The sequence below is a fragment of the Podarcis erhardii genome (assembly GCF_964252035.2).
Source record: "Podarcis erhardii genome assembly, chromosome: 13".
Lineage (NCBI taxonomy): Eukaryota > Metazoa > Chordata > Lepidosauria > Squamata > Lacertidae > Podarcis > Podarcis erhardii.
This window is the reverse complement of record NC_138502.1, coordinates 38,604,734-38,893,091: the sequence shown is the minus strand read 5'-3', so window position 1 is coordinate 38,893,091 and position 288,358 is coordinate 38,604,734. Positions and strand designations below refer to the sequence as shown.

At 45.9% G+C, this 288,358-nt stretch overlaps 4 protein-coding genes across 16 annotated transcripts in view; 1 reads left to right on the top strand and 3 right to left on the bottom strand.

The window, feature by feature from the left end:
* Window positions 1–95,503, bottom strand: part of FMNL1 (formin like 1) — a 123,415-nt gene extending 27,912 nt beyond the window's left edge. Inside the window, exons 1-11 of one of the 7 annotated variants that reach the window (XM_081837633.1) lie at window positions 94,002–95,503; window positions 43,106–43,189; window positions 35,548–35,631; window positions 34,207–34,280; window positions 26,610–26,693; window positions 22,772–22,909; window positions 18,590–18,718; window positions 17,324–17,432; window positions 16,140–16,216; window positions 14,376–14,469; window positions 2,218–2,292 (exon numbers count right to left, since the gene is read on the bottom strand). In XM_081837633.1, the coding sequence (XP_081693759.1) occupies window positions 2,218–2,292; window positions 14,376–14,469; window positions 16,140–16,216; window positions 17,324–17,432; window positions 18,590–18,718; window positions 22,772–22,909; window positions 26,610–26,693; window positions 34,207–34,280; window positions 35,548–35,631; window positions 43,106–43,189; window positions 94,002–94,157 (1,104 nt within the window). In that variant the 5' untranslated portion in view covers window positions 94,158–95,503. The remainder of the gene's footprint in view (window positions 1–2,217; window positions 2,293–14,375; window positions 14,470–16,139; window positions 16,217–17,323; window positions 17,433–18,589; window positions 18,719–22,771; window positions 22,910–26,609; window positions 26,694–34,206; window positions 34,281–35,547; window positions 35,632–43,105; window positions 43,190–94,001) is intronic. The other 6 variants (XM_081837632.1, XM_081837638.1, XM_081837635.1 and 3 more) reach the window with 6 other exon arrangements.
* Window positions 95,504–104,163: 8,660 nt separating this feature from the next.
* Window positions 104,164–124,650, bottom strand: PSMD11 (proteasome 26S subunit, non-ATPase 11). Its single transcript, XM_081838072.1, has 14 exons — window positions 124,489–124,650; window positions 121,284–121,385; window positions 120,490–120,614; window positions 119,827–119,898; window positions 118,809–118,866; window positions 115,876–116,070; window positions 114,085–114,229; window positions 113,487–113,547; window positions 113,013–113,075; window positions 111,663–111,788; window positions 110,000–110,035; window positions 108,033–108,084; window positions 106,454–106,596; window positions 104,164–106,349 (listed from the first exon to the last, which is right to left on the bottom strand). The coding sequence occupies exons 1-13, from the start codon at window positions 124,577–124,579 to the stop codon at window positions 106,454–106,456; spliced, it is 1,269 nt and encodes a 422-aa protein (XP_081694198.1). The 5' UTR covers window positions 124,580–124,650; the 3' UTR covers window positions 104,164–106,349.
* A 7,658-nt stretch (window positions 124,651–132,308) lies between these two features.
* Window positions 132,309–232,335, top strand: NSF (N-ethylmaleimide sensitive factor, vesicle fusing ATPase). Of its 7 annotated transcripts, XR_014150692.1 has the most exons (22): window positions 132,309–132,459; window positions 156,391–156,476; window positions 160,535–160,634; window positions 163,812–163,851; window positions 166,786–166,952; window positions 170,089–170,196; window positions 171,253–171,328; window positions 182,067–182,222; window positions 194,950–195,149; window positions 197,346–197,511; window positions 201,338–201,412; window positions 202,684–202,871; window positions 205,964–206,059; window positions 206,178–206,334; window positions 208,595–208,728; window positions 210,955–211,021; window positions 213,121–213,200; window positions 220,992–221,126; window positions 223,422–223,535; window positions 228,253–228,308; window positions 228,784–229,004; window positions 229,967–232,335. XR_014150692.1 is itself a non-coding variant. In XM_081837801.1 (21 exons), exons 1-21 carry the CDS (start codon window positions 132,448–132,450, stop codon window positions 230,130–230,132), a joined length of 2,229 nt encoding a protein of 742 aa, XP_081693927.1. In that variant the 5' UTR covers window positions 132,309–132,447; the 3' UTR covers window positions 230,133–232,335. The 7 variants fall into 7 exon arrangements, 6 of the variants coding, with proteins under 6 accessions (XP_081693927.1, XP_081693928.1, XP_081693931.1 ...); XM_081837801.1 differs by lacking the exon at window positions 228,784–229,004 and having other exon boundaries at window positions 230,117–232,335; XM_081837802.1 differs by lacking the exon at window positions 228,784–229,004.
* A 3,188-nt stretch (window positions 232,336–235,523) lies between these two features.
* On the bottom strand, window positions 235,524–281,180 carry WNT3 (Wnt family member 3). The gene is made up of 5 exons (XM_081838155.1): window positions 281,010–281,180; window positions 248,095–248,336; window positions 243,315–243,580; window positions 239,353–239,836; window positions 235,524–237,666 (listed from the first exon to the last, which is right to left on the bottom strand). The coding sequence occupies exons 1-4, from the start codon at window positions 281,087–281,089 to the stop codon at window positions 239,357–239,359; spliced, it is 1,068 nt and encodes a 355-aa protein (XP_081694281.1). The 5' UTR covers window positions 281,090–281,180; the 3' UTR covers window positions 235,524–237,666; window positions 239,353–239,356.
* Window positions 281,181–288,358: the final 7,178 nt, after the last annotated feature.

The following is a 288,358-nucleotide window of genomic DNA, read 5'->3' as shown; positions in this document are numbered from 1 at the left end:
GTCGAACGGACTTCCAGAACAGATTCTGTTCGACTTCCGACGTACCACTGTATTATACACTCTTAGCCTTTTGGGATTTTTTTTTAATAAATAGAGAGCATATTAGTATATAATGCCTGCTTTTATAATTTTATGGAATTTCTTCATAGCTCCTTGTTATATTGATATGATTCAGCTGATTAGGCTATAATTTCAACTTTCCACGGTTGCGTTTCATTTTTTATATATTCAGCTCTGATACAGCGATGCTCAAGCAAATTTGGCACTGCCATCCTTGGCTCTCAGCTTGAACAATAAACCAAGCCATCTCAAAAGTACAGCCTTAAAAGGGTAGCTCTCCTGAAAGACCTACAATGGCTCCCAGTACGTTTCTGAGCACAGTTCAAAGTGTTGGTGCTACCTTTAAAGCCCTAAATGACCTCGGCCCACTAGACCTGAAGGAGCGTCTCCACCCCCATCATTCAGCCCGGACACTGAGGTCCAGCGCTGAGGGCCTTCTGGTGGTTCCCTCCCTGTGAGAAGTGAGGTTGCAGGGAACCAGGCAGAGGGCCTTCTCAGTAGTGGCGCCCGCCCTGTGGAACCCCCTCCTATCAGATGTCAAGGAAATAAACAACTATCTGACTTTTAGAAGACATCTGAAGGCAGCCCTGTTTAGGGAAGTTTTAAAGATTGATGTTTTATCGTGTTTTAAAAATTTTATTGGGAGCCGCCCAGAGTGGCTGGGGAAACCCACCCAGGTGAGCGGGGTATTATTTATTATTATTATTATTGGGGTCACGGGTGGCACTGTGGTCTAAACCCCTGAGCCTCTTGGGCTTGCCGATCAGAAGGTCGGCAGTTCAAATCCCCGCGACAGGGTGAGCTCCCGTTGCTCAGTCCCTGCTCCTGCCAACCTAGCAGTTCGAAAGCACATCATAGTGCAAGCAGATAAATAGGTACCGCTCTGGTGGGAAGGTAAACGGTGTTTCCATCACGATGTCCCGTTGTGCCAGAAGCGGTTTAGTCATGCTGGCCACATGACCGAGAAAAACTGCCTGCGGACAAACGCCAGCTCCCTCGGCCTGTAAAGCGAGATGAGCGCCGCAACCCCAGAGTCGTCCGAGACTGGACTTAACTGTCAGGGGTCTTTTATCTTTATTATTATTATTATTATTATTATTATTATTATTATTATTATTATTACTACCACTACCACTACCACTACCACTACTACTATATTTGCCATCTCACAACAAAACAGGGATGATGTCTGAGATACGACCACAAACAGTAGCTGTGGGTTGGATCCATAGTCCTACTCAGAATAGAGCCATTGAAATTAATGGACAGGACTAACCTAGGTGCATTAACTTCAGTGGGTCTACTTTTAGTAGCTCTTAACTGGACACAACCTTATCCACATCCTGCTCTGTTTTATCTCACAGAACTTATCGATGCTCTGATGTCCCAATTTCCTTGTTTCTCTGTCTCCGCCAATGATAGCCAACGACGTGGAGCGGGCCCAAAGAACAATGCAAAAGGCAGAGTCCGGCCTGTTTGTTTGGCTGCTCCAGCTGCTCAGCCGCGTTCCCTTTAGCTCAAAAGACAGCAACAAGGAAGGAGCAAGGCTGAGGACAGGAGATACTGCCTGAATAATCTTGTCACCATAGGGACATTTCTATTCCCGATACCAGACTGGAATACCATCGTCTGCACTGTTGTGGCATTCAAATCTGGGAGTGTGGCTTGTTTCCTCCAAACAAACCATGAGTGGCAAACCAAAGTAAACTAAAAAAAAAAAAAAAAAGCCAATGTTTTGTTTTTAATCGACATTTCAGTGATGTGTGCAAATCAGGCGAAAGGCAGCAAGGCTCTGTGTGTGTGTGTGTTTGTGTGTGCGTATGTGAACACTATACCGTATTTTTCGCTCTATTGGACGCACTGGACCACAGGACGCACCGGACCATAGGAAGGGGAGAATAGGGGGATTTTTTTTTTCTTGTTCTCCCCCTCAAAAACAAGGTGCGTTCAAGAGCAGGTCGGGAAACAGGGCAAAGCCTTCTCGCTGCCCCCTGAGCTTGTGGGGCTGGCGGTGGGGGGAAGCGCTGCTTTCCCCCACCGCCAGCCTCAAAGATCCCTGATGCCTTTGTATTTGTGATGGTATGTTTGAGGAGGGAGGGAGAGCCCTTGGTAGGCAAGAAGCTAAACAGTGACCTTTGCTCTCAGCCTTTGCATTACCATGAAATCAATGTTGCAGTCTTCATTTCGGAAATATTCCATCAGCTTCTCAAAGCGGTTCTTCTCACCGCAGACCTGCAGGGAAGGAAAGAAAGGCAGTCAGGTTGGTTTGGCACCAAAGGCTTACTTGGCACTACAAAGCTTCTTTCTTTTTTAAAAAATATATAATTTTTATTAAATTTTCTGTTTTACAATTTAATGTCCTCATTTTTACATCCTTACGATATCAATGACTTCCCTTCTTCTCTTTCCATGGTTCATTTCACATATCATAAATCCTCGCATATTTTACATAAACTAAACCATTCAGTATTCCGTTATTGCATCCATCAAAACTTATTTACACTGTTGAATTTATCTTCGTGCTGCCAGCGTTTTAAGCTGTACACAGTTATTTCCCATATATTCAATAAACATTTTCCAATATTCTCTAAACGTAGACAACATATAAAATAAGAGAAGAAGAACATACAAGTTGTGCATATTCTGTCAACTTAAGTTACCACTCTTCTTTGGTTGGGACCTTGCTTGTTTTCCATTTTTGGGCTAACAAATAACAGTTTCAACTGGTCAATCTGGATGCCTAGGGAGCCCAACAGAGGGCTCTGGTAGCCAGACCCAGTTATCTGCCGGAACTCCGTACGGCCGAGCTATTTCTTGTATCCTCCGACAGTGATTAACGACCTAAGCCTTTGATGAGGCTTCAGGCATGTTCCCATTACACAGAGTATCCAGACAGCAGCAGAAGGACGAGAAATATATGAGCTACATCACTATGTTTTCTTTCTAACTACACAGACAGAAAAGAATATACATCCTCTCTCTGTGAGAGTCAGTGAACCAACTGAGACAAAGAAACAGGAAACCAGTGACAACAACATCCGTCTCCTATCTCCCGTGAGACTTCCAACAGTCTGGAATGTAAACAGAGTCTTGTGACTCCAAAAACTGCACAGCGGCATAAACAGAAATCCAACATCATCCCACTCTTGGTACCAAGAGGTCAGCTTGCTAGAAAAGGGGGCATTCTAGACTGCCCTCAGCTATGCTTGGGCAACTGTGCCACCCATGGCTGGGCGCTGCAGCTACTACAGGGCTCTGGGGATTTGTCCACAGGATGCCACCAGCCCCTATGAAGCCTCTTGGTCTGCCCTGGTTGACTCAACCTGCAAAAATTGCAGGTGTGAGACTCAAAACTGCCACTGCACAACCCCTCATTTGCTTCTCGTTTTCTCAGCCGGCCAGCCTGACTTCTCGCCAGCTCACGTATTTGCCAAGCTTATCTTCCCAACACTTGCTTCACCTCTGCCAGTCCCAACACTGTCATGGCTTCCTCAAGAGAACAGCAGTTTTATGAGGGAGCTGAGAATGGTAAAAGATCCTTTCCCCCTTTCACATTAACTGTGGTTCCCTCAGGAGGGAGGGATGGGAAACTGCGGCAGTTTAACAGGCATAGCTGTTGGGAACCAGCCCTGGGTGATTTGTCTTAGGGAAGGAGGAAACAAATCGGATGCCTCAGTTAAGACATGCGGGTTTTATTGTTGTTTTTCATCGTTTAAGGGTTTTAACAGTTTTAATGTGAGTCACCTTGAGCGACTGACTGGAAAATCTGGATATAAATATTTTCAACCGTCTGGATATATGAAAGCGATTCAAGACATAATAACCAGAATGCCTATTCTGCTTCTAATCTAGCTTGGCCTTAGGCACAAATGTGAAACCTATGATGGCTGCAACACACTTCCAGGTGACACTTCCAATTCCCATCAGCCCCAGCCAGCACGGCCAATGGACAGGGATGATGGGAGTTGTAGTTTGAAGAAACCATTAAGAGTGCCGAAGGTTCCACAAACCTGCTTTAAACAGAAAGACTGCTCTCTTCCGCATTCTCTCACACGTTAATCGCATTCAAAGATACAGTCATACCTCGGGTTCAGGTCACTTCAGGTTAAGCCTTTTTGGATTGCGCTCCGAGTGCGTTACTTCCGGGTTTCGCCGCTCGCGCAGACGCTCAAAATGATGTCATACGCATGTGCGGAAGCAGCAAATTGCGACACACACACACACACAGACGCCGGTTGCGTTCGCTTCATGATGCGAACAGGGCTCTGGAATGGATCCCGTTCACATCCAGAGGTACCACTGTATAGGCAAATGGTACAGTAGTGACTCTCAAAGCCATGTCTAGCATGGTGGATGAGAGTGCCAGATCCCCAAAGAACATTTTAAAAATTTCTCTGGATCGCCCCCAGCAACAAAATAATTGGGAGTTCATTCCAAGTGCATTTTATGATATTTCTATTCCATCCAAGGAACTCGTGGAGTTAGTATTCCTTTTTGTCTTTACAACAGTCCTGCGGTGTAGGCTAGGGTGACTGGCCCAAGATCACCCTGTGAGCTTCACAGTGGAGGAATTTAAACCCAAGCCTCCCTGGCCCAAGTCCAACGTCTGCTAAATGAACGTAGTCCGTAATGACAACTGGAACATTAGACCAAAAAAAAAAAAAGGAAAGGGGGGGGGGAGAAAGTGGCCCTATAACGAATTGAAAAAAAGTGTTTAAGATAACTTTTATGAAAAAATCCAGAAGCCTTTTTACTAGGGTTAACAGGAGACAATTCCCAATGGAAGTGAGAGCTGGACCATAAAGAAGGCTGAACGCCGAAGAATTGATGCTTTTGAATTATGGTGCTGGAGGCGACTCTGGAGAGTCCCATGGACTGTAAGAAGATCAAACCTATCCATTCTGAAGGAAATCAGCCCTGAGTGCTCACTGGAAGGACAGATCCTGAAGCTGAGGCTCCAATACTTTGGCCACCTCATGAGAAGAGAAGACTCCCTGGAAAAGACCCTGATGTTGGGAAAGATGGAGGGGACAAGGAGAAGGGGACGACAGAGGACAAGATGGTTTGACAGTGTTCTCAAGGCTACCAGCATGAGTTTGACCAAACTGCGGGAGGCAGTGGAAGACAGGAGTGCCTGGCATGCTCTGGTCCATGGGGTCACGAAGAATCAGACACGACTAAATGACTAAACAACAACAAACAGGAGACAAAATACCAAAAGAATTTAAAAGACTATTTATGTACGCAACAACAGCTGCACGAATGCCACTTGCCCAGAAGTGGAAGGAAGAAAAAGTCCCCTGACCAACATAGAGTGGATAACTGAGATGATGGACTATGCCGAAATGGCAAAGATGACCGTGAGGATCAGGCACCAAGACGATAAGAAATTCAATCAAGAGTGGAAAAAGTTTACAGAATATAAGACCACTGTGTATACTTAAAAACGTTAGAAGGATTATTGTAACACGTATAATGTAATATTAGTTGGGGGGGAGGGGAGAGCAACAAAATGAACTAGAAAAAATGTAGTTAGATGCAAAGAAATAGGGGGAAATTTGGAAATTGGGGGGTTTGGGTTAAGTCTGAGGGCTCTAAGTAATGCCAGGAGCACAGAATTTGAAAAGGATGTGAATGTATAAAAAAACTTGCTCAAAAAATGAAAATAAAATACAGTGGTACCTCTGGTTACGTACTTAATTCGTTCCGGAGGTCCGTTCTTAACCTGATACTGTTCTTAACCTGAAGCACCACTTTAGCTAATGGGGCCTCCTGCTGCCGCTGCGCTGCCGGAGCACGATTTCTGTTCTCATCCTGAAGCAAAGTTCTTAACCTGAAGCACTATTACTGGGTTAGCGGAGTCTGTAACTTGAAGCGTATGTAACCTGAAGCGTATGTAACCTGAGGTACCACTGCATATATTTTTTTAAAAAAATGAGAAAGGAAGTGAAACAGGCAGGGGGGGAAATCAAACATTAAAAAAACATATTGTTGATGACATTTCATGCAACCTTACGAGAACAATAGAAGCAGAAAAAGAAGCTTGCCATCGACATTCTGAAACAGAGGGAAACTTCAGGTACAGGGAAGGGGTGAATGCAACCAAATGTGGTTACCTAGGGTGGCTGCATTACATTGGGGAGGGGGCAGGGGGCGGTCTTGGTTTTGTTTGGCAGATACACACATTAGTGTAAGGGAGCAAGGAGGAATGGGGGGGGGGAATCTACAAGCAGGCCATTGTGTATGACATTAACACAGCCCTGCTTATATATACAAAGCTCTCCCCTTGGCCCAAGATGTTGTTACTCCTCCAGTTACAGCTGATGCAGCCAGTGGTCCCTGCGTAGGGATGGATATTTGATATAGAGGAGGGCAGTAGGGCTGGGGGAAAGAGGAGAGGGTTTCTCCCGGAGGCTGTTGACTCCGTTTCCCTCGCTTCCCACCTGTGACTCTGAACCCTCAACGGGGATGACTGTTTCACCCAAGATAAAATTGCAGCGTTACTAGAGTTTGCTACAAGCACAAGCTGGATACACAGCGGCTGCCTGACTGTCCCAAAGCAATGTCAACATTTAAAAGCACCTGCATTTTTAAAATTTTGCAAAAGAAAGGCGCTTTGGGCAACGCAGCTGATCTCTGCCCAGGAGTGGCCTTGGCTGTTTGTTGAATTTAATCAGGCTGCTTGGGGCTTTGTTTCCATTCTTTTCGCTGTTTACAAGCCTGAATGCCGTAAGCTACTTGCGTGGACTAGGCATAGATTTGCCCGCCCACACACTCTCGCCAGAATGGGGCATGCTCTGGTTATCTCCCACTTGGACCACTGCAATGTGCTCTACGTGGGGCTATCTTTGAAGGTGACACAGAAACCAGAACTAATCCAGAATGTGGCAGCCAGACTGGTGACTGGGAGCGGCCGCCGAGACCACGTAACACCAGTCCTGAAAGACCTACATCAGCTCCCAGTACATTTCCGAGCACAATTCAAAGTGTTGGTGCTGACCTTTAAAGCCCTAAACGGCCTCAGCCCAGTATACCTGAATGAGCTTCTCCACCCCCATCGTTCAGTCCAGACACTGAGGTCCAGCTCCGAGGGCCTTCTGGCGGTTCCCTCCCTGCAGGAAGTGAGGTTGCAGGGAACCAGGCAGAGGGCCTTTTCGGTAGTGGCACCCGCTCTGTGGAACGCCCTCCCATCAGATGTCAAGGAAATAAACAACTATCTGACTTTTAGAAGACATCTGATGGCAGCCCTGTTTAGGGAAGTTTTTAATGTTTGATGTTTTATCACTTTATTATTATTATTATTATTATTATTATTATTATTATTATTATTCTTTTGGGAGCTGCCCAGAGTGGCTGGGGAAATCCAGCCAGATGGGTGGGGTATAAATATATGATGATGATGATGATGATGATGATGATGATGATGATGAATTTAATCAGATCAACAGATTAATTTCAGATAGCTTACCAAGATATTCCAGCTATGTCAAACTTGAAAACCAAAGTCTAGAAGGGTTTTGACTTCAGAGCATCAAGCAATCAGATGGCACATTTGGAGCTTCAGGTATGTAGAAGAAGACCCAAGGAGCAAGTCTGAAATTGCTGGAAGCCTTAAAAGTATGAAGTTGGGGAGGCAGGGACACTTAGGCTATCTGGGAGTGATGAAAATTATGGCCCTCTTCCCTGTTTTTCCTAAGAGATACTTTTAGGGTATTCAGCTTGAACAAAGAGACATCTCACTGTGCCAGTGGCAAAAACCCTGATGTCATCTGGTAAGATAAAAAGCAATAAAAAAAACCTTCAGATGTTTTGCTGGTCCACTGGTGGATGGCCAAGACAACCCCCCTGAATTCTGAGATTTCCTTTCAAATGTTAGGCTGCCGGAAAAGTGAGTTGGAGCACTACCCATTAGATCACACAAGGTTTTTTCCTTGAAAAACTGACAGAATTTAAGTTCCCCTTGCCTGTTTATGTAGGTCTTGGCACTGATATTCTCTCTGCTGACTAATACGTCTTTTCTCTGAAGAACTGGGACAAAGGCTTTTAGGGCCAGGCAGATTGCCCATAATTCCAGGAGGTTTCATGTTGTACAAAGACATCTTCGGAGGCCAATTGCCCTGAGCAAAGGTTTTCCTGCAATGGGTTGCCCGGCCTTAAAGTCTGGCACTTGCTGACTGAACATCCGGGAGAATCCTGAACATGCATTATTTGTCTTGGGTCACCATTTCAGAGATTTGCACATGTCTAGGGCCTCCTTTCCCGGCCTCGAGTCCCCAGATACTGTGGGACTAGAACTCCCATCATCTCTGACCATTGGCCATGCGGACTAGAGATGGGTGTGGGTTTTAGTGTAGCATCCAGCATCTGAAAACCCAAGGTTGGGGAAGGCTATTCTAGGGGGAAGCAAATGTGAGGGATCAGCAGAGAAGGTATTTGATACTCCAGCATGGATTGCTGCAGGAAGAACTACAACTTACAATGAAAACGAGGGGTTGCCAGACTGGGCTTACTGCATAACTGTAATATGGAAGTGGGGGAGCATTTTCAGTGTGTGTGTGTGTGTAGATATCACTGGGCAAGAAAGAGTGCCTTATTCTTTCCCCACCTGCCACTGATTCTCCTACAGCAGATTTTAACAGTGTTTCCCCCTGTAGTTGGTCTCAGGAGACTACATGAATTCCGGGCCCAATTCAAAGTGCTGGTTTTTACCTATAAAGCCTTAAATAGCTCAGGACCGCAATAGCTCAAGTACCGCCTCTTTCCATATGAACCTATGTGGACCCTGAGATCATCTTCTGAGGCCCTCCTTCGTGTGCCTCCTCCTTGAGAGGTCCGGAGGGTGGCAACACAAGAACGGGGTCTTCTCTGCAGTGGCTCCCCATCTGTGGAATGCTCTCCCCAGGGAAGTTTGCCTGGCGCCTTCATTATACACCTTTAGGCACCAGGTAAAAACGTTCCTTTTTAGCTAGGCCTTTGACCTGATTTATATCCTATGCCCTTTTAAAATGCTTTTTTTTTTGGGGGGGGAGGTGGGCTATTGGGTTGCTGTTTTTCTTTTTATTATGTATTTTGTGGTTTTATATCTTGATTTTATTCTATGAACCGCCCTGAGTTCCCCGGGTACATGGTGGTATATAAATTCAATAAATACCGTAATAATAATAATACATGAAGCTTATCTGCAGAGAAAAATGGAGCAGAGGGGGGTTTGACATGTTGATCCTTCCTTGCAAATGACACACGCAGACTCAAGAGTCCTCCGCACTCACATAAATTGACAGACACGCGTTTACAAAACATCCATTGTCAGTACACTGCACAGTTATGCCTTGAGAGCAAGTACCAAGTTGGCGCGATGGCGGTGGAGGCAATCACATTTTCTCTGAGCTTGTGCCAGGCTATTCTTTCACATTTCAACGGACTGTCCTTCTGCAAGAGCAACTCTGCACTTACTTATATTTACATGCTCAAGCAGCTCAGAGGTTGTTAAAAAAGAGATTAAAGGAGTTCTGGGCCTTCTACCCTGGAGGAATGGAGAGACACAATGACCTGTGAAGGACTCAGGACAGCCAGGGCAAGGTGTGTGGGTGAGAGAGGGGGGCATCAAAATTTGTCTGTCTGTAGATCAGGGCAGGGCAGGGGCGGGTGGCGGACTGTAGCCCTCCAGACCTGGTTGAACTTCCATCAGCACCCATCTAGCATGGCCAATGTTGGTCTTTAATATGGAAGTTGGGACCTAATCACTTCATCACAGCCAGAGTTTCTCTACTCCTGGTATAATCAGTGCTGGGATATAAAAGCCCAGCGTAAACAATCTCCAATTTCTGGCTATGCAATATTGGGGATGTCGTCTTCAGCTGTAGCTAAGATTTCACTCATACACCTTCCAATAATGGACAGCTGCAGGACAATGAAAGGCTGGGGTAATTTCCCTTTTAGGAGTACACTAAGTTAGGGCAGGCATAATTGCATATTTCAGAGACATCTGCATCTCTGAAAAGAATTACACATCACTTGGGAAGACAGGAAAACTAATGCCAGTGTACTGGAAGAAGCAAAGATAGCCAGTGTCGAAGCAATGATTCTTCAACATCAACTTCGTTGGACTGGTCATGTTGTGCGGATGCCTGATGATCTTCTTCCAAAGCAACTACTCTATTCTGAACTTAAAAATGGAAAGTGTAATGCCAGTGGTCAACAAAAGAGGTTTAAAGACTCTCAAGGCAAATCTTAAAAAATGTAGTACAAACATTGACAATTGGGAAACACTGGCCTGCGAGAGCTCCAATTGGAGATCAGCCTTTCCCAAAGGTTTCATGGGCTTTGAAGATGCTCAAACACAGGACGAAAGGGAGAAACGTGCTAAGAGGAGGGCACACTTGGCAAACCCTCACCATGATCAACTCCCACCTGGAAACGTATGTCCCCACTGTGGAAGGAGGTATGGATCCAGAACTGGCTTCCACTGTCACTTACGGACTCGCTTTTAAAACCGTGTTCATGGAAGACAATCTTACTCGGCTATGAGTGATCAACAAAGGAGAAAGAATTGCATATACAGTGGTACCTCGGGTTACAGATGCTTCAGATTACAGACTCCACTAACCCAGAAATAATACCTCAGGTTAAGAACTTTGCTTCAGGATGAGAACAGAAATCGCACAGCAGCAGCAGCGGGAGGCCCCATTAATTAAAGTGGTGCTTCAGGTTAAGAACAGTTTCAGGTTAAGAACGGACCTCCAGAACGAATTAAGTTCTTAACCCAAGGTACCACTGTACAAGCAAAAGTGTCCCTCCTTTTTTCTGAGCTATTTGATATGGGGCAGACACACCATAAAGAGCGCTATCCAGTGGGTAAACAGCTGGTCTTTAATTTACGACTAATTTAATTTTCTATTTTCTGCCACAGATGATGCACACAACCCTGGCCACCCTACTATTGCGAAGCCTCCATTTCCAGTCTGTAAAACAGGGGGAAGAGCCACCCACCTACCTCACAAAGGCCTATCCCACAATAATAATTTTTGGTAGCCATTGTTCAGGTTTTTGCCGCAAGGCAAACTTAACACATCTACGCCTCCCCACCCTCCAGGTATCGCTACCTCACAGGAGAGAAAACTTAGTGGCGGAATTGACTTGCCAAATGCTAAATGATCAGAGTTAGTGGCCTTAAAACTGCAGAAGTAATGATGCATAAGTCATTTCTGAAAAACTACAGACAATTAAGCCATGCAGGAGAGGAGAGGAAAGGAGGAGAGAGGAGATGGAGGATAATCCCACATATTCAAGCAAAAAGAGAATCTGTGCCCAGGTTTCAACCACCAATACAGGTCCAATTTGTCCAACCGTACCTGAGTGACAGATCAGGCTTGCACCTGTCTGTTTGGCACCTAGGATTCCATTTCCTCCCGTCCAAAAGCTTTGGCACATGCCATTCTGCTCCATGGGCAAATTTTATCCCATGTAACCTAAGCAGACTCTTTGTCAGCTCTCCCTGTGTCAGTTTACAGCAACAGCACGAGCACCAAAGAGGCAAGTTTCCCTTCTATCCCCTACTTATTAACTTAGTTCATCTAAACTTACAAAAGGCTTAATGGGCAGCGTTAAGATAAATTCAACGGTGTAAATAAGGTTTGATGGATGTTATAATGGAATACTGAAAGGCTTAGCTTATATAAAATATGCAGGGATTTATGCTGTGCAAAATGAACCATGGAAAGAGAGGAAGGGAAGTCATTGATATGTTAAGGTTGTTTAAGTGAATATTCTAAAATGTAAAACAGAAATTTAATAAAAACTGTAATAATAAAAAATATACTTACAGAGGCTTTACTAAACTTCACTAAGAGCCAAACTACAGGAAATGCCATATTTGCATTTAAAGTGCAGGATTTTGCTGTTTTTAATGGAAATTGCATCACAGCGGGGGGCGGGGCAGGGGTGTTTTTTGCTGATTATTAGTGGGATCAAAGCAAATATGGAGGAGAGGGGATCTAACCCTATCCCTGAGGAAGAAAATCCCTTTTCTTAAGGTGGAATTTGCATTAGTTCAGTTGGCAGAGCATAAGACTCTCAAATCTCTGGGTTGTGGGTGCGAGGCCCACATTCCTGTACTGCAGGGGGCTGGACTAGATGACCCTCGTGGTCCCTTCCAACTCTGTAATTCTGTGATTCCTCCAATGGCACCAAGAAGGGATTTCTTCTCAAAGTAAATACCACCTTCAAAAAGCATTGGCACAGCAAGAAGAATGGGTTAAAACCCTCTCCATACCTCCTCTGCTGCCATTAATCACTCCTCCCCAGCTGATGCAGTTGGCATTTTTAAAAACGGCACACATTTAACATCACATTTAGCTTGACCCTAAGGAGTAGGCGCTTTTGTTCTTAATGTGCATATACAGAACAGACTACAACACTGTGAGAGAATTCAGCCATCGAAGTTTGAGCAATTGTAAACACTCTCTCTCTCTTTCAAAGCCACACTCCTTACTTATGGAAAAATAATGGAAAATGTGACCATTTCAGCTTTATAACAAAGCAAGTGCTTAGCATTCAAGGTCATGTAAGGCTGGTCATGAAATGTTGTGCGGATGCCTGATTATCGTCTTCCAAAGCAGCTACAGTGGTACCTGGGGTTACATACGCTTCAGGTTACAGACTCCGCTAACCCAGAAATAGTACCTTGGGTTAAGAACTTTGCTTCAGGATGAGAACAGAAATCGTGATCTGGTGGCGCAGCAGCAGCAGGAGGCCCCATTAGCTAAAGTGGTGCTTCAGGTTAAGAACAGTTTCAGGTTAAGAACGGACCTCTGGAACGAATTAAGTAGGTAACCAGAGGTACCACTGTACTCTATTCTGAACTTAAAAATGGAAAGCTTAATGCCGGTGGTCAACAAAGGAGGTTCAAAGACTCTCTCAATCTAAAAAAATGTAGTATAGACACCAACAACTGGGCAACACTGGCCTGCAAGCACTCCAATTGGAGATCAGCCTTTACCAAAGCTGTCATGGCTTTGAAGATGCTCAAACTCAGGACGAAAGGGAGAAACGTGCTAAGAGGAAGGCATGCTTTGCAAACCCTCACAGTGATCAACGCCTGCCTGGAAACCTATGTCCCCACTGTGGAAGGATGTGTGGATCCAGAATTGGCCTCCACAGTCACTTACGGACTCACTGTTAAGACCGTGTTCATGGAAGACAATCTTACTCGGCTACGAGTGATTGCCAAAGAAGAAGAAGAAGAAGGCTGGGGTACAAATTGCAGGCAGCAGCAGCAAAGGGATCTAGAATAAAATGGGGCAGGGGGAGCCAGTTTCCATCTGTGATAAGCCACCCCACAACACAGTGTTTGCCCCACATCGTTCCGTACATGTTCCCCAAGCTTCTGACTGCTGAGTGAGTCACGCTTTATTCCTGAGCAAAATATGAAAACACAACTAACATTTCTGCCTGAAAGGGTCTACCTTTACAGAAACAAAAGCAAGAACTGCCCACAACCTTTAGAGGAGCTCATGCGCCACTGTTCATGCACGGGTCACTGTTCTGGGCCTACTTCTTCTGAGGGCAGGCGGCCTTTATGCATTGGGAACGGCTGAATGATCAAATCACACAGAATGAAAACTCAATGCAGGAATTTCTATCCCGTGGGAAAGGCCTACTGGAACGAGGCAAAAGCCTGAGCAGTGAATCGTGCAGAAACCCAGTGGACGGATGTACTTTGGGCTACAGTGGTACCTTGGTTCTCAAACTTAATTCGTTCCAGAAGTCTGTTCCAAAACCAAAGCATTCCAAAACCAAGGTGCGCTTTCCCACAGAAAGTTATGCAAAACGGATCAATCCGTTCCAGACTTTTAAAAACAACCCCTAAAACAGAAATTTAACATGAATTTTACTATCTAACGAGACCGTTGATCCATAAAATGAAAGCAATAAACAATGTACTGCCGTCACACAATCAATCAATCAATCAATCAATCAGTAGCTGAACTGGGTTCCTCACAAAAACAAAACAAAAAAGAGCCGCAAAAACAAAAACGTAAAGTAAATAGCAAAAACAGACAGACCTAGCGTAACACTCAAAATGGAAGTGTGGCACTCGAATCAGAAACGTAACACTCAAAATGGAGCATGTTTGGCTTCCAAAAAAAGTTTGCAAACCAGAACACTTACGTACTTCTGGGTTTGCAGTGTTTGGGTTCCAAGTTGTTTGAGTACCAAGGCGTTTGAGAACCAAGGTACCACGGTATTTGATTGACTTGCAATCTTGTTGCATGCCAGAAACCAGCACCGTCGAAAGGGTTACGGAGCTTACAAACCTCTTTGAAATTGTCAAATGCAGCCAGGATGATGTCGTGTCCCCCTCGGACCAAGCAGACAGCAGCCAACAGCTCCAGGACGAGAGCTTTAGTCCTGCGAGGAGGAAAGCAGTGAGATGAAGGACTCCCAAGTGCGTCATCGTTCCTGAAAAGGGGCCGAAGGGTGTGATGGATGCAAATGGCTCAAGAGAAACTCCCAAGTGGGGGCAGACAGCTTGTGGGGATGGTGATGGGTTCAAGGGTTGCCATTTCCAGAAACATGAAGCATGGCTGACTAGCTTGAGCCTCCTGGATTAACTTGCTTGGTGGGGACATCTTCTGCGGCAAATTGGTGGGTGGGTCCAGCCTGCTACACAAGGGTTCGGACCATGCTGCATTTCCCTCCCTCTGTCATCCACATGAGGAAAGTGATGGGTTTGGGGGCATGTTTTTGGGCTATATAAAGAAAAGCAGGTGGTGAATGGCAAGGGGGTTAGGAGAAACAGCTGACTAGGGAGGAGAGTTAATAGAAAAAGGAACAAGGAAGGCCGCAGGCCGCAACCACAACTGGGAGTGTGCGGGACAGACAGTAGGAGAATAGAACTCATGCTACTTTTTGTGGGCATTTCTTGAGCCTTTCAGGGTTCCTTTGGTGGGAAAAGCAGGGAAAAGCCAGACACGGCAAACTGCATCTCCCCCATTAAGCAAAGCCTGGGCATTAATAAAGAGGTAAAGGTACCCCTGCCCGTATGGGCCAGTCGTGTCCGACTCTAGGGTTGTGCACTCATCTCACTTAAGAGGCCGGGAGCCAGCGCTGTCCGGAGACACTTCCGGGTCACGTGGCCAGCGTGACGAAGCTGCAGCTGGCGAGCCAGCACCAGCGCAGCACACGGAAACGCCGTTTACCTTCCCGCTATAAAGCGGTACCTATTTATCTACTTGCACTTAGGGGTGCTTTCGAACTGCTAGGTGGGCAGGAGCTGGGACCGAAAGACGGGAGCTCACCCTGCCGCGGGGATTCGAACCGCCAACCATACGATCGGCAAGTCCTAGGCACTGAGGTTTTACCCACAGCACCACCCGCGTCCCTTGGGCATTAATAAGTGCTAATAAAAACGAGGAGTATTCGGCTACACTTTCTGAGGTCAGGCATATACTGTCAAGTGCCATATACTAAGGCATGGGTAGGCAAACTAAGGCCCGGGGGCCGGATCCGGCCAAATCGCCTTCTAAATCCAGCCCACAGACGGTCCGGGAATCAGCATGTTTTTACATGAGTAGAATGTGTCCCTTTATTTAAAATGCATCTCTGGGTTATTTGTGGGGCATAGGAATTCATTCATTATTATTTTTCAAAATACAGTCCGGCCTCCCACAAGGTCTGAGGGACAGTGGACCGGCCCCCTGCTGAAAAAGTTTGCTGACTCCTGTACTAGGGTATTCACAATTTTTAAAAAATCCTCTTCTTGAATGGGAAAAAAATTGTGCTGTCCACACCCTTTCACAACTCCCCATAGCATACCTTCCATCTTTTTGTGTGTGGGTCCTTTTAAATGCATCCAAACATAAAGGAAACAGTGGGACTCAGTGTACTGTAACATGCGAAGCAATTGTGAAGAGAGTCCAATTCCTTCACTATGAAACATCCTACCTCCTACCTAGGATTTAGAGAACAGGGCATCCCGGTTTGGAAGGCTCCGACCCCTAGATAGGCCTGAGTGCTATGCATCTTTCTTTTCATAAATAAAGAAACACATGTCTGGAAAAAGAGTTCCGAGTCCTTACCTGGGGTTCTTGTTGTTGAGGCTCAGTGTGATCTCATTGACACAGGCTGGGTGGTTCATCACGAGGCTGAACCCAGACTAAGGGAAAGGTGTGAGAGGATGTTAGCAATCCGAGTTGAGCTAGAGGAAATTGGGGAATGGTGACTGAAGGGAGGGAGAAGAGGGTTCCTCTCATTCCATGGAGGGTCAAGGACTGGATTCTTTCTCAAGCAGGAGCCTTGTCATATGAACATTGGCCATGCCTGTGACTCCCCCCCCACCTCCCCCCACAGCCAAATGTTCTCAGTTTGGACCTGAAGGAGCATCTCCACCATTTAGCCCGGACACTAAGGTCCAGCTCCGAGGGCCTTCTGGTGGTTCTCTCACTGAGAGAAGTGAAGTTACAGGGAACCAGGCAGAGGGCCTTCTCAGTAGTGGCACCCCTCCTGTGGAACGCCCTCCAGTCAGATGTCAAGGAAATAGACAACTATCTGACTTTTAGAAGACATCTGAAAACAGCCCTGTTTAGAGAAGTTTTTAATGTTTGAAGTTTTATCATGTTTTTAATATTCTGTTGGGAGCCGCCCAGAGTGGCTGAGGAAACCCAGGCAGATGGGCAGGGTATAAATAATAAATTTTATTATTATTATAAAGGTAAAGGAACCCCTAACCATTAGGTCCAGTCGTGGCCGACTCTGGGGTTGCGACGCTCATCTCGCTTTATTGGCTGAGGGAGCCGGCGTACAGCTTCCGGGTCATGTGGCCAGCATGACTAAGCCGCTTCTGGCAAACTAGAGCAGCGCACGGAAACACCGTTTACCTTCCCACTGGAGCGGTACCTATTTATCTACTTGCACTTTGACGTGCTTTCAAACTGCTAGGTTGGCAGGAGCAGGGACCGAGCAACGGGAGCTCACCCCGTCGCGGGGATTCGAACCGCTGACCTTCTGATCGGCAAGTTCTAGGCTCTGTGGTTTAACCCACAGCGCCACCCGCATCCCTATTATTATTATATGGACACCATAATAGGCTGGACATCATACTTTGGGGATTTTTTGGCAGAGAGTTGCAGGGAGCATGGCTCCAGATATATATGTTCATCCCACTTTCATCTCCGGTCCAAAGGTTTTTGCATCATTTCAAGAATCTGCAAAAACCCGTTTCTGTGGGCACAAACCTCCCCAACGTCCCATTGCCCGTGGTCACCTGGTAATTCATGATGGCACGGAGGCACATGATGCAGACGTGGACATCGTCCTTCTGGCTGACGATGCGTGAGTTCCTCAGCGCCTTCCTGCTGTGTGCCAGATTGAGTCTGAGGTAGGGAAAAATGGAAGGAGGGAGGAAAGGGGGAAGGAAATAGCTGTATGAGAAAGGATGTTGGATATCACCCGGCAGTCAAGTCCAACAGCATAAAGAGAAGCACGGGAGCAAGGGCCCGAGGAGCAGGAAATTGAGGAGAGGGCAGGGGAGAGGATTAGGCTGGGCAGCAGGATTGCAGTACGAGAACCCTTTGGGTCTCGGGTCACGAGTTCAAATGCTGAACAGGAGATGCCACTGCCCAATGAAAAACATACTCTCTCTAGTCTGCTTTTCAGGACACCACTGTCTTTAGTGAAAAGGCCACAGGGATCTCAGCAGGCCATGGGAAGGTGAGCTCCAGATTATGCTTAAAATACTAAGGAAATATAATACTCCATGATAAGCTATTAACATGGTTATGGGTGCAGCGGAATATGGAATGCAGCAACTTTTGGGGGCCCATCCTATTTTTGTTACTTTAAGTTGTTTTATGTTATTTTTTAACAGTGCGTTATAAATTGCCATAGCCCACCCTGGGAACTCAGAGTGAAGGGCAGGTAATAAAATAATAATGGCAATAATGATACTTGTGCCAAACGTAGTAGCAGTTGCTCTTCAGATCCTGAAGATCTGAGTTTCTCAGTCTCAAAGTTCCTAGACCTCAATGTGGAAAATAAAGCCGAAACACACATTAAACCTTTAAAAAGCTGGCGGTGGCGATGTCTCAAGGGGGTTTCAGAGGCCTGACCTGGTCCCTCCCCTATCTCTGTTCCACATCCCCTTCCTACCGCTTCCGTACAACAGCTCCAATTCCCTGCACACAACAATGAAAACTAGAGCCAAAAGCAACAGTAGCAGCAACAACAACAACAGCAAAGCAAACAATGCCGGAACGTGGTTGTGCAACCGACAAAAATAAAAGCATGCAACTATCTGCAGGTGTTTACAAAATGCATTCCAGTTACAGAGCTTTTTTTTTTATTTTAATGGGATTTTACAAAATGGCCTCCCTGCTTCGAGGGCTCCTAAAGTTCGGTATCCGAGACTGCCTGCCAAAATGAACACACAAGCTTAGGAGGGGGGGAGAACATGCCCTTGGCCTAGACGAGCCTATGGCCTCCGGCCGCATTCGCAGGGGACGTTTCTGGTTAGGTTTGGGGATAGGCTCACCGCGGTGAGTAGGAGTTGAGAGGAGGCCTGGGCTTAGAGTCCTGCTCGCTCCCGGGGGCGCTGGAGGAGGGGATGCTTGGGTGGACTTGCTGAAAGAATGTTTGGATCTGCTGGTTCAAATGGCAACACCTGAAGGAGGTGGAAGATTGCAATCCTGCAGGACAGGAGGGAAAAATAGGACGCTTCAGGTGGACGCTTCCCCCCAACCCCCATTGCCACCCCCCCAACCTCAGGGGGGAAAGTGGCCCTCGTGGAACCGCAGGGGAAGACTTCGCTGTGGCTGGAAAAACACCAACCTGTTTCAGCAAACATAGCAAGTAATTGTGGCTCGTCGCTGCCCACCTGCCCAACAGAATATTGTTCCCTGTGTTGTGTTCCTAAAATGAAGTTTCCTAGGATCGGAGGCCCTGTCCGCACTAGGCATTTAAAACACTATTATACAGGGTGATTCATAATGAAGTACAATCATACCTCGGGTTGAAGTAGCTTCTGGTTGAATGTTTTCGGGTTGTGCTCCACGGCGACCCAGAAGTAACGAAGCATGTTACTTCCGGGTTTCGCCGCTCGCACATGCGCAGACGCTCAAAATGATGTCACGAGCATGCGTGGAAGCGGCAAATCGCGACCCGCACACATGCAGATGTGCAGACGCGGGTTGCATTCGCTTCAGGATGCGAACGGGGCTCCGGAACGGATCCCATTCGCATCCAGAGGTACCACTGTATAGTTTCCAGATGCTGTAAGACAATAACAGGCGACGACAAGGACCACAACTGCAAACTGTGAGGTAGATGTACTCATAAAGTTTGTGTTCCGCTACTGAGGCAAGCGACATAGGCAATAGCGCATGTGTCACGTGGCTAGTCAGGCAAAATGGCTGCGTCTGCAGTGGAGAAGGCGTTTTGTGTTCTTGAATTGAGCAAAACGGAATCTGTAACTGTTGTGCAATGGCGTTTTTGATCGTGATTCGGGGGGGGGGGGACCTCCAAGCAGAAAATATATCTACGACTGGCATTAAAAAATTGAAACTACGGGCTGCTTGTACAAACTTAGAAGTCCTGGACGACCATGTGTATCGGAAGAAGTCGTTGATAGTGTTTGCACCGCCATTCAACGAAGCCCAGGAAAATCAACGCATAGGGTGAGTCACGTTTGGGCAGAAATGGACTGCCGGTTTGACATGTATGTGTGAGAAAGGGTGCACACACAGAACATCTGTGACTGTTTCTAAAAAAAACTTTAAATATTCCCCTACAACTCTGTTACAGCAAACGTAAGATATATTACATTCTTTTTTTATAGTGTGTTGAAACTGTATACTTCATTATGAATAACCCTGTACAGTGGAATCTCGGTTTTTGAACGCAATCCATTCCGGAAGACCGTTCGACTTCCGAAACATTCAAAAACCGAAAACTGAAAGCAGAAGCCTCAATACAGTAGGGAAACTCAAAACAGAAGCTGCATGTTCAGCTTCCGGAAAGCGGAGCAGTTAGTTCTGGGTTTTCGGCGTTCGGGAGCCGAAACGTATGACAACAGAGGCGTTCAAGAACCAGGGTTCTACTGTACCGGTTTAACCTTCATTGCTTCCCCCAAAGAATCCTGGGAAATGTAGTTGGCTAAGGATGCTGCTGAGAGGTGTTAGGATGCCTCTCTATTGCCCGCCACAGAACTATAATTCATAGGCAGCGGTTTAACAATCCATCTGCCCAGGGAACTCTGGGGAATGTAGTTCTGCGAGGGGAACAGGGGGTCTCTTAAAACACTCTCCGTACCCTTAACTAACCACAGCTCCCAGTATTCTGTGAAATTGTTAAAGCAGTCTAACGGGGCTTTAAATGTATGGCACAGATTATAGCCAGAGAGTTTGACCTCAGGGGCCTTCTAACTCAATAGGCTGCCGATGTAGGAAATTTGTAGCTAGAGCTTTCCCGATAAATAGCCATAGGAACTTAAGAAGATCCTGCTGGATCAGGCCCATGGCCCATGTGGTCCAGCATCCTCTTCAAGTGGCAGCTAATCAGATGCTTATCAGAAGCCCGCAAGCAAAACCTGAGCGCAAGAGCACTCTCCTCTTCTGCTGTTTCCAGAAAGTGGTATTTGGGAGCCTACTTCCTCTGACTGTGGTGACAGAGCACATCCATTGTGGCTAGAAGCCACCGATACTCTCCACGCATTTGTCTTATCCTTTTTCAAAGCCGCCCAGCCTCTGCTTCCTACAGGGCAGGAACTCTTTCCTCTGTGGGTTGTCAGGCAGCAAACAGGCCCAAGGATGGAAAACCTTTCCTTGCAGGGCAGTGGCAACCCCCTTAGGCCAGTCATTTCTAGCTGTTCTGAGAGCCACCCAAACTAAGTTGCTTCACATTAAGGCCCTTAAACCACAGAAAACAGACTTCTGTTACTCAGAAGGGCTGACTTTCCCTCAGGTCTATTTGCATTTTGTTGCTGCAGTTAGCAAACGGAGCTCTGATGCCTAAGGCCTCATCCTCTTCTGACCCCAGAGAAAAAGAGCATCCATTTTGTTTTATTCTCTTTAGTGGAAGTAGAATAAAACGGCCTCTTCTTTTACCAACGCAGGGGGTAAACACTCAGGCACCCTCAGTGCACACCTAAGAAATACAACCGCTAGGGCAGAGATAGTAACTGATGCCTCAATTTATTATTTGCCTCTTTTTTCATTTTTTAAAAACACCAGGATGGCGGCAGGAGGCAGAGCAAGTCTTCCTTCCCAACACATGGTTCAGTGGGCCCCTGCCTTTCTTGGCGTCCATCTTTTCAATCTTAAAAAGCTCAGACTACAAGCAAAGCCGAGCGAGCCCCTCTCCCCACCTCCCTGCCCCTGAGGGTCCCTAGGCTGGATACCTACCGTGAGCCGTCGTCCCAAGGGGAGCGTGCAAAAGAAGCACGGGGTTAGAACAAGGGGAAAGAGGGAAAGAGGAAAGGCAGAGACAGGAAAATGCAAGAGCAGGAAAAGGAAACCAGAACCTGCCATTTGTTAGGCCACAAAAACCATCCGAGGCTACTCATCAATAATCATCAAACTACTCTTAGGGTAGTTTGCTTCTAAGATGGTAATAGGTTGGGAGAGCTTAGAAATTGGGTGGTCGGTTAACTTGCCTGATGGTTGTGGAAACTTTGTAGGATTGAGGGTTAATATTCTGGGCTCATTGAGGGTGGATGGGTGTGGGTGTGTTTGCAGGCCCACAGCTTGGTCAGTTTATGACACTAAATTAAAACTCAGCCCCTGGCTGGTAATATATGTGCATGAACATATGGCGTGTGGGGAGTGTCACCCATGCAAACCAGGGGTTTCTTTCCATGCGCAACTGCTTGCATGTTGAGGAGGCACATGGCTTTTCAACATTGTGGAAACCTGCAATCTCAAGCTCCAGGGTCTCTGTATAAGAACTCCTAAACTAGCCCAAACTATGGCGGAGACGGGAAACAGAACATAACTGAAGCACCAGTTGCAAGCTTTTCTCCCTATTTCCTTATTTAACTGAAGGAAACTTCCGTTCCCTACCACCACCACCCCAATTGAAGCAATTTGGATGCTAAATACCTCCAATATTTTTAGATGGAGATTTCCAGATGTCAGCTGAACACCTGACTGAGAATATGGAAGTACCCTTGTATAGGCAAGCCCTCTCTACCTTAAGCCATCAGGCTTGCCTGAGGTACCCCTTCTTCAAAACTCAGTCCTTTCATTTTGCCACGTTTTGCCCAAGTCCATATCATAGTCTGAAGACCCATGGGGCTACCACCTTGCTGGAGCTAAGCAGCTCTAGGTCTGGTTGGTGCTTGGATTGGAGACCACCTTGGGACCTGCAGGTACACTACCTCAGGTCCCACGATGGGAGAAAGGGGAGATATCAATTGAAGAAAATAAATGCAGAGCAGCCGATCTGCTGCTGCAATGAAAACAGCTCCCCCGCCCTTCAACTTTTCATTTTGCAGACAACGCTCTCCAAAAAAGAAACTTCACACGAGAGAGCAGTTTCCAACTTGGTGTTTGCTGGGTTGGTGCGCTTTCCCCTTTGAGGCGTTTCACTTAAGCGTAGCTTCAAGTGAGGTGGGCAAGAGAATAAGTGTGAAACTGCCTCTTCTCCTGGCGCCACAATCTGTGTCCCAAGATACGGGGGAAGCAGTTCAAGAAGAGCTTGCCAGTGTCCGTTCTGTTACCTGACAGTCAGGTGCCTCGCTTTGGAGGAGCCCTGCGTAGGGGAGTTGCTGCTTCTGCTGAGGTCCTCCATAGATCTGTCCAGGGCCTTCCCCTTGTCGGACCCAGGGCTCCCATTGTCAGTGCTGTCCATATCATACCTGGAGCCACACATATAAAAACAGGTGTGCGTCAGCAGGTGGGCGGAAGGTGGTTTGCCAAGCTGGTGACACTGGAACCGAGGCATCGAAGCAGGGCTGCCGCTAGGAGCACGTCTGCACTGCAAACTTAACTAGGTCTAGAACTATCCAATGTCTCTTGAACTCGGGTCTCCGGCTGTTGTTGGACTACAACTCCCATCCTCCCTAGCTAGCAGGACCAGTGGTCAGGGATGAAGGGGGTTGTAGTCTAACAACAGCCGGAGACCCGCGTTTGAGAAGCACTGAGTTTTAAGCATTTAATTTCTGCACTCCCCCCTCTCCCTTTTCCTGCAGGTTTCACGAATTGGCTTTCAAACTCTTATCTTCCTATCCAACAGAGTGGAAGTGAAGTTGCTCTCCATGGTGCTGATGCAGTTCCATTATGACTACACAGTTGTACCTTGGTTCTCAAATGCCAAAAACCTGGAAGTGTTCCAGTTTTCGAACGTTTGTCGGAAGCTGAATGTCTGATGTGTCTGTTGGCTATTGTTTCCAGGGCGCCTGCACCAATCAGAAGCTGTGCCTTGGTTTTCAAACATTTCAGAAGTCAAACGGATTAAGTGTGGCGCTTTTGTTTTTGCAATTTATTTTGCGTTTTTGTTTTTGAAGCTCTTTTTTGTTTTGTTTTTGTGACCCAGTTCAGCTACTGATTGATTGATTGTTTGATTGATTGATTATGTGACTGCGGAAATGGGTAAAAGCCCCCCCCCAACTAAACAAAGCCTATCATCAGTGCAGGTAAGAAAAAAAATAATTTTAATTTTTATCATCTACAATACTGTCTTACTTCATTTTATAGTACAACATTGATTATTGCTTTCATTTTATGGATCAATGGTCTCGTTACATAGTAAAATTCATGTTAAATCGCTGTTTTAGGGGTTGTTTTTAAAAGTCTGGAACGGCTTGATCCGTTTTGCACTACTTTCTATGGGAAAGCGCGCCTTGGTTTTGGAACGGACTTCCGGAACGGATTAAGTTTGAGAGCCAAGGTACCACTGTAGTTAGCAACACTGGAAGCTGCCTTAAGCAGAGTCAGACCCATTGGCACATTTAGCTAAGTACTGTCCAAACTGCCTGTCAGTTGCCCTCTGGGGTTTCTGGCCCTATTATCTCCCAGCCTTATCCGGAGATGACGAGAACTGAACCTTGTCTGCAAGAAAGATGCTTTGCCACAGAGCCTACAGCCCTCCCCCAAAGAGTATGGGATTTCTATTCAACTGCCTTCATGGACTTTGGCCGCTCTTAAAATGGAAAGCTTTGCTAGTCACAGTTAGGCCACTTCCGAGCTAGGGAGGAGATGGGGTTGCAGGCTTCACGCCCCTCCCCACACTCGTGGGGGCTGGCTTCAGCCCCTGCGATACTAGGGAATCCTCGGGGGGCGAGGCCTCGCCTTTCTTAGGTGTGGCGCGGCAGAGGGTCTCCCTCTTTTCCGCGCAGCAGCTGACCAGGTTTTCCCTCCCCTCCCACCCGTTAGGCTAGGCTCTGTGACGTTGCTATGGACTTTGGTTGGTCGCCGTCAAGGGGCCTGGTAGGAATTTTTCCAATTGGCAGATTGGCACCAGCCACTTGGTTTTCGCCTACCTCATAGCAAGCCGTCACAACTCCACGGTATTGGCGATTAGGCATTGGTGGGGGTACAGTTGTATTGTTATGCAGATGAAGGGGGAGGAGGTAGTGCCATCGCCTTCCCCCAAATCAAAGGGTAGTCCGGTAAAGGATTCCGGGGGGCGTGGCCTTGTCCTAAGCCTATGGAGGTGTGGGCCCACGGCACGCCCCCACGTGGTGACCCCAGGGGGAGGTCCTAGTTGACGTACCTCAGCAGGACTCCCCCTACTGGTGGTTAACCCTCACCGGCCTTCAAGCATGCAGGCTGAAGCCGGTTAGTTGTTAGGACCAATGCCTAAGCCAATACCGCTCAATTCCTGTAATCAATAAAGTTGTGGCCTAATTTGACCCTTTAACTCGAATTCTTGTGTCTCGTGTCTTTATTTCTGGGGGGAGGTGGGAACTAGCCACGCAACAGAGAAAACTTGGGAAATGTGCAGGTGGCGTTTGCTTGCTGTTCCTGGCTAGCAGAAGCAGAGTTGATTATGCAAAACAAGCAGGTATAAATGCTTAATTTGAGGCTAGGGCCTAAAGCGCGCCCCCGAGCGGTAACCCCTCGGGGAGCGCCTAGGGATATGCATCTCGGGTGGCTCCCCCTGTTGGTGTTTAACCCTTCCCGGTCAGACCGGATAGTCGGTTAGGGCCAATGCCTAAAGCCAATACCCTTCTTTCCTGTAATCAATAAAGTTGTGGCCATTTTCGCCCATTAACCTAAAACTCTGTGTCCGTTGTCTTCATTTATTCCACCTGTGGGGGGGAGGGAATAGCCACACAATGCTACCTCTCTGCGGAATAGCCTATTTGCCAAGAAGAAGCGACTCAGGAAGGGAGTTCTTGTTAGACTGAGGGCTGTTTGTTAGTCCCTCGTTCCGCTTGAGGACAGGAGAGCGTGAAGGAATTATTGACTGGGTTACATCAAATCTCTTCCAATTCAGGAATGATTCCTCAATAAAGTTATCAACGAGTGAAGCGTAACTGGTGCTCTGACCAAAACTCAGGGGTTATTTCAAAGACACGGGGAAAGGAGAGAATAAGGAAGAAAACATGGGTTAGATTTCACAGAACAGAGCCCCTTTCCCTTTAAGAGGACAGCTTAGCACCCAACGCCATATATAAAGTAAAGTTTATAGCCGAAGAATTGTGAAAATTAGTTCAGCGAGGCCCTAGCGGAGTTTAAGACTTTTTCAAAAAGCATGCCTGTCTCGCTAAGCTATGTAGGCAAACCACTTTGGTAACTGAGGGGAATTTCAAATCAGTTTGCAATATGTCAAGGGGGTGTCTGTTGGCCCCAGGACAAAAATGTTACCCTGATGAGTGCAACCTCTATGTAGAAAAGCAGCAATTTCCTTCCCAGCCTACACATGAATTATTGGATAGGTGATAGGTGTTCTCTGCTGGACTGGGGCTCACAAAAACCAGGTGGAAGTTTCGCCTGGGATAGCAGCTTCACCCTCAATTTCCGATGATCAGATTGTGAGTGGCACCACTGATATAGTCAAAACAGCGCCACCCATGGACAAGAGGGAAGAATCAACAGCAGGGGTCAGCAAACTTTTTCAGCAGGGGGCTGGTCCACTGTCCCTCAGACCTTGTGGGGGGGCCGGGCTATATTGGGGGGGTGAACGAATTCCTATGTCCCACAAATAACCCAGAGATGCATTTTAAATAAAAGGACACATTCTACTCATGGCAAAACACGCTAATTCCCGGACCATCTGTGGGCCGGATTGAGAAGGCTATTGGGCTGGATCTGGTCCCCGGGCCTTAGTTTGCCTACCCATGATCAACAGGCTCGAGGGAACATTGGCGTTTGCAGAAACGTGGAGAAAAATAAATAGGGGAGTGGGTGGCAGGAGAACGCTCCTAAACATCCCAATGGGGTTTGGGCATGCTCATATATATAAATATGGGTTGATTTGTGGAGGCAGAGCGAGCTGGGTTTTCTGGGACAATGGAATTGTGGGAACAATCCACACTGCACTGTTTTGTTGCAGGCCCCACTAGGATCCTGACTTAACCATCACTTCCCCACCTAGCTGTGGCAGCAACTTACGTGACAGAGCACTGGGCAAAGGCGAGGTAGTCCACCAACACATCAAGTCCTTTGTTTTCTTCGTTCAGGAATTCCTGGACCCAGCTAAAGGAGGGAGAGAGGAAGAACATGCAGAATTTTTTCTCACTAGAATAAAACATGGGAAGAGTATCCTACTGCTCTTTCCCCAACATTTGAGATCTGCCTCATCTTTCTCCAGAATCCCCTGCTGGTATTTTCCCCTGCTTCTTTCTAGATAGAGATAGAAGCCTCTGTCTTTTAAAAACACAACAACTGCTGATTAATATATTATTAATCCTTTTACAGCCCGTTTCAATGTACTCAAGTGCTCTAGGCTCTCACTGATTCCTGCAATCCTTCAAATCCTGCTATTAAGGTTGCAATTAAGAGAGGCTTTCTTTTGAGTAGACACCAGATAGGGTTTGTATTATCGTCCCATTTTCCAGATGGGAACTAAGACTGAGAGTCAATTCAGACATTCAGGGGGAGAAACATACTCTACAGTCATTCTGAGGCCATATCACTTTAAAACCAAGGTTTTCACATGTTTGGCTGCTCCCTCATAACAAAAGCGCCCCCTTTTTTACATGGGTTAACTAGCGGGCCACTGAGAATGTTAATCTAGACACTTGAATCTCTCTCCCTTTCAGTGATCTGTGAGCCAGAAGAGCACCCAAACATTCTCACCTTCGTTTTGTGCTCTGTAGGGACTATATTACACCAGAGAATTCTGGGCACTGCAATTTAAGAGTTGCTGGGAATGGTAACTCTGTGAGGAATGAACTACAGTGCCCAGCATTCTTTGAGGGAAAGAACACACTTCAAATGTGCTTTAAAAGCAGAGTGTGCATGCACTCTTAGCTATCTGCCTGTGGTGGGTAAGAAACGCCTCTATTTATTGTTTATACATACATGCATAATTTAATTTTATTTGTACGCTACCTTTCCACAGTTCAAAGTATGCTCAAGGTAGCTTACAACATGGAAAAAAATACACAACTGCAACATAACAAAAGTAGGCTTGAGTAATAAATAGAACACCAAAATATGCAACCTATTTCCACATAAATCACAATTGTCTAAAATAAAGGCACACAAAACCAGCACCAACAACAGTAACAACACCCCAACCCCAATTTATGACTACGTTTATCACATTGAAGGGACGCGGGTGGCGCTGTGGGTTAAACCACAGAGCCTAGGGCTTGCCGATCAAAAGGTCAGTGGTTCAAACCCCAACGACCTCCCATTGCTCGGTCCCTGCTCCTGCCAACCTAGCAGTTCGAAAGCACATCAATTGCAAATAGATAAATAGGTACCGCTCTGGCGGGAAGGTAAACAGTGTTTCCATGCACTGCTCTGGTTCGCCAGAAGCGGCTTAGTCATGCTGGCCACATGACCCAGAAGCTGTATGCCAGCTCCCTCGGCCTATAGAGTGAGATGAGCGCCACAACCCCAGAGTCAGTCACCACTGACTCTGACTAATCAGGGGTCCCCTTTACCTTATAATCAGGGGACTAATAATCAGGGGTCCCCTTTACCTTATCATGTTGATAATGATAATGATGAGAATTTTATTATTTATACCCCAGCCATCTGGCTGGGTTTCCCTAGCCACTCTGGCTAGGGAATTGTGATTGTGATTTTCTTTCCAGTTGGAAGCCACTTTGAGCATGGTTTGAACTATGCAAAGGTGGCATGCAAATAAAATTGTGTGTGTGTGTGTGCGTGTGTGTGTGCGTGTGTCTGTGACCATGCTGACTGGTATGCTTTTTCACTTTGTACTGCTGTCTGGTATTTTTACAAGCACACGGGAAAGTGGCTGAAAATTCATTTTCTCCCCAGGACATTTAGCCACACAGGAGCACATTTAGAGTGGTTACCAAAATAAAGTTTGGAGATTTGGGGATAAGTTCTATTAAGGGATTTCAAAAGCACCTCTGTGCAAAAGTGAAAATTAAACAGATCCCCACAGAAAAATCACATATGCAGTTGAAAAGGCTGCGTTCAACATATAACATTTCTACCTGGAGGTGTTCAAATGATTACTCAAAAACAAATCCACCCATATGAGCTTCAAATTACAGTCGTACCTTGGATCCTTAATGCCTTGCAAGTCGAACGTTTTGGCTCCTGAACGCCACAAAAACCCAGAAGTGAGTGTTCCGGTTTGCAAACGTTCTTTGGAACCTGAACGTCCAACACGGCTTCCGATTGGCTGCAGAAGCTTCCTGCGGCCAATCGGAAGCTGCGGCTTGGTTTATGAATGTTTTGGAAGTCAAACAGACTTCTGGAACAGATTCCGTTCGACTTCCATATGTTGACAATGGCTTCATCAGCAAGTGTCCCCCATGTTAAAAACAACAGCAACACAGTGACTGTAACCGATCGTAAGTCAGTGGCTGATGAAGGAATTTCAACGCAGATCTTCCAGGGTTAGGAATTTTCACATGGGCAGCTAGGAATACCCAACAAGAGATTAGTATTTGTCATTTGTAAATGGTCTCAACGTGGGACAGAAAACAAAAGAGTTGTTTTAAAATCATGACGTACATTCTGGCCAATGTAGGTAGCGCCTGAATATTACTGACATGCAACAAATGCAAAAAATAAATAGATGAATGCAACCATCAGACGTGGAAATGGCCTGGCAGCCTTTTCACAGGCCTGCAGTGCACCTACTGGCACTCCTTCCTGATATACAATTTGCTCCTTTGTACTCCATCAGGCCCAATAATACATTTTGTCACAAAACGCTGACACGACTTGTGCATGCTGGCTCCCACTGTTCCCTTTTATTTTCTGACTGCTTGGCAGGCAATCAATCCAGAGAGATAAATGCTTCCCCATCTAAGCTGTTAATTAGCCGGCATACATCACTGTCGTTAATGGTGTCGGCTGCTGCCTCTGACAAGCTGGGGTCACCTTCTCTGCAGAGGGCCTTACACCTTGGCCGCTACCCCCCAGGTTGTTTGAGTAGTTCGAGTTAAAGGGGGTGCTGGACTGGGGGAGAGGGGTCGCATAGCTCAGTTACTGACAAATGAGGCAGGGCCGTTAAACAACCTAAGCCGCTCCGACATTTAGGTTCACATGAACAACTAAACGTTTAGCATCTCATTAACAAACTCTTAATGTGCTTCCAATTCTCGAGCTGATGGAGGGGACCGGCAGCTGCGTTCACACGGTACCTTTATAGCACTTTCTCGCCCTCAAAAAATTATGGTCGTTGTAAAGTAAGTAATTTATTACGGTCATAGACCAGAAGAAAAACAAAAAACAACGGTAGTTTACAAGGGGAGTAATGGTGTCAATTTAAAAAATTATACATAAAAGCAATGCACATATGCACACACACACACACGCACACACACACGCGCTGCAATATATGTGTAAACTTAAAAAAGAGTGGGCTTGTCCGGGGGTCAAGTCTTTTACTTTTTTACAGCTAATGCCCTCCGCTTGATCGCAGCCGCAGAAAATTTGGCCACTTTCAGTGTTACTTCTGGGTTTTTGTCTCCTAGTAGGATTTTCAGCCGCTGAGATTCAGATCGACCTGGAAATTTCTGAACGATAGGGGAAATAAACAGTGACCTGATATCCCCATAGAGGTCGCAGTGTAGCAACACATGTGAAGCCGTTTCCACCTCTTTCAGACCACATGGGCAGACTCGTTCAGCATAGGGTTTGCCCACATATCTGCCCTTTAGTAAGGCAGATGGCAGTACATCAAATCTGGTAAGGGTAAACGCCCGCCTGTATTTTGCGATTTGTAAGTCCAGCAAATATGGTGTTAAATTGAACCCTTTTCCATAATCTTGGATAGCTGGATATTTATCTATCTTGCTCATATGGTCCTGAAGCTCTACATCTCCTATTCGCTGGCTCACCATCCTTTTAGCCTTTTCAAAACCTGAGGCTATAAGTTCTTGTGGGGAAAGCCCCAGGCCCTTCAATTTTTCATAGAGCAACAATCTCCATTTAGACTGGAACGGGTCTAATAGAGTCAAGGGAGCCACTCCCACTGGGAAAAATATGAGTTTTAGCCAGAAGTGAATCTTCAGGATCCATATCCTGGCATTGATAGGGAGTTGACCTACCTCCAGCCTAATGGCTGTGTTGGAAACACAGGTAGGTAACCCTAGTAGGGAGCGGTAAAATTTAGTTTGTACAGATTCCAGAGACTTGAATTTTTGACAATTAAATATCTGGGTGCCATACATCAGTTGTGGAAGTATTTTTGCGACAAAGACCTGGGAGGCAGCAGGAACATATTGACCTCCTTTTCTATAAAAGAAACTTATGATAGCTCTGGAAGATCTTTGCGCATTTGCAATGGAATTCTTAATCTGATGGCACCAGGATCCCTTCTCATCAAAGATTATTCCAAGATATCTAAAGGATGTTACTTGCTCAATAGGTTGGTTATTAATTTTCCATTTGTGTCGGAGTCTTCTCTTGGAGAACACCATAATTTTTGATTTAGTGTAATTTATTATTAGGTGTTCAGCTTCGCAATATTCTGTAAGAGCTCGTAAAAGTTTTCTTAGTCCCACACAAGAGAAGGAAATAAGTGCCGCATCATCTGCGTACAAAAGGACTGGGATTGGTATATTATTTAGGTTTGGGGGATGAGTACTTGCATCCTCCATCTTTCTAACTAAGGAGTTTATGTAGAAATTAAATAAAATAGGGGCAAGAACACAGCCTTGCTTGACACCATGGAAACTTTGGATTTCCTTTGATAGGTTCCCATAACGGTCACATCTAACACGGATCCGAGTATTTTCATGTAGTCTGCGGATGAGAAGCAAAAGACGTCTATCGATGTTTGTGGCACTTAATTTTTCCCAAAGTCTGTGCCGGGGTATCAAATCGAAAGCTGATTTGAAATCTATAAAGGCTACATAGAGGGAGCCTCCTTTCTTTGAGGTGTATTTCTCCACTAGATGTTGCAATACCAGTCCTTGGTCTAAAGTTGATCTATGTGCCCTGAAACCAGCCTGGGCTTCCTTAAGGATGTGCTCCCATTCCAGCCAGTCCGCAAACTTTTCACGTAAGTGAGTTGCGTAAAGTTTGCTAATAATGCTTAAGAGACTGATTGGTCTGTAATTGGCTGGAATGGTCGTTGTAGTTTACCCCTTGCCGTGTTACAATTCCTAGCCACCCTTTAAAAACGTGTTGTTTGTTCAGTCGTCTTAGTTGACTCCTTGGCAGGTTTTGACTAAACATTCACAAACTTTTTATTGATAATAATCAGCTAAACAGTTTGAGGGTCTATATAACTTTGTAACATGCAGAAAACAGCAGTCTCAGAGAAACCAAAGACTGGAACTGAGGGAAGTCAGGGGGTGGGGGGTGGGGTTTGTGGGGGAGGGTGGGGGGAGGGAGGAAAAATGGGGGGGAAACAAGGATGATATGTTTTTGGATAATATGTTTTGTTTTAATTTTGAATAAAAAAACCTTTAAAAAATAAAAACAAAAACGTGTTGTTTATTCAGTAGCCTTAGTTGCGTTTGACTCTCCATGACCCCATGAACCAGAGCATCCCTTGGAAATTCTCACTTTCTTCTCAAAGCTTCTCCTTTTTTTTTTATCTCCATGGAGTTTTCTTGGCAAAATACTGGAGTGGTTTGCCAGTTCCTTCTTCAGGCGGATCACATTTAGTCTAAACTCTCGGCTATGACCTGTCCGTCTTGGGTGGCCCTGCACAGCATAGCTCAGAGCTTCTTGGAGTGATTCAAGCCCCTTCGCCACGACAAGGCAGTGATCCACGAAGAGGCTTTAAAAACTACAATGCCCAGAATTCTTTCAGGGGGGTGGGGAATGAGCTTTGAGCGTGCCTACCAGTAAGATGGGGATGCTGCCTGTCTGGCTTCTAGTGGGAAAGAGTTTGGCTCACAACACTGAATCCGTGAGTTTTTGTTGACATAGAGTCATGCGTCTTGTCCACAGGAGACCAGTAGTGCTCCTCAGTATGATCAGTTTGGGGTCTGCAGGGTAAGGTATTGGGGTGTTGTGCGCTGGTAAACTAAAGGGACCCCTGACCATTAGGTCCAGTCGTGGCCAACTACGGGGTTGCGGCACTCATCTCGCTTTATTGGCCGAAGGAGCCGGCGTACAGCTTCCGGGTCATGTGGCCACATGACTAAGCCGCTTCTGGAGAACCAGAGCAGCGCACAGAAACGCCGTTTACCTTCCTGCCACAGCGGTACCTATTTATCTACTTGCACTTTGATGTGCTTTCAAACTGCTAGGTTGGCAGGAGCAGGGACTGAGCAACGGGAGCTCACCCCATCGCAGGGATTCGAACCACCAACCTTCTGATCGGCAAGTCCTAGGCTCTGTGGTTTAACCCACAGCGTACAAAAACCTTAAACCTGACCTGGCAATTCTTCCCTCTCTTTGGTTGTAAGGGCTCATAGACCCTGTGAGTCATCTAGTCCAACCCCCTGCAGTTCAGGAATCCTGCCCACAGCTGTCCCTGAACCAACCAACAACCAACCAACCAACCAACCTTTGTGTTGTGTTGTGCATTGCCTTATTGAGCTAGTAGTAGTAGTAGTAGTAGTAGTAGTAGAAGAAGAAGAAGAAGAAGAAGAAGAAGAAGAAGAAGAGGAGGAGGAGGAGTTTGGATTTGATATCCCGCTTTATCACTACCATAAGGAGTTTCAAAGCTGCTAACAATCTCCTTTCCCTTCCTCCCCTACAATAGACACTCTGTGAGGTGAGTGGGGCTGAGAGACTTCAGAGAAGTGTGACTAGCCAAGGTCACCCAGCAGCTGCATGTGGAGGAGCAGGGAAGCGACCCCGGTTCACCAGATTACGAGTCCACCGCTCTTAACCACTACACCAAGGCAGGCTAGAAGCTGGATTGAATCAAGAATAATGATATAAAGGAAAGGCAGGTTCTAAATGTGGGGGCTCCCAGGCATGCCCTGGGACATTCCAGCTGTCCCTCCGACCTCTTGAACAAAGCAGCACCTGCTGAATGGGGGATTACCTGCAGCTGCATCCGACACACTGCGAGGGTACGCATGCAGTCAGCAGGAAAGAGAAGGGAAGCTGCCCCTGAACTCATCAGAAGTGCTTTCGATCCCGGCCCAAATGCACCTCCACTTTGGCACAGAAAATCAACACTATAAAATCCTTGCTTCGGAACACAGAGTTATACATACACCCTGAATAACAGAGGTCCAGAATCTCTTACCCTGCACATCTCAATCTGATCAACAAAAACTGGTGGATTCAGTGTTGTGGGCCCAACTCTGCGGAACTCTTTCCCACTAGAAGTCAGGAACACAGCATCCCTGCTGAGTTCCAGACACTTGGTTAAAACTGTTTTGTTTTAGGAGGCGTCACAAATGCTTCTTTGGTTTACGTTCCTGATTTGAAATTCCCAAGCTTTTAAATTTATTAGGCTTATCTGATGTTTTATTTTGGTATGTACTGCATATATTTTTTTATCATGGTAAGCCACTTTGAGACCTTGATGGTAAAAAGCAAGGGCATAAATTTTAAAAGCAACAAAACAAATAAATGACGCGACTGCGCACAGCTAGGGTCTGCACGAACAAAAGCGTTGGTCGTCGGTACTAACCCTATGTAGTTTGTCCTCAAAGATATCTCCAGCTCCCGAAGAATCTGGGTGGACTCTTGAGCCCGTCTCTTAAACTGGGTGAACAAAGCGAAATGAAAAACAGGTTAACGGGTAGCCGTACCAGCGACGTGGATTACCAACGTTTTTACTTGCGTCCTGCGGCCAATTCATAAATTCCTTTTAAAAAATAAAATAAATAAACAGGCTTCAAAAATACCCAAGCTTAAGTGAGAAATGCACATGCACAGCACGAGAAATTCTGAATGGCAGGTGTGCATTGAAGCAGTTAGGTTTCCTCAGAATAAAGAAGGGATGGCCCATCTTCTCCTCCTTCAGAAGTTGCATGGCAGTAGTGTGGTGGATACAGCTCCACTCATCCATTCCCTTTCTCACATGCAACCCATTAATACAGAGATCCATCTATCCCCTCTCCCACGCTCTACTTTTCCCTATCTCTTACCCTCCTGCTACCATGGATTTGCCGCTAAATTCCTTCCCTTCCCCACTGCTCTCTGCATCCAGCCGCCCCTCAAGAGAGAGGCTGGGAAGCAGGAGGGAGCACAGAGATGCTCGGAGGCCTGGCTGCAGAGGTTTATCTGCCCTGCTCCATGGTTCGGCCTCCAAGCTCACACATGCTCCCATCCGCTGGTCAATCTCGCTCTTCTCCCAAGTCCCGTCCACCTTTAAAGCAGCATCGTACCACTTTAAAACAGCCATGGCTCTCTCTTCAAAGAACCCCACGAGCTTGCAGTTTGTTAAGGGTGCTCAAGAGACCCTTACTCCCCTCTCCCAGAGCTACAATTCTTGGAGTGCTTTAACAACCAAATCCTCTTCCCAAGGTGCTCTGGAAATTATACACTGGCTCCCAGTACATTTCCGTGCACAATTCAAAGTGTTGGCGCTGACCTTTAAAACCCTAAATGGCCTCGGTCCAGTGTACCTGAAGGAGCATCTCCACCCCCATCGTTCTGCCCGGACACTGAGGTCCAGCACCGAGGGCCTTCTGGCGGTTTCCTCAGTGAAAGAAGTCAAGTTACAGGGAACCAGGCAGAGGGCCTTCTTGGTAGTGGCGCCCGCCCTGTGGAACGCCCTCCCACCAGATGTCAAAGAGAAGAAGAACTACCAGACTTTTAGAAGACATCTGAAGGCAGCCCTGTTTAGAGGAGCTTTTAATGTTTGATAGACTATTGTATTTTAATATTCTGTTGGAAGCTGCCCAGAGTGGCTGGGGAAACCCGGCCAGATGGGCTATTATAGCTCTGGGTAGGAGGACAAGCTGGAAAGGAAATCAGGGGACAGCATAGAATACGATTACGGTTGCATCGTCCAGTTTGAAGTCACCTTTCCGCTGAATGCACCAGTGTCCAGATAGCCCTTCAGTTTCTGGATGTAGGCAGAAGGTGGGTTCTTGACCTGAAACCTTTCCTGCGGAAAGAGACACAAAAAGAAGAACAAGGCAGGCTTTATTGAATTGCAGGTGGGCATTTCAGAGCTGCCTCTAAAGGCACAAACATACTATGAGTACACGAACGAGGGACTAATTCACATGGCAGATATTTGGGCCAGCGGACGAGACAACACAAAACATCAGGTGTCCCCCTGCAGAGACACTGCAGTAGTTTCTGGGCCCAAACATCAGCATACAGTGGTATCTCGGGTTACAGACCCTTCAGGTTACAGGCTCCACTAACCCGGAAATAGTACCTCGGGTTAAGAACTTTGCTTCAGGATGAGAACAGAAATCACACAGTAGCGGTGCGGCGGCAGCAGGTGGCCCCATTAGCTAAAGTGGTGCTTCAGGTTAAGAACAGTTTCAGGTTAAGAATGGACCTCCAGAACGAATTAAGTTCTTAACCTGAGGTACCACTGTACTGCAGTTGCTAGGCAAACATAGGTAAGAGGTAAAGGACCCTGGATGGTTAAGTCCAGTCAAAGGTGACTATGGGGTTGTGGTGCTCATCTCACTTTCAGGCCGAGGGAGCCGGCGTTTGTCCATAGAAGCTTTCTAGGTCATGCGGCCAGAAGGGCTAAACCGCTTCTGGTGCAACGGGACACTGTGACAGAAACCAGAGCACATGGAAATGGCGTTTGCCTTCCCGCCACAGCGGTATCTATTTATCTACTTGCACTGGTATGCTTTCAAACTGCTAGGTTGGCAGGAGCTGGGACAGAGCAACGGGAGCTCACCCTGTCGCGGGGATTCAAACCGCTGACCTGATCGGCAAGCCCAAGAGACTCAGTGGTTTAAACCACAGCGCCACCCATGTTTCTGCGAAACGACGTACAACTCTACACATGCCATCTCCCCACAACCTGGTAAAAGCTTCTAGTCCCGTGCAGAAAGCCGCTAGCAGCTATTCCTCCTGCGACAATTGTGTTGCACCACCATCCTTGTGACACAGTGTGTTGCACAACAAGGACTGCGTATATACTGTGACTATCAGCTGATCTCCTCACCTTGTTTATTCCCTAAACCACTGAGTTAAGCAATGCTGTGTTTTGTTTTTTCCTCAGTTTTAGAACAGGGCTAAACTTTTTAACCCCACTCTAAGCCCCACAAAGTCCCACAAACATGAGAGACTTAGGGCTCGTCCCCACTTCCACATGTCTCGCACCTAGAAAGCACAAGTCCACTTGCCATTGCCCTAGTGCTTTGCTCTGGAAAACTCCTTCCCTAGCGCTAAATCGGAACGAACAGAAATCCACTTACTGAAAACTCAATTGCTGTTTGTTCCGATTCAGCACTAAAGAGCAGGTCTTCATGGGGCAGGGGGTGGGAGAAGTAGGGCAAATGGAAGTATGGATGAGCCATACTGTCAACTCTATGTGAGAAGTATACCAACTCAGGTTCTCATGCAGAGCCTTTATTCTGAAACAGTCTCCATGTGGTGGGGAAAATTAAAAATAAAATTTGGAGAGGTAGCCCATCATGTCCAAGAGATTCCTTCAAATGCCCACAACTCAAAGCACAAACTTTAAAGCACCAAGCTTAATTGTGTTTCGACCTCTGCTCAAGCCTCATTTTTCTTGTCACAACATTAGCCGATTTCAATCCTAGCTTTTCGTGAAATGTTCTGTTAATTTTCTACTGTGGTGATTTTCTAATGGTGATTATTGAATAATCATTGCTTTTAATATATGTGGTTTTAATATATTTGGTAAACTGCCCTGGAATGTGGGTATTATGTAAATCTCTTAAAGTGAATACAAAGTTTATTTATTTTTTTAATTTGAAACTAAAAATACCCGTCATTCCATGTTTTTACAGAGTAACATAGTCTCTTAGATACAAATTCTGAGGGCTATTCCAAACAAATCGCTCTCGGATAAATCTGTCAGTTAATCAGGAAGCTGCCAACCTGGACAGTTGTTGCTGTTTTTGTTAATGTAACAAATATTATTTTAGTAATTATCGTTTTAGTACTATTATTTTAGGACCAGTTGCCAGAAGCATTTTTTTTTAATGAAGCAACTTTTTTTACTTTTGGGGGGATTCTCCAAACCAAATAATCCATGAGGCTCTGTATAAATTTGTTTTGTATATTCTGGCTTGTGAAATTTCAAACAGATTTTGGGGCAGAAAGACAGGTGGAGGAGAGCTTTTCCACACATGTAGCTAATAAGGCGACAGCAGCCATTTTAAGCAGCCTGGAGCTTGCTTGCCCCTGGAAATAGTAACTGAACGTAGAATGACAGTTGGATTAAACTGATTAAAGATGGATGCCAGTTTCTTCCCCGACAGCTTTGAAACTCTGAGGCCGTGAAGTGTTTAAGTCACATGGTAGTGCTCCTGTGCCGTTTCTGTTCATTTCAATGGGGCTTGTGCAGGATAACATCCTAGCAGGTCGTGCCTGTGGATCTGATCTGTGTGCTTCCCTCTGTATTGACTTTTATTTTTTTACCACATTAAACATTAAACATTTTATTTTTTTACCACATTAAACAAAAACAAAACAACACATCACATCACAATATAAAAACAACAGCATAGAAATAAAACCCATTAAGCAAAAACAAAAACACAAAGAAAAATACATCAGATCTCCTCATTACTAACCCTTCATTAGCTTATTTCCTTAACCTCCTCAACCTCCCTTTTTTGTATTCTAGGTCAATTATCCATTTCAGCAAATCCTTTCCCTCTTTTAAACTTTTTGTCCTGTAAATTGTCTTAATATAATGTAACTTTACTTTTCCTCCTTTCACCAATCAACAGTCAGTTATTCCCAAATCCTTTATATCATTCCTGCTAAAATCATATAATATTATTCCAACATCCTTCTAACAGATATTAATTTTACAATGTTTCTGTAAATAGTCTTTAAATTTCCTCCAATCTTCCTCCACCGACTCTTCTCCCTGTATTGACTTTTATACTAGGTCGTGCCTGCAGATCTGATCTGTGTGCTTCCCTCTGCATTGACTTTTATACTAGGTCATGCCTGCAGATCTGATCTGCGTGCTTCCTTCTGTATTGACTTTTATAATAGGTTGTGCCTGTGGATCTGATCTGTGTGTTTCCCTCCGCATTGACTTTTATAGTAGCTTATGTCTGCAGATCTGATCTGCATGCTTCCCTCCGCATTGACTTTTATAGCACCTGAGGCAGCTTAAGCTAACCTTGCCGCACGGTAGGGCCCCTTCTCTGTTTTCTGCCTTCCTCAGGCACTCCCCATTTCCTACCACCGGCCCCTCGCGCTCCCTTCCCCTCGTTTCTCCACAGCCGCACTCACACATACAGTTGCACACTTTTTCCTTAGCAAATAAAACAGCCGCAAGGAGGAAACTGGTCGTTTCCCCACACTCCCTGCCACATCCTACATGATTCCGGAGAGACCAACTCTTTCCCTCCTCAACCATCACTCAACGCCGCATGCTGCGAATCACAACGCACAGCAGATGGCCCCAAGGGTGACACAGGGCCTTGTGACCCGTTTTCGCCTGAGCGCCGAGCAGCGAGTCGAGGAGAGGGCTGCCTTCTCCTTCCGCGCTGCCCACTCACTCAGCAAACACCTTGAGATTGCCAGGAGTTTCTATTTCAGATGCCACATCCCCTGTGGCAGAGCTGTCTTCGCAGATCTGTGAAGGGCTGAATCCCACACAGACATCTGCACAGCTCACATGAGTCACTCCTCTCCCCTTTTTTCCCTGTCTTCTCGGCATCATTCACAAGCCTGTTCCTTTATTAACCAAGAAATATATAGCTTCACAGCATGAACGGGTGCCATATTTTCTCTCTCTGCCAGCAGCTCCTGCTGAAAAGTGACCCTGCCTTTGAACAATTTGTTCCTGGATCCTTAGAAAAAGGAGACGATAACTCTTAGGCTCGAGATAGAATATTTTTTGGGGGGTGCACATCTCTCCAGAGGAGGGGTCAGAAAACTTTTTCAGCCGTGGGCTGATCCACTGTCCCTCAGACCTTGTGGTGGGCCGGACTATGTTTTTATTTGGGGGGGGTGTGTGAACTAATTCCTATACCCCACAAATAACCCAGAGATGCATTTTAAATACAGTGGTACCTCAGGTTACATACACTTCAGGTTACAGACTCTTGTTAACTCAGAAATAGTGCTTCAGGTTAAGAACTTTACCTCAGGATGAGAACAGAAATCGTGCTCTGGCGGCACGGCAGCAGCAGGAGGCCCCATTAGCTAAAGTGGTGCTTCAGGTTAAGAACAGTTTCAGGTTAAGAACAGACCTCCGGAACGAATTAAGTACAGTGGTATCTCGGGTTAAGTACTTAATTTGTTCCGGAGGTCCCTTCTTAACCTGAAGCACCACTTTAGCTAATGGGGCCTCCTGCTGCCGCCGCGCTACCGGAGCACAATTTCTGTTCTCATTCTGAAGCAAAGTTCTTAACCCGAGGTACTATTTCTGGGTTAGCGGAGTCTGTAACCTGAAGCATATGTAACCTGAGGTACCACTGTACTTAACCCGAGGTACCACTGTAAAAGGACACATTCTACTCATGTAAAAACACGCTGATTCCCAGACCGTCCACAGGCCGGATTGAGAAGGCGATTGCGCCGCATCCGGCCCCGGGCCTTAGGTTGCCTACCCCTGGCCCAGAGAGGCAAAGGCAGTTTGATAGAAGGAATCACTGCTTGCGGTGCAGACACCTCCACTTCTGTCCGTGGCCAAACAGCTCTGGCAGGTTTTTGTATGGTTCCCAAAACCTACAAAGCCCATTTGACCAAAGGCAATGTTGGAAGAAAATAAATGTGTGTGCGCTTTGCGAAGAACTGGCCCCTCTCTCGAAACACATCCCCTCTCCCTATAACCTTATGGGACTTGTGACTTCTGCTCTGGTGTAAAAATATGTGGAGTTTAGCTGGAAAAAATAGCCCATAAATTACATGTTGCCAAAAGGCTCAGGAGACCCCCCCAAATTATCTGCTGTTTGGCGGATTATTATCATATATACAACAAATGCATACACACAAGACTCCCGTCTCCAGGGCATAATGTGAAGTTTGGCTTTCCTAATGAGTTTAAGTACAGTGGTACCTCGGTTTTCGAACGTAATCCATTCTAGAAGACCGTTCAACTTCCGAAACGTTCAAAAACCGAGGTGCAAAGGGCGGCCTGCAAATTCAAGAGAGAAAACTGAAGAAGAAAACACTCAGTGGAAGCCGTTCGACTTCCGAGGCGCGTTCAAAAACGGAAGCATTTACATCCGGGTTTTCGGTGTTCGAAAACCGAAACGTTAGACTTCTGAGATGTTCGAAAACCGAGGTGCAAAGGGCGGCCTGCAAATTCAAGAGAGAAAACTGAAGAAGAAAACACTCAGTGGAAGCCGTTCGACTTCCGAGGCGCGTTCAAAAACGGAAGCATTTACATCCGGGTTTTCGGTGTTCGAAAACCGAAACGTTAGACTTCTGAGATGTTCGATAACTGAGGTACCAATGTACTCTACTTACCAAATTTAAATCTCTGCCAGATATATTGCATTGCTTATTGCTTTGTATTTGTACTTCTGCTATTTTTGCCGTTTTGCTTTGACTTACCTCAATGAAAAGTTTTTTGTTTTGTTTTTAATGATAGAATCTCTCTAAAACTAGGTGTATACCAAAATACTAAATGCAAGAGTTGGCATGCACCCCCCTTACCCGCAATGCAGCGAGTCTGGTTCTTCCTGCCTTTGTACTGCAAAAGACAGACGTACTTGCCTCCAAATCAAATGCTGATTTAAAGCTCAACTTTGACTCTCCCTCATGCCAGTTAGAGCTGCTTGCAGCCAGCTTCTGACAGAGACAGAAAGAGCTTTCCCTGAACTTGGTCCTGACAAGAATCTTGCGTATCTGGAACGAAAGTGCAGTAAGCACTTCTGCAGGTGTCTCACCACTCATGTCTGCCTCTGGACTAATTTGGTGCTAATTAATAAAAACAAAAACACCTAATGCAGTGGTACCTTGGTTCTCAAGCGCCTTGGTACTCAAACAACTTGGAACCCAAACACTGAAAACCCGGAAGTAAGTGTTCCAGTTTGCAAACTCTCTTCGGAAGCCGAACGTGCTCTGTTTTCAAGTGCCACACTTCCGTTTTGAGTGTTACGCTGAGGTCTGCCTGTTTTTGCTATTTATTTTGCGCTTTTGTTTTTGCAGCTCCTTTGTCACTGTGCGGGACCCAGTTCAGCTACTGATTGTACTGCAGTCACACAATCAGTCATTGTTTATTGCTTTCATTTTATGGATAAATGGTCTCGTTAGATAGTAAAATTCATGTTAAATTGCTGTTTTAGGGGTTGGGTTTTAAAAGACTGGAACGGATTGATCCGTTTTGCATTACTTTCTATGGGAAAGCGTGCCTTGGTTTTGGAATGCTTTGGTTTTGGAACGGACTTCCGGAACGGATTAAGCTTGAGATCCAAGGCACCACCGTATGGGAAACTGGAAAGAAGTGGCATCTGCATGCACTGTGGTGGTGCCGGCAAATCCTGCATGTTTTTATGAAACCCACCAGCGATCCCCCAAGTCCCTATAACATTATTATGAGCTCAAAATCTATTGCCAGCACTGCAGCAAGAATACTATTAGCCCAAAGATGGAAGCAAGAACAAATGCCAACAAAAGAAGAGTGGCAAATAAAACCGATGGACTATGCCGAGCTGGCGAGACTTACAGTGAAAATTCAGAACCAGCAGGATCAGACTTTCCTAAAGGACTGGAAGAAATTTATGTTGTCTTTGAAAGACAACTGTAATTACAGTGGTACCTCAGATTAAGAACTTAATTCGTTCTGGAGGTCCGTTTTTAACCTGAAACTGTTCTTAATCTGAGGTACCACTTTAGCTAATGGGGCCTCCTGCTGCTGCCGTGTGATTTCTGTTCTCATCCTGAAGCAAAGTTCTTAACCCGAGGTACTATTTCTGGGTTAGCGGAGTCTGTAACCTGAAGCATCTGTAACCCGAGGTACCACTGTACTTAACATCGCTTGTAGGGTTGCAAGAAGTTTTGTAAAGAGGACTATCCAAATTATTGTGAGAAGTACTAAGATTAGCTGATGTAAGATTGGATTTAAAACAATAAAGTGCATAATTAGAAAGGAACTTAGAAAACCATTAGAAGTGTTGATGGAAGTCCTAGGCCATGGTAGCCAAGGATTCGTTACAATGTGTTGGAGATGTTGTGTTGGAAAATGTGTGTAAAATTTAATGAAAATTAATTCAAAAACAAAAAAACAAAATCTATGGCCAGAATTTTAAGGTGGTCGTGGAAACCGCAGAGCAGGGACAAACTGAACCATGGTGGTATGTGCCGTTTCCTATTCTTCAACTCTGAGAGCTATGCCGGTTTAAGGCCGATTCACAATGCAACATGTAGAATTACTTAGAAAAGAAAAGAAAAGAAAAGAAAAGAAAAGAAAAGAAAAGAAAAGAATGGCCACTCTGGTCTCTTACCTGGTCACAGATCAACTCCCATTTCTTTTCGTTGTCATACTGGCTCAGTAGCTTCATTTTGTCTGGTGGCAAGTTCATGGAATTCTAAAGGACAAGAAGGAAAGGGGAAAAAATGACTATATTACAGATGCGGTTAGTATATAAGATGCACCTTTGCATCCACTCTGAAGGTTTAATAAAAGCTGCAAATAACAACTGAAGAGGGAGAATTCAGAACAGAGCTGATAATGGAAGCAAAGCTGATAATGGAAGCAACTTTTCTCCCCTCTTTCTAAAGCAATAGAGAACGCTTCGATATCGGTGTTTTTCTCAAAGAAGGATACTGTTTGCTCATGCATCTATTCCCAAGAATTTAGACTCCCCCCCCCCCTTTCTATACTGATTTTTTCTGGGACTCATCCCTTTTAAACAAAAAACAAACAAACTCATTTTAGTTTAAAATATGGGATTGTCACAAAGAACACTGGATACATAATATGCATAATGCTTCTTTGAAGCACATGCTTTTATAATGTCCTATACTTATTCGGTTTTGGGAAAGAGAGCAGGACTATATAAGTAAGATGCTAACAGAACAAGTTAAGATTTTCAAAGGTGAACGTTCTTTTGAACTATATACCTATTGTATGGAAAGTGACAGAACAGCAAAAAAAAAAAAAAAAGGATTCTATGCGCCTTAATGGTGGCTAAAAAACTGAGACTGATGAACTGGAAGAATAGAAAAACGATTCCCCTTAATCAATGGCTTGACAACATGACAATATTAGCAACATATGAACAGACTGCTTATAGATACAGACTTTATTTGGATAAATATAATGATAGTTGGAATGGCTTTATACAGAATATATTCTGTTATTGATAAAAAATTGTATTAGGATAATAAGACTATACACATTTGCATACTAATGTATGGAAATGCAAGTGAGCATTTTTCTTTTATTTTCATTCGGATTTTTCTTTTCACCACTTTTTTATATAAATGGAATTCTTCCAATAAAGTATCTATATCTATATCTATCTATAAAGTACACAGGCAACAAAATAATGGCTAGGAAAGGTTTGGGACCTTCTGCATGAACAGGAAAATCAACACGTTACCTACAAGTCAGAAGAAAAAAAGACAACAAGACGTTAAATGGGAAGCTATTGAAAGCTGCAGGGAAAAGCCACATTGCTTCCCCAAAGGGTGGCCTCGTAGCATCTTAAGATATTTATATAACAAAAATTTGCCAGAGATTGTAAACTGCTTCACCTCTCTCTCTGCAGTATAGTTAAAGCTTACTGGGAAATGATAGATAAAGAATTGAAAAAGATGTTAAAATAACATTTGTAAAAAAACAAAACAAAACACCCAGAAGCTTTCCTTTCGGGAATTATAGTGGAAGAGCTACCCAAAGTGTATAGAAATTTATTCATGTATGCAACTACAGCGGCAAGAACGTAATTTGCCCAAAAATAGAAAGAATAAGAAGTCCTGATGAAAGAAGAATGGATACAAATACACAGAAATGGCGAAACTTACTGGAAATATAAGAAATCAAGAAAACGAACTTTTTAATAAAAGAATGGAAATGGTTTATTGAATATTTACAAAGTGTAAACAGGTAAGAACATTGGCAGGGATATTGTAATAACCTGCAATTTTATAGGAGTATACATTCAAAGTAGATGAATAAATGATTAAGTTATGTTAATTTAGAATATGCAGGAAATATAAAAAATAAATTCCAGGAACCGCAGAAAGAGGGGGAAGGAAGTCGAGTTTCGAAATGTTGAAATGGTTGTAAAATTATTGAAATGTATAACATGGAAAATGTATTTTTTAAAAAAGGTACAGTGGGGAACAAATACCCAGGACGCAATATTGCAACCTTACTAAAAACAAGCAAATCCCTCCCTTGGGATGACCCAGATCAACTACATTGTACAAAACCGAAATGCCTGATGTGGGTGATACAAAAAGCCAGGCTTCCCTAACAACACGAATACTCATGGGTTGCTAATGTTTCCCTTTCGCCACAACACTGGAACAAAAGGGAACTCCCAGGCCCCTCGACTTGTTTGGATGAAATCAGTATGTATGTCAGTTGCACCAGGAAATTGCACGCCCATGTGATGGAAGTGGCAAGCGCTCTTGCTCAACCCAACACCTTCCCACTTCTCCCACAGAAAGGTTAGTGGTTAGAACTCATCTCTCGACAAGGCTGTACACAGGCTCACTGACAGCGCTGGAGACTTGTAATGCACCAGTTTTCTTTCCTCCCCCTCCAAAAAAAGAGGAAACACCAAGCTGGGGAAACATTTTCCGATCACTCAGCAGCCAGTGACGGCATCCATGCGCAGGGGTTGAATCTTCGCCTTTGTCACACGACACAGACTTGCTTTGAGAGGGGAGATCTCCCATTTTTACTTTTTTTTATTCTGGCCTATTTTTTATTCTCTAGGATTGCCTGAACAGCACTGACTTCAAGGAAAAGTAGATTCATCAAGAGCAAAGCAAAACGGCTTTGCATGATCCGACATTTGTTGTTCTTCCTGCAAAACCTAGGCTAAAAGATCAGAAAGCAGAGAGTTATCGTTTTTTGTTTTGCTCTTTTGCAAGTTCTCAGAAGCTTACGAATTAAGATAAAGTCAAGTTGCTTGGTGGTTCATGCCTAAGGCCTCACAATAATATCCCTAGAGATATTTGCTCTTTTTCCCAGCAAACTAAGCAAGATAAATCCCAGTTTTAGCTTTTAAATGATGTAAATATCTAAAGTATGGCAGGTAACACATGCTAGAAGCATTTCTAAGTGAAATCTGACATTATTAAAGGATATGAACACAAATATTTTGATGGATCAGGCAGGTTCCTCTTGTCCAGCATTCTGGGTTGTACTCAACCAACTGCTACTCAAAGCAGCCGTGCTGAAATTAATGACTATAACTAATTTATGTCCTTTAATTTCAATGGGCCTACTCCTGAGTAAAAGGTAGCTGAATGCAACCTCTTGTTTCCTATGCTGAAATACAAAATACGATTGTAGAAGATGACACTTTTTTCACTACTGAAGTTTTAATCAATTCAGCATTAATACCTGGGTTCAGCTGATGCTAAATATCAATATTTCTTAACATCTAATGTATCAAAGCATCTATATTTGTTATTTATAGGCATTAACAGATTCTATTTTTGAGTGTATATTTTGTACTCATCTTTAATTTTTTTTGTAGGTCTGATTAAAAGAAGTTACTAAATTACAAAAAATAACTATGTTTGGATCAGCCAGATCTCGGTAGTTGACAAATGAGATGATTGCAAATCCTTAACAGGCTTACTACAGAGTAAGCCGTATTGAACTCAAGGCTGATTACTTCTGAGTAAATGCTTAAGGTTGTTCTGCAAGTTTCTCATCCCAAACCTCAGTAGCCACAATAAGGAAATGGATACGGCAGTTATTAGCTGCAGTTAAGCACACATGGATAACAGAAGCAACCAAACTGAAGGAAGAATTTAAAATCTGCCGGGCAGACCCTACAACATCTCTTTTATTGCAGTGGAGCCTTTTGCACAAATCTTTCTAACCTTTTAGCATTTAAAAGCGGCCTTGGCTGTTGGGGCCTTGAGATTTTGAGAGCCTACAGGAGCCTCGCCTGGCATACCTGTTACTATGGCAACCAGAAGAGCTGCCATATTGAAAGGGGCTGCTGGCGTTCAAGGTTACCTTGCAACCAGAAGAGCTGCCCATGTTATTACCAGCTTCACAAGGTTGTCTATCTAGCTGGTTGAAACAGGAAGACTCCTGATGCTCGCCTGAGAAAAGTCGTTCAAATCTCAGGGCTTAAAAATATGGGGTGCAGCCTCACCCCGATCTTTCTGTAGTGTTTTTGTGTTTTTTTTAACAGTGATTTAGGCTTGGAACAAGTCAAAATCCTTAAGAGGAGTCCTGTACCTTTATAGGTAGAACCAAGTGGTATTGGAAAAACACACTGCCAAACCTTCATTAGCTAGAGTTACAGGAATGTGGGATCAGAGGACGTTTATAGGGGAGAATCAGCGGGCTGAAGGAAGGGGCACATAACCCTTTCCACAAATGACAAATGTCAAAAGATTTTGAATAAATGGACAAGTTATAGGAATTGGATAGCAGGGGGGAAGCCAACCCAAGCATCCAAATTAGAATGAATAATCTGTGCACATGGTTTTGAAGAGAGAACAATTTTTGGGGGGAGGGGTTAAAGGGGAGGGAGGAAGAGGGGGAAATTAGGATAAATGAGTAGGGACAAAAGTATATACTGTTATGCATAATGAACAGGAGGGTGATTTTGATGTATGTTATTGTTAGATTTTTGACTGGATGTTTCTGTAAGTTATTTGACATCCCTGGATGAAAGTGTGATTATAAAGAATGGAAACAAACAACAACAACAACAACAATAATAATCATAAAGTGGCTAGCCCTATTTTCTCTCCTCTGCTCCCTTTAAATACCACCTGCTTCTTCCTCAACTGTATGACTTCTAGTCTGAAAGCCCAGCTACCGAAAAAGTCAATGAAAAATTGCTTGCAAAGAATGAGGAGGAGCCGAAGATAGAGAATGTGGTTTTTTTTTTTTTTTTAATAAATATTTATTAAAGTTTTTAAATATAAATGCACACATAATAAACAATCTTACTTCTTTTACAACAATTTCAACACTTCTTTGGACTCCCTCACGTCTCCCGCTCCCATTTACATCGTTAAAAATTTTTTCCAAACAAATTATCAACCATATTGTCAGGAAAGCAGTGTTTAATGTCTGGACAAAATATAAAGACTTATTGGAAAATAAAACTCCAAGGTGGCTTTCACCTCTGGAGGCTAAGGCCCTAAAAAGACCCAATATGGAGGCCAAATGGCCAAAATATTGGGAAATATTAGAAAAAGATGGAGACAATTGGAAATTGCAGAGTTTGGAGAAAATGAAAGATAAGGTGCGAGACTGGTTACATTATGCTCAGATTAAAGAAGTTTTTAAAAATGACAAAAAGTTAGGGTTCCAGGTGGAGAAATCGAAGTTAGAAACAGAATTGTTAGAACCAAAGACCAAGGTACTATCTAGAATGTATAACTTGCTGCTAAAATGGAATACACAAGACGAAATGGTTAAATCGGCTATGATAAAATGGGCACAGGACATTGGGCATAACATTATGTTTGAGGACTGGGAAAGGTTGTGGACCACTGGGCTGAACTTCACCGCATGTAATGCTCTGAAGGAAAATGTAATGAAAATGATATATAGATGGTACATGACCCCAGTTAAACTTGCCAAAATATACCATTCGTCTGATAATAAATGTTGGAAATGCAGAGAAAATGAAGGAACATTCTTTCACCTCTGGTGGACATGCCCTAAGGTGAAGGCCTTCTGGGAAATGATATATAATGAGCTGAAAAAGGTATTTAAGTATACCTTCACAAAGAAACCAGAGGCCTTCCTTCTGGGTATTGTCGGCCAGAAGGTGTTAAAGAAGGATCGAACATTTTTTATGTATGCAACAACGGCAGCAAGGATTCTTATTGCAAAAAACTGGAAAACTCAAGATCTACCCACACTGGAAGAGTGGCAGATGCAGCTGATGGACTATATGCAACTGGCCGAGATGACCGGCAGAATTCGTGATCTGGGAGAAGAGAAGATGGAGGAAGACTGGGAGAAATTCAAGATGTATCTACAAAAACATTGTAATTTGGTTGAATGTTAAGAAGGATGCTAGATTATAAAAAATTGGCCACCACTAAACTAGATTTAAATTTGATGATAAGTGAGACTAAAGAAAATATAAAATTTTTTTGGAAGAAGTGCTAGATTATATTTGAATGAGTGGACATGAGATTGTAAGCAAGTTGAGAATGTGGTTTTGGGGGGTGGCGTGGGGGACAATTTAATTTTCAGAATGTTTTTCATTTTGTGCAGCAAGCAAAGATGTTTCGTAGTATCTAAATTAAAATGTTTAGCAGGTATACTTTGCAAAATACTGGGGGGGGGCAGGGCGGGCAAAAAAACCAGGTGAGAAGTATGGGGTGAAAATAAAGGAATCAACATAGGAGCCATTTTACAACCTCTTCCTTTCGTATATGATCTACAGATTAAAGATGGATTTCACCCACTGTGGCCAAGTGTATGAGGTCCATGTTGAATCAACAAAATTAGGAAGTGGAAGCTGCTTTTGCAGAAATATGTCAACATATTTCAGGTTCTTATTTCCTTTAATTTGTGATTGAGGATTATCTAGCACAAGGCTCCCTTAGATCTTATTGAGCCAAGACATGAAAAATGGGAGTTCAGCCTCTTTCCCGCCCCTCAATCTGAGGTCAAAAGCAAGAAAGGGATACAGTGGTACCTTGGTTTTCAAACACCTTAGTTCTCAAACGCCCAAAACCCGGAAGTAAGTGTTCCATTTTTCGAACGTTTTTCGGAAGCCGAACATCCGATGCAGCCGTTAGCTATTGTTTCTGGGGCACCTGCACCAATCAGAAGCTGCGCCTTGGTTTTCAAACATTTCGGAAGGCAAACGAACTTCCAGAACAGATTACGTTTGGTGCTTTTGTTTTTTCTCTTTATTTTGTGCTTTTGTTTTTAATGCTTTTTCAGTTAATTTGTTTTTGTGACTGTGTGGAACCCACTTCAGCCACTGATTGATTGATTGATTGATTGACTGATTGTCTGAGTGCGGAAATGTATAAAAGCCCCCCCATCAAAATACTGACTATCATCAGTGCAGGTAAGAAAAAAAAAATTTCAATTTTTATCATCTACAATACCGTCTTATTTATTTTATAGTACAGTACATTGTTTATTTCTTTCATTTTATAGATCAGTGGTCTCATTAGATAGTAAAATTCATGTTAAATTGCTGTTTGAGGGGTTGTTTTTAAAAGTCTGGAACGGATGAATCCATTTTGTATTACTTTCTGTGGGAAAGCGTGCCTTGGTTTTGGAACGCTTTGGTTTTGGAATGGTCTTCCGGAACGGATTAAGTTTGAGAACCAAGGTACCACTGTATGTGGAACAGAAGATAGTCTCTGCGGTCCATCTTGCCACACTGCCCCTTCCAAAATGTATCTGTCAGAGAAGATCTGTCCAAAAATTCATCCAAGTGGGATGACAAGGGGGTGGGGAGGGCGAGGAACAAGACACACCCTTCCCCCCATTGGAACTTACAGTGGTGCCCCGCAAGACGGAAAACCCGCTAGACGAAAGGGTTTTCCATTTTGGAGGCGCTTCGCAAAACGAATTTCCCTATGGGCTTGCTTCGCAAGACAAAAATGTCTTGCGAGTTCCTGTGGGGTTTTTTTCCTCACCCCCCCCCCCTTTTTCTAAGCCGCTAAGCCGCTTATCAGCTGATCCGCTAAGCCGCTAAGCCGCTAAAAGCCGCTAAGAGCACTAATCCGCTAAGCCATCAATGGGCTTGCTTCGCAAGATGAAAAAACCGCTAGACGAAGAGACTCGCGGAACAGATTAATTTCGTCTTGCGAGGCACCACTGTATAAGAGCAAATCCAGTGACTCTTTTCTTGATCGTCTACTGAACGGTCTGTGCCCTTTTGCCCACTCCAACAAATATTATCCAAAATTTCCCGCCACTCTTTTCATCTTATTGTGAAAGAAGTGGATCATTTGGACTCGAATCTTGGGAGAGTTCAGAACACCCCATTTTGAGGGTTAACCAATGAGACATAATTATAACCCAGTGAGATCTGAGAGCACCCCCAGCACTGAGCTTGGAACAGATATCATCGAAGATTTGCTGTAATGGGCTCTGAACCCAGAGAGACTGCCCCGTATACTCTAGCTATCGCCTGAACAACAGACAGCAGCACAGTACTGGACCATGCCATTCACAGAGAGGTGGGGTTTTCTGCTCTTCTGAGTCCACTTGGACCCCACAAATGTCTCAATCAATTAAACAGTTAGTGCTGAGGGGGGAGAGAGAGATGGGACACAGCCCCCGCCTCATCCCTTGGCTTATGCAAAAGCAATTGCATCTTAAGTTGTTAGGTTTGATGTCAGTGGAAGGGGCATCATAAATCGCCTGGAGGGCAGCCATGCCAAAATTCATTATTCCTCAGAATATGGTTGTCTCCAGGTGATCAAAAGCTGCTGCAGCATCGAGTGACAGTAGTGTTAATAAGCGAACACCTGCCTTTGTCTACAATCACGGATTCCACTCAGCATCCTTCGGAGGTTTTCCACAATAGGCCACTGTGAGACCAAACAAAAAACCACTTTGGGGAGACTTAGTAGTGTGCCTTAACTTATTTGGACAACTAACGAGGAGAGTGAAAATTTCTTTGCAGCCTGTTTTCTTTTTTCAAAAAGGGATAAATGTTATATGGTTCCGCAGGAGTATTATCACTGCCCTGATATTTGCCTCCTTCCAGGAAGGTGAAATCATGATCCCCGCCCCGGCGGAACCTTATTAAACAAATCCACCATCGGCAAATGAAGCGTGTTCAGAAACAGTTTCTTTTTTCCCAATAAATTCTGTCCGGAAGCCATCTCTTACCAAGATGTTATTACCCTTTAGGGGTTTCCCCTTCATTGTCTTTCTTTAACAATAGTTCTCCATCAACGCTACACAGGCTTTCATCGGTTTGTATTACTTCTTCATATTACCTCCTGATGAATGCTGCATGTACACAGCTCACATCTACTGAGCTTAAAAAAACAACCCAGGATCTATTGCCCACCCCATCAGGGGTCTCTTTGAGGCAAACCAGTGTTTCCCAAGCTTGGGTTTTTGGACTACAACTCCCATCATCCCTAGCTAAGTCAGGGATGATGGGAATTGTAGTTCAAAAACTGCCGGATACCTATGTTTGGGAAAACACTGGCGTAGACCTTTAGAATAATACCTGGCACACCTCTCTGATGCATAGCTGTCAACCTTCACTTTTTTTGCGGGAAATTCCCTTATTCCAGCGCCATTTCCTGCTGCTTTCCGCTGCTATCCCAGATTCTTAGATATCCTGTAGACTGTCCCTGGGACAGGTGAGGCTGCTGATCCCTTATTTTCAAATCTGAAAGTTGACAGCTATGCTCTGATGCATCTTTAGTCCCTTCGCAGCTAGTCCCCCTTGACACCAGATAAGGTAAAAGGACCCCTGGAAGGTTAAGTCTGGTCAAAGTCGACTCTGGGGTTGCAGCGCTCATCTGGCTTTCAGGCCGAGGGAGCCAGCGCTTGTCCACAGATAGCTTTTCAGGACAGCATGATGGAAACCAGAGCGCATGAAAATGCCGTTTACCTTCCGGCCGCAGTGGTACCTATTTATCTACTTGCACAGGCATGCTTTCGAACTGCTAGGTTGGCAGGAGCTGGGACAGAGAAAAGGGAGCTCACCCCGTTGCGGGGATTTGAACTGCTGAACTTCTGATCGGCAAGCCCAAGAGACTCAGTGGTTTAGACCACAGCGCCACCAGCATCTGGTTGAGATCAGGTAGGCTGGAAGGCAAGGAGGCCAAACTGTAGATGGAGTCAGAGCCAAGAACAGGTGAAGCCCACATACAGGTGGATTGGCTATAAATGAGAAGGTGGATGGGCAGAAGCTGGCTGAAGGCAGACTGAGATCGGTGGGGCAGTGCCCCACTTGCCCCAACGGACCAGCCTCTACCTCCTTAGCATTAGTTAATGGTTCTCTTTGTATGTTGTTCCCACGCTGCCTGGAGGAGCCATCCTCAAGGCGAGGCACCTGGGTAAGAACCATGTGGTCTGCAGCCACGGAAATTCTGTCAAAAGGAAAAGAGCACCCCAGTCTCCAATAGATCCAAATTTAGTGTGTTTATATGTGAGGAGGAGGCAATCTGGTTTCTTCTCTCCAGAAGCCTGTGTTCCAGATCTCAGGATTTTACAGCAGTCCTCCCCACTTCCCACTGCTTCTTAAGGTAAGAGGGGACACCGCTACGGCCTCGAATGGCAACACCACAATACCTGTTGCACCTGAAATACTCAGTTCTCTCAGGTAAGATTTGGTCAGCCGTTGTCGTGTATAGCAAGCTCAATCCACTCATGTCCTTTCATAACTACAGTGGTAACTCGGGTTAAGAACTTAATTTGTTCTGGAGGTCTGTTCTTAACCTGAAACTGTTCTGAACCTGAAGCACCACTTTAGCTAATGGGGCCTCCCGCTGCCGCTGCCGCACGATTTCTGTTCTCATCCTGAAGCAAAGTTCTTAACCCGAGGTACTATTACTGGGTTAGCGGAGTCTGTAACCTGAAGTGTCTGTAACCTGAAGCGTCTGTAACCTGAGGTTTAGAGATGATGTCACATATCACCCGGATGTTACCACAGCGCACTTTAAGCCTATCGTCGTCGTTCTACAGTGGTGCCTCGCAAGATGAAATTAATCCGTTCCGTGAGGCTCTTCGTATAGCGGTTTTTTCGTCTTGCGAAGCAAGCCCATTGACAGCTTAGCGGATTAGCGCTATTAGCGGTTTAGCGGCTTTTAGCGGATCAGCTGATAAGCGGTTTAGGGGCTTAGGAAAAGGGGGGGAAAGGGGAAAAAACCCGCAGGAACTCGCAAGACATTTTCGTCTTGCGAAGCAAGCCCATAGGGAAATTCGTTTTGCGAAGCGCCTCCAAAACGGAAAACCCTTTCGTCTAGCGGGTTTTCCGTCTTGCGAGGCGTTCGTCTTGCGGGGCACCACTGTATTTCTACGCTACCTTTCCACGAAAAGAACCATGCTCAAAGCAGCTTGCAACAGAGGAAAAAGGAGCACGTCTCACAATCAACCATCGCATGGACAGTTTCATTGCAACATAATAAACAGCAACCTAATGACAAATAAAACAACATGTGGTGGTGGGACACTCCACATTTCAGTTTGCTGCTGTCATCCATCTGTCACAAGAGACAATTTTCAGTACTATAAATATAACAATATTACATACTAATACCATTACACTTCCTGAGAACAGCAAGACCAGGCACTTTGTGCAGGATGGGCCACGCAGACTTATATCTGTTTGAAGTCAACCCTTATGTATGTTTTACATAACTGCAAGGAGAAAGTTAAGAGGAGGACACGTGTAACCTCTGCTCTTTCAGGCTTCTTGAACCTATTTGAGTCCAGGAATGCCAAAATCACCACTGTCAGCCGCTGGCCACCTCCACAAAGTCTTTAGCAGTAGCTAGCAAAAAAAATTATGCTGGTTGGGAATGTGGGACACAAATGGAAGAGCAGAGCATTCGGAAGGTATCAAACAGTAAGACAGCGGTGAGGTACCCATTTTGGCCCGGCAGGCCACATCCTTATCTAAAAAGGTAAAGTACCCCTGGATGGTGAAGTCCACTCAAAGGCGACTATGGGGTTGTGGCGCTCATCTCGCTTTCAGGCTGAGGGAGCAGGCATTTGTCCACAGACAGCTTTCCGGGTCATGTGGCCAGCAGGACTAAACTGCTTCTGGCACAACGGGACACCGTGACGGAAACCAGAGTGCACAGAAACACCATTTACCTTCCTGCCGCAGCGGTACCTATTTGTCTACTTGCACTGGTGTGCTTTCAAACTGCTAGGTTGGCAGGAGCTGGGACAGAGCACCCCGTCGCAGGGATTCAAACCGCCGACCTTCTGATCAGCAAGCCCAAGAGGCTCAGTGGTTTAGACCACAGTGCCACCTGTGTCTGTCCTCACCCCTGTAGCAGGTGGGCTGGGCAGGGCAAACCAACCATCCAACACTTGACATTGTTACGATGCTACATGTTTGACAGGTGGGCTGTCAAAAGTTCCTTGCATAGTGTTCCCCATGCACCCAACAACTTTAATACATCCCCCCCCCCCATACATAGTATGTGAGGGGCGGCTGCTAACTAGTGCCTTTGCAGGGTCCACACTCGTTTTTTACTTTCTCCCTCTTGCAAAGAAAACGTTTTGCAGGCAGCCTTGGGGCTTCCTTCTCCTCCATGTGGCTCAGCCTGAGTTGTGCTAATGGACTTTCATTCTTGCAAAGGGAATATCATGCCGAGATAGGGTGCGGCAGAAGGGGAGGAACAACAAGAACTCCATGCCAAAAGGTGGTGGGAAGTCAACAAAAACAGGAGAAAGGACGAAATTGTGTTCTGAATGTGTATTTTTAAAATGTTGAAACTTAATCAAATGCCGTATTTTTCACTCCATAGGGCGCACCAGACAATAGGGCGCACCTAGTTTTTAGGGGGGGAAATAAAGGGGAAAAAAATATCCCCCCCCAGCCCCCAGAACAAGTCCAGCACAACCTCGCCACTGCTCCCAGAGCTTGCGGGGCCGGGGTTCCCCTGACCCCAGCCCCCAGAACAGGCTGCTATCCGCAAGCCTTCGGAGCCCGAAGGCTTGCGGATAGCAGCCTGAAGCCCAGGGAGCACAGTGGGAGTTGGCGCTGCGCTCCCCGGGCTTCAGGCTTCAGGCTGCTATCTGCAAGCCTTGGGAGCCCGGCGGGAACTCCTGCCGCGCTCAGAAGGCTTGCGGATAGCTGCCTGAAGCCTGGAGAGTGAGAGGAGTCGGTGCGCACCGGTCCCTCTCGCTCTCCAGGCTTCAGCGAAAGCCTGCATTCGCTCCATAGGACGCACACACATTTCCCCTTCATTTTTGGAGGGGGAAAAGTGCGTCCTATAGATCGAAAAATACGGTATAATCGGGGCGGGGAGGGAGAATAGCATGTTGTTGCACAGCAAGCAGGAGGAGCTTGGAACGAGCTTTGGGCATGGTGGAACAGCAAGGCAATAAAAGCTGCTTGCATCTGCTCTGCATAGCACTTTCAAGTGTTCAAAAAGCATTTCACATGCATTATCTAGTCATAGCCCTTACCACAACAACCTTGTAAATATAATTATACCCTATATTGCAGATGGAGAGCCTGAGAGAGAATGGGTTGTCAAGGCCAATGAGATTCAAAGTAGGTATATAGCTAGCCCAAAAGTCCTTTCCCTCCCCCCAGCCACTAGAAAGTCAAACTCTTTCGGCTAAGGAGATTTCATTGCCTTCCACACTTTCAAATATATCTTTCAGGACTAGTAACTTGCAATTTTAAAAAAGCAACACCAGCAGCAGGCAATATTCATAGGAAGCTGGATTCTGCCACCAATATCCCCATTTTACAGATTTTCTGGATGGAATAGCAGCCCTGGTTAACAGACCCCTTTCAGCAGAGCCACCCTAATCCCAAACTCCCTGCAGAAAAGTTGTGGGGGTTGTGTGTTGCAAGACGATCTGACGGATTTTGAAAAGCTGATTTGCAATAAACTGATGCTGCAGCAAGGGAACACAAGTACCTTTTCTTTTTTTCTTTTTTTTTGCTTTTATTGTTTTGACCCCGATGGTTTGCATTTAAAACACCTTGCACATTACTGTTTGAAATGTCCCTGGGCCTCTCTCCACCTCCATTAAGAACCTCTTTAGTACACCTACTGCCTTCTCCCCAGAAAGGTACTTATTTAAGTCACTCGCCAACTTGAAGTCTTCTGTTAAGTGTTTTTACAATGAGCTTAATGGACTGAGCCTCTCCCTGTCGACCTTCAGTTCCCTACTGTCGGACTTGTTTACCTCCTCTTGAAACTACACTTAGAAATCACGGGAGTGGGGAGATCTCTAGTTTCTTAAAATAAAGAAACACTGCAAAACGAAAGGGGCTTGCTCAGACAGCACTGGTTTAGCAAACCCTTCAGATATTCACCTGCTTCAATCTCTTGTTTGTTTACATGCTCAAGGTGAAATGAATCAGGAGGTTGAAACTAGTTAACAGCGAGAGCCCAAAAGCCCTGGCAAGATCTCTTCCATCTTGGGATAAATGAGCCTGGTCTAGTTGGGGAGCTCACACAACCCCCTAGACCAGCCTTCCTCAACCTGGTGTCACCCAGATGTTGTTGCACTACAAATCCCATCAGCCACAGGCAGCACAGCAATGGTCAGGGATGATGGGAGTTGTAGTCCAAAACATCTGGAAGGTTGGAGAAGGCTGCCCTAGAGAAACCCAATTATCTGTGAGTCATGGGCTTTGGGACTTCAACTGGGAACGTCCAGGGTCCAGGGCTGGGTGGCGTTGTGGTCTAACCACTGAGGTTCTTGGGCTTGCTGATCAGAAGGACAGCGGTTTGAATCCCCGCAACGGAGTGAGCTCCCGTTGCTCTGTCCCAGCTCCTGCCAACCTAGCAGTTCGAAAGCATGCCAGTGCAAGCAGATAAATAGATACCGCGTTATAGCGGGAAGGTAAACGGCGTTTCCGTGTGCTGCGCTGGTGCTGGCTCACCAGAGCAGCTTCGTCATGCTGGCCACGTGACCCGGATTTGGGTGGCACGCGTACTTATGGTTGGAGAAAAAGAAGAGTCATAGAGCTTTTGAAAACCACATCTTCCGAAGATCGTTAATTGAAGTATGGGATAGATATAAAAATTTATTGGAATCAGGAATTCCACACTGGTTGTCCCCACTAGAGGTTATGAGTGTTAAGAAAACTAATATGAGAGGGAACTGGATCACTTATAGAGAATTGGTCGTTAAAGAGGGAGAGAAATGGAAAATGAAGCCATATGAACAAGTAAAAGAATATGTATTTGATTGGTTGCACTACTATCAGATAAATGATATGTTTAAAAAAGAGTTGAAAGAGAAGGGTTATATAGAAAAAGACTCAACATTTCAAACAGAAATTGTGAATAATGATTGTATAAAATGTTATTGGAATGGTATATGATGGTCAAGGAAGTTAAGTCGGTAATGATTCACTGGGCCAGAGATTTTGGTTACAATATATATTTTGAAGACTGGGCTAAAGTATGGAATGATAACCTGAAGTTTACAGCATGCACCACCTTAAAGGAAAATGTTATGAAAATGGTATATAGATGGTACATTACACCTGTTAAATTAGCAAAAATGTTTAAAATGTGTAATAAGTGTTGGAAATGTAAAGAGAAAGAAGGAACATTTTTTCACATGTGGTAGGAATGCAAGAAAGTAAGGGGGTTTTGGGAGATGATATATAGTGAGTTAAAGAAGATGTTGAAATATAATTTTGTAAAGAAACCAGAAGCCTTTCTTTTAGGAATGACAAGAAATGAAATAAATAGAAAGGATCATAAGCTCTTTCAGTATGCAACTACTGCAGCGAGAATATTGATGGCCCAAAAATGGAAGCAGGAAGAACTACCGACGCTTGAAGAATGGAGAATGAAGTTAACGGACTATGCAGAACTCGATAAACTAACTGGAAAAATAAGATATCAACGAGATCACAAGTTCATTGAGGATTGGGGAAAATTTTCTGAGTATTTGAAAAGTGTATGTGATGAGCAAACAACGCTAGTGGGTTTTAAAGAAGCTTTGTGAAAGAATAAGGAATATTGCAAGAAGGCAAATATGTTTGTAAAGGTATCTTAAAAGGCGATATTAATTTTGGGAATGCGTAGATAATAAATTCAAATACGGATGATTGTCAGAGAAGCTGAGGGAAGTCCAAAAGAGAAAAATATGTTAATTGGGTATTGTTAATTGGAGATATTTGTGTAAAACTTAATAAAAAATTATTTTTAAAAAAAAGATAAATAGGTACCACTGCAGCCGGAAGATAAACAGCATTTCCAGGCGTTCTGGTTTCCGTCACGGTGTCCCGTTGTGCCAGAAGCGGTTTAGCCATGCTGGCCCCACAATCCAGAAAGCTGTCTGTGGACAAACGCCAGCTTCCTCGGCCTGAAGGCGAGATGAGCGCCACAACCCCATAGTCGCCTTAGACTGGACTTAACCATCCAGGGGTCCAGGGCTGGGGCCCAGCTACTCTCAGTAGGGCTGCCAGATCTCTGCCAAGGCTGGGCCACGAGACGGCAGTCTAAGTGGGGCCCATGGAACCATCCTGTCAGCAAAGAGGAGTCCGTTAGACCCACTGGACAAACCAGGAGGTAGGCTTGAGGGCAAGCCAGAAGTCAGGATCAAAGTGCAACCACAAATACAGTGGTACCTCCGGTTGCGAACGGGATCCGTTCCAGAGGCCCGTTCGCAACATGAAAAGAACGCAACCCGCAGCGGCGCGTCTGCGCACGCATGGGTTGCGATTCGCCGCTTCTGCGCATGCGCGTGACGTCATTTTGCGGCAAAACCGGGAAGTAACCCTTTCTGGTACTTCCGGGTTGCCACGGGACATAACCTGAAAGAACGTAACATGAAGCAGACGTAACATGAGGTGTGACTGTATAAGCTGAAGCTCAGGAGGACCACAAGAACTCAAAGAGGACCTTGCTGGGACAGGAAGCCACAGCCCGCAGTTCAAAGGTACACCACACAGGGGAAGTGGACTCCGAACCAGCCATCCCTGACAGAATCCCTGGAGGGATACAAAATCTAACAGAATATGATGGGAGCACATGATGGCGCCTGGCTGATCAGTGGAGGAACATGGCTGTTTCTGGCATCCTGGGGTTGGAGACAGATTGACAGGGGAGGGGCAGCAGCACAGCTATTAAGAGGTCTCATCAAGCAAAGCAAATAAATAAATAAAAATAATAATAATTTTTTAAAAAAGAAAAAGCTTTCCCCTTCATTAGGGCCCCTCATTCCAAGCTAAACTGCTGCAACTGGGCCAAAACAAACAAGATGAATTTTAACAGGGAGAAATGTAAAGTATTGCACTTGGGCAAAAAAAATGAGAGGCACAAATACAAGATGGGTGACACCTGGCTTGAGAGCAGTACATGTGAAAAGGATCTAGGAGTCTTGGTTGACCACAAACTTGACATGAGTCAACAGTGTGACGCGGCAGCTAAAAAAGCCAATGCAATTCTGGGCTGCATCAATAGGAGTATAGCATCTAGATCAAGGGAAGTAATAGTGCCACTGTATTCTGCTCTGGTCAGACCTCACCTGGAGTACTGTGTCCAGTTCTGGGCACCACAGTTCAAGAAGGACACTGACAAACTGGAACGTGTCCAGAGGAGGGCAACCAAAATGGTCAAAGGCCTGGAAACGATGCCTTATGAGGAACGGCTAAGGGAGCTGGGCATGTTTAGCCTGGAGAAGAGGAGGTTAAGGGGTGATATGATAGCCATGTTCAAATATATAAAAGGATGTCACATAGAGGAGGGAGAAAGGTTGTTTTCTGCTGCTCCAGAGAAGCGGACACGGAGCAATGGTTCCAAACTACAAGAAAAAAGATTCCACCCAAACATTAGGAAGAACTTCCTGACAGTAAGAGCTGTTCGACAGTGGAATTTGCTGCCAAGGAGTGTGGTGGAGTCTCCTTCTTTGGAGGTCTTTAAGCAGAGGCTTGACAACCATATGTCAGGAGTGCTCTGATGGTGTTTCCTGCTTGGCAGGGGGTTGGACTCGATGGCCCTTGTGGTCTCTTCCAACTCTATGATTCTATGATTCTATGATTCAGATCAAACCTGGAGACTAGGAAACCCCAACGGTGGCGTTTGTGTGCACAGCAGCCTGATAAGAGTACTAATATTGAGTTTATTTCTGGAGGAAATTTGTAATTCATTTAAAAGACCACTGTAAACGATCACTGGCAGGGATGCAATGACACTTGTAATGCAGATTTTTTAAATGATAATTATGGATACTTAACAGATGGATAATGGTAAAGGATGCAGCAAACTACTGTTAGATCACAATGTCAAAAATAAGTATGGAGCTATGCAGAGGCACACATCATGATTTGTGATATATTGCCAGGTCAAAAAATTCTGAAACCAGTATCATGATAGGGACGTGAAACCAGTTTTGGACAATACAGCGCCCAACCTTTACACACATCACGATTTGCGATATATTGCCAGGTGAAAGATTATGAAACCAGTATCACGATATGGACTTCAAACGGGTTTTGGAAAATCTCTCACCCAGCCTTGCTCCTCGCCTTCATCTATTCTAAAGCAAATCCAGAGTTTCCTGCGCCAGGAAAATGTGTGAGAAAAGGGATGATAAAAAGAGCTTCACTAGTGCAATTCCTCAGGGGTTTTTATTTTTTTATGTTTTAACACATCCCTTGCCTCCAACATTAGTGCTGGCCTACCAATTCTCAGAGGTATCCCACTGTTCAGGGCTGATGAGCTGTAGCTGAAAGGAATCTCAATTCCTCCTCCAGATTTTGCCCGCCCTGATGTCCAAAGTCCTGCAGGATCTCAGATGAACTGCAAGTGACATTTTCTTGGCTACCATCCCAGATTTCAGCCAACCCGAATTACTGATGGCGTCAGCAATCTAGATGTTGCAGTGGCATCACCAGCCTAAAGTTAACCAGCCATAGAAAACATTATCTTTCCACCTCCTGGCTTTCGTCTCCTTTCTGCTCCCTGCAGCAACAAAGTACTTTTCCTCTGCTGATACGCCCTTATCCTGCTATCGCAAGAAATCACAAGCAGCACTGCATCTCTGCAGAGCGGATATTTAGGGAATCTCGCCATTATCACAGAAGTCAGGAGTCACCTTGCCCAACCTGCAGTAACAACATTTCCTAGAGAGTATATTTATCAGTGGAACTTAAAACCAGGAACCGAAACTCTCTAGAAAGGATCTACTTAATGGTCAAACGATGCAAAAAGCAAACATACTGGGGCCCAGTGGTAAAATCATGGCTGCTTCTCTAAACCCCAACTTCTGCTGCTGTGCCACCGACAGCCAAGATACTAAAACATCAAACATTAAAAACTTCCCTAAACAGGGCTGCCTTCAGATGTCTTCCAAACATCAGACAGTTATTTGTTTCCATGACATCTGATGGGAGGGCGTTCCACAAGGAGAGCGCCACTACTGAGAAAGCCCTCTCCCTGGTTCCCTGTAACCTCACTTCTCGCAGTGAGGGAAGTGCCAGAAGGCCCTCAGAGCTGGATCTCAGTGTCCGGGCTGAATGATGGGGGTGGAGACGCTCCTTCAGGAATACTGGGCTGAGGCCGTTTAGGGCTTTAAAGGTCAGCACCAAAACTTTGAATTGTGCTTGGAAACGTTTGCCACTGGGTTATCTCCAACCTTGGGACTTGGGATTTGTCTCAGTCTAAACACACCACATGGGACGCGGGTGGCGCTGTGGGTTAAACCACTGAGCCTAGGACTTGCCGATCAGAAGGTCGTGGTTCGAATCCCCGTGACGGGATGAGCTTCCGTTGCTCGGTCCCTGCTCCTGCCAACCTAGCAGTTTGAAAGCACGTCAAAGTGCAAGTAGATAAATAGGTACCGCTCCGGCGGAAAGGTAAACGGTGTTTCCGTGCGCTGCTCTGGTTCACCAGAAGCGGCTTAGTCATGCTGGCCACATGACCCGGAAGCTGTACACCGGCTCCCTCGGCCAATAAAGCAAGATAAGCGCCGCAACCCCAGAGTCAGCCACGACTGGACCTAATGGTCAGGGGTCCCTTTACCTTTTTAAACACACCACACTTGGTTTATTCCAGGCTTACTGCTCAAGGTTTTTTGAGGGGCGGGGGAGAGACAAACCACGAGTCCAAGTCTGGATATAAGATTAAGGCTTAGTTCACTTCCAGCAGCACAAGTGTGGCAGGAGGGGGGGATGTTGAAATGAAATATAAAGCTCTAAATTCAAGCCATAAGCCCTACTAAGAGTTGTGCCACAGCTAACCGGCAAAGTAAGACTCACAGATAGAGCAGCTTTTGTGCCTCCTTGTAAGTAGTGCTAGAACACGGGACAACGCAAGGAAGTTGAGCAACAGGAGACTTGAGCAACAGAAGGTAGTGTTACTTCACAAAGCCCATAGTTAAAACTATGGTGTTTGCTACTATGGAGCCTTCCAGACAGAGGCTTAATATTACAAATGGGTTGTTCAATGTCTATTGTACTTCCAACCTTACTGTATGCTTGTGAAACATGGGCCACTTATAAACACCATCTCCAACTCCTTGAAAGATTCCATCAACGGTGTCAGAGCCACCCTGGGTCCCAGCTCACAAGAGACCAAAGTCCAGTCCAAGCTATATACAAAAGGTTTTATTGAAGATCATTGTCGTCATTACATCCAAACTCCGTGGCTCCGCATCTGTTACCCTTAGATGTTAGAAGTCCCCTCTGAGTCCGTCCCTCCCCTGCACCAATTTAAGAGGCTTGTACTGCTCCACCTTTTCCTCTCTTTCCTTTTCCGCAGGGTCTTCCTGCCCCCCTGTCTTCCCTCTTTCCGGGACTCCCCAGAGGCTGAGTCTTCTCCCGCCTGCTCCCCCCTCCTTCGTGCTTTGGCACCAGGCTCCTCCTCAGAGCTCTCCTCATTTCCGCGCGCCTCTATATTTGAACTTGGCGCGCGTACGTTGCCTCTGACCTTCCTTTCTACAGTTACGCTGCTCTCGGTACTACACTCCTCCCTTTCAGGCAGGACGTCTTGCTCCGAACTCCTCCCCCTTCCTCCTTCCTGTCCTGCTCTTTCTGACACACTGGCAACTCCCCCCCCTCCACTCCTTTCCGACGGGGGAGCTGGTCCCGCTTTGCCACTCCCACTGGGGATTCCCTCTTCGTTCCCCTCTTTCTGACTGCTTCCCTCTCTATTGCCCCTTGGCCTGACCAGGGGGGCTCCCTTCTGGGAATCCTCTGATTCGCTAGACGGACTTTGGGACAACCTCGGCTCGTTGTCGTCCTCTTCCTCCTCGCCCTCGCTCTCTGTCTCCTCTCTCCCTAAAACCCTGACATCCATCCCCCCCTCGAAGCCCCCCCTTCCCCCCTTCCGCTCATCGGGTGCAGGTTGTGGAAGCTGCCGCTCTTCGGAGGCGGACGCAGGATACAGATTCTGCACCTCCATCTCCTCTGTTTGCAGTTCGTTGTACGAGTGTTCGAATTCGGGTTCTTGACCCAAGGTGTTCTCTTCTCCCTCCTCCATTGGTACCTGGTCCGGTGCTGCCTGCCAAGGTCCCGTCAGCCATTTCCTGCGCCAGTCCTCCTCTGGTTGCTCGTCCCACCAATAAGAGGGTTCTGTGTCCACCCCCGAACACGATCCCCTGGGCGAGTTGGAGTCCGGCGACCTTTCTTCAGCTGAAGAAAAGCCGTGGAAAGTGCTGCCTGAACATGTGGGCGTAAAGAGCCAGTCATCAAAGTACTCGGCTGGCATGGGTCTATGAGGGAAAAGGGCATGGAACTCGTCTTTTAAAAGAGGTTCGTCTAAGGCGTAGCCCGGCACCCAACCATTGGCACTGACTGGGGCACCCTCTCTGACTAGAAAATATTCTACTCCCTCTTGCCCCCATCTCGAGTCCAGGATCTCTGTGACCTCGTTGAGTGGTTCGGCCCTAGGCGCCCTCTCCCTCTCCTGTGACTTAGTGTGTTGTTGCGTGACTGTGTCAGACTCCTGAAACCTGTGCGGTGCCTTGTAGGGAGTGAGCACCGATCTATGAAAGACCGGGTGCACTCTGGAACCTTCGGGGAGGGCTAGTCGAAAGGCTACAGGGTTGATTTTAGCCTCCACCTGGTACGGCCCTAACTGCCTGTGCCCCAGCTTCTTCTTGGCCAACGACTTGGCTGGCATCGCTTGGGCCGCTAACCACACCCATTCCCCCACCTGGATCTCCTCTCCCTCTCTCCTGTTTTTGTCAGCCTGCACCTTATATGCTTGCTTGGCCAGCTCTAAATGTCTCCGCAACTCTTCGTGCACCTCCTGCAGCTCCGCTGCAAACTGGTCGGCTCCTTGCGGCACCCCCTCTCCCGGTGCCACGAACCCCGGGAAGGTTCTGGGGTGACGACCATTGTTCGCGAAAAACGGCGTCACCCCCGTGGACGCGTGCTTCGTGTTGTTATAGGCAAACTCTGCCATCGGCAGGTAGTCCACCCAAACTGCTGGTCGCTGGTTGGCGTAACATCTCAGGTACTGCTGCATGATCGCGTTGACCCTCTCAGCTTGGCCGTTGGTTTGTGGGTGTCTCGCCGACGTGAGGTTGATCTTGACGTTCAGGATACCTAAAAGCTTCTGCCAAAAATTGGAAACAAACTGGCGCCCCCTGTCGGACAGGATGGACTGCGGCAGCCCATGCACCTTGAACACGTGATCGATGAAGAGTTTGGCAGTCTGTTCCGCCGTCGCCACCTTTGCGCATGGAATGAAGTGCGCCATCTTGGTGAACAGGTCCACAACCACCAGTACCGCCGTCTTCCCCCTGGAGCTGGGCAGGTCAGTAACGAAGTCCAGAGCTACCCTCTCCCACGGTTGCTGTGGCGTTTCCAGCGGTTCCAACAGCCCCGCTGGCTTCTGGTGTACTGGCTTGAACCTCTGACAAGTGTCACACCTGGCGACGTAATCCGCTACCTCTCCACGCATCCGGGGCCACCAAAAGTCTCTTGCCACCAGTTCTATTGTCTTCTCCTTACCGAAGTGGCCCGCACTGGGGGCGTCGTGCAACTGCTGCAGAACCTTTGCGCGAAGCTCGTCGCTTGGCACGTAGAGGGCACCTTTGCGAGTTAGCAGCCCGTCGCGTAGTTGGAACTCTTCGCCACTCTGCACACCTCTGCGCAATTCCTCCATCTTGGACTGTGCGAACTGATCCACTTGCAACGCGCGTCGCACCGCGTCCAGATCTACTGTGGCGGCAGCGCACGACCACGCCTGCGGTGCGAAAATGTGCTTGGCTGCTACAGGCGCCGCTTCATCGAGATATTGCGGTTTCCTGGATAGCGCATCGGCTATAACGTTGGAATCTCCTGGGACGTACTCTATCCGAAAGTCGAAATCCGCGAAGAATTCCGCCCAGCGCATGTGCCTCTGGCTTTGGAGCTTCGCCGTGCGCCAATACTCTAGGTTCTTGTGATCCGTGCGGACCTGTACTGTGTGCTTGGCTCCTATGAGGAAGTGTCGCCACGCTTTGAAAGCTGCGTGAATGGCTAACAGCTCCCTGTCCCATATGGTGTAGTTTTGCTCCGCTTTGCTGAGCTTTCTGGAGTAAAAGGCACCGGGTCTCCAGTTTCCATGTGGATCTTCTTGCAGGAGTACGGCTCCAACCGCTCTGTCTGACGCGTCGGTCTCTAGTCGTATGGGCTTGCCTGGATTCACGTGCAGCAGCTGCTCCTCGGAGGCGAAAAGGCTTTTAAGCTTCTGAAAAGAGCGCTCCGCCTGTTCCGTCCACACGAACCTCTTTTTCTTGGAACTGAGAGTGTCCGTGATCGCTGCCGTCTCCTTTGCAAAACGTCTGATGAATTTGCGGTAGAAGTTGGCGAAGCCGATGAATCTTTGGACTTCCTTCCGATTGCGAGGGCTCTTCCAGTCCAACACCGCGCGGACCTTGGCGCTGTCCATGGCCAGCCCCTTGTCGGACAGCTTGTAGCCTAGGAAATCCACGTCCGTCACATCAAACTGGCACTTCTCTAACTTGGCGTAGAGCTTGTTCTCCCGTAGTCTCTGTAGGACTTCCTTTACGTCCTTCTCATGGGCCTCCTCCGTTTCCGAAAAGATCAGGATGTCGTCGAGGAAACACACGCATTTCTTGTAGAGAAGTCCCGCTAGCACGTGATGCATAAATGCTTGGAAGACGTGAGATCCATTTTGGAGACCAAATGGCATAACTCTGTATTCGTACGTGCCCAGAGGCGTGAACATGGCCGTCTTCCACTCATCGCCCTCCCGGATGCGTATGAGGTTATACGCTCCACGCAGATCCAATTTGGTGAAGATCTTCCCCTTCCTTACGGTTGCCAGGAGATCATCTATCTTGGGCATGGGGAAGGCCTTGGGTTTGGTCTTACTGTTTATGAATCGATAGTCCACAATGAGTCTTTTCTGGGGCGTGTCTTTCTTCTTTACAAAGAAAACAGGACTGCCCCCCACCGCTTTCGATTCTCGGATGAATCCGCGCTTCAAATTGTGCTCTATGAACTCCCTGAGTTCTTGCATCTCGTCCTCAGACATGGAATACAGCTTTGCAGTCGGCAACTGCGCCCCTGGCACCAGGTCGATGGCACAATCATAAGGCCTGTGGGGCGGCAACTGGTCAGCTTCCTTCTCGCAGAAAACCTCCAGGAACCCCTCGTACTTGCGGGGTACTGCCTGCACCATGCCAAGTTGCAACTGCTGCTCAGCTCCCTCCTCCTGGCTGGACTGGATGCAATGTTGAGCACAGTACGATGAGCAAAAGGTGATCTGCCGTTGGTACCACGCTACAGCAGGACTGTGTCTCTCCAGCCAACTCATGCCTAATACTATAGGCGTGTCTGAAAGGCGGGTGACATTGAAGCTGATGACTTCTCGATGATTTCCAATCCTCATCACCATGGGAGGCGTCTGTTGCACAACTTGTCCTCCTAGCAATTTCCTGCCATCCACCGTGACTACGTTCAGAGGTGTTGTCGCTGGCAGAAGCGCTATGCGATGCTGCTTGACAAAGTGCGTCCCCACAAAATCTGCGTTGCTCCCAGAATCAATCGTGATGGGGACTTCCAGGGTGGTTCCATTCGGCAACTGAAGTGTTGCAGTGAGCTGCACCGCTGGCTTGGGTGGTAAAGGGTCTGTGCGTTGCAAAAGCACTGGGGACTGCTCTACAGATTCGCCTGGCTGAGCCCCAGCAGCTCTGCTTCCAGCCAGGCACTGTCGTTTCCCTGAGGTTGCTCTGCTTGCATCATTTCTGCTGCAACAGTTGCTAAAGCTGCAGTGTGTTTCTGCAGCCTCTGGGGACACTCTTTCGCCATGTGCTGTGCACTGTCGCAAATGTAACACTTCCTGGTCCCTCTAGGAGGCTTTGCCTTCACTGCACCGGAAGCTGGGGCTCTGGCTGTTGCTTGAGCCTTAGCACCACCAAGTTCCATGGGCTCCTCCCCCTGCCTTCCCAGTGGCGAAGGATGTGACTGACTGAACTCCCTGGGGATGAAAGAAGACGTCCTCGCTGGTGGACGCACCTGACGTTCTTCCTCAGTGTGCCAAGGACGTCCCTCGTGCCGTATCCCAATCGCCAAAGCCCTCTGCACAAGCTCCTCCAGGGTCTGGGGTCTGTCTCCCCTGGCAAGTTCATCCTTAATGGGACCGCTGAGCCCCTCCCAGAACAAATCCCTCACAGGTGCACAATCCTTCTCCCAGCTTAGCGCAGTCAGTAAAGCAAAAAATCTAGAATGGTACTGACGCACAGTGGCTTTGCCTTGCCGCAATCCAAAAATTTCCCTGCGTGCAAGATCCACATCTACAGTAGACTGGAAGCAGGCATCCATCGCTTTAATGAATTCATCTGCATCGCGGCGGGCAGGGCCATCTTCACGCCACAAATTGCGCAACCCGTCTCTGGCCGGCCCATGCAAGTGAGAAACAATAAACCCCACTTTCTCCTCCTCATCTTTAAAGTCATGACGAAGCAAGTGCAATGCATACAAAACGTCTGCTCTGAAACTGGGGTAGTGCTTCAGGTTCCCATCGAAGTGGGTGACTAGGCTGCCCCCCCTCCGTCCAAGTCCAATCCCCTCTGATCTGGACCCTGGGAACCCTTCCCTGCTTGCACGTTCCCACCTTGTTTGCAGGTCCTGGCAGCGCTCCTCCATTTCGTCATGCTTCTTCTGAGACGCAAGGACTGCAGCAGTGAGTTCGGAAACTGTAGTTCGCAGCGCTGTCAACTGCTCCTCCGCAGTCATGGCTGTCACCGTTCGTGAGCTTTGCAAAAAAAAAATTTTGCGTTCTTTGGAGGGGACTTTCTGTCAGAGCCACCCTGGGTCCCAGCTCACAAGAGACCAAAGTCCAGTCCAAGCTATATACAAAAGGTTTTATTGAAGATCATTGTCGTCATTACATCCAAACTCCGTGGCTCCGCATCTGTTACCCTTAGATGTTAGAAGTCCCCTCTGAGTCCGTCCCTCCCCTGCACCAATTTAAGAGGCTTGTACTGCTCCACCTTTTCCTCTCTTTCCTTTTCCGCAGGGTCTTCCTGCCCCCCTGTCTTCCCTCTTTCCGGGACTCCCCAGAGGCTGAGTCTTCTCCCGCCTGCTCCCCCCTCCTTCGTGCTTTGGCACCAGGCTCCTCCTCAGAGCTCTCCTCATTTCCGCGCGCCTCTATATTTGAACTTGGCGCGCGTACGTTGCCTCTGACCTTCCTTTCTACAGTTACGCTGCTCTCGGTACTACACTCCTCCCTTTCAGGCAGGACGTCTTGCTCCGAACTCCTCCCCCTTCCTCCTTCCTGTCCTGCTCTTTCTGACACACTGGCAACTCCCCCCCCTCCACTCCTTTCCGACGGGGGAGCTGGTCCCGCTTTGCCACTCCCACTGGGGATTCCCTCTTCGTTCCCCTCTTTCTGACTGCTTCCCTCTCTATTGCCCCTTGGCCTGACCAGGGGGGCTCCCTTCTGGGAATCCTCTGATTCGCTAGACGGACTTTGGGACAACCTCGGCTCGTTGTCGTCCTCTTCCTCCTCGCCCTCGCTCTCTGTCTCCTCTCTCCCTAAAACCCTGACAAACGGTATCTCTGAAAAATTTTACTCATCACTTGGGAAGACAGGCAAATGAATGCCAGTGTACTGGAAGAAGCAAAGATCAGAAATGATACTTCAACATCAACTTTGTTAGAGTGGTCATGTTGTGCGGATGCCTGATTACTGTCTTCCAAAGCAACTACTCTACTCCGAACTTAAAAATGGAAAGCGTCATGCTGGTGGTCAACAAAAGTGGTTCAAAAACTCTCTCAAGGCAAATCTAAAAAATGTAGTATAAACACCGACAACTGGGAAACACTGGCCTGCGAGCGCGCCAATTGGAGATCAGCCTTTACCAAAGGTGTAATGGGCTTTGAAGACGCTCGAACTCAGGACAAAAGGGAGAAACGTGCTGAGAGGAAGGCACACTTGGCAAACCCTCACTCCTGCCTGGAAACCTATGTCCCCACTGTGGAAGGACGTGTGGATCCAGAATTGGCCTCCACAGTCACTTACGGACTCACTTACAGATAGGTAGCCGTGTTGGTCTGCCATAGTCAAAACAAAACAAATTCCTTCCAGTAGCACCTTAAAGACCAACTAAGTCAGTTCTTGGTATGAGCTTTCGTGTGCATGCACACTTCTTCAGATACGGACTCACTGTTAAAACTGTGTTCATGGAAGACAATCTTACCTGGTTATGAGGGATCGCCAAAGGAGGAGGAGGAGGTTTCCAGACAGAGGCTTAACATTACAAATGGGATGTTCAGATAATCGTAACTGAAACACTGGCAACAGGGTGTTTCAGTTTTTATCTTTTAACTTGTCAGATTTTCTGTGAAAAGGGCAAGCCTGGATTAAATGTGGGGGGAAATACAGGCTGACATTTTGATTCCAAGGACATTTTGATTCCCTCAGCGACCAGGAAACAACCCCTGCCTGCACCCAGAGCAGCGTCCTCGCAAAGAGCTTCTGCATCGAAGCATCTCACAAGATGCAGAGATAGTCACCAGCTTCCAAAAGGGGACAGACGGAGGCTGAGCTTATCAGGATGAGACGCTGGGCACCTCTGAACATCAGCTGCCTTGAACCAATGATGGGAGAGGTCTATTGCTCTCATGTGCAGCTTAAGGGCTTCCTGTAGGCACCCAGGGCGGATGGATGCAACTCATTATTGCAAATCAAAAGGCAGAAAAAGTGCCCATTTGATTCATTGATTTAAAACCAAGTTTCCCACTGACGCTTCTCCATACTTTCTCAAACGGCGGGTGCGAATCTGCCCACTAATTAATAATTCACAACTACGCAGAGTACTCCATGCACTTCTGATTCATTCTTATAATCAGGCCTCACATCACATAATCATATACACTGCAGATACTTTGCATGCTTTTCAGGGGGAAATCCATTGGGGCAGCATCTTTAAAATATCCCCCTTATGGCATCTTTCTTAAGACCGGCGCCCATGACTCTTTGTAAAGCGTAATGTCACAATCCTGTACATATTGGGTTCTTATTGAGGTTATTGGGTTGGGGTTATTGGGTTGTTTTTATTTTCACAGTGGTACCTTGGTTCTCAAATTTAGACCGTTCTGTTACGTACTGAAGTTCTCACCCAGGGCCAGCAGGGGGATACTGTAGATAGTTATGCAAATAAGGGATCGAAAGTGACATTCAGTGATTGGATAGTTTTAGAAAATTGTTACAGTTACGTTGTACTGGAGCTCTATATAAGCAGGCTGACTGAACCCTTCAGTTCAGTTCTGTTCTGGCCTGTGAATAAACAAGAGCTGTTTGAAGAATCGCTGTCGTCTGATATGTTCACCCACAACTTAACACGTTCCATTCCTGAAATGGTTTGAAAACCAAGGTGCGGCTTCCAATTGGCTACAGGAGCTTCCTGCACTCAATCGGAAGCCGCATCAGATGTTTGGCTTCCAAAAAAAGTTCGCAAACCGGAACACTCACTTCCAGGTTTGCTGCGTTTGGGAGCCGATTTGTTCGGGAGCCAAGCCGTTCGACTACCAAGGTACCACTGTATTTTGATCATGTATTTTGTGTTTTTGCATTGTGATTTTATCATGTGAACCCACAACTTAACATGAACTGGCCTGAGACCTGCAGGAAGAAGAAGAAGAAGAAGAAGAAGAAGAAGAAGAAGAAGAAGAAGAAGAAGAAAGTCCACTTCAGTGGGTCTTTCTCCCAAGGATGTGGGGTAGAGGCCTCTCGTCTAAGAACGGTCATCTAAGAACATTATCACCTTCCATCCTTCTTTTCAGTGTTGCAGCTTTCACCTTTGCTTTGCTTTGCTTTGCTCAGTTCAGCTCCACACACAGAGAGACACCCCCACAGAAATCAGCAAACAAAAATTAAGGGCCTGGAATGATGTCAAAGAAATGCTGATTACAGTTTATTTTCAAAGGTGAAGAGGAAAAGTCATATCCAGAGCAGGGGCACTGAAATTTATGGCCCTGATTTGGCCGGGCTCATTCAGTGGGCCTGCTCTGAAAAAGATGAGCATTGCTTACAACACCCATGCTGGGCAGGAGGAGCGTAAATATTCGTATCTTTTTACCAAGAACAACCTCTGTTAACTCAGCATGCCTGGCAGAGAAGACACAGATTCCGTTTAGAGATTAACGGGAGGGCTAAGGCAGTCTTGCAAATAAGCCCACAAAGGTAATTAGCCGGCAATTAAAATAAACAAGTAAAAACAGTTACTAGCCATTCTGGGTGCCGACAGAGGAGGGATGGCGAATTGCATCTCTGTGCTGAGTGCAAAGGATGGCTGAAGAATCCTATCCCTTCTCTGCCAGCTTACACACTCACCTGCACTAAATCGCTGGTCATCTTTGGCTACCAGGCTAGTGTGCAAATACATCCGCATCACTAAATATTAGCCCAGCAAGACCTTGAATTTATATTTCCAACTGAAATCCAGTAGGGTGGGGAGGTCTCCAGTTTATTTATTTTCAAATCTGGGGGGGTGGGGGTTCCCATTTTTTCTTTTTATTCTTTTGTAAATATTTTTTGTTAATTTTAAGTTACTAAATTCCAATGGCATCCACATTTTATCAGTGTCAAATTACAATTCACATCGAATTATATATCAATTAGAAAGCCAAATGTACATGCTGCATGACTTCCTGTGCGCTGGGTTTCAAGGTGCAAAGTTTTTATTTCTTCCTGCTTCTGATGTCTTAATTCATCCAATTACATTGAGTCCTGATCTTAATCCCTTATCACCAGCTATAGAGTTCTTGCCTTCCATTCGTATCCACACATTTAATAAATTTTATTTCTGCAAAAGGACTTCTGTATCCGATAAATTTCCTGTGAGAGATGTTTGTTTTCTCCATTTTTTTCTACAATCTTCCTGTTCTGATCATGTCCTGGACAGAATCTCTACTTCCGCTTTTTCACTCCTTTTCCTGTGTTCCCAAGAGCTGAAATTTCAACTCAGTCACACACCATCATTTTTTGTTACTGTTTGAGTCTAAGTAAGGAATGATATGGGTTCCCATTTTTTCCAATCAATATTTTTTCTCCCCGCCGCCCCCCAGCCCTGTTGAAAACAGGCTATTGGACTAAATAGGATTTTGTCAAGCTTCTGAAAGGCTGCTCTTCTGTCATTATGAACTGTCTACGGAACTTATGGGAAACAGCTGATGTTATCCTCATGCTTCATGCAGGGCCATTTTTTGGAGAACCTGCGGGGTTTTGTAGGGGAGGGGGCAGGCAATATATCGCTGTAGGAGGAGCTGAAAAGCCCCGAATGGACCACCATTGCAACATTGGGGATCCTGCTTAACAGTTATGCATTTATTAAAATTTGCAGCTGTTGCTAAAGTTGCAGAACAACAAAGCAGAAGGAGCAATGGGGAAAATTGCGGTACAAGAATGGGATATCAGCTCCGCCCAAGGCATGATGGATAACAGCAACAATGGGGGGAAAGACATAACATCTTACAATGACAGGAAGAAACACCATGGACAGATAACTGCCACACATAGGAAGAACAAGGACATGGGTAGGCAAACTAAGGCCCAGGGGCCGGATCCGGCCCAATCGCCTTCTAAATCCAACCTGCAGATGGTCCAGGAATCAGTGTGTTTTTACATGACTAGAATGTGTCCTTTAATTTAAAATGCATCTCTGGATTATTTTGGGGCATAGGAATTCGTTCATTTTCCCCCCTTCAAAATATAGTCCGGCCCCCCACAAGGTCTGAGGGACAGTGGACCGGCCCCCTGCTGAAAAAGTTTGCTGACCCCTGAACAAGGATATAGTTTGAGTCCCTCGCTTGTAGTTTTATAAATCATTTAATGTGTCAACACGAATAGAAGTTATTGATATCGCAGTAGTTGTAGAAGGGATTATTATTATGACCGAAATGTAATTGAAATTAGCAAGATTTTGGAACGCAGAAATAAAGCAAATCACCAATTCGTCAAATCTAGCACGGAGGGGGCCATTTTATCCAAATTATATAATTCGGAATTTGAACGCTTGGTATTAATAATTGTATTATAAATTGGTATTGTTATAATGAGGCTATTATTGGATTGTAACTGAAAACTAATAAAAATTATTATTAGGGAGGTTAACAGTTTTTATTTATTAAAATTTACACACTGCTTGATTGTAAAAAAAAAAAAAACCCCACCCTCAAAGCAGTTTACAATGATGCAAAACCTCATGCAAAGACCTCCAGCATTCAAGTTTTTGGTTTTCCTCCTCAAAATGTTCAAGAGTGGAACAGTATTCCATGCAACACGTTCTACGGAGCTGTCAATGTTGTTGTTGTTTATTTAAAAAACACACACATCAAAAGGTAAAATAGGCATTTATTCGGATGAGTCAGAAACACAATATATCAGGAGGAAGAAAAGTGGGGAAGGAATCTTTGCATCTTTAGAGATCAAAGTCTTTGACGGGGTTTTTTTAGGTATCATAACAGCCTGAGAGGATAAATGAAACGAGAAGCTAAAGACCAAGGCAGCTGAGCCATTACAGAACAAAAAGTGGGGAACCGAGAGGTGTCGGGAGGCAATGTCAACAGTACATATTGTGCAAGCTCTGAAGCAAAATAAAGTCCGGTCCCCCACAAGGTCTGAGGGACAGTGGACCGGCCCCCTGCTGAAAAAGTTTGCTGACCACTTTTCTATCCCATTGCCTCAGCCTGCTCCAACCCATCCTAAACTGATGTTGTGGTCCAGCACATCAGCTATATTTGTCCACCGCACACAAGTCTGTCCCAAACCCCATTTAAAAACCAAGCACGTTTGCTCTTTAGATGAAAGGTTTACTTGCCGGGGGGTGGTGTAATTGTCCAACAATATGTTATCAAAATAAGCCTCGCCAGAGTGTGACATCCGTGTACACACACACAGATATGAATGAGAGATAAAACACATCTGCTTCTAGAGACCCAAGGGAGGATGCTAAATCCCGAAGGCAGCCGGCAGATTCACCAGGTCAGGCTAACAAAGTTTTTTTTAAAATCAAAGACCACCCTCAGAGGCAAAAACCCGGCTACCAGAAAATAGGGAATATGGCAAGCAAACAAGCGACGCTCGGGGGACGCGATGCTGGAAACGTACTTCAAATGTATATTGGATGGATTTCCCCCCCAAATTGATTTTTGAATCTTGAATTTGTTATTCACGTTTTATACTGTATTTTATGCTGTTTTTGTTGCATCAGTTAAGTGTTTTAAATTTGTTGTTAGCTGCCCTGAGCCCGGTTTTCTGAACCAGGAAGGGCGGGGTATAAATAAAAATTTATTATTATTATGTGAAAGAACGTTCCCTTCAGGAACTCCATTTTAAATGGAAGGGAAAGAAGAGGGAATCAAGGGGGAGCAGCATGGTGCAGTGGTCAGAGCTGTTGGCACAGCCAAAGACTTGGCCCCTCTGCCAATGCCCAGTGCAGATCGCAAGCCTTCAGTGGCAGCTCTGAACTTTGTCGAGATTATTCATGCTGCCATTTGCAATCTAAGAGCCTCAACAAACAAAGCGGTTAGGAAGGAAACTCATCCCACAGAGAGAGGGGCCTTGGTGGCATCTCCCTACCCAACAAAAAGAGAAGTCGCTTCCTTTCCAAACCGCCCAGAAGTGAAATAAGAGAACAAGCTTGGGTGTGTACATCTCAAGTGGCTGAACCGCCAGGAGACGTCAACAGGAAACGAGCAACGTTTTGAAAGAGGGAGCCGCAGTTTCGTTGCTTTTAAAAAATAAGCGGGCATGCTCACTTCTGAACTTACCCCTCCAGGGACTTATCTAGGGCACAAAACATATCTACGCAACAAACTTTAAGCAAGCCTAACTGGTCTGGCCTCCTCACGCTCAATCGTCTGAGGAAGCAAGGCTTAACGTGGGGCAAGGAAGTCTTTTCATGCCGAGGGCCGAATTCCCTTCTGGACAACTTTCCAGGGGCCAGAGGCGAAAGCGCGTGGAGCAATAGATTGCTATATATCTCTATACTTATAGAGGTTTTTTTGGGGGGAAGCACCCTAAACGCTAGACATTAGTAAATTAATTAATGAATTATATACAGTGGTACCTCGGTTCTCGAACGTAATCTGTTCGACTTCCGAAACGTTAAAAAACTGAAGCGCAAAGGGCTGGTTGCAAGTTGAACTGGAAAAATTGAAAAAAATGCAGCCGAAGCCGTTCAAATTCTGAGGCACGTTTGAAAACAGAAGCAGACTTCTGGGTTTTTGGGGTTCAAAAACCAAAATGTTTGGCTTCTGAGATGCTCAAGAACCAAGGTACCACTGAATGTTGTGATATATTTTCATTTTGTTCTGCAAACAGCCCTGAGACCTCCGGCTACAGGGCGGTATATAAATTCAATCAATCAATCAATCAATCAATCAATGCAACAACAACAATGTTTGTTGTTTAGTTTTTTAGTTGTATTCTACTCTTCGTGACCCCATGGACCAGAGCACGCCAGGCACTCCTGTCTTCCACTGCCTCCTGCAGTTTGGTCAAACTCATGCTGGCAGCTTCGAGAACACTGTCCAACCATCTCATCCTCTGTCATCCCCTTCTCCTTGTTCTCTCCATCTTTCCCAACATCAGGGTCTTTTCCAGGGAGTCTTCTCTTCTCATGAGGTGGCCAACAGGGGCGCCGACTTATAAAAAATATTGGGGGGGGCGGGGGCCCATACCGACTTATAAAAATTATTGGGGGGGCCCAAGACCTCCAAACCGCTGCTGCTGGGGGAACGAAAGGGGCGAGCCCCGGGCTGCCCCGACCTTAAGTGAACCTGTGAGGGCCCGCCCTATGCGGCAGCCGATTGGCTGCCGCCGTGGGCGGTGAGTATTAATGAGCTAGGGGGAATCCCTGCTTCTCGCGGGGCTGACGCCAGCCCCGCGAGATTGTTGATGGGTCGAGAGCCCGCAACCCCACCCCCTCTCTAGATCGGGAGTGGCTTTGTTTTAACTCATTACTGAATGTATTTTAAAAGGTAACTATCGTCAAACAAGGAAAATAAAAAATACCAACATAATTTTGTGATTTTACAAAGCATAATATAACTAATAATTTTCTTAAATTATTGGGGGGGCAGAGCCCCCCCAAACGAATTTTTGAGGGGGCTCGGGCCCCCTCAGGCCCCATGGAGTCGGCGCCTATGGTGGCCAAAGTATTGGAGCCTCAGCTTCAGGATCTGTCCTTCCAGTGAGCACTCAGGGCCCCTCCAGTCCATGGGACTCTCAAGAGACTCTTCGAATAATGGTAGGATTCTGATTATTTGGGATGTGAAGGGAACATACAAGCTGCGGAGGAATTCCTCAGCAAAGCCCATGCAAAATGACCTGGCCTAGCTATGGCCATTAAAAAACCATATAGGCCAGTGAGGGAAACTGGCAATGCAAGGGAGCTGCCCTTACCCCTGCCCTGAGGTGTGGACAGAGGCCGGGGATGTGGAAGGTGGCATGGGCAACTGGGTGTGAGGTGACAGGAAAAGTGGGTGCCCTGGGAAGAGGATGGGGGGAACGAAGACAGAGAGCAGGCTGGCTGGCTGGGAGAGATGCCTTGGACCCCAGTAATGCACTGATGGGGGGGAACAAGCCCCTCTTGAGTTAGCAGTGCTGTAAGATCAGGACTCCATCCAAACTCAGATGTTAATCTGAGTTAAAGCTATGGTTAAAGCTATAGTTAAAGCTATGGTTTTCCCAGTAGTGATGTATGGAAGTGAGAGCTGGACCATAAAGAAGGCTGACCGCTGAAGAATTGATGCTTTGAGTTATGGTGCTGGATGAGACTCTTGAGAGTCCCATGGACTACAAGAAGATCAAACCTATGCATTCTGAAGGAAATCAGCCCCGAGTGCTCACTGGAAGGACAGATCCTGAAGCTGAGGCTCCAATACTTTGGCCACCTCGTGAGAAGAGAAGACTCCCTGGAAAAGACCCTGATGTTGGGAAAGATTGAGGGCACAAGGAGAAGGGGATGACAGAGGACAAGATGGTTGAACAGTGTTCTCGAAGCTACCAGCAGTGGAAGACAGGAGTGTCTGGCGTGCTCTGGTCCATGGGGTCACGAAGAGTCGGACACGACTAAACGACTAAACAACAAGATCAGGACTCCATCCAAACTCAGATGTTAATACGTGAATAAATCATGTTTCTTAAGGCTACGACGGTCTCTGCTGCGTCCTCAATTCTCCAAAGGAGGATGGACCTTGGCTGAGCGCCAAGATCCCAGGAATCCCGTGCACAGTTTAGCAGGAATTGGGGTGTGCAAGGTAACAATAGATTAGCTCTGTACAGTAGATTCATTCCACACACACCCATCTGTCTATCGTCTATCCTGGAAAGCAAGAAGCATTATCCCAAGCTGGAACATATTTCCAGCCAGAAAACAAACTTGAGGAAGATTGTAAGCAAGTATGTGGTACCAGACAGTCCTGAGAGCCGGACAGGGATGTCCCATCTGCACTACACGTTTAAAGCAGTATCATACCACTACAGTGGTACCTCAGGTTAAGAACTTAATTTGTTCTGGAGGTCCGTTCTTAACCTGAAACTGTTCTTAACCTGAAGCACCACTTTAGCTAGTAGGGCCTCCTGCTGCCGCCGCGCTGCCAGAGCCTGATTTCTATTCTTATCCTGAAGCAAAGTTCTTAACCTGAAGCACTATTTCTGGGTTAGCAGAGTGTGTAACCTGAAGCGTATGTAACCTGAAGCGTATGTAACCCGAGGTACCACTGTATAAACCATCAATGGCTTCCCTCAAGGAATTCTGGGAAGTGTAGTTTGTCTAACAGTGCCGGTAGTTGTTCGGAGACGCCTATTCCCCTTGCGGAGCTACAATTCCCAGAGTGGTTTAAGAGCCAACTCCTCTTCCCGGGGAATGCTGGGAACCGTAGTTCTGTGAGGGGAACAGGAGCTTCCTAACAATTCACAGCATCGCTGGCAAACTACAGTTCCCAGAATTATTTGGGGGGAGCCACAACTGTTTAAAATGGCACAATACCACTTTTAAGGTACAGTGTAAAGGGGGCCAGAGACCTGGATGGCTACATTCACACCCCGCCCAGGCCCCTGAAGTTCCCCACATTTTATTTAAAGGGTCATTTTAAAAGCATCCCTGGTAAACTCTCCAGGACAGAAGAGTTAAAATGGTTTCAAACCAATACTTTAACATTTCTATAGTGCATTTTCCCAGAGGGACAGGATAATTCTAGCCATAAGGTTGCCAGAAGGCCATTGTCAGTCCAAAATACGCAGCCCTCAGTATGCGAGCCCATATTGTTTTAAGAGGAGAACATTCAGCACATCAATTTTTTATTTCCGGACTCCAAGAATAGTAAAGTAGCTAGGCATATATATATATGAAGCAGCTTGATTATAATAGGAACCAATGTATTTCATAAGAGGGTACATAGAGGAAAGCAGTTTTGGGGAACACTTAGAACAGGCAAGAGTTCTATAGCCGGTGTTAGGTAAGGATTTACATTTTCCATCTCCCATGGTATCATAGACAGGCACCTTATTTTGCTTTTTAATTCCAGCACTGGGGAATCATTATTGGGGCCGGATAATCATCGTATACACAATAGTGGTGTTTGTGTAACAGGATGAACAGGCAGGGTTGCAAGGTCCACAGGGTTGTTTCTTCCGCCCATGTATATAAATTATTATTACTATTATTAAATCACCATGATGATGAGAAAATTCCCTGTTGAAATTCCCCCTTCTCTTCCAATTCCTAAAGGTACAAAAGGCTTGCTGGGATGGATCTGGAATTCAACAAATGCCTAAAAGTGTGGGTAAATTATTCAGTGGCTAGATGTTGGTTTGGAAGTATTGAACTAGCCCCATCTTTATTGTGGGGTCGGTGTGACTTCTTAGAGAAGGAGCGTCTCCACCTCCATCGTTCTGCCCAGACACTGAGGTCCAGCGCCGAGGGCCTTCTGGCGGTTCCCTCACTGAGAGAAGCCAAGTTACAGGGAACCAGGCAGAGGGCCTTCTCAGTAGTGGCACCCACCCTGTGGAACGCCCTCCCATCAGATGTCAAAGAGAACAACAACTACTAGATTTTAGAAGTCTAAAACTCTGGTACAGTGGTACCTCGGGTTACATACGCTTCAGTTTACATACGCTTCAGGTTACATAATCCGCTAACCCAGAAATAGTGCTTCAGGTTAAGAACTTTGCTTCAGGATGAGAACAGAAATTGTGCTCCAGCGGCGCGGCAGCAGCAGGAGGCCCAATTAGCTAAAGTGGTACCTCAGGTTAAGAACAGTTTCAGGTTAAGAACGGACCTCCAGAACGAATTAAGTTCTTAACTGAGGTACCACTGTACCAGACTTTTAGAAGACACCTGAAAGCAGCCCTGTTTAGGGAAGCCTTTAATGTTTAACAAACTATTGTATTTTAATCTTTTGTTGGAAGTCGCCCAGAGTGGCTGGGGAAACCCAGACAGATGGGCGGGGTATAAATGAATTTATTATTCTTATTCCTATTCTTATTCTTATTCTTATTCTTATTATAGAAGGTCCCATTTTCAACATACTTTTACTGGGGAGTTAGGACCCTTCCTTAGAGATGGCCTCAAACACAATCCTATTCCAGGGAGCCCTTTCACACATGTAGCCAGGACTTAGGAGCCAACACACCTCAAGTAAAATCAAGCAGTGCACATGTGCACATGCATGCGCAGAGCCGCCGTTGAGTGAGCACTACTGCAAACCAACCAGAACAAATGGCTCCAGGCACAGACAGCAGCTGAAACAAACATTTCATTTATATAAGGACACCTGTGGGCTGAAATTACAATGCTGAGAAGGAAGACTTTATCGTTTATAAAGGGCGATTTTTACCTCGCTACAACTATTTGGATAATCTCTAGCATGCTGAAGTTTGCTTTGGCAGCGATCAGTTTCAAGTGCTGATTTCTTCCCCCACGTTTCCTTCAACAAGGCTATTCTTGGCAAATAGGGCAAGCTTTTGCAAGAGCCGAGCTGAGCTATCGAAAGGCGGAAGCTCCTTGCGCGAGCTCATTTCCTGTGCAGGCCCATCTGTGTACTGTGTCGTGTGTGCAGGTTAACACAAGCAACTGAACTTCTGAAAATGGCACCAGAGCAGGGTTTCCCAAACTGTGGGGTCGCCAGCTGGTTTTGGACTACAACTCCCATCATCCCTAGCTGGCAGGACCAGTGGTCAGGGATGATGGGAGTTGTAGTCCAAAAAATGGTAGAGACCCAAGTTTGGAAAACCCAGCATTAGAGAGGGTCAGCAGGTAGAGATTGTTCATTGAATTGTGAGTTCTTTCACATTTTCCCCCAAACAAGGGTGTGTGTGTGTGTGTGTTCATTTCTGATCACATGGATAAAGCAGCCCTGACCGTTAGGTCCAGTCGTGGCCGACTCTGGGGTTGTAGCGCTCATCTCGCTTTATTGGCTGAGGGAGCCGGCATACAGCTTCCGGGTCATGTGGCCAGCATGACTAAGCCGCTTCTGGCGAACCAGAGCAGCGCATGGAAACGCTGTTTACCTTCCTGCCGGAGCGGTACCTATTTATCTACTTGCACTTTGACGTGCTTTTGAACTGCTAGGTTGGCAGGAGCTAGGACCGAGCAATGGGAGCTCACCCCGTCACGGGGATTCAAACCGCCGACCTTATGTATCTAAATTTAATCAGTTACTAAATTGGCTCAGGGCAGACGATTAATACCTGAAAAGTCTTTGATCAGTTGGCAGTCTGGCTTTTTTCCACCTTCCCTAAGCATGTGTGACACAGATGTTTGTTCTTTGCAGTCACTTTTTCCCCGGTTCTCTTGTGCTTGTGACCCACTGGAGTTTGGATTATGTAAGAGAGATGGGAAGTGCAAGAGTTTCTTCCTTTGGGACACGAGGCTACTAACATTCTCTACTAACTCTGCAATCTTGGCCGGGGAGGTGAGCAGAAATCTCTCTCCCTGCCCCATGGTTAAACATCAACTGAAAAATACGTTCTGCCAGTCCTGGAAGGGATTGTCCTAAAAAAAGCAAAGTTTGTACTCCTAGATCAGGCATAGGGAAACTCGGCCCTCCAGATGTTTTGGAACTACAACTACCATCATTCCTGACCACTGGTCCTGTTAATGTGAGACAATGGGAGTTGTAGTCCCAAAACATCGGGTTCATAGATCCACATTGGGTTCATAGATCCACGTTTGTCGCTGGAGACCCAGGTAGCTTCTGTGCCAAGAAGTGACTTTCTTAGACTAGTGCACCAGTTGCAGCCTGACCGCTGTTATCTAGGCCCCGCTAGCCTTTAGGATTGATTGCTGTAATGTGTTGCGTGTGGTGCTGCCGTTGGAGACCCCTCAGAAACTGTGTTTAGTTCAAAATAGAGCTACCAGGCTGTCAGCCGGGGCCAGTTAGCGGGAATATGTTTTGTCAACACTGAAAGAACTATACAGTGGTACCTCGGGTTAAGAACGTAATTCGTTCTGGAGGTCCGTTCTTAACCTGAAACTGTTCTTAACCTGAAGCAACACTTTAGTTAATGGGGCCTCCTGCTGCTGCCGCGCCGCCGGAGCACGATTTCTGTTCTCATCCTGAAGCAACGTTCTTAACCCAAGGTACTATTTCTGGGTTAGTGGAGTCTGTAACCTGAAGCGTCTGTAACCCGAGGTACCACTGTATTGGCTTTCTGGTGCTTAGGTTTACAAACAGCAACCAGAGATAAACACACACAGACACACAGACACACCTTTTCTGGTGAGGCGCCCTGTCTCTGGGATACTGTCCCCAAGAAGGCCTACCTAGTGTCCACATTGTTTTCTTTTTAAATCTCCTAGGCTTTTAATTTTATTTTAACTTTCCTCACCTCATTTTAACATGCACTGCAGGGAGTTGGACTAGACCAGCGGTTCCCAATCTTTTTTTGGCTACCTAAGCATCTCTAAAATCCTGATGTGACATATGATTCTTATTATTCAAAAAGTGAACTCCTTTTCACATGGAGGAAGCCTAAAAGGCCATTAACTGTTAATAACTCATTCTCAAATTGCCCCCCCCAAAAAATCAAATTACCTCCCTGTGGGGTATGTGCCCCATGTTGGGAACCAAGGCACTAGACAGTCCCTCAGGATCCCTTTCCAACTCTATAATTCTACAGTTCTATAAGATTTATTCTCTCTTAGGTTCGCCTTGTTTTTGTAAACTGCCCCCAAAACTCCACCAAAGGGAGCTACAGAAATCTTATCAATGTATGTTTTTCATACGATTTTAACGTTGTGTACATCACATGGATATTTAAAAAAAAAAAAAAAAGTGGCATACAAGTGTTTTTTTCATAAAGCGTTTGGGCTGCCACCCTTACCTGAGAGAAATTACCACAGAGCAGAGCAGAACTTGTCTCCAACGAAACATGCACATATTGCACTGTTAAAGACTTCTGAGATTTATGACCGCCAAGGCTCTGAGCCTCCCCACTTTAGTATCTTGTGGATAGCACTGCATTTCCACCCAAACCATTCCCCTCCTCTTTTCTGAATGGAGAGAGGCTGCACGATAATCTGATGCAAGCTCAGCAAAAATAATATAAAGCTATTTTGGGATGGGCAGGCTAAGGCTACCGCAGCCCAGCCTCCTGTTGGCTTTGCCCTTGACTGAGTCACAGTTTCATTTCTCTACAAGAAAGAGGGAAACTTTTAAGTTGCAGCACAAGAAAGATAAAGATGGATGGAAGCCAGGTTTATCCTCCATGCGGGGAAAGTCCCCAAGGAAGCTCCGTAAACAGAGATGGCTCCATTTCAGCAAACCTGGCATTGGGTCCCACAGGACAACTAGGGGAAAGAGCCTACATGATACAAATCCATGTGTGGGAATACTGGGCTTATCCACACTTTCTGCCCCACAACTTTGCAGCAGAGCTCTGCGCTGAAACGCTCTGTGTCTTGAACATTGCCCCTAGCTTTCCCCATGAGAAGCTGCTCTTTAAATCACATCAAATGTCACTTTGCGATTTCTGTGAATTGACGTTTGCGCCAATCGAGCTTTGAACAGTTGGTTTTTTGCTGGAAAAGCTCCGGGGCGAAAGAAAAGGTGATCGGAAACAGAGCTGTAATTCGTGGACCGTGCCTGCAAAGAGCAGAGGAAAATGCGGATAACGCTGCTCTTGTGTCCTGCCATTCATTTGCCCCTCTCTTACAACTAGCATAAGGAGAGGGGTAGTAAGGTAAAGGGACCCCTGACCATTAGGTCCGACTCTGGGGTTGCAGCGCTCATCTCGATTTATTGGCTGAGGGAGCCAGCGTACAGCTTCCGGGTCATGTGGCCAGCATGACTAAGCCACTTCTGGCGAACCAGAGCAGCACACGGAAACGCCGTTTACCTTCCCGCTGGAGCGGTACCTATCTATCTACTTGCACTTGACGTGCTTTCGAACTGCTAGGTTGGCAGGAGCAAGGACCGAGCAACGGGAGCTCACCCCGTCGTGGGGATTCGAACCGCCAACCTTCTGATCAGCAAGTCCTAGTCGTAGTGCTAATAATAATAATAGTAATATTTTTGTACCCTGCTCATCTGACTGCGTTGCCCCAGCCACTCTGGGAAGCTTCCAACATACATAAAAACATAACAAAACATTACACATTAAAAGGCTTCCCTATACAGGGCTGCCTTCAGATGTCTTCTAAAGGTTAAATAGTTACTCATCTCCTTGACATCTGATGGATGTTCCACAGGGCTGGTGCCACCACCGAGAAGGCCCTCTGCCTGGTTCCCTGCAGCTTCACTTCTCACAGTGAAGCAACCTCCAGAAGGCCCTTGGAACTGGATTATGACACACTTAATCCGCAAGAAATCGCACTGTTTATTATTGTACTTCAAAATTTGCTCCCCCACCCGCCAAATATTTGGAGTTGCTCAAGACTTCCCTAAAGCTTTTCAGAAACTGCAATAAGTAAAAACATAGTATAGTTATCATCAGTAGACTCCCCAGAAAGCCAAATTAAGGAATTAAGTTCACTCTTAGAAGGTCAGCTCTTGTGACGCCATGAGTGCTCATCGCCACAGCCCCAAGATGGGGGACCTGTGTCCCTCCAAGTGTTGCTAGACTCCTAGCCAGCCCAGCCAAATGATCAGGGATTGTGGGAATTAAGAGCAGCTGAAAACCCTGGCACCATTAAGATAAATTCAACAGTGTAAATAAATTTTGATGGATGTAATACAGTGGTGCCTTGCAAGATGAAATTAATTCGTTCCGCGAGTTGTTTCGTCTTGCGATTTTTTCATCTTGCGGAGCGCGGATTCCCTGGGTATTAACGGTTGTAAGAAAAAGGAAACAAACTCGCAAGACGTTTTTGTCTTGCGAAGCAAGCCCATAGGGAAAATCGTCTTGCGAAGCAACTCAAAAAACGAAAAACCCTTTCGTCTTGCGCGTTTTTCGTCTTACGAGGCATTCGTCTTGCGAGGTACCACTGTAATGGAATACTGAATGGTTTTGTTTTTGTAAAATATGCAGGGATTTATGTGAAATGAGCCATGGAAAGAAAAGAAGGGAAGTCGTTGATATCTTAAGGATGTAAAATGAGTATTTGAAATTGTAAAACAGAAAATTTAACAAAAATTATATATACAAGGAACACCTGGTGGCAACAACAGCAGGACAGCAAACCACCAGGAGATAAATATGATCAGCGAGGGAAGACTCAACTTCATCATGCATTGACTGAGTTTCAGATGCTTAGTCCCACTCGCTCGCCTCAGAGATTCTCAGCGGGCTGTGCTACCAGAGAACAACAGAATTGTAGAGTTGGGAGGAATCTTTTTACCCAACATGGGGCTTCAACACATGACCCTGAAATTAAGAGTCCCAAAGATGAAGGCAGGGAATGCCGCCTGAATAATCCTGGGTACCCATTTGCAACGCCTGTTCCCGATAGCACACCTGAGCGAAATTGCACCACACAAATATTTCATAGGCAGCTTTGGCGAGGGAGCCTTGCATGGCTATAAAGCAGAATATAAGTACGGTGGGACGTTTTCAAAGTACGTTTCAAAGTACATTTTCAAACATAGTCTGTTCCAGAAGACGATTCGAGCTCTGAAACATTCAAAAACCAAAAACTCTCTTCTTTCTTTTGAAAATTGCTTTAAACATCAACAAACGAAAAACCAAAAGATAATATAAATTACAAAAAGTAAATAGATTTGTTAGAGCACATCTTCTGTTATGACTTCCAGTCGCCCCCTCAAGAGTCCTGGGTTACTTTTATGCAACACACTTTTCGTTATCGCTCCAATCATATCCCATATCATTGATTTTATAAGATTTTCTAGGTTTCTACAGGGGTCCTTCTAAGCCTGCCAGAGAATTTACATTTTTACAATGCTCTTTAAGATATTTTCTGTAGATGCCCCACTCTCTAATAAACGTTTGGTCTTTATTATCCCTAATTCTTCCTGTTATCTTTGCTACTTCTGAAAATTCTAATAATTATGCCTGCCAGTCCACTTTGGTCGGGAGAGAGTCTCCTTTCCCAATTTTGGCTACTAAGATTCTTTCTGCCACTGTTGCATATAGGAAACCCAAAACTCAACAGCTGGCATCTAGCTGTAGGCCTCAGGATCCTGCACTCAGCAGAAGCTGCATGTTCGACTTCCAAGGCGCGTTCAAAAACCACAGCATTTACTTCTGGATTTACGGCGTCCGAAAACCAAAACATTCATCAACAGAGACGTTCGAAAACCGAGGTACCACTGTAATGTGACTCGCAATCGTAGGGCGACAGGCAGCCACAAAGATTAGTGGCTTGCCTTGCTGAGAATGAACGGGCGCACAAAACAAAAAAGGCTAAACTTGGCTAGCTCACTTCTCTCTCGCATAGACAGGATGAGCTTTTGGCAGCGACGATGGGGCTCCGATCAGCAAGGAAGCTGGCAACTCTAAACAAGACCTTCAAGACTGGGATTCCCAGCCACTGGAGCCAGCCAAGACAGAGAGAGAAAAGGGCTTTTTCATCTCAGGCACGTGCCAAAAAGGAAGAAGAAAATGAGGTGAGACTCATCTTTTTGCATTTCTCTCCCAAAAGGACTTGGATTGCAGACAAGTATTGGGTTGTTTGGAACATGCTCAGCAGCCATGTGATCCAACAAAGTCTTTGGGTTGTTAGTTTTTTTATATAAAAAACCTCAAGGAGGCATCAGCACCTTACCAATTGCAGCAGATCTTGGAGAATGCTGAAGACCTATCTATCTTACTTCAGTATTGATTTAAGATCTTCCTCTACACCTGAGGCTAAGGGACAATAATAGCGGTCTCAGCAGCCGAGTCTCGACAACTGTAAGCCAAGCAAGTCCCCACACCCAAGATTAATAGTGGGATAGGAGAGCTGAGAATAATGCAAATATATTTCACATCTGGCAACCCATGTCACCCTTTGCTTTCAGATAGTACAGGGTTTCCCAACCTTGGGTCTCCAGCTGTTTTTGGACTACAGGTCCCATCATCCCTCACCACTGGTCTTGCCAGCTAGGGATGATGGGAGTTGTAGTCCAAAAACAGCTGGAGACCCAAGGTTGGGAAACACGGAGATAGTACATGGGTAAAGGTAAAGGGTAAAGGGACCCCTGACCACCAACTCTGGGGTTGCGGCGCTCATCTCGCTTTATTGGCTGAGGGAGCCGGCATACAGCTTCCAGGTCAGGTGGCCAGCATGACTAAGCCGCTTCTGGCGAACCAGAGCAGCGCACGGAAACGCCATTTTCCTTCCCGCCGGGAAGGTGTTTTCGAACTGCTAGGTTGGCAGGAGCAGGGACCGAGCAACAGGAGCTCACCTTCTGATCGGCAAGTCCTAGGCTCTGTGGTTTAACCCACAGCACCACTCGCGTCCCAGTACATGGGTAGATATCTAGTACTTATCTAGTACATGGGTAGATAAGTATAAAAAGCCCAGGGCACAAATTTTCATGGCCTTCTAACAGCTATGGTGGCTCATTTACCAGAAGCAGTGTATTTAAATGACCTCAGCCCAGTATACCTGAAGGAGCGTCTCCACCCCCATAGTTCAGCCCGGATATTGAGGTCCACCTCAGGGCCTTCTGGCGGTTCCCTCACTGCCAGAAATGAAGTTACAGGGAACCAGGCAGAGGACATTCTTGGTAGTGGCGCCAGTCCTGTGGAACGCCCTCCCATCAGACGTCAAGGAAATAAACAACTATCTGACTTTTAGAAGACATCTGAAGGCAGCCCTGTTTAGGGAAGTTTTTAATGTTTGATGTTTTATTGTGTTTTTAATATTCTGCTGGGAGCTTCCCAGAGTGGCTGGGGAAACCCAGCCAGATGGACGGGCTAATAATAATAATAATATTAATAATTTAGTGTTATACTGTGAAAGTGTATACTTGATTCTGACCAAACCAAGTCCCCTGATGTATATTTTAAAATGTAAATCATTTCCATGTAGCTCCTGGGCCAGTGGCTTCCTGTGTGTTCTATGGGGCAAGGGCATTCTGAGCCCCCACCAGCCCCCTGTGGCTAGCAAAGGGGAGGAAGGGACAGTCATGAAAATTACAGAAGGGAATTCCTATTCTGCTACACAGCAAGACAGGCATCCCCAAATTCAGCCCTCCAGATGTTTTGGGACTACAACTCCCATCACCCCTAGCTAACATGACCAGTGGTCAGGGATGATGGGAATTGTAGTCCCAAAACATCTGGAGGGCCAAGTTTGGGGATGCCTGCAGTAAGATGTGGGGGACAGGAGTGGGGGAGCATTTTAATGCACGTAGGATAGCATCTTAAAAAGCAGAGACATCACCTTGCCAACAAAGGTCCGTATAGTTAAAGCTATGGGTTTCCCAGTAGCGATGTATGGAAGTGAGAGCTGGACCATAAAGAAGGCTGATCACTGAAGAATTGATGCTTTTGAATTATGGTACTGGAGGAGACTCTTGAGAGTCCCATGGACTGCAAGAAGATCAAACCTTTCCATTCTGAAAGAAATCAGCCCTGAGTGCTCACTGGAAGGACAGATCCTGAAGCTGAGGCTCCAATACTTTGGCCACCTCATGAGAAGAGAAGACTCCCTGGAAAGACCCTGATGTTGGGAAAGATGGAGGGCACAAGGAGAAGGGGATGACAGAGGACAAGATGGTTGGACAGTGTTCTCGAAGCTACCAGCATAAGTTTGACCAAACTGTGGGAGGCAGTGGAAGACAGGAGTGCCTGGCGTGCTCTGGTCCATGGGGTCACGAAGAGTCGGACACGACTAAACGACTAAACAACAACAAAAGGATAGCAAACAAACAAAACCCTAAAAACCTTGGCTATCTCTGGTCCACCCCGATCATCGATGGTGAGGAACCCTTCATGGACTCAAGCCCACATTTTCTCTTGGCCGAACTTTGGGGCCGTAGAACGGTCAAGAGAAAATTGGGTGTGTGGCCACACCAACCAAATACCACATTTCATCCTCAGTTGGGTTGCTGGGGGTTTTTTGGGTGGGGAAGGTACCATTAAATGGCAGTAAATTGATGATTAGCTTACACAGTCTACTGGGAGGAATCTATTGGGATTTCCTGCCTCAAGCTCTAAAATCTATTGGTTTGACTCATTTCTGTCTCACACAAACTCTGATAGCGGAAGACAGGGCTTTCAGAAACGTCAATGCCCTGATGGAAAAGGAGAGTAAGCCAACATAGGTGTCAGGGTCGGCTTGGGACATCAATTCACTCATCCCTCCTTGCACAGAGACAAACAGGACAGAAGGCCGGGGAAGCAGTTCATTCTCAGCCTCTTCTGCTACCCACGGCATAAGACGGGGTGCAAAACCTGCAGCCCTGGACTACATTTCCCAGAATCCCTGGCCACAGGTGGGACTCATGGGAGTTAAGAGTGCAATAACATCTTGTTGGCCACATGTTTTCCATCCCTGGCATAAGAGATGTCAAGTGAGTGTAGGAGGGACAGAAAATGATCCCCACTTTCTGCTTATTTCAACAACAACGCTTATGCAGACTTTTGTTCCTCAAATGCTGAAAGTGCATCCCATAAATTATCTCAGTCGTTCAACGGACAACCCTGCAAGGCAGTCCTATCACCCAGACAGTTTTTAGGGAAAGAACTGCATAAATTAAATGCAAGGCCAGCCACTGTTAGCCACAGTAGCTCAGATGACCTCTTTCCAAACACAGCTTGAGTTGACACACTACAGTACCTCCTGGGCACAAAGAAGCTGCTGAAACAGAGGGGAAACCAGGACTGTGTAGGAACTCCATGATTTCCTTGCTTACAGCACAATCCTACCCATGTCTACTCAGAAGCAAGTCCAGATGGATGACAGCTAACAGAAGGTTGAATCCTGACAAGACAGAAGTACTGTTTTTGGGGGACAGGAGGCAGGTGGGTGTGGAGGACTCCCTGGTCCTGAATGGGGTAACTGTGCCCCTGAAGAACCAGGTGCGGAGCCTGGCAGTCATTTTGGACTCACAGCTGTCCATGGAGGCGCAGGTCAATTCTGTGTCCAGGGCAGCTGTTTATCTGGTACACAGGCTGAGACCCTAACTGCCCGTGGACTGTCTCGCCAGAGTGGTACATGCTCTAGTTATCTCTCGCTTGGACTACTGCAATGCGCTCTACGTGGTGCTACCTTTGAAGGTGACCCGGAAACTACAACTAATCCAGAATGTGGCAGCTAGACTGGTGACTGGGAGTAGCCTTGAAAGACCTACACTGGCTCCCAGTACGTTTCCGAGCACAATTCAAAGTGTTGGTGCTGACCTTTAAAGCCCTAAAAGGCCTCAGTCCAGTATACCTGAAGGAGCGTCTCCACCCCCATCGTTCTGCCCAGACACTGAGGTCCTCGCTGCAAGAAGCCAAGTTACAGGGAACCAGGCAGAGGGCCTTCTCAGTAGTGGCGCCCTCCCTGTGGAACACCCTCCCACCAGATGTCAAAGAGAAAAACAACTAGCAGACTTTTAGAAGACATCTGAAGGCAGCCCTGTTTAGGGAAGTTTTTAATGTGTGACATTTTAATGTATTTTTAATCTTTGTTGGAAGCCGCCCAGAGTGGCTGGGGAAACCCAGCCAGATGGGCGGGGTATAAATAATAAATTATTATAATTATTACTATCCAATTCAATGGGGCTTGCTGCCAGCTGAATGGGGTTAGGACTGCAGCCTTACGAGCTGTCCATTCTGTAGCAGTTCTGATGGGTCTCTGAGCTGAAGAAGACCACCTGGAATCACAACTTTTGGATCTGGAAGCTCTTCCCCCTATAATTCCATATGTTTGGGGAGTGGTCAGGATGGTGCCAGGTGGAAGAGGCTCTTGCTTATCACTTCACAGGATCCGGGCTGAACATTAGCACTGGAAACAAATGCTCTTGACCACAAGTTCTTGAGATGCCACCTAGCTTTTGTCGGCAAGGCACCACAAATGCTGCAGAAATCTTCCTACAAACTCCAGTGCTTGAGAACTCTTTCTTCAGCTCTTAGTTTTGGGAGAAGGCTGCCTTAAGGAGGGAATGGGGGGTGGCAAGCCATTCCACACACCTACCCCCCAAAAGCAAGATGATGGCAAGTCCTTTGGTCAGTTGTCATATGATTGATTCCCTTGCTGGTGAATCGGCAGCTTAAAGTCACTACAGTGGTACCTTGATTCCCAAGCGGCTTAGCTTCAAAACAAATCGGCTCCCAAATGCCTCAAACCTGGAAGCGAGTGTTCTGGTTCGCGAACGCTTTTCAGAAGCCGAACGTCCGACGCGGCTTCCGATTGGCTGCAGGAAGCTCCTGCAGCCAATCGGAAGCCACGCTTTGGTTTTCAAACAGTTCCAGGAATCAAATGGACTCCTGGAACGGATTAAATTTGACAACCAAGGTACCACTGTACAAGGGAGCTAGATTTGCTTCAAGGGACACCCACTGCTGATCCCTGCCCCTAAACCCAAAGAAAGAGAGAGAGATTCAATTCAACCCCCCCCCCTTCCTGGTTTTGTGCTACTTATTGTCTAGATCTTCTTATTGCCTACCCAAGAGAACTGAGTACAGTGGTACCTCGGGATAAGAACTTAATTCGTTCCAGAGGCCCGTTCTTAACCTGAAACTGTTCTTAACCTGAAGCACCACTTTAGCTAATGGGGCCTCGCACTGCCGCTGTGCCGCCGCCACCACACAATTTCTGTTCTCATCCTGAAGCAAAGTTCTTAACCCGAGGTACTATTTTTGAGTTAGTGGAGTCTGTAACCTGAAGCGTCTCTAACCTGAAGTGTCTGTAACACGAGGTACCACGGTAACATCTTTGGTTACAAAACTATGTCTATGGAGGTCCTAAGATGGAGAGGGTTACTGAAGATATACATTGGTGGGTTTCCTCTGCAAAGACCTTCCTCTTGCAGTTGAATAATAGATGCCGAGTCTCTAGCGTGTGCCTGGCTTGGAAACAACCCAACTGTGCTCCTCACACCCCTCCTTTGTTTGCAAAGGCAGGTTCTGGGGGGCCACTGACTGCCTCAGACCTTTCCAAAGTGCCTCCGTACTGTTTAATATTATCTACAAAGTGCAAATTATTAAGACATTTTATATACAGTAAACTGCCTGTTCTCAAACACACACACACAAGATCACACCCTTGGCTAATCAACGACTTTCAGCACTGCCTTCAATTCCACAGTAACAGCTGCCAATGTGCTCAAAGCGTTATAAACCATAGAACGGAATCGTAGAACTGTAGAGTCGGTGGGACCCCGAGGGTCATCCAGCCCAACCCCCCTGAAATGCAGGAATCTTTTGCCCAGCTTGGGGCTTGAACCCACAACCCTAAGATTATGAGTCTCCTGCTCTGCTGACTCTCTGTGTGTGCACAAGAGAGAGAGAGAAGACCAACCCTTTTGGCAACAGTAAGAGCTCTTTAAGAAGAGGAGACAGTCAAGGCAACGGTGAGATGGAACTAATCAACTTTAAGCAACCATGTGCACATGTTTCTCAACTCAGAGGGTTGGATGAAACCCCAGAATTAACACACAACCGAGCTCCCTCTTCCCGCAAGGAAATATTCCACCGGGGCACACAAGCTCCACTTCTCCCCAAAGAAGTCAGCCTTCACAAGTGTGCATGCAAAAGCAGGAGGCCAGCTAGAGGCGTAACTCCCAAACATGTCCCCAAAGCTAAGATCTACAGATCTCACACCCTCCGTCCTCCCTACAGCTGCATAGCTCCTGAAAGGATGCACAAAACGCAAACTAGTTTCTTAACTGCAGGTACAGATGCAGCTACAGTTGCTGAAACCCTGTGGTTCTGTCCCATCGGAAGGGGCGTCTGAGAACATCCTATATGAGCCAAAAATCTGCAATCAGCCAACTCGGAGCAAGGCCCTAAGGGCACTGCAACCATCAGTGGCTTTCGAGGAGGAGGGAATTGGTTTGGGGGAACATCCGAGGCTGTTCTGGCTACTTCACATCAGTTTAGCACCAGCTGTTTGCAGAACCTAGTTTTTTTATCCCCCTTAGGGTGTCTGTTGTAGACTGCAGACTAGCCTCGGGAAATACTGGAAAAGACCACTTGAACTCACTGGGGAGACTGGGAGGGGCTACACAAGGACACCTGCAGATGAATGAATCCGAAGCAGTCTCCACCCTCACATGCCTCTAACTTGGGTGAGATTCATCCCCACCATCAAGGCAGGTGTGAATCTACTTAAAATCATTTCCAGCTGTGCTCATTTTGACCCTTCTACCAATGCTTTTGTACTTCCAATTTGCAGGCTGAGGTTGCTTCCTTCAGAGAAACCATGGCACCCCAAAGTATTCAGCAAAAGGAAATAAATAATAATAATAATAGTAATATTAATAATGGTGGAGCAGGAATTATCGGCTCCTTACCAAGTAATACCAGCCCTTTAAAACAGAAAAGGAAGAGGAAAAACCTTCCCATTTCACAGCAATAGGCACTGAAGAGAGTGGGGAAATTTATCTTTGAACCTCTCTTTAACCACACAGATTGCAAGTATGACTGCACCCCTTGCTAGATTAGTTTTCCATTTTGGGGTGTGTTAAGAGAACCCCCAGCTGGTTGACGTCTTTAGGGTGAAATGAAGGCATGATGGGTTTATGGAAGGGGGGGAGAGAAGAGGAGGAGGAAGAAGACCAGACAGACACTTACCAGTACGTGGGTGAATCGTTCTTCCAGTTCCCCAGAACTGGGCATAGGTTGCTTGGGGGGCGCTGGCTGCTTGGGGGGCAGGGGTGAGGAGGCCGTGGGCTGGCTTTTAATCTCCTTTGCCGGAGACATCTCCATGCTGCTAGCTGCATTGCCCATCCTCAGACTGTACTCTTACACACACACACACACACAAATCTAAAGCACTACAAAATTAAAATATCCAGGATATTTTTTTCCTCCTCGGAGGAAGAGAAGAAAAATGTCAGGGGGAATAAAAAACAAAAAATACCCCAGCAACTTTCCCCACGTCTGCCAAATCGGAGGAGGAAGGCAAAGGGGTGGAGGAGGAGGACTTGCTCCAGGAACTCCCAACACGTGTGAATGTGCGATTCTTCCGATGCATCAGGTCAACACAGTCAGTTGTCCATGCCTCTCTTTTCCCCCCTTTTCTTTTTTTGCTCCTGCCGCGGCCTAATTCCAGGAAGCAGCTGGAAGTGATGGAGGGGTCGCCAGCACAAGGTGACTTCTCAACGCCTGTCCTCTGGGGCCGGGGCCACCACCATGATGGGCAGGCAGCTTCGCCTGGCTGGTACCCAGCTCGCCTCTAGTGCATTTGCAGCGAGCCCCGTTTCCTAAAAGGACATCCCCATCTTGTCTCCGATTGCCACGCTGCTCTTCAGAGAAGTCCGCCGCCGCCGCCGCCGCTGCTGCTGCTAAACTTCCCCCTCTCCTCCACCCAAAAAAAGAAAAGAAAAAGAGGAAGAACCAAAAGCAGCAGCGGTTGCACAGGAAATCGGGCTGCAGGTGCCTTGAATGCAAGAACGCGAGCACAGGTCGAGGCGGAACTTTTGCTGCAGCGCGTTGCTTTTTTTGGAGGGGGGATTTTGCAACCCAGGAGGTGCAATCTCTCTTGCTCTCCTGCCAGCATGCAAGCTCGCTCTCTCTCAATTTGGCGAAGAGCAGCAGCAGCAAAAGGCGGCGGCGGCGGCAGCAGCAGCAGCAGCTGCAGGAGGAGGAGGAGAACCGCACGGTTTTTGCAAAGGCAGCGAAGATGGGTAGATCGCCAAAGCTGGGGGGAAAGAGGAGGCGGAGGCGGCAGGAGGAGAGGAAAACGCAGCGGCTCGCCCATGCCCAATTGCAGTAGCCATGGCCTGAGGGAGAGAGGCGAGGAGGGCGACGCGGGAGGCGAAGGAAATAGCAGAGTCACCTGCTAGCTGGAGAAATGAGGAGCGGCGGCGGGTTAGGATTGGGAGCGCCAGGCCGGCGGAGCGAGCGCTTTCTGGGTCTCAAAGCCCCCGGCTTTCGGTTTCGCGCTGCCATGGCTACTTCATCGGGGGAAAAGGGGGGCTCGATTTCCCAAACGATTTCTAGATCTATGGGCGGTCATCTGTCATGGATGCTGGGGCTGAGATTCCTGCATTGCAGCGGGTTGGACTAGATGACCCTTGGTGCCCCTTCCAACTCTAGGAGTCATCACCTTGCCAACAAAGGTCGGTGTAGTTAAAGCTATGGTTTTCCCAGTAGGGATGTATGGAAGTGAGAGCTGGACCATAAAGAAGGCTGATCGCCAAAGAATTGATGCTTTTGAATTCTGGTGCTGGAGGAGACTCTTGAGAGTCCCATGGACTGCAAGAAGATCAAACCTCTCCATTCTGAAGGAAATCAGCCCTGAGTGCTCACTGGAAGGACAGATCCTGAAGCTGAGGCTCCAATACTTTGGCCACCTCATGAGAAGAGAAGACTCCCTGGAAAAGACCCTGATGTTGGGAAAGATGGAGGGCACAAGGAGAAGGGGACGACAGAGGACGAGATGGTTGGGTAGTGTTCTTGAGGCTACCAGCATGAGTCTGACCAAACTGCGTGAGGCAGTGGAAGACAGGAGTGCCTGGCGTGCTCTGGTCCATGGGGTCAGGAAGAGTCGGACACGACTAAACAACAACAAAATGTGATTTTCTAGGTTGCTTAGGAGCACTTAGATATTACAGTTTGGCACAGGGAGGGATCCGGAATCGGGTTCTGCCAGGATCGAGCCCTGGTGGTGGGGGGAACGAGGGAGGCGCAGCAATGCAATTTTCAGCTCTAATCGTTCTCTTTCCGGGTGCGTGGGGAATCGCGTGGGATTTAGGGGAAGAGAGGGCCGCATGTCCCCCAAAACCTCTCAATGAATGGAATAGAGAGCCGCACCGACATTTGGAGGATGCGCGGTCGCTTCCTTGGTCCTGCGACCCCCTTCCCGCCCCAAATCGTCACCCCACGCCTTCAGCGTCCAGGTAATGCACCACGACGGCTCCTTCATTTGACCGGCTCCTCCTCACCCATCCTGAAGTTGGGAGAGGCACGGAATCGAGATCGGAGGCTGGTTTCCAGGAAAAGGGAGAAGAAGCCGACATTAAGAGCAGTGGCGTAGCGTGGGGGGTGCAGGGGGGGCCGGCCGCACCGGGCGCAACATCTGGGGGTTAGGGCAAATCCACGGGTTAGGGGGCGCAAATCCACGGGTTAGGGGGCGCAAATTACTTGCCTTGCCCCGGGTGCTGACAACCCACGCTACGCCACTGGTTAAGAGGTGTTGCCAAACCGATTTGTATCGGGAGCAGCTGGCGCATCTGCTGAAGTCCACCAGGCGAGCCGAGCTCCCTCTCGTGGCTGCTGGGAGGGATCTCTCTCTTTTTAACCAAACTGGAAACAAGCTTCTGAGTCACACAGGAGTCTTCTTCTGAAAAGAGATTTCGACTAAGCATCAGGAAAAAAAACTTTCTGTTCAACAAAAGATCGGAGGTTGTGGACTCTCCTTCCTTGGAGGCTTTTAAGCAGTTTGGATGGCCATCTGTCATGGATGCTTGAGCTGAGATTCCTGCATTGCAGGGGGGTTGGACTAGATGACCCTTGGTGCCCCTTCCAACTCAGCCTTACAAATTTCCAAGCACTAAAGTTTGCCTTTGTTATGCTAACGCGTGGTCTGCCAAACTTGGGTCTCCAGCTGTTCTTGGACTACAGTTCCCATCATCCTTGAGCACTGGTCTTGCTAGCTAGGGATGATGGGAGTTGTAGTCTAAAAACAGCTGGAACCCCTGCACTAACGCTTGTTTGCCAGAGAACAAAAGCCCCAAGAGGAGAGGGGTTGTTTGGTCGCTCGGAGTCTTGCTGGCCAGATTAGAGGCATAGCCCTCCAGTTGCTTTCAGACTACAACTCCCATCAACAACATAGGCCATGCCTCTGATACTGATGGGAGCTGGAGTCCACATGGGGAGCCGCAAATTCCCCAGCCACGATTAAATAAACCCTGTTTATTTTACAGTCATACCTCGGGTTACAGACGCTTTGGGTTGTGCGATTTCGGGTTGCGCACCACATCAAACCCATAAGTACGGGAACTGCTTGCTTCCGGGTTTCAGTGCTTGTGCATGCGCAGAAGTGCTAAATCACGTTTTGCGCATGTGCAGAAGCACTGAATCGCGACCCGCGCAGGCGCGGGGCTGCGGGTTGCGAATGTGCTTCCCGTGCAGATCACGTTCGCAACCCGAGTGTCCACTGTACTTTGATAGATCCTGTTCTGATGAATCCTGGATTGTAAGGGGACGGGTAGTACTTCTGGTGGGGGGACACGCCATGCTCCTTTTGGGGTAGTTTGCCCACCTTTGGTCCCCACCTTGCACTCAGCATGCGACAGCAGCCACACCCCAGAAAAACAGCCTCAGCAGGATGGCTAAACTGGGTAGCCAGTGGGTCTCAAAACCCTCAGTGATACTTGCCCTGCATGCAAAGACAGGCTGCAGCAGATTGAATGGACCAGTTGTGGGTCCAGCGGTCAAGAAGGTGGTTTCTGCACATGTTTTGTAGAGGAAGGTGAGGGGCAGATGGGGCTCATCGACCCAGGAAGGTAGCCCATCTAGGAGAAGGAAGACTCTGATCCTAAACCTCCGCTGCCTTGCAGGATATCTTCAGGAGAAAAGGAGTAAACCCCACACAAATCCGGACTGGAGTCCCTAAGACGGTTGAATGGCGCCTTGTACTCCTGCATCCAAGCTGGTGCCAAATGTATTGAAGGTGATGGACTACATGGAACTGGCGGAAATGACTGGCAGAATCCGAGACCAGGGAGAAGAGTCGGTGGAAGAAGATTGGAAGAAATTTAAAGTTTACTTACAGAAACATTGCAAAATTAAGGAATGTTAGAAGGATGCTGGAATGAAGTTAGGTGGTTTTAGCAGAAATGTTATAAAAGACTAAGTAAAAATGGATTGTTAATTGGTGAAAGAAGAGAATGTAAAATTACAGTATATTAAGATAAACTATTAGGATAAAAACAAAGATGGAAAGGATTTGCTGAAATATCTAACTGAACTAGAATACAAAAAGGGAGGTGTGAGGAGGTCAAGGAAACAAGCAAGTGAAAGATAAGTTATGGGAAGGTTTGATTTGTTGTTGTTTTTAATTGTTTGTATTTTTCTGGGGTTTTTTTCTTTTTTCTTTTTTCCCTTTGTAACCTTTAAAATTTGAATAAATATTATTTTTTAAAAAAACTAATGTATTGAAGGGGCATGTATAATGGGGAATGGGTGAAGCCTGAACAGCACCCTCATGACTCCTTTTCAAGGTTAACTAGATCCCCTTAAGAAGAGTACAGTATAGAAATGCACAGCAATATTTCACTGCAGCTCCCACTTAATAAATTTCTCGCCGTTATGGCTGCGGTGATTGACAGTGCTTGGGATTTCACTTTATCTCACAAAGGAACTTACAGCAGCACACATTGTTTGTTGCTTCCCTGGGGGATGATTAAGAAACAGCCAAAGTGAAAGCAGCTTAATGCCTTCTGAAAACTTTCTGATGTTAGGAAGGTAGAAGAATAAGGCTTCAATATTATATGAAGCTCTTTGATCAGGAGAAATGGGGGGCAAGGACTAGAATTGTGGCAAATATAATTGCAAATTATGGGAACTACTGTATGTGCATTGGCATAATCTGTACAGGTAGCAGAATCCAATATTTGATATAAAATTGCAGGCTACCTTGTTGTTGTTGTTTAGTTGTTTAGTCGTGTCCGACTCTTCGTGACCCCATGGACCAGAGCACGCCAGGCACTCCTGTCTTCCACTCCCTCCCGCAGCTTGGTCAAACTCATGCTGGTAGCTTTGAGAACACTGTCCATCCATCTCCTCCTCTGTCGTCCCCTTCTCCTTGTGCCCTCCATCTTTCCCAACACCAGGGTCTTTTCCAGGGAGTCTTCTCTTCTCATGAGGTGGCCAAAGTATTGGAGCCTCAGCTTCAGGATCTGTCCTTCCAGTGAGCACTCAGGGCTGATTTCCTTAAGAATGGAGAGGTTTGATCTTCTTGCAGTCCATGGGACTCTCAAGAGTCTCCTCCAGCAACATAATTCAAAAGCATCAATTCTTCGGCGATCAGCCTTCTTTATAGCTTTAACTATACGGACCTTTGATGGCAAAGTGATGTCAATACATGTTTATTTTCATTTTTTTAGTGTAAATACATTCATTCCTTGGTATGTTTCTGGAACAACGAAACACCAGGTAATTGAAGATGCTTTTCGCCCATCACCGTGCAACATGCAATTCCGTAACTGATGGCATTTCTACAGCTGCTAAAAGAGAAGAATGGCTTTGGCTCTCACAACTGTGGCTTCCAGGGCCAAACCCTTGTTACAAAACAATTCTACTGTTTTGTCTTGTATAGTACTAGTAAAGCTGCAGAGTGAGAACACTACAATTACAATTTTTCCTTGGGATGTGGTGGTGGTGAGGGGTGTGTGTGTGTGTGTGTACACACAAAGCAGTTCAGGATTTTTCCACGGTCGTGGAAGGATCAGATATAAAGGAGAGAGAGAGCAGAGTGGCATGTCTCCCACATATGGATGACTCTGCAGCCCAAAACTCTGAATAGTTTTGTGTAGATGTTGTTAGCAGCATAGAGGGCAAGATGAAATCCTGCACAACCCACAGAGATTCCCACCTTCCCACACTGTCTCCTGGTAATGTAAAGGTAAAGGGACCCCTGACCATTAGGTCCAGTCGTGGCCGACTCTGGGGTTGTGGCACTCATCTCGCTTTATTGGCGGAGGGAGCCGGTGTACAGCTTCCGGGTCATGTGGCCAGCATGACTAAGCCGCTTTTGGCGAACCAGAGCAGCACACGGAAACACCGTTTACCTTCCCGTTGGAGCGGTACCTATTTATCTACTTGTACTTTGATGTGCTTTCGAACTGCTAGGTTGGCAGGAGCAGGGACCGAGCAACGGGAGCTCACCCCATTGTGGGGATTCAAACCGCCGACCTTCTGATCAGCAAGTCCTAGGCTCTGTGGTTTAACCCACAGCGCCACCCGTGTCCCTGTCTCCTGGTAAAAAGGTAAAGGTACCCCTGCCCGTACGGGCCAGTCGTGTCCGACTCTAGGGTTGTGCACCCATCTCACTTAAGAGGCCGGGGGACAGCGCTGTCCGGAGACACTTCCGGGTCACGTGGCCAGCGTGACGAAGCTGCTCTGGCGAGCCAGCACCAGCGCAGCACACGGAAACGCCGTTTACCTTCCCGCTATAACGCGGTACCTATTTATCTACTTGCACTTAGGGGTGCTTTCGAACTGCTAGGTGGGCAGGAGCTGGGACCGAAAGACGGGAGCTCACCCCGCCGCGGGGATTCGAACCGCTGACCATGCAATTGGCAAGTCCTAGACACTGAGGTTTTACCCACAGCGCCACCCACGTCCCTTTTTGTCTCCTGGTACAAGACATCTATTAGGGCAAGCACATCCAACAGGTAGAAGCTAAACAACTTGGGCTCCCCTAAAAAAAGCCCTGCGCTCCTTCTCCCTAAAAAAAGCTGCCAGCTTTTAACTCTGTGAGTAGATCGCAGTCTCTTGGGAGTTGGCCACCCCTGTAGTAGGGCAACCAAGAAAGTTTCCTGAACCCAGACTGGAATGGATCTAAAGGTTTTCTATCCAGAATCTTCACTGGCACCTACTCACTTCCCTTGCCCAAAAAGAAAATATTTGACACATGGCGCTGGGTGACAGCTGTTCAAATCGGAGGGATCCAGTTATTCTACAACCCACCCCAATGATGGGGTATAGGAACAATACCCTCTGTAGGAAAAGCACTTCCCACTTCACTAACTTTTAAGCCCAACTGAGGCAATTTTGCAAGTCAAGACAGGCGAGGGACAAACAAAAAGTTACGCCTTTGCACTTCTCCAAGAATTCAGTCCATGCCATCAGGCTGAAAAATATCCCATAAAATCTGATTAGAAGACTCCATATTGTTTTCCATTACTGCCACCGAATAACCTAGAGTCCAAGTCAGGGTGATTATATGCAAAGTGTGTCACAAATTGGTCGCAGCGGACTTCCAAAGACTCCATTGCCAAGGGTCAAGCTGGAACAGATCCTTCACAACATGGAAAAGCTCCAAAGGATGGCACCAAGCAGATTTAATGTTGCCGGAAAGGCAAGCTTTCATTCCCTCTGTCGCCACCACAGACTAGACACAAAATGGGCCCTAAGCTACGCTTAATCATACTCGTTTTCAGTTTTTCTCTAGTCGTTTTGCTGTTTCAGTGCTCCTAGAGCCTCCGTAAACTAGGGAGCTCTCTGATCTTTAGCACTCATAGCATGGCTTGCAGCGCTCTCAAGCACTTTCTTATTAAAGCAGGGATTTTCAGGAAGATAAATTACAGGCAACTTGCAACTTGTGCGCATTTAACTTGTGTGCATTCAGCTTTATGCACTTGGTAAAAAATTGTTTATTTTTTTTTAAAGGGAGCAGAAAGAGGGCGGGCACCCAAGGGGAGAAACTTCGGCAATCCCACCCACCATTGCAGTCAAAGTGTTTCGACTACACAATTTTGGTTTGATACGCAATCCCCGCATCGTAACCCCTGCGTAAAGAGTCTCGCCTATATATACACATTGCCATGTTTTCCTGCATTCGTGCAGAATATGCAATCCGGGATACAGATCTGTGCCACAACTAAGTTGCAAATTTGGGGGGTGGGGTGGCGTGGAGGCAGTAGCAGCTGGGCAGGGGAGTCCAAAAATCACAGGAAAAGGAATCAAATTCTTCTTCTTCTGCGATCACTTGTAGCTGAGTAAGATTGTCTTCCATAAACACAGTTTTAACAATAAGAAATATAATAATAAATTTTTATTTATACCCTGCCCTCCCCAGGCTCAGGGCGGGTAACACCAATAAAATTACCATAAAACGTAATAGGAAGAAGAAAAAAAACAGTTAATTAAAATATGGGTTAAAATGCAGCCTCATTTTAGTATTAGCCCATTAATCAAATGAGTCCGCAAGTGACTATGGAGGCCAATTCTGGAACCACACGTCCTTCCACAGTGGGTTTGGAAGACGCCTGTGTGTGAATTTGTTTTATGTGTGTAGATCAGTGAACAATGACCAACACAGTCTTTGCCGTAGGGCTCTGTTCTGATGGTATGAGTTGTCACGACGAACCGGTAGATTTCTATCTGCTGCAGCCTTCATCTGCCTTCACAGCCGTTGTAACATACCGCTTGTTATCATCCTCCTGTTCTGCCATTGAGGACTTCTTGGATCATTCTTTGTCTAGCTCCTTCCCTTTGACCTTACCGCCTTGGGTGACCCTGCTGGGAGTACAAGATTCCCAACAGCTTTGCTCACAAGGATCACAGGAACATGCAAGCCCACTCACCACGACATGGTTGATGATCAAAAGCAGGGCACATGAGAATGTTGGATAGGAAAGTTAGAGTAGGGAGCTTACACTTGAAACCAGACCTGCCGTTCCGCCCCCCCCCCCCCCGCTTTTGCTTCTAATGCACACTTCATTCTTGCCATTAGTTCCTGCATTTACAACAGAAACAGAAATGCAAACAATGCATGCATTTAATGGACTTTTGCAACCATCTTTGAATCCCCTGCCAAATGCTGGCTGCTGAGAAACAAATTGCTACAGTACTTAATCACAATGTGCAGAAATCCCAGTAAGCAGCAGTTAGGAAGGAAGAGGGGTGTGGGGTTGTACGATATTTGCCACCCAGAAGGGACAGCGGTGGCTTGCTCCCAATAGCCAAGAATTCTTAACAGCAGAGGGAAAAGCGCTGATGGCTACCAACGGGGCTCCTGCGTGTCCACATGTGTTCAAGGTCAAATCAATGGCAAACAGGACGAGGTAAAGAATTTCATTCCAACCACTGACTAACAAGACAGAATGATGCTTGGTAGCTAAGCCTGCTGACATTTTGTCCTGTATCAAAATGTGTCAGAAATTGCAAAGGTGACTGCAGTACAGTTTAACCTGCCGTATGTTCTTCATCTCTGCATTTATATTTGAAAAGGCAGATTTGTTATCTGTGTTTTAAAGAACAGGGAAAGCTGGGACTTCAGAGGAGTGTACACTTTAAACACTCAGTACGGTATCATTTTGAGCATATACAGTGGTGTCTCGGGTTATGCGTTTTCGGGTTGCGCACCACGGCGAAGCAGGAAGTACCGGAACAGGTTACTTCCGGGTTTTGGCGCTTGCACATGCGCAGAAGCACTAAATCACGCTTTGCGCATAAGCGCTGAATCGCAACCCGCACGTGCACAGATGCAGCGCTGCGGGTTGCGAATGCTGTGGGTTGCAAACGTGCCTCCTGCACGGATCACGTTCGCAACCCGAGGTTCCACTGTAAAGTGTTTCACACGCGCTGTCAATCATCTTTCCAACCCTTAAGAAGATACCCACCCTATTATTCTGATGGGGTGCAAGGCTGAGGCACAGCGGCTTCCCAAAAGCTCCCACAGTGAGTTTATGGCACAGATGAGATTAGGAGTAGAATCTTCCTACCATGTTCTCAGCTGCTATGCCAGCACTATTGCCTGTTAATGCTGCTTCAACTGCAGAGCTGGATAAAAAAAGTGCATGCAGAAGACCACTCTGCTGTTCCCAGGCAGCCACTAAACAGTTCCCTATGGGCCATTGTCTGAACATGGGATGAGAGTCAATAGCAGCTTGACAGAGATGACGGCTGACTGCAAGGAGGTTGTCACTAAGGAATACTGTTGTAAGGAAGACTTCCTGCTGTGTAAGGAAGACCAGCTACGGGGGATAGCCAGCAAAGTCACATCATGCTGTTGACGGTGGTCTTATGTTGCTCCTCTGCGGCTGAAGACAAGAGACGAGTCTTTTTGAAAAAGGTTTTTTTTTTATTTGTATGCCATCTGAACATCAGATATACCTGGTGTGTGTTAGCGTGAACCATTTGTACATTTGAATTCATGGTGCCAAAACCCTCCCCAAGACCAAAAAAAAAAAATCACTTCCCCAGAACATCTGGACTGGCTGAGACGGAGAGGAAGATTATAGAGTGCAGGAAGGACAAAATAAAGGGAGAACATTGGGGGGAGAGGGGGAGGAAGGTTCAGCCAGTTGAGAGAGATTTCATGCGAATGCAAAAAATATTTTGTGGCATGGGAGTTTTGCAAAATGGGAAGAAAAAAAAGTGTGAGGAAAGCACAGAAAGGAAATGGCGATGCAGAAGGTTGCGCTACTCAGATGCCGGTTAACACCTTAAATATACTTCATCGTTCAATGACATAACGCCTGGGTTAATAGCCCCCTGCCTCTTCCACACAAGAACACCACCCTCATGTTCCCCTGGACTTGAACAAAATTGTGGCGTTGGCACTACACTGTTTAGACCTGCCGCAAAAATGTCAGTTAAGTGACGCTGAAGGGGCAAGGATCCTGGTCTAGGGTCAGTAACTAGCTTTCCTGGAAGATTACTTTGAGATGATGATAAGAGTGGCAAGCCAGGATCTCTTTCTTTTAATTATTCCCCACGGTGGACTGCCACAGACACTGCTTCCTCTACACACACACCCTACTTCCAGGCTGGCAAGTTTCAGGAGGCTAGCTTTTGGCCCTGGGACCACCACAATTGCTGATCTAGTTTTAAGAGTGCTCACCACATTGCAATCTCCCCTTCCCCAGTCCACACCACTGAGTGCAGTGGTGGGGAAACCCAAAGTAACCACACTTGAGTCTTGCGGCAAATCCTCCTAGATCTCAATATATGGATGCAGGAAAGCTGCTACGGTAATATGCCGCTTTCGGTGGCATCCCCACGGCTGGTGTCATGTGCAGCCCTGCCCTCTGCCTAGAACGGCTCATCCGTCTCATTTTGGATGTTCAAGGGGTGGAAAACAGTTTTAAAAGCCTCTGGGTGGCCTAAAGACGGCCAGCTGAAAATAAGACCAATCTGCAGTTGTTGTTGTTTTTTTTAAAAAAAAGGTTACTATCATACAGAAGTTCAGTTCTTTCCAACAGCATATCTTGTTGTGAAGTTAAAAGGCAAGTACATTTCTAGCCTTTTTAAAAAAACAACAATAATAAAGGACAAACGGCATGCAGTACAGAACCCGGAAACCTTCGGAGCCACCGTTCAAAAGTGACTTGGGCCATCTCTTGCTCTTTTTATGACCGTGTTTTTTATGAACGTATTCAAGCGGGCTCCTACCTGTTAAGGCCTCAGAATTCAAGAGGGAGTTTTTAAGGTGGCTGGAGGCCTCAAATTCTTTTCGCTGACATTTCAGCAGTTGTGGTTGTTGTGGATTAGCAAACTGGTCTCGCTTTGGCTGCCTGAAATCTCTGTATTCTGGACACAAGGTTAAGGGAACTCCCGCTTTCTAACTAGCCACTTCACAGATGACAAAATTCCTACATGGAATGCAAGACTACAAAGAGAGTTTGTGGGGGAAACCCACACACAAACTCACAGATAGCTTTTACTTTTTTTGCTGTGCATGCGCATGCTGAGAAGCTGCAATCAGCCACAGCTTCCCAGGGCATGTACACATGTGTACAGTCATGTTATGCTACAGTGTACATGGAAAATGCCTTCTGTGTAGGAATTTTGTGGATGTATGGAGGTGCTTTTGGCGGCTGGGTTCCTACCAGTGTCAAAAGACTTGGCCCACCCTTCTGCCGCCCTCAAGAAAATGGGAAGCAGTTTTTTTGTTTGTTTTTTTAAGGTAGCATAAGCCTCTCTCCTTTTATTTAGGATACTGCCGCTGCTCCCTTCCCCCCCACCCCCAAGAAACTCTCCTTTTTTATTATTTTAAACATTATTATTTCCCCATCCCAGTACAAAGTTCAGCAGGTAAAAGGTTACATGGAAACTGGAACACACAATCGTATAGACAAGATGGATCAGATGAGGAAGTCTTAAAACTTTCCGAGTGAGAAGTAAGAGCAAAAGGGGGGGTGGGGAACAAAAAACACCCCACCAGTCTTCTAGCCTTTTGTCCCACCCCCCCCCAAAAGGTTTCACGCACCAACTCTCCAAAGCAACAGCCAACAGTTCCCAACTCTGCAAGAAAAAAGAAAGAAAGATGGAGCCACGTCATTCAACTGAACGACCCTCTCGGGGGGATGCAAAATCTGTCACAGCTCACACTGTAAAGAGCCCCTCACCTATGTTAGCTTTTTGGCTTTGTTGTATAACGAATCCACTACTTTACTCATATTCTGAATGGTCTCCAGAGCAGCTTCGTACGTTTTGTCTACAGGCGGTTCATCAAAAATAATCAGGACACCTTCGCCTTGGTCGAGGATCCCTGGCAAAAGAGAAAAGCTCCCGTTAGGCCTCTCCATATGTAAGATGACCCCCCCCCATTTTTTACATTTTACAGCAGAAAAAAAACATTGTCTTATACACAGAAAAGTACAGTAAGCCAGATACGAATGGTGCCAGCCTCAACCAGCACATGTTAAGATATGGATAATGAAGAACCCCCAAAGGTGTGAAGCTCCTCAGGTCTAATAGAACTATGGTTACCAGATTTTTTTCAATGAATCCGGGGACACTTTTTTTTTTTTTGAAGCTGAGTAGCAACAGGGAGTCAGTAGTGGGGATGGTGAGGCAAAAGACCCTGGCCCAAGCACACATGCATATTGTATAAAGGTGCAAAGCCCTTCTTTCGCACCCTGTGAAACATAAATGCGCAGAGTTTTTTAAAAACTGGGCAATGGCGCACTGCCCGCCCGTGACTCCCGAGCCTTCCCTGATCTCCTGCCCCCTTTCCGCTTTGTTTTGACTGATCAGGGGAGGCTTGGGAGTCACGGGTGGGCGGCTGTTTCCCAGATTTTTAAAAACTCTGCACATTTATGTTTCACAGGGTGTGAAAGGGCTTTGCCAGGCAGAGAAACCGTGCGCCTTGCACCCCTCCTGGGCAACGGCTGCCCGCCTGCGGCTCCTGAGCCTCCCCCGATCTGTCAAAACAAAGGAAGAAGGGGGCAGGAGATCTGTACCGCTGGACGTCCCTGGTTCCCCCTCGGCAGTGGCGGCGGCAGCGAGCATCTCCTGAAGCCAGCCAGAGCCAACTGCGCTACCAGGCTGGCTCTGGACTGCTGAGGCTGCCGCTGCCACGTTTCCCGGGGACAGATTTGCTAATCTGGGGACATTCTGGGGACGTAACTTGTCAGGGACAGATTTGCAAATCCAGGGACTGTCCCCAGGAAGATCAGGTAACCATAAATAGGTAAAGGTAAAGGGACCCCTGACCATTAGGTCTAGTCATGACTGATTCTGGGGTTGCGGCGCTCATCTTGCTTTCTTGGCCAAGGGAGCCAGTGTACAGCTTCCAGGTCATGTGGCCAGCATGACTATGCCGTTTCTGGCGAACCAGAGCAGTGCACGGAAACGCCGTTTACCTTCCCGCTGGAGTGGTACCTATTTATCTACTTGCACTCTGACGTGTTTTTGAACTGCTAGTTTGGCAGGAGCAGGGACCGAACAACAGGAGCTCACCCCGTCGCCGGGATCCGAACCGCCGACCTTGACCGGCAAGTGCTAGGCTCTGTGGTTTAACCCACAGTGCCACCTGCGTCCCTCAACCCTAAATACAACCCCTCTTTCGTTTGTCCTCTGGCACATCTAAGCTCTTGTTCGTACACATCATGTTCTTGGAGGTGGGGAAGCAAGGCAGGACAAGCAACCCAAGACTGTGGTGGGCATAACTCTTTCACATTTGCCAAAGGGAAGGGGATTTACCGTGGAATTTCTTGTCCAGGATCATCTGAGAGAGTTTCCTTTCCACATCGGCCTGAAAGAGAACCAGGAGACGATCAGCTTCTTAGAGCCAACGATGGACCAGCTGGTTTTGCCAGCCTGAAGTTTTGCTGTTCCTGGGATAGTAATCTTGAAATAAACCACCTAGAGGTGCCTCACATATGCTCTAGTGACAGCAAGAGTTCCTGCTCTTTTCTCCACACAAAAAAACCTCCCATGTCTCTCTCACACTCTTAGCACTGAACTGAGCAATGGACGCAAAAGACATGACATTTGTCATTTTAATATACACAACATTTCTGACACGCTCTAAACCATACAGTAAAACTGTTAGTTTATGTATAAATATATTTTCGAAGGCTGAAGGCTCTCTATATAAGCAACTGATTATAACAGAAATAAAAAAGGTTTTAAACAATGCAAGTTTATGTTGTTCTTTCATGTGTTTTATAAAGGGAAGGGGGAGAGAGAGATTATCAAATTGTTTGTATTCCTTCCCTTAAATGTACCATTTCAATTAATGCTGTCATTGTGGCAAGGTATCAAATTTTATTAAACCATTCTCATTCTGTTAGCACTATGACTGTTTGGAAACAGTTTAATTTTTTTGACTAAAATTATGATGTTCTGACCTCATGTTCTTCAAGGTACCCCTGCCCGTCAGGGCCAGTCGTGACCGACTCTAGGGTTGCGCGCTCATCTCGCTCAAGAGGCTGGGAGCCGGCGCTGTCCGAAGACACTTCCGGGTCACGTGGCCAGCGTGATGACGCTGCATCTGGCGAGCCAGCACCAGCGCAGCACACGGAAACGCTGTTTACCTTCCCACTAGAAAGCGGTCCCTATTTATCTACTTGCACTTAGGGGTGCTTTCGAACTGCTAGGTGGGCAGGAGCTGGGACCGAACGGCGGGAGCTCACCCCGTCGCACGGGGATTCGAACCGCCGACCTTTCGATCAGCAAGTCCTAGGCACTGTGGTTTATCCCACAGCGCCACCCGCGGTCCCCACATGTTCTTCAAGATGTGCCAAAAATATTATTCAAGGGTTCCTTGGTATGAGGTACCCAATTATTTCTTGCATACACTATCTCCCTCCAAAAAACCTTCAAATCTTTTTGCATGTCCATAAAACACCAACATAATCTGTGACTTTCTCCCACATTTTCTTCATGTTCCACTACTTTATGGGTGTATCTTTGTTAAGCATGGTTAAATACCAGTTGTGTAACACACACATGGTAATAAAGCTGAATTTGTCATAAATATTTCTTTTCACTTTTTTGCCTGTCACATTTCTAATCTTTCCCCCCACTTATTTCTTTATTGTCTTCATATATACGATAACAGATGTTTACTTTTCCTTTGTGAAATTATTTCTCCATCAATTCAATTTTAATTCTACTTCCTCTTAAGATTCTGTACTGTATTTGTACAATTTAGCTGAAAATACTGGTGTTAGGGAGGCTTATTGGCTTCCAGGCAGTTTGACAATTTATCAAGTGTTAAATAATGACCATTTTATTATGGTGCTTATTATGCCATAAATCTATTATAATCTGGCAACTGGAACATCACATTATATAGAATAGGTTGAACTTATGACACCCTCAGATGACAGGACTTTCTTATAAATGTCTCATTCCCAGCACTGGCTGAATAATTAAATTTGATTTATTAAATTTAAGACTCTTGGGATTATTTCTTCCCTATGAAATTATACATGAAGATCATAGCATCATACTGTCAGTTTTTGTCAGTTTCACAAACAACCAATTACAGAAGTTTAACAAAACTTTAAATGCAGTTTAATGCCTGCTCTGCTCTCTCTTCCCTGAACTTTATGGCAGCAGGTAGGCCCCTTCTTTTTAGCAACTCCTAACTACTAACAGGAACATTCAGAGCTGTTGATGTACATGCAAGCTTACGTAGTCTGTTGCATCCATGCTCTTACCTTTGACAGCTTGATAAGGCTAGATATGTGTTCAATCTGCAAAAGAAATTGAGAACGAGTGCCAACACGATTCGAAAGTAACAAATACACATGTTATGGTTTTCATTTGCTACACTTAGCTGAAGAGGCAGTCAGTATGCAACAGCTGTGTAGATTCTGACACCTTTTAGGACATTCTCATGCCAGCAGCCAATTCCACTCATTTTAACTTAACACACAGTTCAAGTCGCTCGCATTATCCATTTATTTCCAGTAACCTCTTGATTAAATCTGCATTACTATCTCTAAAATGCAATACTAGATATAACCTAAAGTCCAGTACAAAGACCAGCAGTCATCCACAGTAAGTGCTTTTTTAAAAAATTAAAAATTTAGTTCTTAACATGAAGAAATGTCACTCAAGGTCTCCAACCCATTCTATGGCCCTCAAATTACCGTCCTTTTCGCTCCATAAGACGCACCTGACCATAAGACGCACCAAGTTTTTAAAGGGGGAAAGCAAGAAAAAAAAAATTCTGCGAAGAGCATGCAAGCGGCTCTCGCTTTTCTTGCTTTAAACCCTTCCGTCCCTCCTTCTGCTTCGCTGAGAAGACAGCAGAGCAAGAGCGATAGCTGCACAACGCCTCTTGTTCTGCTAGCTTCCCAGCAAAGCGGGATGAGGGACGAAAGGGAGCCCTTACAAGGGAGCGCTGAGCCGAGCCTGGCAGCAGCTCTTGCTGGCTTGTTTGGGAGGTGTGGGAAGGGACAGAGGGCAGCCCGTCAGTCCCTTCCCCCACCTTGGGGAAAAGCCCCCAAGAGCCACACACACACTCCGTGTGGCTCTTTAAAGGCAGTGCTGAGCAGAGCCTGTATGTATCTCAGATGCAAATGCAGACGGGAGGCTGCAGGCGGGGGAGCACATCAGTCCCTTCTCCCTCCTCGGGAAAAAGCCCCCAAGAGTCGCACAGAGCGTGTGTGTGGCTCTTGGGGGCTTTTCCGCAAAGTGGGAGAAGGGACTGATGGGCTGCCCTTCTCCCTTCTCAGGGAAAAGCCCCCAAGAGCCGCACACACGCTCCACGCGGCTCTTTAAAGGGAGCGCTGAGCAGAGCCTCCCGTCTGCATTCGCTCCATAAGACGCACACACATTTCCCCTTACTTTTTAGGAGGGAAAAAGTGTGTCTTATGGAGCGAAAAATACGGTACCCAACCTGTTTATCAGCAAACCATCTTACACAAGTCTTACAAACAGGCTTAGTCAGAGTAATCAATTCTTAAAATTAGGGATCTGCCACTTTCAACCATTACCTTTAATAACAAATGTCATTGCAGAATTTGGAAGCGGCAGAAGAAATCCAGGACCCCTGGAACTATCAATCAATGACTCACCTGATGTCTCAAACCACTTAGAGATCCCCCATCTCTCTTTTTCTGCCCTGCAATTCCAGTTATACTACTCCAGAGCCTAACCAATAGTGTAAGAGAATGTTTTACCACACTCTCGAGAAATGCAAAGGAAAAATCTGCACACAGGGTTTTGAAAACAGCCTGCTATTACTGCCAATACTTTTGGCATTGGGCATGGTAATGGTTGTTTTGAAAATTTAACTGGGAAATCCAAGTAGACGACCGCCAACCTCATGGAGGCTGAAAAGATGAGAAAGGAAGCTCTTCCAGTGCTTCTTACCTGAACTCTGGAGAAAGGCTCAATGACCCGGATCAGGTTTTGTTCCAATAAGTTATCATAGAGTTTGCCCAAATGTGTGTTGATGATGGGGTCATCCCTGAGTTCCACTTTATAATCTTTCAGAGCCTGTGAAAGATTGGATTAAGTCAGCAATGAGCACAGAGGACGAGGCTGCAACCATTCTTAGGGCCAAGGGAGTGAAGGCTCCTTGGAATCATTCTGAGACTATTTGTGTCTAATATTATACAGGGTTGTGTTTATGCTGCATTTAATAGAATCAAGGCACCTGTTCCAAGAAAAGAAGAATTGTGCATATTTGCAGGTGCTTCGGCAATGTACAATTTTTTTTAAAAAATGTCTACTAATCTTAGGTGAGAGTGGAAGCTATGCCGAGGCCTGAAACTCCAGTCCTTGACCTCTGGGAATACCATTCACTCTCTGTGCAAGTTTCTTCACATCTAACTTGGACTAAAACGAAATAAAATAAACACACAGCTTGCTCTTCAACCCCTGCCATGTTTTTACCCATCCTTAGCCCAGTTACTGGAAACGTCGGGGAACAGTTGCCACTCTGGAACTCTTAACACAAAAGAAGTGTTTTCACCAAGCAAAAATGTTCCTAGGACTTCTTCAGTTGATTTACATCTGTTACCCTTTTAAAGTGTGTTGTGGAAGGAGGGATTATTGGGTTGTTTTTATTATGTATTTTCTGTTTTTTATATTGTGATTTTCTGTTGTGAACCGCCCTGAGATCTACGGGTATAGGGTGGTACAGTGGTACCTCGGTTTTTGGACGTCTCTGTTACCAAACGTTTCGGTTTTCAAACGCCGTAAACCCAGAAGTAAATGCTTCCGTTTTTGAGCATGCCTTGGAAGTCAAACAGCTTCTGCTGAGTGTTTCTCAATGAAATTTGCAGACTGCCCTCTGCATTACGTTCGAAAACTGAGGTACCACTGTATACAAATTTAGTTAAATAATAATAAACCTAATTTCCACTCATGTTAAGATCCAATTCATCACAAACACCACTACTCCCGGTATTTCCACTCTTCCTATTTTTAAGAACCAAGAGGTTCTTAAAGCAGGAAAGGTTGCAACACTCTACATCCACTTTCCTGAGAGTAGGCACTAACTGAACTCAGTGGAACAGCTGAGTGAACAGGACTGGATGAGGCCACAGCCTCTCTTTGTCCAACAGTGGCCAGTCAGATGTGAAAATGCCCTTCCCCTCATTCTCCCCAAGTATGCAGAGATCTACTGCCCCTCCATGTGAAAGTTCAGTTTTTAAGCCTATTAATCAACCACCTAGTCGAAGAATAATTAGCCCATTCCCCATTGTGCCTACTCACCTTTTTGAAGTCATCCAGTGATCTATTCTTACTAGCCTGTGCCACACATTTTAGAGCTTCTGTCTGTGGGGGAGAGAGAGGAGCCACCGTTAGCATTTTCTGGGCCACGTGAACGGCAGGTTGCGTTTGCGGCACTGGCACTTGAGAAAAATACTTCCCAGGAGTCAGGGGGAAATTCAGGAAAGGACATCAACTAGAATGCTACGTATCTGTTCTAATTCCATCCTCACTCAAAGCAAAACAGTTGCTATATCACAGAAGAAACAGACTATACAGCTCTAAAGAACAAGCGACCGAGACAGAAGAACCCTAGCTTGGGCAGCAGAGACCCTCAAGATGCAACTGCACAGCACCTCAAGTCTTCCAAACGCTCCCTACTTCAGAGACCCATCTGCAAGGCAGCCCAATTCACTGAAATATTAACGGTGGGAGATGGGACTCAAGGACAAAAAAGGTAGATTGGCGTTTCTGTACCTGTCTGCCTGCATACCGCAGTGCAAGCTTCCCGCTCACCAAGGCCTGCACATCTTCAGGCCTGAAAAGGACAGAATATAAAATGAGAGGTGTTGATTCATCATGCCCCTGGTTGTTAGCAGAGCTCATTATAAGCAAGGCACTTATATATCCATTCAGTTAGAAAAACTGGGAACTCAGAATCTAGTGGCCTTTTCACCCTCCCAAGGATCTTCTTCCTTCAAATGAAGGGAAGCACTGCCCTGGCCTCCATAAAGACAGAAGGTTTAAGAAATCCAGGCTGCCTTCTTGGGGCAGTGCCATTTCCATGTACCAAAGAGGCCTGAACGAGATTTACAGCAGAGAGAGACAATGACTAGTATGCTGGTTATCTCTACCCCTTCCTAAGACCCTTAATCCTTCTTTCTTTCTTTCCACTGCCCCCTGCATTCTTGTCTCCCTTCTGCAAGCTTTGACACTCATGAATTATGCCAGTTAAGGATCCCGGTGCTTCATCTAATACCAGAGCATGTGTCTTGACCCAAATGACTGCTGAAAAAAAAGGGGGGGGACACAAGGGGCTATTTGCATTCCTTTTGCGATATAATTAGCCACATACAGGTTCAGCATGATCTTGCACAGCAGCATGTATTTCAACGCCGTGATAGCTTTGGGGCTGTCGATGGAATCGTAACCCTCAAACGCCTCGTAAAAATAGGAATATGCCGTCTTCCAGTCCTTTTCTTCCGCTGCATGAATGATGCCTGTTAGAAGGGAAGGTAAACACAAGGACCAGGTTAGAGCATCCAGTTTCGCCGGGAAGGATGGAAGCAAAGTCCTACTTATCGGTCCTTATAGGGAGAGACTGTCTCGAAGGGTCATTTCTCCCCTGCCCTTCTCTTTCTGACAAAAGAAAATCAATGTTATCAAGAGGGCTGCATCAGTTCAGCCAGTCCTCAAATTCTGCACTAATGCAAGCTAATTGGCATCAGTTCCCCAATGCATAATTTTAAGGGTTGCAGCTGAACTGGTTTTAGCGGTTGCCCAAAGGTAAGAGGGGAGAGGCACAGCCATGAAAAATTAAAGGACTAACACAGGCACCTAATATAAAATAATATTAGAAGCAAAAAAACTTGTTTTGATGAATTGGAAGAGCGTCAAAAAGATTCCATTGAGCACATGGATTGATAAAATTGACAGACTAGCTACATACGAATGAATTGCATGTTGACGCAAAATAAGAATGGGTAAATATGAAGAAATCTGGAACGAATACTTAAGTGATAAGGTGGATAGTGGAGGGAAGTAGGGGGAGGAGAGAGAGGTGGGAAAATATTGTTTAAAAAGGTGTAATCATAGGTATATCAGTGTATTCAAATCTGAATTGTCAAATTGTGTTATTGTTATTATGGTTTTTATTACGGTTTTTGTTGTATGTGTCTTTTGCGGTTGTTGTTTGTATTGAAAAAATGATTATTTTTTTTAAAAAAGGACTAACACAGGCACTGGGGAAAAGAGACCATCTAAGAATGTACATCAAAAGAAGCTACATTTGTAAAGGGGTGGGGTCCTAACAGCTCTGATTGCTTCTGCATTTAATTACTTCAGCTTAACTCTGACAAAAGGAGAACTGAGGGGCTTTTCCAAAATCTACCAAGCTCTGGCCAGTTTTGCCTTCATCTTGCACGATATGCATCAGTTAAGACAGCAATTAAGACAAGAGTTCATCTATTTTTGTTTTGCTAGACTTCCCCACGCCTGTATTTTGGGTTTCACTGCGGAATCTCTAGAGTGAGAGTTGAAAGTGATCCTGCAGATTACCTAGCTCAGCCACATGGCCTAAGAACCTAACCAAGCTTCTTTTAAAAACTTCCTAGGGGGAAGATTCTCTAAAGCTCCCTCGGTGGATTGTTCCAATGCAGTATCTATTTAATCACATTTACAGTGGTGCCTCGCAAGACGAAATTAATCCGTTCCGCGAGTCTCTTCGTCTTGCGTTTTTTTCGTCTTGCGAAGCACGGCTATTAGCGGCTTAGCGGTTATTAACGGCTTAGCAGCTTAGCGGCTTTAAGAAAAAGGAAACAAACTCGCAAGAACTCGCAAGACGTTTCGTCTTGCGAAGCAAGCCCATAGGGAAATTTGTCTTGCGGAACGACTCAAAAAACGGAAAACTCTTTCGTCTTGCGCGTTTTTCGTCTTGTGAGGCATTCGTCTTGCGAGGTACCACTGTATCTTCTTTCCTTCTACTGCCTGTCCTATGAGAGACTACAAACTCATGATCAAACGAGCACAGCGGCAGCATCTCATTTTCGCACAACACACCACGGCTAGTGTTTATCGCACGAGGCAAAGGATAATAACCCCAAGCACAGCAAGCATGTATGACACAACTGCTGCCTGCATGACTTACCTGACTGCATGTCCAGCGCCGCCTGCAGCTTGGGTGGGCAATAGATTGCATTGGCTGTGGTTCGGGCAGAGGTTAATGCTGCTCTTGCTTTTGGCAGGTTGCTCAAGGCATGGTAGGTCTTGCTCTCCAACAGCTGCACTTCCACTAGGAGGGCCTTGTCGTCCATCTTTTTCAACTCCCGCAAAAGCTGTGAGCCTGACAAAAGTCATACAGTGGAGCCGGATGTCTCAGAGAATCGCTTTCTGGAGCCCCCCTCTCTGAACTCTCAAATACTTAAAATTTATCTTTGCTACTCAACAGAACTTGTGATATCAAGGGAAGGAATTCAGCACTGTGTTCTCCTGATCAATGCAAGATTTTCTGTTCGCCAGACAAAATACAAGAGCTGATCTGGAGGAACAAAAGCCCCGTTAGCTTCTGCTAGCACATCAGGTCAGCTGAATTGAGACTGGTCTGTGGAAAGCCAGGGCGATATTCAACTATGTTTGACTCAAGAGTAGACCCACTGAAATTAATGGACCTGACTCATTTCAGTGGGTCTACTGTGAGTAAAATACCACCCATGGTGTCCAGTTTTGATGGGAGAAGGCAGGTTCTATCCCCAGTTCCACTATGAAGCAAACTGGACGTTCTGTCTCATAGGATTAAGTGACATAATGCTATTAGGAGACCGAGATAAAAGTTAGGTACATACAAAGCTAACATATTAAGGCTGAAAATGAATCCTGTGTTCTTTGACAACTAACATGAGACAACACTGCCCTACCTGCCTAGTCAGGTCATAGAAAATCAGCCACCGTAATTACGTATATGTGCATACCACCATTAATAAGAGAGTTAAGTGACGCAACTCTGGGCATGAGGAGAGTTCAGTGCAGAGTCTCAGTCAGTTAATCAGAATAACTCAGGGTCACTATGACACTGAGAGAAGAGGCAGAACCTCACTTGGTTTTAAAACTGAATCGAAAGCATGGATGGGGAACCTGTGGTCTTCAAACTCCCATAATTCCTGATATTTAGCCATGCTGGCTGGGGCTGATGGAAGTTGGGAGTCCAACAACTTCTGGAGGGCAACAGGTCAGCCAGGCTACCAAAGTCTTACCCCCTGGCAGTGTTAGAAACTGAGTTATAAAAGCTAGGAGCAAAATTGCTCCTGGAACCTGAGTTACAGGCGCAAAACCAGAATGGTTAGCATCTATTCCCCCCCCCCTCCATAATGCATCAGAAGTTTTTATTATTTTTCAAAAAGCATGAACTAATATGCAATTCACACCAGTGAGTGACATGTTGTTAATATCATTTTTAATAGTTTTGAATTGGACACCACAAACGCAAATGGGGCTTAGCTCTTGCAATAGTTGCCAAAACCATGTTATTTCAATAATTAATATTTACAGATATCTGTATGGCAACACACACACACACACACACACACAGAGAGAGAGAGAGAAAGAGAGAGAGAGAGAGAGAGAGAAAGAGAGAGAGCGAGAGAGAGCCAGGAACACAAAACACAAGAGACACAGCAGTAAACTCTGCAGAGAACTGGGAGGAGGGGAAAGGGGGAAACACAGCAAGTGGAATGTGCTGGATTCGGCTGCGATCAAGAGAAAATGACTATATGGTAGAGAAACACAAGCAATGAGTGCTGCCCCCAATTCAACCCAGAAGCAGACCATTTCATGCCCCCCTCCTTCATGCAACAGTGAGACAGAGAGAGAAACCAAACAAATATATGGGAACTTTCCCTTCTCTGTACTACCTAGGGAACTCTCGCCTTCAGGGGGCTCACCTTTCCTCCCCCGCCCCTCCGTTCTCTCTGCATTGTATTCAAACGAATCAGGAAATTGCTCTTAAGTTTACTCTGGAGTCTGGCCAGCCCACAGAGAGAATGGAGAGAAAGGGAGGGAAGGAGGGAGAATAACTGTTCTACTGCCTTGTGGGATGAGAGGGTCCTAGGGTTGGACATTAACTCTAATGCAGGAGCTGCTGATGCTGGAGAAGCAGAATGAAAGGATCAGATCGAGGTGAGGAGGGCCTAACTCTTTGAAGTCCCGTCAGGCAGACACGGTCATTGCGATGAGACATTCCCTCTCGCAAAATTCGACTGTTTGCATTAAGAGTTTTGAACGCTGCCTCCAGGAAAGTATGCAAGGCCAAGGGTATGTCAAATGAAAACGGAGCACCTTCATAATTTTTACTTTTAACAACAAGCAGGTGAATCGAACCTTGATGGGGAAGGTAGTTTGAGGAGTTGCCAAATAAAGTATCGCCATTTATCCAACAGCTGATACTGTGAACTGAACACATAACATTTAGGGTGAGTAATTTTGGCCTTTGTCCTGATCCAGGAGGACTCTTTGGTTTTGCCCACTGTGCTATATGCTCCATGTATTTATTTGTTTTCTGCATTTATCTTTGTAGTTTCTTAAGCTACAGAAATGTTTAACTTTAAACATGTATTTATATTTATAACTTTATATTCAAATATATGGTTCCAGACAGTTTTTATTGGAACCCAAAGACTGAATTCCCTGAAGCATCCTGTCAATACATGATGCTAAAGCGATGAACACACTTCTATGAAGCAGGTTTAGAATAAGACGCAAGTGAATACAGTAATACTTCCACGAACGTCTGCCTTGTCTAGCGTCATTCCGGTGAACAAACCCAGAATTACCGGAATGTGTTACTTCCGGGTTTGCAGCTCACGCATGCGCAGAAGCGCAAAATCACACTTTGCACACGCGCAAACCGCTCCGCGAGCGTGCTCAGATGCAGCGCTTTGCCCTGCGTCCTTTTCGGCTAGCAGCCGGGGCTCCAAAACGGATCCTGGCCGCAAAACGAGGTACGACTGTATTAAGGAGCTCTATTCCTTCTAGCCAGTATGAAATCAAAATAGGGGCAAAGACGTGCCCAGCTGGTAATCTACTTACCTAACTGCAACGCTTCTTGATACCGTTTAGTGTCAAAGTACAAAGAAACCAGCCTTGCCTAGGAGAGAGAAAGGTAAATGATGCGTTTCAATGAAAATTAACTCTATGAATGTGAAATACTTATTTCAGACAGGTATGAGGAACCTTCCGCCCTCCAGAACTTGTTGGAATTTAACTCCCATCAGCCCAAGCCCGTATGACCAGTGGTTAGTGGTGATGGGAACTGGAGTGTGGCAATATCTGGAGTGCCACAGACTGCTCATTCCTGACTCGGAAAGCAATATATGTGAACCACGGAAGAGGCAAGGCCTTTGCTGAGAGGAATTGCACGGCAATGCAGAGTAAAGTCGGACAGCAGAGAATGCATGGTCGTGCGGTAATAAGTTTGAAGGGGAAGCTGTTCCCAACATAGTTTGAAGGGGAAGCTGTTCCCAACATAGGAAGAGGCACAACGGGGGAGAAACATGAGCCAAGGAGCAAAGGATGTAACTGAAGCTTATTTCCAAGCCACACAGAGCAGAAAGACCGAGAAGCAGAAATCCACAACTACAAATGTATCTGCAGTCAAATACAAACTTCTCTGCAGTGGCTAATCCAGATCATCTTCCATCTTCAAATCCCCCCCCAAAAATAAAAATCAATGAATGCAGACGGCATTGAAAGGCTGGGAAAATACCTGCTTTTTTACCAGTCCTATATAGCAAGCACAACCGTGGGTGTTAAGGGGGAACACATGTCGACTGTTTGCATCACAGACAGGGGAGGAAAACTCCCAGAGATGCAAGTCTGCATAAAGGTGGCACAGAACTATCACACCCAAAACCACCATTTGAGAAACCTGGTAACAGGTCAGCAATAACCCGGCGAAGCAACGCAGCGGAACGTGAATAGATAACAGTTGTCTGGGTTCAGTGCCCCGTCAGGTAGTATGGCAGGTTTCCAAATCCGGGGAATAAACGAGAGACCAGTGTGCACAACTTAGCTGTACCAAGTCACATGGATATACAGCATACCTTACCTCCAGAGCTTGGCGCAGGAATGTCCTCTTCTCGGATTTGGCCCATTCAATGCATTCAAGACACAGGTCAACCTTAGAAAAAGAAAGAAACCACATTCAAATTGCTTTTTTCTGGCGCTCTATACTTTCTAGAAACAACGGAAGAGATTTTTGTTTTGACCAGCTTTTCCTGACCGAGGCATAGTTCTCTGCCTTAGATATGCCTTTGGTATTGATTTTAAGCATATTTTCTGTTATCTTCTATACTTTAAAAAACCTATTTCCACTTTTTTTAGACAGACAAACTTTATTCGCATTAGCCAACGGCCATAGCAACATAAGACAAGCAATATATACAATTAAAAAGACAACAATGGGTAAAAAGGACAATCAAATGACCAAGTTTATCGTTCAGATAGCATATTTTCTGTTATCTTCTATACTTTAAAAAACCCATCTCCACTTTTTCATGATAGGGTGAATATTGTTTATTTCATTAGCCTCGTTTTACAAATGTCACAAGAACATTTACAGTACTTGCTCCAGCGCAACCGCCACCGTCTAGAGATTGTCTTTTGTATGAAGTTCTGCGTGCCTTCCTCTGAATAGGATCAGCTATAACAGAACACCTGAAAGCGACTGCAAACACCACGTTTACAGTTTTGCTTGAATTTTAATTCTCACCTCTTGTCCTGTTGCTGCCTCCATGTCTAGGAAAAGATCTAGCAGAGACCGAACCAGGCGAGCTGCCTTCGCCTTGCTGATGGAGTTTAAGAAAGGGCGCACATACTTCAGAAGTCCTCCAAGTTCTGCATTCAAAACAAAGTTATGAAGCACAGTTCAGGTTCTGAAGCTGTACAATAACACAACAGAAGCATAATGGCTCATTCCTGAAGTGGCAATGACCACAGTTTAAAATCTAGTGCCAATTAGATTCACACAAACATTCACACAAACTGGCTCCAATTCTTTGGTATTATTATTTTTGGGGGTGCGGATTACCTGTATGCTCCCTTGTAGCATTTTTTCAGGACAGTTTTCCATCTTCTCTATGGTGCTAACTGCATGATAAGCGTTTGTATGGGTATGTTTCTTTTATTAAATAACAACCATGGGGGGGGGAGTTTAAATGCTTTCCCCATAGGTCCTTTCCCCACCCCCAGCAGCTGCTTTTTAGTAAAGAAAAACAAGCATACACTGACCAGTCTTATGACTACATGTCTAGTTTGGTCTACAGTGACCAAATCCAAAATTAGCATTCTTCTCTTGTTGAGATACTTTTCCAGATCCCACAAACATGACATCAGAGCAGTAACTGTTCAGAGAGCAGTAACTTTTCTAAGGTGACATTATATTCTTTTATTCCTTTTCTTATTCGTTATTCACCACCTTTCACCCTAAGGCTGGGCATTAAAACCCAGTATTAAAAACAGATTAAAATGGTTAGGTGTTATTCAGCTGCTTTAAACAGAATTTACCTTCCGCCTGCCCCGTCTTGGCCAAGAGACTCCCCAGTTCCAGGATGCTCTGCTCTTTGACTTGTACGGCCTCTTCATCGTTCTCCTGGACATCACGCTTCACTGGAAAAAAGAAAAGGTTTTCAGAAGTTAAGACAAGCCTCTGCACCTAATCAAGGATTGTTCAGGCATAATTTGGCTCAATCATCAGCTAGCTTCTTGTGATCCCATAGCACCTGCCTCTCAGATTACGATTAGGAGTTTGTGACACAGAGTAGAGAAATTCAGTAACATGAGGCAGCTCGGTTTTGTGTCATCCAGCATATTTGGCATAATGTAATCACAGCAGCAATGTGGACACAGCTACAGCTGTGAAAAAGCATCTTCATCGCTCTCTAGCGTGTCACCAGATACTGTAAACAAGTCTCTTCACACCAAGAAGAGTGGTTATATCACTAGTTTTAGTGCACTTGCATGAAAGAACATGCACAAAAAATAGTGGTATTCAGAGAAACCAGCACAGTACCATTTCCTGCTGTATACAGCTGCCAATATGTAAAAATATAAACTAAGGAATGAAAAACTACAAACCGCCTTTTAAGCATAGAATATTGGCTTCAACAATACAGAAGGACTACTTCACACTATTATAATGGAATCCCCCCCATTAGTAGGTAGCCATATCAATACTTTTCTTCTTGCCAAAACTTACATTTCTAGGCAAAGAGGCATCTCTCATAGTTTAATTGTTCCCAATCCACAAGGAACAAACGGTTCCCATCAGCCAAGAGTGAATTCCACCAAAACCTACAGGACTAGATAATTTTGTGCATTTGCATGGGGCAATATCAAGTTTTCATTCGCTGTACACACGTTCTGCTCCTACTGTCAATCTTAAGACAAGTAAAGCTCCTCTAAGCAGGTGCTGTTCTCAGGCTAATTTTGCCTGGGGAAGGAAGAGAAGTGGTGTCTGGTGGCTTTTTTCATTTAATATGATCTACAGAAATGTAGCTCAAGTCTTGAACTAAGAAAGGAAAAGAATATATTTTAAAATATGGGAAGGAGGAAAGGAGAGTTTGCAAGGGGCAGGCCAAAACAGAGAGGCCCTCATGTTCCCTGGCACAACACCCACATTCTAAGGGCATTCCATTTCCTAAACTTTTTATAGTTGAAGCTTTGTTTCAAAGGGTGTATTGCAGCTAGTCTTCTTTGTTTCACCCTGATTCCCTACTCTGCTCTTTGTGTGAAGTGCACTGAAGGAAGATGATCCACTCTCAGCTGCTATCAACACATGCAAACTGCAAACCTGTATGAGAACTTCAGTTGTTCTGACAGTAGGTAAAATGGATTACTCCTTCCTGATCCCAAAACCCACCTTCCTAGTTATGCCTTTAGAAATCCCAAGCCATATTACTTATTTGAACAAAGTCCAAATTGTAGAACATCATAAGAAAATCCCTCCTAGATATGAACATTGTCCACATAGCCTAGCATTGTTTCTTTCAGTGGCTACCCAGATGACTCTGAGAAGGCAGGATGGCAACAGCACTCTCCTGTTGTCAATCTCAGCATTTGGTACTCAGTGGCACATTGCCTCTGAACCTAGAAAAACTGCATATACAGTGGTACCTCGGGTTAAGTACTTAATTCGTTCCAGAGGTCCGTTCTTAACCTGAAGCACCACTTTAGGTAATAGGGCCTCCTGCTGCTGCCACGCCGTCAAAGCATGATTTCTGTTCTCATCCTGAAGCAAAGTTCTTAACCCGAGGTATTATTTCTGGGTTAGCGGAATCTGTAACCTGAAGCGTTTGTAACCCGAGGTACCACTGTAGTCATTACGGCTAGTAGCTACAATGACCTACCCATCACAAATTTTAGCAATACAGTTTTAAAGCCACCCAGAAACCATCACATTTTGTGTCCCTGTACCTCACTCCCACCCTTCAAATCTAGTTACTGGGTAAGAGACGACTTGCACATAAATTGTCCTCCTTCCCCTAGTAAAATAGATATGGGGTGTGTGTACACAAAATACCATCTTTTATAGCAAATATCAAGCATTAACCCTCTCACAAGAAGAAAGAGGTTAGGCACGCTCCTGAGGTGATTTGGCAACACCCTCACTACACAACCCATGCTGCTTTCCCATGAAATCGCTTCACCACTAACCCCTCTTCAGATTCATCGCTCACAGTTATCTCCCCAGCCTTTGTTCAGACCTACCCTCTTCTCCTACCTCTTACTCCACAGCAAACCTCCATCATGTTTTTCTCAAAACTCACCACTTTCTTTTAAAAAAATTTTTTTAGTAAATAATAACATCTGTCAGGAAGATTGTCTGACTGAGCAGGGGGGAAAGGGAACCTAGCCGGACCTCCTCCTACGAGGAGGAGAACTGTGATCTCCCAGAACCGGCATCACAAAGCACTCCCTTGTTCGCATCTGCACATCCAGTTGCTGTTAAAAGCATGGGAAACGGGATCCATGTAAAAACCACTAGGAAGCTTATTGCTGGGCCAACTCCCCCTACCCCAAAACTCCCTCTCCTACCTTTACTTCAGCCAGGAATCTCATGCCATCAAGTTGGCACCCTCTTCCAACTTCCATCTTGTTGTTCCTTCTCTCCACTGGCAGCACCCACCGAGACAAACCACTTTCAGAAGTCTGTGCCAGTCTTCTCTCCCCCCCCCCGCCCCGCCTCTCCTCCCAACAACTTATTCCTACCTCTCTGATTGAAATCAGATTTCGGAGGGAGGGGCGGGATAGGGTTTGATGGCTGCCTTGTCCCGAGGCTGAGATTTGGGATGCACCTGACGAGCAGCTAGGAAAGATTAGGGAGACCTGGATAACCCGAGTCCGGTGTTCTCGCCTCCCACGACAAAGAAGAGGCTGGGGGTGGGAGAGGGGCTGGGGAAGGGGGAGCCTGTCAGGGGAGTCCTCCCCACTCCGCTTGCCTAGGCCCTTCCGATGCCGACCCCTCGGCCCGTTTCCGAGGCGGCCCGGACTCCCCCATTCCCACAAAGCCAAGCCTCCTCCCCCCCGAAAACATCCCCGCTCCCCAACTCCCCTCCCCGCCCCGGCTGCCTTCTCCCCCTTCAGAGCCGCTCACGGTGAGTCAGCAGCGGCTCCGGCCGCCAGCCGCCCCTGCCGCCGGCCTGCTGCGCCCGCCGGAGCCCCCGGCAGCCGGCGGAGGACGGCCGGCACTCCCTTCCCTCCGGCTCCTCACCTATGGAGTGCAGGATGCCAATGGAGGCCTCCCGGTCGGTGCTCAGCAAGGACTGGGCGCGCTGGAACTCCAAGCCCGCCGCAGCCGCCATCTTGGAAAAAAAAATGCCCAAACTCGCTCACTCACGCCGGCCGGAAGCACAGGGCCTCACTTCCGCCGGAAGCCGCTCGCCCCGCTTCCTTCTCTGGGGCTTTTCCGTGCCGCGAAACCATAGAGATACGAAAGTGCTTCCTCTTTTTCCTTCCTAGCTCTATGGTCGCGGCGTCCGCGGCGGAGCGATGCTTGCTGGGAAATGTAGTACTCGATTAGTGCGGGGTTGCTAGGAGACCGGAGGAGACAGAGTGCGGCAGGTTGCGGCTTACTCATCCAAATGGGTCCAGTCGTTGTTTGACTACACCTCCCATCATCCCTGACCGCTCGTCCTGCTCACTAGGAATGATGGGAGTTGTAGTCCAACATGTGACTATGTTGGGGGCTTTTTTTGTTATAAAGCCCTGGTGAAAAATGTCAAAGCAAGTGCAAAAAATGTCTCTGAGCATGCACAAAGTGCAGCTTCCTCTCCCCGCCCCCCTCAGCCCGTATATATCACATGAATATACTGTATAACCTGAGCCCCAGCCGCTCTCTTATCAGCAATGAAATCAGAATCCTGTCCATTTCAATGGAAACATACCTGCTTTAAAAAGCAAGGGATCAATTGATCAAACCCTTACTGGGAAATTTCCCGGGAAAATCCGAAGCGTCCCATATTAAATATCTTTAGGAAGACAGGTCAAATGATATTACACTGGGGGTGGCAAAGTTTCTTTCCAAGGTTATAAAAAACAAAGATCGTTATGCCCTAGATAAAACCAAATGACTGCCTTGGTTTCTTTCAACTTTCTGTCTGGATGTTTTAACTGTATCTAGTTTTCAAATTGTTTTGTGGGTCTTTGGGCTGCAATAAAGTATTGATTGATACCTGCTTTAAAAGTCTGTGGGCTCATCGCTGTGGTGTGCGACCCACAGACCGCTCCTCTTCCTCTTCACTGAAAGCGGTTGGATAACTCAGTTGAAAGAGCACAAGGCTCTTAATCTCAGGTTCATGGGCCCACATTCGGCAAAAGATTCCTGAATTCCTGAGGGTTAGGCTAGATGACCCGCATGACCCCTTTCAGCTCTACAATCCTATGATTCTGTGATTCCCTTTTTAGCAGCGTAAAAGTAAATCCAAGCTTCAGCCCACAGAGGCAAGGAGATATAATAAAAAATGCTTCCCGTGCATTATCTCAGTAATTACAGCAGTGTAGTGGTAAATAGGTCAATATTATTAACCCATGGGTTAAGAATTAAAGCCACCTAAATGAGTTTCAAACATCATCCCTAATCTGATGTCCTCCACTGAGGTCCAGCTCCGAGGGCCTTCTGGTGGTTCCCTCACTGCGAGAAGTGAGGTTACAGGGAACCATGCAAAGGGCCTTCTCGGTAGTGGCGCCCACCCTTTGGAACGCCCTCCCATCAGATGTCAAGGAAATAAACAACTGTCTTACTTTAAGAAGACATCTGAAGGCAGCTCTGTTTAGGGAAGTTTTTATGTCTAATGTTTTACATTTTTTAATGTGCTGTAAGAGTGGCTGGGGAAGCTTAGCCAGATGAGCGGGGTATAAACAATAATACAGTGGTACCTTGCAAGACGAATGCCTTGTAAGATGAAAAACGCGCAAGACGAAAGGGTTTTTGGTTTTTTGAGTTGCTTCGCAAGACAATTTTCCCTATGGGCTTGCTTCGCAAGACGAAAACGTCTTGCGAGTTTGTTTCCTTTTTCTTACAACCGTTAATACCCAGGGAATCCGCGCTCCGCAAGACAAAAAAATCGCAAGACGAAACAACTCGCAGAACGAATTAATTTCGTCTGGCAAGGCACCACTGTAACATTATTATTATTATTATTATTATTATTATTATTATTATTAGTATATCGCTCACCATCCCTAGCTAACAGGACCAACGGTCAGGGATGATGGGAGTTGTCAATAACATCTAAAGGGCACCAGGTTTGATTAGGCTGATTTATTCAGTGAGCCGTGAACCAAGCTCTTCCTAGGTTACACACTACTTATCAGTGACAGTACTGTATTGTATTCCACACCATATAGCAGGGATTCAAACAACCTATATGCTTCCTTTCCTCTCTGCCCATTGGCCAGGCTGGCTGGGGCTGATGGGACTTGGGAGTCCAATTACAACTACTGGAATCCCTGGCATACATACTAGTGCCTATTCCAAGTTTGCATTTCCAACAATGACATATTAAAAGTGACACACCACAGGGGGAGACTGCAGAATTTGCAGCTTCTGTTAGAATTCTGGTTTCCATGGTGATGCTTCCCCTTTCTTCCACGGTAAAGCCTAATATTATCCAGAACATTCTTTAAACGACATTGAAAAACTGCTCCGCTTCTCAGTATTATATATATAAAACATATGACCTTGGGAAACACAGCTGTTCTCTACAAGACAGATCTGTGCAAATAGGCTCCTTCAAACACACAAACACGTATTCAGTACACAAACTGTATGGTTTTTTTCCTGTACAATGCAGCAGTTCCCTTTCTAGCTGCCTCGTAGCAACATCCCAAATACTGCAGTATGACCATCGCAGACTGCAGTAAACCGACTCTTTAATATAAAGCAGAGGAGCAGAACACAGAATTATTAGTGTCATCAATCTAACCAAGCCTTGACCTTCACACCCTCCTCTGCGGACTTCCAGGAGCATCTGTGTGGTTACAGCCGGAAAACAGACTGCTATAATAATTGTGAGATTGCAAGCCTGAGGGAAGAGACTTGGGTTTTTAATTTCTAGGCTTCATCTGTGCCGTACATTTAAAGCATTATTATACCACTTTAAACAGTCATGACTTCCTCTAAAGAATTCTGGGAGCTTTGTTAAGGATGTAGCTGTTAGGAGGAGACCCCCTATTCCCTACGCAAAGCTAACAATTTTCAGAGTGGTTTATTAACAACCAATCCCTTTCTCTAGATAACTCTGGGAAATGTAGTTCTGGAAGGGCAAAAAAAAGGTTTCCTAGCACCCCTTCAGCACCCTTAACAAACTGCCGTTCCCAGGATGTTTTGAGGGGAGCTGTGGCTGTTTAAAGTTGTGCAATACTGCTTTAAATTAATAGTGCAAATGGAGCCCTTATACAAATCAGGCATGATAATAAACTAAGATAATGACTACACAGATAGGTAGCCGTGTTGGTCTGCCATGGTCAAAACAAAATAAAAAAATCCTTCCAGTAGCACCTTAAAGACCAACTGAGTTAGTTCTAGGTATGAGCTTTCGTGTGCATGCACACTTCTTCAGAAGTGTATCTGAAGAAGTGTGCATGCACACGAAAGCTCATACCTAGAACTAACTCAGTTGGTCTTTAAGGTGCTACTGGAAGGATTTTTTTATTTTGTAATGACTACACAGACTTTGATCAAAGCTCTTTGATCAACAGAACAGTTTGTGAAGGATAGATATTTTGTTGTTTCCATAGTACCTCTGCAGTATATTTTATAGTAATCATTTATTTTATTAAATCTATGGTGGTAGTTGAAAGCAGTGTACATGGTTCTCCTCCTGCCATTTTATTTTCACAACAATCTTGTGAGGTAGATAGTGACTAGCCCAGTGGGACTAGGAACACTTTGAGGGTCTGCGCCTCCCTTTGCTCCTCTCACTTCATACCTCTCCTTGTCCTGGAAGACCAGTGGGTGAGGGTTAGGGGAGAGGAGCTTGTTGCCGCAGGAGGGGGAGACCCCCTGGTTTGTTCACCAGCCCAACTCATCTTGGCCTCCCTCCTCTCCTGCTTCAGCTTCTGCCTCTGATTCTGGACTGCTCTCTGCACAGACTCTTCCTGCTCACTAAACCCTGTTAGCCCTTCAGCTTCTGACACCTCCTCCTCCCAATCTTCTCCGTCCCACCACCAATCCCTAGGCTCTGAGCCTCCTTCCCTCAGGGGACTCCCCAACTGGTCCCTCCAGTCAGTCCATACAGGGGCCAGCGAATTTTTTCAGCAGGGGGCTGGTCCACTGTCCCTCGGACCTTGTGGGGGACTGGACTATATTTTTTGGGGGGGGGGAAATGAACGATTTCCTATGCCCCACAAATAACCCAGAGATGCATTTCAAATAAAAGCACACATTCTACTCATGTAAAAACATGCTGATTCCCGGACCGAATGCGGGCCGCATTTAGAAGGTGATTGGGCCGGATCCGGCCCCCGGGCCATAGCTGTCAACTTTCAGATTTGAAAATAAGGGATCAGCAGCCTCACCTGTCCTGGTGACAATCTACAGGATATCTAACAATCCGGGATAACAGCTGGAAGCAGTGGGAAACAGCGCTGGAATAAGGGAATTTCCTGCAGAAAAAGGGAAGGTTGACAGCTATGCCCCGGGCCTTAGTTTGCCTACCCATGGTCCATGACATGGGGTCCGAATGCTGCACCTCTGCAGCTGCTTCCCTGGTGAGGAGGAGGACACCATTTTGTGGTTTGTCTCGGGTGCCAAAATGTCTTGGGCCAGCCCTGCCTATATCTGATCAGCCTCCCCCCTCACCCAAAGGTGCCTCCAGACTTTGAACCTGGTCCTCTAGGGCAAGAGTGGAGGAATTGTTTGCCCTCCAAGTGCTGTTGGACTCCTCTGCTTCCATCTGTCCCAGCCGGCATGGCCAGTGGTCAAAGATGATGCGAGCTGCCGTCTAACAAATGAGGAATTGGGTAGATCTGCAATGCAAGCAGGAAGTTTTTAATTTTTTTAATTATACTATTAAATATGTGTATTGAATGAATCTATTTAGTCAATAAATATATGTATGTCAGGAATCTAATGTGTTGCTTTGCTGTGGATCTACTAAACCAGTTATTAAATGGCCAAAAAAGGAAAATAAAATGCTGGATTGTTTTATTGATGTATATTGGCAACTCGCCCTACCTCCCCGGGGGACATTTAAAAATGGATTCTCCTATCTGAACCTGGAAATCACACACACACACACACACACACAGCCAGATGCCTCTCTCTGTGTAATTATTTTCTTATCTTTGTGGACCAGGCAGTGATACTAGAATATGATGTCATTCAGAATGACAGGGCTGGAGTGGAAATAGGAGTGGAAAAAAAGAGCTGGCAGTAACAACTGAGCGAGGAAACTGTGGTGCTAACAACAGAGATGAAGCCTGACCGTGTCAGCGGTTCTGATCATCCGTCACACATACTAGGGCTTATGGGAGTGGGAGTCCAATGGTTGTTGGCTTCGCCTTCTGAATGCCCTTCTTCTGATGCTTGGGTAACAGGTGTCCTTTCCCTCCCGCCCCACCTGGCCCCCCAAAAGAGAGGAGAAAATATAGCAGTAGAGACAGGAATCTCTCATCTAACTAACATTATAGTGTGATTTTGTTATTGAGATTTTGAACAGTTAAAAGCACAAGCCACCTGCATGCAAATCCACAGAGGATGAGGGGTCTGCATGCAGCTAGGCATTGGATTTCCAGGGGATATTCTCCATAGGCAATATTATTATTATTATTACTACTTTATTTGCAACATAGTCCACAACAACTCATACACACAAACAAACCCACCACCATTGACAATTTAATTATCAAAATTAAGCTCCTATCCCCTTTCACAAAGAAAACATAACATAAAAATAAGACACTTCCTTTATCCTGTAAATGGCCTCGTTATTTATTTCTTGTATACTGTTTCTTTTATATGTGATTATTACAATTTTTCCTAATTATGACTTAAAAAACTGCAAAGTCTCCTATAGAAATTAATCGAAACAAGTCCAGGTTTATATTTTGGGGCACTCTTTAGTAAAGCACTCTCTGCATTTCCCCCATTCTTTTTGAAATTCTTGTCTAGGCTTCTCCATAGGCAATTTAAGCAGATTGACAGTGTGCAACCTAAGGGTTTGTTTTGTATTGAGCTTTTTTTTTTACTGGAAATTTAAATCTAAGTCCGATCTCTGATTTGCAGTATTAACAGCAGACTGCATTGCAGGGCTAGGGCCGTCATAAATCCATCTCTTCATCAGGCCCCTTCTGCAATTTACTGTTGGTATAAAAACAGTGGCCTATATTGCAGGGTTGTTGTACGCTACTTTCTGCAGACTGATATGGCAGGGATAGCGTATCTGAACTTCAGCCACAACCTGTAATAGGTTCAGCAACTGGACTACATATCAGGGTTGTTGTAAACCATGCAAGGAGCTTCAGCCTGATGCCCACCTTGCAATATTTAGAGGAAACTGTGGGACTATTCTATCACCCAAAGCCTCTTCCGCCCTTTAATATGAGGATAATGAACTGCATTTGTATTGGAATATGCAGTGGTAAGAAAGGTTATTTTTTTAAATGTTGGAAAACGGAAGCGACATTCCGTTTTTTGAGCAAAATGAAACATATCTTTTAGATTTTACTCTGTTTTAATTTTATGTTCATTGTGACGTATGTGCTATTTTTTGCAAGTCGCTTGGGGTTCCCTTTTGTAAAAAAAAAAAAAGTGACTAAAAAGTGCAATTATTATTATTATTAAATAAATTATTCTTTTGCACAATCACAGCTATCTATGCTTTAGCTCTTGGATTCCCCTATTCCAAGGTCGGCCAGGAGACATTTAAAAATGGCTTCTCCGATCTAAACCCGGATGCAGCATATACAGAAAATGAGATAGCCGTCTTCAACTTTTTAATATCTCTGCCTCTCTGCGGACGTGATTGAAAGCAATAGAGATGGTAAGGAAAAGAGGGTTGCTTAAATATTCAACCCTCACTTCTGGTTCTGATTGGAATGCCTCCACGTGCGGGGCAGTAATGCAGAGAAAGAGAAGGTCCACGAGTAAGCTTGCAATTCTGTACTGCACACCCTTACCTGGAAGTAAGTCCCACTGAACCGAATGGGACTTATATCTAAGTAGAAGTAACCTTGGTTAGTTTTCAAGGTGCCGGAATGCAGGGCTTTGTCTTGTCATAAGCCAGCTGCTACTCTTCAGAGTCCGGATACACTTGCAAGACACGATGAGTCATGATTTATTAAGACATTTCTGCGAAGCGACAGATCTCTTTTTTAAAATTAATTTTTATTTAATACATAGTCATATTGCTATTATTAATGTATGCATTGTGCAAACTGGAGAAATTTCTTCCTTGTAACCCTATCTGTCTAGTTTTCTTTGAAAATAATAATAATAATAATAATAATAATAATAATAATAATACCTCTGTAATGGGATACCTCTGTCCCTTTATTTGTTTGCATTGATTTTTTGGGGCGTCCCCCCAATATTTTTAAGAGGGATCGCTTCAGTTTTAGCCTTTGCCTATCCCAGCACCCTATCCTATAGTATATTATTGTATATTGTATTTTAAAATGGGGTTTAAGAGTTGTTAGGGGGTTTTGAATGTTTTATGTAGATTTTCAGTTTCATTGTTCTGTATGGCACAATGACAATAAAGATACTGTATATCCATCTCATTGGGATTTTGATGGCATGTTGACAGGATGTTGACATTTTGCTTGGGGTTTTATCCCTGCAATTCTCTTAGCACACTTTGGTCGCCTTAAATACCAATTAAATATTAAAATTAATCAGGGAAATGCCATTTCCCCTCCTCCTCCTTGTTTCCTTGTACGTGATTGTTCCCATCTCTCCTTCCCGCACTTTGAACTCAACCTCAGCCGGCGTCGCATTGGACTCCCGTGCGTGTATGCGGGCGGGTGCCTCTCCCGGCTCCCTTAACTCTTGAAGGCGGGGTCAGCAGACGCGAGAACGAGGCAGTTATAAAAAGAGTCCGGAAGTGGGAGGGGCGAGGACAAGCCCCACCCCTCGCGCTCTGCGTGGCTCCGCCTCCTCCCAGCCGGCTGCTTTCCGCGCTCCGCATCTCGCATCTGTCAGTCGCTGCTTCGTCGCCGGCGGAACAAGATGGCGGCTCGGGTGAGTGGACGGCTGAATGACGGGCGGGGGGGGGGGGGGGAGATAGTGACGTGTCAGCTCGGCGGCTTCTGCCTCCCATTCATTCTTTTAGCAGCCCACCGCCCTTCCACCCAGCCCAGTTAGGGAGGCTTCCCTGCTCCCTATGACATTGCTGCGTATATGCCATACATTTTCAGCTCATCCCACACCGCGCCCTTTAAAAAACACCCCCTGGGAACTATAGCCTGTTAAGGGTGCTGGGAACTAAGGTTCCCGGGATTCTTAGACCTGGGGATTATCACTTGTTAAGGTGCTGGGATCTACAGTTCCCAGGATTCTTAAACCGGGGAACTATGCCTGTTAAGGATGCTGGGTGCTACGGTTCCCAGGATTCTTAAACCGGGGAACTATGCCTGTTAAGGGTGCTGGATGCTACAGTTCCCAGGATTCTTAAACCGGGGAACTATCGCCTGTTAAGGGTGCTGGATGCTACAGTTCCCAGGATTCTTAAACCGGGGAACTATCGCCTGTTAAGGGTGCTGGATGCTACAGTTCCCAGGATTCTTAAACCAGGGAACTATGCCTGTTAAGGATGCTGGGTGCTACGGTTCCCAGGATTCTTTTGGGGTGTGCTCTTCAAATTCACGGCGTGTGCGCACTTAGGGGGGACCCGAGTGCAGATCCTCCGCCACAGATCCTTGAGTGATGCGGTGCCCTCCCCCTCAGGCTAGCCCACCTCGGCAGGCTGTTGCGAAGGGGCGCACAGACAACCTTTTTCTTCCTTCCGTTTTCCCCCGGTGGGTCCACTTGCTGAAAGATAAATGGGTCTGTTTAGCGTGCTGGAAAAGAAGAAAAGCAGCGGCCGCTTTCGCTCTGGGTCTCTCAGTCATCTGAGCATTGTAGCTGAGACATTGGAGAACAGCTTGCTTTTTTGCATTCTTAATGTAAAATGGCTTTCCTCGAAGGCGGCTTGGCAAAAATGTGGCTGCCCTTCTCTCCCCATCTCACCCCCGGTCTGTTACCCTTAAATAGGACATTGCAGGAACAAGGGCAGCCTGAAGGGTTAATGCCGGAATTGTTTGCTGTGTCATAAATACTTCTGGGTGACCTGGAGTTAATAAGCTGTTACTGCAACCAGAGTGTCTGGTGGGTGAAAAGCTGGGAGGCTCAAGCTGTTTATGCGGTGAACACCTTTACTGCAATGCACACTTGGCTGGCAAGCCAAAGACTCTGTCTTCGGGTTGCATATGAACCGAACTCGTGGCGATGCTGCTGGTTACAATGATGTCAGATTGCTGTTGCTTTATTTTCCCAGTGACCCAACATGTGCCTAGTACTTTGCATCCTCTAGAATGACAGGTGCAGTGCAGGCAGGTTAGCAATGGAGCAGTTGGGGAAAGGCTAATGGATATAAATTTATCAGGTTTGTTTACCTTCTGTTACGCAGATACTCCCCAACACCAAAAAGGCTTATCGGCCTTATGCCACAAAGAATATCCATTTAGTATATAGGAGGAGGAGTGTTGATTCAGGATCATTTAAAATGTTCTCCCTCCCTGCAGATTGTAGCAGATTAAGGAAGCTTCGGGAGGGATGATATATAGGGGAACAAACCAGGATGTAACACAACAGGTGATTGGGGATTTTGAAAGCATAATAGTGGTTTTCCGCAAAAAGGCATCATCCAGAATTGTAGCAGGTTTGGTTCTTCCACTGGCTTGTGGTAATGGTTCAATGAAAAACCCGTTACTTGAGTTGTGAGAACAGCAGCGTATGCCTGTAGGATTTGGCTTAAAATGCAGAAACTATCATTAAAATAAATGGTAGTGAGCTCCCTCCATTGGAACACTTCTCAATAAGAGTAAGGAGGAAGTAACACTGGTCAGGTCTCAAAATGCTTGTGATAACTCTGATTGATAACTATAAAAAAATTTGGAGGCAAAATGCAAAACTATTTAAAAGCCCATCCATGCTTACTGCTTTCTGGTTGAAAGAAGCAGGCATGGCACAACAGAAAGTGAACCAAGGATTTAACTGGCCCTTTGTCATATAAACTGGTACATACTGGAAAAGATTTCCTAAGTCACCCCTTCCCATTAGTTGTGTTGATTCTGCTTAATTATTGGAGATGCTGAATACACATTCTGTGGAGACAATAACATAGGCTCTCTATGTCCTTTCTACCTGATGTATTATTATTATTATTATTATTATTATTATTATTATTATTATATTTGTTGAATTTCACAGAACAAAAGAAAAATATAAAACCACAAAATAGATAATCAAAATAAAAACAACAACCCAATAACCCCCCCCCCAAAATAACCACATTTTAAAAGGGTGTAGGAAGTAAAATCAACCAAAGGCCTGTTTATAAAGGAATGTTTTTGCCTGGCACCTAAAGGTGTATAATGAAGGCGCCAGGCAAACACCCCTGGGGAGAGCATTCCACAGATGGGGAGCCACTGTAGAGAAGGCCCTGTTCTCGTGTTGCCACCCTCCGGACCTCTCAGTATACAAGACTGAGCAATGGAGATTGCACACATGACACTATCCCTGTAATTGTGACCAGGCCATTGCTTGGGGTATCCCACACTAAGACTGGGGAGAGGTGAAACCAACAGGAACACCATGGTGGGGATTTAGAAGATGACGAGGAAGACTGGTCTCCATGAGTGGAACAGAAGATAGGCAGTCACTCTCTCATATTTGCAGGCCTGGATGAGTGATGTAAACTTCTTGTCAGACACACATAGGCCATCTTTCCTGCAATGAATTACTGTAATAAATCACCCTCTGCATTGCCCATCTTCACATTTCAGCAGACAACTTTTAGCTTCTTTCCTTTCGTACAAATCTTGATGTGTGCAAGGAAGAAAGGTAGAATTTATTTATTGCTCACTCATAAGAGATCGCTGACATGCATCTCAGGCACATACATGCTCAGTGACCAATGCAACACAAATACCATTTTAGAGTATTGTTTTGGTCTCTGTCTCTGGGTCAGTGGGTCCTCACAGCTGAACTGAGAGAGAGGTTCTACTTGTCATATGTGGCTAGGCAGGTCTGTGATTATGAGTCCCCTAAGTCGACACAGAGTTCTCTGTTTATCTTGCTCCACCATAAACATGTGAATCACTCTGTGGAATTTCTGTAGGACCCCAGGCACACACCTTGGGTGAATGAGCTCTCAGAAGCATCTGTTGCCCTCAACTGATATTTGTTTTGGTTTTTTTTAAATAAAATTTATTAGATTTTCCACAGTTATAACAAAAACCACAAAGCAAAATAACACACAAAAACAGAAAGAAAAGAAAAATACATCAATAAAAGAAAAAAAAAAGATAAACAATAACAACAAACTTGATTCTTTACAAATCCAACCTTTTAAACATCTTGGTTGACTTCCTCTAGTCCCTCCCTTCTGAGTTCCCTTGTAATTGAAAGTAACAACTTCCCAATATCATTATTAAACTAAAACAGTTTCCAATTACAGTGGTACCTCGTGTTACATACGCTTCAGGTTACCTACGCTTCAGGTTACACACTCCGCTAACCCAGAAATAGTGCTTCAGGTTAAGAACTTTGCTTCAGGATGAGAACAGATATCGTGCTCTGGCGGCGCGGCGGCAGCGGGAGGCCCCATTAGCTAAAGTGGTGCTTCAGGTTAAGAACAGTTTCAGGTTAAGAACAGACCTCCGGAACGAATTAAGTACTTAACCCGAGGTACCACTGTATAATCCATCTTATTCACTTTTCTTAATATTCTAAATCCCATTTATTTAATTATAACCTCATTTAATCCTCAACTGATATTTGGCCTCGTGTGTGGCTGAAATGACACCTCATGTAGAAGGTGGATGGTCTTAGTTGGATAGCTATCTTCTTATATAACAATCTACAGCAAGGAGGGGATCCTTTAGCTGAAATTGCCAGGGCAATTTAAATCACCAGATTTCTGGCATCAACATCCTAGTGATGAAAAATGTCAGCCTAGATACTATTCATATGTTTTCCGTGGAGTAACTTTTCTCAGTGGCTCCCAGAACTAGGGACAGGCAGGTCTCTAGCTCATCTCATTTTTTTCATGTGTTCATTCGCGGCTTATTTCCACCCCCTTTCTACCTTTATCTGCAACTTTTATTTTAGTCCTCACAAAAACGTGCGTGTAGATATTAACTTAAATAAGTAACATAAAATGTGTGTTCTCTCAAACTACACATTTCTAAACATATTTTGAGCATCATAGTGTTTCAGAAGTGTGAAAGGCAGTCCAGAAGTTGCAGATCAGGTCTGTTCTTATAGGAATTCACAATTAACAAATTCCCCACTCAAAGCTTGAGCTAAAAACAATCAAACACATTTCCTATTTAATGTGTTTAAGAGTTTTGTTCACTCTGCTTAGGAGAACACCAAAACCCAAATCAGATATGATTTGTTTGTTACTATGTGATTTGTTTGTTACCTGTGATACCATTTGATACTGTGCATATTTACTCCCAAGTTAAATGTGCATAAGATTGCAGCATTGGTCATTTTAGGCCACATTCATGGGGAAAAGGACTGGCTAAATTTTACTCGCCATAGCTGTGACTGTTTATAGTCTGGATTTATTATTGTTATTAGTATTTAAATTTGTATACCACCCTTCATCCAAAGATCACAGGGCGGCTCATAACATAAAAATGTAGAATGAGAACAGAAAATACATCATAAAAAAATAAATCTGAAAACCAAAACCAAACCAATAACCCCCCTTCCCACAAAAATATTTAAAAGGCCATAGAGTGTTGAATCAGCCAAAGGCCTGGTTATAGCGAAAGGTTTTCGCCTGCTGTCTAAAGATACGTAATGAAGGCTCCAGGCAAGCCTTGCTGGGGAGAGCATTCCACAAGAGGAGAGCCATCCCACAAAAGGCAGTTCTTGTGTAGACACCTTCTGGCCTTCTCATGGAGGAGTCACATGAAGAAGGGCCTTAGATGAAAAGGTGGTCCTTAAGGTATTGTGGTCCTGAGTCATTAAGGCTTTGTAGGTGAAAGTCAGCACTTTCACCTACAAGCTATAGAGCAGGGGTAGGCAAACTAAGGCCCGTGGGCCGGATGCGGCCCAATCGCCTTCTCAATCCGGCCTGCGGACGTTCCGGGAATCGGTTTGTTTTTACATGAGTAGAATGTGTTACCGTATTTTTTGCTCTATAAGACTCACCTTTTCCCTCCTAAAAAGTAAGGGGAAATGTGTGTGCGTCTTATGGAGCGAATGCAGGCTGCACAGCTATCCCAGAAGGCAGAACACCAAGAGGGATTGCTGCTTTCACTGCGCGGTGATCCCTCTTGCTGTTCTTGCTTCTGAAATTCAGGGGGGGAAATTTCTTGTTTTTCTCCTCCAAAAACTAGGTGCGTCTTGTGGTCTGGTACATCTTATAGAGCGAAAAATATGGGTATTTAAAATGCATCTCTGGGTTATTTGTGGGGCATAGGAATTTGTTCATTCCCCCCCCCCCAATATAGTCCAGCCCACCACATGGTCTGAGGGACAGTGGACCGGCCCCCGGCTGAAAAAGGCTGCTGACCCCTGCTATAGAGCTATAAGGGGTGGCCAACTCCCAAGAGACTGCGATCTACTCACAGAATTAAAAACTGGCAGTGATCTACCCCCTTCTTTGTGGTTCAGGTCAAAGTTGGTGAGCTTTTATTAGGGAGGAGGAGAGCCCCGATTTTTCAGAATTGAAACCTAAGATCAAGGGAGAAAGGGGAAGAGCCACTCACCAACGGATCGCTGGGGAAACAAACAGCCTCACTGAGTAAACTCCATCTTCTGTTCTGCAAATTGTGCAACAGTGGAGAGTGGGGTGAGGGGCTGGGGCCAGATTATATTTTACTAAGGAAAGGGACCCAACGATCGACCGCAATCTACCAAAACCTCCCAGGGATCTACCAGTAGATCGCGACCAACCTGTTGGACATCCCTGCTATTAGAGTGATGGAGAAGCAGGAGCAAGGTTTCACTCACGATACACCGCTCTCAGTCAAGGTTGGTTCCGTGGCTGGGCCTGAACCCAAATTGAAAATCGGTGTCATCCAGGATTTCCTGCCATGACCCTCTCCATGACATCTCTAGGAAGGGGATATTTGCAGCTGGTCAGTAGCTCTTCCAGACCAAAGGGTCCAGGGCCATTTTCTTTCCGAGTGGCAATGCCACTGCTTTTTTCCAGGGTGACAGGGTATCCTCAAATTGTGTAGCCAGGTGGTCATAGCAGGTCCTCTAATGCAGAGGTCCCTCCCCGACAATGGGAGTCCGCAACCTCCAGACTAGCTACTGGAAAATGCAGTGCAAGCTGCGAAATGCACCATCTTTGCCACTATGTTGGTTTTCTGGGCCTTAGAAAGTCTCTCTTCTTGTCCCTGCACAAACGGTTTCCCTTGTTTTCATCTCCCTATGAGGCACAAACGTGTTTTCATTAATAAATTATCTTAATCAGAAATGTTTTGGAAGTAAGAACCGTTAAAAGGTTTTCTGAGTAAATATGGATAGGCTTGGACTGTGAGGAGAGTGAAGGTTGTACTGGTATCTAACTGTAACATGTGACACACAAGTTACACAACTCTTGCATAAGGTTTTCTTCTGTATAATAACAGTGCTTGAAGCTTCTCCTTATGGTCACACGAAGAGCTGTTGTCTTTAGGAAATGCTTCAAGTTTTCCCTTTCCCCCAGGATGCAGAAAAGGATAGATTTCCAGTAATAGAAATAGCCTGTATGTTCATTCCTTGGGGAGAAAACCCCCAGATAATTCTCCCAAACCTAGGATAGGGGGCTAAGGGGTTCAGCATTGCTGGAAAGCTCTTTCCATTCCATATTACCATCTGCTTGAAAATCCTTTTGCTTTCAAAGTTCATTGCCAGGTGGAATGGGCTATGGGAGGGCTGCCGTTAAAATAACACAAACCAAGCGCCCTGTTTGGGTAACAAGATGGAACTCTGTAGGATGCCAGCAGGCAACTCACATGGTAAAAAGGTAAAGGAGCAGTTAAGTCCAGTCAAAGGCGACTATGGGGTTGCGGCGCTCATCTCGCTTCAGACTGAGGGAACTGGCATTTGTCCACAGACAGGTTTCTGGGTCATGTGGCCAGCATGACTAAACCGCTTCTTGTGCAACGGGACACCATGACGGAATCCAGAGTGCATGGAAACACCGTTTACCTTACCGCCACAGTGGTACCTATTTATCTACTTGCACTGGTGTGCTTCGAACTGCTAGGTTGGCAGGAGCTGGGACAGAGCAACGGGAGCTCACTCCGTTGTGGGGATTCGAACCGCTGACCTTCTGATCGGCAAGCCTAAGAGGCTCAGTGTTTTAGACCACAGTGCTACCCGCATCACATGGTGGCAAGCAGTAGCCACCCATAACTAATGGCTGGCCTTGAGGGCAGGAGTGGCGTCATTGTAGCACAGTGCACTTAGTTCCCAGCCCCTGGAGTCATGTCAGAAGGATGCTATCGCCAATGGTATCAGAAGTCTTGGAGAGGTCAAGGAGAATGAACAGGGCTACACTCCCTCATCTCTCTCCCAAGAAATGCCACCAGCCTGGGCAACCAAGGCAGGCTCAGTGCTGAGACTGGGCTTCAAACTAAACTGAAATGCTGCACTTCAAACTACAGTGGTACTGTGGGTTACATACGTTTCAGGTTACATACACTTCAGGATACATACTCCGCTAACCTAGAAATAGTGCTTCGGGTTAAGAACTTTGATTCAGGATAAGAACAGAAATCGTGCTCCAGTGGTGCGGCAGCAGCGGGAGGCCCCATTAGCTAAAGTGGTGCTTCAGGTTAAGAACAGTTTCAGGTTAAGAACAGACCTCCGGAACGACTTAAGTACTTAACCCGAGGTACCACTGTACCATATTTTTCGCTCCATAAGACACACTTTTCCCCTCCTAAAAAGTAAGGGGAAATGTGTGTGCGTCTTATGGAGTGAATGCAGGCGGGAGGCTCTGCTCAGCGCTCCCTTTAAAGAGCTCTTGGGGGCTTTTCTCTGAGAAGGGAGAAGGTCAGCCCATCAGTCCCTTCCAGGAGCTGCGCACACGCTCTGCGCGGCTCTTTAAAGGGAGTGTGGCTGTTGGGGGCTTTTCCTAGAAGCCAGAACAGCAAGAGGGATGCCTGCGCAGCGATCCCTCTTGTTGTTCTGGCTTTGCGCAGCTATCCCAGAAGCCAGAACCGCAAGAGGGATCGCTGCGCAGCCATCCCTCTTGCGGTTCTGGCTTCTGGGATTCAGAATATTTTCCCCCTTGTTTTCCTCCTCCAAAAACTAGGTGCGTCTTATGGTCTGATGCATCTTATAGAGCGAAAAATACGGTACATATGGTGTTTTGCATGATGGAATGCTCCTTTCATACAAAAATAGTTCCTGCTGTGTAGAAAACCAGGTTGCCAAGGGAAAGCATTCTAACATGTCTCCCTACCTGTTTTCTCTATGTAGGGAAATTTTCTATGTAGTTTATTTTTTGGAGCAGGGAAGATTATTTCATCGTTTGAAAGGTAATTCCACCAGCAAGCTGCAGTGGTACAATCTTGTCACAAGTTGATCAGTTAGACTTCTGTCGCTTACTCATTCATCCTACGAAAACACCCTCTTGTCTGTTCTCATAGAATTGAGCACTGAACCTTTCTGAACGTTAGAAAAAAACCCAGGTTTGCCGTAACTCTGTCACAGTTCCTCCCAGCTGCTGGAGTTGAGGATTTGCCCTCTCTACATATGTTCAGTACCATATACCCACTGTGAGGATGGCCAAGGAGAATTGGCCGTTAGGAAAGACAGAGCCTAGACCAGAAAAAAAAAATGCTTGGGAGGTCAATTCTGCTTTATGAATCAATTCTGAGGTTGCCAGAATCTATACCTGTTTCCTACAGAAATTTGCCTGTGGGGGTGACAGGTGCAACACTTGTTTCAGAGAACAAGCCTAGCAGGAGTAAACTTTCTTACTGAAAAGGTATATAAGTATTGAAGATTTTAAGCAGCACAGAACTCTTTAATCAGCATAATTGAAATACAGCCTTTTCTGATTAGCCAGACCTGCAAGGATGATCTGTATCCAGGATACTGGGTTTATTCTTCTCATCCAGTCCTATGGTTTTTAATCTTTCTGGATAAATTGCTTCTGCCAGCGCAATTGTGGTCGTAATCTCTTTATTCTGTCTCCACTTGCTTTATCTGCTGTAGCATCATGCAACGTGAGGCTGAAAAAAACAAATACTTATTTAACAGGAATGTATATCCTGCCATTTGAATAGATTCCCGGGATAGCTTACAAAACTACAGTACAGTGGTACCTTGCTTCTCAAACTTAATCCGTTTCGGAAGTCTGTTCCAAAACCAAAGCGTTCCAAAACCAATGCGCGCTTTCCCATAGAAAGGAATGCAGAACGGATTAATCCGTTCCAGACTTTTAAAACAACCCTTAAAACAGCAATTTAACATGAATTTTACTATCTAACAAGACCATTGATCCATAAAATGAAAGCGATAAACAATGTACTGCAGTCACACAATCAACCAGTAGCTGAACTGGGTTCCAGACAGTCACAAAAACAAAACAAAAAAGCCGCAAAAACAAAAACACAAAATAAATAGTAAAAACAGACAGGTCTCAGCATAACACTCAAAAGGGAAGGGTGACACTCAAAATGGAGCATGTTCGGCTTCTGAAAAACGTTTGCAAACCAGAACTCTTACTTCCGGGCTTGTAGTGTTTGGGTTCCAAGTTGTTTGAGTACCAAGGCATTTGAGAACCAAGGTACCACTGTAAAAACCTTTTTAAAACGTAAGCACATTATAGATTAAAAGAGGCAGGATCAAGAAACAGGAATTGCTCAGGAATATCTTGACCATATCTGAGCATGACACAATCATAGGAATAGAGGATCAGAGTGGATCAGATTTATTGTGTAGCTAACAGACTGTAGCAAAAGAAAAAAATAAGAAAAAATGGAAGATGTTATTTGAGAATCATAGAATTGTCGAGTTGGAATGGACCACGAGGGTCAAACCCACAACCCTGAGATTAAGAGTCTCATGCTCAACTGACTGAGCTTGTTGGACTACAACTCCTGCGAGCCCCATCTAGCATGGCCAAAGACCAGGGGTGCAGAGAATTGTGGTCCAACAACAAATAGCCTTTCTAGATAGCCTTTGAGACAGGTGTATTTCTCTGAAAGGTCTATATTTACATTGGCCGCTGAGACCATATAACATCATAGAATCATAGAGTTGGAAGAGACCACAAGGGCCATCGAGTCCAACCCCCTGCCAAGCAGGAAACACCATCAGAGCACTCCTGACATATGGTTGTCAAGCCTCTGCTTAAAGACCTCCAAAGAAGGAGACTCTACCACACTCCTTGGCAGCAAATTCCACTGTCGAACAGCTCTTACTGTCAGGAAGTTCTTCCTAATGTTTAGGTGGAATCTTTTTTCTTGTAATTTGGAACCATTGCTCCGTGTCCGCTTCTCTGGAGCAGCAGAAAACAACCTTTCTCCCTCCTCTATGTGACATCCTTTTATATATTTGAACATGGCTATCATATCACCCCTTAACCTCCTCTTCTCCAGGCTAAACATGCCCAGCTCCCTTAGCCGTTCCTCATAAGGCATCGTTTCCAGGCCTTTGACCATTTTGGTTGCCCTCCTCTGGACACGTTCCAGTTTGTCAGTGTCCTTCTTGAACTGTGGTGCCCAGAACTGGACACAGTACTCCAGGTGAGGTCTGACCAGAGCAGAATACAGTGGCACTATTACTTCCCTTGATCTAGATGCAATACTCCTATTGATGCAGCCCAGAATTGCATTGGCTTTTTTAGCTGCCGCGTCACACTGTTGGCTCATGTCGAGTTTGTGGTCAACCAAGACTCTTAGATCCTTTTCACATGTACTGCTCTCAAGCCAGGTGTCACCCATCTTGTATTTGTGCCTCTCATTTTTTTTGCCCAAGTGCAATACTTTACATTTCTCCCTGTTAAAATTCATCTTGTTTGTTTTGGCCCAGTTCTCTAATCTGTCAAGGTCGTTTTGAAGTGTGATCCTGTCCTCTGGGGTGTTAGCCACCCCTCCCAGTTTGGTGTCATCTGCAAATTTGATCAGGATGCCCTTGAGTCCATCATCCAAGTCATTGATAAAGATGTTGAATAAGACCGGGCCCAAGACAGAACCCTGTGGCACCCCACTAGTCACTCTTCTCCAGGATGAAGAGGAACCATTGATGAGCACCCTTTGGGTTCGGTCAGTCAGCCAGTTACAAATCCACTGAGTGGTAGCATAGTCAAGACCGCATTTTACCAGCTTCTTTACAAGAATATCATGGGGCACCTTGTCAAATGCCTTGCTGAAATCAAGGTAGGCTACATCCACTGCGTTCCCTTCATCTACCAGGCTTGTAATTCTGTCGAAAAATGAGATCAGGTTAGTCTGACACGACTTATTTTTCAGAAATCCATGCTGACTATTGGTGATCACAGTATTCCTTTCTAGGTGCTCACAAACTGTTTGCTTAATGATCTGCTCCAGAATCTTCCCTGGTATTGATGTCAGACTGACTGGGCGGTAATTATTTGGGTCCTCTCTTTTCCCCTTTTTGAAAATAGGGACAACATTTGCCCTCCTCCAGTCTGCCGGGACTTCGCCTGTTCTCCAGGAATTCTCAAAGATGACTGCCAGTGGTTCTGAGATCACATCTGCCAGTTCTTTTAATACTCTTGGATGCAGTTCATCTGGCCCTGGAGACTTGAATACATCTAAACTAGCCAAGTATTCTTGTACTATCTCCTTAGTTATTCTGGGCCGTGTTTCCTCTGCTGAATCATTTGCTCCAAATTCTTCAGGTCGGGCATTGTTTTCTTTATCGGAGAAGACAGAGGCAAAGAAGGCATTGAGGAGTTCAGCCCTTTCTGTGTCCCCTGTTTGCATTTCACCATCTTCTCCTCTGAGTGACCCCACTGTTTCTTTCTTCTTCCTTTTGCTACGAACATACCCATAAAAGCCTTTTTTGTTGCTTTTAACCTCTCTAGCAAGCCTGAGTTCATTCTGTGCTGTAGCTTTTCTGACTTTGTGTCTACACGTGCTGGCTATTTGTTTGAATTCCTCTTTTGTGGTTTCCCCCCTTTTCCATTTTTTGTACACATCCTTTTTTAATCTTAACTCAGTTAAAAGTTCTTTAGATAGCCACCCTGGCTTCTTTAGGCACCTTCCATGTTTCCGTCTCATTGGTATTGCCTGACGTTGTGCTTTTACTATCAGTCCTGAAAGACCTACATTGGCTCCCAGTATGTTTCCGAGCACAATTCAAAGTGTTGGTGCTGACCTTTAAGGCCACCCCCATCATTCTGCCTGGACACTGAGGTCCAGCTCCGAGGGCCTTCTGGCAGTTCCCTCCCTGCGAGGTTACAGGGAACCAGGCAGAGGGCCCTTTCGGTAGTGGCGCCCACCCTGTGGAACGCCCTCCCATCAGATGTCAAGGAAATAAACGACTATCTGACTTTTAGAAGACATCTGAAGGCAACCCTGTTTAGGGAAGTTTTTAATGTTAAAACATCAAACATCATGTTTTTAATATTCTGTTGGGAGCCGCCCAGAGTGGCTGGAGAAACCCAGCCAGACGCGAGGGGTATAAAAACAAACAAACAAACAAACAAACAAATAATTATTATTGGAATGCACTTCTCTCTCCCTCCCCCCCACTTGTTTCCTCTGCCTGCCTGCCTGCCAGCCACCTTTGGGACCTGTGGTCCTGGTTGAAAGGATGTCTCTAGCAATAAACCTTTCCAGGGATAATTGGTCTCCTGCTGTTTCCCTCCTGCTAAGTGATAGCTTGCTTTTTCCTAGTGAGAAAACAGAAGGATCCGCATTGTGCCCCGCTCCCCCAGGCATTTATTACCCAGGGCATACACAAACAGTCCATTCTTAGGGAATTCTGCTTCCACACCTTGAATCTCCTAAGATTTTGGAGGCCTGAAACAATGCCCTTTGCCTGCAGCAGCCTTGTCCTCCTTCCAGAATTAGCATGTCTAAGACTGCAGTGTTTCTAGTGGGGATAGGAAGAATACAAGCAGCAGCAGCATTCTGCTGCATGTTTAGCTACTTGGATGCTTTCCTGAGACCCCACAGCAGAATTATCACAGTATTATTACCAGTATCAGGCAGTTGTGGACTGCTGGTATTTAGGACTTGCCGATCAGAAGGTCAGCGGTTTGAATCCCCGCGACGGGGTGAGCTCCCATTGCTCGGTCCCTGCTCCTGCCAACCTAGCAGTTCAAAAGCAGGTCAAAGTGCAAGTAGATAAATAGGCACCGCTCCGGCGGGAAGGTAAACGGCGTTTCCGTGCACTGCTCTGGTTCGCCAGAAGTGGCTTAGTCATGCTGGCCACATGACCCGGAAGCTGTACGCCGGCTCCCTTGGCCAATAAAGCGAGATGAGCGCCACAACCCCAGAGTCGGTCACGACTGGACCTAATGGCCAGGGGTCCCTTTTCCTTTACCTATAATAAATCATCTTAAACCTTAAAATCCCTCCCCACCTTTCCTTTTTAAGCTTATTCTGTAATTGCCATGTAGCGCTGCAACTGTTTTCGAAATGCGCGCCTCAGGGAAAACCTGTCAGTGTTGACTTGTCTCGTCAAGAAAGTCCTACGCAGGACAGTGGATTCTGGGAGCGCCCTCGTTTTTTGCGGCACATTGGGTAGGCCTGTGAGGTCCCACCGTTGCCCTACGTCAGTGATGACCGAACTTGGCCCTCCAGCTTTTTGGGGACTACAATTCCCATCATCCCTGACCACTGGTCCTGCTTGCTAGGGATGATAGGAGTTGTAGTCCCAAAACAGCTGGAGGGCCAAGTTTGGCCACCACTGCCCTACGTGATATGAGAGTGCACCTTAGAACATGCCCCCTATTTCCAGTGGCTGCATATCAGAGGAACATCTCGTTGGTAGAAGGCAAGGCAACTCTGGGAAGCTCTCCTACTGTTTTTGAGCTTTACATTGATAAACCTTGGCTAGTGAAGTCCAGTATTCACTAGAACAGGGAAGGACTCCTGTGGTCCTCCAGGTGTTGGACTACAAACCCCATCACCCCTGGCTACTGGCTGTGCTAACTGGGGCTGGTGGGAGTTACAGTAACATCTGAAGGGCCATAAATTCCCCATCTCTGCCCTTGAACATACTGCCATGTTTTTCAAGCTCTTGGCTTGCATGCTTGAAGCTTTGAATCTAGGTCTGATGGAATGATGCAAGGAAAGGTAGACTGCATTGCTACCAGATGTTTCACTGTGAGATGTGTGTGTTGGTTATTTAACTTAAGTAGTTCTTTAACCACATGCTACTGGTGCTCTTTGCATTGTGTCCTTTCGTTCTTGTTAACAGTGCACGATGAACACTGAGCCACAATCTTATCTAGTCTCAGCCTTCTCCTTTAATTGTGGACACTTTGCTGCTGAAATAAAAAATTAAGGTCTTATATATATAATAAATGTTCATAAATGTACCAAGCAAACACATACATAAATATATAAACCGCATGTCTGAAGCAGCACAGGAAAACAGCCTGGAAACCATTTTGACTCCCAAACTGACCAAATGATTTCTCTGCAAGGTCAAGGAAAATGGAAAAGCCTCCCCATTGTCTTTTCATTCACAAATCCTGTCTTAATGGTATGTCTGTGTATGAATAGGGTGAGTCTGTGACCTGGCTCAGGAACTAAGTATTTATCATTACAAAAGACTGGCCAGGTTCCCTAGGGTATCCAGTCAAGTAAGCATTAACAGGTAACCTGCCAGACAGGAGGTAAACAACGTACTCAGATTTCTGTTGTGAGCTACACCCTTTTCTGTGATGTAGGTATGATGTGTCTGGGGGTGGTCTTCAACTCCAGGGCGGGCAATTTAAAATATTTATATAAGGGCGGGCACACCTGGGTTCTGGGTCCTCCTCCTCCTGCATGTGAAAGGGGTACCCTGTTGCAGCAGTTCAATAAAGATCAGGCTTAGTAGCTGCTTTGCTTCTCAATATTCTCTGGTTGGCCTCTGTTATTTTCTCCGACCAATGGAGAACCCTCAAAGGACTCTCTAAGGGCTCTTGTGTTCCCCATAAGGGAATAAGGGCAGATTTTCATTTATTACACTGCAAATGTGGCCTTCTAGGTTGTACTCTGCATTTTTTTAAATTTTTTTTACAAAAAGTCCAATCCAGCAACAAGATCCGGGTACCAAACAATGGCTTTTGGAATAATAGTGTTGGATGTACATCTAGATTTTTTAAAAACAACAGCAACGTGTCTCTGAGCACATGCCCAGTCCATACTAGAAATGAGTTCAGTCCTTTTGCACAAAACACCCACTTACGGTTTTTGCCCAAACGTTCTTCGTTTCTGCAGCATTTAGAAAGAGAGAGCTTTTGTTGTTGCTGCTGCTGCTGTTGTTGTTAGTGAGTCAAAAATCCTTCCTGTCAGATGCAGGTTTTCAGATAGCTTCTTTTTACGCTTTCTCTTCTGAGTATATGAGATGGAAACTGCTCTCACCGGCGCCAGAACAGTGGGGAAATGAGACAAGAGCAAAGGCAATAAGCACTCGTTTTTCTGTGGGGAAAAGACTATTAACTAGGGTTTTTGGATGGGGGAATGACTGATTTTTCTCTGTTTCGGACACTTTTGAATGTCATTCTACCGAGGAAATGGAACAACTATATAATATTTTTGTTCCTCAAAACCTGCTATATTCCTGTCATACCCAAATTTCTGTGACCACCTCCAATAGCGGTAGAGAACCTCTGGTGCATGAGCTGAATGTGCCCCCCCCCCCCGTTTTTCTCTTAAGAATGGGAAAATTCACAACCCGTTCTTCAGTCAACAATTTTCTTGCTGATTGGCTTTTCTCTTTTGCCTGTGTCCTAGGGCTATGAGGAATGGACACTTCTAGCTTTTGCAAGTGGAGGGGGGCAATGCTTGGTAAAGGGACGGAGTTAGAATATATGGAAATGTGCCTCACTCCCCTTTTGCAATTCAAACTTAACAACTTAGAGTCATTTACCATATTTTTCCATCTATAGGACGCCCCCATGTATAAGACACCCCCCCCCCCATTTTGGGGGACTCAGTTTTAAGAAAATGAGGGGAGATGGCCCAAAGTTGTTGAGCGTACCCCTCCATGCCACTATCCGTGTATTGGATGACCCCGGTTTTTTGACACAGTTTAAAAAACTTTGTCTAATACACGGAAAAATACGGTATGTAGCACTTTTCATGTGCGTGTTATGAATTGTGCTGATCTCTCCAACAACCCTGTGCTACTAGGAGGTCGTTCCAATTCCTGTGTTCCTGGGAAGAAACAGAAGCTGGCAGGACATGACATGCTCAAAGCTATCCTGAACAAAGAATAAGACCCAGGTTTCCCAGACCAGTAATCCGGCTAGAACTTGTGGGGGCATGGAGCCTGGAGGAAAGCAGTTAGATGAAGGGAATTTGAAGGAATATCTGGGACTTTAGGATGAGAAAACTTTTTGTTGTTGTTGTGGTTGTGAATTTCAACTGTGTACATCGGGGTAGATGACTTCAGTCCGGCATATCCTGCTTTATTTTTTACCAGGTTCCCTGTGATCTCCCGAAGTGTGTTAGAAACTAAGATATATACAGTGGTACCTCGGGTTACAGACGCTTCAGGTTACAGACTCCGCTAACCCTGAAATAGTACCTTGGGTTAAGAACTTTGCTTCGGGATGAGAACAGAAATCGTGAGGTGGCAGTGGGAGGCCCCATTAGCTAAAGTGGTACCTCAGGTTAAGAACAGTTTCAGGTTAAGAACGGACCTCCAGAACGAATTAAGTTCTTAACCCGAGGTGCCACTGTATATAATTTAATCACCAAATGGCACCTTAAACCTGGCCTGCGATCACCACAATGGAATGTCTAGGCGCCATATCCTCCCCCTGATTTTAATGAATAATAATAATAATTTCATTTCTATACCACTTTATATTTTAAAGAACAAATTTCAAAGCACATTAAAACATCAAATAAAGGAACCCAGAATAAAACTGATTCAAGCTTCAGGGAAAATATTTCAGATCCTTCTCTAGGTGACATTTTGCTTTCCCCAGTCAACAGCCTGGCACTCAGAGATCTCTACGTGGGCGCAATTGGACCCACACCAGTCGCAAAACATGCCTGGCGCCTGGCTGATTTTGAACACTAGTTAAATGTTCAAAACCCAAAATTCCTGTTCAGGAGCTCTTAGCAGTTAGCAACTCCTTAGTCCGTGCAGACTCAAATCAAGTGTAAAAGGAGTCCTTGCAGCATTAGCTAAAGACACTTGCTACCCAGCATTCTTCCTAAGAACCCTGGCAATTGTGGTCTAAATTCCTTCCTACCTCTGCATATATACCTCTAGAGAGAAGATCAAACGACTCCATTTTAGAAGCAAGCCAGGTACAGTGGTACCTCGGGTTAAGTACTTAATTCGTTCCGGAGGTCCATTCTTAAACTGAAGCTGTTCTTAACCTGAAGCACCACTTAAGCTAATGGGGCCTCCCGCCGCCGCTGCGCAATTTCTGTTCTCATCCTGAAGCAAAGTTCTTAACCTGAGGTACTATTTCTGGCTTAGTGGAGTCTGTAACCTGAAGTGTATGTAACCTGAAGCGTATGAAACCCGAGGTACCACTGTACTAATATTTGCCCAGGTGTTTGAGGTCTGGGGTTGTGACCAGGGCTGCTGTTTTGTTTGTGCAGCAGATATCTGCTTGCACAACAAAACCTTCCCCTCTCCTGGAGTCCCTCCCCCAAATAACCTCAAAATTTGCTCCAGAGGGTTGGGTGACCCTTCGGAGCAGATTGTGGGGGACGGGGAGCAAAGGGAAGCCCCGTTGCATGAGCAGAACTCAGCTTACACACGCAGCCCTTAGTCTTTCTACACACCTGCATTTCAGGGTTTCAGATTCCAGATTCCAGACCTGAAATGAGATGCACTTTGCTTAACTGGTCCGTTTTATGAGTAATTGCCACAATTTATCCAGAGGTAGAAAAATCGGTATGAAGAAGAGAATTAGGCTGATTCCAGATCCAGTGAATAAAATTAATCTCTGAACATGGTCTGATGATACAGTGCTTCCTTTGACACTCCCCTGTAAAAATAATAAAAAATGGCAATTCTCCATCACTTAGGAGATACTGTTTAGCATTAGTGTGTGTTTGTGTGAGAGAGAAAGATGCTCTTCGTATGACATAGGAAAAAGCTTAACTCTCTAATCCCTCCAGAGCAGGTTACAAAATAGCATTTAAATCTCCAGGAGATTTGGTGCCCCACCACTGCCTAACTCTGGCAGCCTGGGTGACATTTGAAGGCTCTAGGCAGATTTAAATAATGGGATGCTGATTATTTATTTCCCTTTCTTCCTCCAGGTTGGCATGTGCCTTATATTTAGGCACAGACTCTAGCTTTTGGGACAGTTGTGTTTATAAGCCCAAATTCTCTACCTTTACTTCCAGGCTTTTCAGGGCAATCCTCCCAAGTCCTTCTCCCCCCGCCTCCCCCCAGAAGCATTGCAATCTAAGATGGCTTTGTGGACTTTCCTTTCCATGTTTACAGATTGAGAAAATGCATCTGCTGAGGTGCAAAAATCGGACCAGGCCTCAGCATCAAAGGAGCCCAGAGCCCCTCTGCCTGGTGCTTTTTCCACTCAGCACCTAAGGCAGTTATTTAAACATAAACAAAGCACAAATGACTTAGCATAATTTAGGGCTGCATCTGCAGATCCTGGGCTTGATTTTTCAGAAGCTCTGAGTCTCATGTGGCAATTGCTAGATCTGTACTTTATATAACATGTACTTGGCCAAGAAGCGAGGTTCATTGTGATTTATTGTACAGTGGTACCTCAGGTTAAGAACTTAATTCGTTCTGGAGCTCCGTTCTTAACCAGAAACTGTTCTTAACCTGAGGTACCACTTTAGCTAATGGGGCCTCCAGCTGCTGCCACACAATTTCTGTTCTCATCCTGAGGTAAATAGTACCCAAGGTACTATTTCTGGGTTAGCGGAGTCTGTAACCTGAAGTGTCTGTAACCTGAAGCATGTGTAACCCGAGGTACCACTGTACAGCTGTAGTAGTGCTGTGATTGGTGGCATGAGAGCTAGGACATATACCAGATTACTCAGACTATCAGCTTTCTTTCTTTCTTTCTTTCTTTCTTTCTTTCTTTCTTTCACAAATTTTCTGGCTAAAGGCTGATAAGGTGGACCACAAGCTTAACATGAGTCAACAGTGTGATGCAGCAGCAAATAAAGGGAAAATGCTATTCTAGGCTGCATCAACAGAAGTAATAGTACAGTGGTACCTTGGGTTACAAACACTTTGGGTTACAAACTCTGCTAACCCAAAAGTAGTACCTCGGGTTACAAACTTTGCCCTAGGATGAGAACGGAAATCGCGCTGGCAGCAGCGGGAGGCCCCATTAGCGAAAGCGCACCTCAGGTTAAGAATGGTTTCAGGTTAAGAACAGACCTCTGGAACGAATTAAGTTCGTAACCTCAGTTACCACTGTATCCAGCTCAAGGATAGCAATAGCAGCACTCTATTATGCCTTGGTCAGACCACACCTGGAATACTGTGTCCCATTCTGGGTGCCACAATTTAAGCAGGTTGTTGACAAGCTGAAACGTGTGCGGAGGAGGTCAGCTAGGATGATCAAGTGTCTAGAAGCTAAGCCTTATGAGGAACGGTTAAAGGAGCTGGGTATGTTTAGCCTGGAAAAGAGGAGACTGAGAGGAGATACAATAGCCATCTTCAAATATATCAAGAGCTGTCACGTGGAAGATGGAGCAAGCTTGTTTCCCCCTGCTCTGGAACCAATGGCTTTAAGCTAAGGGGATTTCGACTAAACATCAGGAAGAGCTTTCTAACAGTAAATGCTTTTTGACAGTGGAACGGTCTCCCTCGAAAGGTTGTGGACTCTCCTTCCTCTGAGGTTTTTCAGCAGAGGTTGGATGGCCACCTGTCATGGATGCTTGAGCTGAGATTCCTGCACAGAAAGGAAAAATAATAATAATAATAATTAATAATAATTTATTTATTATTTATACCCCGCCCATCTGGCTGGGTTTCCCCAGTCACTCTGGGCCGCTTCCAACAAAGATTAAAAATACATTAAAATGTCACACATTAAAAACTTCCCTGAACAGGGCTGCCTTCAGATGTCTTCTAAATGTCAGGTAGTTGTTTATCTCTTTGACATCTGGTGGGAGGGCGTTCCGCAGGGTGGGCACCACCACCGAGAAGGCCCTCTGCCTGGTTCCCTGTAATCTCACTTCTCGCACTGAGGGAACCACCAGAAGGCTCTCAGAGCTGGACCTCAGAGTCTGGGCTGAACGATGGGGGTGGAGACGCTCCTTCAGGTATACTGGACCGAGGCCATTTAGGGCTTTAAAGGTCAGCACCAGCACTTTGAATTGTGCTCGGAAACGTACTGGGAGCCAATGTAGGTCTTTCAAGACCGGTGTTATGTTGTCTCAGCGGCCGCCCCCTGTCACCAGTCTAGCTGCTGCATTCTGGATTAGTTGTAGTTTCTGAGTCACCTTCAAAGGTAGCCCCACGTAGAGCACATTGCAGTAGTCCAAGCGGGTGATAACTAGAGCATGCACCACTCTGGCGAGACAGTCTGCGGGCAGGTAGGGTCTCAGTCTGCGTACCTTGGGGTCCCTTCCAACTCTATGATTCTGTGATTCTAAGCTTGTGTAAGTGTGAGAGAGAGACAGAGCTAGACAGAGGAGTCCCATATTACAGCTTCTTCTGAGACTGACATCTCTCCAGTTCCCAGGAGGGGTGATGCTAGCATGGAAAAGGTCAGGGGGAGGAAGGCAGTAGACGAATGTGGCATACAAAGGTGTCGTCCTGTACGTATGGTCTGCAGTCAGCATGGGAGGTAAGGCTCATGCTTCTCTTTATTCAAAACTGGGGTTCTCAAACTGTGGTCTATAGACCACCAGTGGTCTGCAGGCTTCATTCAGGTGGCCCGCGGCAGGTCTGTGGATTTCTGGTTGAATATTCCACCACATGGAATATTCACATAGCTGTCAACGTTTCCCTTTTTTAAAGGGAAATTCCCTTATTCCGAATAGGATTCCTCGCAAGAAAAGGGAAAAGTTGACAGCTATGAATATTCATAGTGATTTTTAGTTTCATGGCTGCTTTTAAATTGTAACACAATAAGATACAATCTATGAGGAATAAAAGAAGCTGTTAAAGACATCACAGAAAATCGTGCGACATCTAGCACAGTTCGTCAAAGGTGCTAAAACAGGCTGAAAAATCATGATGTGGTCCACCGAGACCCCTCACCCGTGTTCAAGGGATCTGTGGGAGAGGGTGGAGACGTTTAATAACCCCTGACTGAAAAGCATTTATAATCATCTTAATATTTTTAAATCTCTAAGCCGTATACAATATCTTTTAAAAATGATAACAGCATCATTAAAAACAAAAATACAACCTGAAGCCAATAAAACCATGGGATGAAAGCATCTAAAAACAAATGCCTGGTTAGCCCACCATATATTTTATGTAACGAGTTATAATCTGAAAGAAATAAATAATAAACTAAACTAAACTGCGTCACTTAGCAGCCTTCTGCGTTGCATTGTTTTCAAGAAGGCAATTTCACACACTGCTTCCTGACTGCATCTGGAGACCCTTCTTTGAAGAACCTGATGGATCTAACAGGACGAGCCATTAGCGTTGTTCCCTTATTCATGTTCCCTACTGCACTTTTGAGGGCACTCTGTTCTTGGCCTCTTCTCTTTTTGGAAGAGAGCTTGAGGCACCCTGCGTCCTCAGTCACATCACAGATTTTCATATTGCTTTGGGTTCACCCGTTTTGCTCCCTGTCAGGCTGCGGATGACTCATAGATCATTTCTGCTGCGCACACTTGCTCTCTTGTCTTGCGGCAGATCAGTGCCCAAGTTAATCTTGTCCTCTGTGTTGTGGAAATTAATGCCAAGGGTTTGCATGTACAATATATGTCAGGACGTGAGGCTCTCCTGGCTTGCAGTTCAGAGCCATTTTTAGATCATAATCTGCTTGCGAAGTGCCAAATTGTCTATTTTTGCTTGTGCAGCTACATAAGGCACCGTGCGTGTGGATAACCTGTGATAATTTGTCAGGTCCCAAACACCTGACTTGTGGGCAGTGTTAGAAACTCTGATATACAGTGGTACATCGGGTTACATATGCTTCAGGTTACATACGCTTTGGGTTACAGACTCCGCTAACCCAAAAAAAGTACCTCGGGTTAAGAACTTTGCTTCAGAATGAGACCAGAATTCGTGCTCCGGCGGCACGGCGGCAGCAGGAGGCCCCATTAGCTAAAGTGGTAGTAAAGGTTAAAAATAGTTTCAGGTTAAGAACAGACCTCCAGAACGAATTAAGTTCTTAATCTGAGGTACCACTGTAGAAAGTTGTGATAGATGTCTTATTCAAAACCACTATCTGGGCAGGTTGGGCAATATGCTCTTCAACCAGGCCTTGGCTGATTAATATTCTACAGCCTTTAAAACGTGTTTGTGGGGGGAGAGGTTGTTTTGTTCCGTTGTTTCTGTTTTAACTATTTATTTGTGCTTTTGTCTTGTATTTTTGTCCTGTGAACCACCCTGGGATCTTTTGATGAAGAGTGGTATATAAATCTGAATAATAATAATAATAAGTAGTAGTAGTAGTAGTAAGGTAAAGGGACCCCTGACCGTTCGGTCCAGTCGTGGCCGACTCTGGGGTTGCGGCGCTCATCTCACTTTATTGGCCAAGGGAGCCGGCGTACAGCTTCTGGGTCATGTGGCCAGCATGACTAAGCCGCTTCTGGCGAACCAGAGCAGCGCACGGAAACGCCGTTTACCTTCCCGCCAGAGCGGTACCTATTTTTCTACTTGCACTTTGACGTGCTTTCAAACTTCTAGGTTGGCAGGAGCTGGGACCGAACAACAGCTCACCCCGTTGCGGGGATTCGAACCGCCGACCTTCTGATCAGCAAGTCCTAGGCTCTGTGGTTTAATCCACAGCACCACCTGCGTCCCACAATAAGTAGTAGTAGTAGTCGTCAAAGGAAAGGTTGGCCTTTTTCTTTTCTTCCTTGATGTGCTGGCTTTCAATGTACAAGGACCCTTGTATGGTGAAGCCATACAGTCATGAGAGTCTCGTTCCAAAGTGACACAACCCAGCCAGATGGGCGGGGTATAAATAATAAAATTATTATTATTTATTATTACACAGCTTTGCTTCCTCCGTCTGATCAGTTTTCTTCATCCTCTACGTTATGAGTGTTCTCAGAACCAAGTTCCCACATGCACAAGTAACATGTTTGTTCTGCGGAGGTGTCCCCTTAGGCAGCCTTTCTCAACCTGTGGGTCCCCAGATGTTGTTGAACTATAACTCCCATCACCCCTTGCTAGCAAGGCCAGAGCTCAGGGATGATGGGAGTTGTAGTCCAACAACATCTGGGGACTCACAGGTTGAGAACCGCTGCTTTAGAGTACAGTGGTACCTTGGTGCTCAAATGGCTTGGCTCCCAAACAAATTGGCTCCCGAACGCTGCAAACCCGGTAGTAAGTGTTCCGGTTTGCGTACATTTTTCAAAAGCCAAACTTCCGACACAGCTTCTGATTGAGTGCAGGAAGCTCCTGCAGCCAATTGGAAGCTGCGCCTTGGTTTTCGAATGGTTTCGGGAGTCGACGGGACTCCTGGAATGGATTAAGTTCGAGAACCAAGGTACCGCTGTACTAGTATTCTGAATGCCAAGCAAGTTATAAGCAGCTGATTTGCCTTTCCTGTTCCCTCCGGCTAATTAAAATGTGGACCTTAGAGAGCAAAGCCATCTTGTATACATGTCCTATAATGTCTTGCTGCTCTGACATTTCCTTGTGTCTTCTCTGATTCCCTCACAGACTATGCAAGCTGCGAGATGTCCCACGGACGAACTCTCCTTAAGCAACTGTGCGGTGGTCAACGAAAAGGATTTTCAGTCTGGCTTGTAAGTTTTGGTGGTTATTATCCTCACACATTAATGGAGAATTTGCCTTTCTTGCGGTGCCTGGGGGGAAATAATTTACAGGAACCTACTGTTTCCTGGAGCCTTTAGTAGCTTATCTCCAGAGTATTGCAGGACGTTGTCTGGGCTGGTTGGACAATATATTGCTCCCAGGTTCCGATCCCCTAAAGGTGGAATGTTGCCAAAAAACAGTCATTCAAATGTTGTTGTTTTAGATTGCTTCTCTTACTAGAATAGAAGGCACTTCATGAATTAATGACATAAATCTAAAACAATTACCTGCTCCAAGCAATAAACCAATGAAAAATACAGCCTGAGCCTCGTAAAAGTGGAACACTCATAACCTGCCAGCCACAGGGCATAGTAAAAAGCTTTCAGGTGCAAATGTGTGTTTATGTTTCCTGAAAGTGAACAATTAGGCATTTGCAGTTTCATTAGTCTAAAGGTCCACCGCTCAGAATGATTCCAATCTCTTCTAGTGGAGATTTGAGGTGGTGCCTTTTGTTAGGAACGATTCTGCTTTGCAGAAGGCAACGCCACACCAAAAACATTCCCTGAGAGACATACGGCACCTCTAACCTAGTTATAGCTGCCTGTTTGATGTGAGAATGTGACTTGGAGGCACAGAGAATGCTTGGACACAACACTGCAAGTTTCATGAGTCTCGCCCCCTCCCAGACCTCTGTCCTTTATTGTCTAATGTTGTAAACAAAATCTTCTCTTTTCCCCTTATGGGGTATCCAAGAGCCCATACAGAGTCCTTACGTGGGTTCCCTATTGGTAGGAGAAAATAACAGGGGCCAACCAGAGAATATTGAGAAGTAAAACAGCTAGTAAGCCTGATCTTTATTGATCTGTTGCAACAGGGTGTTCCCCTCACACACAGAAAAGGAGGAGGACCCAGAACCAAGGTGTGCCTGCCCTTATATAGAGATTTTAAATTCCCTGCCCTGGAGCTCAAGACCACCCCTCCATACATCATACCTAAGTCACAGAAAAGGTGGATTGCAACAGAAATTTGAATGTTGTTTTTCCTGTCCACCAGGTTATCTGATAATGCCTTATCTGATTGCCTTTCCTGGTAGTCTGTCACCCTTTGAGATGGTGATTTCCCATTTCCTGAGACAATGGGAAGGCTCCCTGACCCCCTCCCTCCTTGCAGAGAAAACATTTGGTCAGTTTGGGAGTCAAAACGGTTTCAGGTTGGTCTTCCTGTGCTGATCTATGTACGTGCTTGGTTGGTACATTTATGAACATATATATATATAGGGACGTGGGTGGCACTGTGGGTTAAACCACAGAGCCTAGGGCTTGCTGATCAGCAGGTTGGCGGTTCGAATCCCCGCGATGGGGTGAGCTCCCGTTGCTCGGTCCCTGCTCCTGTCTACCTAGCAGTTCGAAAGCACGTCAAAGTGCAAGTAGATAAATAGGTACCGCTCCGGCGGGAAGGTAAATGGCGTTTCCGTGCGCTGCTCTGGTTCGCCAGAAGCGGCATTGTCATGCTGGCCACATGACCCGGAAGCTGTACGCTGGCTCCCTCAGCCAATAAAGCAAGATGAGCGCTGCAACCCCAGAGTCGGCCACGACTGGACCTAATGGTCAGGGGTCCCTTTACCTTTACCTATTATATATATATAAGACCTTAAATTTTATTATTACACTAAGAAGAAGGAGTGTGATGGGCATCAGCAGTTTCCCCCCATGGGGGCGGGTAGTAAAACACGGAAGGTGAGAGCTAGCTAATTTCTCACCTTAAAATGAGAAGAATTGTGTCTGCACCTTTTGTCTTGTACCTTGGGTTCTACAACAGCTAGAGACGCCTTTGTTTTTTAAAATGAAAGCTGGGAATCTGGGAATTACGTTTCACCCCGCCGGGGGGGGGGGGACTGTCCTCCCTCGCCCCACTGTGGGCGCTCAGCACCAACTATTCCTTCTGCAGCGACAGCGAGGTATCAGCTGGGACCTCGTAACATTGCCGATTGTGCAACCATGTATGTTCATCAGTGTTGAGAAATGCATATCGTTCTCTATCACAGTCTCATTTGTAGCAACTACATGGATGGTTTTTCTTCAGCACCTGTCACTTTTGGGATTAGAAAGGCCCGTGTGGGGGGAGCGTGGTGGTGGAAAAGATGAGGACGCTCCCATGGTAACCGGTGTAAGGGATGGGAAACTCTGCTTTCTCTGTACATTAGTGAGAGAACACTGTTTATGGCACTCTTCCTTATGAGTCAGTGGAGACGTGTGTATGTACATTTGCGGCTTCCGTTGAGTTCCCAATTTTTCTCTGCAACCGTGAAGGCTGACATTCACATTTCATTTATACTGCAGACCAACGCTGGTAAAATCCCTGAAACAGATATTTGCCCTGCAGAAAACTACCTGCTCAGGCACGCCCTAAAGCTGAAACCTGTGTGGATTGCATACAGATTCTGGGCTCAACCACGATTCCACTTGTCCTGCGATTTCCAATCACGGGTCCGAGACTTTTTAATCTTTTTTTGTCCTGCTGCTTTCCCCAGAAAAACCCGCTGTTTACTACTGAATCGAGGAAAAGATATTGATCAGGTTTTCTGCAGATAGATGCTTGTCCTGATTCAGCAGTAACCAGCAGGTTTAACCATGGAAAAGCAGCGGAACAAGAAAAAAGGAAAAAAAAAACCCTCTCAGACCCATGAAAAGAAATCACAGGAGAAGTGAGCCCCACATTTGTTGCATTTTGTTCCCATTGAAATCAGTGGGGCTTAAGTTAGTCATGACTAACTTTTCTGAAGGATTTTAATAGAGTCACCATGCAGATAGTTTGGATCCCAGCCTTGTAAGCTATATGGAATCCCCTTATTCTTTCCTGAATGTGCATATCCTTGAGGGCAGAACTGTGTAGCAGGAAGCTGCCCTGTCCTGAGTTGTACACCGTCACTTGTTTTGCTGCTAGATCTGATGGGAAGGGCCCTTCCCATAAGGGATTGCTCTTTTATCAAGGGCAAGGCAGCCAGAACTGACCCCAGTTGCTCTTCTTGACAGCCAGAATCTGCATGGGAAGAGCTATATAACTGTGACTTGAAGAACATGTTCTCTGTGTTAGGATGCTTCCAAGGAAGCGGGGGCATTTGGCAGGAATATTCTAACAATCTGAGGGTCTTTTGGGCCGAGGGAAACTGCTTTATCCTGAATCAGACTGTCGGCCCAGCCAGCTCGATACTGACTGACTACATTCTGCCGTGCTGAAGAAGGTTTTCACGAAACAGTGAGTACCGTATTTTTCGCCCTATAGGACGCACCGTCCCATAAGGCGCACCTAGTTTTTTGGGGGGGAAATAAAGGGGAAAAATTATTCCCCCCCCCAGGCGCGGGGCTGGGGCGGGGGAGGCCCGCCCGAGCTTCCCCCGACCCCAGCCCCCAAACAGGCAGCTCTCTGCAAGCCGTGGGAGCCCAGCGCTGGCTCCCGCTGCTTGCGGAGAGGTCCGCGAAGCCTGCAGAGCGAGAGGGGTCGGTGCGCACTGACCCCTCTCACTCTGCAGGCTTCAGCGAAAGCCTGCATTCGCCCCATAGGACGCACACACATTTCCCCTTCATTTTTGGAGTGGAAAAAGTGCGTCCTATAGGGCGAAAAATACGGTATATCCAGAATCACTGTTCACTATGTCTTCTTGCGGACCACTTCGGCAGCATCGGACATCATAAAAACAAAGTTTTAAGGCTTGTTTTCATCAGATAAGAATCTGACCTATTGCTTCTTTTAGAGACTTGCATAGTCTACAAAGACTTTCAGAGACTTACAAGACCTGTGTTAAATTGGCTCTATGTTTATTTCATATATTTCATATATTTCATATTGTTCAATGTTTCGTATAGATTATATAAAGAGTTTATATTGATATTGCATTGTTGTACTTGGTCATCGTGTTGCCTTGAATATTACTTCTCAGGGTTTTAGGCAGTATTCTCTCCCAGCCCTACCTGGGAGATGCCAAAGATTGAGGCTGGAACTTTCTGCACGGGATGTAGCAATCCTCGTCCATTTCTCTTCCCCCTTGCAGGCATGTAGTTGTGAAGACCTCCCCGAACCACAAATACATTTTTACGCTAAGAACTTACTCCTCCGTTGTCCCAGGCAGCATCGCCTTCAGTTTACCACAGGTATGTTTTTGACTGTTTATTGCTTGATTGGCCAAGAGTGAAATGAAACTTCATACTAAAAGCTATGGCTGTGTGTTGTTTTTTTAACCCACAAAAATGCAAAACCTGCATATTAAAGTTGGCTTCCCAGGGACATCTGGTCAGTCACTGTTGGGGAGTCAGAGTGTTGGACTTGGAAGCACCTTTTGGTCTGATGTAGCAAGGAAGAAGAAGAGTTTGGATTTGATATCCCGCTTTATCACTACCTGAAGGAGTTTCAAAGCGGCTAACATTCTCCTTTCCCTTCCTCCCCCACAACAAACACTATGTGAGGTGAGTGAGGCTGAGAGACTTCAGAGAAGTGTGACTAGCCCAAGGTCACCCAGCAGCTGCATGTGGAGGAGCGGGGAATCGAACCCGGTTCACCAGATTACGAGTCCACCGCTCTTAACCACTACACCATGCTGCGGAAAGCAAGATTGTTTAAGAGTAGAGAGCCATGAAGTATCTCTTATCTCATTCCTCAGAAAGGATGGCTGCTGTCATGTGATGCATCCCATCAGTCAGCTGCTCCGAGACCATATAACACCGGTCCTGAAAGACCCACATTGCCTCCCAGTATGTTTCTGAGCACAATTCAAAGTGTTGGTGCTGACCTTTAAAGCCCTGAACGGCCTCGGTCCAGTATACAGTGGTGCCCCGCAAGACGAATGCCTTGCAAGACGGAAAACCCGCTAGACGAAAGGGTTTTCTGTTTTGGAGGTGCTTCGCAAAACGAATTTCCTATGGGCTTGCTTCGCAAGACAAAAATGTCTTGCAAGTTCCTGCAGGTTTTTTCCCCTCCCCCCCTTTTTCTAAGCCGCTAAGCCGCTTATCTGCTTATCCGCTAAGCCGATAAGCCGCTAAAAGCCGCTAATAATGCTAAGCCGATAAGCCGTCAATGGGCTTGCTTCGCAAGACGAAAAAACCGCTAGACGAAGAGACTTGCGGAACGGATTAATTTCGTCTTGCGAGGCACCACTGTACCTGAAGGAACGTCTCCACCCTCATTGTTCAGCCCGGACACTGAGGTCCAGCTCTGAGGGCCTTCTGATGGTTCTCTCGCTGCGAGAAGTGAGGTTACAGGGAACCAGGCAGAGGGCCTTCTCAGTAGTGGAATGCCCTTCCATCAGATGTCAAGGAAATAAACAACTATCTGACTTTTAGAAGTCATCTGAAAGCAGCCCTGTTTAGGGAAGTTTTTAATGTTTGATCTTTTATAGTGTTTTTAGTATTCTGTTGGGAGCTGCCCAGAGTGGGCAGGGTAATAATAATAATAATAATAATAATAATAATAATAATAATAATAATAATAATTTTGGCCTTCTGCTTGGATCCCCTGCCATGGCTTCAGCCCTCTTAAACACAAGCAATGCGGAACAGAGGGTTATAGCATCTCTGGGAAAGCAGTGCTGCTGCTAAATAATCTCCCAGTGATCTGGTACAGTACTTGCAAATCTCGACTGTAGCGCCAGCATCCCTGGATATTTAGCAGCAACACTTTGCAGTGTGTGATTAATCTCCTTGGCTTCCCTGAACCTCCTGCAGTGTCAGCAAACACTTTGAACCTGTGAATCAAGTGCAGCCTAGCTTGGGGAGTGAACTGCTGGATGCAATTTTTCCTCTCCTCTTTCAACAAAACAGCAAAAGGGGAATAGCCTACAGGGCTGTGAATTGCTAAAGAGGATTTTCTCTCAGTTTTTTCTTTTTTTATTCAACAACTCTGTAAGGGTGCTTGCTTGGGAGACCAGGCTGCAAATCTTTCTTTCTGTCTCTGACTCATCTGGAGGTGTTATGGAAAACCTCTGTTCCCCTGCCTTGAGGAGTGAGGAAGATAAAGATGAACCACCATGAGGAGATCATGTTCCTAATCAAAAGGCTTAGATGGGTCAGGCTAAATAGCAGTCTGAATAAAACTACTAAGTTTCTAATACAGCTAGGCATTTTGCAAAAAATTAAAATCGAGATCCTGTTTACAAGCTTATGCTGGTAATCAAAGCAATCAACAGAGAGGAAGAAAAAACCTGGAGAGGAATCTAAAAATATAGATTGCGTTGGCAAGTGCTAACTGAAACAAGTAGGTTTTGAGACGCCTTCTTAAAGTGGGTGGCATTGAACAGATTGGATCTCCCCATTTCAAATGTAGGGAGCTGCTGGCAAAAATGCACACAGTTCAGAAATGGAAGTGGAAATTTCTGGTTCATAAGGCATGCATGCAGAGTTCGAGGCAAGAACAAGTTGAAAGATAAGGACATAGTTCACTTTAAAGTTAATTAGCAGTGCTTTAAACAGAATGAAGAGAAGACTCCCTGGAAAAGACCCTGATGTTGGGAAAGATGGAGGGCAGAAGGAGAAGGGGACGACAGAGGACGAGATGGTTGGACAGTGTTCTCGAAGCTACGAACATGAGTTTGACCAAACTGTGGGAGGCAGTGGAAGACAGGAGTGCCTGGCGTGCTCTGGTCCATGGGGTCACGAAGAGTCGGACACGACTAAACAACTAAGCAACAATAAACAGAATATGATAGGGGTTCAGTGGTCAGTGCAGCAATGGAGTAGCATAATCCGTGCTATGGATTCGCAAACCTAGTTGAACAAATGTGGCTACGAAATCGCTTGAGACCTACTTGCTTGCTTGGCTTTGCTCTCTTCCTCAGCAGGCTAGAGGCAAAAACACTTCAAAAGGCAGGGGACCTGCATATAATACGTAGCTTTTATAAGGCACTTTAGCATATTCAGAACACATCACATTATCTTTTTGTTTGTCCAAACAACAACCTTGTATGGTAGGCCAGTGGTCTCGCCCCCCCCCCCCGGTTGCATATAGGGTGGGGTATTTGGGAGATGGCTGTCAAAGTAAAGAGCTGTGACAGCGATTTCTTGACATTAGCTCAAACTTTTAGCCACTATGCTGTCCGGAATCTCATACAGGCTATAGTCATGTGTATGTCATAAACTCTTATTGAGGATATGACTTGTAGCATGCTTGCGAAAAATTGCATATCCTTCCTCCATCTCTGAAATTTTGTTTTTAGTTGTGAAAAAGAGATATTTTCCCCCCTAGCTCCTATATCTATCATCTGTCTATCTATCTATCTATCTATCTATCTATCTATCTATCTATCATCTATCATCTATCATCTTTTTGTTCTCTTTCAGAGAAAATGGGCTGGGCTTTCCATCGGGCAAGACATCGATGGTAAGTTTTTCCTGTAAGTTTGTTTATGATACAGTCGTACCTTGGAAGTCAAACAGAATCCATTCCGGAAGTCCGTTCGACGGACTAGATGGAACATTTTCTTCAATTCATTGTATATCATTTCCCAAAACTTTTAAATTTCATTACAATCCCACCAATCGCCTTCTCAATCCGGCCCGCAGTCGGTCCGGGAATCAGTGTGTTTTTACATGAGCAGAATGTGTCTTTTTATTTAAAATCCATCTCTGGGTTATTTGTGGGTCCTGCCTGGTGTTTTTACATATGTAGAATGTGTCCTTTTATTTAAAATTCATCTCTGGGTTATTTGTGGGGCATAGGAATTTGTTCATTTTTATCTTCAAAATATAGTCCGGCCCACCACATGGTCTGAGGGACCATGCTGAAAAAGGTTTTTGACCCCTGTTCTAAAAGGTGCACTGTAAATAGTGATATCACTGTGCGCTGTCCAAGGTGCTGGAAAAAACAAGTTAACCGAAACCTAGGTTGCAGTTGGTATAATTCTGGGGATGGGCAGGGAATATAAATAGGATGGTAAAGAAGCAGGAAGCTGTGGCTATCCCCTGTATTGTGCAGTAAAAGTACATTTGTACATTGCCCAGCAATATGAAACTAACAGCACTACTGGGCATTGTGTACTGGTGTTTGAGACAAAGCTGATGCCTTAAAGTGGTAATTACATAAGCTGCATCTTTGGTGTGGCTCTTAATTCTCATTCGCTCTGAAAATGAGAGCACAGAGGCCCCAATTGGCATTGTGATGCATCTCCAATAATTGGAACTTGTAATGAGAAACGGAAGATCGGTCCCAACTTGCAATGTTTATCTTTTTTGCCAAGAGCAGGAGAAGGCCGGGGAACTACTCACACAGGCGTAATGACTGTATTCTCTTTCCACTTAGAGGTTTCTTTCTGGAGGTTTGTGCCAGGAAGCAAATTCCCTGAAGGCAGCATTGAAACTGTCCCCTACCAATTGGATGCTTACAACATGTGTGCATTATGGAGGTGGCATTATGCTTCTGAGGGCTGAAGCCTATATCAAGTAGATGCATGAATGTCAAATTCTTGTTTCTCTCACCCTTCAGGGTCCCCAAGAAACAGGAACCAGGGTTCCTCTTTTTTCTTCTCTAGCGGAGGCAACCAGGGCTCCCGTCTGCTTTATTTTGTTGTCACAATATTATGGGGGAAATTGCAAAAATTAGATGGACTTAAAAACAAAACCCAAAATGGATTGACGATGAGACTAGTTCATTTTGTCTCTGAAACAGCCTGACTTCATGGTTTTCACTCTCTTAATAGTCACCAACCATAAAATCTAATTCGAAGTTAATGGCTTTTGGCACTTTTGAAAACTATATATAACCCCTGTTGCTCATTATGCTTTGATTTCTGCTTACTTCAGAAATTTTGCTCCTTGTTCCTTCCCTAATGGAGGCACCAGAGCTTCTGCTTGGCTCAAGGAGCACCCAGAATATCAAGGAGAGTTTCCTGCTCATTATTATCATTATTCTCATTTCTATACCACTTTATATTTTAAAGACAAAATCTCAAAGCACTTTACAGCACATTAAAAAATCAAATAAAACAATCCAAAATAAAACATTACTGTACTGAATAAAGTCAAATACAGTTGTACCTTGGAAGTCGAATGGAATCCGTTCCAGAAGTCCGTTCAACTTCCAAAACATTCGGAAAGCAATCCGCAGCTTCTGATTGGGTGCAGGAAGCTCCTGCAGCCAGTCGGAACCCACAGAACCTGCGTTGGACATTCAGGTTGCAAAGAACATTCGCAAACTGGAACTCTCACTTCCGGGTTTGTGGTGTTCGGGAGCCAAAACGTTCGACTCGCAAGGCGTTCGACTTCCGAGGTACGACTGCATAAAATATACATTCAAAGCAACATAATTAACAGGTAACTAAAATACCGTATTTTTCGCCCTATAGGACACACTTTTTCCCCTCCAAAAATGAAGGGGAAACGTGTGTGCGTCCTATGGGGCGAATGCAGGCTTTCGCTGAAGCCTGGAGAGCGAGAGGGGTCGGTGCGCACCGACCCCTCTCGCTCTCCAGGCTTCAGGAAGCTCTGTGCAACCCTCGGGAGACCAGTTCCGAGAGTTGCGCAGAGCTGCCTGCAGTCCCCGGCTCAGCGCAGCTCTGCGCGGCCATCAGGAGCCGGGTGCGAAGTCCTGCCCGGCTCCTGATGGCTGCGCAGAGCTGCCTGCGGTCGCAGGCTCAGCGCACTTCTCCCCATCGCCAGCCCCACAAGCTCGGGGGACAGCGGGGAGGCAGAGCACGCCTTCCCGCTGTTCCCCGACCTGGTTCTTCCAGTCCCGCACCTGGGGGGAAATATTTTTTTTTTCTTTATTTCCCCCCCAAAAAACTAGGTGCGCCCTATGGGCCGGTGCGTCCTATGGGGCGCAAAATACGCTATTATCTTCAAAGATTTCAAAATAAAACAGTACTGAACGAAGTCGAGTATAAAATGCACATTTAAAACATCACAATTAACAAGAGAATGAAATATTATTGTAAGTATTGAACGTACGTGCTGCTGTTGCTGCCAATTCTGCCAATGGTGGTTTATGGCGGGTGAAAGTTGTGGAAGTTCAGGCTTGATGACCTGGGTGTGCACTAAGAGTCAACCAAGATACTCTTGGTTCATTTTTATAGCCTCCAAGGAGGCCTCACCATACTGTACAGCACAAGGTCATAAAATAGCTGATAATCACATTAAAATGGCACTGCCATTATTCATCATTTCCATTTCTTTGGTTAAGTGTTTGTTGATTTAAGCATTTGTTGAAGGCCCTTTTTATGTTCTTTGGGGACGTGGCTCTTGAAGGGATGTTGGCGAATGACCTGAACTGAGATCCTTCAGCACTCCGTTGATGTCTGTACTTTCCCTGCCTCCCACACAGTTTCCGTGTATAACTTTGATAAGACCAAGCAGTGCGTCGGCACGATGACTATTGAGATAGACTTCCTGCAGAAGAAGAGCGTCGACTCCAACCCGTATGATTCTGACAAAATGGCGGCTGAGTTCATCCAGCAGTTCAACAACCAGGCGTTCACAGTGGGGCAGCAGGTTTGTGGTCTTTATATGGAATTCTCACTTAGCATTGAAACCATTTCTCCCTTCTGAGGACTCGATTACTCCAGTCTTGCAAATCGCCAACCGCAGTTCACTAGAAAGCGAATCTCTGCAAAGAAATCAGTTGCACGCTCTTTCTTTTAGATAGCAAATGATAAAAAGAGTTGTTTGTAGGTGGATGGCTTGTACACTTTTTGTAGACTGGACCCTTTTGAGGATTTACCGTATATTTCGCTCTATAGGACGCACCCGACCATAGGACGCACCTTGTTTTAGAGGGGGAGAACAAGGAAAAAAAATTCTCCCCCTCTCTGCTCAGTGCCCCTTCAGCGAAGCGGCAGGAAAAACGGAGCCCCTTCCATTTCTCCTCCCGCTTCACTGAAGGGGCGTTGTGCAGCTCTCCCTCTCTGCTGAAGCCAGTCTTGCTCTCCCGGCTTCAACGAAAGGAACCCAAAGCCTTTGGAGCGCAGCCCGAGTTCCCGCTGCACTCCAAAGGCTTCAGGGATAGCCACCTGAAGCCTTTGGAGTTCAGCGGGAACTCGTGCTGCGCTCCAAAGGCTTCAGGGATAGCCACCTGAAGCCTTTGGAGTTCAGCGGGAACTCGTGCTGCGCTCCAAAGGCTTCAGGTTCCTTTTGCTGAAGCCTGGAGAGCAAGACTCCCTCTGTGCTTTGGAGGCCTCGTGTTGCTATCGCTGAAGGCAAAGAGCCTGCATTCGCTCCATAGGACGCACACACATTTCCCCTTCATTTTTGGAGGGGGAAAAAGTGCGTCCTATAGTGCGAAAAATACGGTATTTGAAAAGAAGTGGGGGTTTTTAGGACCAGCGTTAGACAAGGCTCTTTTTTAGAAGCCCATTCAAGGAGTTCTTGACCCAGGATAACGAGCTTGTATATTCAGGCAGAGTTTCTGCAACCACGAAGGAGAAAAAAGAACCATGAAAGCTGAAATTCTGAGTTGCATCAAAAAAAGAAGAATCTTTAGGTTCTGCACTAGTACCATTGAGGCTGGAGAGAGCATATGCTTTTCATATGGTTTTATGGCGCTCCCCCCCTCCCAAAAGCCCTACAAATGGCCAGCATTCTGTGGTCATTTATTTCTCCCTCTTGGGTTTTTTAACAAAAAATGTTACTAAAGATTTTTGGCCTTCCACGAGTCTGGTGCCTCTAGTTTGTGGTTGGTGCCATTTAGACTGCAGAAAGATCCATATTTGAAGAATGAGTTTTCTATTAGTATACTGGAGGAGAATATATGTGTGAAGGAGGCCAAAGCCTAGGTTTGACAAAAGACCCAAGGATCTTGGAGTCTTATCAGAGCCTTCTGGATAGTCTATTGACATGCTCATTCATTTCATTCTCTTTTACACACTAAGAGCATTATTTTTTTAAATCTGAAGTACAGTGGTGCCTCGCAAGACAAAATTAATTCGTTCCGTGAGGCTCTTCGTACAGCGGTTTATTCGTTTTGTGAAGCAAGCCCATTGACAGCTTAGCGGATTAGCGCTATTAGCGGTTTAGCGGCTTTTAGCGGATCAGCTGATAAGCGGCTTGGGAAAAGGGAGGGAAAAGGGGAAAAAACCCGCAGGAACTCGCAAGACATTTCGTCTTGTGAAGCAAGCCCATAGGGAAATTTGTTTTGCGAAGCGCCTCCAAAACGGAAAACCCTTTCGTCTAGCGGGCTTTCCGTCTTGCGAGGCGTTCGTCTTGCGGGGCACCACTGTACAAAGTCTACTAGATTTGGTTCAAAATCTTCGGCTTATTTTCTGAGAAGCCAAAGCACCAGATTTACTACCCAAGAAAATGCATTTTTGTACCCAGGCAAAGTTTCAGATTGAAAGAAGTATGGTGCATCTCCTCAAATCAATTTATTACTCCCCTTCCCACACAGAGTACAAAGGATCAGAATTGTCAAAAAATGTGGGCAGCATCCACCACCTGCCAAACTGACAAAATATTTATTCAGTTTCTGCCCCACTTTATTCCAGCCATATGGGACAAATACAGTCGTACCTTGGAAGTCAAACAGAATCTGTTCCGGAAATCCATTTGATGTCCAAAATGTTTGGAAACCAAAGCACAGCTTCTGATTGGCTGCAGGAAGCTCCTGCAGCCAATTGGAAGCCCCACCGGCTTCCAAAAATAGTTCGCGAACCAGAACAGTCACTTCTGGGTTTGCACTGTTTGGGAGCCAAAACGTTCGAGAACTAAGCTGTTTGAAAACCAAGGTATGACTGTAACAATAATGAGAGAAAAAAAAGTAAAAACAGGATGACATATACATATATATAGGCATTGAAGGGACACGGGTGGCGCTGTGGGTTAAGCCACAGAGCCTAGGACTTGCTGATCAAAAGGTCGGCGGTTTGAATCCCCGCGACAGGGTGAGCTCCCGTTGCTCAGTCCCTGCTCCTGCCAACCTAGCAGTTCGAAAGCACAACATGCAAGTAGATAAACAGGTACCGCTCCGGCAGGAAGGTAAACGGTGTTTCCGTGCGCTGCTCTGGTTCGCCGGAAGCGGCTTAGTCATGCTGGCCACATGACACGGAAGCTGTACGCCGGCTCCCTCGGCCAATAAAGCGAGATGAGCACCACAACCCCAGAGTCATCTGCCACTGGACCTAACGGTCAAGGGGTACCTTTACCTTTATATAGGCATTGTCCCATATACCTTAGCCAATTGTTAAAAGCCCACCCAAAGAGAAATGTCTTACAGAAGTGCTGCATGATATTCACAGTTGGACTTGGTCAGACTTGTGAGAGGAAAAGTGCCTTGGTCTGGTGAAAGAGCCCATGGGGCAAACAGAGCCAGGAGTTTCAGAACCATGGATAGCTCCAATTAGCAACTTGCTCCAGCAAAGGCTAGAGGTTCAACTGAAGCCTTTTGAGCTTCTGGGTCCAATCTACCTTGCCTAGGCTCCATTCCCTTTGTGCAAACTGCATTCCTTGAAAGGGCTGGCCTGCAGAGAGACATTGCCTCTCCTCGCTGTGCTGTTGGATCGGTGTGATGGCTTAGGAGGGAGGGACCCAAATAAATCTCGCGCTGGAGCTTCATTTTTTGTTGGCTGCCACTCTAGCCACGAAAACGCAGGCAAGTGTTTCAGTAACCTTATTTTCCTTCACTTTGTTTGCACAGCTTGTGTTTAGCTTCAACGACAAGCTTTTTGGCCTCTTGGTCAAGGACATTGAAGCCATGGATCCCAGTATCCTTAAAGGAGAGCCGGCCACAGGGAAAAAACAGAAGGTAAGAACTGGATCTCCCTTTCTAAGGTACCTCAGTGTAAATTGCAATGATTGGAATATGTGAAGAGAGTCCACTAATCCTGAGACAATGCCCTGATTGTGGACTTTGAGAGCACCTTGTCACTCAGTGCTGGACCAACTGTGTCCTTGGCCGTATCCTAGCAAGGAGGTTCATCTTGGGTACAGTGATACAGAAATGCTGATCTGCTTATTCACACATGCATTTCCCACCTTAATTAGTGGAGAACAAACATCTGATTAGTATCTCCTTTTCATTCTGCAAAATATACAAGCAAAGTCCCAACCCTGGGCTGTCAGGCTAGAATGATTCCATAATCTCACCCCCGCCAAGATAATCCTACTTAACAACCGAAACAATCCTTTAAAAAAAAAAGGAAGAGAGAGGAAATGGGGGGCAGAAGATAATGGAAGACTGCTATACCTAGAGTTTAAAAAATGGAGTATGACTCGCCAGAAGCTTCTAGGAATTAATCTGAAATCCTCCCAAATGTGTCAGGAATATCCTTCTGCCAAAATGGGGAACATGCTGGTTTGAATCAGCTTTTAATTAACCAGGGTTCGTGCCAATTCCACCCTCCCTGCCCTGGAGATCTGTGTTATTTCATAAAGAGGTACATCTCCTTTACATCTTTGTTTTTGTCGTGCCCACTTTTATATATGGTGCCAGCACCCCACTGATTTGAGCGAAACAGCGTTGTAGCTCTTTCTTCACCTGCCTTCTCTTCTGGCAGCTGATTTCCTTTCCGGAGCCGTGAAGTCCAGGTCTTTTCCCCTGTTTTCGCAGCTTTGAGACGGGGGCGGATCGTCACGAATAGGTCTTCTTTGACCATATGCCGCTAGGAATCTTGTTGAAGCTGCGCACCAGCTGCGCTGGGATGACTTCATCTCATGCCGCCTGCTGCTTTCTGCTGCTATAGAGCTTGTCTTAATATAAAAATGGCCCTCTCTTTCCATTCTGAGGCTCTCTGGGGAACACAGAGCATGAGTGTCTGTTACTATTCTTCAAGGCTTTTAATTGCGGTTTTCGTTCACTCAGATCGAAGTTGGTCTTGTCGTTGGCAACAGCCAGGTTGCGTTTGAAAAGGCCGAGAGCTCTTCCCTCACTCTCATTGGTAAGTGTGACCCTGGGGCAACAGTTGTGCATTCCAAGTAGTCTGTTGTCGTCCTTATTGGCAAGTCCACAAAAATGACCACAGCAGTATTTACTCGTCTGTCTGCCCTTGCGTCCTTATCTACGTGACTGTCAAACATAGACCTGGGCTCTTCGTTCAAGTTGCATCTTCCCTCCCCTTTTAATTTTTAGCTAGTTTATACAGTGGTACCTTGGTCCTCAAACCCATTCCGGAAGTCCGTTCCAAAACCAAAGCATTCCAAAGCCAACCAGGGCGTGCTTTCCGATAGAAAGTAATGCAAAACGGATTAATCCGTTCCAGACTTTTAAAAACAACCCCTAAAACTGTTGGCTATTTGCAGTTTAGTTGCGCTGCAGAAAGCTTGCTGGGGAGACCACGCATTACAAGGTACTCAAAAATAACTTTAACAAGGTTTTAATAACAAAAACAAAAACTCCTTTTACACTAAATAGATCAACAAGCATGACCCAACCACCAGCCCATCCCCCAGGGTACTGAGAGAGCTAGGTGCTGCTCTTTATATACTATACCCAATTGCTGACTCAGCTTAATTAACATAACTTAGCAGCACCTGCTATACTGTTTCACAGCTGTAAAACTGGGTCTCGTTATTTGCTCTGGCCCTTAAAGAAATACACATCTTGTGGAACAATAATGAACCTTCACATTTAAAGAGACCATTCAACAAAAACAGCAATTTAACATGAATTTTACTATCTAACAAGACCTTTGAACCATAAAATGAAAGCTATAATCAATGTAATAATAATAATAATAATAATAATTTTTATTTATACCCCGCCCTCCCCAGCCAAGGCCGGGCTCAGAGCGGCTTACAAGCAATAATAAAAACAAATTGAATGATTACAACTTAAAAACAAAATTAAAATACAACATTAAAATATGGAAACATTAAAATATTAAAATGTAGCCTCATCGCAGGAGGAGAAGGAAAGGAAAAAAGAAAGAAAGGGTAAACAAGATGATAAATTGCAGGCAAGAATTGACAATGATGCAAATGGGAGCGGGAGATGTGAGGGAGTCCAAAGAAGTTACGAAAGTATGTTATGATATATGTTATACTGTTTTGTATCTTTGCATTTATGTTTAAAAACTTTAATAAAATATATATTAAAAAAAAAAGAAAAAAGAAAGAAAGGGAGGGAGGGAATCAAATTGGCTCCAAGCCAAAGGCCAGGCGGAACAACTCTGTCTTACAGGCCCTGCGGAAAGAAATCAGATCCTGCAGGGCTCTGGTCTCATGAGGCAGAGCGTTCCACCAGGCCGGAGCCAGAGTTGAAAAGGCCCTGGCTCTGGTCCTAGGCCGTGAAGGGCTTTAAAGGTCAAAAGCAGCACCTTAAATCTGACCCTGTACTCCACCGGGAGCCAGTGCAGTTTGAAAAACACTGGGTGAATATGCTCCCATGGCAGAGACCCCATGAGGAGCCTCGCTGCAGCATTCTGCACCCTGTGGAGTTTCTGGGACAGCTTCAAGGGCAGCCCCACGTAGAGCGAATTACAGTAGTCAAGCCTGGAGATGACTGTCGCATGGATCACTGTGGTCAGGTCAGGGCGGGAAAGGTAAGGGACCAACTGCTTGATGCGGCGAAGGTGGAAAAATGTCGCCTTAAATGTACTGCACTATAAAATAAATAAGGCAGTATTGTAGATGATAAAAATAAAAATTATTTTTTTCCCCCTTACCTGCACTGATGATAGTCATTGGTTGGATGGGGGGATTTTATCCATTTCTCCCCAATCAGTCAGTCAATCAATCAATCAATCAATCAATCAATCAATCAGTAGCTGAACTGAGTTCCACACAGTCACAAAAACAAATCAGCTGAAAAAGCCTCAAAAACGCCAAATAAATAGCAAAAACAAAAGCACCAAACTTAATCCGTTCCGGAAGTCCATTTGACTTCGAAATGTTCGGAGACTAAGGTGCAGCTTCTGATTAGTGCAGGCACCCCGGAAACAATAGCCGACAGCCGCACTGGACGTTCAGCTTCCGAAAAACGTTTGAAAACCGGAACACTCACTTCTGGGTTTTTGGTGTTTGAGTACCAAGGCATTTGAGAACTAAGGTACCACTATTACTATTCCGGGTCCTAAAAAACCACACACACACACACACACACACACACACACACGTAGGTTGTATCTTGACCAGCGGTTTTAGCTTCTTTTCTTTTCTTTTTTCAAGTGGAAAGATAGCAAGAGTGAACAGGAAGAAATCAGGACACATATCATAAAAGAGAGTGACAAGGATTTTTTTTTTTTTAAATTACTAGCTGTGCTGCAGAAGAAATTCCAATGGCCAGGCATTCTGCAGGTAGCAAAAGGGAATTTCATTAACAAAGGCCCATGCTGTTGACATGCAAGGGCGAGATGACAGCTGAGGCCTCCTCTCTGATTGCATCCTGTAGCCAGACCTAGAGAAGGCAAAGCAGCAGGGTTCTTTTCCTTGTCTTGCAGGCAGTAGCTGGCTGCTGGCATCTTCTGCTGGGGGTTGAGGTAGGAGAGAGCAGAGGACAAGGTTGCAGCAACTCCCAGGGAGACATAGGAAGCTGCCATATACCAAATCAAGCCACTGGTCCATCAACCTTACCATCGCCCATTCCAGTTGTTCTCAATGGGTATGGCGTGCCACACTGGTGTGACAAAAGAGGATAGCAAGTTTGGCAGGAAGATTCAAGGGTAATCTTCCCCCCCATCAGCACATTTTTTTTTTTTTTTAAATATATTTTTCAAGTTTATACATTTCACTAATTTTACAATCATTTTAACATTTCAAAGCTCGACTTCCTTTCCCCTCTTTCCGCGGTTTCTTGAATTTGTTTTTAATATCTTCTGCATATCCAGATTAATTTGCTCATTTATTCATCTACTTTAATTATATACTCTTACGAAATTGCAGGTTATTACAATAATCCTGCCAATGTTCTTATCTGTTTAAAATTTATCTGTAAATATTCAATAAACCATTTCCATTCTTTCATAAAAGATTCAAGGATAATCAAAGAAACATTTGAACATTTCAGTGTAGTATAGTATCAAAAAAAAATTTTTTTTATTTGCATAATATGGATAGATACCTTTTCAGCATGAAAGCAAGAGTGTCAAGTGTGTGGGAATGATTCATGTTCTTACGCAGTTGCATTGTTTTATAATTTTTGAATATTATAAGATAGTTGTGTTCTACACTACAAATAAAACTTCTTAGCTTGTTTTTGTTTTCCAATGTATTTCTTACCAATAGATATATTTTTTAATTCTGAAAGTGTGGCCCTGAGGAAAAAAAGTTTGAGAACCAAAGTTTGGTCTGTTCAGATTAATGGCGGTAGCTCTCCAAGGTTCTAGACAGAGACCTCTAGTTAAAATCCTTTTTAAAACTTGTGGATTCAACCTGCATTCTCCTCATTGTTAAGAAAGGAGAGAGTGCCCCCTATCACCACAAGAGATCAGTTGTGATTTGAGCACTCTCACAAGCCAGCTTCGCCAGTTGTGGTTTTGTGTTAGCCGCCTCAAGTTTTATTCGTTCAGATATATAGGTAGCCAGCCCAGCTGAAAAATCAACACGAGACTGCGCAAACATTCAGCTCCGGAGTCATAAATTAACTTCAAGAATTTCCAGACTGTAGGTGATACTGTAAAAAGGTAAAGGGACCCCTGACTGTTAGGTCCAGTTGCGGACGACTCTGGGGTTGTAGCGCTCATCTCACTTTACTGGCCGAGGGAGCCAGTGTACAGCTTCCGGGTCATGTGGCCAGCATGACTAAGCCGCTTCTGGCGAACCAGAGCAGCGCACGGAAACGCCATTTACCTTCCCACCGGAGAGGTACCTATTTATCTACTTGCACTTTGATGTGCTTTCAAACTGCTAGTTTGGCAGGAGCAGGGACCGAGCAACGGGAGCTCACCCCGTCGTGGGATTCGAACCGCCGACCTTTTGATCGGCAAGTCCTAGGCTCTGTGGTTTAACCCACAGCGCCACCCGCATCCCTAGGTGATACTGTACCCTTGAACAAAATACTGTATAATAGCTTCCATGTATGTCTGTCTGTCTGTCCATCTAGCTAAACAACAACTTCCTTCCTCCTTTATTTTACAATTACTCCTCACTACAAATCTTCCTTCAGGCTATATTTGCATTTGCTAAATTCTGGAAACACTTAATGGGGGCGTGCACATTGCCCTTGTGTCCTTCTCTAACCATATTAAAATAATATTTAGTTTTGTGTTCTTGCTAGAGCCTAGCAAGCAGCCCTGGCTCTTAGCTGCATGGATATCTCTCCCCTTAATAGTTGCCTGGCATTATAATAAAAATTTATTATTATTATTATTACTTTTTCGATGCTCCTTTCCTTTCACACCGTGTAGGCAACAGGTGTTGCATGAAGCTGATAAAAGTGGGGCAGGATGGGGCCCAGAGGCAGGGCATTCATCAAGGTAGAACAGAATAGCAGCAGAATTTTGCCTTCAGTTATGAACTGCTGCCAAGTAGCAGATTAAGTGGGTGAGGTGTTGGCATGGGAAGGTTTGCTGAAACTTTCCGCCTCCCCGTAGCTGCTTTTCTCCTAGCTGGGCTTGGAGCAAGTCTAGTGGGGGAAGGTTTGTGGGAGAAAAGCTTCCGTGGGGGAAAAGAAGCCATGGTAAAACTTCCAAATTCCCAGGCGCTCTTTTAGGCTGAGGGAATTGACCGAAAAAGGGGTTAGTTGCAGATACGGTGGTACCTTGGTTCTCGAGCTTAATCCGTTCCGCGAGTCTGTTCGACTCCTGAAACCATTCGAAAACCAAGGTTTGGCTTCTGATTGGCTGCAGGAGGTTCCTGCACTCAAGCGGAACGTTTGGCTTCCGAAAAATGTTCGCAAACCAAAACACTTTCGGGTTTGTGGTGTACTGGAGCCGATTTGTTTGGGAGCCAGGCTGTTTGAGTACCAAGTTACCACTGTATGCCCAAATAAAAGTGGAGTACAGTCATACTTTGGTTTTTGAGCAGCTTAGGTCTTGAACATTTTGGCTCCCAAACGCCGCAAACCTGGAAGTGAGTGTTCCGGTTTGCGAACTATTTTTGGAAGCCGAATGTCTGACGTGGCTTCCAATTGGCTGCAGGACCTTCCTGCAGCCAATCAGAAGCCATGCCTTGGTTTCTGGACATTTTGGAAGTCAAACAGACTTCCGGAATGGATTCCGTTCAGAAACCAAGGTAAGACTGTATAAGCAACTGAGGCGTGTCCCCAGGGAGATGATAATGAATGGAAAAAGCCAAATCTCATCCCAAAGGATAAGAACTAGGGCTTTTCCGGCAGCAAAGACAAGGCCCCCTTGGAGTGTTCAGGTGGGGCGAAGACTAACTTTGCCAGGTCCCTCTAGATGGATGGATATTCCACTTGGCTCCCCTTCGTGTCTCTTGTCGCTGCAGGAGGAGACAGGGCAGGCCATGGGGAAGTGGGGTTATGCCAAAGCATCCAGCAGGAACTTGCATTCTGGTTCTCACTCGTTCCCTTGAATGCCCACTTGCTCTCTGGCTCTCGTTCCTTTGCCCTCTGTGCTCGGAAGGTGCAGAGGAGCTGGCTGGGTGAGTGGGTCAAGCCGGGAGGAAAACTGCTCTGCATGAACCCCTTTTTAGCTGCTTGCATGGCTGGAACAGGAGAGGGTAGAAGGAGCTGCAGGGAGCAAAAATTATGCGAGAAAGAAGAGAAATACCTGCATGTGGGTTGGGGAACTGATCAAATCAAAAGGGGAGTTGATAGACAAGGCTGAACTTTTTTTTAAAGTTAAAGGTTCGGTAGCCAGGCAGTCCCAATTTTGCGTATGGAGAAGTTGAAATCTGTTAGCATGTATACAGTCGTACGTCAGAAGTCGGACGAGATCCGTTCCGGAAGTCCGTTCGACTTCCAAAACGTTCGGAAACCAAGGCACGGCTTCTGATTGGCTGCAGGAAGCAAACCTGCAAATGCAAACCTGCATTTGCAAACCAGAACAGCCACTTCTGAGTTTGTGGCGTTCGGGCGCCAAAACGTTTGACTTGCAAGGCGTCCGGGATCCAAGGTACTAGTGTACGTTTCTTCAAATCGAGGAGCTTCTATTACTTTGCATAATCTATTCTGATGTAGCAAGGAGAAGCGAGGGTCTCTAGAGAGAACTGGAGTCCCACCCCAACCACTGAAACTCTTACTCAGCCGCACTTCTGACTTCTGAGATTTCCACAAATTTTGGTTGCAGTGGATCTCTGCAGCCATAAGTGCCAGAAATATCACGGCAATGCACAAATCCCTGTTCTTACTTACCCATCTCCACTGACTGGGAAAAAGTGCCCTGTAAAAATCAGCTTTTGGCTAAGCAGGGCTCCTCTGTGCTGCCTTTGCAATGTGTTTGGGTATGATCTTTTGGGACCTCTTGTGAAACCAGGGCTACTCTATGCTAACCGGTTGGGAAAATGACAATGATGCTTTTCTGCAGCTCTTCCTTTTTGATTTGGACCTGGGGAAACCCTGCCCATGTGGCAGTTAGACTTCACAGTTGCAGGGTTCTGTACCTGGGTGTGGTAGTACTGCAGGGTTGGCATTGAAATTAGCCTCCTTGTCTTGGAAAGGGGGCTATGCTGGTTTTTGTTTTTCATCAGCATCAATCAACCCACAGTCTAGTTTCAACTTGGATATTATTATTGGTGCGTTGTGTACCCTGATAGATGGCCCTCATATATTTAGCACTCATATATTTAGCACTGAGTTTGCGCAAGCTGCTGGTGACTACTTGAGTCGAAACCTTTGCTTTTTCAAAATCAGCTGTGTGCTAATTCCAGCAGGATCTGCCTTGTCTTGCCCTGCTTTAAGCGGCTTGTTCGATTGATAACATCATTTGCGCACATTTAAAACCGCACTCTTTAACAAGGCAGTATTGTAAAATCGGACTCCGGAAGCAAGCGAAGAAAGTTTTTCTGAGCAAATGAATGGCCCCAGACATGTTGCTTTCAAATTTTAAAATACGGCCCACAACCAGCGTGTGGCAGCAGAGAATCAGAAAAGTAAAAGGTAAAAATTAAGCAGTCTTAAGAGGCCAGCTAACTCTGGGAAGAGGTTGTATGATTGCAGCCATCCTGCAGGAAACAAAATAAATGAAAACACCAAAAGCCTGCAGACGAAGACTGGCTGAGCTCTTTAAATCAGTACATAAATCGCTACATGTGTGCCTCTTTCAGGTCTGCCACTGCTCCTTAGTGTTGATGGATCACAAAATTACACCCATATAGCAGTAGGAACCATAGCAGGCAGAATTCACTTGGCTCTAAAGCACTCTGTATGTGAAGCCTGTGGCCCTTCAGAGGCTGATGGGAATTGTAGTCCAACAACACGTGGAGGAGAATCACAGGTTCGCCATTCCTGCTGCAAGCCAAGCAGTCCTAAGTCCACTTGGTGGCATGGCTCCTTGGCCCTCGTTCCCTCGCCTCCTTCCTTCCTGCCAGTTTATACAGCCCCACATGTTTCCAGAGCAGGGGTCAACAATTTTTTTTAGCAGAGGGCCAGTCCACTGTCCCTTAGACCTTGTGGAGGCCGGACTATATATATATTTTTTTGGGGGGGGAATGAATGAATTTCTGTGCCCCACAAGTAACCCAGAGATGCATTTTAAATAAAAGTATGCATTTTACTCATTTAAAAACACCAGGCAGGCCCCACAAATAACCCAGGGATGCATTTGGAATAAAAGGGCACATTCTACTCATGTAAAAACACGCTGATTCCCAGACTGTCCACGGGCCGGATTTAAAAGACGATTGGGCTGGATCCGGCCCCTGGGCCATAGTTTGCCTACCCATGTTCTAGAGTCTTAGCACCGCCTTAGCACCTCTTTTTATTTCCATATCTCCTGCATCCTTGATTTGCTGAGGGTCTCCTCTGTTCAGGCCATGACCTACTTTGCTCACTTTTTAAGGCCCATATCTCATGGCTGCCTTCCTAACAGTCTTGACCCCATATCATATAGGCCCTCCTGACCTCAAGCGCCGCTGAGTTTCGTTGGAGCCACCTTTCCCATTTGCCCTTGCCTCGACTCTGTGCCTTTCTCTGCCCTTTTCTTTGAGCATTCTCTCTGCCAACTTCTTTTCCACCTGTCTCTGTCTGCTCTGTAACTTTCCCCAGCCTTCTTGCATCCTGTCTCCCTGTCCTCTAGCTTCCCTACCTCCCAGCGCCTCTTCCCTAGTCCTCAGCTACCCTTTGTGTCTGCACGGTTGTAATTAAATCCCAGCCAAACTGACAACTTCCCCTTCCTTCACAGAAGCTGGACTACGGTTAGCAGACCATTTTTTGTTGTTAAACCAGGTCAGCTAACCAGGAGGCGTCACCTCTGCATGTGCATTGCAAGATAAAATACAGAAAGGGGACTTGCAGTACTTTTGTTGGGGCTGGGAAACAATAACACAGAAGATAAAAGCAACTTTAAGGCTGGAGAGTAATTTTACGCCCTAATTATTATTATTTTTTTACCAACCTATCCAAAAGATGCTGTTTCTCCCAGTTTTTTTCTGATGCTTTTTCATACCGGGTAATTCTCTGCTCTGACCAGAGATTGGAATGGTGGTACAAAGATAGTAACTGGTTTTCTTTCTTCAGTAGAAAACAGTACAGTCGTACCTTGGAAGTTAACGGAATCCGTTCTGGAAGTCTGTTTGACTTCCAAAAAATTCAAAAACCAAATCGCAGCTTCTGATTGGCTGCAGGAAGCTCCTGCAGCCAATCAGAAGCCCCGGAAGCCCCGTCGGATGTTCGGCTTCCAAAAGAACGTTTGCAAACCGGAACAATCACTTCTGGGTTTGCGGCGTTGGGGAGCCAAAACGTCCGAGTTCCAAGGCGTTCAACAATCAAGGTACGACTGTATTGTTTTTAGGGTTTCTATGTGTTACACAAATGTAAACCGTTATGCCTTTGGTTGAAAGTCAGTTCTAAAATGTAATAGAAATATACCGCTGTTATAGGAAATAGAATTAAAAAACCAAATATACTGTAATTTTAAAAGTCTCTTGAGTCATTTAGGCTGCATTCCTATAGTCACCTACCTGAGAGTAAGCTCAACTGAACGCAACAGGGCTTGCTTTTGAGTAGATGTGTATAGGACATGCTGGCCACCTTTTCCAAAGAAATAAATCAAACAAAAACCTACTTTCCCCTTTGATGTCAGACTACTGCAGTATTGATTCTACTTACAGTACTTTCAACATGAAATCAATTATAGGGTCTAGACCAGCAATGACTGCTACATGTTCTATATCATCTGTGGCTTCCCTGTGCTGCAGGTAAAAGTATATTTAAAACGGCAGGAGTGTATTGGACTCCTGGTGCTTGGTGTGTGTTTTTCTTCCATTGAAGAGAACGCTCCTTTCCACACCCTCAAGTTAGCTCAAGTATTTGATCAATTGCTTAAATTAATTGCCAGTCATCAGGATTGATCCTTTCCTATGATGCTCTCTCTCCCCCCCTCCTTCTAAGTATGAAATGCATTTAGCTCACATCTTTGTAATCTTTACAACTCTGCAAGGACATCGGGGTAATAATCTCCACGTTAGATTGGTAGTATGGGTCTGAAGCTGAGATATGGTTGCCTTCCTGGGTCTGTTCAGCAGATCCAAGGCTGAACTGAGATGTGAATAGGCTGGATGAACCATTAAGCAAAATAAGCATGTGCTTAGGGCATCAAGGGAAGAGGGGCACCACAGAAATTTTCCATTGCCGGGTTTTTTTTACATTAAGGGTAACAAATTGCTTATCTGAGTGTTCATTTTCTCAGTTGAAGTACAGTCGTACCTTGGTTTTCAAACAGCTTAGTTCTCGAACATTTTGGAAGTCGAACGGACTTCCAGAACGGATTCCGTTCCACTTCCAAGGTACGGCTGTATATTAAAAATCCCAACAGAACAACTATTCAACAAGGCAGGCTCGAGGCCTTATCTCTACTAAGTATGGAAGCAGATGCGTATTATGTAAGCTTAGTTTTGACAATTTGAGCAAAGACTTTGCAATCAGAAAAAGTAGGAGAAATTTTTATCGAATATAAAGTGAAAGTAATAATAATAATAATAATAATAATAATAATAATAATAATAATAATAATTTTTTATTTATACCCCGCCCTCCCCAGCCAAGGCCGGGCTCAGAGCGGCTTATAAGCAATAATAAAAACAAGATGAATGATTACAGCTTAAAAACAAAAATAAAATACAACATTAAAATAATGGAACATTAAAATATTAAAATGTAGCCTCATCGCAGGAGAAGGAAAAGAAAGAAAGAGGAGAAAAAAAGAGAGAGAGAGGGAGGGAATCAAATTGGCTCCAAGCCAAAGGCCAGGCGGAACAACTGTAAATAAAGTAGACAAAAATATTTTCCATCTTACAGTAGGCTTTGTTTCATTTCAAAAAATAAATTTATTTTGCGGGTTGTTATTGTTTATATTTTGAATTAGATATATATGGGGGCACCAAAATCTTTTAAGTGCTTAGGGTCTCTAAAGAGTCTCTAAAGGGTCTCTTAATCCACCCCTGAATTTGTGGCTCTTGTTCTTAACCTCTACACACACACACACACACACACACATACACACTACACTGTGTTCAAAGTTTGCTTTAGCATCTTGCACACAGGAAACAGAACTCTGCAACATTCCCATGCGCTGATTGAATTTGTCAAACTTGAGCTGACTCCTTTCTCCTTTCCCACAGGCAAATCCAAAACCAGAGAAAATCGCCAGTCGATCATCAACCCTGACTGGAACTTTGAGAAGATGGGCATTGGGGGTCTTGATAAGGAGTTCTCTGACATCTTCCGACGGGCCTTTGCCTCCCGAGTGTTCCCACCTGAGATTGTGGAGCAGATGGGTGAGTACCAAAGCTAAAGGAGAACGAAATCCCACAATGGTGTATAAAGGATGATGACGTAAAGGTAAAAGGTAAGGTAAAGGACTCCTGGGTGGTTAAGTCCAGTCAAAGGCGACTATGGAGTGGCAGCGGTCATCTCGCTTTCAGGCCAACGGAGCCGACGTTTGTCCACAGACGACTTTCCAGGTCATGTGGCCAGCATGCCTAAACCGCTTCTGGCGCAATGAGACACCGTGATGGAAACCAGAGCGCACGGAAATACCTATTTATCTACTTGCACTGGTGTGCTTTCGAACTGCTAGATCGGCAGGAACTGGGACAGAGCAATGGGAGCTCCGTCGCGGGGATTTGAACTGCCAGCCTTCTGATCGGCAAGCCCAAGAGGCTCAGTGGTTTAGACCACAGCGCCACCCGCTTCCCACAGATAGTGATGTACAAAGGGGGTGAAATAGGAGATGACTAAGATAGGAGAGGAGAAGTGACAGGAGCAGGAAATGTGGAAAACTCAGACATGCAAGCCACGAGGACTATCAAATATTGCAGCATTTTGCCCCCTCTCCCTTAGGCAGTGGTAGCTAAACAAAACAGGGCAGTGATTTCATGGAGTATAAAGATGAAGTGGAGATTGGAGCAGTGCTTGGTTCCAGGCAAAATCAAATTATACGCCTGAGCTGAACATCCAGTTATTGCCTTCTGGGTGCCCACTGTGCTTCAGGTTCCTTCTGTGCAACTTTTGCAGGCGAACCCTAGGGATTTCACCTGGTTTGGCACCAAAATGGAACGGAAGGGCTCCTCCCGTTGGTTACGGCAGCCGCTGAAAACAGCTTGAATTGCTAGTGTTAAATTGATGGGATTCCCTCTGAATAATCGAAGCCACAAGATGGGGTGCTGCAACCCACTCTGCTCAGTGCAGCTTCTTGGCTAGGCTGGTTCCCATAACTCCCAAGTTCATCAAAATGCCTGAGCCTGCAACACTAACTGTATCTACTCAGGAGTCCTATTTAACTCAGTGAGTCTTACTCCCAGGTAAATGAGATTGGGATTGTAACCCGAAGCATGTAACTGGAGGCACCCTTTCCTCTTAACCTCAACCTTATGTGGTTAGAGCAGAGCTTTCCAGACTCTTCATGTTGGTGACACACTTTTTAGACAACCATTTCAGGATGCAGTAATTCAGTTTTACTAGCAAGCTGGAGGTTAAACTAACCCCTTTCCAGCCCCAGTAGGAGCGTTTGTGTGAAATACCTACAAGGTAAAGGACTATGGGGTTGCTCCGCTCATCTCACTTTCAGGCCTAGAGAGCCAGCGTTTGTCCACAGACAGCTTTCCGGGTCATGTAGCCAGCATGATTATACTGCTTCTGGCACAACGGGACACTGTGATGGAAACCAGAGCTCATGGAAACGCCCTTTACCTTCCCACCGCAGTGGTACCTATTTATCTACTCACACTGGCATGCTTTCGAAGTGCTAGGTTGGCAGGAGTTGGGACAGAGCAATGGGAGCTCACCCCGTCGCGGGGATTCGAACCACTGACCTTCTGATTGGCAAGCCCAAGAGGCTCAGTGGTTTAGACCACAGCGCCCACCCTCATTGTAAGGGTGGTATACAAATATAGCGAACAACAACAACTTGGGAGCATCCCGTGGAATTGATTGGCAGTGGGTTCAGGTCTTGGAATGAGCTTGCTTCCAGTGAACCTACCATACTAGTAGCTCATTTTCTGATACCCCTTTGTCCATAATAACTTCTTCCCAGTTTTACTGTAAAATGTTGAACTTTGACATTTGAAGATAGGATCCTCGTGCTGTTCCAGGGAACATATAAATGAAGCTTTAGAAGCATCCAGATGCACAGTGGAAGTATATGGACTTGCCAATCAATATCTATTCCTGCCAGGGTCATTGTTGTTCCTGCTGAACGCTTGTTCCTTAACGTGCTACGGCCCACTTCGAGTAGGACGCTTGCTGCCTCGCAAGCGGAGCTTTAAGCCTTCCATCCCAGTTCCCTTTCTCTTCTTCGACAGGCCTCCCTTAGGCGAAAGAAGCTTATCTGAAATTTGAAGAAAAGTGCCGCTTCCTGACACTCATCCTTCCCCCGCCGTGCATTAGTTATGACTTGCTCTTCCAACTATATTTCAGGGCTCAGGTGCCAGGTTGACATCTGCTCGGGTCCGCCGTAATAATTCATGAGGGGGAGGAAAGGGAGAAGAAAGCCATTCCTCAGCCCTGCCCAAAGTAGCAGTCGCAGATCTGCCCCCAAGAACCCCTTTTGTGTTTTCTCTCTCTCTCTTGCCTTTCCCTGCTCTTGTGCCTCACAAGTGAGCAGCAGTCAATATGCCAGATGCAGCTTGGCCAAGATTGACCCATCTTGCATTGCTGTTTGCTTCAGCGTGGTTTCCACCAGCTCTTATGAAAGGGAGGAGGAGAGAAGGAGTTTTATAAATCCACTTCAGCGTGCCGCATCTGTGAGGCGGTGGGTTTTTGGGGAGCCGTTAAGGCTGGCCCTTGGTGGGTCACACAGCCCCAGTAAAGCGAACAGGTGTTGTACAAGAGTACGGAGCAAAACTAGGAAGTAACTACCGTATTTTTCACTCTATAGGATGCACTTTTCCCCCTCCAAAAATTGAGGGGAAATGTGTGTGCGTCCTATGGAGCGAATGCAGGCTTTTTGGCTTCAACGATTGCAACGCTAAGCCTCCGAAGCGCAGAGGGAGCGCTCCCTCCGTGCTCCAAAGGCTTCGCGCTGCTTTCGCTGAAGCCTGGAGAGCGAGAGGCGTTGGTGCGCACCGACCCCTCTCGCTCTCCAGGCTTCAGGGATAGCCGCGCGCAGCCCCTCCAGCAGGGAGAGGCTGCACGTGGCTATGGCTTCTTAAGCCCCGCGCAGCCTCTCCCGGCAGGGGAGAGGTTGCATGGGGCTAAAGAGGAAGCCAAAACAGCCAGCAGGATCCATCCTGCTGGCTGCCTTGGCTTGTGACATAGCCGTGTGCAACCCCTCCGGCTCTTTGGGGCTGGGGGGGAATAAGATTTTTTTTCTTGATCCCCCCCCCTAAAAACTAGGTGTGCCCTATGGTCCGATGCGCCCTATGGAGTGAAAAATAGGGTAAGTTGTCTTGAGCCCCATCGCCAAATTCTAGAAGACAGTGGGTAGCCGTGCTCATTTCTTGTGGCAATAATGCGAATAAATCCATCACGGAATAAAGTTTCGTGGACACTGATGACACAGTAGGTCGAATATTAAAGGAACCAAAACCCTCTTTGCTGCTTTCTAGATTGGACTTGAGAGAGAGAGCCCAGAGAGGCGTCTTCCAGCATCCATGACTTGCTGGCTTGCTGGGGTACAGAAAAATGAATGGAGGAGGATGGAGGCCCTTGGATTTGACATTATGCCTGACCATCCTAGTGGTAATTAACGTAGCAAAGCTTCCATCCTCTAGGACAATGGAGGGGTTCTCCTCCTCAGCCATGTTTGCTCCCCAATTATGAAGGGGAAAGGAAGCATTCAAATTGAACTGGGTAGCAGCCTAAAACAGTTTTGGGCTGGGTGTTTTTGTGCTCTGCCTATGGTGGCCTGTCCCATTCTGCTTCCTTCCATTTCAAGTATGGGTTTCCGGCTAAGACCTGGGACATTCCTGTTTGTCCTCATTTATTATAGTGGCTGGTTGCAGTGGTAGAATTGCTAGTGCTCCATGACCTATCCTAAGCCAAATTTTGACAGCCCTTTGAATTGGTTCCTGCAGAGATTTTGTCTTCCAGTGTAGTTGCTCTTGCTTGTTGTTGTTGTTGTTTAGTCGTTTAGTTGTGTCCAACTCTTCGTGACTCCATGGACCAGAGAACGCCAGGCACTCCTGTCTTCCACTGCCTCCCGCAGTTTGGACAGGCTCATGCTGGTAGCTTCGAGAACACTGTCCAACCATCTCGTCCTCTGTCGTCCCCTTCTCCTTGTGCCCTCCATCTTTCCCAACATGAAGGTCTTTTCCAGGGAGTCTTCTCTTCTCATGAAGTGTCCAAAGTACTGGAGCCTCAGCTTCAGGATCTGTCCTTCCAGTGAGCACTCAGGGCTGATTTCCTTCAGAATGGAGAGGTTTGATCTTCTTGCAGTCCATGGGACTCTCAAGAGTCCCCTCCAGCACCATAATTCAAAAGCATCTGTTCTTCGGCGACCAGCCTTCTTTCTGGTCCAGCTCTCACTTCCATACATCACTACTGGGAAAACCATAGCTTTAACTATACGGATCTTTGCATAGCAAATACTAGACCGGAAGCTAAATTCTATTATCAAGTCAATCCTTTGGCATATCACCTTTTATTTTAAAAACAAGCTTCTGGCCCCTGCCTGTAATGCTAAGCTAAACCGTGGCTTATTTCAAATGTGATCACTCCTGGAGATGAGATCCTAGCTGCTGTGCTCCTCCTGCAATCCTTTGGCTTTGCTGCTGGAAGCTAAATTATGGCTTGGCTTCGTGTGTCGTCTAAACCAGGGCTTGTGGTTCATACCCTCCCGGCAATCCACGAGCTGTAAACCCGATAACAAAAACTGGTTAAAATGGTGCAACGGCTGCAGGACTGGAGAAGGGGCAGTTGTGAACTCTTCTCTGGCTTAGTATTATGTGTTCCCAATGGGAAGCAGCACATTTTTGTGCAAAGGATCAGGATTCAAATGTTCAGCGCCTTCTGGGATGCCTAACTGTGGTTAGCCAATTGGTTTGTGTTACGTTGAGCCAGTGTGTCTCAGCACTCTTGTTCCAGAGGAGATGGAGAAAGAGAGAGGGACTGGATTTAAAGCTCTCTATTTGACCATAAGTACCACATTGGCTGAGGGACGCGGGTGGTGCTGTGGGTTAAACCACAGAGCCTAGGACTTGCCAATCAGAAGGTCAGCGGTTCGAATCCCTAGCAGTTTGAAAGCATGTCAAAGTGCAAGTAGATAAATAGGTACCGCTCCGGCGGGAAGGTAAACGGCATTTCCGTGCGCTGCTCTGGTTCGCCAGAAGCAGCTTAGTCATGCTGGCCACGTGACCTGGAAGCTGTACGCCGGCTCCCTCGGCCAATAAAGCGAGATGAGCACTGCAACCCCAGAGTCGGCCATGACTGGACCTAATGGTCAGGGGTCCCTTTACCGTTACCACATTGGCTGACAGTTGGCCAACGATGAGGGCCAGTCCTGATGCCTAAAAGGCTGCCTGCAATTGATGGCTGAAACTTAAGCCTCAGCGAGCTGCAACCCATTCCTGTGCTGGTGGCCTTTTCTATAATCTTCAAGCAGCTGTTCGGCCGCCTTCTCATTTTCAAGCTCTTAGTGGATGAGGCTGCTGGCATGTCTCCTCTGCGGCTGCGATTTTGCTAAAAGCCTAAAATTACATGATGAAACATAGTTATTATTATTTTTTAAGCGAGCAACCCTTGAGTCCCACTTTGGGGCTCAAAGTTTTTCTGTGTGTGTGTGTTTTTAAAAATGTGTGCAATTTTTACTTCGTAGCCCAGGGCTTTTCTGTATGTGTGTTAAGAATTCTTGCTTTAATCTGATCTCCCCCACATTCCATCAGAAGGAGATAATTGTTCTGCAGTTCACATAAATCGTAGAGGTCCGTTGGTTCCAATTCATCTTCCTTCTTTGTCAACTTTTCCTGCAGGTGGTCTTAGGATAAAACATAACAGTAGAGGTCAATAGACGTTACGCTAAGTGCATGACAGCCACCAGAAACAGCCGTTGCTCATTCAGTTACTGTCTTCCTGCTATATTGTTGCGTAAAACATATGCATGATATCACAGCACTGTGGTGCAGTGTGAAGTTCCACTTCTTGACCCCTGCCGTTGGACACCAATGATGTGTAATTCGAAAATCAGAACAGGGCACGGAATGTGAATGCAAGAGGGCTAACTTGGATGGTTATGGAATGCTCCACTGGCTCCATTGCTTGGCCCAGATCAAAAAGTGCTGTTTTTTATCTTTAAATCCCTTCTTAGTTTGGTACTTGGAAGATTACCTCTCCCTGCATGTATCTTGAGACATTTGCGCCCTTCTTCAAGTGCCTCTGCCACATGAGATACGATAGGGGGCTGCGAGTGATGGAGTCTTTTTAGTGGTGGCTCCCAGTTTGTGGAATGCCATACTTCTCTTGGATGCCAGGCAAAGACCTTCTTTCCGCCCCAATGGATTATACTGCTGTTGATGAATGATATTGCTTTAGCTTTGCAGGCCGTTCAGTTTACCTGCCCCCTGCTTTTAATTGATTTGTTTTGCTCTGGTGTATTAAATGGGTGTTTTTTGTTGCCTTTTATTACGGTATGATTTTTTCATTTGTGTTGACTTACTTTGCGCTGCGCACCACCCAGAGAACTTTCTCCAATGGGGCAGCCTACAAACGGCATGCCCAAATAAACCAATGATGAGTTCCCTTTTGGCTTAACCCCTTAATTTTAATCCTCAATTAGAACCAGGCTGAAGTTCACACTTGCTCATATTTAGCCCTTACTATCTTTGACCGTCTCTGCCCCTCCACCTGTTTTCTTCTGCACTGTTGAAATTGAGGACCTCCCTGTCTTCAAACAAAAACACCTTGGAGGTCCCGGGCCACAGAGAGGTTAGGCTGGCCTCAACCAGAGCCAGGGCTTTTTCGGCTGTGGCTCCAATCTGGTGGAACGCTCTGTCAGAAGAGACTAGGGCCCTGCGGGACTTGACATTTTTCTGCAGGGCCCGCAATACAGAGCTGTTCCACCAGGCCTTTGGCAAACCTCACAGAACTCTAACCCAATGGTTGCCATTAATCTGATTTGAACTGATTTTATAATGAACTGATTTTAGAATGTTGTATCATTTTACTGTTGTTAGCTGCTCTGAGCCTGGCTTCGGCTGGGGAGGGCAGGATATTATTATTATTATTATTATTATTATTATTATTATTACTACTACTACTATTAGCTAAAACGGCTGGAGGCCCCAACCTCATGAAACTCTGTACAATGCTACGTACATTAATGAAGCTGTCTAAATGGGAGTATCTCCCACCTTCCCCCTCCCAACCCATTTTAGTGCCTGCCTTTTGTGGGTACACCTGTAGGTTGACGAAATGATCAAATAAAGTCTGTTCTGTTCCCACTGAGCAACATTCCCAGGCTACAAATGTCACTTATGCATGCACCTGAGTAGTATGAAAAGACTGGAAGAGTCGGTGAGTAGGTTGGGAGCAGCTAATCCCATGAATGGCACCTGAAGCTGACCTTTACAGACCAGCTTCCCGAGATACAATGAGAGTACGGTTGTCTCCGTCTAATTTGCACCATATGTCAACCTGCTGAGAATTCCTTTGTTTGTGGGGAGCCTGCTACGGTGATGACAACGTTGTCTTTGGCCCTTGATTTATCTGTTGCTCTTATTTCGTTGTTTGGCTTATTTGTTTCCTGTTGTGAGCGGGTGAGCGAGTAATTAAAAGCCGCTCGATAACCCTGGTGCCCTGTTAACGCGAGTGACCTTCGGTGGGGAATGGTCCTCGCGCTAGACGGAGGCATTCAGAAATGCCCACCCAGAGGAAGAGGGTGAGTTTTGTAAGGTTCTTTGTTAACCACGCTGACATTTGGAGACACTGCCTGCCTTTCTCCCGGAGCGGAGATAAGCTACGAAGCCAAGTCTTGTCTCGCTGCAGGAGGAGCCCACGGCGCAGTCTCGAGCTGTGACATTTTCCAAGTTTGTCATCACTTTCCTATTTTGAATGGAAGCCTGTCTCCGTGTTCTCATTGCTTCCCATGTTGGCCAGGTGGGCGCGATTTTTAGAGGGATGCTCTCCAGGTGGAGAAGAGGTGAGGGGATGGGGGAAGCAAGACCAGTGGCAGAGAACATGTTTAGTCTCTCTCGAAGGTCCCAGGTTTAATGGATGGTATCTCCAGCTAAACAAAAGACGGCAAATCAATTTTCCCAGGCCACTTTTGAGTTGTGATGGCTTTTGTCCTCTTAATGTTAGAACAAAGCTGGGGAGGGGAGATTATTGGGTTGCTTTTGTTTTTATTGTGCATTTTGTGTTTTTATATTGTGATTTTATGTTTTAAGCAGCCTGAGACCTGCAGATGTAGAGCGGTATAGGTCAAAGGTAAAGGACCCCTGGACGGTTAGGTCCGGTCAAAGGCGACTATGGGGTTGCAGCGCTCATCTCGCTTTCAGGCCGAGTGAGCCAGCGTTTGTCCACAGACAGCTTTCCGGGTCATGTAGCCAGCATGACTAAACTGCTTCTGGCGCAACGGGACACCGTGACGGAAACCAGAGCGCACGGAAACACCAATTACCTTCCCGCCACAGTGGTATCTATTTATCTACTCACACTGGTGTGCTTTCAAACTGCTAGGTTGGCAGGAGCTGGGGCAGAGCAACAGGAGCTCACCCCATTGCCGACCTTCTGATTGGCAAGCCCAAGAGGCTCAGTGGTTTAGACCACAGCGCCCACCCGCATTGTAAGGGCAGTATACAAATATACTGAACAACAACAACTTGGGAGCATCCCGTGGAATTGATTGGCAGTGGGTTCAGGGCAGACAAAAGAGACTTTGTAGTGTTGAATTAACGGATGGAGTTCGTCGCCACGAAATGTGGCGGTTGCTGCTCAGTTAGATTAGAAATATTTCTAGAGGTTAATATCTATGTTTTTAGGTGTTGTACCTAAAACAGAACCTCCCCTGTTCAGAGGCACAGGGACAGAGGAAGTTGCCTTACACAGAGTCCGAACCTTAGGTCCATCAAGCTCAGTGTTGTCCACATAGACTGGTGGCAGAGCTCCAGACTGGAGCGCCTCTCAGCCCTACCTGGAGACACCAGGGAAGAAGAAGAAGACTGTGGATTTGATGCCCCGCTTTATCACTACCCGAAGGAGTCTCAAAGCGGCTAACATTCTCCTTTCCCTTCCTCCCCCACAACAAACACTCTGTGAGGTGAGTGGGGCTGAGAGACTTCAGAGAAGTGTGACTAGCCCAAGGTCACCCAGCAGCTACATGTGGAGGAGCGGGGAAGCGAAACCAGTTCCCCAGATTACGAGTCCACTGCTCTTAACCATCACACCACACTGAGCTACGGCAGTATACCTCTCAGTACTGTAAGCTGTGGGGAGGTTTGTTGCCTTCCTGCCCAGTTTGCAGGTGTCCCAAAGGCACATAGCTGCCATTGCTGGAAACAGGACACAGCCTTGGTGATAGAGCAAGGTGCTTTGTGGAAACCTGGGGTTAGTGTTATGGACCGGCTGGATGCAGAGGAGTGGTGGTAGGCAGCAGCTGGGGAACCCCCAGGGGAAGAAGGCTCAGAGCCAGGGGACTGGTGCTGGGACGACAACGAGTGGTCAGAGGGAGAAGACTGGGAAACGGAGGTGTTGGAAGCTGAAGAGGCAGCAAGGGTTTAGTGAGCAGGAAGAGGCTGGAGCAGAGAGCAGTCCAGAATCAGAGGAAGGAGGCCAGGAGACAGAGATGGGCGGACTGCTGAAGAAGCCAAGGGAGCCTGCCCCTTTTCCTGTGACTTGCTTCTCTCATATGTGGACCAGTCTTCCTTGTGATCTACTAGAATTTTCACTTGCTGACACATCATCCCTGTGTGCTGCAATAGCAGTCGCTTACTCCACCAATGGGGACGCAGGTGGCACTGTGGGTTAAACCACAGAGCCTAGGGCTTGCCGATCAGAAGGTCGGCGGTTCGAATCCCCGCGATGGGGTAAGCTCCTCTTGCTCAGTCCCAGCTCCTGCCAACCTAGCAGTTCGAAAGCACGTCAAAGTGCAAGTAGATAAATAGATACCACCCAGGCGGGAAGGTAAACGGCATTTATGTGCACTGCTCTGGTTTGCCACATGACCTGGAAGCTGTACGCCGGCTCCCTCGGCCAGTAAAACGAGATGAGCGCCGCAACCCCAGAGTTATCATGACTGGACTTAATGGTCAGGGGTCCCTTTACCTTACTCCACCAATAATTTAACACTAAACAACCACAGTTTTGTAATGTCTGCACTGACGACTCTGTTTATTCCCTATTGAGTTGGCAATGTGGACAGCTCAGGAGTAGAGTCCTTTAGTGGTGAAGCTATTGCTGGAGTGAACGACTGTTTTCTGAGAGTACAGGTGTGCACACATCCCCTCTCTGATGCTAAGAGCGTAGTCTTATGATGGGCAAGGAGCAAGTTTTTGAGTATAACCTTTTGGTTCAGCAATGAAATGTGCGTGACTATGTATGCAGATCCATTCACAATAATTCTTGTTATTGGCCAGTTGTCTGATAATGGCAAATCTCAAATAAGTGAAGCCTTTGGGTGATTCACCTGACCGTGCGGCCTCCTGTTTCAAGGGGGCTAGCATACAGCAGCAAGGGATTACGTCCATCTGGCTTGCCTGAAAACAGAAATTCCCTAAACCTGCTTGTGCGAAATCTGCCCCAACTTGCTCGTAGCCTTTCCGTAGCCTCTCTCGTCTCGGCAAGCTGGGATTCCCCTTTGCTGGCATCACTCATCATTCGAATCCCGCCTCACTGTTTTTTTGGCTACACAAGAGATCGTGTTCCCCCAGTATGCTGAATTAACCGGCTCTACCCTGACACTAATTTGACAAGGATCACTTTTAATTTATCACCACCTTGCTGGTTCATGTGTAAAATTAGTCTTTCACCTCCAGTGATATTTTTCTTTCCTCCCCCATTTATACACTGTGTGTATATTTGCTTTTCTGGTTGTCTCTCTCGAATGCCTGAGAGCTGACTAATAAATTTTTTCCTTATCCAACTCTCCATCAAGGCAATAGCAAAGGAGAATCGTTTTTGTTTTTCTTTTGTAAAAAACAACAACAACTCACAAATGTCAACAGTATTATCACATTTGCTGCTGTGACTCAGCCCATTTCAGAGCCTTTCCAAACCAGGGAACAAGTTTGCCTTAGTTCTGCTCCTGGGAGCTGCAGCGCCGTGAGGTACGATTCCGGGTACCACTCAAGATCAAGTGGATAGCAATCCCAGAGATCGGCAGGAAATAATCAACTGCTGCTGTTTCGTGTTTGCCTCAGTGTATTTCTCATGATTCAGTAGTAGAGCATATGCCTTAATCTCAGATTCAATCCCCAGTTAAAGGAGCTTGCAAAGCAGGGCTGCAAAAGATCATCGAATCGTACAGTTGGAAGGGACCCAAAGGTTCATTTGGTTCAGGCAAAGGCAAACTTGGCCTTCCAGATGTTTTGGGACTACAATTCCCATCATCCCTGACCACTGGTCCTGTTAGCTAGGGATCATGGGAGTTGTAGTCCCAAAATATCTGGAGGGCCGAGTTTGCCTATACCTGATCTAGCACATCCCCCTGCAATGCAGGAATATCAACAAAAGCATTCATGACAGATGGCCATCCAACCTCTGCTTTAAAACCTCTGTGGAAGGAGAGTCTGAGGGAGACTAAGACACTGTCAAACAGCTCATATGCCTTTAATCGGTAGCCAGCATAGTTGTTGCTGGCACCCGTCTGTCTCAAGAAACCATGGAGTGTAAAATGTACAAAACCGGGTCAAACATATGTTGGAAATGTAAAGAGAAAGAAGGGACTTTTTATCATATGTGGTGGGAATGTAGAGAAGTTAAAAAAAAATTGGGAAATGATATATAATGAATTGAAAAAAAATGTTTAAAATGGCATTTGTAAAAAAAAAACCCAGAAGCATTGTAGGACAAGACTTGCCAAGAAAAACAAAGAACTTTTTTATGTATGCTACAACAGTGGCAAGAGTCTTGATATCACAAGGATGGAAGAATGAGGAAATCCCAATGAAAGAACAGTGGCAATAAAAATTGATGAGCTACACAATGTTGGCTAAATTTGACATACAAATTGCGGGACAAGGACAACTGTAACTTTAAGGAAGAATGGGAGCTTTTTACAATTTATCTAAAAAGACAACAAAATGAATTGGACTCTTTGGCAGGTTTTGAATAAACATGCACAAATTTATTAGTTGATAACATGGTAGATAGATAATGTAAGGATATGTATAATTTTATAACATGCAGAGAATAATACGTGCTGAGAAATCAGAGACAGGAGCTGAGGGAAGTCTCGGGGGGGGTTGAAGGGGGGAAAATAACGAATGTGATATGTTTTGATAATTTGTTATGTTGAAATAGTTAATAAAAACTTTTTTTAAAAAAAAGAAACCACGGGGTGTGCTTCTGGGGGTGAAGTTAAACTCTTGCATTATCAGCACTGAAATGACCTCTTCAGGGCGCAAGCCTGGTCAGGGTGTCTGGAGGTCCTGGGCTGCCCAGACAACCAGACCTCCCTCTCAGCCTCACTGATGTGGTCCAAAGGAAAGCAGAGCAATACGCTTGGCACCAGCTTGGATGCAGGAGTTGCTGGAAGGAGGCGTACAAGGTGCCATCCAGCCATTTTATGGGCTCTACTCCAGATTTGTGTAGGTTTTACTCCTGATCCTCGTCTTCTCCCAAAGATGTCCTGCAAGGCAGTGGAGGTTTAGGATCAGAGTTGTCCTTCTCTTAGATGAGCTACATTCTCAGCTGGATGAGCCTCATCTTTCCCAGGTATCTTGTATAGTTCTGTAAACGCTGTAAAGATTTGATATGGGCACCAGTTACTGACTCAGCTGCTGTATTTTCTGTCAATCACCCTTTTCGAATGGTCCCTTGTAGAACGTGTCATTTTCTTTTGGTTACCTCCAACCAGGAAAGAACCTTTGTTTTGACTTCATGATGAGCTGCCCCTTTTTTCTTTCTTTCCAGGCTGCAAGCACGTCAAAGGCATCCTGTTGTTTGGTCCCCCTGGCTGTGGCAAGACCCTTATGGCCCGGCAGATTGGCAAGATGCTGAATGCCAGAGAGCCCAAAATAGTGAACGGGCCGGAAATCCTCAACAAATACGTCGGGGAGTCGGAGGCCAACATTCGCAAGCTCTTCGCAGATGCAGAAGAAGAACAGAGGAGGGTAAGCTGCCTTTAAAAAAAATATAAAAATGGAAGAATAAGATGCAGGTGGGTGAAGATTCTATCTCAGGGGCCTCATTAGGAGGCAGAGGTGGTCCAGCGTATGGTCTGAAGGCATCTGAGGTCACCTTCTAGTTGAAGGCAAGCAGGTCTTGATCTGGTCAGTGCTTGGCTGGGTGATGGAAGAGGAGAGGAGGAGGAGTAGTTTGGATTTAATATCCCGCTTTATCACTACCCGAAGGAGTCTCAAAGCGGTTAACATTCTCCTTTCCCTTCCTCCCCCACAACAAACACTCTGTGAGGTGAGTGAGGCTGAGAGACTTCAGAGAGAAGTGTGACTAGCCCAAGGTCACCCAGCAGCTACATGTGGAGGAGCGGGGACACGAACCCGGTTCACCAGATTACGAGTCCACCGCTCTTAACCACTACACCTCACTGGCTCCCTGGAACACACCTGGGAATCAGAAACACATACCCCGTTTGGGTTTGATGACCGAAGAAAGGCAGGGTATAAATATCAGGCTTCAGGGAATTCGATCCCTTCCCTGGTGGCAGCCAAAAAGCAGATAAAGAAGAAAAGTTATTATCATGTAATTTATTCTGTATTCACAGATAGAGAAGAAGGAATGCAGTCTCTATTAAATAATGGCGTTTCTCCAAGTAAAGTCCCTCCCCCACCCCCAGTCTCTCCTATTCTACGTCATCCATGCACCGGCTGATCTGAGCTTTCTGCCTCTGAGTTTTCTGTTCTACTACTCTCAATGCCCGCCTAGTCATGGGAGAGGGGGGCTCAGGAATGCTTTCCAAAGACACTGTCAACTGTCTTTCCCCCAGTGCTTCTTCCTTTCGCTGTTCCTCTCCAAAATATTTCTCAGCTTCTCCCCACTGCAGCCTCTGAACTGCGTCCTTCTGCAAACCACTGTTCTAAATCTATACTGTCCTCCTGTTCTTAGAAAGGTTCAGGCGAAGGGGGAGTGGCCACCATTTCTCCTCAGTGCAGCCCCTGACATAATGTAAAAGTAAATAAACTTTATAATGCTGTGGTGTCCAGTATGTGTTGTGCTTAGCTTGCACAAGCTCTTGCATTCCTGGATATGGGCCTATTGCATAGCAGTTAGTTCCCCCCAGCCCCAAAGCTCATCCCGTAAAGGGGGGAGGTTCAAACAGTATCTACATGGTGCTTAGAGAATAACTTGCACCTAAATATAGTAAGACAAAGGAGATGGTGTTGGACTTCCGGAGGAAGAGAGGGGAACCTGCCCTGTTGTATATCGGGGGGGGGGCTGTGTGGAGAGAGTCTCCTCCTTTAAATTCCTGGGAGTTTACCTTAGTGACGACCTCACTTGGAAAATCAACACAACTCAGGTGGTCAGAAAGGCCCAACAGAGACTCCATTTCCTCAGGGTCTTGCGAAAGAATAATGTTAAACAACAATTGATGACCTCCTTCTACTGGTCCACAATAGAAAGTGTCCTTTCATATTGTATCACAGTGTGGTATGTTGGCCTGACAGCCATGGACAGAAAGTCTCTACAGAGGGTGGTGAATACAGCACATGATATCATGGGTTCCCTTGGGTTCGCTAGATGATATCGCAAGGGATCGTTGCCTTTGGAGAACGAGAAAAATTCTCAGGGATGACTCACACCCCGGCCTTCACCTTTTTAATCTTCTACCCTCGGGCAGGAGATATAGAAGTATAATCAGCCGTACCAACAGGCTAAAAAATAGCTTCTATCCGTGGGCTGTTAGGCCGTTGAACGAAAAATAACATAGCAAAATTGACTTGCGAGGTGGTGTGTTATTTGATAAGAGACTGAATGTTTGGGGGGGGGAGGCTCATTTAATTTCATTGTACAATGACAATAAAGGTACAGTGGTACCTCGGATTAAGTACTTAATTCGTTCCAGAGGTCCGTTCTTAACCTGAAACTGTTCTTAACCTGAAGCACCACTTTAGCTAATGGGGCCTCCTGCTGCTGTTGCGCCACCGGAGCATGATTTCTGTTCTCATCCTGAAGCAAAGTTCTTAACCCGAGGTACTATTTCTGGGTTAGTGGAGTCTGTAAACTGAAGCGTATGTAACCTGAAGCGTATGTAACCTGAGGTACCACTGTATTATTAGATAGGAAAAAGGAGGAGCAGCCCTTTTGGGGTCCATGATCTCTGGCATGTTTCTGTTTTTCTTCCTCACTAGCTTGGTGCAAACAGCGGCGTCCACATCATCATCTTCGATGAAATCGATGCCATATGCAAGCAACGTGGGAGCATGGCAGGCAGCACCGGTGTCCACGACACGGTTGTGAACCAGCTGCTGTCAAAAATCGATGGGGTTGAGCAGCTAAACAACATCTTGGTCATTGGTATGAAAGCTATTTGTTCTGTTTTGGGGTGGGGGACTCTGCTGTAGTTTCATGTCAGGCGTAGACTCTGCAGGGTTTGTGTTGGGCGCCATTTGTTGTTCGAATGTCTTAATCTTCAGATTTTAGGATATCTGAAATACACAAGAAGGTGGCCTCGGGCAAGCAGTTAAATTGGATTTTAGCCAAGCTTTGCTTTGGGTGGGTAGAGATTGGCTGATATTTACATTCAGTTTTAAGAATGATTTCATTCCTAAATGGATTATTCCATTCCCTAGGTTTTACAGTTCTTGCGGTAGATGAGGAAAATGCTGGCCAGTTTTTAAAACTTTTGAATTATATAAATAACAGAAAAATCAATGTAAAGCCATATATGGTTTTATTGTACATTGTAATTGTGAATGTTTTAATCTTCTGGTGCAGTTGGTTTGTTGTGTGTTTTAATTATGGATGGATTTGATAGTTGATTTGATAGTTGTAAAGTGCATAGAAGCCATTAAAAGTGATAAAACCGGTCCAAAAGACACAGTGAGATTAAAACAGCTTTCAGCTAAAACCTTGATCTACCTTCTGTAATAAATGTTTTCGGAAGCCATCAAAAAAACATCAAGAGGTTTCCTGGTGGCTTCTCTGGAAGGGGAGATCCACAAAACAGGATGCTGTCTCTGAAAAGGCCTGCTCCTTTCAAAACACAGTCATACTTTGGTCCGCGAACGCCTTGCGAGTCAAACGTTTTGGCTCCCGAATGCCGCAAACCCCGGAAGTGAGTGTTCCAGTTTGCAAATGTTCTTTGGAACACAAACATCCGTTGTGGGTTCTGATTGGCTGCAGGAGCTTACTGCAACCAATCGGACACCGCGCCTTGGTTTCCAAACGTTTTGGAAGTTGAACGGACTTCCGGAATGGATTCCGTTCGACTTCTGAGGTAAACTGTTCAGTATCAAAATGTGCTGCGTTTAAATGCCCGAGTTGTGATTTTTCTTTTTTATATATATATAATTTTTATTCATTTTACAAACATTTTTATACAATCAGCTCATATTTAATCACAGATTCATCAATTTTTGACTTCCCTCAGTTTCTCTGCCAATCTTTCGTTAAAATTTCTATTGTTAACACATTTCTGAAGATTATTGGGATTCTTCAGTGGCAGAACTATTACTGAAACATGAGCCCACCCCCATCCAAAAAATGTTCCGGATAACAATGTACTCTGTACCTGAAACTAAGCTCATGGTATTGAACAAGGTAGCTGCAACCCCAGGGCTCATAATATTCGAGTTCCTCAATGCTGAATATCTTGCCCACTCCTGGCTCGTGTTTGCTCTTGAAAGCGTCTCTTCGCATAATATTCTCATAACTTTCCTGCATTTCTGCTCTGCCTTGCCCCTCTGCTGAACTGAGGGGAAGGATTTGTACAAATACTAGATGGTTCAGTTTGAAGATTGCTTGAATAATGCCTGTTTTGCAAGAAAAGAATGCTTATTCTTATTTATATAGCACCAATTTCACATTATTATAACGTTAGTATTTATTATTATTATTATCTTTATAGCACCATAATTGTACCTGGCACCTTGGTTTGTATTTCTGTTTTATGAGACGCCTCATAAAATAAAATCTCTTGGCATAGGATAAAAATTAAAACGCTGAAATAAAAACCCTTTTGCAAGAAACAGGAGAGCAACATAAACAAGACAGAGCTGTGCTCTGATTGTAAATTCAGCAGAGCAGGAAGCAAACCAAGTAGAGGGTGGGGAAGAGGGAAGGATACATTTGAATACTACCTAAACTTCCCAGTAAGATGGTGTTTGACGCATCATTATTGCTTAATATTTATACCTTGTTCCTTCCTGTGGGCTAAAAATAGGTTGCAGCAGTACTTCCAAACACACAAGGACCTCACTGTCTAATAGCAAGAGAAGCAGAAGAGCTTAGAAATAAATGAATAAAATATAGACAGGCTTGCCCCTGAGTCTGTGTTTAACAAAGGGATATAGCTGCTGAGTCTACCTGTATATTGCATATTTCCCCAAAGCATATCTGTCCTGCTCACAATTTACATTTTTAAGTGTATACGGCCCATGGCCACTTTTTCCAAGGTACTTTCTCGCAATTTTTTTTGTGGCCACAGCAGCAAATAATGCAGCTTGACAAAATATATGGTCTAACTCATCTAAAAGTTCATATGCTGTATATCAGGCTTCCTCAAACTCGGCCCTCCAGATTTTTTGGCCTACAACTCCCATGATCCCCAGCTAGCAGGACCAGTGGTCAGGGATGATGGGAATTGTAGTCCCAAAACATCTGGAGGGCCGGGTTTGAGGAAGCCTGCTGTATATAATGCATTGATCTCCCCGTGCATTGAGACACATGGTGGGAAAGACACTTTGCTCTAGGAGAGTCATAGAATGGACAAAATGATAAATAATGGGCTAAGTCTTAGAGGTACTGAAAACTCAAGCAGCTACAGTTTCCCTTGCCTTGTCTGTTCAAAGAAGTAAAGAGAAGCCTTTACTTCTTAAGCCTAAAAGGCTATCCAAGGAGTGATCTGCATGTTACTGTGTGTATGTGTGGTTATTTGTGTAAGAGCATCTTTTGGAATCTTAGGTACAGTCAAATCTCGGTTTTTGGACATCTCAGCTGCTGAATGTTTCGGAAACCCGAAGTGAATGCTTTCATTTTCGAACGTGCCTCGGAAGTCAAATGGGCTTCTGCGGCGCGTTTCTCAATTTCCCCCATTGAACTTGCTAACGTCCCTTTGATCCCCGGTTTTTGAATGTTTCGGAATTCAAATGGACTTCCAGAACGGATTACGTTAGAAAACTGAGGTTCCACTGTACAGCCGTACCTTGGAAGACGAACGGAATCCGTGCCGGAAGTCTGTTCGACTTCTGAAATGTTAAAAAACCAAAGTGTGGCTTCCGATTGGCTGCAGGAAGCTCCTGCAACCCATCGGAAGTCATGGAAGGCCCATCGGACATTCGGCTTCCAAAAGAACGTTCGTAAACCGGAACACTCACTTCCGGTTTTCAATCATTCGGGAGCCGGAACGTTTGATCCCAAGGCATTTGGAAGCTGTGGTACGACTGTATTGTTGGATGTGCTGCAATTTAGCCCTGTGAGCTTGCTGGCTCACACCATTCTGGTCAATAGATGTTGTTGTTGTTTGTTGTTTAGTCGTGTCCGACTCTTCGTGACCCCCTGGACCAGAGCACGCCAGGCACTCCTGTCTTCCACTGCCTCCCGCAGTTTGGTCAAACTCATGCTGGTAGCTTTGAGAACACTGTCCAACCATCTCGTCCTCTGTCATCCCCTTCGCCTTGTGCCCTCCATCTTTCCCAACACCATGGTCTTTTCCAGGGAGTCTTGTCTTCTCATGAGGTGGCCAAAATATTGGAGCCTCAGCTTCATGATCTGTCCTTCCAGTGAGCACTCAGGGCTGATTTCCTTCAGAATGGAGAGGTTTGCAGTCCATGGGACTCTCAAGAGTCTCTTCCAGCACCATAATTCAAAAGCATCCATTCTTCAGCGATCAGCCTTCTTTATGGTCAATATCAATAGATAGACACCCCCAAACACACACACACACACACACACACACACACAATGTGTGAGCAAAGCAACCTCAGCTGTAATGTTTGAAATGGCTCCTGCCTCATCCTCTCGAAGGGGTGAGTTCTAAATGGGGATAAGGAACCATTGCACATCCCCATTTGTCCATTTGAGAACTCTGCAAAGAGGGACCAAAGGGTGACAGTGGTCCCTGGGCTCAAGCTATTGAAGGTGCTCTTGATGCTTTTGCTAATGGCTTCTGTCTGATACATAGGAATGACCAACAGGCCGGACCTGATAGATGAGGCTCTCCTGCGACCTGGAAGACTGGAGGTGAAAATGGAGATTGGTAAGTAAGTCGAGGGAATGCTCATGGCCACAGGCTGATGGTGTGAACCAGAAAAAGAACCGAAAGCTTGTTCGATTTGAGCAGACTTGCAAAATGAGTACATAGGAGTTATCATTCTCGCCATGTTTTTGCTGGCCCTTCCCCTCTGCTTTCTGAATGCCAGAGGAGGAGTCTGTAAGCTTTTGTGGTTTTAAATCCTGGCTTGTTCTTGCTAACCATAGTTTAAACAAGCCACAGTTTCTCCAAGTCTGGGTGTCATGGATTTAACTGAGGTTAGTTCATTTATTTATGTCATCTCTATGAATAAATGAATAAATAAATAAAAGGAAGAAGAAGAAAAAGTAGGTTTTAAAAAAGACTTCCAAACATTCTCATTGTACGTTATCTGTTAAATACACTTTTACCGCAATTACTTATTTCTTCTATTTTTTATCATATTTCTATGTCAATTGTCAATTACCTTTATATACTCCAAGGCTCAGTCTAGGTCTGACAGGAGATTACCCTTTCTACCATGGTTCTTCAAATATTCTTTAAATATTCTCCATTCCTTGTGGACTTTTTGTTTTGTTTGGCCTCTAACTCTTCCTGTCACCTTTGCTAGCTACAAGTATTCTCCCATTAATGTTTGCCAGTCTGCTATATTAGGTGTTTTAGTGTTTTCCTATTTCTTGCCGCTAAAGTTCTGGCCACTGTTATCCCATACACGAACAGTGGTCTTTTCGATTTTCCTATTTCAGTTGGCAATACTGTATACTTAAAAGAAATATTTCTGGTCTTTTTTTTTAAATGTTATTTTAAATAATTTTTTTAATTCTTCTTATACATTATTCAAAAATTCTCGAATTTCCACACAGTTCCACCACATGTGTAAATAAGACCCATTTTCCTTATTGCATCCTTAATTCATTTAGTGGGGTCACCCACAGAAGCGTCTCAGAAGGTGACCTTACAGTCTAGGTAGTAAAAAATTAGTGGTTCACAAATTATAAGGAGAGTGAGCACACAAGCTTGAGAATTGCCAAGGCTCACGCGCATATGTCTGAAATCCACCAATTTGACGTCCCATCAGTGCCCTCTGAATGACCCTTTTCATTCTAGATGAAGCTGGAGTACCACGTGACTTCCTTTCATATCTCCCGGGTAGCCCGTCAGAGCCCTGGGTTTTGGAGAAGGATGGCTTATTTCGTTGCAGCACCTAGTATTGCGGTCGTGGAACAGAGCGTTGTTTTCCAATGCAAATAATTCACAGTGTTGATGATTTCGTTTAGGTTTGCCGGATGAAAAGGGCCGGATGCAGATTCTTAACATCCACACCTCAAGGATGCGGACCCACCAGCTGTTGGCCCCAGATGTTGACATTTCGGAGCTGGCTGTGGAAACCAAGAACTTCAGTGGTGCTGAGCTTGAGGGTCTGGTCCGTGCAGCGCAGTCCACTGCTATGAACAGACACATTAAGGTTTGCTTCTTCCTTTCAGATGGCATTGGCTATAAATCCAAGATGGATGTTCTGTTGCCTTCCTCTTCCTCCTTCTCCTCCTCCTCCTCCACCATCTTTCAATAATGCTTCTGAACATCTCCCCTGCCTCGGTTAAAGAAAGAGGTGGACCTTCTCAGATCTCAACCCAGAGCTTCCCTTTCTACTCCCAGCCTCCAACCCTGGGAGATCTTCCCTTCCCAGCCTCTCACACAAGGTCCTTCACCAGCCAGCCGTTACCTTCAACTGTGCAGTCTCCTCATTAACCCAGAGTAGGGGACAACAAGTAGGGATGCAGGTGGCGCTGTGGTCTAAACCACTGGTTTTGGGCTTGGCGATCAGAAGGTCAGCGGTTCGAATCCCCGCGATGGGATGAGCTCCTGTTGCTATGTCCCAGCTCCTGCCAACCTAGCAGTTCGAAAGCATGCCCCAAAGTGCAAGTAGATCAATAGGTACAGCTACGGCGGGAAGGTAAATGGCATTTCTGTGTGCTGCTCTGGTTTTCATGTTCTGTTGCACCAGAAGCGGCTTAGTCATATGACCCGGAAAAACTGTCTGCGGACAAACGTCAGCTCCTTTGGCCAGTAAAGCGAGATGAGTGCCGCAACCCCAGAGTCATCTGCAACTGGACTTAACTGTCCGGGGTCCTTTACCTTTTACCTTTTTAGGGGACAACAAAAGCAAAACAAAGCAAGAGCAAAGCAAAACAAGGAAAAGTAACAGAAAGATTAAAGTAAAAAAGAATGAGAAAGTAATAAAGGGGAAGGATTCGGAGGTGGGGAGTTGGTTTGCACCTCTCCAGTCACTGAATACAGTCATACCTTGGTTGACGAACGGCTTAGTTGCCAAACGTTTCGGTTTTTGAACGATTTTTGGAAGCTGAACGTCGGGTGCGCCTTGGTTTTCGAATGGTTCCAGGGAGTCGAACGGCCTCCCAGAACGCATTCTGCTCATCAACCAAAGTATGACTGTACTGGGAACCCTTCCCATCCCACTGTTGGTGTCTGAACTTTCAAAGGACATTGCCACACACGTTTTTTCTGCAGCTCTGAGGAACTAAGACTACGTGAGACACAACTTAAGCTTTCAACTGAAGACTCTTTGCTTCTTGCATGTACTGAACCTATAGATCTGCACAGAGGCGTTTTTCTGTGCACAGTTGTGCAGAAAAGTTAAGCACATGTGCTGTGTGCCTAAATTGCTGTTCAGCTCCCGGAGCTGAGATTTCAAGATGGGATGTAGTTGGTGTTTGTCTCTTTCCCCTGTCCCTTTTTTTTTTTAAAGTTGTAAAGGTCACTGTGCCTTTAATAGGAAGTGAGTGATGCAGGCTGCGAAATGTCAGAGTGAGAAGGTTAGAGATTAGCTGGAACATGCAAAATAAGGGTTTGCTATTGAAGAGTGTTGAAATGCTCTTTTTTTTTTTTTTTTAGCTTGCCACAGGTGTAGGGCCAGGAATGCACCCTGGAACAGGCAGGCGTTGGTGTAAAAGTTTTAATGTTGTGCAGTGATTTCAGGAGGGGGAAGAGTGCTGTGGCTTGAAAAGGCACCCTAAAGATTTGGTGGTGATGGGGTCCAGACCCTTGGCTCCACTAACATCTCAAAACCGCCCCCCCCCAAAAAGCCCTTCAAATTTGCATTACCAAGCTACCATATTTTTTGCTCTATAAGACTCACTTTTTCCCTCCTAAAAAGTAAGGGGAAATGTGTGTGCGTCTTATGGAGCAAATGCAGGCTGCACAGCTATCCCAGAAGCCAGAACAGCAAAAGGGATCGCTGCTTTCGTTGTGCAGCGATCCCTCTTGCTGTTCTGGCTTCTGGGATTCAGAATATTTTTTTCCTTGTTTTCCTCCTCCAAAAACTAGGTGTGTCTTATGGCCTGGTGCGCCTTATAGAGCGAAAAATACAGTAGTTACCCTCTGCAGGTTTGCCGACCTGCTCACATCCTCAACAGGAACCACGTGAAGACTGTATACCAGCGGTTCTCAACCTGTGGGTCCCCAGATGTTGTTGGACTACAACTCCCATCATCCCTGAGCTCTGGCCTTGCTAGCTAGGGGTGATGGGAGTTGTAGTTCAACAACATCTGGGGACCCAATGTTTGAGAAAGGCTGCTGACAAATGCCCCTGTTGTGTAAGAGCATCACAGAAAAGAAGGCCAGGAATGGGGAACATGTGCACCTTCAGATGCTGTTGGGCAGAACCGGTTTCAGCCCCAGCCAGCATAGCAAAGGACCAGGGGATTATGGGAGTTGCAGTCCAGCAATACCTGGAAGACCATCGAGCTCAGGCTGATAATTCAAAGCAGCCATCTTGACTGGTTCTCACAATTAGAGGGGATCAGCAAAATATGATTGGGTAGGATGCAAAGAGAGATGGGAAGAAAAGGGGAAAGACCCGTGCAATTCTTCTCCCAAGCTTCTTTTTATCCTCAGAAAGGTCTAAACACATTTCCCCCTTCTGTTTCGACGGAGGCTGAGGCTCTTTAGATTTTTGCAGGGCTTCCAAGGAGCCTCGTCTCATGACCTCAGCAGCTTTCTCTGTGAATACATGCCTCCAGCTGGCTTTCTCTCTCTTTTGGGAAATATTTTTTATTCAGTTTTACAAATACAAATTTGTAACAAATACCATTATAGCTCCATATAAAGAGATTCCCCCAAATCTCCAGACTTCCCCCCCTCATCCCCTCCATGGGTCCTAATGTCAGCATTTACACCTGCGCATCAATCCATTATCCACATATTTTATCCATCCGAGTTATCCATAGTCTTTGTTACCTTACCAGTGAGTTTAAAATCCTGCTAACGTTTCCATCTGCTTACAATGATCTCCTAAGTAAATTATAAATTTTTCCCATTCTTTTTTGAAGTTCTTGTCCTCTTGGGTCCTGAGCTTTCCAGTTAATTTTGCCATTTCAGCATAGTCCATCAACTTGGTTTGCCATTCTTACCTGGTCGGGATTGTGTCTTCTTTCCATTTCTGGGCTAGTAACATCCGTGCGGCTGTTGTCGCATACATCAATAGTCTCTGATTCCTGCTGGCTGTCTCACTAACATGCCATCTCCTCTTGCGATCAGGCCACCACCAAAGTGGAAGTCGACATGGAGAAGGCAGAGTGCCTGCAGGTGACAAGGGTAGACTTCTTAACTTCTCTGGAGAATGACATCAAGCCGGTGAGTGAACCGCTTTTAATCCCGCAGACTTTCGTGTTGCTCCCCTCTGTGGAAGACCAAAGGCAGCCTGGAATGAACCATCCTGATTTTGCATCATCTCCTTTTCTTCAACCTGCAGGCATTTGGGACCAATCAGGAGGATTATGCAAGCTACATCATGAATGGGATCATGAAATGGGGTGACCCTGTCACTCGGGTGCTGGATGATGGAGAGCTTCTTGTTCAGCAGGCCAAAAACAGTGACCGTACCCCTTTGGTCAGCGTCCTTTTGGAAGGTAGGTTTCCCTCTCCACATTGTCTTCTCAGCCTAGGGAACCTGTGGGTTAAACCACAGAGCCTAGGGCTTGCTGATTAGAAGGTCGGCGGTTCGAATCCCCGTGACGGGGTGAGCTCCCGTTGTTTGGTCCCTGCTCCTGCCCACCTAGCAGTTCAAAAGCACATCAAAGTGCAAGTAGATAAATAGGTACCACTCTGGTGGAAAGGTAAACGGCGTTTCCATGTGCTGCTCTGGTTCGCCAGAAGCAGCTTAGTCATGCTGGCCGCATGACCTGGAAACTGTACGCCAGCTCCCTCGGCCAATAAAGCGAGATGAGCGCTGCAACCCCAGAGTCGTCTGTGACTGGACCTAACCGTCAGGGATCCCTTTACCTTTAACTGAACATTCAAGCCGGGGCAAGATTCTTTCTTTGCAAGCCTGGCTAGCTGCACGGGACGAATTGGGAACACGGTTTAAGTGTGCTCCCAGTTCTTCCTTTACAAGCCAAACTAAGCCATGCAAGGAAAGAGAAAAAGTCGTCTAATTCAAAAAGTGCTGTATTTTGCCCGCAAAGGAAAAGCTGGGAGCAAATTTAGAGTGTGCTCCTGAGTCCTCCTCACTTCCTGTTCGGACTTAAAGTTTCACAGAGTGTTGGGCAGCTTGAAGCTTCATCACGCCTGCGAAAGGTGGGTCGTCCAAATGGTCTGGTGGGGCTCATTATGGGCTACATGCTGTCCACTCCTACAGCCATTACAGCAAAATTGCTTGACTTAAGTACTTTCTAGCACTTGAGAACTCCTGTAATTTGGATGGGAAAAGTACTGGAATCTTCAATCTTTTTCCTGGTGTAAAAAGAAGACTCATGTTTTCAGGGAATCAATGAGCACTGTTCTGTCACTGATTCCCTCACTGATAACTCGCCATGGCTCAAGTCAGACAACACGTCAGACCATGTTAAGGAAGCTGATTGATGTGATTTCAATTGACAGGATGTGGTATGTAATCAGCCAGCAAACCAAAATTGGAAACTATGGTTTGAAATGATTTGCAAACCGTGATTCGGACTAACTATGGTTTAGTGGGATGTAGGGCTTCAAATAAAGCCATTGATCCACTGCCATAGACTCCTACAAACTGGAACATGTCCAGTGGAGGGCAACCAAAATGGTCAAAGGCCTGGAAACGATGCCTTATGAGGAAGGGCTAAGGGAGCTGGGCATGTTTAGCCTGGAGAAGAGGAGGTTAAGGGGTGATATGATAGCCATGTTCAAATATATAAAAGGATGTCACATAGAGGAGGGAGAAAGGTTGTTTTCTGCTGCTCCAGAGAAGCGGACACGGAGCAATGGTTCCAAACTACAAGAAAAAAGATTCCACCTAAACATTAGGAAGAACTTCCTGACAGTAAGAGCTATTTGACAGTGGAATTTGCTGCCAAGGAGTGTGGTGGAGTCTCCTTCTTTGGAGGTCTTTAAGCAGAGGCTTGACAACCATATGTCAGGAGTGCTCTGATGGTGTTTCCTGCTTGGCAGGGGGTTGGACTCGATGGCCCTTGTGGTCTCTTCCAACTCTATGATTCTATGATTCTATGGATTCATGAATTTGGGTGTAGCTCTGAACCATGATTTGTCCTTTGTGCATTTGAGAGCACAAACTGTAGATTGGTTGCTTAATGATGGTTAGTGCAAACCATTCTTAGTTCTGACCACCATTGCCATGTTTCTTTGGCCAAAGGGATGTGAGCGGAATCCTTACTCTGCTGTGAGTACCCATCTTCAAGGCCGCTCAGAACTGCACATTCAGAACTGCAACACTGCTCAATGGGCACCTGATCAGAATAATTTGAGTTGCAATTCAGGTTATGCAATTCTAGATCATGGCTAGGCAAATTAAGGCCCAGGGGCCGGATCTGGCCCAATCACCTTCTAAATCCGGACTGTCCAGGAATCAGCATGTTTTTAGATGAATATGTGCCCTTTTATTTAAAATGCATCTCTGGGTTATTTATGAGGCATAGGAATTCATTCATTCCCCCCCCCCACCAAATATATATATATAGTCCGGCCCCCCACAAGGTCTGAGGGATAGTGGACCGGCCCCCTGCTGAAAAAGTTTGCTGACCCCTGTTCTAGATCCATGACAAAACAGTAAAAAACAAACAAACCATGGAAACGAATGGGCATCTTTTCATTCGGACATGCAACTTTTATTTTTCCTTGAGCCTTTCTGAATTTGCTGTTACCTCTTACTCAGTTCTGTCTGTCCTGTGATCTTTACAGGTCCCCCACACAGCGGAAAGACGGCCTTGGCTGCAAAGATTGCAGAAGAATCTAACTTCCCATTTATCAAGATCTGCTCTCCCGATAAGATGATCGGCTTTTCAGAAACTGCCAAATGCCAGGCAATGAAGAAGGTATATTTTGCGAATTCCTTCCACGCCACATTTTTTGTTTGATGTCACGGGCATTGTGTCTCCTCTGTCTATGTCCTGTGCTACTTTCAAATTTATAAAATGATGCCGCAAACTATAGAAAGTTGCGTGGCAAGGTCCCGACCCCCCCACGAGGTTGAATAAAGATACTTGACACCAGTATTTTAGGTTAATGGGCTAAAAAAGGCCACAACTTTATTGGTTACAGATTGTGAGCGGTATTGGCTTAGGCATTGGACCTAACTGACTATATCTGACTCCTGCCCGTCTGCATGGAGTCCGTGAAGGGTTAACCACCAGTAGGGGGAGTCCTGCTGATGCACATTAACTAGGAGCTCCGCCGGGGTCACCAATAGGGGTCGTGCCTTAGGCCCTAGCCTCCCCAGGCTTCGGACAGGGCCATTCCCCCAGAATCCTTTAATGCAGCGGTTCTCAACCTGTGGGTCCCCAGATGTTGTGGAACTACAATTCCCATCATCCCTGACCACTGGTCATGCTGGCTAGGAATGATGGGAGTTGTAGTCCAACAACATCTGGGGACCCACGGGTTGAGAAACACTGCTTTAACGGAATACCCTTCAATGTGTGGGGGAGGTGATGGTGCTACCTCCTCAACTCTCTTCTCCAGCAATATTCCAATTCCTAACTGCCAAACCTTACAAAGTTGTGACAATTTGCTACGTGGGTGGCGCTGTGAGTTAAATCACAGAGCCTAGGACTTGCCGACCAGAAGGTCGGCGGTTTGAATCCCTACGACAGGGTGAGCTCCCGTTTCTCAGTCCCAGCTCCTGCCAACCTAGCAGTTCAAAAGCACATCAGAGTGCAAATAGATAAATAGGTACCACTCCGGCTGGAAGGTAAACGGCGTTTCCGTGCGCTGCTCTGGTTCGCCAGAAGTGGCTTAGTCATGCTGGCCACATGACCCAGAAGCTGTATGCTGGCTCCTTCGGCCAGTAAAGCGAGATGAGCGCTGCAACCTCAGAGTCGGCCATGACTGGACCTAATGGTCAGGGGTCCCTTTACCTTTAGCTTTTTACGCAAAAACCAAGTGGCGGAGCCAATTTGCCAAGTGGAAAAAGTCCTACCAGGCCCCTCAATGGCAACCAACCGGATTCCATAGCAAGGTCTAGGGATGAAATAACGTAAAGGGCGGGAGGATGCGAAAACCGGAGCAGCTGGAAGCGTGGAAAGGGGTGAGATTCCCGCTGCGTCCTGCTTAAATCAAGCAGGCCACACCCCCAGAGCAATCGGCTTGGTTGCCTGGGCAGTGGCGCAGGTGAGAAACCCCCCAATCGCGCAGGGCTGACCACACCTTCCTAAGGCGGAAGTGGCTTTGTCAAGAATAGATATTAAGCCAGATCCTATTAACCGATGGCTCGGTTGAATTGAACAAACAAAGAAATTAAAAATGCAGTAAAACAAAAGGAAAATATCTTCCATATCCCTGGCTTAAGAAGGAAATAAATGCAGTCTGTCTGCATCTATGTAGAACCTTCACAGAAAGAGAGTAAGATGAAGCAAACATCCCCTAATGGGATGAATACATAGGGCAAAGAAAAGATTGACTTTAGAATCCTAAATATTATTCCATCTCTAGAAAGTGCATATTCCCCAGAGACATCTGAGCCACAGCTAATTATACGGCCTTCCAAATGTGGGGGAATTGTTGCTTTTTAATTGTTTTCACCAGGATCTTCACTGCGGGGGGGAGTTAGTTTGAAAGAACTGAATACGGACAAGCAGAGAGGCGGCTTGGTTTTTCCGAAAAATGGGGGCATTTCCTTTCAAGAATTCCAAACATCTAACAACCTCTCCAGAGGAGGAGAGCAAAATTGCTGGCAATATATAATGTGCATGATATTTCTTCATTAATCTCCGTGTTTTTAGAAAAAGACTTCAAAACACCTGTTCTTCAGGCTTGACTGTGCCTGTTCAGGGACAGCAACCATTGCCAAGTTGTTGCTCCTGGAATCTGTCTCGCATTCTAAGAAATTTTTTTTCACAGCCTTAGAATGTGCTGCGTTTTGTGTGGACGCCAACCGTGCATTTGGCTTTTGTCTGCTCCTTCAAAGCAAATAAATAAATCAAATCATGTGTTCGCAACTAAGGATTTAATTTCTACCCTTCTTGGGTCCGTCCCCCCACTTTAAAGTACAGTCACTGTAGCCAAGAGATAAAAATTTTAACTTTTTGCTTTCCGGAAAACAGATCTTTGACGATGCTTACAAGTCTCAGCTCAGCTGCGTTGTGGTGGACGACATTGAAAGACTCCTAGGTGAGAGAAGTGGAAGACTGTGAGGGGGTCTTGCATGAGACATTTTTTGAGGCAAGATCTTCCTTTCTGTAGCCTTTTCCCCAATCCTAGGGCTTTTGTTATTGGAGCACCTGAACCTGACTCAAGTAGGTGGTTGCTGAGGGCGGGCTGAAGCAAAGACCAGGGAAGAACGTTGAAGGCCCTCTGTACATAGACAAGAGCCAGTCTCTTATTTGCTTGGGCAAATAATAATAATAAATTTTTATTTATACCCCGCCCTCCCCAGCCAAGACTCAAGGGCTCAGGGCGGCTAACAACCAATAATAAAAACAAGTTGATTAAAATACAATTTAAAAAGATTAAAATACAACATTAAGACATTAGGATGCAGCCTCTTCGGAGGAGGAGAAAGGAAAAAGAAAGAGGCGGAGGGAATCAAACTGATTCTAAGCCAAAGGCCAGGTGGAACAACTCTGTCTTACAGGCCCTGCGGAAAGAAATCAGATCCCCAGGGCCCTGGTCTCATGAGACAGAGCGTTCCACCAGGTCGGAGCTAGTGTTGAGAAGGCCCTGGCTCTGGTTGAGGCTAATCTAACTTCCTTAGGGCCCGGGACCATTAGGGTGTTGCTATATATGGACCTTAAGGTCCTCCATGGGGCATACCAGGAGAGGAGGTCCCGTAGGTACGAGGGTCCTAGGCCGTGAAGGGCTTTAAAGGTCAAAACCAGCACCTTAATTCTGACCCTGTACTCCACTGGGAGCCAGTGCAGCTGGAAAAGCACTGGGTGAATATGTTCCCATGGCAGAGACCCTGTGAGGAGCCTCGCTGCTGCATTCTGCACCCACTGGAGTTTCTGGGACAGCTTCAAGGGCAGCCCCACGTAGAGTGAATTACAGTAGTCAAGCCTGGAATTACAGTAGTCAAATCTGACATGAAATCCTTTACAGCATGGCTAGAGAACCAGAAGCCCTCCATATAGTTTTGCACTCCCATCGTCTGTGACCGGCAACCATGCTGGTCGGCACTAATGGAGAGTGTTGTCATTGGCGTCCGTCCGTCTTGAGAAACAATGGAGTGCACCTCCAGGGGCAAAGTCAAACTGCTGTCTTAACAGCACCCATGTGACGTCCCCAGGGCGCAAGCCTGGGCAGTTTGTATGGAGAACCCAGGCTGCCCAGATGCCTCGCCGATGTGGTCCAAAGGAAAGCAGGGCAATACGTTTGGCACCAGCTTGGTTGCAGGAGTTTCCGGAAGGCGCCGTCCAACCATCTTAGGGACCCCACTCTGGATTTGTGTAGGGTTTACTCCAGTGTTTCCCAAACATGGCTCTCCAGCTGCTGTTGTTTTTTGGACTACAACTCCCATCATCCCTAGCTAGCAGGACCAGTGGTCAGGGTTAAACCACAGAGCCTAGGACTTGCTGATCAGAAGGTTGGCGGTTCGAATCCCCATGATGGGGTGAGCTCCCATTGCTTGGTCCCTGCTCCTGCCATCCTAGCAGTTCGAATGCATGTCAAAATATAAGTAGATAAATAGGTACCACTCCGGCGGAAAGGTAAACGGCGTTTCCGTGCGCTGCTCTGGTTCGCCAGAAGTGGCTTAGTCACGCTGGCCACATGACCCGGAAGCTGTACTCCGGCTCCCTCGGCCAATAAAGCGAGATGACCGCCGCAACCCCAGAGTCGTCCACAACTGGACCTAATGGCCAGGGGTCCCTTTACCTTTAAAAATAATATGTTTATATTAAAAAAGGATGAGAGTTCTCCTTCTCCTCGATGGGCTGCCTTCCCAGGTTGATGAGCCCCATCTGCCCCCTCTTCCCTCTACAGCAAATGCAGAAAGAAACCTGTGGCCCTCCTTATGTCCAACAACATCAGGAGGACAGCAAGTTTTTCCAGCCCCGCTGCTGTCTCCACAGCCCCTTCCCTTTGGGCTACCCAGAGCTGGGGGACAGCATATAAGCCAAATGCCTGCCTTATATCCCTGCAGGCCCCACCCAGACCTGAAAAGAGTGTATGGCGCTTAGCAGCACTGACCCAGACATCCAACATTTGAAACAGAGCCACAACTGAACTTGGTTGGAGCTCAGTTAATCACCTTGTCCCCTTTCCTCTTTCAGATTACGTTCCGATTGGCCCACGGTTCTCCAACCTGGTGTTGCAGGCTCTTCTGGTGTTGCTGAAGAAAGCGCCCCCTCAAGTAAGTCTCCCTTTCTCTCAGCAGAGCAGAATGTTTGCAAACTGCGTTGGGCACTCATTCAAGGCCAGTGGGAAAGCTGAGCAGGACCCATTGCCAAAAGCCTATCGGTTTTGATACGTTCTGCTGAGGTGGCCCGTGTGTTTCTCTCCTTGAGCACAGGAGGGCCATGCGGTATGAGGGAAACCTTGCCGGGCTGGGAGGGCAGGTCTTTCTGACTTTAAAGCCTTCAACGGCCTCGGCCCAGTATACCTGAAAGAGCGTCTCCACCCCCATCGTTCTCACCGGACACTGAGGTCCAGCTCCGAGGGCCTTCTGGCGGTTCCCTCACTGTGAGAAGTGAGGTTACAGAGAAGCAGGCAGAGGGCCTTCTCGGTAGTGGCACCCACCCTGTGGAACGCCCTCCCATCAGATGTCAAGGCAATAAGCAACTATCTTACTTTTAAAAGACATTTGAAGGCAGCCCCGTTTAGGGAAGTTTTTAATGTTTGATGTTTTATTGTGTTTTTAATACTGTATTCTGTTGTGAGCCACTTAATATTCTGGAACCCCAGCCAGATGGGAGGAGTATAAATAATAAATGATGATGATGATGATGATGATGATGATGATGAAGTCTTCTGCAGGAAGTGGATCTCAGTCGAATTCTCAGTCAATCCCTTTACCTTTACTACCGCAAAGCTGCCAAATCGCAATGAATACAGCTCTTCTTCATGGATTGTAAGCCACAGTGGACACTCAGGTTGCGAACGTGATCCGTCTGGGATGCATGTTCACAACCTGCAGTGGTGCGTCTGCCCACGCATAGGTTGCAATTTGGCGCTTCTGCGCATGTGTGACCACCGAAACCCGGAAGTAACCCGTTCCGGTACTTCTGGGTTCCAGCGGTCCATAACCTGAAAAAATGCAACCTGCCTGAAGCGTCTGTAACCCGAGGTATGACTGTATTATTATTACAGTGGTACCTCGGTTTAAGAACTTAATTCGTTTTGGAGGTCCATTCTTAACCTGAAACTGTTCTTAACCTGAAGCACCACTTTAGCTAATGGGGCCTCCCGCTGCCGCCGCCGCGCCGCCACCACACGATTTCTGTTCTCATCCTGAAGCAAAGTTCTTAACCCGAGGTACTATTTCTGGGTTAGCGGAGTCTGTAACCTGAAGTGTATGTAACCTGAAGCGTCTGTAACCCGAGGTACCACTGTATTATGTTGCCAGCGAACCTACAGAATTTGGATTCTCTAAGGCTGATTCCTGCAGGGTGTGTGTGTGTGTGTGTGTGTGTGTGTGTGTGTGTGTAAACTTACCAAAGGCCTCGTCACCTTTGCATCTTTCAGGCAAAAAGGTGTTTGTGCAAGAGGAACCCAATCGGAGCAGGAACAGCCATGTTTGCATTAATTGCTTGACTTTGACCAGGCTATTTCCCATTAAGCTCTGGGGTTACTGCTCTTGAGACCATGGGGATAACCCCACATAGGCACCTCTAAGCCCCTTGAAGGGAAGGCTTTGAGGTACTGGTGTGACAGATAATTAAGTGTATATTATTCCACACGGTGGCACACTTCTCCAAGCACCTCCCCACACGTCATTGGTGAAACTCCCGTGTGGAGGTTTCCATGTGGTATTTTTGTTCAGTAAGCAGCTGAAACCAGCTGAATAAAAAAAAAGCTTAGTTTGTGGCGTGATTGCTTCCACGATCCACGTACCAAGAGATGTGAAACGGTTCTGTATGCAGCGGATGGGTTTTATTATTCCACGTTGCTTGCCAGTCATGCAGCCTGTCTGCCTTACAGCTTCCTATAAATACCCTTCTCTCACAGGGATGAAATCATATTCTTTTCCTTCCAGAAACCGCTTTGTTGCTCCCACAGAGCTCATTAGGAATACCTCGGGTTACAAACACCTCAGGTTACAAACAATTCAGGTTACGGACTCCACTAGCCCGGAAGTAGTACCTCGGATTGAGAACTTTACCTCAGGATGAGAACGTAAATTGTGTGAGATTATGTTCAACAACCGAGGTTTGACTGTATGCAATGTTTTTGTAAAGAAAAATAAAGTGAGAGACGTTGCACATTCTTTGTAGTTCATGAAAATCTTTAATAAAAACTATTTTAAAAAAAAGAGAACGGAAATTGTGTGGTGGCGGCAGCGGGAGGCCCCACTAGCTGAAGTGGTACCTCAGGTTAAGAACGGTTTCTGGTTAAGAATGGACCTCTGGAACGAATTCAGTTCGTAACCAGAGGTACCCCTGTATTGCCGCTTTCAAAGTACCCAGGCTTCCTGGGATTCTTCAGCTTTGCAAACATTTGGTGCAAAGCCATTTTGGGAACCTGACAACCCCATACAGTGGGACCTCGGGTTACATACACTTCAGGTTACACACTCCGCTAACCCAGAAATAGTGCTTCAGGTTAAGAACTTTGCTTCAGGATAAAAACAGAAATCTGGCTCTGGCGGCGTGGCGGCAGCAGGAGGCCCCATTAGCTAAAATGGTGCTTCCGGTTAAGAACAGTTTCAGGTTAAGAACAGACCTCTGGAACGAATTAAGTACTTAACCTGAGGTACCACTGTATTCTGTACCCACTTCCCCTAACCTGCAAAGTGTTACGATATAAGGCGAGAATACGACATACGACACAACGGCACGTCTATTTATATGTTATAAATAGTCGTGGCGTTCATGTCGTATGTCTATTTATATTTTATAAATAGTCCAAGGAGAATTTAAAACATCACCAATTTGGTTTTTTTATGTTTTTTGTTTCAAAGCTGTTATGAAATGAAAGGGAATCAACTAAAACTCTTTTCTTTCTCCCTGCTCTTTTATTTCAGTCAGGTTTCCCTGGGTTTTTGCAAGGGGAAGAGATTGTCGAGGGGAGGAATGGTTGTTGGGGGGGAGAGAGAAGAGAGAGAGGAGACTGAAAAGCGTTGCCTCAGCGGGGAGCCAAGCCAGAGAGAAAAAGGCTTCTCTGAGAACGAGCAGCATCATCTCGCCAAACCGAGAGGCTCGCTTCATCTACATGCAGAGTCACACAAGGCATTGGACGCTCGGGAACCCCATGGAGGTTTCACATGTGGTTCCCTGCTGGTTCCTCTGAAAAAGCTAACAATTGGGCTCGGAGGGTGAAAGCCCCTTGTGGTATCTCTTCCCAACCCCCCCAAAGCCGTCCTTAAGCTGGACAGACAATTTGGTCAGTGTTATAAGAAGTCCGGTGGACTCTTTGGGGGGGGGGGGGCTTCCTAGAAAGGCCTGCTTAAGACTTCTTCCGCAGTTTTTCCCCTGCACGATTTCCTCAGGGAGGCAGAGGGAAGAAACAAGGATTGGCGTTCTTGCGTTTTAGCGCAGCGACGGTCCATCTAAGGACCTTGGAGATGCTAAGGGTGTCGTCGTCTGCCCCCCCCCCCCCGCAAAGCTGCATTTGCATGTATCTTTGGAAAACTAAACAAAAACTGTGTTAGGTCCGGCTTTTAACTGCTTCCTTTCCGCAGGGCCCGCTCACTTTAAATTCTGCTGCGGTCCTTGCAGTTAAAGTGACCCTGCAGTCCTTTGCAAGAGACTTGCAGGCTTCTGCGTCTGAAAAAGCGACGCTCTCTAGACCTGTGTTTTTAAAATAAGCTGTTGCCAGGACATCTGAAGTTCTGCAGAAGCTGTTTCCCGGTTGAAACGCCGGCCTCAGCATTCAACGCATAGACGTTGGCAACGAACTTGCAATCCTGTTCGGAATTTTACTGGACGTTGAGACCCCTGTGAAATCTAGAAACCGATATTGGAAATGCCAAAAGCAAAAGCAAAAGCAAAAGCAAAAAAAAAAGAAAAAAAAAGATAAACCATGCTATAACGAAGGAAAAGGATGATCAACTATGGTATTCCCCCCCCCCCCCGGCGTTTCCACTCGTGTTTCAAAATTATTTGTGCTACACGCTCTTTGATGAACCCAGATGGGATGTGTTAATTGACTCAACTCTCCTAGGTCTCTGTTTAATACATAATTTCTGTTTATTTATTCCGCCAGTACTTAGTCTATAGTAATTTAGCTGCCACAGTAATACGAAGCATTGCTCTTCAGAATTATTTCCAGTACTTTTTGGCCTCTTCATAAGACGACCAACAATAAGCTTGAGCAGTCCGTGTTAACCTTAGCTGCCATCACTTTCCCCACAGTTTTCCCCACAGAGTAGACGCAACTGTAAAAGTTATTGTTTTTCGTGCAGTTAGATTTGTTATATTTAGGGTAATGCTGCCTTGGATTTTTAAATTGGTATATATTCCAAACTAGAAAGTGTTCTAGCTTGCCCTGGGCCACTTCCTGTCCAATCACTTGAAAAGCAAATTCTCTAATTTGAAGATACTTTTAAAAAGGGGGGAGGGGAAAGCAGGTTGGGGTGGGGGGAGCCAATTTCTTCCCTCCCTGTCGGAACTAATTTGATCCTTTTTAACCGAGTCCGTACAGAAGGTAGTACTGAGTTCTACCAAGTTCTTTGTAATTTTGTATTTGTATTTTTACGTCCGATCTCCAGATGAAGGGCTGTATAAAAGTTCAGCGAATGATGATTAAGAATAATACTCTTGACACAAGTGTCTTGGGTTGAAATCTAGACCCCAGCGTGTAAAGGACAATGGGAGATATGCTAACGTAAAAGGTTTTCCTGCATTTATCCCAAATTCTCCTGTAGCCTGGTCACAATTTCTGCATAAACTGCTGTGGCTTACTTATGGAGGGACAGAGGGACAGCAGAGCATTTAGGACATGGGTAGGCAAGCTAAGGCCCGGGGGCCAGATCCGGCCCAATTGCCTTCTCAATCCAGCCCGTGGATGGTCTGGGAATCAGTGTTTTTACATGAATATGTGTCTTTTTATTTAAAATGCATCTCTGAGTTCTTTGTGGGGCCTGCCTGGTGTTTTTACATGAGTAGAATGTGTGCTTTTGTTTAAAATGCATCTCTGGGTTATTTGTGGGGCATAGGAATCCCCCCCCCAAAATATAGTCTGCCCCCCCCCAAGGTCTAAGGGACAGTAGACCGGCCCCCTGCTGAAAAAGTTTGCTGACCCCTGGATTTAGGACAACCTCTTGTTATTTAGTCGTTTAGTCGTGTCCGACTCTTCGTGACCCCATGGACCAGAGCACGCCATGCACTCCTGTCTTCCACTGCCTCCCGCAGTTTAGTCAAACTCATGCTGGTAGCTTCGAGAACACTGTCCAACCATCTCGTCCTCTGTCGTCCCCTTCTCCTTGTGCCCTCCATCTTTCCCAACATCAGGGTCTTTTCCAGGGAGTCTTCTCTTCTCATGAGGTGGCCAAAGTATTGGAGCCTCAGCTTCAGGATCTGTCCTTCCTGTGAGCACTCAGGGCTGATTTCCTTCAGAATGGATAGGTTTGATCTTCTTGCAGTCCATGGGACTCTCAAGAGTCTCCTCCAGCACCATAGTTTAATAGCATAAATTCTTCGGCGATCAGCCTTCTTTAGGACAACTGTGCCGCACTTAAAATCTGATCATAAAGGGGGGGGGGGAGTCTAGAGGCAAGCACAGGTTTGAGAACCCTATACTTGTTTGCCATAAATTGACTCCTGTGGTTCACAGGAAAGTACAGGCAGGCAAAGGAAGGTGTATAACTAACCCCTGCCCTACTATTTCCCCTGCTTTGATGAAACATGTACTGCATGCGCCTGAAAGTTGCTTAGCCCCCTCCAGCTGCCTCTCATCTCTCTCCCAAAGATTGCACCTACTGTTTGGCAGCAAAGGCTGCTGGCTGACGTTCCCAGTTCTTTATCCCCAAAGGTTTAGATTGGCTCCTTCATTTCACGGTTTTTTGATTCGTGGGGGAAGCGGACAGGCTTACGATCCCATGTGAGTTGGACCACAGAGCAGTTCTCATAATGTAATGTTTTATTGAGCACGTTCCCCGTTCGGATGAAGGGCGTGCCCGACAACCCACTCTCGACATTTTTCATCAAGCGTTTGATAATCCAGCTCACCAGCGGGCACGTTTAAACTCTGCGACCTTCTTTCCAGCTGGCACCGCTGTATCGTTTTATGGGTGGGCTCCATCTTTCGTCGCAGTGATCTCTTTTTGTGGCTTTCTGCTTTTCAGCAAGGCTGTTTCTCGTTCGGATGTTTCCCCATTATTCTGGGTTTATAATGGGGAGGAGAACTTGCCAAAGCAATAGCTTGGGTGCTGGGCTCCTCTTGAGAAACAGGAAGGAAATTGATTTGTGGATTTGTGAGAAGGTGGCACTTCTTTCATTACTTACTGGGTTCCCTTCGAGATCTTTCTAGCAGAGGCACGGACTTCTCTTGGGTTATGGACTATGGTCTCCAACTTAGTCCTCTAAATGTCTCACCGACGGGAAAGTAGATGTGTTTCAGAATCAGGAACTGATAGAGTTTAGAACAAAGCTTCAGCATTTTTAGCCCTTTGTGTGTGCTAGGTCCCAGTCTCTGGTTTTTCTGCGCAAGAACAACCAATATTTTGTCTTTCTGTGGCTGTTGGGGAAGCTCATAGGCAACAGAGCACAGCCACTTTTCTCGCTATTAAAGGTTAATACAACCTGCGCTACAAGCATACATAAGCTGTAAGGAAATGTTCAGTGAAGAGCAGTTTAAAAATACTTGGAAATAAATGTAAATAAACACAAACTATGGCTGGGTGGTTGTTGCCTTCATTTCCATCCTCCTTCAACATTTTCATAGGTCTCTGGTGGGCTCCTATTAGAAATGGAAGTCTAGGTCATTTATTGTTGTTGTTGTTTAGTCGTTTAGTCGTGTCCGACTCTTCGTGACCCCATGGACCAGAGCACGCCATGCACTCCTGTCTTCCACTGCCTCCCGCAGTTTGGTCAGACTCATGTTTGTAGCTTCGAGAACACTGTCCAACCATCTCGTCCTCTGTTGTCCCCTTCTCCTTGTGCCCTCCATCTTTCCCAACATCAGGGTCTTTTCAATGGAGTCTTCTCTTCTCATGAGGTGGCCAAAGTATTGGAGCCTCAGCTTCAGGATCTGTCCTTCCAGTGAGCACTCAGGGCTGATTTCCTTAAGAATGGATACGTTTGATCTTCTTGCAGTCCATGGGACTCTCAAGAGTCTCCTCCAGCACCATAATTCAAAAGCATCCATTCTTCAACAATCAGCCTTCTTTATGGTCCAGCTCTCACTTCCATACATCAGTACTGGGAAAACCATGGCTTTAACTATATGGACCTTTGTTGGCAAGGTGATGTCTCTGCTTTTTAAGATGCTGTCTAGGTTTGTCATCGCCTTTCTCCCAAGGAGCAGGCGTCTTTTAATTTCGTGACTCCTGTCACCATCTGCCGTGATCATGGAGCCCAAGAAAGTAAAATCTCTCACTGCCTCCATTTCTTCCCCTTCTATTTGCCAGAAGGTGATGGGCCCAGTGGCCATGATCTTCGTTTTTTTTATGTTGAGCTTCAGACCATATTTTGTGCTCTCCTCTTTCATCCTCATTAAAAGGTTCTTTAATTCCTCCTCACTTTCTGCCATCAAGGTTGTGTCATCTGCATATCTGAGGTCATTTATTACTAATAACAAAAACAATATTTAATAATAATAATAACAATAATAATGAATAATTGCATTTATTAGTTGGGGGTTTACCAAAAGGTCTCAAAGCTACTTAGCAAGATAAAATGCAACATTTGGAAAGTTAAAAGCAGGAAAATTTAAAACTATGTATAATGCTAAATGTCTAAAACGCCTACCAGGTAATACAATAACAATGACTTCCTCTTATGAATATTTTTCCTTCTCTCTCCTTGTGCTCTTTTTAAATGCGCAGGGTCGTAAGCTCTTGATCATTGGGACCACCAGTCGCAAGGATGTCCTGCAAGAGATGGAGATGCTGGATGCTTTCAGCACAACTATCCATGTTCCCAATATTGCTACAGGAGACCATCTCATGGAAGCCCTCGAGGTCAGGAGCACTTGGGAATGGCTGGGGAAGGGAGCTGAGAGAGGAGCTCAATTTCTTTGGGGCTGTAGGAATGGGAAGACTTGGGCAAGCTGAGTAGTTGAGTCCCTGGCTACTGTCTGCAATGGGCCCGAAAGCCTGGGCAAGCTGAGTAGTTGAGTCCCTGGCTACTGCCTGCAGTAGGCCCGAAAGCCTGGGCAAGCTGAATAGTTGAGTCCCTGGCTACTGCCTGCAGTAGGCCCGATAGCCTATTATGGAGGTGTGCCTTGAACATTTCAGTATTCATCTTGGAATGGAGAAGGGAAGAGGGGGCACTTGGCAATACATTTATCTCCCATCATAGTCTGGTTGGGTAAACCATCTCCTGAACCATTTCCAGATGTTTTCGTGGCATTTACTTGGTCAGATTTGTTAATGCCCAATCTTCCAGCCCTGGGACTTTCACTCCTGTTTTCCCTTCGTGATCTGCCATTGTGAGTCTCCAGGCCCCCACCCCAAAGGTCCAAGCTGTTTTTTGCAAAATATTGGAGAACTGTGCTATATAACACCATGGCTCTGGAACCTGGGGGGTGGGGGGAGGAATTGATAAATCAGCTTTGCTACTATTTGTAAAGGAATGCCAATCTCTGAGCTATATGAATATAAGTAGACGTGAAAGACAGGCTTAGGCACCGGGTTTATATAACCTGAAATGAAACTGTTAAGAACGGAACAATGAGTACTAGGACTGTGACTTTTAATCAGTTAATTGATGGCAGAATAAAAAGTGTCCTTAATTAGTAAATCAGCATTCAGATGTACATGATCTTTAAATACAAGTACCATATTTTTTGCTCTATAAGACTCACTTTTTCCCTCCTAAAAAGTAAGGGGGAATGTGTGTGCGCCTTATGGAGCGAATGCAGGCTGCACAGCTATCCCAGAAGCCAGAACAGCATGAGGGATTGCTGCTTTCACTGCGCAGCGATCCCTCTTGCTGTTCTGGCTTCTGAGATTCAGAATATTTTTTTTCTTGTTTTCCTCCTACAAAAACTAGGTGTGTCCTGTGGTCTGGTGCGTCTTATAGAGCGAAAAATACAGTACTTATAAAAACTGTGGGTGACACACTCAAACGTATAAGAAGCATGTCTCTTATATAGCAAACAGAGCCTTTACAGTTTACTTCCAAGTTCTGAGTCCTAGCTCCGGAATCTGGAATCATTTGCTGTTTCGTTTCGGTTTTAGAAAAAAGCAACCCTCCCCCTCAAAAACCCACCCCCGTTCATTTGCAGGATTATGTGTAGCCTCTCCAGATAGTCTTCTAAGGACTACATACCACGATGGGCATTCTGCAGTAATAAATATGTTCAATTTAATGGGAGCACCTAAGGGGGAGTACAGAAACTCCCCCCCCCCAAAGTCACCTGCTAAATCTGCGGAGAGAAAAATTGTGGGGAGCAGAGGCACAGCTCCTGTACTCGTAGCTGTGGGAGTGGCTAGTGGCCTCGATTCCCCCAAAATTTCTTTGCTCTGCTCTGGGAGCTGCTTTGGTCTGTGAGGAAGTTGTAAATATTAAGAGGCAAGCTCATTAACCTTCGGCATGCGGATTGCACAGAAGAAGTTCCTCCTTCAGGGGCTGGAGAGGAGCTTCCTTGTGACCTAGGTCCTCTTCTGTTCCCACCTGATGCTGTTCTGGACCAATTTCCCTGTCCTTGTGTGATCCGATACGCCGGTGTCGCTGTGGGTTAAACCACAGAGCCTAGGACTTGATGATCAGAAGGTCGGCGGTTTGAATCCCCGCGACGGGGTGAGCTCCCGTTGCTCGGTCCCTGCTCCTGCTAACCTAGCAGTTCGAAAGCACGTCAAAGTGCAAGTAGATAAATAGGTACCGCTCCGGCGGGAAGGTAAAGGGCATTTCCGTGCGCTGCTCTGGTTCGCCAGAAGCGGCTTTGTCATGCTGGCCACATGACTCGGAAGCTGTACACCGGCTCCCTTGGCCAATAAAGCGAGATGAGCGCTGCAACCCCAGAGTCGGCCACGTCTAGACCTAATGGTCAGGGGTCCCTTTGCCTTTACCTATGGCTTGTGTGATCCGATACCTGTGCGCTTGATCAGTAGACAGATCCTTTATGACATTGCCACTCAGTGAAGTAAGAGGCTCTGCGATGGAGAGTGGCATGGAGGATCAATTTCAAGTTCTGTAGCAGTGCGTAGCATCTTGCCAATGTTACCTGTCTTAGTTGCTTGTTAGACAAGGTCTTCCATTGAGTGCTGGGCTTTTCTTAACACAGCCGACTTCTCTCTTCTGTCCCCTCGCAGCTCCTGGGCAGCTTTAAAGACAAGGAACGTTCCACCATTGCCCAGAACGTCAAAGGGAGGAAGGTCTGGATTGGCATCAAGAAGCTTCTGATGTTGATTGAGATGTCAATGCAGGTAAGGTGCCTTGCCCTCTGGTCAAGCCAGAGTCTGGAACTGGATTAGCTGTGGGGTAATAAGACACCCACTTGGTTTTGCCTCTCTCAACTCCCAGGGGCTCAGAGCTCTTGACAACCTAAACACCCGCACATTAAAATGTCAGTAATGATTAAGCTAAAAAAAAAAAGCATGTACTGCAGGGTTTGCTTCCTAGCTACGATTTAACAGTTCAAAAACTACAGACCCTATCCAAGAACTTGTCATCTAGTTTGTGCATCTTTTTCTTCGCTGCAAATTAGATGGGCAAATTGACCACGGAGGACAGGCCGGATTTGCCCCTCCCTGGCGTTTTTCTGTAGCGTCAGAAAAGGAAGCTTTCCTTAGCGGGTTTTTAGCTCTCTTGTTGTAGCATTTCGAAAGCAGCTGGAGCCGCAGCTAGACGACTGCTTTGCAAAATAATAACTTGAGTAAAAAGGCCGGTATCCAAATTAATGCATCCTGTCGGTTCAAGGATTGCTGCTTGCGCAGTGGGACTCTCCCCTGCCCACCACCCCATTTCAAATCTGCTCTGGAGGGTGGGGGGAAACCCCAGAGAAGATTTACAGGGGGAATTCTGTTTCCCAAGCAAAACTCCTTGCGCCAGTGGACCAAGTTACTTAGCACTACAGTGGTATCTTGGGTTACACAGGCTTCAGGTTACAGACTCCGCTAACCAAAAAATAGTGCTTCGGGTTAAGAACTTTGCTTCAGGATGAGAACAGAAATCGTGCTCCGGCGGCGCAGCAGCAGCAGGAGGCCCCATTAGCTAAAGTGGTGCTTCAGGTTAAGAACAGTTTCAGGTTAAGTACAGACCTCGGGAACGAATTAAGTACTTAACCCGAGGTACCACTGTACTTTGGATAAAACACAAATTGTTTTCCCTCCTTGTCACTAGATATATATACAGTGGCACTTTGAGTTACAAATGTCTCAGGTTACAAATGCTTCAGGTTACAAACTCCGCTAACCTGGAAGAGTTACCTTGAGTTGAGAATTTTTCCCCAGGATGAGAACAGAAATTGTGTGCTGGCAGCGCAGCGGCAGCAAGAGGCCCCATTAGCACGCCTCTAGTTAAGAACAGTTTCAGGTTAAGAACGGACCTCCGGAACGAATTAAGTTCGTAACTAGAGGTACCACTATATGTAAGATGGGGAACCTGCGACTCTCCCAACGTTGCTGGATTTCAGCTCCTATCAGCCCCAGCTGACGTAACCAATGTTCTGTTGATGGGAATTGCATACCAGCAACATCTGTAGGGCTGCAGGTTCCCCATCTCTGATAAATAACAGCAGAAGATAGGTATACTGATGGCTACTTGAACAACAGCTGGATGGAATTGTTCATATATAGAAACAGTATGCTTCTGGATGTTGCAGGCAAACAGGGAAAGGCTATCCATCATCGCCAAATTTAGCCACTGTTGGAGTTCAGAATATTGAACTTTGGCCTGGCCCAGCAAGCAGTTCTTACTTGGGGTTCAGTGATGAAGCTTGCCCTTTTGCACACGTTCAATTTCCTTTCACTTTTAATCTGTATGCCGCCTTTCGATATTACAAGGTGCTTTGCAAGCTGAAGAAAGAGCTTAAATAGACAGCAAAGATCACACACCTAATGACAATCTGATCCAATACGGAAAAGTCATAATTTCAGTTTAACACCTTGGCTTCTCCGGCTAAGGAATCTCTGGCAGCAGGGAAAGATCTCTGCTTGCAGATCTGCAGCTTGCCGGAGCCAACAAACCTGGGCGTGATGGACCAGTAGCTTCGTATGTTTATATTCTCGCTGTGTACAGCACCATCCCCGGTCTGAGTCTTTTGCAGACTCCCAGGAGTTGTGCTTTCCCCCCTTCTGCTCCAACTTTGATGGGAGCTCAAAGGGAGGCTATCCCAGTGTATGGTGCCCTCTGTCATCCGCGGGCAATGCCTCTGCACCCTTCTGGGACCGGGCCCTGTCTTCAGGTGCTACTAAATGAAGAGATTCCTCGCACCTTCCTGGGACAGGCTTCCAGGCGCAAGCCAAGAGGCAAGCAGTTCGGCAATGTGTTAAGCCCGTCCCCCACCCCTTTCCTGTGGCTTGTTCTCTGTGATTCTGTTGAAACTTGCACAGGGCTGGGGATCTGCTCTGACTGGATGTCACCCGAGGGTACAGAGTCATTTATCTAGATTACTTTCCCCCCTCTCTCTTCCCCTTGACTCTTTAATTCCATACCCACAGGCAAAAGTCAGTAAGTTATTGCTCACACCTATTAAAGTGTATATAATGGGCAGAGATCTGCAAGGTTACGGCCAATTTCACCCTTTTCGGGGTGCTTTTTAAAGTTGGATTAGGATTGTGGACGTGCATCCAAAAAAATATTTATCTTTTGGCAGCGGTTTGGCGGGCAGCAGGATTTGAAGTTTAGGGCCTTGCGTTTCCAAGATGCAATGTTTCAGAGGTGCGACAGTGGTATTGTGAGAGAAGAAGGGGTCTGAATGAAGGCAAGAGCCGGAGTCAAATTGTATCGCACGTTCCTTGCGACTGCAATTTCCTAGTGGTGGAGGTGTTTATTCCTGGAAGGCAGGTGGCCTTTGACTTTCCTTGCTACTCCTAGAATATGTTCAGAAACCTGAGTGTGCTGCTTTCAATGAGGTCCAAAACTGGACTTGAAACAAGACCAAATTAAGTTTGCACCCCTGTGGTTGGGATATTTTTGAGGGGCTTTAGGGGACAGGGAAAGAAGCATGCTTTTTCTGCACTAACAAGAAGAAGGAAAGTAGATTTATTATATTTGGAGCCACAGCTGGTGGCACAGCAGCCAAAATAACTCACATAGTAGGTGATATCAATGGTCCATCCAGTTTGCCATTGTTTCTTCTGCCCCTGCCCAGCCAGATGACCCAGGAAACTTCATAAACTGAGCCTGACGGCAACATTGTCCTATTTTGGGGTATTCCCCACCAGTGAAGAGTTGAGTGCATCTCCAAAAAAGAGTGACTACTTTGGGGTGTTCAGTGGCTTCTCTCCCACCTCATCCTCCTTCGCCACAGACTTTGGGTTGGTATTCTGAGAAACGGGAGTAGCAAAATGCTTCAACTCAAATCACAGGATCCGAAGGGCTCCCAAAGACTGGAACAGTCTGTTTTTGAAAGCTCCCCCAGCTTCAAAACCATGTTGCCTTAAAGGGCTGGTGGTAATGGGGGTGAGCATTGCAATTTTAAAAAATGGGAGCCCCAAGTCCTCTTGGGCAAGTGGAACTGGTTTTGTGGCACTTTGCATGCTGGCCATAACATCTTCTACAAATCGGTTTATCAGAAAAAGCCATTGACTGCTATCCTGCCTGCTCATCAGCACCCATAAGTTGCTTGCTTGCATTAAAATGTGGCTTCTAAATAATCACACAACCAATCTTGAATTTCATATCTGGGTCAGAATTTTAGACTCCAAATTTATAGCACTATAAGTATTGGAATTTAATGTGAACACTTTTTTTTTTTTTTTAAGATCACCTACAGATGTTAGATTCCTTACATTTTTCCAAAGTGAAAAATTACAAAACTTTTCAAATAGGCTGTTGCAAGAACCCCTTGGATTAGTTTGCGGATGTTAATGGGGGGGGGGCGACCCCTCATGCTAAGTTTCCCCCCTCCTCACTGGGGTGCAAAAATTCAGTCACTTACTGGCACCTAAAAAAAATGGGTCTGATCAATAGGTTTCTGAATGAGGCTGCAGCCCTTTGAAATGTTGATGTCTTAAAAACTCATTCAGAAGCGTTCAGCATTATTTGTAAGGGGCTGCTTCCTTTCCACTGACAAAACCCAGGTTTAGTAGGGATTCCCTGCAGACTCCATATCTGAGGGGAATTTGAAAAATCTCACCTCACACCTTCCCTTCCTCTGTCTTCCAATGTTTTGCCATGCGTTGCCTCCACACTTCTCAGGCCTTTCAGCATCTCGGGCTGCTAAATTGTGCCCTGTGCAAATTTCCAGGCTTGTGCAAAGAACCGCAGAATACAAACTTGAGTTTCAAGAGAGGCAGCGTGGTGTAACGGTTATAGTGTTCAGCTAGAACCAGGGTAAGGTAAAAGGTAAAGGATCCCTGTGACGGTGTGAGCTCCTGTTGCTCTGTCCCAGCTCCTGCCAACCTAGCAGTTTGAAAGCACACCAGTGCAAGTAGGTAAATAGGTACCACTTTGGCGGGAAGGTAAACGGTGTTTCCGTGCGCTCTGGCTTCCATCACGATGCACCAGAAGCAGTTTAGTCCCGGTGGCCACATGACCCAGAAAGCTGTCTGTGGACAAACGCCCGCTTCCCTTGGCCTGAAAGCGAGATGAGTGCTGTAACCCCATAGTCGCCTTTGACTGGACTTAACCGTCCAGTGATCCTTTACCTTTTTTAAAAACCAAGAACCAGGGAGTCCCAAGTTCAAAGTCCCACTCAGCTATGAGTGGCTTTGGGTCAAATCATTGCCTCCCAATCTTACCTACCTCACAGGGCTGTTGTGAGGATGAAATAAGTGTGTGTATATGTTTGTGCGACCACAGTCTTGAGCTCATGGAAGGAGGATGATATAAGCCTAAGAATAAATAATAAGACAGTTTTGAGTTGGTTTAGCCCCGGCTGCCCTCACCTGCTCCTTGTCCCTTCAGCAAGGTGAGCTTGCTGTGGTTCACTGGCTGATTGTGTCTCTCTCTTTGTGTCTTCCCTTTGAACTTGCGAAGATGGATCCCGAGTACCGCGTGCGAAAATTCCTGGCACTTCTAAGAGAAGAAGGAGCGTAAGTGACAGTAAGAGCATCTGACAGGGGTGTGTCCGCTTATTCTTGCCTAATCTGCGTGCATGCTTAATAACTCGCCATGTGTCGTTGGCCCAGGCCCGAATATTAGCAAGAGTCCTTTTTGTAAACCTTGGTTTTACAAAAAGAAAAAAGGTTCATCTTCGTCCTTGGTGGCTGTTTAAATTACTCCATTCTTGCTTCATCCTACTTTCGAGGTTTGGGGTTTTTCTTCTTATTTCAACATTTCAACATTTTGCTTATTCACCACCGACATGAGTGTGTGCGAAAATGTGTGTGTGTGTGTGTGTGTGTGTGTGTGTGTGTGTGTGTAAAAAGGGAGGGAGTTTTGTGGCTCAAGCTTGCATAGGACCCATTATGGCCTCAGGGTGGTCACAGTATAAAAACAAACAATACATAATAAAAACAAAAACAAGAATAACCCAATAATTCCCTCCTCTCCAACACATTTTAAAAGGCCATTGGATGTCAGTCAGCCCAAGGCCCAGTTGAAGAGGAACGTTTTCGCCTGGCACCTGAAGGTGTATATTGAAAGCGCCCGGCAAACCTCCCTGGGGAGAGCATTGCACAGATGGGGAGCCACTGCATAGAAGGCCCCGTTCTCGTGTTGCCACCCTCTGGACCTTTCGAGGAGGAGGCACGCGAAGGAGGGCCTCAGAAGATGATCTCAGGGTCCGGGTAGGTTCATATGGAGAGAGGCGGTCCTTGAGGTATTGCGGTCCTGAGCCGCTTAAGGCTTTGTAGGTCAAAACCAGCACTTTGAATTGGGCCCGGAAGCTGATAGGCATGTCATTTATCCTTTCTGTATAGCCATACTTTTTGACCCCCACAAAGCCCCTTGTTTTCATACGTCTTTTGGCTTGGCTTTGACATCATTGTGAGGGAAAGCGCTCTGAGCATGAGCAGCTAAGAGCAGCTGATGTACTGCCTTATAACCAAACCCTTGGCCACTAATCTGGGTCACCAGCAAGCTGGAACTCAAGATTAAATGCCGCGAGCTGAGCAGCGTGTTGCAAAATACCCCCCAGCACCGTTCCTCCTGCTCTGATCTGTTTCAGATTTCAGTTGTGTGGGAGGATGGTTGTGTTCAGACCCCCTGCATGTAGAAAAGCAGCACATCAAGGAAGTAGCAAAACGAGACCCCTTCCTCGGTCACATGGAGGGAGGTTCTGATGGAGGGGAATTTACAATCATGCCTGCTCCCTCCCTCTGAAGATGTACACTCCCAGATGGTGGTACCACGTGGATATTTTTGAATGCATTGGGCTCTGGGGCCGTTTCTGTTCCGGTTTTCCCCATGCACATCTGGTCGCAGCGCACGGCCCGCCTCTGGGCCGGCGAGTCTGTAGATTTAGCTCTTTCACAGCGGAAGCGGTGATGCCTGGAAGAGCTCCCATAAGGGGCTAGAAGAGAGGTATAGGCAAATGCGTTCACACGCAGCTTCGTGGGTTCAAGGGAGGAGTTTCCGCAGACCCTCGGTTTAGATCTGGACCCGATTCTGTACCTCTCCGGGGTGAGATAACGCAAGAGAGATTCTGCTAAAGGCAGCATATGGGTCGCCTGCTTTGGGGCTGTGCTGTTTCCCCCTCAGCCTGCTCCAGTGCTGAGCGATAGCCCGCTGAACCTCTTTCTTTTTGCAGCTTGGAGGATTAATGCCTGATGCACGCCCATCTTTGTGACTCCGCATGCGCTTCCCATCTCTGGATGCCCAGCTGTGTGTGCCACTCACCACCCCTCCCCCAAGATATGCCCGCCCCTTGTGGAACCGGTTGCCCTCTTTTTCTTTGCAGCAGCCCGCTGGACTAAGAGGGAAGCCCGGAGCCTTGGGCAGAAGCCGGTGGCTGGGGAAGAAGCCAAGCGAGAGCCCGTCTCCTCCAGGACCTCCTTCTCCTCCTCCTCCTCTTCCGTGTGGTGTGTCTGGACAAGAGCCTAACTTTCGGCTTCCTTCAGAGACTCCCCTCTCCCCTCCTCTTTGCATGTCGAACGCAGCCGAACGCTCCGCCCTTTGTTATCTATCGTCCTCGGTATCCTGGTGTCTCGTGGCAAATCAAAACACTCTATCTAGAGTAACTGCTTTCGTATTATGCTGCCTGCCGCACCTGCTCACTTGGTTTTGGCGCACAGGGGGGAGGGAAATGAACGAGCCCCATGCAGGCCTGTCCGTGTTAACACACAAGCTGGCAGTAGCCCCTAAGGCCCCAAACACAGGGAAGTCCTCCTCATTCCAGACCCGTGTATGGTCCTCCTTAAAGCTGGAGGTACCCCAAGTTTCCCCTTTCTCCCACTCATGCACACAAGCGGTTTGGTCTTTGTGGGCCAGTACCGCACTGTGGAGCTTCAGACTCGTCCCAGGGGAAAACGGTGAATGAAGCATTCATCACAAGACCAGGATCCAGAGAGAGTTTTTAGGAAAGAGGGGCAATGGTGGCTGCACCCTTCCCTTCAGAGGCTCAACAACATTTGCAGTGCCTGCGGCTAGTTAATTCCCAGTGGCTATTGGCCACTGGGCATGGCAAAACCCAGCCGGACTTTGGTGCACTAAGGCAGGGGTAGACAGCGCAGGGCTACCCCGATGCTGTTGGACTTCAGCTCCCATCATCCCTGACCATTGACCCATGCCAGCTGGGGCTGATGGGATTTGTAGTCCCCCCCCCCCCCGGCATGAGCTATCCCTTCACAAATGGTTTCCTATAAAACAGGCAGTGTGGTCCCACCCATAGATGCAGACAGCTTAGTATTCCTGCAAAAGTTTGAAAGCAGCCTGCAGCTTTCTGTTGCAGTGCCCTTCCTCGCTGGAGACTGGCCCTTGTGATGTCCCGCAGATCTGTCGCAAGAGGCCTGGTGTGCAATTTCCTCCGTATTTGATTGCCTTAGGCATGAGCTCATAGCGATCTTCCCAGTTCGCCATCAGAGACCTTGGTTTCTGCTGTCAGCTTCTTGCTTTTCAGCGTAGTGGCATCACAAAGGCAGAAAGCTGTTACGCTTATTCCAGAGAGGCTTCCTTTGCTGTGCTCTGCAATAGTGAACCAATAGTCCCATTTGCTCTTGGGGCACCACCAAGCAACGTCGCGCTTGTTTACGTTAGAGCCGGATGAGTTGTTCCACCTATCGTCCGGCTGCATTTTATTGCAGAGCTTGCCACCTGGATCCTGCCTGTCCCATCGAGAAGTTTCCCCGCCGTATCGGCAGCAATTGCCCAGCCGGTTTGGGAGTGAGGAAACTACATGAGAGGGGTGCATATGCACATAGTTCCGAGTTCTGCTAAGCCCATAGGGACAGGAGGGTAAGAAATTAATTACGGAGATTTTGTTTCCTCTGAATCAGCTCTTAACACTGCTCTGTAGAAATACAGATGGTTTAATGGCCCTGAATAATCTTCCTCCACCTCATCCACAACACAAGTGAGTGGCTGGACCGATCTTCCGTCTTGCTGAAACCCCCCTCTATATCACTGACGGGGTCCTCATTCCCCACCTCTCCCAAGTTGCTACAATCAGGCAGCTGAAAACTACTTGACTCCTTTCCACCCTGTGCAGCAAAAGGAAAACAGTTGTGTTAGAAGTTGCTGCAATGTACTTGAATCACAATGGATGCATTTATTATAACGTGGGTTAGCAGCTTTATCCTCTTTTTTTAGTTCCACCCCCCCCCCCCCCGTTATTAGTGTTGAGGATTATGTGAATCCCTGGTGGAGCTGTAAAATCCCCTCTTCAGTTGTGCGATTGCTCTGTTTCCAGCTGCACCCCCCCCTCCCCACCCGGCCTAAATCTCAAGAACCTTCTCCTTTCCCCACCTTCTTTCATCTTCCAGTGAAAGGGAAACACACATGTTGTATTTAACGTAATGTCTTGGAACCAAATGATGTAAAACATTTTTATTGTGGGGTTTTTTTCTTTTTTGTCCAAAGCTATATTCACAGAGAGAGAGAAAAATACAAATATATATGTATATATCGATCGATTGTATGTTTAAAACGCAGGTGAACTGATGCAATAAAAAGGCACAGATATCCAGGTGTTCGGGTGGTTTGTGAACGGTGCGGGAGATGAGCGAGTCGTTCGGCTCTCCTTGTGATGTCTGCACAGTCAAAGACGCAAGCAGTGCCACAGAAATGTTTGAACTATCTTGTTGCAATGCGAAGCTTTAAAGGCCAGAGGCTCGTTCAGCAGATGTGTGGCTTGAGAGTGTCCCTATTTTCACCGGAGAAAAGTTGGAGGGTATGAGAAGCGTATGTGTACAGTCGCACCTCGTAAGTCGAATGGAATCCGTTCCAGAAGTCCGTTCGACTTCCAAAACCAAAGTGCGTCTTCCGATTGGCTGCAGGAAGCTCTTGCAGCCAATCGGAAGCCGCGATGGGCGTTTGGCTTCCAAAAATCGTTTGAAAACCGGAACACACACTACAGGGTTCTGATCGTTCAGGCGCTGATTTGTTTGGGAACCAAGGCGTTCGAGATCCAAGGTACGACTCTGTATGGAAGCAGTACCTGGAGGGTACATTCTCAAGGTTGGGTACCACTGATGCCAGAGATGCAGAGGGTCTTGCTTAGTCAACTAGATGAGGAGCAGAAGGCCAGGATTCCAGGATTTATACCAGGCCTGACCTCATACACAGGCCTTATACTGCCTGCCAGTTGCAAGTGTTGCTTGCTCCAGTTCCCTTTCATAGCTGAAGAGGGTTCTGCCACCTCAGCATACCCAGTGCCAGGAAATTTTAGGTTAGGACTCAGAGATTCCCATTTCAAAGCCACAAGTCCCAGATTCCTTTCCCCTCCCCCTCGCCTTAATGAAAAATCAAATCCACTGCCCCCACTCCCTGCTCTCGTTCCCATTAATAATTCTCTCTCTTAAATATTTCAGAATCAGTGCTCTATGCCTTTAGAAGTCGAGATAAAAAGAACAGGGAGCTAATAACTCCAGAATTGTAAAAGTGCTCGGGTGCAAATTGCCTCCTCCGTTGTGCCTGTTGGGTTCTGACAGTAGCTTTCTCGTGTCTCTTTTCCCTCATGGAACAAGTAATGACATTTTTTAAAATTTTTATTAACCCTAGGCAGCCAACTCCTCCTTCCCAAAGCACTTTATGACACACACACACACACACAAAAAAAACACACAAACACACCCTGCCTTGCACACTAACACTACAAAAAAAAATTCCAATAATTCTAAGGTTGCTTTTAAGTGCCTTTAACTTTATTGACTTAAAGAGGACCAAAGAGAGGTGAAATATATTTCTTCTTCTTCAAATATATATAATATATATATATTTATATAATATATAATCTTAGTTAACTCAAAGGTATATATACATTGTATAATAAATAATTATAAAAAGAGCATTTTCTGAATATAACTTTCAAAAAAGGCTGGAAACCCTCTACGGCTTTGTAAAGAACTTTGGATACAGCAGGTTGAGGGGAGGCGGGGGGGCGGGACTTAATGTCCCCCAAAAGATGACTGGAATATATACTTTATTAGTATGCATATGCCTGTATCAGCCCCTTTCTAGTCAAGCATTATGGATAAGAGATCGGGGGCAGGCTGAGTGACTGCAGGAATGAAACTAGGATTTATTTCACACAGTTTGGTACACACACAGGCTGGGAGCCTCGATGTTGCCCCTCTGGAGGCTTCACCCGGGGCAAAAAAACCTGGCTAGCCCCCCCTGTAGCTACCGCACTGCCTCTCTGGAACAGATTCCTTTTATTAATCACAACAATCAGCCGTGAAGTTAAGCACGGTTAATGCTACCCAGGAATCCTCCTAACCAGAATCTGAAGCTTAGCATTGATCGCTGATCAGCATTAACGGTAGCTAACAATACTGACCTCTTCCTCAGTTGCGGATCGCAGTTTGTGATGCCATCGCCCACTCTCAACTTTAGTGAGTCAACTCCCATGTTAGGTCTACAGCAGCACAGGGGTCTGTTTAGTGTGGAAATGTTTGCTGCTGAGTAGACAGCGGGCTTAAATATGTACACTGGCTGGCTTCTGGCTAATGCTATAAACGCCCAGACACTTTGGCTGTGGGTAAAGGTCTACTCAAACAGCATTGTGGAGATGGCTTTAGGAGGTATAGCAGATGAGAAACTGAGTGTGTCCCATCTCACAAAAGGTCAGTACAGTGGTACCTTGGTTCTCGAACTTAATCCGTTCCGGGAGTCCGTTCGACTCCCGAAAACATTCGAAAACCATTTGAAAACCAAGGCGTCCTGCAGCCAATCAGAAGTCGCAGAAGCCTCGTCAGACGTTCGGCTTCTGGTAAATGTATGCAAACCTGAACTCCTACTTCTGGGTATGTGGTGTTCAGGAACTGATTTGTTCAACAACTAAGCCATTTGAGAACCAAGGTACCAGTGGTAATGCAAGTCTTTTATGTTGCCAACAAAGACCCTTGCTTCCAAGAACTGGAAGTTCTAGTATCAGCCTGTCCCAGGCTTCAAAAGTGGCCATTGACAAGCTGGTAAGGATGAAAAGGAGAGCTGTGGAAATGATCAAGAAGGTAAAATCCCCATGAGGAAAGAAATTGTGTCAGTTCAGACCAGGGGAAACGAAATATTAATGTGGGACAAATCTCTCTTGCATCTTTCCAGTGGTTGAAAAAGAAAAGAAAAGAAATCTTGGAGGATGAATAATTCTTTCCCATCTCCTTCTGCATGGAGCTATCCAGTAAGTCTAAGGCAGGGAGCAGAACCTGTGGCACTTCAGATCTTGTTGGACTCCCAACTCCCTTTGGCCCCAGCCAGCATGGCTAGTGGTCAAAGTTGACAGCAGTTGGGAGGTCCTCATCTGCAGAGCCATGGATTCCTGCCCTGAAGGCAGTTTGATCTGGTGGTACTGTTGCAGTCTTTTGGAAACAGGAGAGACTGCTGGAGCAAGAAAAATAGAGACATATTTAGGACAAAAAGACATAATAAAAGTGATCCTGATTGACAAGATTTTAAGAGAAGCAAGAGGAATGCTTGGGGAACCCCAATTTGCAGAAGTGTGTGGGGGGGCAACAACCCAAAAGGTAAAGAACCCCTGACAGTTAAGTCCAGTCGCAGATGACTCTGGGGTTGCGGCTCTCATCTCGCTCTATAGGCCGAGGGAGCTGGCGTTTATCCACAGAAAGTTTTTCCGGGTCATGTGGCCCGCATGACCAAGCCACTTCTGGTGCAACGGAACACCAAAACCAGAGCAGCGCACGGAAATGCTGTTTACCTTCCCGCCGGAGTGGTACCTATTTATCTACTTGCACTTTGACGTGCTTTCGAACTGCTAGGTTGGCAGGAGCTGGGACCGAGCAACAGGAGCTCACCCCGTGGCGGGGATTTGAACCGCCGACCTTCTGACTGGCAAGCCCAAGAGGCTCAGTGGTTTAAACCACAGTGCCACCTGTGTCCCATCCACAAAAAAACCATCCACAAAAAACCCAACCCATCCCCCCAAAAACCCCACAACTTCAGCGACCATGAATGTTGCAGAGAGTTGGAATGCCTTGCTTGAAACTCTGAACTCCTTTTGGGAGAGAGGACACATTGTGATGCGCTGTTGCAGACCTCACTTGCTCTTACAGCAAACTCCAGTGCTTGAGTCCCTTTCAAAACGGAGCCACCCCAAAATAAGATGGCGGTCTCTCCCGACCTGCAGAAATACGTGCATCTGCAAATTAAAAGATAACGGTGTTTCATAACAGTCTAAAACCTGCCTGATAGGAACCTGTGAGCATCTTTATGGCAGCTGAGCCTGCAGAGGGAAAAATGGTCTAAAGAAACTGGGAGGTGATGGGAGTGTTCCAATCATGTCTGCATTTTGAGACATGGAAGGACAGTTGACCAAACCCCCTTCCCCATCAAAAGGAAAAGTATTATAGAAGGAAGAAGTGACTTGCTCAAATCCCTGACAGCTTTTAGTAAGTACTGTATCCTAAAATGGGAAGGGAAGGATAAGAGTTGGGGGGGTACCTCTCTCAACTCCAGAACTGCGGCCCTCCTTCTTATAAAATACCCAGGTTTGGGGCTGACAGCCTTTTAGCATGCTGTAAAGGTAAGCAGGGGTGTGTTTTTTATTGCTTCCTTGCTCCTGAAACTCGACTCACCAACCCTGAGTCTTCACAGCACTACAAGGCTCCCATTCCATTGTCTGGAGCCATGAAGAAGCACTTCTCTTAGGGGGAGGAGAAATGCAATGTTTTGTCGCAAGTTCCGCTTGTTTCCTCTAAGAGCAGATTCAAACAGACAAGTGCCTTTATCAGTTTGGAAACAAACAAACAAAAAACGAGCAGAAATTTTTACACAGGAAATTCGCTAGGTGTGCAGAAATCCACGTTTGTCAATTTAAAAGCAATGGCCATCGGTCTCCACGAGCTGCTGAGCGTTGGGTGGAGGAAAATGGAAAAAAGAGAGGAGGGGGTTGGCTTACAATATGCAAGAGGCTGGTTGGCTGGCTGGAACCCTCAAACTGGAGTAGTAAGAATCCATCTCAATGTTTTGTTGTTGCAGATCCCATCGGTTGCCCTCCTGTTAACTCAACCTGCTGGGAAATGCTGTTAAGGTTTTAACAAAGGTTTACATTTTGAAGGAGGGGCTGGCGCTGCAGCTGCTTCCAAGGAGCCCCCGCCACCATGCCAGTTCTTTTGTAATGTGCCTGGGTTATAGCAACACAACTGTATATACACATTAAATAGGGGGTTTGGGGAAACCCAGTTGAAAGGAGAACGATGAGACGCTCTTTACTCTCTCCCCCCCCCCTTCAACACCAAAATTAATGCTGCTTCCACAGTGGATCCCTCAAAACTCAGGCCGAGCATACAGGTGTGTGAGTGCGGAGGGAAGCTCAAGGTTTTAACGTATGAAGCGATTCACAAAACAACCGCAGTCATCGCTTGATGACTCTGAGGCCTGAGGCGGCCATCACAGGGTTGCTTTTTGTTTTCTTGAGCACCGACATTCCTTTCCTGCACCTCGGTAACTGCAGTGAGCAGCTGCAACCATGGCCCTCTCGTCAGTGTCACTACAGCCTTGCTCAGTCCCTAGGGTTTTAAAAAATATATTATATTCTGATATGTGCAACAACAACAAAACCAGACCCCCTCCCATACCCCAAAACTGTTTCGGCTTGAAATCAGGAACCTGTTTTAACAAGAAAGAAGGGAGATGCTGGCAGGATTGGCAGAAGGTCCAAGGAAGTCTTGTTACGTTGATTTCCAACAGGGTGGTTCTTCTGCCATTGCCTGCCTTGGCTAGGAAGGAGGGAGAGAAGGGCTCCTGTATTTTCTTCTCCGTGTTCAGGCGTCAGGGGTTGCAACGCTGGTGTTTCCTGGCAGTCTCTTCACATTTACCATTCCGCTCTAACAAGGGCCTCTTTCCGGGAGGACAAAGCAAGAAAAAACAACAGCATGATCACTGCCAATGTTTATTATTATTATTAGGGTTCCTTTTCTCTGTCTTAACAGCAGTTCACCTTGTCCATCGCTGGCTCTCCTGCCTCGATTTTTATTTTTAAATTAAAATCTGCCATAGGGTGGGGAGGGGAGTCAAATTGGGAACATTGTGCAGCTTGGGAAGAGCATCACTGCTTCCTTGATCAAAATGGCTTCTGAAAAGCATCTATGCTCCATGGGAGCAAACAACTTCAGAGAAAGGTTTCAGTCAAGGAAACTGCACACTAGGGAACGGCCCGTCCCAAGTCACCCTCATGCTTGCTTTTAATCGTTTTTAAAAATACAAAGGAGGCCATCAGGACTTCCATACTGTCTTGGTCAAAGCTATGCCATGCATTTAAGAGCATACAGTGTTTTAACAGTCATAGAGAATCCTGGGAACTGCAGTTGTTTAGGGTGCTGGGAACTTTAGTTCTGTGAGGTCCACATCCTTAAAAAGAAAACCAAAAAACCTGCAGTTCCTAGGATTCCTTGTGAGAGCCCTGACTGCTAGTGATAAAAGAGTGTTTTAAATGCATGGTGTCTGCACAGGGGACGGTGTCACGCTGTTTCATGCAGAATTATTGCCAGGTGTGCCATGTTCAATAGGGAACATGATGTTGGACTCCCAGCATCATGGCCAACGCTCAGGGAAGATAGAAGTCGTCATTCGGCAACCTCTACAAGGCCACAGGTTCACGAACCATGTCCTAGAATCTCCTTAAAGGAGACAGGAGGCAGACTAAGCAAGAGGGATATTGTTCTGCCCTCTGTGCCATAAAATGGAGCGGCCTGCATCCTCATCACCTGCTCCACATCTTGTACGTAATCTATACTCTCATCGTAAAAGGTGTTCATATTGGGATTGAGATCTCCTAAGCTCTTTTACTGTCAAATCGGGGTAACCCAAGACCTAAACAGTCCTTAACATCCCTATCCCTAAACAGCCTCGGTCCTGTATACCTGAAGGAGCGTCTCCACCCCCATCGTTCTGCCCGGACCCTGAGGTCCAGCGCCAAGGGCCTTCTGGCGGTTCCCTCACTGCGAGAAGTGATGTTACAGGGAACCAGGCAGAGGGCCTTCTCAGTAATGGCGCCTGCCCTGTGGAACGCCCTCCCAGCAGATGTCAAGGCAATAAACAACTATTTTACTTTTAAAAGATAACTGAAGGTGGCTGTGTTTAGGGAAGTTTTTAATGTCTGACGCTGTATTGTTTTTAATATTATATGTCCTGGGCGGATACTCCCAGGCACCAGTCTAGCTGCCACATTCTGGATTACTTGTAGTTTCCAGGTCAAAGGTAGCCCCAAGCAGAGCGCATTGCAGTAGTCCAAGCGGGAGGTAATCAGAGCACGCACCACAGTCCGCAGGCAGGTAGGGTCTCAGCCTGTGGAGCAGATGGAGCTGGTAGACAGCTGCCCTGGACACAGAATTGACCTGCGCCTCCATGGACAGCTGGGAGTCCAAAATGACTCCCAGGCTGCCCACCTGGTCCTTCAGGGGCACAGTTACCCCATTCAGGACCAGGGAGTCCCCCACACCCGCCTGCCCCCTGTCCCCCCAAAACAGTACTTCTGTCTTGCCAGGATTCAACCTCTTAGCCGCCATCCATCCTCCCACCGCCTACCTTTTTATTTGCACGTGTGGACATCATAAACTCGGATGCATTCCTGGCAGCTGACATAGCAGCACCAGTGGAAGATGCAATGGCACTTCTCCTTCCTCTTCTCCGTCCGGGTGTTGTGGCCGCGGCCGCAGCAGAGCAAGTCGCACCCGTCGATCCCGTGCGAGGTCACGTTGCACATCCTGTCTCGGGTGCCGAACGAGCCGGTCTCGGGGTTGGGCTCGCAGAAGTTGGGCGAGTTCTCGTAGTAGACCAAGTCGCGCTCCGTCGGCGGCTTGAAGAGGGCGTATTTCGCACGCAGCGTCTCCACCCACCCGCGAGACTCCCGGTGTTTCTCCACCACCATCTCCGAAGCGCTGTCGTATTTGTCCTTCAAGTAGTCCCCAATGGCGCGGAAATCCGGCTGGGCCCACCAGCATGTTTTGACCTCGCAGCTGCCCGACAGCCCGTGGCACTTACATTTCAGGTGCATGTGATCCAAGATCGTCTAAACCAAAGCGAAACGAAAACATGCCTGTCAAGTCCAGAGAAGCACAGAGAAGCACCCACAGGGCATCTTCCATCTAGTCTCTATTGGGGCTAAGGCCATGGACCAGGCAAGATTATTCTAATACAGTCATACCTCGTGTTGCGTTAGGTTCATGTTGCGTCTTTTTGGCTTGTGAACGTGGCAAACTCAGAAGTGTATACTTCTGGGTTTCGCCGCCCATGCGCGCGCAGAAGCATTCTGTATGCTTTGCACATGCACAGAAGCACTCTATCGCGCTCCGTGCTTGCACAGAAGCGCCGCTCTAGTTGTGTACTTTTTGGGGTGTGAACGGCACCCCAGAACGGATCATGTCTGCAACTAGAGGTACCACTGTACAGTGGTACCTCAGGTTAAGTACTTAATTTGTTCCGGAGGTCCATTCTCAACCTGAAACTGTTCTTAACCTGAGGTACTGCTTTAGCTAATGGGGCCTCCTGCTGCTGCCATGCCGCCGGAGCCCGATTTCTGCTCTCATCCTGAAGCAAAGTTCTTAACCCGAGGTACTATTTCTGGGTTAGCGGAGTCCGTAACCTGAAGTGTATGTAACCTGAAGCATCTGTGGCACCTCAGTTCTCGAACGTCTCCCTTGACGAACGTTTTGGAACCCGAACACCAAAACCCCAGAAGTAAATGCTTCCGTTTCCAAACACGGCTCGGAAGTTGAATGCCTTCCGCTGCGTGTTTTTCAATTTTCTCAATTGAATTTGCAGTCAGCCCTTTGCGCCTCGGTTTTCGAACGTTTCAGAACTCGAACAGTCTTCTGCAATGGATTACGTTCAAGAACCGAGGTTCCACTGTACAGTATATATAAGATTACAGCAGCAAGATTGTTACATGTACAAGGATGGAAGGATACAGTCCTGCTATGGAGGAATGGTTGATAAAATGATTGGACTGAGATGGCAAAGTTGACAAGTTTAATTAGAGAGAGAAAATCGTTGGCATTGATTAAGGATTGGAAACTTCTTATGGACTTTTTGCAGGAAAGAGAAAATTGACTTGTAATATATGGATTTGGAGACTGAAAAAATATTGGCTTATAGAAAATAAAATACCTAGATGTTATTGAGTGAACACTATATTGAGCTGACAGACAGAGAACGGGAAGTCTTTTATCCTTTTCCATTTTCTTTTCTTTCTCTCTCTTTCCTTTTTCTTTAAATTCTTATTTTATAACCAAAGATTCCACTAACTAGATGTAGTACTGAAAATTTTGAGCTTTGTGTTTGGTGGTGGTTGTTGTTTTGGATTTCCCAACGATATAATCACACGATCAGCACACAGGTGAATTGTAAAGTTGTCTCAGCCTCAACTTCTTCAATGTTAATATTTTGTCATTTCGCCAGGGTTAGCAATTCTAAAGCTATTGAGAAAAATAAAACGGACGAAGAGACATCTTTGCATAGTTCTTTTTAGCAGGATCATTTTTTTTCTTGGGAGCGAATTCTGCACTCAAATGCTTCTATGCAAATTTCTCTCATTAAACTTCTTCATTAAGGAAAAATGCTACCAACCACTACTTTGCTCCATGAATTGTCATTCAAACCTTAAGGCCTTGATTTAATAAGGAAATTGGGTGGTAATTATGATAGAATAGTAAGCTGTTTGAATAGCGTTTTAGATTGTTCAGCCCTGCAAAGGCAAATTTATTTTACCATCCCCCATATTGATGATGGGCACTGAGGATGAGAGTAGTTTGTCTAAGGGAAACTAATGGCAGAGGTCAAATTATTTGCAGCTCAGCCGTTTAGCTACCATGTTACACTGTATATGATTCCTGTCTTGCTAAATCATATCTGCATTTTGGCATGATTTCAGCACAATCCAATGCACGTTTAAAGGTACCCCTGCCCGTACGGGCCAGTCGTGTCCGACTCTAGGGTTACGTGCTCATCTCGTTTAAGAGGCCGGGGGCCAGCGCTGTCCAAAGACACTTCTGGGTCACGTGGCCAGCGTGACGAAGCTGCTCTGGCGAGCCAGCACCAGCGCAGCACACGGAAACGCCGTTTACCTTCCCGCTATAAAGCGGTACCTATTTATCTACTTGCATTAAGGGGTGCTTTCGAACTGCTAGGTGGGCAGGAGCTGGGACCGAACGATGGGAGCTCACCCTGCTGCGGGGATTCGAACTGCCGATCATACGATCGGCAAGTCCTAGGCACCGAGGTTTTACCCACAGCGCCACCCACGGCCCCAATGCACGTTTACTTGCTAGTAAATGCAGACAGCTTTCAGCGGCTTTCTTTATCTCTCCTCTGTTGACCAAGGCCTCCATCTCTTCTGTATATTCCTCCCATACTCTTGGATGTATGTAACCTGAAGTGTATGTAACCCGAGGTACCACTGTATTACCTTACACCTCCACCACATATGGTAAAAGGTGCCTTCTTTTTCTTTACATTTCCAGCAGATATTTGCACTTGTTCCATAGCCTTCCTGGTGTGCTCTTGGGAGGTGCAGATATTTACTTAACTCAGTTCTGGGTAATATTTCTGAATTTTTATTGGGTGACTATAAGATCAGTTCATAGGTTATGCTATGTCGAACCATTGTTTAGCACGAATGAGCAGATGTGCAGCTTTGTGAGGAGCAGATTGTAGTCTCCCAGTACCACAGTCGCTAGACTACCTGGGGCTAAACCATGGTTTGGCTTAGCATTGTGTCTAAACTGCAAAGCGCCCATCTGCACCTCCCAAGAGCACACCAGGAAGGCTATGGAACAAGTGCAAATATCTGCTGGAAATGTAAAGAAAAAGAAGGCACCTTTTACCATATGTGGTGGAGGTGTAAGGTAATACAGTGGTACCTCGGGTTACATACACTTCAGGTTACAGACTCCGCTGAGAACAGAAATCGTGCGGTAGTGGTGTGGCGGCAGCGGGAGGCCCCATTAGCTAAAGTGGTACCTCAGGTTAAGAACAGTTTCAGGTTAAGAACGGACCTCCGGAATGAATTAAGTACTTAACCCGAGGTACAACTGTAAAAGCATTTTGGGGAATGATATATAATGAATTGAAAAAAAAAATGTTTAAAATAACGTTTGTGAAGAAACCCAGAGGCTTTTTTATTAGGAATGGTAAGTACCAATATTCCAAAGGAGCAGAAAATACTTTTTATGTATGCGATGACAGCTGCACGGATGTTACTAGCCCAGAGATGGGAAGAAGACCAAGTCCCTACCAGAGAGGAATGGCAAACTAAGCTGTTGGATTATGCCAAAATCGCAAAACTGACGTGAAGGCTCAGGAACTAAGAAGACCTAAACTTCAATGGTTAGACAAGATGGCCTCCTTAGGCCTGGGTTTAGTCACATTTTGGATTTCTCTGTTCTTACACCGGAGGCCTTTCCAGCGAGTAAGCTAGACAAAATGGGGCAGGACATCTTTCCACCATGCTGTCTTGAGAAAAGGACAAAGAGGTGAAGGGGCACACTCACTGTTCTCCCAGCTTCATTATTGTGCCTGTTCATGGCAGAGCGGGCATCCGGGCGATTTTCCCGGGCGTCGGCAAACTCCCGCGAAACCAGCACGCCAAAGTCGGCGTCCTCGCTGCAGCCTCCCCATTTCCAACCTTCGCCCGGTGGCCCCTTGTGATGCGAGTCACAGCCGCAGATGGTGGACGTGCCTTCAGCGCAGGAGCGAGTTACGGCAAAGGCCACGCCGGCTGAGGCGATGGCGTGGACAAAGGCAGATTCTCGCGTGGCTGCGAACAAGAGGGAGAAAAAGACCCGGTTATTTTGCAAGCTGTGATCTTATCATTTGCCTTCCCATATGAAGCAGCTTATGGCTTTTGGATTTGAAAGTTCAGGGCCACAATCAAACAGTCCCCTCTTTGTTCTCTTTCAGCAGAATTAGATTTCTTCCAAGTTCTGCCTCCTGCTATCTGCCCTTTTAGTATTTCTTTTTTAAAAATGAGATTATGTGCTATCTTTTGTTTTGTATGAAATGTCGCAGAGAGCTGCTTTGAGAGTTTGCGTCCAACAGTGAGGAATAATCCGTCGCTGAGCTACACTCAGAACAGGGACTGGGGCAGAAATGTAGGGGTTGGGCTCTTTGGAAAACATGTCGTTGTCCATTCACAAACTCCAGTATAAAGATTTAATTCCTTTTCTGTTGGTAGCTGCATAGCTAGTAACAGCGTATCACTGGAAATCCCAGGTGGAGCTACCTCTTGAGACAGGGTTCAACAAAATTTGGGTTATAGCTAGTTCAGAACGACTAACTGGGGTTAGAAGAATTGCAAATGGGTTTATTATCAAGAACATCTTTGGTGAAACCTGGCCTCCCCTTTTTTCATACATAAGGGAAAAAGGTTCTCTGTTGGTGGAAAACCTATATAGACTGCCAATATTTTAAGACCACGTAAAATGATGCCATAGACTTGACACTTTGTTCTTTTCTTTGCGATGACTGTACTGTATAATTAAAAACTCCAAAAACAAACACTTTTCAGCTGTAAAAAGAGTGCACCTTCGATTTTAAATCTGGAAAACAAGAGTGCCTCCAGCCTTGGACATTTTGGAACTGTCTTGAGCCAATGTAGCTCCCCTCAGGAAGGTTGCCTTTGAAAAATAAAGTAAGATACGGCGTGCGAAGATTAAAAACTCTGAGGGGAAAGTTGCTACCTCGAAACCGACGGAGGCTTCCGAAGATTCGGGAAAAGGCTATCTGGAAGAAAGCCCAACTCTCCACCCCACCCCATGAGGCATGGGGGGTTGCCTGAGAGAGATTTCCCAGTGGCAAAATTGAAAGTTCCCAGAAGCGCTGAGGGGGCCGGGTTGGGGGGCAGAGCCTGGGTGGATTAGGGGCTCTTGACAGAGCTCCACTGTAACGGTCTCCTATCCAGACCCCGTTACCTGCTGGGACACTCAATTTGCCATTGTTTGCGGAGTGTCACACTGTATTACCCACATAATGTGGAATGTTTCTGCCAGGCCCGGCAGTACCCACGGGGCTGGCATTCCCCGCGGCCACCCCTTGGCAACGGGGCCCGCGACCGCCCTGCCCTGCCATCCCCCCACGAGCCCACCAGTCAGGCTAGGAAATCTCTATTGAGACCTCTGGTGCCGCCAGTCCTCCCCTCCCGGGCTCCGGGTGGCGAAAGGGCGTGTGAATGGCGCGGGGTTGTGAAACAGTTCAAGGTCTGGAACGATATCCCCCTGCCCCGGTGCACAGTGGGGATGGGAGCTTAGCTCTTTTCTCCTGGATATAAGCTCATTTTCTCTCCCTCCCCACCACCCGCCGCTGCCTTTAAATCTCCAGCGTTTATATCCAGTCCCCCTCTTTAAATGCAAATTTGTCATCTGTGTCACAGCTGAGGAACACTGCTGGGTTATCACAATGCTGTAGGGCCATTTCGCAGCCTCTGATTTCCTCAGCCGAGGCCCTGGAGATGCGGGTTTTGTTCGCCACATTTGTTCCAGGGAAATGCAGTCAGCTTCTCTTACACAGAGAGTCATTTGCTACGGCTCCCTGAGGAGGTAGCCTTTTCAGTCCTGAGGGGACCCACCTTTAACCTTGTTCTGCACCATGAGACCCACCTTTAACCATCCCCCCCCCCTCAGCCTTTCAGAAACCTTTATTTATTTTTTAGGCCTTGAGGTGGTTAAAAACCTGTGTCTGAGCTGTGCTACTTCAGGCTGTGGGTGATAGCTGTCAGACTCCTCCATGTAAAAAACACACACAACACACTTCACTTTAGGCCAGTGGTTCCCGACCTTTTTTTGGCCATGCCACACCTAAAAAATGTAAAGGACCCATGACAGTTAAGTCCAGTCACGAACGACTCTGGGGTTGCGGTGCTCATCTCGCTTTATGGGCCAAGGGAGCTGATGTTTGTCTGCAGACAGTTTTCCGGGTCATGTGGCCGGCATGACTAAGCCGCATCTGGTGAAACCAGAGCAGCGTACAGAAACGCCGTTTACCTTCCCGCTGGAGTGGTACCTATTTATCTACTTGCACTTTGACGTGCTTTCGAACTGCTAGGTTGGCAGGAGCAGGGACCGAGCAACGGGAGCTCACCCTGTCGCGGGGATTCGAACCGCCGACCTTCTGACTGGCAAGTCCAAGAGGCTCAGTGGTTTAGACCACAACACCACCCGCATCCCTAAGCATCTCTAAAATCCTGATGCCCCTCCGCTGTGACATATAATCCTTTTTATTCAAAAAGTGAACTCCTATTCACATGGAGGAAGCATAAAAGGTCATCAACTTGGTCTAACTCATTCTCAAATTGCCCCCCAATCAAATTGGGACCCCTATGGGGCGTGTGCTCCACGTTGGGAACCACGGCTTTCGGCAGTGAGATATTGAGGAGATTTATTGTCCCTTAGCCTTTCGGCTGAGAAGCTAGTTTTCTGTGTCAAGGAAAATGTCTGCCTGGAGGAGCGTTTGATCATGTTTCCCACCCTCCACAGCCTAAAAGCCGAGACCAGGAAACGGGATTGTTCTTCCACTTTCTTGGTCTTCTTTTAACATGAAAACATGGTACAGTTAATATGGCTGGTTGTAGGCGTGGCACTAAGTTCAGCTCAGATTTCAGATTCTGCTCCACCTTGGTTTTATTAAATTTAAGCTGCTTGTTAACTTGGGTGTGCACGCATATGCAATTCACATCCTCCCTGGTTCCTTCTTTCCAAATTGATCAATTGTGGGGTTACATCAATCATGTTGTTATGGCTGGCTGGCTAATAAATCTCAACTGACTGATACATTAATCACGTCTAGGCAGAGGGGATTTTACCACTTCCCCAGGTTTTTGATTATTCAAACGTGGAGTGAAATTCTCTTCACTTTGCCCATTATTCCAAGTTGCCTCTCGATAAACTGCTGATCTGAAATTCAATGAGATGGGTGGGAGCAATAAGGTAAAACGGGAATTAAATAAACGGCTCCCCGTGAGAATGTAATATCCATTAAAAATGGTGTGTTTTTTACTACCGCGAGTTGTCACCTGTCTCCCTCCCTCGGAAAATAAAATGTACAAATTTAATGGTACGTGTAAATCCCAGCGGGCCTTGAGCGTGATCCACTGGGAGGGCCACCTGTCCAATGAGATGGCTGAGAACTTTGCAATGGCCTGGTAGGTTACGTTCACAGTTTCCCACTCAATTCATTGGGGATTCCACAGGAGATCTTATTGCTGGATGGTGTGTTTTGTTCCACAAGGCCTATATCATTCTCCTATGTGCTGTTGGGGGTGTCTGTGTGTGTGTGTACAGGCTTGGTAATTTGTTAATCTGTACTTGCCCTTAGGTGGGACATGGGTGGCGCTGTGGGTTAAACCACAGAGCCTAGGACTTGCCGATCAGAAGGTCGGCGGTTCGAATCCCTGCGACGGGGTGAGCTCCTGTTGCTCGGTCCCTGCTCCTGCCCACCTAGCAGTTTGAAAGCACGTCAAAGTGCAAGTAGATAAATAGGTACCACTCCAGCGGGAAGGTAAACGGTGTTTCTGTGCGTTGCTCTGGTTTCACCAGAAGCGGCTTAGTCCTGCTGGCCACGTGACCTGGAAGCTGTATGCCGGCTCCCTCGGCCAATAAAGCGAGATGAGCGCCGCAACCCCAGAGTCGGCCATGACTGGACCTAATGGTCAGGGGTCCCTTTACCTTTACTTGCCCTTAGACAGAGAGAATGTGAAGTATACCTGTATGTGAGATCTTAGATCTGTCTTATTGAGCAACTTACAGTAAATTCATTTTTTCCCTTCCCAGTATATGATTATACTGGGACAACCTATGCAGCCTCCCTCTGTTGTTTGCAAGAAAGCTGTATATATATATTTCCAGCAACATATAATTTGGTGTTGAAATCATACATATTTTTTTAAAAAAAGGAGAGTGACACACGCATTATTTTGCAAGTCAATGCTCCACATTAATGCCTTTAAACTGTTACCATTTAAAAATAAAAGAAATCCAGCTGTAATTTTTTAAAATTAAAATCTTTTAAAGTCACGCTTTGCACAAACTGCGTGCCAGTTATTGGCATGTTCTATACGATAACCGTGAAGCTGCCTTCTCCTTTTGGCTCACTGGGTCGATGCCTCTCAGCCTAAGCCAACTCACAGGGTTGTTGAGGGGAATAAATTAGGACTGGGAGAACCTTGAGCTCCTGGGAGGAGGAAAAAAAGTGGGGGAAGCAATGCATAATAATGAATAAAATGTGGTCCACTACTGGCAAGCTATGGGTGCCCCTCCTCCAACCCGGCTTGTGCTGTACCTTTATCGAGAACAGGCCCGAAAATGGCCAAGCTGTCGTCGATGGTGGTGCAGTTCCAACGCCGCCCCCGGAACTGGTGCTGGCATTCCTGGATTCCTAGCTTCACGCCCTCGGCCACGCTGGGCATGATCTCGATGTAGTTGCGGCAGAACCGGAGCTGCTTGGGCACTAAGCCAGGAATGGAACCGCACAGGATCGGCTGGGAGCCCAACGAGGTATATTGCTGGCCTAATGCGAGGGACCTGCAAAAGGAGAACATATACAACCCCCTGCTTGAAAGGGCATCGGGCACTTTGCATGCCCGCCCTGACTCTTCCACCCAGTGGCGGACTGTCAGGAGCCAGCAGTCAATCACACCCTGCAAATGAGAGTTAACTTTTCATTCGCAAAATCAGGATCTGCACAGGAGGATCTGTCAGGCCTAAGGATCACAGCAACTCTTCTCCGGCAGGTCTTGCCCCCTATGAAGAGGTTGCTGAGACCTCCCCAGGGCTGCCTAAGCCCCCTCCTCTCCAGGGTTTCCCCCAAGCAATCTGAGACTATGCCTGAAGCCAACCTCGGCTCTGCCCTTTTCATGCCTCTTCTGGTTCTGGGAGACCAGGGTTGCCTTGGGATATTTAAAGTCATAGCTAGTCAAAGGGCTGCCCCGGGGCAGGATATCATGTATTGTAAACAATCCTGACATCTGCCTATTGAACCTGCTCCCAAGAGAGCTATGTGAAATGTTCTGAACCAAAGGTCCACCCGACTCCACTCTGTTTTCTGAAAATCTTTCAGATGTTTGAAAACAATGCAAACCCATCCTGTCTTTCTTCAGCATTTTTCTCGGGGGTAAATATAACCAGTTCATTCGGTCTTTCTTACTATCATTCATTGTGCATGGCAGTTTATCAACGTTTCCAAATCAAATTGAGAACTGTCTCTGCCCCTAAAGATATTGCAGTCTAAAATTAACAATGAGGGAATTCGGGAGGGAGAGGGAAAGAAAGAAAGAAAGAAAGAAAGAAAGAAAGAAAGAAAGAAAGAAAGAAAGAAAGAAAGGGTAGCAAGGGATGGATATGAGCAATTGCATCTACAAGCACTTAAACTTTGCTACAATTGGGAACAAGGATTAAGGGATTAGTCCAAAGTCCTTGCAGAAGTGATAGGAGGGAAGAAAGGAAGAAATATAAATGTTGAGCGAGCGACATCCCAGCACAGTGAAGTCATGATTCCAACATAAAACATACTGTTTTTCTTCTACCCTTTATCAATTTGCATAGTTCTCTCCTGAGTCTTTTCCCATGTTTACAATTGTGGTACACAGAGAGCGATCACAGGACCGTCACCTCCTGAATCCCAGGATAAACAACGTTTCCTTAATACACCTAAGACAACCTTGTTATATTTCCATTTCCATTTTATAGATTTGGGAGAACTCAGACGGAGAACCTGCAGTTTATCCCTGAAATGACCCTGCACGTTCATGACCTGGGTAGGACTCGAACCTGAGCCTGATGCTCTGCTGAACCGCACTGCCTCAATCCCTCATTAAGACTGGGGAAGTGCTGCATGCCACGAAAGCACACAGGCAATTATATCACCTCATTATCTTCTTACCGTGCTGCATTAAGCTGCGGTGCAAAGATCAAAGCCCTTGTTTTCTTTCAGGGTGCTCAAGTCTTGTCATTCAGAATCTTTTTTTGCTAACTTGGCAGCAGAACCGTTTTCCTTTGCTGTGGTAGAAGCCGGCCTGCTTTCCAGGAAGCGGCAGCTGTGACCTTGGGGAGAGCCCAGGTTCCTCTGCAAATTTATCCCCCCGGAGAGGCATTGCGTGGAGATGATGAAGGGTGCGGTGTTAGCACCCTGCTTGTATTTTCTGGGAACGTCCAATGCTGGGATTAGATTCTACGTACAAGGCTGGTTCTACGTGGAAGCTGCCTTTTGAAGGTTACACAAAGCTAGACCATGGGTAGGCAAACTAAGGCCCGGGGGCCGGATCTGGCCCAATCGCCTTCTCAATCTGGCCCACAGACGGTCCAGGAATCAGCGTGTTTCTACATGAGTAGAATGTGTCCTTTTCTTTAAAATAGATCTCTGGGTTATTTGTGGGGCATAGGAATTCATTAATCCCCCCCCAAAAATATAGTCTGCCCCCCAAGGTCTGAGGGACAGTGGACCGGCCCCCTGCTGAAAAAGTTTGCTGACCCCTGAGCTAGACTCCCATCCTAACTAGGACAAACAAACAAACAAACAATATTTATTACGGCCATAGGCCCATACAGGTAAAAACAACACATAAATAACAGCTTGTGCACGTGGGGGGGGGGGGGAAACAGCCGCTAAAACACCACAATAACAATAAAATACTATAAAATAGAATGGCATACTACGCCTTAGTTAGCTTGTAGTGCTCCTTGGCGTCGCTTTTGGGTAAGGACAGCGACCAGGAACCTTGCCACATTCAGGGTCGTATGAGTATCCTTATCCTGCAAGATTTGGGCAAGGTGGAATTTTGGTGGGGTACCCTCTAGTTTCTGTATGATTGATCCCAACAAATTTGCCCGTGGCACATTGAACAGGGGGCAAGTGAACATGATGTGCTGGAGCGACTCCGGCGTCTCCTTATCACATTCGCACGTGGCGGGGGCTTGGCCCTTTGAGAATCTATGTCTCAGGACGTTGGAGGGAAAAACGTTGAACCTCGCTTTGGTGAAGGCCAGTCTATGGGCAACAGTCGAAAGGGAGGAGAGGTATGATGGAACGCAGTAAGTTAAAGTGATACCAATGTTCTGGGGCGAACAAACACCTCCCCCCAGCATATAATTTCGCTGTAGATCGATGTCATCCAGTCTTTGGCGGATCAGTCTTTGAGCAGCCTAACTAGGACTAGCCATAGGGACCAGAGTACACCTGTCCTCAAAGAATTTATGTTACCAATTGGTTCCTGGGCATACTTCAAGGGGCTGTGGTCATAACAGTGGCTTTTAAGTCTGCACACTGCTTAGCTGAAGCGAAGTCTCCTTCCAAATAATAATAGTAATAATAATAATAATAATAATAATAATAATAATAATAATAATAGTTGTATTATTTATATCCTGCCCAACTGGCTAGACTGCCCCAGCCACTCTGGGCAGCTTCCAACAAAATATTAAAAGCACAGCAAAACATTGACCATTAAAAACTTTATTATTATTGTGCATTGCCCTTTATCTGTAGATCTCAGGCTGTTCACAACTCAGGCCCATTCCTTTTTAGAAAGCATGCACATTTATTTATTTTTTAAATCCAATGGTCATTTGCCTCGCCATAATATAAAATGGTATTGCAGCCAGCTGCTGTTTTGGACCATAGAAGTGCTGTTTTCAATTCTTGTCCACATTTTCTTGATCTATTGGCTTGTTATTTTAATAAACAGGGGGGGGGGGACACGCTATCAGATTATACTGATAACTATTCTGAGAACTTCATTCTATACAGCAAATATAGGAATCTGAGGGGGAAATAAGTTTGAGAGGCTGGTGTAGATCTATAAAGCCACCAACAGTTTATTCTATTTTTCAGTTGAAAATATCTCAGTTAAACAAAATAAAGCAAAAAAATGAAAAAGAAGCAAAAGATGCATATTATTATTATTATTATTAAGTATATAAATGAAATTATTATTCTAATACATATATATTTATAACCTGCTATATTTTTAATAAATGCTTTGAAAATATCATAATATTTGTCCACACACAATCAATGCCTGTAAGCTATCATGTCTCTTCTCCATTGATAAAGTCCCCAACATTGTGGCTCATGCAGGTATATTTTTGCTCTCTCTTTTTGGTGACCTGCCCAAAGCCTTTTGGTGTGGCCCCTCTTGGATGGAGAATTGACCAAATGGATGGCCCTCTACGCTGAACCTTTCACAAGGTGCAGGTCAGCAATAACTCACAAGGTGTCAATGAAGTTAACCCTTTATTCAAAGAAACAAAAGAGCTCAAGCTTAGTGAGCACAGCAACTCTTCCCAGTAGGTCTTGCAGTTGCAAGGACTGAAGGTCCCCCGCCTTCCCATATCTCCCAAATTCTCCTCCACCCCAGGTCCTTCCCAAGCAATCTGAGGCTCCAACGCCTTGTCTGTCTCTGCTGCGCCCTCTTCATACCTCCTCTGGTTCTGGCAAACCAGCGGGAGGGTAGCTAGTCACAGCAGGAGAGGGAGACCCCCTGGTTTCTTCAGCAGCCTGCCTAATCTCTGCCTCATGGCCTTTCTCCTATCCACTTCTGCCCTCTGCCACAGCCTCTTCCTGCTTACTAAACCCTGTTACCTCTTCAGCTTCCAACACCACCTCCTCCCAGTCTTCTCCATCTGCTCCCTCTGACCACTCATCATCATCCCACCACCAATCCCCTCGATCTGAGCCTTCTTCCCTTGGGATTTTCCCAGCTAGGGCCTCTGGGGAACCGGGTTCGCGTCTCCGCTCCTCCACATGCAGCTGCTGGGTGACCTTGGCCCAGTCACACTTCTTTGAAGTCTCTCAGCCCCACTCACCTCACAGAGTGTTTGTTGTGGGGGAGGAAGGGAAAGGAGAATGCTAGCCACTTTGAGACTCCTTCGGGTAGTGATAAAGCAGGATATCAAATCAAAACTCTTCTTCTTCTTCTTCCCACCGCTCCTCTGAATCCAGCCAATCCATGGCAACAAATCTTGAGCATCTTCTTATACTCCTCCTTTCCAACTACCATAATCTAGACCAGGGGCAGGATGAACCTCAGGCTTGGGGCCAAAGACTACCTTCCAGGACTCTCTTTCAGCCCTCGGGATTGTCTGCAGGCCACAAGCTCCATCAGTCCCAGTCTGCAACCACTACCAGTCACATCCACTGTCAGGATACACCTGGACGTTTGCCCACGAGGGAATGACATCGCCTTCCCATAGCTCAAGCCATACACAAGGTGGCTTACAATAGGAAAAGACTCACATAATTACAAACAAAAGTAGTCATAAGCAATAAATAAAATTCATCAAAAAGCACACAACCAAACTGAATGATTCCCTCATCATAAATCATAATAAGATCTAAAAATAAGGGTACAAAAATGATATTAAGAATAGCAGCAAAAAACCCCAACAACACCCACTAAAGAATACCCCAGCACAAGAGTCCTCTCAGCAGCTTAATTTTTTGTAGCTGGAGTCAGTCCAGGTCCCACCATCCCAGGCCGGGTCAGCAAGGCAAGGAGCAAGTCTTCCTGGAGTCAAAGCCAATGTGGTCCTTGAGTTGAGAAAGGTTCCCTACTACGGATCTAGAGTACAATCCCTTGGGGTAGTCAGGGACCTGACTCTCCCTTGCTTTCCTTTAGCCCATAAAAGTGCCATGCATGCCGATGGCACTGTATAAAAATTAGGCAGTCCTTCTGTTCTTGTTCCATACTGTCTTCTTCAGTGACCATTCGTAGCTGAGTAGGATTGTCTTTCATGAACACGGTTTTAACAGTGAGTCCGTAAGTGACTGTGGAGGCCAATTATAGATCCACACGACCTTCCACAGTGGGGACATAGGTTTCCAGATGGGAGTTGATCATGGTGAGGGCTTGCCAAGTGTGCCTTCCTCTTAGCACATTTCTCCCTTTCATCCTGAGTTTGAGCATCTTTAAAGCCCATGAGACCTTTGGTAAAGGCTGTTCTCCAATTGGAGCGCTCACAAGCTGGTGCTTCCAAGTTGTCGGTGTTTATACTACATTTTTCTAGATTTTCCTTGAGAGAGTCTTTAAACCTCTTCTGTTGACCACCGGCATTGCACTTTCCATTTTTAAGTTCGGAATAGAGTACAGTGGTACCTTGGGTTACATACGCTTCAGATTACATACGCTTCAGGTTACAGACTCCGTTAACCCAGAATTAGTACCTCGGGTTAAGAACTTTGCTTCAGGATGAGAACAGAAATCGTGCAGCGACAGTGCAGCGGCAGCAGGAGGCCCCATTAGCTAAAGTGATGCTTCAGGTTAAGAACAGTTTCAGGTTAAGAACGAACCTCCAGAACGAATTAAATACTTAACCCGAGGTACCACTGTAGTTGCTTTGGAAGATGATCATCAGGCATCCGCCCAACATGAAGTTGATGTTGAAGAATCATTGCTTCGACACTGGTGAGTTTGGCTTCTTCCAGTACACCTACATACTGTAACATCACTGGGGCAGGGATCATTGCATACTTGTGAGTTCTGTACCAGTCTGCATTGCTGAATGAACTGTTATATACTAGAAGAAGTCACTATTGAGAATCGAGAGCTGTGAATGTTTGTTTCACAAATGGGAAACATTGAATGCTAGCTGGCCGGTCAGTCTCCCTGCACAGGGAGCTATCCCAATGAAGGTGCTGAACCTATGTTTTGGGAGTTTAGCAGCCCACCTGCAGGAGATTTTGAGGGCCCCAATGTGGTAACCTGACTTGGCCAGGGCTTTTCCAATTTAACCGCACTCCATGTCAGTTCATAGGCTATTCTTTTAAAAGGTTTTGGGTGTGGCGGGTAGTCATTTTGTGCTAACAGACTGGATGGGTGAAGGCACCCGAATCTCTCTGTCCTAAATGAAACTTTAGCACAGACGAACAAAAGAAAGGATGAAAGGCAGAAGCAAACATCAAAGGCCTTGCCATTTTAATTTTTTTTTTTTAAAAAAAGCATCTTTCCAAAGTCATGTTTGCGATTTTGAGATCAGGCGTGCCCTCAGTTTGTTTTAAATCCATGGCACTGAATTGAACTTCAGTCAAAGTCCATGAAGAAACAACTTGGCTTGGGCAAATTCCAAATCTTCAGCCAGATTTGTTTTTAAGATAAGCTGGGGACAACTTTTGAGCCTCTTGAACATTCGTTGGAAAATCTTGTCCTGAAATAAGGAATGGTGCTTATCTACTCAGCCACACAGTTCCTCCTCAGTCCTCCAAATAAAGAGATTTTCTTTATTTGCTGCCAGCAGGAAATCTACAAATCTACCAATTTTTACTTCCTAGGCTAATCTCATACCAATGCTGTGAGGTGCTTTCAGACAGACAGCAACATGTCTGTCTGAAAGACCAGGAAGACACATATCACATTTCGACTCTGCAACACAGCTAACTGGGTTGTTGTTGTTTAGTCGTTTAGTTGTGTCCGACTCTTTGTGACCCCATGGACCAGAGCACACCAGGCACTCCTGTCTTCCACTGCCTCCCGCAGTTTGGTCAAACTCATGCTGGTAGCTTCAAGAACACTGTCCAACCAGCTAACTGGGTAGCCTGAGCCAAATCCCTTTCTCTGAGCCGAACCTAGTTCACAGGGTTAATAGGAAGATAAAATGGAGTAACCCCAAATATGTGGCCCATATGTCACTGGAAAAAGGGTTATATATGTAACAGTGTTTTATATCGGTGGCGTGCGGGGTGGATAGAAACAGCACTGTTCTCTCACTCACTTGTATTCCTAGTACGGTTTATTACAGATTCACATGCACAAACATCTATCACAACTCTGCTTTGCCTTCCCTGAAAATGCAAATCCATGGATGCTGTGCCGCACAACGGAATTGTTCAATTTAGCAGCACCCCAGGTGACTCTTAGTTTTGGTCACACCCGGCGTCCCCTTCCCTCCCTTTCTCCTTCCTTTCTTGGCTGATTAAAGGATTTTTTTTTCTTGTTAGTTAGATATCTGCTTCTTGGCCTTTTTTGAACCTTTTAAAATTCAAACCTTATCACCAGTGCTTCATAATCGGCACCTCTTCAAGACGAAAACCACGTTTAGCAATCCCACAAGCCTTTGCAAGTGCAATCCCAAGAGCCTTTGCACCAACCTTTGAGGCCTGCGGAGAGTTGGAGTTTGAGAAAGGAGGTTTTCATGGAGCAATTGCGGTGGAGAGTTTGGTGTATTTTGGGGTGTTTCCAGAGGCTTGCTGGCTTCCTCAAACTCAGCCCTCCAGATGTTTTTGGCCTACAACTCCCATGATTCCTAGCTAGCAGGACCGGTGGTCAGGGGTGATGGGAACTGTAGTCTCAAAACATCTGGAGGGCCGAGGTTGCGGAAGCCTGCATTAAAGGGACATTAGGACTGAGTTACTCTGTGTTAGAAGGAAAGTTTGTCTAAGCATTCCCACCCACCCCGATCCCTGTGAATATACCAGAACCAAAAGCTGTCTCCAAAAATGTGCCTGTTGCTGACACTCCACTGATTTAAAAGTCACTCTCCCTAATGAAAATGAACCAACCAACCAATGCTTTCGTCGGGTGCGGGGGGGGCATGTCTGTGCAAATGTTGGGTTTCAACTCCCGTCAACCAGAATGACTAATGGTCAGGGGGGATGATCTTGAGGGCCACAGGCTCCCCATGCCAGCATTAGCTGATCTGTCTGACAAATAAATGCATCAAAGTTTGCCATCCTATTCATTATTGTGACTGTATATATTCAACTCTTCCAGGCCTGCCCCTAACACCATTTGCTCTCTGTCACACTGTTCTCTGTTTTTCAAACCCTCCTCTTTTGGCTCCCCTCCTCTGTACCCCATTCCTTACACTTGTCAACATCCTATATTATTATTATTATTATTATTATTATTATTATTATTATTATTATTAGCCTTCTCTTTTCCAGTACAACTAGGGCTAGTTATTCAGTTCCAGGGTTGGGTAGCAATGCTACAGGGCAGCCAACCTCTGTTTCAGGTGATAGTTGGCACTTTGCTTATGCACCATAGAGTTGAAGAGCTGGAATGAACCACAGGTGGCATTTTATTCAGCTAGTTCCATCCCTCCCACCCCTGGCCCGAAAGGATTATCCCTCCACGGCCCACCAATCCTCCACCATTTAGTCCTTTGCAATTCAGCAAACTACAGCCTGCCTCATGCCAGAATCGGGTGGAATCCAGGGAAACAACCATAGAGCAAATTATTCCAACAGAAAAGCCAACTCTCTCCCAATTTCATCTACTAATTGCTTCCTGGTTCGAAATACGGCCTTAAGTCATCTTAAACATGAACCAAACCCATCCCCAATACTGTACATAAAATAATGTTTGTACCTTTCATCTTTGGTATGGCTCTGAGGGAAAGGGAAGAGTGGACTAAGCACCCTTAGGGATGAAAAAAACAGGAGTGTTGTAGTGGAACTTGAATATGGGAAGTAGTGGCCATTGAGGATCATGAATGGAGTGTCCCTATCACCTGACATGGGGGTTATCTGGACTGTCATTTCCCCAATACATTAACTCAGCAGCGGGAGAAACTTCAACCCTCCAAATGTAGTTGGACTACAACTCCCATCATCCTTGACCACTGGCAAGGGCCGATGGGATTTGTAGTCCAATGTCTTTTGGATCAAAGGTACCCCCCCAACTCTTCATTAGCTGATGATGTGTGGTAAAATTGTCCTTAATCATTTGGCAGGATGAGCTGGATGGTCAAGTTATGCTAGGGCAAGAAAACTTACCATGGTCATCATCAGTGTAGCCTCAATCTCCCAAATACACCAGCTCTTCAGTAGATGCAATTTGCACCTTCAGCTGGGACGGGTCCATTGAGCTATTGGGCAATTCATGCATCTCTGCAAATCAAGTCTTAAGGCTTACATACCTTTGGGGATTTCAGTAAACTGGTCAAATTAGCTAAAGGTTATCTAGTATTCTATCCTCCCCCACCTCCAAGCAAAGGATTGGGAAGAGCTTTTTCCATCATCATCATCATCATCATCATCATCATCATAATTTATTTATACCCTGCCCATCTGGCTGGGCTTCCCCAGCTACTCTGGGCGGCTTCCAAAAAAAAATTAAAATACTGTAATACATCAAACATTAAAAGCTTCCTTAAACAGGACTGCCTTCAGATGTCTTCTAAAAGTCTGGTAGTTGTTGTTCTCTTTGACATCTGGTGGGAGGGTGTTCCACAGGGAGGGCGCCACTACCGAGAAGGCCCTCTGCCTGGTTCCCTGTAACTTGACTTCTCGCAGCGAGGGAACCGCCAGAAGGCCCTCAGTACTGGACCTCAGTGGGATCATGGGATGGTCCTCTTCCTTGGGGATCATTGGGGAATACATCATCTGGGGACAATGGATGGTGTTGCAGATTTGCCTTCTCCCCCTGCCCCCCGGTTTTCTCAGTGGTTGGGTGATTGTTCATACCCAGGTTCTTACTGACCTCCAAATTTAATAGTCTAGAACAGCCTTTCTCAACCTGTGGGTCTCCAGATGTTGTTGAACTACAACTCCCATCACCCCTAGCTAGCAAGGCTAGAGCTCAGGGATGATGGGAGTTGTAGTCCAACAACATCTGGGGACCCATAGGTTGAGAACCGCTGATCTAGAATGAATTTTCTCACCCAGATCAACCTTGGCATCTGGCCCTGAATTATCTACCTGTCTCTTGTGCCTCCAGGCTGCTTTTCTATTTAACAAAAGATAAAACGACAATATAAAATGACGCAGCGGACAGAGGCGGTAAAAACAAGGCTATTTAAAAGACAGAGAAGATTAATAGAACATGTATAAAATCAATATAAGTAGCAACAAGAGAGCATTAAAGTGAAAGCCCCTAAAAGGTTTGGGAGATCAGAAAGTATTAAATTGACTTTGAAATGGTGGACCTCAATTGGGCCTCAATTACCTGGTGGGGATAAACAGCAGAGGTTATAATCTGACAGGGCCCCAGGATGCCAATATATCCATACAACACTTTATGTAAAGAAACACCTTGCTGGGTTAATGCCTGCTTTTCTCTAGTACGATGTGGCTTGCCTCAGGACTTGAGTTATCTGAATTTATTACTACGTAGTCTCCCGCTCTCTTTGCTTGTAGTCTAGCGGTCTGTACTACAAAGGTTTATCTGACAGGATGTTAGTGGATAGTTCACCCATAAATGACCATTCCTTGATTTCGTCATCACCAGATTAAGTGACACTTAGGGAAATACGTGATCTGACTCTACTATAAATTGCTGTTGAATTTATGTGCATTACTTTTGAATTGCTGTGAAACCGGCTTGCATTTCAACTGCGATGGCTCATTTACGAATGCCAGTAATTCTAAGCAGTGCAAAATAGAAACGGAATATGATCATTTTGTGCTTTGGTTTTTAGCATGAGTGCATGCATTAGTGTTTATCAGTAAGCTGTAAGGCATGGGTAGGCAAACTAAGGCCCCGGGGGCCGGATGCGGCCCAATCGCTTTCTAAATCCAGCCTGCGGACGGTCCGGGAATCAGCGTGTTTTTACATGAGCAGAATGTGCCCTTTTATTTAAACTGCATCTCTGGGTTATTTGTGGGGCATAGGAATTCGTTCATTTCCCCCCCCCCCATATAGTCCGGCCCCCCACAAGGTCTGAGGGATAGTGGACCGGCCCCCTGCTGAAAATGTTTGCTGGCCCCTGCTGTAAGGGGTGGGGGAACGCACAAGACGAAATATGCACAAGACGAAAACGACAGCAAACTACACTATGGCAATGTGCTTTGAAGGTGACTCAGAAACTACAACTAAACCAGAATGTGGCAGCTAGAATGGTGACTGGGAGCAGCCACTGGGACCATATAGTACCAGTTCTAAAGAATCTACACTGGCTCCCGGTATGTTTCCGAGCACAAGTCAAAGTGTTGGTATTGACCTATAAAGCCCTAAACGTAATTGGCCCTGTATACCTGAAGGAGCGTCTCCACCCCCATCATTCAGCTCAGATACTGACGTCCAGCTCTGAGGGCCTTCTGGCAGTTCCTTAACTGTGAGAAATGAATTTACAGGGCCTTCTTGGTAGTGGCACCTGCCCTGTGGAACGCCCTCCCATCAGATATCAAGGAGATAAAGAACTACCCAACTTTTAGAAGACATCTGAAGGCAGCCCTGTGTCAGGAAGTTTTTAATGTTTGACTTTTTATTATGTTTTTATACTGTATGTGTCAGAAGCTGCCCCGAGTGGCTGGGGCATAAATATATTATGAAGAAGAAGAAGAAGAAGAAGAAGAAGAAGAAGAGGAGGAGGAGGAGGCGGCGGAAGTGGTGGTGGTCTTTGGACAAAGTCCAGAAATACCAAAGAACCGTGGGTCACAAGTGTATTAGTGCACCTCAGGAAACAAGATTGGGTGGTTTAGAGGACAGAGCGATGGGGGGGGGGGATTTCTTAAGCATTCCTACTTGAAAACGGGGACATATCATTCATCTGCCACAGCCTGACCTCGGAGCACTTTCATTATAAGACAAGCAGGCCAGGGGGAGTGTCCGACAGGCATTTGAGCATCTTGTGCCTTGGGCATTTTCTAAAGCCTTTCCCCTTGTGATCCTTTATTTTCACCCCTGCTGAGAGTGCTCCTTATCGAAAGGGCAACCGCAGACATTATAGGCATCTTTAACCCCACCGGGCCGTTTCCCTGGCTACCTCATTAGAAGATGCTTATACCCTCTTGTCCGTGGGGGCGGGAGGTTTCTGCTGCTGATCCCACAATGGAATCAGCCCACCATGTAAGCTGCACGGAAGTCTGCAGCTTGCGCCGGGAGGGATGATGGCTGGAGCAGGCGGCCGACGGAGGCACCATCGAAATGTGGCGAATGGAGGCTCTCCTGAGCTTGCAGCCCTAGGCCACAAGCTTCCTTGGGAATCTAGGGGGCCTTCCCTCTCAGGAAGGCTTGCTACCAGGCAACCTTCTCTGCCCCCCTCTCCTCCGAACTTGTCAGACAAGGGCGGGGAACCTGGGACTCTCTAGATAGCGTGGGGCTCCAGCTTTCATCAGCCCCGGGCATCAGGGCCAACGGTTAGGGGATAAGGGAGTTGTTACATCTCCCTGCTACATTTGGTGGTAGGCCGCACATTCCTTCATATATGAAAAGCATGAAAATAATAGCAATAATAATAATAATAATAATAATAATAATAATAATAATAATATATTTATACCCTGATGGCAAGGAGATGAGTAATGATATAACCTTTAGAAGACATCTGAAGGCAGCCCTGTGTAGAGAAGCTTTTTTTTAATGTGTAATGTTTTTAGGGTGTTTTTATCTATGTTGAATGCCTCCTGGAGTGGCTAAGGCAACCCGGTTGGATGGACGGGGTACAAATATTATCAGTCCCAGATGCTGCAATCAGCATGCAATCAACACAACCCACACTAATAATAATAATAATTTATTACTTATACCCCACCCATCTGGCCAGGCCTCCCCAGCCACTCTGGGCAGCTTCCAACAAAATATTAAAAATACAATAAAACATCAAAACATCCCCAAACAGGGCTGCCTTCAGATGTCTTCTAAAAGTCAGATAGTTGTTTATTTCCTTGACATCTGATGAGGGTGGGTGCCACTACCGAGAAGACCCTCTGCCTCATTCCCTGCAACCTCACTTCTTGCAGGGAGGGAACCGCCAGAAAGCCCTTGGAGGTGGACCTCAGCATCTGGGCTGAACAATGGGGGTGGAGACACTCCTTCAGGTATACTGGACCGAGGCAGTTTAGGGCTTTAAAGGTCAGCACCAATACTTTGAATTGTGCCCAGAAACGTACTGGAAGCCAATGTAGGTCTTTCAGGACGGGTGTTATATGGTCTTGGCCGCCACTCCCAGTCACCAGTCTAGCTGCCGCATACTGGATTAATTGCATTTTCTGAGTCACCTTCAAAGGTAGCCCCACGTAGAGCGCATTGAGGTAGTCCAAGTAGGAGATAACCAGAGCATGCACCACTCTGGCGAGACAGTCCATGGACAGATAGGGTCTCAGGCTGCGTACTAGGTGGAGCTGGTAGACAGCTGTCCTGGACACAGACTTGACCTGAAGAGCACTTATAACAATAGAGCATTAGAACTGTAGACTTGGAAGGGACCACAAGAGTCATCTAGTCCAACCCTCTGCAATGCGGGAATCTTTGCCCAATGTGGGGCTCGAACTCACAACCCTAAATTAAGAGTCTCCTGCTCTTGCAACTGAGCTATCCAGCTATCCACTCAATTTTTGCATCACCTCTGAGCGATCCCGGGCAATTTCTTTCGAAAAATGAGAGCTGCCAGCCCTGCAATGCACTAGTGAAAATCCTGTGTTTCTCCTGCTGTCCCACCCAGCATGGCCAGGGGTCACCATCCAGCAACCATAAAGAGGGCCCCAGGCTTCCCACCAGTCTTAAGGTATGGTTTCATGAGCCAAGACAAACAGTGTTAGTACAGGGCTTCCTCAGGGCTCAGTGTGAGACCAGGCTCAGCCCCTGAATCAACCCAATTTCAATACAGTGGTACCTTGGGTTACAGATGCTTCAGGTTACAGACGCCGCTAACCCAGAAATAGTACCTCGGGTTAAGAACTTTGCTTCAGGATGAGAACAGAAATCGTGTGGCGGCAGCACGGCAGCAACGGGAGGCCCCATTAGCTAAAGTGGTGCTTCAGGTTAAGAACGGACCTCCAGAATGAATTAAGTTCTTAACCCAAGGTACCACTGTACTAGCCCTAAACCCTTAGGCTTCGAATGAATCATCATCACCATGGATGCTAGTTTAACTGCCTGTTAGTTGAACCCAACTTTTGGTCTTCCATACCTACCATCCATCTCTTTGCATCTGATGAAATGGACTCCTAAGTCCACAAGTACTTTGAGCATCTAATGCCAAACCTGGCATTATGGTGCTGACCTATAAAACCTCACGTCTCAGGACTTCAATATCTTAAAGACCGCCTGTCCCCATACGAGCTGACCCAGACCATGTGCTTGTCATACGAGGCCCTTGTCTATGTCCCCACTCCCTGAGAGGTTCAGAGGGTTGCCACATAAGAACAGGTCATTTCTGTGGTGGCTCCTCGTATTGAAAGGCTCTCCCTACAGAAGCTCAACGGGCGACAACATTGCAAGTCTTTAGGCGTCTGGCTAAAAACATTCCTCTTTACCCAGGCCAGGCCTTTAGCCGTTAAATAATCTATGGCCTGTGAAAGGAGGTTGTGAGGACTGTTACTATGATTATTTTACTATTATGCTGTCTGTTATTATGCTGTCTGTTATGTTTATTATTATGATGCACTGTCAAGTGTGTTTTTAATGCAGTACACTGCCCTGGGATCTTGTGATAAAGGGTGGCACATAAAGCTAAGAAATAATAATAATAATAATAATAATAATAATAATAATAATAATAATGCCATAGTAAATGCATGACCGCAAAACTTTTCTCTTTTTTTTTTGCTGCAACAGGAAGGCAAAAAGTCTTTGACACTCATTGCAGCTGAAAAGAGTTTTCTGAGCATGTGCAAAGCAGCATTTCCCTGGCTCTGAGTAATCAGGATCAGAAGGTACAGTGATATCCCAGATGCTTTTATTGAGGTTTCCGGCAATCAATTAAAATAAACAAATAAAAGCCCCTTCCGGTTCTTTTACTGGGGATTTAAAGCGTGGGGTGGGAGCCTTCGACAAGCTGTATGTTGCTGAACTCTAGCTCCCATCAGTCCCAGCCAGCATGATGGGAATGGTCAGGAATGATGGGAACGGTAGTTCAACAACAAGTTCCCTGCCGCTGCTTTGAAATAATGTACAGTGGTGCCCCGCAAGACGAATGCCTCGCAAGACGAAAAACTCGCTAGACGAAAGAGTTTTCCGTTTTTTGAGGTGCTTCGCAAGACGAATTTCCCTATGGGCTTGCTTTGCAAGACGAAAACGTCTTGCGAGTTCTTGCGAGTTTTTCCCCTTTTTTTTTCCTTTTTCTAAGCCGCTAAGCCACTAATAGCCGCTAAGCCGCTAATAGCGCTAAGCCGCTAATGGCCGTGCTTCGCAAGATGAAAAAACCGCAAGACGAAGAGACTCGCGGAACGAATTATTTTCATCTTGTGAGGCACCACTGTATTCAAATTTAATACTACTGGGGAAATGGGGAAAATTATGAATGTTTCCAGGGGATATGATCTGCAATAAGCACACTGTAAACTCTAAAAGCTTGAGGGGTGGGGTGGGTTATCAGGCCAGATTCGGGGAGTTAGTTGGCAGGACAGGCCCCTGTAGGTATGGAAGGTTTTTCCTTGTACAATGAGAGGTGTGGCCCACTCTGAAAAGAAGAACCATCTCCGCAGAGCTGCAGTGCTGAGCTTTGGCAGCCTTCCCTGCCCCGGGGAAGCGATTAGGTTGAGATAATTGCTCTTTAACTGGCTGCTTGCTTTGTTGTCATTACCTCTGGAGGTAACCTGACTTGGGGGCAAGAAGCAGCGGCTTATTTTTAGCAGCAAGGAGAGGTACGAAGTTGGCACCGGCTCTGCTCTGCATCTCTTCCTCCTGCCAATGCCAAGAGGACTTCCAAGTTAGGTAACTGGGCTGATGACTTGGGATCTGGGAGTGTTCCTGTTTCGAAGGCTACAAGCTCTGAAGAAATCGGGGGTCTGGGGCAGGTGGGAAAGAGACCGGGACTTAGAGCTAGAGAGAGATGTTGGGGAGGAGATCTGGGGTGGTGATGGTTGGAGGAAGCTAAGCCGACATCTTAAAACCAGGGAACACCATGACCAATCCAGATGTCTATGGGGAAAGGGGAGAAGGGCTTTCAGGTGCAGGGAGGCAAGCTTAAAGGACCCTCTTGGAGGTATTCAGAATGGCAAAAGCAACCATTAGTAAGATCACTTGCTATTGGTTTGTTTATGTTATGTACTGAAGTTCTCACCCTGGGCCAGCAGGGGGATACTGTAGATAGTTATGCAAATGAAGGATCGAAAGTGACGTTCAGTGATTGGATGGATGCTGCAGAGAGTTATGCAAATGAAGGATCGAAAATGATGTTCAGTGATTGGATAGTTTTAGAAAGTTGTTCTAGTAACGTGGTACTGGAGCTCTATATAAGCAGGCTGACTGAGCCCTTCAGTTCAGTTCTGTTCTGGCCTCTGAATAAACAAGAGCTATTTGAAGAATCGCTGTGTTGTCTTATATGTTCACCCACAACTTAACAGTTTAATTAAAAGCATGGCATGTGGTATTAAGCAGTTTCCTTATAGCAGTTTGTGTGTGTGCACGGGCAGGCAAAATTTTATTTCCCTCCTCTATGCTTGTACGGTGCAGGGAAAGGGGATTTTACACCCAGTGGCGTAGCATGTGGGCAGAGGACACAGGGGCGCGAAATTCCAACCCCCGGTGCTGCCTCGATACAGCTACATGCTTCCATCGCTGGGCTCCATTGAAAACGGCTTCCCCATGTGATCCAGGAAGTGACCTCGCCAGAGAATGGAACAACTCTTCTTATCTCTGTGATCTCCTGTGTGACGTGGACGCCGTTAGGCAGTTGAAGGTGCATGTGTTCTCCGTCTGTTTCCTTCCCTCCCACCTCCCTCTGCATGGCCCCGGGCCCCGGCAACCCACGCTATGCCACTGTGCAACCCTCCTCTCCTAACCCCCTGCTCCAGGGCAGCATCCCTCATTCTTAGTCATGCTATTTGGTGCTGATGGGAAATGCGGGTCCAACAACAACAGGAGAGACACAGGTGAACAGGCTTCCTCCGCCCCACACTTTTCTTTTCTCGACTGAACCACACCGTTCCATTTCAGTGTTTAAAAAACATTCCCCCCCTCTAATTAAAAAACGCATACACTTACACGTACTAATGAGGGAGTTCCTCCGTATAAGGAATAACCGCTATATCATTGAAACATCAGAACCACTGATGTTTTATTGTATTTTTAATATTTTGTCGGAAGCTGCCCAGAGTGGCTGGGGAATCCCAGCCAGATTGGTGGCGTATAAATAAACTATTATTATTATTATTATTATTATTATTATTATTATTATTGCATTTCAGTGTTCTCGTTCTATTTCCAAGCTTTTGGGGTGTACACCCCCCCTCGCAGATTCTTATGCATTTATACATACAATGGTACCTCAGGTTACATATGCTTCAGGTTACATACGCTTCAGGTTACAGACTCCGCTAACCCAGAAATATTACCTCGGGTTAAGAACTTTGCTTCAGGATGAGAACAGAAATCGTGCTCCGGCGGCGTGGCGGCAGCAGGAGGCCCCATTAGCTAAAGTGGTGCTTCAGGTTAAGAACAGTTTCAGGTTACGAACAGACCTCTGGAACAAATTAAGTACTTAACCCGAGGTACCACTGTATATTAGTTGGGAGAAAAGCCTGCTTCAGAGTGATTTACCCCAAAGTGAAATGCTGTGCTAGACACAGGCACCTGGAAGGTGAAAGCCCTTCATGTGGATCTATGATTTATGACAGTGCAAATCTTATCTTGGGATGCACACCACACCCCCAAACCCTCATTTATGCATATTATTATTAGCCACTATTGATATGGGCCCAGGATGCTTGCTGTTGCATTTCACACACAAAAGGTTCTGTGTACCAGATTGAACCAGTTACAATCACCTCAAAAAGTCGATTGTAGGGTTGGAAAAGTTTCAGAAAAGGGCAAGTGAAACATTCAAGGGAATGGAGTGATTCCTCTATGTGGGCGAGGTTGTAAGGTTTGGGGCTTTTTAGTTGAGAGGGAAGTAAGAGGTGACATCAGTGCTTTTTTCTGGGGGTACGCAGAACCTAAACCTAAACATTTTGTGAATCTAAGTCTGGCTTCATTGAGGGGCAGTATTTCAATATGAGTAGGAAAATGAGAGTACCCCTAATAAACATTTAATTTTTTTAGGAAAAAAAGCACTGGGTGACATTATACAAGCTTATGAAATTAAGCACACCATGGTTAGTAGGGATAGTTTTCCTTCCTCTTTCGTAACACTTGAACTCGTGGTTATCCAATGAAGTGTTGGAAAGTCCACACAGCTCATAGTTTCCTACAGGCACCTGGTTGGCTTGTGAGAAGACTAGATGGTCCACTGGCCTGGTCCAGCAGGCTCTTCTTGTGGGAATGTTCAGGGAGGCAGGAGAGGATATATTGTTTAATTATATCCTTCCCAACTTGTGTTAACAAGTTCTCTGATTTAGCAGAGTAACATTCCCCTTTTAAACTTACACAGCGGATAGGTTTGCAGGCTTGCATAAGCCTCTAAAATAAGTTTTCTGGTAATTCCTCTTTTATTCCCTCCTAAAAAGAATAGAGGTGGGACGTGGGTGGCACTGTGGGTTAAACCACAGAGCCTAGGACTTGCCAATCAGAAGGTTGGCGGTTCGAATCCCCGCGACGGGGTGAGCTCCCGTTGCTTGGTCCCTGCTCCTGCCAACCTAGCAGTTCGAAAGCACATCAAAGTGCAAGTAGATAAATAGGTACCACTCCGGCGGGAAGGTAAATGGCGTTTCCGTGTACTGCTCTGGTTCGCCAGAAGCGGCTTAGTCATGCTGGCCACATGACCCGGAAGCTGTACGCCAGCTCCCTCGGCCAATAAAGCGAGATGAGCGCCGCAACCCCAGAGTCGGTCACGACTGGACCTAATGGTCAGGGGTCCCTTTACCTTTACCTAAAAAGAATAGATACGACACAACCTTGTATGAAAGTTTAAAAGAGTTTACTCACACGTTCTGTTCACAAATGGATCCCAGAAGGCAGACTTGAGTTACAACATATATACACGTGGAATCTATCCCATAAGGAGATAATTCCTTTGTCCTCTCTTGGCTGGCCAAGAGAGCATCTTAGGCTAAGGAGATGTTGCTTCTTTGAGGAATGGAGTCAGAGAGAGATGTGGTGGCCAGTCCTGTGCTTTTGTTACCTGCACAGGTAAAGTCACGCCCACCTCTCATCACATGTAGAGGAAGTTTGTCCCAGCACAGGAGGAAACAGGAAGTTTATCTACTGGCTGGACAAACATCCTTCTTCATGTCTAAACATGTCCACTCTAGGAATGTTGTATTTGACTGCTCTGTGTTTCACACCCCACACTTCTTAGGAGGCCTGGAATGCAACTCAACTACAGCAGCCAACCAGCAATGCAGGTGTGGAATTTGGGTGTCCCAAAGTCTTTGGGGGGATGTACTGCCCCATATTCTTGTTCATATATATCTATATTGGCAGTTATTGGTTTGGGCACGGTAGCACTGGGCCAGCAATTATGCTTCCTGTAGGGTACCAGTCTGTCAGTGACATGGGGAAGTCTGGATAGCTCAGCTGGTTAGAGCGTGGTGCTGAAAACGCCAAGGTTGCAGGTTCGATCCCCGTATGGGACAGCTGCATTTTCCTGCACTGCAGGGGGTTGGGCCAGATGCGATTCTATGATTCGAGACTTCATATCTCTCCAGGCCACACTTAAGTATTAGGGGCCAAGGGTTTTACACCCCAAAATAACATTTGGGCCATTCCAAATCTAGAGTTGGAAGGGAGCCAGAAGGTCATTAGTCCAGCTCCCTGCAATGCAGGAATCCTGGCCACAGCTGTCCGTCCCTAGGTGGGCTAAAACCACCAACCTGGTTAATGCTCTGGCCTATTGTGCATCAAGGGAGGGGTCAGGACACATGCTCAAGCCCATAACATCTTGTGGAGGAGCTCAAGTCTTGCAAGGGGTCTTGATTTGCCTCGACAGTATTACCTGTGCAGATTTCACCTGCTTAGTCTTTAAAACTGGGTTGCAGAAAAATTGCGCCCTTGCTGCGGCTACCAATTTCGTTTCACCGGCTCGGCTCCTGCAAAACCGCCCCCGGCTCCTTTGCAGAGGAGCTGAGCTGTTGCAAAGAGCTCTGCTTCAATCGCAGCAACTTAGTGTTTATAGAGATTTTATTCTGCTCTCTCAGTTGGCGGTATGGCTTCCTAAGCGGTTTAGCCGCACTTCTGATGAAGCTAACTCTGAATCGAAAGGCAAAGATCAGCCCTGAATCAGTGCGTTTCCCAGGTCTGAGACAATTCATTTCAGCAGGCCACCGTTTCCTAGAAAAGGACCTTCTTTCCAGAGTACTTCCTTAGCTGCTCTATAAATAACAACAACGATAAATAAAGACACTCTAGTATTGTCTTCCTGTAGCTACTGCTATTTTCCTGCTTTGTTCCCTTTCACCCTTCTCTTTTCCATTTTGCAGCCCCTTAGCTCCCCCACCGCCCCGCATTGTAGCACAAAGAAAGAAAGGGGGAAGGAGAAACAGGTTTAAACATTTTTCAGGAGTCTTGTCATCGTTTATCAGATCAGCCTGGAGCTTTTAGGTTGGGAGCTTGTCAAGCTGCGCTCCGTCCCCTTACTGTACGGCAGCAGTTCACATTCCACAAAGTTCGGTCAACTCCTGTTGCACCTTCCAGCTGCCCCAAGCACCTTCCCATCAACCCATTTGCTTGCACCGCCCCAAATCATCAGCAGCAGTAGCAGCAGGCAGGCTTTACTCGCACTTCCAGGTAAACACATCTCACGTATTGCATTCAACAAGGAGCTGCTGCAGGCACTCGTAGTATGATATATACAGATCTTGCAAAAGCATGTTTGTGACATTTACACACTGGGTTCTTTTTTGTAGTTGGACACTTAATGCGTGAAGTCAGGGCCAGATTTAGGTTTGAGGAGGCCCTAAGCTACTGAAGGTAATGGGGCCCTTTATATGTCCAGCTGTCTTTTGTCAACAATAAAATGTTGCTGTTTTTTGTGTTGTATATACTATGCGGTCATTTGTGGACCTAATAGGTATCTAAAGCCATTTGCACATGCAGAATGTAGGCACCCTATATATAGTAAAGGTAAAGGGACCCCTGACTATTAGGTCCAGTTGTGACCGACTCTGGGGTTGCGGCGCTCATCTCACTTTATTGGCCAAGGGAACTGGTGTACAGCTTCCGGGTCATGTGGCCAGCATGACAAAGCCACTTCTGGTGAACCAGAGCAGTGCACGGAAACGGCGTTTACCTTCCCACTGGAGCGGTACCTCTTTACTTGCACTTTGACATGCTTTCGAACTGCTAGGTTGGCAGGAGCAGGGACGGAGCAACGGAAGCTCACCCCATCGCAGGGATTCGAACCGCCGACCTTCTGATCGGCAAGTCCTGGGCTCCACAGCGCCACCCGCGTCTGTTAACCCCATATATAAACTAGGGATATTTTAGGGAGCAGGCTAGCAGGTGGGGCCCATGACTTACATCATAGGAGCCTACACAACACCAAACACTGTTGCTGTATGTAGGCTTTATTTTGTATTTTTTTTTATCTTATATTTTGGAAATGTACATCCAGTTTTTTTGGGGGGGGGGGCCAGAGAGTGGGGCCATAAGCTATAGCTTGTTTAGCTTATACGTAAATCCAGCACTGTGAAGTGCTCCCTCTGCAAGGAAATTATGTTCTGGCAGTTAGGGGTACAGGGGGGAAAAATAGATTTGATTTGCATATAAAGCCATATTTATCAAATTCGCACTTTCCCAAACAAGATGAGAACTGGAACTCTGCCATCCTTCAAAATCTCACTTCTCCAAATTTTACAATGCAGTTCTCCAACCAAACGATGTTTACCAAAAATGCAATATGTCTTTGGGGGGGGGGCAGTTATAACAGATGAATATATTAATGTAAATAACATCAACTTGCATTATATTAGGAGAAAACTCCTGTAAAAAATGTGTACATTAGTCCAACCTTCAGAGAAAAAAATGTGTGCACCGGGAGAAATTCACACTACAATCCTGAAGGATTTTCATGAGGATTTTTAAAAAGGAAATTTGCTGCAGAAACCTGGAGAACTGAGCTTAAGATTGAAAAAAAATGAGAAACCGAGAGAACCAGAACTTGACATTACCTCCCGTCCCTGCTAGCAATACAATCCTATGCACACTTACGTAAAAGTAAATTTTATTGAGAGTACATTTCTTATTACGGTATGTTTTTATATTCTGCTGGAAGCCGCCCAGAGTGCCTAGGGAAACCCTGCCAGATGGGCGGGGTAATAATAATAATAATAATAATAATAATAATAATAATGGGCGCCCATTCTTGGTAAGTGTATATAGCATTGCAGCCTAAAGCAGATTTGGATGAAATCCTAATTTTAGACTCCTTTGTTGGAATCCCCATCTGGAAAAAAAAGTTTGAAGTCTGATATTTATGATATGGTTTGAGTCCATTCTGTGTTTCCCAGAAATGTTCACCTTTCAGCTATTTTTGTTTTCCTTTCAACATTAGCCAGGCCTTTTTAGAATTAATGTTGCTTCTGTTGATTGTTTTTATCTGGCTTCTAAGATCTCGCTGCCTTTTCATTACCGTGCTTCGTAATGGTTTGGATTGGTTGTACCTGCCTCATAATTGCTCTGCATTTTCTTGTTATGTAAGCTGCCCCGGGAATTTTTATGGAACGGTAATTTGCAAATACTTATAATAAATGCTATAAATACAACATCCAATCTCTGATGCCCCAGGGAAAGGATGAGGGGAAATCCTTCCTTACTTCATTGGATCATGATGGAATCACAGAGATGGAAATCGCCCAAACATCTCCATGAATTTATGCAACTGTGTCAAGGCACTCTGACCCCCTGTTTGCCAGCCTAAACTGACTGTCAAAACATAACAAGGAATTCCACATTAAAAAAATATCAGTGTATATGTTGAAGGGTGTTAGGCAGGCCACAACAGTGGAAATAGGCTAAATAAAATTGTGGACAAGGAGGGCATCTTGGTGGCAAAACCAAGTTTATTTTTGTAGGAGACGGTGCCAGATAGAAATGTCATGTCCAAACTAGGAGCATTTCTCCCTTTGTGTAGAGAGAATATATTTTTATAATATTTTATTTGGATTTTTCAAACATGAATGCAAAAATAAAAAAACAGTATAACATATAACATCTTTTCATAACATCTTTGGACTTCCTCCCGCCTCCCGCTCCCATTTGCATCATTGCCAATTCTTGCCAGCAATTTATCATCTTGTTTACACTCTTATGTCAAATTCATTTAAATATAATCTATAAATTCTCCAAAAGGTTTATAATTTTTCCTCAAATTTACTTATCATCTTAATTCTCACTAATTTAGTGGTGCACAATTATTTATGATCTAGCATCCAGTGTGTAGAGAGAATATAATCGAGCAATTTGCCATTGCAGCAGACTTCTTCCAAGGTCTCTGATATTGTTATTTGGTCAGCCATTTACGTAAGTGGGTACCGTTTGCATTCCTAAACTAGGCACTCAGATGGCAACAGTTTTAAAAGAGTGCAAAATATTAGATATACACACAAATATACTGTAGTCCATGTCAGGGGAAAGGTGCATCTTAACATTTACGGGCAATTCCTACAATTCAGGTGGTCCATTGGTTGTTCTTGAGATTAACCAGTAAATATCAGAATTTCCTGAAATTTCTTACTGGGCATCTTAAAATCTTACAGCTAAACATTAACATGCAGTACATTTATGGCACTCAGTACAATATATTAAGGGACGCGGGTGCCGCTGTGGGTTAAACCACAGAGCCTAGGACTTGCTGATCAGAAAGTCGGCGGTTCGAATCCCCGTGACGGGGTGAGCTCCCGTTGCTTGGTCCCTGCTCCTGCCAGCCTAGCAGTTTGAAAGCACGTCAAAGTGCAAGTAGATAAATAGGTACCGCTCCGGCGGGAAGGTAAACGGCGTTTCCGTGCGCTGCTCTAGTTGGCCAGAAGCGGCTTAGTCATGCTGGCCACATGACCTGGAAGCTGTACGCCGGCTCCCTATGCCAGTAAAGCGAGATGAGCGCCGCAACCCCAGAGTTCGCCACGACTGGACCAAACGGCCAGGGGTCCCTTTACCTTACCTTACAATATATTATGTTTTCAGGCATTTAAAAGGGTGTCATAAAGAATATAAAGGCCACTAAAGAATTGGGATGGGCAGTTGGTTTAGGGCGACTGCAGGGAGGTGGGAAAATAATGTAGGCGTCTGAGATTGTCCAAAGTGCTTTTGCCCTTGCCTCTGAAGGCAGCTTCCATGTTGGGAGGTTTTCACAGAACGGTTGGACAGTCATCTTTCAAGGATGCTCTATTTATCAGTGTCTGTCTCTGAAGTAAGGATGAAGGTGAGATGATCCTACATATACCCCATAACACTGTGAATCTGTAGCCTGGCCTAGTAAGTTGGGCAAGGATTTGATGGTATTTAGCTTAGAGCTTGTTTTTACTGCCAAAGCTCAGCTCAGCCACTGTCTCCCTTCGATGGCTCATCCTCCAAAATTCATTTGCGTCACCTGGAAAGTTGGCACGGATGCCGATTTTTGGATTTGCACGGGCAAAACGGCGGTGGCATCTCATTGGTTCACTTCAGCTGCCGCCTGCCCACTGACTGGCAGCTAGCCCCCAACATTATCGGCTGCCAAGTTTTGTTCTTTTTAAGCATCTGAAGCACGCAGTCAAAATTTTGGGTGATGAAAACGAAATCCAGTCTCTAAAAATACTTCTGGGTGCGAGTTCCAGAGTTGGAGAGCAGCCGTCAAGAAAGCCTCTCTGGGTTCACTTATCTGAGTGCTCTTGTGATGAGACCCCAGGGAACTCGATCCATTTTGTTTCCTGACGATGGCGGGTTTTTGAAGCAACCACAAACCGCGCCACAAAACATTCACAGTCTTCCTTGTGTTCTTGGAGGGGAATGACTACTTGATTTCACGTTTTACTAGTACAGGTATGAGCCTTGAACAGAGAACCTGTGGAGGTTCAAGTCTGAGTGTGTAGGTCGCAGCTGTTAACTCTCCCCACACTGAATTACAGTGAATTATTTTGGTTGCTTCTGCACTTTCCTTCTTCAGGGATACATATATATTGCAGCTCAGGACCCCAATACCTTAAGGAATGCCTGTCTCCATATGAACCAGAATCATCTTCTGAGGCCCTTCTTTAGATGCCTCCTCTACGAGAGGTCCGGAGGGTGGCAACATGAAAATGCGCCTTTTCTGCATGCTCCCCCTAGGGAGGTTTGGTCATTATACACCTTTAGGTGCCAGGCAAAATCCAGGCCCCTGGCTGATTGACATCCAATGCCCTTTTAATAAGTGTTGGGGAGTGTTATTGGGTTGCTCTTTTTTTGTTTTTATTATGTATGTTATATTGTGATTTTTCCCCTTCTTGTTAACTACCCTGAGATCTCCAGGTATACAGTGGTACCTTGGTTCTCAAAACACCTTGGTACTCAAACAACTTGGAACCCAAACACTGCAAACCCGGAAGTAACTGTTCCGGTTTGCAAACTTTTTTCGGAAGCCAAACATGCTCCGTTTTGATTGTTATGTTTCCGATTTGAGTGTTACGCTGAGGTCTGCCTGTTTTTTCTATTTATTTTGCGTTTTTGTGGCTTTTTTGTGACTGTGTGGAACCCAGTTCAGCAACTGATTGATTGATGGTGTGACTGCAGTAAATTGTATATTGCTTTCATTTTATGGATCAATGGTCTCGTTAGATAGTAAAATTCATGTCAAATTGCTGTTTTAGGGATTGTTTTTAAAAGTCTGGAACGGATTAATCCATTTCGCATTACCTTCTATGGGAAAGCGCGCTTTGGTTTGGAACGCTTTGGTTTTGGAACGGACTTCCGGAACGGATTAAGTTTGAGAACCAAGGTACCACTGTATACAAATTTAATAAGCAACAACAACATATAAGGTATCTTAGGTGTTTCACTTAAACAAGACCTGCCTGCACTTTGAGATCAGCAGATGAGGCCCTCGTAGGAGTCCCTGAGTGGGATGAAATACTTGGTATGAGGGCCTGAGAAAGGGCTTTTTTGGTGGTGGCTCCTTGCAATTAGAACTCTCTCCCTACTGAGGTATGTCTGGCCACACCTCTCTATGGTTATGTGCACATCACAGCTGACTCCGGCTTCAGCATGCTCTCACTGCTGGTGTTTGGAGCCGAGTGCACATGATGTCGGCTGCAATTTGTAGCTTCTTAAGAAACACCCCCCTTCGACGCGCCACCTTCTATCCCTTTCGAAAACGGAAGCTTGAGGTGTGTACATTCCAGGCAGCTATTGCGCATAGGGCAGGCAACAGCTTCATTGAATTGGAGTTCATCACAGGGAAATAAATCAGGTTATGGGCTTTGGGTGGGGCATCCTTGCTCCATTTATGGAGCAATGTAGGAATACCACCTTAGACTCAGCAATGGGGGGGGAGGGGGAGCAGAATGGACTCACTGCATTTCAAATAACTAACGCGTACATGTCTATAGCTTCAGGCAGTTAGTCAAGAAAACACCTATTTTCAAGGGGGTATTTGGAGAAGGAGTCCCCTGGTTGCTGCTTCTGCTCTTAGCAATTGCCGTTCAGTGATTTGTTGTGTGTTTTTAATGGACTGCGGTATTTTATTTATTTATTTATTTATTTAATGGATTTTATGTATACGTATCTACTTGTTTTTCTTGTACGCTGCCTTGTGGCCTGTGCAAGAAGAAGCCATTAAATAAATAAAAAATAAATAAGTGATCCCAAGTGGCATTTCAAATGTGATGAATTGCCTACAGTATTAGGAGCAAATGTGCAAAAAATGTGTAGATTACTGTATGCGTCTATATTGCTGTGTGTACACATGTTGGGAAGTTGCAGCCAAGTGAGACTTTTCAGAACGCGTAAATCCAGTAAAGCAGATACTAGATACTAGATGTATACTAGATATACACACGCACATATATACATTTCCCCCAGAAATTTCAGCATGGCACCGCTGTACAATTAGAAAATGCCATTCCATATGAAGCAGCCCTAAGCCTGGTCCTTTCTTTGCAACAAGTTACACCGTACGTAACTGCTCCAGTGATCAAACTGCTTCCCCCATGTTAAACTGATCTCCTTTCATCACCTGATATGCTCGAAACTGTTTCATCTTCATTTAAGTTCCCGGAACATTTCCCCTTTCTTTTGCAATGACAACACACCAGCCTGCTGGCCTCTAGAAACAGAAACACTTTGCAAGACAGCTGCTCCTCTGCAAACCGTTCTAAATAAGCTTTGCAGTAGTTGAGCTGCTAGATCAAATCAAACCAAGGCAACCGCTCCCTCCCTCAATTTTTGTGCCATGGGTCAAATAGAGGGCACAGAGCGGGTAGGGGTCTTCAAGGTTAGGAGGAGGGGTACGGTGGTACCTCTGGTGACGAACTTAATTCATTCTGGAGGTCTGTTCTTAACCCGAAACCATTCTTAACCTGAGGCGCGCTTTCACTAATGGGGATTCCCGCTGTCGCTGTGCCGCCGGTGCATGACTTCCGCTCGCATCCCAGGGCAAAGTTCACTACCCAGAGAACCTACTTCCAGGTTAGTGGAACTCATAACCCAAATTCGTAAGGAGGACGGTACGTAACACGAGGTTCCATTGTACAGTAGTACCTCGGGTTAAGTACTTAATTCGTTCCGGAGGTCCGTTCTTAACCTGAAACTGTTCTTAACCTGAGGTACCAGTTTAGCTAATGGGGCCTCCTGATGCTGCCGCACCCCTGGAGCACGATTTCTGTTCTCATCCTGAAGCAAAGTTCTTAACCCGAGGTACTATTTCTGGGTTAGCGGAGTCTGTAACCTGAAGCGTATGTAACCTGAAGCGTATGTAACCTGAGATACCACTGTATTTAGTTTCAAGCTTAGTCCTATGCAACAGCACAGCTGTCAACTTTTCCCTTTTCTTGCGAGGAATCCTATTTGGAATAAGGGAATTTCCCTTTAAAAAAAGGGAAACATTGACAGCTATGATGCAACAGGCTGAAAGCCCGTGTGTGTGTGTGTGTGTGTGCACATGTGTGCATGTTCAGGTTATATGTGCTATTTGTACACAAATTTGAATGTTATTAATGTGGACGAGAACAAAGTCATTGACTGTGCACTGGTTTAAGTAAACCTTCTGTGGTCTCTGGCCTATAATTTGCATCTTGTTTTGGCTCTGCTTCTTGACCCTGGCATTGTCACCTTCTGCCTCCAGGAGAAGGCTTTGACCTCTGACCCCTGTTTGACCCAGACATGGCCTAGGTTCATAGAGAACATTGGCACAGTATATCCTCCTGCTTGCAGGTCGCACCTTCGGCTGTGTCTACACATTTTTGCACTCATCCTTGGGCTGAATTCTGCAAGGCATGAGAATACTGCAAGCACATGCCTTGCTACCCTTTTTTGCTCCATGGCACCCTACGTCAAATCTCCCTTTTCATTTCTTTTTAAGACAACAACTCCTAGAAAGACGTTTCCAAATTGTTTGGAGGAGCAGTGGCAATACCTTGAGCAGTGGCAATACCATTTCCCCCCTTCAGCCTACTTTATTGATGATTTTATTCTGTGAACTGCCCTGACATCTTATAATGAAGGAGTTGTAAATCAAATAAATCTAATACATAAAGAAATGATTTGGGCTGGGTGTGGTCACAGAATTCAACACATTCGTTACGGAATGATAGCACCGTCTGAACGGTCTTGCCCAGGAACTGGGAGCTCTGTTTTGGATAGAGATTCTTCTTTTTTGCAAAGCTGATCTTCCTGCGACGACTGCTCTTTGCATTAATCTGCAAACACCACTTGCCCTTCCCGACTAACTGCCTGAAGCTATAGCCCTTGCAACAGCTCTCTCCAGTTTGTACAGATCGGAACACACCATTCGATTCACGTCAGTGGAAGGATGCGGAAAACCTCCACTGGATTGTACTGTCTATGCCTAGTCTGTTTGCCAACAATACCGCTTAATGGCAACTGAACGATGAAATATGCAGCAGCTAACACATCAGATGTGTTAACGGAAGCCAATTAGGACAAGCAGAAACGACAAAGCAGCAGGTAGAAAGTTAGCGAGATAAATCTTTTCCTCATAGCAGGGATATACTGTACATGCAGGCAATTCGTATTAGAGGGTGAAGCTAAATATCTTTCTTGCCCATGCTACTTGCATTTTGCATTGCCGTTTATCCCTCCCCCAGCACAATCCTTGCCTCATCCCCAGAATTCCAGACAAGTTGGAAACTGTGCAAACATTCCTGCTCTTTTCTATTTTCCCCGTATTACTGCCACTCCATCCTTGTTTCCCAGAACCACACCTCTAAACAGTTCCTCTAGAGAAGGTACCACCTGCACCTGAATTTCAGACTTTGCAGCTGGAATAAACTGGATACTTTTAACCCGACAAGTCTAAATTTGGCCCCATATCCAGAACTGCATTCCTAATTACATTATTTCTTTTTCAGATTGCTGGTTAGACTGGAGAATTAGGGAGGCGTTGTCTGCTTGCTTGTTTGAAACAATGAGGTATAAGCATTTTAAAAGGTAGAAGTGGATTGCGACTCTCCCAGCTACCTGGGTTTAAAAGTCTGTGGCTTGCTGCTGATCTGCAGCTTCCACCTCATTGCTGAAAAAGAGCTAAGTAATTTATTTAAATACTTGCCAGCATTTGTGTTCTTTCAGATAGCGTTGCTCAGTGTTTGTTAAACCGCCAAACCGTGAAGGGGCTTGAATGGGTATGTTTCAGGCTATAGAATCTGCCTCTATTGCATTGTTTGAAGGTTGTATTAGGCTGCAATTCTATACACACTTACCTGGAAATAAGTCCCATTGAACTCAATGGAGCTTACTTACTTCTGAGCTGACATGCATGTGGTTAATTTACTGTCTAAGCTCTTTCCAAATGTATTTATCCTGCAGGGGGAGTTGCAAGGGGCTCTCTGGCTTGCTCCAGATTTGAAATTCAGCTCTTTGCAACCCATTTCTTAATATCTGGTGAAAAATGCAAGGTGGAGGAACTAACACTTTCTATCTGGTCTCTCCAATGTGGTCCCATGGGCACCACAGCACCCTCAGACACTATCCTTGGCTCATGCCAAAGCTCTATGTCTCTCTAAATTTTTATTTTTATATTGAGGGGTTGGTGGTGCTTTATTCTTCTTCAGGGGGCAAGCACTGCCTTTTTTTTTGTCTGTGTTTTATTTGTTTTGGGATGTGTACAGGTGTTTCAGCTGTTTTGTCTGAACATCACTAGGTTTTCTCCTGGGAAATGAGTATTTCACGATCTCCGCAATAATTTCTCCCAATATTCCAAAAGGTTGGGGAGCCCTGTGTTATGTCAGCCAAAAACAATAAACTGGACTGGAAGGGCAGAAAATATCCAGCAAGATTAGAGTAAAAAGATAGATCCAGGTTTAGAACATACATCTCAGCTTGTGACAAATGTACACTCAGGTTCAACCGCACATTAATGTACTCAAATCTGTAATCACCTTTAAACGAAAAGCAAAACAAAGTTTTTGGTCTTAGTACTCAACGAAATTCTTATAGTATTTGCCGTCCTACTTCATAATCGTCAAAGCAAAAAGTTCAATTCAGACAATGATATATTGCCTCCCTGAAATGGTTGCTGACCCTTTAAAAATCCGATCTCCTAAAATATGTTGAATGCAAACCCTGTTAAATTACATATGTTACGTCATCTAGATTCTCGCAACCAAAAATTTCATCCTTTGTTTTCTATGAGGTCATTGAAGATACCCCTTAGTGGATCTGAGGAGGTGAGGACAGGGTTTTTTTTTTTTGGGAAACTATAGGGAAAGAAGGCAATTAATCCCTTCTTATTGCCATTATTTGAGAAGGCTAAAAGAACAGATCTTGTCATTGAAATATCGAGATACCTCTTTGTGTTTCAAAAGTGGTTGACTTAATTAAGATTTAGGGGCCTGTTTTGGTCAGAAAACCCAACTGGACTCCCTGAAAGCTGTGTTTGGTAACCAAATGCATCTCTCATTAGCACTTTCTCCAATTCTAACAAAGCTTTTAACTCTGGTGTTGTTCAGAGGTGCCCAATAAACAATGCAGGAAGCTGGTTTTATCAAACTGGGGTTAAGAGAGATCTGATTAAATGAAGGGATGTTGAATTGAAGAAATATCCAGGCTGTGCCCTCATGTCCATAGAGCAAGGGAAACAGGCTTGTTTTTGTCGGCATTTAAGTCTCTATATTATTCCCACATAACGTGACAATAATAATATAAAATACTGCCCGATGTGCTAAATGTTCATTCTTCCATGTTTTTAAAATAGGGAAACCAAGCAGAGCTTTACAGTAAACATCGAATTTCAAAATACGGTCCCTTTTTAGCCTATTTCCACAGTCTACTTTAGCTCATTTCTTTGTTGTGTCGGCTTAGAAAGGACTTAAGGAATGAATAATATGAAAAGGACTCTTGAAAGATGGAAGAGAGGCTTCTTTAGGTGTTACTCAAGTTAACATTGCTTTTGTGATTTCTAGTCACATTTGGCTGAGCATTTTCCACCACATATACATCAAGGAGGAATCTTAACAGATCAGGAGAGAAATTGCCAGGAAGGGAAACTGAATTATTAAATGCTGACATCTTTCAATGAACCTTAGATTTGCCTTTACTGTAAGTCTCTGCCCCCCAAAATACAAAGTCTTTGACCACATTTTCTTTAGTGATTATCTTTTTGGTTTGTTGGAGCCTAGAAACAACTCCAGTAGGAGCGGAAATTGCTCATTTGCTTTTCCGTGCAAAGCAGCGAAGTAAAATTCCAAGCCGTTACAAAAATCTTTGTCAAATCAGAACTTGTAACTTGCTCGGTTTTCGTTAACCGTGTTTCTGTAGCCCAATGACTTTACATACGACCAAATCATCATTATTAAAGAGAACAATTGTAGCATAGCCAAAGAAAACAGACACACACTACCCATTCAGGTCAAGTACTTAAGAGGAGACTGAAGGATGGTCACATTATTTAAAACAAAAAGACACATCTGACAAATGGCCTTTTAAAAAAACATTGTCAGTATTCCATTGTGGTCCTTGCCAAAACACTTAATAACAATGAATCTGAATTATACTTCTCCCTCTGAGATGCCATCCTTTGCAACTGGCTTTGCAACATTCTCATCCGGTGTCTAAAAATTACATTCAGAGGCATTATATGAAGTTACTGAGGGCTGAGGCTGGGAGGCGAACTATCAAGCTATCAATGCAAAAAATTATTGAGAGGCACGTCACCCTTCCAAAATGAGAAACCTTGCATTAACCATGGAAAAAGTGGGAGAATAGAAACGTGTGAATGAAAGCAGGGCACTAAGAGAGAGAATTGAGGATGTGCAGAGACAGGATGCAAATGGGAAAAACAAGCTGCCAAAAGTTTGAGACGAGGGGGAAAGTTAAGCCTTACCACCAAATGGGATAACCGGCTAAAACGTTGGCATCACCGAGGAGGAAAGCTAAAATTAATCCGAGCACGTGGTAATCCATTAGTCCAGGCTTGGTGCTGAGGAGAAGACCACTCTCCCCAAAGTTTGCAGAAAAACATTTAAGTACAAAAAAAACAAGTAAATCAAAAAAACCCAGGCCCTTTCTACCCCCACCCACCCACCCCCACCAAAAACAGCCCAGGGAAAAGTCTTCCCGAAGTGGGGAAAATGACTTTATGCCTTGTCAGAAATGCACCTCACTGAACCTTTTCCCCCACCCACCCCCGACGATCTACCCAAAGCTTCTATTAAAAAGTGCTGCGCTTTGGGGATGTCAGGAGACAGCCAATCGGATTGCATGGCCTAAGGTAAGGGATGAGCCTATAGTTCAGAGCTGTCAATCATTCCAACATCTTTCTCTCTCTCTCTCTCTCTCTCTCTCTCTCTCTCTCTCTCTCTACCCCCCCCCCTTTGCTTTTGCAACTTTATTCCTACCGCTTGCCAAGGGAAGGGAACAGACAAACCTTGAAAGACAGTTTTCCAGGCTAACAAGATTTCTTCTTTATATATATATTTATATATATATATATTTTAAAAATCTCCCAGGGATGTGCATTGCATGGCCCATCTGGTGTGACACGATAAGGCAAGGCTCTTGGAAGGTAAGGAAGGGGGGGGCGGGAAAGGGGAGGGAGTAACTGGATTCTGAATTTCGTTTCAGTGCAGCAAAAATGCACTAGATGCAGCTAAATGGCAAAAAGCAAAATTCAGTGCAGCTCGCGATGTGCAGGTCCATGTTAACTAGGCACCGAGTGACCCATTCCTATTTTATTTAGACGTCTTTCCCACCCTAGCTCAAGGGCTCAGGTCTGGTTAAAATTCAGCTTTTCGCTCACATTCTTCGCAGGGCACTTTTGAGACTGAGAAGATCAGTTCACTGGGGTGAGGAGAGATTCCGTCCTTCACAGAGGGTTATCCCACACCTACGAGAGGCATGGCATTTTGCCCAGAGCAAAAGATTTTGGGGGGTTTGGGGGGGGGATTTTGTACACTTGATGTCAGAAACTTCCTCCCCCTTTGCGTGCACGTCTGAATGTTGTTAAGGTGCGAGCAAGAAAGAGGGAGGCAGAGGTGTTTTGAAGGGGATGGACGCCAACAGCCGGTGCAGTTTCATGTTAAAAATTGAGCGCATGGAAAATGCCCAAAGCGATTCATATGAGCAAGAACTTTGGGTGTTGCGTGTCAAACGGGTACGCGATATGGACCTGCCTTATAAATTCACCGGAGGAGTGTTCTGTACAATTACACTGACCTGGCAGGCTAAAGTGGTACAATTCTGGACAGCACCGCTTCACATTGCAGGAGAGAGAGGATGTTTTCTGAATGCTTCCTAGCTTTAAACAGCGACACCCTGGGAGTAGTAAACAAGCGTATCAGAGAGAGAATTATGCTACACATTTCTCTCTGGCAGCCTGTTGTGTTTTTTTTTTTCATGCCAGTGGAAAGATTTAAATGAGGGAGAAAATCCAAAATACGACATCGCCCTCACCTGAATTTTTTAGTTGTCCAGCGCAGAATCTTACCATCTCAGCCAACTTCTTCCTTCTGCCTAACACACAGAATGGGCCCGGAATTATAATATCTGTGGATACACACACCACAGCCCACACAAAGACATGAGGGCATGTTGTGGCTTCTTAGACCATGTTAGGTCAATCCATGCATGTGATCTGACATCCAGCTCCTTGCTCCGTGTCTTCCTTTTTCAGAAGCCACACTTCAGTTGCAGGAGCTACTCCCTGAGTGAGCCTGCCTAGCCCAATCTCTGCTTGCTTCCCGGCAAATTTGGCCATCTGGGGAGGAGTGCTTCGATTTGAAAGCTGGTGGGAGGTTTTATCCAAATGCTGTCAGCCGGTGAATTTATTTTGGGGAGACCACTTCACTCTTAATTGATTTTGCACCAGTTATTATCAAATAATTGTTTCGCTGTATCTGCTGCTAGCTGCCTTGCACATCAAAATTGCCAGGAAAGATAAGGCACTGAACCCTTTAAATAAATAAAACACTGACACTAAGGGTGGGTGTTACAGTGCTCATACTGTTATATAACAGTAGATTCATTACATATGAAATGTGCCTTGGTGACCTGAGCTTTGTTTATTGCCAAATCAATCAATATTGATTGATATTGATTGATTGTCATATCTGAAGACTGACGGCTCATCACCAGTAGCAGCCATATGTGTACATTAAGAGTGACTCCGTGCAACATGACTTGAATGGCACAGCTCGATCCAGTGTATGTCTGTAGATAAACAGATGGTTTTACCTCACAAGCAGGTGAGTACAGCTACAAGACCTTTCGGAGTTCCTACAGCACTCATGGATCATAGGGTGATTAACAAAGTGCGTTTTGTGACAGAGAGCGGGGATTTCAAATTTGATACCCCGCAAGCAGCGGTTTACCACTCCAAAGGCACTAGAGAGCATGCGCAAGTTATGCAGCTCGCTTTAAAAAGAAGTTGTTATGTACTGAGGTTCTCACCCTGGGCCAGCAGGGGGATACTGTAGATAGTTTTCACTCAGGTCCACATATGCAAATAAGGGATTGAAAGTGACGTTCAGTGATTGGATAGTTACAGAGAATGGTTACTGTTGCGTTCTAGTGGAGCTCTATATAAGCAGGCTGGCTGAACCCTTCAGTTCAGTTCTGTTCTGGCCTGTGAATAAACAAGAGCTGTTTGAAGAATCGCTGTGTCGTCTGATATGTTCACCCACAACTTAACAGAAGTAACTTCATAATTTTAAAATCATAATATAAATGAATGCAAGTGACAAGCTGAAATGGTCATTGCAGATTAATGGGCACATATCACTTAACCCGGAATACTGGCCCCCCTTGAATACTTCTTTTTATTTAGCTACTTTATTGTATCAAACAATGTGGTGATTCAATTGTGGTAAGTAGGTGCATTTCTGATTTCCTTTTTCCTTTCTTTAATTAGAGGAATAAAGGAAGCTGCCTTTAACTGAGAGAGACCATATTGGCCTGCCTAGTTCAGCACAGTCTACAGCCGGGATCGCCAACCTTTTTGACCAGTGGGTACATTGGAATTGTCTTGCAGGCCGGTCACAAAATGGCTGCCGGGGGGGTGGGAGGCGCACATAGCACAAAATGGCTCCAAAATGGCTCACTCATAGAGAGAAGCTCTTTACACCTCTCTTCCACTCAGAAAAGCTGCGAAGCTGGGTACCCAACCCTGACCTCCAATGAAATGTGGACATATTTAGGTGTGGGGTGTTCAATGCAAGAGAAGCTGAGCCAATGCAAACAGGACTGAGCAGGAATTTGTTTATGAAGTACAGTGGACGCTCGGGCTGCGAACGTGATCCATGCGGGAAGCACATTCACAACCTGCAGCGTTCGCAACCCTCTGCGCGTGCTTGGGTCACGATTTGGTGCTTCTGCGCATGCGCAAAGCGATTTAGCGCTTTTCTGCAAATGCGAAAACCTGGAAGTAACCCGTTCCAGTACTTCCGGGTTCGGCACGGTGCGCAACCCGAAATTGCGCTACTCAAAGCGTCTGTAACCCGAGGTATGACTGTATCCCATTTGAGGGAATATTCACAGTGCCACAGGAGGTGCTTTTGAGCACTCTAGTGCTCGTAGGTATCACGTTGACATTTCCTCTTCTACAATGACCAGCAGCCGTTTCCCAGGATTTAAGTTTTTTCCAGTCCTATCTGGTGGACACGTTGTGGGGATTGAATCCTTGCGATCCAAAACATGCCACAGCCCATTTCTATACATGTGTATCAGTTAAGAGGGGACTGTAACTTACTACACCGAGGGTTGCCAACATGGCACCCATGGTGGTTTTCACTGGCACTGCAGACTCTTCCCCTCCTTTTTAAAGCAAGTCTCTAGGTCTCTTAGAGAGAAAGTTATGAGGCAAAAGGCACAGGTATCTCCCAAGTGATTTCCGTGAAATGAGAGTGGCGTTGGGACCACCTTGCAAACAGCCTGATAGTAAAATAATTGTCATAATAACAGAGCTCGTCTCCAATGTGCTCCTCGTGGGGTTCCCATCGGGGCATTTGGCTCTTCACTGTGGACAGGCCGCATGTGGAACTATGTGGACCATGAAAAGACCCAGCAGAAATCTTTATTTTAATTCTGTTCAGGATACCACAGGTCCAGTTCGAACGTCCAGCGAGTGAACCCCATGCCATTGCTTCCAGGGGCACACAAGCAAATTTCACCTCACCCGTCCTGTTGCAGCCTGGCTTGGGTAAGAAGGGTCATGTTTTCCGTAATGCTGACTAGCTCTCAACTCCTGGGCTTTAATTTAAATATATTAGCTATGTTGTTTCACTCCTGCAGAGAGCTCTCCCCCGCTCCCGCCCTAACCCTAGGAAAAAGCCACAGTGGAAATGGCCGGTGGATTTTGCCAGAGGGCGCATGACGCGTCCGAGGAGAGTTTGCCTGTACTTGTCCCGCATTCTGCAGCATTATCAGCCGGCTGGCCTTGCAAAGGTGAAAGCCATCTCCGAAGCAGCTGCCTTGACTTCCACGAAATCTACCCTGAGGGGGAGAGTTTGACGCTGGTTTTGGAAGTCAGGTGAACAATTAGAACGCAGGCAAAGGAATGGTGGGTTGTGTCTAGGAGAGTCAGCAGAAAACAAAAAACTCCTGATCCGAAAAGCCAGACAGGAAGAGGAAAGGGCACAGCCGGAGGCTGTACTGTGCCAGCTTGTCACATTCAGGAGATCAGGATGACAGGGCACAAAATCTGACTCTTAAAAGATGTAAAACCATCTCAGATGAATCGGGTTGGGGCCCTATCTAGCTCAGCAGAGGCGGCTGACAGTGCATAGTGCTGATTGGCCCCTGCAACTGACGCAAAGGAGTTTTGCCACTTAATTTTAAATTTATTTATTGTCGTGGGTTTTTTTTTAAGAAAGCAAAGAGATACCGTATTTTTTGCTCTATAAGACTCACCTTTTCCCTCCTAAAAAGTAAGTGGAAATGTGTGTGCGTCTTATGGAGCGAATGCAGGCTGCGCAGCTATCCCAGAAGCCAGAACAGCAAGAGGGATTGCTGCTTTCACTGCGCAGCGATCCCTCTTGCTGTTCTGGCTTCTGAGATCCAGAATATTTTTTTTCTTGTTTTCCTCCTCCGAAAACTAGGTGCCTCTTGTGGTCTGGTGCGTCTTATAGAGTGAAAAATATGGTATTTAAATAAATAAAAAATACAGCATGAAATGGACATGAGGACATAGGAAGAAGAGTCCATCGGGCCCAGCATCTTCTCAGATTGGCCAACCAGGTATCTCCAGGAAATTCAGGGAATGAAAGCAATAAAGCCCTCTTTGCTGTCGTCCCCCGAACTCCGGGCAGCCAATATTCAGAGGAAGGTTAAACTGTAAACCTAGCTATCATATATCTGCTATATTCGAAAGGGATCAAAATTCGTGCTTGAGAAAAGTTGAATGATATAGCCTGCGTTGTTAATTCTGTAGCTTAAGAAAAATTACAGGGGTTCTCTTGTTTTGCATATTTTCTTGCTAATTTAAGCTGCTTTGCATACTTTGCTTTCTGTTTCTACTAATCATGCTAATCCGTTAATCACGGGGAAAGCGAAGGAGCTTCGCAGGCCACTGCAGTGAAGTGGCTGACAGACGGATGAGGTATCGTCCACTAGGAAGTCCCCTCATGGAAGCATCCTATTCATTTCAATAAACCTTTTATTATTGTTGTTCTTTTTAACATCATAGCTTTCCATAGATTACATCCCACATTTAGTCACTAAGATGGTGGCAGGGATGTTGTTTGGATTTTATGCCACAGACGTTGAAATAAAACGGTCCGGTCTTGGTTTAAAGGAGGAGGATTGGGAGTGGGTTACTTCTGAGGAAGAATTTGAGCAGCCATATTGAAGAGCGAATGTTAGCATCGAAGAATCAGAAAGCTCGTTTTCCCCCTCAATCCCTGTCATAAAACTCACTCGGTGGCCTTAGAGCAGAAATGGAGACTACCAAATGTTGCTTGACTCCTTTTAGCCACAGCAGGGATGATGGGAATTGTGGCTCAGAGGAAGTAGCTCTGTTGGTTAGAGCATGGTGCTGAAAACGCCAAGGTTGCAGGTTTGATTCCCGTATGGGGCAGCTGCGTATTCCTGCATCGCAGTGGGTCGAACCAGATGATCCTCAGGCTCCCTCCCAATACGACAACTCTATGATTCTAGGATGCAGGTTCCCTATCCCTGCCTTAGACAAATCACTTTGCCTCAGACTGGGTTAAACCACAGAGCCTAGGACTTGCCGATCAGAAGGTGGCCAGTTCGAATCCCCGCCACGGGGTGAGCTCACATTGCTCGGTCCCAGCTCCTGCCAACCTAGCAGTTCGAAAGCATGTCAAGGTGCAAGTAGATAAATAGGTACCGTTCCATCGGGAAGGTAAACGGCGTTTCCGTGCGCTGCTCTGGTTCGCCAGAAGCGGCTTAGTCATGCTGGCCACACGACCCGAAAGCTGTACGCCGGCTCCCTCGGCCAGTAAAGCGAGATGAGCACCGCAACCCCAGAGTCGGCCACGACTGGACCTAATGGTCAGGGGTCCCTTTACCTTTTTACCTGTAATAAATATGACGGCAACATTACCGAGGTGCCGTTCAGTGTTGTAAGAGTTGCAAGATAAGGAACGTGTAGTGCTCTGAAAACTAAAGAATTGTATATACACACAAACCTCGGTTGTCAAACGGCTCTGTTTTTGAATGTTTCAGCTCCCAAATGCCGAAAACCTGGAAGTAAATGGTCTGGTTTTCTAACGTTTTCCAGAAGCCGGATGTCCGACGCGGCTTCCGCTTGAGTGCAAGGATTACGTTTGACAACTGAAGTTTGACTATATAAAAGGTAGTGACTCTGTGCCCTTCCAGATATCGCTCAGCTACAGCTCCCGTCTTCCCTGGGCTGATGGGGGTTGGAATTCAATATCTGGAAGGCCACACAGAAAACCTTTCAACTGTAGCATCCCTTTTCGGGGACAACCTCCCGCTAAATATCCATGAGGCACCTTCACTGATTTGGGTGCCAGCTTCATTCCCCACCCCCCTTGCAGTGAAAGGGCTTTGTCCTTTAAGGAATTTGGCTCAGTTTTAATGCTGCTTAATGATTTTGTGTCTTCACTTTTGCTTTTATTCGTTGAATTGTTTGATTATACATCTGGCTAAACGCATGCCACTTTGCGTACACAGGTACAAAAGTGGCTTCTTAATGTCATAAATAGATGGTGCCTCTGAGAAGGGGTTTGAGTGAAGGATGGGAAGAGGTAT

Coding starts and splice junctions, on each gene's coding strand:
- NSF (XM_081837801.1), top strand. Junction 202,872..205,963: donor CTATGAACAGACACATTAAG/GTTTGCTTCTTC, acceptor TCTTGCGATCAG/GCCACCACCAAAGTGGAAGT. Junction 206,335..208,594: donor GGTCAGCGTCCTTTTGGAAG/GTAGGTTTCCCT, acceptor TGATCTTTACAG/GTCCCCCACACAGCGGAAAG.
- WNT3 (XM_081838155.1), bottom strand. CDS start 281,089: ATGGATTACCACGTGCTCGGATTAATTTTAGCTTTCCTCCTCGGTGAT. Junction 248,337..281,009: donor GCCGGTTATCCCATTTGGTG/GTAAGGCTTAAC, acceptor CTCCTTTTGCAG/GTCCCTCGCATTAGGCCAGC. Junction 243,581..248,094: donor CGGGCCTGTTCTCGATAAAG/GTACAGCACAAG, acceptor TCTTGTTCGCAG/CCACGCGAGAATCTGCCTTT.
- PSMD11 (XM_081838072.1), bottom strand. CDS start 124,579: ATGGCGGCTGCGGCGGGCTTGGAGTTCCAGCGCGCCCAGTCCTTGCTG. Junction 120,615..121,283: donor CAAGACGGGGCAGGCGGAAG/GTAAATTCTGTT, acceptor TTTTGAATGCAG/AACTTGGAGGACTTCTGAAG. Junction 119,899..120,489: donor AGGCAGCAACAGGACAAGAG/GTGAGAATTAAA, acceptor TCTTTTTCTAAG/GTTGACCTGTGTCTTGAATG.